The following is a 227,005-nucleotide window of genomic DNA, read 5'->3' as shown; positions in this document are numbered from 1 at the left end:
CCATACAAAGCTCTAGAAGCCATCAACGATGTTCTTTACAGAATACGAAAGCTGTCGAGGTATAAAGGTGAATTTATTCACTTTAACCCACTGGCTTCTTATTATGGAAACCACGCAGATGCTGAGCTGCGGCAAATACAATCAGAGATGGATTTGACATTCGATGAATTTATCATTCTAATGACGAAAAGAGCGTGACCTGTGAAGTGCAGCAAAATCTGTTTACTGCTTTAGTTGCGAATGCTCTGACATATTGTCTAAGGATTTAGATGTACAAATGACTAGACTAGAGAAATCGCTGAGGTTTTCCGCAAGAAATTCAGAAAAATTCAAGACTTGCATCGGTTTAACGCCAAAGTCGGTCAAGTACTCAAAACAACTGATGAAGAGACTGGTAGAAAGGTTTTCTACGTGGTTACCGAACAGGCGTCACATGAGAAGCCAACCTATAAGGACTTTTCAAACGATTTGTGTTCCCTAGATGACGAGTTGCTTGCCGAGGATCTGAGAAGCCTAGCAATTCCCAAACTTGCATGCAGACTTGATAATTTGTACTGGAGGATGATTCGCAATATGGTTAGAGGTGGTCTTCCACTTTACAGGCGTCCAAATTCTAGTATGCTGTTATACTCCTCAACGTCGTTCTATGGAGAAAAAGAGTTGATTTTATTTCTACAGGTCGTTGCAAGAGGGGAACGTTCGACCGATATCGATATCCACCATGATTTCGGGACGAAATGAGCTTAGGGAAAGGGCAGTGCAACGATAATGGAAGGTTAGCGAGTCTTTGATAACATCGCATGACCAAGGCAAGCAGTTAAATTTCGGCAGAGTACTCAGTCAGTAGTGACATTTCACTATGGAACGCTACACGATTAAAAAACGCGTAGAACGTTAAAACTTATTATCAAAATCAGTGTTCAGTTCGCCAAAGGTTTCGTGCTACTCAGACACTCAACGACCACAGACACACGAAAAGAGTCACACTTTCAACGAAAGTCACACTTTTGTTAACTATTTTGTTCAAAGCATGATAACTAATTTCTTTTAGGCAAGATTGGATGGCATGAATCTGCAAAATATGTGATTTCAACAGGATGGCGCTACGTGCTATACTGCACGCGAGACAATAAATTTATTACGTGAGAGATAACTCGCACCATTGGTGAGATTGGGCCAAATTGGTGTCAGAACGTTATCGAAAATTGGATCTGCTCAAGTAGGAATATTAGCACGACTTTTAAATCGACATAAATACTAGTAAATAAATATTTCTAGTAGTCTTTAGTTATCGTGTTTAGTGTGTACGTGTAAAATAAATCAGCTGACTATTTTTATGTACACACCCCACAAAAATTATCGCATCACTAGTATTTTAAGATGTTTTTAATATTTTTTGGGATAATCTGTATATGTATCAACTTAAAAGATATTTCTGGTTTCTTATCATGGACAAAAAATGATCGGAATTTGTTACATATTTTTTTGAAGCAAAAATGCTCGCGTAGATTATTCCTGTGTTGGCGAATGCATTGAGATCGAAAACGTTCTAAGCAAATAGTGTTATTCTAAAGTGAAAATTTAAATTTATTGTTAATAATGGATGTGCCTGAACGTTTAACAAGACATGTGACTAATGAAGAAGCCGCTAGAATCATTGCGCTCATAAAAGATGGCCGCAGTTAAAGATACGTCGCTCGGATAATGGGAGTTCAACAAAGCACCATATCCAGAGTTGTTAATCGCTACTAAGAAACAGGACAACTATCCAGATGACCCGGACAAGGCCGCAGAAGGGTAACTTCTGCAGTAGATGATCGTTACTTAAGGTTAACGGCTTTAAGAATTAGGCATACCACCTCTAGAAGACTGCAAACAGATCTGTTGGCTGCTCGTAATGTCCCAATAAACCTACAGACAGTTCGAAATAGGCTGAGAGAAGCAGGTTTACGAGCCAGAGTGCCAGCTAGAGGTCCACGTCTTACCAGAGAACATCGAGTAGCAAGATTGCAATTTGCTAGAGAACACGCAAATTGGAATATTCAAGATTGGTCCAATATTTTATTCACGGATGAATCAAGATTTTGTCTATATTCATCAGATAGGCGTGTACCAGTATATAGGCGACGCCGACGTGGTGAACGGCACGATCAGGTTAATTTTTATCAAACTGAAAGCTTTGGTGGGGGCTCTATTATGGTTTGAGAAGGAATTTCTTTTGAGGGTCCCACGGAGCTAGTACCAGTGAATTATGGAAGACTACATGCTGACAGGTACATAACCGATATCCTTGAACCCCATGTAGTGCCCTATATGTCATATATCGGTGATAATTCTGTGCTAATGCATGATAATGCTCGTCCACACACTGCTAGAGGTTGTTCGGCAATACTTAGAAGAGGTCGAGATACCCACCCTAAATTGGCCTGCACGTAGCCCGGACCTTAATCCGATAGAACATGTCTGGGACCATCTAGGATGGCAAATTCAGCAACATCCAGCACCAATAAGAACACTAGATGATCTTCAAAATGTTCTTTTTGACTTCTGGGCAAACGTGCCGCAAGAATACCTCCAGAACCAGTTTAGAAGCCTTCAAAGACGAATGGAAGCTGTAATTAGAGCCAGGGGCGGTAACACACGCTATTAGAAGTTCATAAAATTATTTTTTTTTGTATATATGTTTTGTACAATTTTTTTGATTTTTGTATGTTGTGGTAAATCAAAATATTTGTCCTCTGTAGATTGAACTTATTTTAAATAAATGTTGCAAAAGTCGTATTATTTGGTGATTTAATTATCAATATTAATAAAATTTAAAGAAACAGGCAAAAAATTTAAAATATTTAAGAAATAATAAGTGATGCGATAATTTTTGTGGGGTGTGTATATCAAGTGTTTCAATTCACACCTTAGCGATTGGTAAAAACTATATAATAATAAACAGGCGGCATATAATATAGTTAGATTTCGTTATCTTTCTCGCGGCACCGTAACTTGGTCAGTGTCAGGCAGTGACTGCCGCGGCGACGGACGTCGTTTTTGTTTGTCCCGCTTCTTTCGGCGCACTGCGTGAGCGACCCAATAAGTATACAAAAGAGCGCCAAATTTAAATATTTGAAAAAGGAATCTAACACGGCCAAACTGACATCATTCCGCTCTCGGCTCTAAGTAGGATAATAAGAACCCTAAATATATTTTTATATTCAAACAGTATATATTTTTTTCTTTCTTTTTCTTTTGTTTCAAAATAAGCAAATAAGAATACACACTTTAATATCTAAAATGCATATGAAGTACTTAATTATCATAATAATGTAATAAGTAGTAAGTAGGTACTATCTAATTAATTAATAGTAAACAGAAAATTGACCCGTTTTTTTCTCTCAGGCTTGTACTGTACAAAGTATTACAGACGGTATATCAAGTATAGATCATGTTTCAGAGGCCGTGACCGTGGCCGTAGTTTCAGCAGGCTGGCCTAATTCACTGGTATTTGCTGAAATAAGCAAAAGAGAAGTGTTACCCAGACTAGTCATGTTATTTCTCTTTTGTAAAAACAATGTATGGAATGACGCAATGGGAATACTGCAGATTGCACGTATTCACGATGGGTCGTTTAAAATCTCACGCATTCGAATGACACGATGGAAATATTGCAGTATGCACATTTTTACGATGGGTCATGGTATACATATTTATTTTACAAAAATCTATGACACGATGGAAATATTGCAGTATGCACATATTTACGATGGGTCATGATATACATATGTATTTTACAACAATCTAACACGGCATAAAAATATTACCATTTAGACTACTTACAATTATTTATCTCTATCAAATTCTGAAAATTTTCAGGAGTCCAATCAATTGGCCACTGGCGCAACTGATCCTTGGAACATTTAAGGGTTGTTTGCGAGCCCAACTTCCGGATTGAATATCGGTCATTGGCTAACAGTTGCTTAATAACGTAGGGACCAACAAATTCACATGAAAATTTCTCTGCTCTTTGACCTCGGCTTAGCAAGACAGCATCACCAACTTTGAAAGACTGGTTTTCCTACATTTCTTGTTAAGGGATGTAACTTGTGTTTCAGCATTTTTCATCATTTTACGAATAACAGCAGCAGAATCCGGCGGATTTTTAGTGGCTTCAGGGATGGGTAAATCTGTCAAAACTGTACGAATTTGTGGGGTTTGTCCTTCTTGCCCAAATACTAATTTAAACGGAGAACAACCTGTTGTTTTTTGTATAGTCGTATTTATCACTAGTTGGATTTTCCATAATTTGTTCGGCCAATCTGATGAACTTTTTGATTCGATTCTCAGTAAGTTTGTTACGGTTCGCATGTACCGTTCTATTTGACCATTGGAGCGATGTACACCAGGAGTTGTTACGTGCACTTCAATGCCAAAGTATTCGGTAAATGTTTTAAATATTCTGGCTGTAAAATTAGTACCGGCATCATGAATTAGTTTTCTTGGGGTTCCAAATATACTGATGAAGTTGGCAAAATTTTGCTTAGTTTCGTCGGAAGTAACAGTAGATTGGGGGTATGGAAGACAGATTTTGAAAAAGCATCCACCAGAACAAATATGTACTTGTAATTGCTTGGGTTTCCAGGTAAAGGGCCAAGGCAATCTCCATGGATAGTGTGAAATGGTTCATTAGGTTTTGGGATAGAGGAAAGGAAACCTTGCTTTGGACCAGATCTATTTTTTCGTACTGCGCATAGCAAACAGTGATTAATATATTTTTTTACATTCCGAGTCATATGGGGAAACCAAAAGTAAAGTTTGATTGACGCAAGAGTTTTTTCCCAACCTACATGGCACTGGTCGTCGTGAAATATTTTTAAAAGATTATACCTGTTATTAGATGGTACAAAAGGCAATAATTCCATAGGTTTATTATCCTCAGATGATATAATTCGAAACAAAGTACCTCTTTCAAACTTATATTTTCCTCTGGCATCTCCCTCGTTTTTATTTAAAGATTTAATAATTTGCTTGCATTCCTCGTCTCGATTTTGTGCAAAAGTGAGCCAGTTTTTATAATCATTAGATGTTAAATTAACTAGGACTGCAGTTTCCGTTGGATTTCTACTAAGAAAGTCAACATGCGATATTTCTGAGCCCTTTCGGTAAATAATTTGAAAGTCAAAATCTTGCATGTATGCCCACCAGCGCGCAATGCGTGGTTTTAATTCTTTCTTACCAGCTGAGAGTTTAAGAGAGTTGCAGTCTGTAACCAACATAAATTTTAGACCAAGCAAATATACCCGAAAGTTTTTTAGAGCCCTAACAACGGCTAGAGTCTCTAGCTCGAATGAATGATAAACGGCTTCTTCTGGAGATGTTTTTTGACTGAAATATTCAACTGGTCGGAAAGTATCCCCATGCTTCTGTAATAAGATACCACCAAAGCCAACACTGCTAGCATCTGTATGCAGCTGAGTTTCCAAAGAAGAATCGAATATGGACAGTAAAGGTTTTTCTGTTAGAACATCGATTATGTACTGCCTTGCCTTTTCGCATTCGGGCGTCCAAACAGAGCTTACATTATTTCTAGTTAAATTAGTTATACAAGCAACTTTAGAAGAAAAACTAGGTATAAATTTTCGGAAGTAGCTAGCCAATCCAATAAATTGGTGAACCTGCTTTACGTTGGTAGGAGCTAAACTTTCCTTAATTGCTTTAGTTTTATTGGGATCAGGCTGGATGCCATCAGCTGAGATAAACCGTCCTAGATAGATAATATTTTTCATAAAAAAAACGACATTTAGTAACGTTTATTGAAAATCCGGCTTTGAGCAATGCATCAAAAACTAATCTTAACCTCAACATTCCCTCAGCCACTGTAACAGAGGGAATAATAATGTCATCCATGTAAACAATAGCAATGTCATATTTAAGTTTACCTAGAGCTTTGTTAATGGCTCTCTGGAATACAGCTGGGGCATTGGCCAGCCCAAATGGCATCCTAAGATACTCATACTGGCCATCTGGTGTCACGAAGGCAGTTTTGGAGATTGACTCAGGATGAATGGGGATCTGGTGAAATCCCGAAGCCATATCAAGTGATGTGAAGTATATATTTTTGCCCAATCGATCCAACTGGTCATCAATCCGGGGAAGAGGATAGCGATCTTTAAGGGTGATTTTGTTAAGCGGACGGAAATCCACACAAAGACGATTACTACCATTTTTTTCCTTAGTCAGAATTATTGGACTTGCAAACGAAGAGTTACTTTCACGAATGATTTCGTTTTTAAGAAGATCAGGGACGATTTCACGCACACTTTGACGTTCAGAATCTGACATACGATAAGGATGATGGTAAACGGTTTTATTTTGAGTTAATGTAATAGTTAGTTTACCAGTATTTACAACATTAAACAACTTGCCGGAAAGAGTTAACAATTCAGAATATTCTGTAAGCAACCCAAGTAGCTCTGCTTTACTATTGAAATCCAAATCGGTTATTACCTCTGAGCCCGGACTATCATAAATTGCATTAAAACTTGCAGGTATTGAAACAATTTGTTGGTTATTCTTATGTTTGATTAAAGCTACATCATTTTCATAAACATTCTCGCCTATAACAACATCGTACGCAGAATGATTCTGTGGTACTACAACAAGATCAAGTTTCAATTTTATATCGGCAAATTCTACTAAGGCATTCGTGACGAAATAAGAATTAATAGTGGTACCTTGAAACCACTGTAATACTGTGACACGCGGAATTTTATCAAGCTTTAATTTTTCCACAAGCTCCTCGCTAATTAACGAACATGTTGAGCCAGTATCAACTAAGCAATTTGTGTAATAACCAGATATTATAATAGGCAACGTCTTTAAGCAATTTTTAAACTTAAATTCACGAAAATTAAGCAATAATTGCTCTCCTTTAAATTTTTTTATCAGCCGATTGAAACCCGGGTTCTATTACACCGTCTCTAGAACATTTGTTTTGGCGACGAAAACAGTTCGTTATTTCATGGCCCGGCTTTTTGCAGTATCGGCAGAATGCTTTATCGCCGCCGCCGGTACTACTTTGAGCTGATAAATTATTACGTCTGCACTCTCGAGAAATATGACCAATTTTGCCACAAGAATAACAATTTATTTGTTTGGGTATTTTTTCTGTAAGTTGGTCCTAATTTTTAAGACTTTTTACCATTTTATCAGATGACGGAACTTTTATGTAATTGGCGAGGAATGCAATCAAATCACTTACAGACGATGCGCCACAATTAAAAGCCGCAGTTCTTACAACTGCATCATCTATCGAATGTGCAATAATCTCTATTAAATCTGAATCCATCCATTTAGCTCGGGTGCGTTTTAATTTTTCCAGCTTGATTCTTGCATATTCGACATAACTAGAGGCTTCTGAGCTACGGTAGCTTACTGCATCCCCCAAAAGCTTACCCAAATTTTTTTGTTTGGGAAATGATACAGAAAAATCAGTTTTAAAATTTTCCCATGTTTCTTCAGTGGGTTGCCATGCAGAAAACCAACCTTGCGCAGATTTTAATTAAAAAGGTCCAATTCTACTTACAGTTTCCCTATCTGACCACCCAAATTCAGTTTTATACCCCTCTATTTTTTGTAACCATATTTGACTATCAGTGCTGCCTGGGTTAAAGCTAGGCAGGGCTAGAGAAACAGGAGTATTTTGGACAGGAGCCGAGGCTTGTGATTCGTTCCCATCCACACGCTTTTGCACAGATTTTCCAAAATCGATGCGATTGCTCCTAGGGACTTTGCCAAGTCCTCCGCCATAATGTCTTTTCACTGGAAACAAATGTCACAATACCGAATAATTGCCAAAAATGCACGTATACCCCACACCTGAAGTTAGATTTCGTTATCTTTCTCGCGGCACCGTAACTTGGTCAGTATCAGGCAGTGACTGCCGCGGCGACGGACGTCGTTTTTGTTTGTCCCGCTTCTTTCGGCGCACATGCGTGAGCGACCCAATAAGTATACAAAAGAGCGCCAAATTTAAATATTTGAAAAAGGAATCTAACAATATTAAGGGTTATTATTTAAAAAATCAGCAACTCTTTTTAATGGCAAGTATATTTTTGTAACTAACTTCACAGCCCCTAAACAAACTATACCTACTTAAATAAACGATTAAAACTTAACTAGGCTCGAAATAATTATAAATATCCTTAATCCTCCTACTAACGAAATGATTTATAAAAATATTTATATTCAATCTTTATTTTATTTATGTATACAGTAGCAGACATAAGGTTGAAAAAAATTTCTTTAAGTTAATTCTGTTTAGTCTTCGTGTAAACGTATATTAACATAATTTGCGTGACTCTTATATCTTTTTTGCAACGTCAATAGTTTGAAAACAGGCCTTTATTTGACCTGATATTTAAGTCAATGTTACAGCTTGTGAATTAAAAAATAAGGTTAAGGTAAAGTTTTTCAAATTGCTAGAACAATTATTATAATAATATACCCAAGATGATTTTTTTCTGTAGGGCAGAGGTGAAAGCATTTTTCTGAACTGTTGAAACACTGTTTGTAATAAGAAATATTAATATTCTTAACCCAAATAAAGCTAATGTCCTTTAAAAAGTCATTTTCAAGGTAACTGTAATTTATCGATTTAGCTTAGCTTTTACAACTCATCTGTAGATGGCAGCACTGAAGTCGTTATTAAGAAGGACAAGCGTGTCAGAATTTTGAGGTAACCTGTCTGTTTTTTGTTTTGCAAGCATAGTTTAGCTGTTATTGTTGTTTAAAATAATTTTAAATGCAAACATGGCGAATTGGAAGTAAGTACATCTAGTGTTAATAAATTTTGTGTAATATAGTATTTAAAATCTTAATATTTATAATCTTTTGTTATGATTTTTTAATTCGAAGTGAAAAATTATCATTTTTGGAAAAAAATATTTTGAATTTTGGGTTGTTCTTTTTAAAGGACTTTAGCCTAATGTAATGCCCAATTTTTATGTTATTGTTTATATTTACAAATTTATTTATTTGTATCTTTTTAGTGATAGGCGACCATTAAAATTGCACGAGCTGATAACAGAATTGGAAGATATGGATGATATCCTATCTCAGGGGGCTACTATAACAATCTTTCCACCGGAAAATGCTAACGGCGAAGTTACTGATGAGGATTCCGGAGACGAAGACAACATAGTCATCGATAATCTTCCTGGTAGCCAACTCAGAGTTTCTGCAGAGATTAGTTTTGATGAAGCACCACCGGCTGAAAGTCTAAATGAAGATGAAAATGAAGATTCTTTCGATGAAGAAGACAATTTGCCACTTTCTCACTTTGTGCCGCTAAAGAAATTACAAAAATTTAATTGGATTGCTGACCGTGATATTCCAGAATCAACATTTGCCTGGAATGCGCCCCATAAAGTTGAAAATCATCAAAGTCCTATTGAGATTTTAAAATTGTTTTTTGACGATTCTCTTATATCCAAAGTATGCCAATTTTCAAACATATATGCCGCACAAAATAATCGGCCGGCAGATATATCGGAGTCTGAAATATGGTGTTTTTTGGGCGTGCTGATTTTGAGCGGATATTCTGAACTTCCTAGAAAGCACATGTATTGGGAAAACTCAAGTGACACAAAAAATGAACTTGTGAGGAATGCCATATCACGTGATAGATTTAGGTACGTAATGCAAAATATCCACCTTTGCGATAACAATGATTTGAATGCCAATGACAAGTTTGCAAAAGTTAGACCCTTCATAAAAACCCTAAATGAGAAATTTATGGAGTTTGCGCCTACTGCAGAAGTCCACAGCTTAGATAAATCGATGGTTCCATACTACGGACGACATGGAACAAAGCAATTTATTAGAGGGAAACCTATACGCTGGGGGTACAAATTTTGGACAGCTACTACCCGACTTGGATATATTGAATGGTTTGACCCTTACCAGGGATCCTCGTGTATGATTCCAGAAAAATATAAATTATTAGGTCTTGGATCTAGCGTCGTATTGCAGTTTGCTGATGAACTTCAAAAGATTTATCCCAACTTGGCATTCCATATCTACTTTGACAACTTTTTTACATCTCTTTCGCTTCTCCATTAACTCAACAACTCCATTCAACTTAATTGCCTTTGGCTAAAGGCAATTATATGGCACTGGGACGATAAGAGAAAACCGTATTCCTGAGAGTAAGCTGGGACCATCAAAAGACCACAAGACGAAAAATAGAGGCTCTTACGAATATATGTATGATCCTGATAACCATATAGTTGTGTGCAGATGGAATGACAATAGCCTAGTTACTTTGGCATCTAACAGTACCACTGTGAATCCAATTTTACAAGTCAAAAGATATTCTCAAAAGGAAAAGAAACGGATAATGGTAGATCAACCTTATATTGTAAAAAAATATAATGAAAATATGGGCGGGGTCGATAGAGCGGACCAAAACATCAGCCTTTACCGAGTATCCATAAGAGGCAAAAAGTGGTATTTTCCAATTTTTTGTCACTTCTTGGACATGGTAGTTCAGAATTCTTGGCAATTGAACAGAAATAGTGGGGATAAAATGGACCAATTAGCATTTAGAAGAGCAATAGCCCAAAGCATATTGGAGACACACAAGAAACCATCAGCTTATCAAACTGGAAAGACAAGTAAATATTTGCATCAATCATTGCGTTATGACCGCATGGACCATCTTATTTTATATAGTGAAACACAAATCAGATGCAAATATTGCACAAAAAAAGTTAATTTTACATGTAGCAAATGCAAAATTGGGCTCCATCCAAAAGAATGTTTTTATCTTTACCACACTCAGCATTAACTTATATTATCGTTTTTGTTTTGATTTAGCACTAAACATGGCAATAAAAAAATTTTCTTGGTACGATATTGATTATAATTTTTTTTTCAATCGTATAGCAATAAAGCTAAAGTCCTTTTAAAAGGACAGTGACTTACCATAAATGTACCACTTACTAATTTTTTCAAATATTTTTTTAAGGGCTTCTAGGTACACTAGCATTAAATATTTAGTGGTAAAAATAAACTTTTCAATTATTTTTTTTGTCAGCCTTATTTGGGTTAAGTGGCCATCGCAATCACCGGATTTACATGCAATTGATTATCAAAGAGATCATATTAAAAAAAAGTTAGCAATTAAAACGTTTAAAATAGGAATATCCTGTATTTTGTATGTTATATAATTCTGAATATTGACCATCTGGTAGTAGAGAAAGTAGAATGAATTAATTAGTTCAAATATTACACAATATTTCTAAACTTTGGTCCGCTACTGTATATATAGTAAAAAAACACTAAGCTAAAAATGCTTGATTGCTTGAAACTCATAACCTATTTAAAAAAATAACACCATATATAAAATTAAAATCATAATTAAAACCATACGTAAATCACTTATATAAAAGTTAAAAAACATGTTAACCCTTCGAGGCCTTCTAGTTAGAAACCAAAACCATCACATTTCATTATGGCTGGCTAACGTGTGTATAAATATCTTAATTTTTTATTTATCAAATCTTACTCTTTTTAATGATTCCTTTTAGTAACCACTAAGTTTAATTTATATTTGCTTATTGTTTCGGGAAGAAGTTAATGTAAAACTAAAGTTGTTCTAATTTTTAATATTAAAATGTGTATTCCAGCTTTCCTTTTACATGGCTTATCCTTTTCGGCAAAAAAAACAGAGAAATACAGGGTGTCCCATATTGGATTTAAGATTTTAAATTATTCTGACGTCGCCCCCGCGATAACTAAGAGGACGGTGGTGGTTTACATAAATAGCGCCAATATGCGGATTTAATAAAAATATTTAAATATTGTGGTTAACCCTCTAAAATGCCGGGAACTTCTGATCAATCGCGATCTTTGACCTGTTCGGCTCAATACCTTCCTGTCTAAACGTCTCCTACTTAGTGTGTGATCAGTGCAGGCTAGTGTAGGGTGAATATATATTCTCTGATAGCAAAAATTGGCCGTGAGACCGAGGTTAGTAAACTTGTATTATATTTTTTAAGTTATTTATGTTTATTAAGTTTGATTTATTTACGATAATTAAGTCTTTATATTGCTATTTAACATTAAAGTCTCTTACAGCCAAGCGAGACTACGAAAGCAAGCAAGGAAAGCTTCCAGGATTTTGGGATGAGAATTAAATGATGATAACGAAAGTCTTACTAGTGACGAATTGGAAATTCAAGGTTATAATACTAACTCCGAGAATTTGACGTGACAAACAGATGGTTCTGCTTCATATGTAAATAAAGATCGGCCAGTTCATACAGAGCCATGTTTTATTGGAAAAGATAAATTCACCAGTGGAAGAAACATGTCAATCCTACAAAGCCAGTTTGGTAAGACAATTGCCCGGTGTCAAGGGACAGGCGCGTGCTAAAACAAATCGGACTGAAACTTGGGATTTATTTTGTACTCGATTCATTGTAATATATCTAGAGTAAAAAATATATAAATCTGCTCGTCAGACAGATCTAATAAATAAAGAAATTGAATTTTTTGGGATTATTATATATATATCGTCAGCAAATAAAAGTAGCAATCAAATGCATCTGATCTCTTCAGGACCAACGGAATGTCTACGGAGATATATAGAAAGGTTTAGGTTTTTGTTAAGAAATTTAAGATTTGACGATAAGAATACAACGAATACTCGACAGAAAAATGATAAATTAGCAGCAATACAAGACTTTTGGAAAATACTTACGGCTTATCTACCAAAACATAACTCGATGTCTCATTATACTACTGAGGACGAGATGCTACTGGGATGGCAGATGAGCCTTTCGGGTTGGTTTACATGCCGAACAAACCTAGAAAGTATGGTATAAAGATATATGCACCTCTATGGAAGTTTATGTTAGCAAGCAGCTTTCTGTATGCAAATTATACTGCTAATATAGCCGTACTTTCTTGATTGTGACAACTTATTAACGTGTCGCATCGGCATTTTCGTGTACATTTCATTATCAAACGTTTAGACGATGTACCGTCGCGTCGGCAGCCTTAGTAAACAGTTCTTCTTTTTCTTTCGTGTCTCCTGAGTTCCCTCAGGTGATCGTTATCGTCTAAGCTACTATAACTAATTCTCTATTCAAACCACTTTCTGTGTCTTCATTTATAGTATACAGGGTGTCATTGAAATAATGTAGAAAAATCGGAGGGTGATAGTACTCCTATAAATAGTGAAAAAAAGTTCCTATAAGTATAGGGCGGAAAATGCATATTAAGGGAATTTGAGACACTGAAAGGATGAATTTGAATTTTAATCGGCAAGGTCAGTTTTTGCAAGACTGAAGACTTGTAGGGGGTTGCTTCGTGAATAACTTTTTTAAGGTTATTTTTTTTGCAACGTAGGTTCATTTTTTCAGAACTGCATACTTTTTCCATACCAAAATTTCTTATTAAATGCATACTTATTTGACTCATTGAAGGTATGCGGTCTGATCACTTTATTTATTTTGCATATAAGCTGCAAAATGCAATGGAAACGGTCTTTTCGTTAAACTCCCGTATGTCCAAAAATATCCAAATACCAGGGCACAGGTCCATTTGAACCCAGAAACCAAGTTTCCATTCTGTGTGGATGACTCTTTGTACTCAACTCCTGTATCATATAACATCCAAATAGTCAAAGCTCTTGCTCCGGAAGACAATCCCGCTCGAGTCATCTTCTGTCATTGGTTATTAAGAAAACTGATACAAGAACCCCTTTTCGCCAAATGTTTTATGCATGGATAAAGATGGGTTTACAAAAAATTGAATATTTAATTATCATAATACACTTTACTGGTCCGATTAAAACCCGTCATGCTGTTGTGGAAAGTCAATGCCCAATTTCATTTTCAGTTAACGTTCGTACAACACCAGGGATATTCCACAGGATACGCAGATCGTGGAGAAAAAAAAACAGATATTTGCATTGAAATGAACGGTGGTCACTTTGAACATTTAGAGGAAAGTCGCCTAATATGGGGATGGTCCCTAATATGGGGTAGTTCAATTTTGAGCTAGATCTAGTTGCGACATCTATTATCTGCATTACGCACCAACCACGAAGATGCGCCAGAAGCGCTTATTCCCTTCTTGAAGCAAAGACGTAGTTTGTTTTGACGTTTAAGGTTAAAATAAGTTTGTTTGAAAAATAAAGTTTTTTTGCCGGTTGTAGATTTGGATATTTTAAGCGACTTAAAGGCAAGTTTTAAAACTTTTAATAATACTATTGTTTATTACATTTTGCGTGGGTTATGAAAATGAATATGATTTTTAAAAAAACATCTTAATTTTTGCAAAAAGTCGCCCCTTCCGAAAATCTAATTTGCTCCTAATATGGGGTACCCCATATTAGGAGATAATTATTTACTTTTTGATTAATACCAAATATTTTATTTTGGATGCCTAAAAAAAGGAAAGTTTGGGACAAGCAGCAGATGATTTCAGCAATTTTAGCTGTCAGACCAGGTCAGATGGGTTACAAAAAGAGTGCGAGAACCCACGATGTGCCCCAAACAACCTTGGAAAGGTACGTAAAAATGGAAGGCAATCCTGAAGATATTGTGAATTCTTCTCTGGGACGCAAAATTGTCTTTTTACAAGAAATGGAATCGCTGCTCGCAAAGCACTGCTTAGAAATGGAAAGAAATTTTTTTGGTATTACACAAAAAGATGAGTGCAGATTGGCATACAGCTTATGCAAAGCTAATAATATAAAAAATCCATTTTGCGTAGCGATAACTGCGATGAAACTGGCCTCACCATAGTGCAACACAAGCACGTTAAAGTCGTGGGAAAAAAAGGAAAAAAAAACAAATCGGTGCTATTACCTCCGCTGAACGTGGGTCTTTGTTAACCACAGTTATGTGTTTTAGTGCAACAGGAGTATACATACCGCCCTTTATAATTTTCCCACGAAAAAACATGAAAATGGAGCTTATGAATGGCACTCCTACATGATCAAAATATGCGTGCCATATATCTGGCTGGATCCAACAAGAAATATTTGTGGAATGGCTTCGCCATTTTATTAATCTGACAAAGCCTAGCTCTGATGATCCAGTGGTTTTAATACTTGACGGCCATTATTCCCATACAAAAAATTTGAAGGTCATAACTGTGGCGCGAGAAAATTATGTTCACATAATATGCCATATTCAACTCATCGGAAGTAACTATTGGACGTTGCTTTTATGTCTCCATTTAAAACGTACTACACACAGGAAATTACAAACTGGCTAAGGTTAAATCCCGGACGTGTAGTAACAGGCTATCAGATAGGAGAACTTTTTGGGAAAGCCTACATAAAAGCGGCCACCATGGACACGGCCATCAACGGCTTAAGAAAAACTAGAATGTTCCCTCCTGACAGAAACATATTTAAAGAACATGACTTTGTGGCAGAAGTGCAAGATATGTCTGGTGAAGAACTAGTAGAAGCAGAAACAGTTCAGGAAGAAAATAGAAAACTTTGAACAGTACAAAACTTTGAGCAAGATGCTATTTGTATGTTTTGCGAAAGTCCATTTTCTGAAGATGTCAGAGGTGAGGAAGTGTCAAGGCTGCTTCAAGTGGGCTCACGTTGAGTGTGCTGGTTGTGAAAGAAGCCACTATATTTGTGACTTTTGCGTTACAAAATAGATTTGTTTTGTCTTTTTGGTTGCATGTAACTTTTAGGTATTTACTTTAATAAATAATACGTATTATTTTTTTAGTTTTTTTTTAAGAAATAATACTTTTATACAAAAACAAAGAAACATATTTTAGTTATTTTTAGTTTCTACATATTAAATTGGGTACCCCATATTACGAACTTGGTGTATTATGCATATTAGGATACCATGGCTCCTAATATGGGGTGGTGCAACTTTTTTTAATGTTGCATGTTTTCTTCTGCATTTAATTTTTAACATCTTTCCTTTTATCAAATCTTTAAACAGTGTAAAATGAATCGTAAAATATGGAAGTAGTGTTTAAAATTAACTCGTTTTTTTATAACAGTGTTTTTAAAAAAAGTACCCTATATTAGGAGACTTTCCTCTACTATTAATAAATTAGGGAATTTTGGTAATTATATAAGGATATTTTTAAGGATATTTTAAAAATCAAGTTTTAATTTTTCAATTTAATTATTTAATAAGCACTTGATTACTTTTGAAATGCCATAACTTTCATAAGTTTATGTTGATTAACCAGTTATTAGCAACCCATCAGCGCAAACAATTTGCGTTCAACTTTCTTGAAAACCATCGCTCTGGGCAATATGCAACAAGAGTACCTTTTTTGTAGGAAAAAGTATGTACTTCTCAAAAAATGAACCTACGTTGCAAAAAAAATTATCTCAAAAAAGTTATTCACGAAACAACCTCCTACCCTTGCAAAAAATACTCTTTCCGATTTTCCAAATAATTTTTCAGTAATTTCTCACCATTTGACTTAGGGTTAAAATTTAAGAGGATTTTTTTTTTAAATCTTATCATCTCGTTTGTAAGCCCCCTTTTTAATTAAAAAAAAAAGGTTTTTTAATTTTTTTTTAGAGCCCCTAACTCCCTTAATATGCAATTTCCGCCCTATACTGATAGGAACTTTTTTTACTATTTTTAGAAGTACTATCACCTCCCCAATTTTTTTAAACCATTTCGATGACATCCTGTATATATACTGAGCGAGGGGTTCTATTTCAATCTTTTACATCCGTACCCCATCGGATAGTGTGGTTAGGGGTTCTGTATAGTTTTTCTTCAAATCAGTTCGTTCTTAATTTTTGAGAAGCTCAATTGTTTACCAAAATGCCTCGAGGTGTAAATTTATCAGTTCAAATAAAACAACTTATACTTATTGGGAAGCACAACGCCGGACTTAAACAAGTGACAATTGCTAAAGAACTAAATCTACATAAAAGTGTTGTTTGTAAACAAATTAAATTCTGTTAAATAGCGGCACTTACTTCTATTATTCGGAAGCCAGGTAGATATACAAAAAATACATCTGGAACTGACAAGCTGATTAGAAGATGTTCTATAAAAAATCCATTTACCTATCCTGAAGATATAAAAAAAGCTTATCCAACCCGATCTCTCTCAGTTTCTTTCTTCGATCTATTCGAAGATGTTTATGCGATGAAAACTTAAGAGCCAGAAGACCGGTGAAAAAACCTTTTATTTCAATGAAAAATAGACAAGGGCGTATGAGTTTCGCAAAAGTACTTTTAGGCTGGAATTATAATGAATTGAAAAACATCTTATGATCAGATAAAAGTAAATTTAATTTAATCGGATCGGAGATATATAAATCAAAGATATCCTATAACCCTGCAGCCCACCATAAGACATGGAAGTGGTAATGTCATGGTATGAAGATGTTTTTCTGGCAAAGGTGTTGGCCCATTAGTGAAGGTAGAAGGCATCATGACTGGGCAATATTATTTAAACATCTAAAGAAATAATATGCACCCTTATGCTGAAGATAATTTACCGCTAATTTAGACATTTCAACATGACAACCACACCGAACCACACATCCAAAATTGTAAAAAATTCTTTTAAATTTCTAACAAATTCGGGTTTTGAAGTGGCGTCCGGGCCGTACTTAGTTATTATGAACAACACCCGTTACACCTCCAGGATTCATATTTTTTTACGCCAATCCTTACTATAGTTCCCTGGCTATGATGACAATAATGCATGATATCAGCAAGATCGTGCTACGACATATACTGCAGTAATATAGATCAACGCAGTTACTGAACTTTTTCCTGGAACGGTTGTTTCTATTAACCCGTTTTTTCCCAGAGTTCTGATATTGGAAATGTCATTATTGTCCCGGTGTTCCAAAATCGGAACGACCACGTTGTTCCCCTCTCTTTTCTGAGAAGCGTGCTCTTAACTATCTTTCCGTCGCGCGGTCGTGTTAGTGTCGTTCTGCATAAGAGAAGGTTTGATGTGCGTTTTTGCAAAATTTCCGCATTTAGTGTGTACTGATTTTTTTTTAAGTTCACAATATGGCGTTAAAAAGTAAGTATAATTTTTATAGTTTTGATAATTTAATTGTTCTACTGCAAAGAATTTATTGTAAGTGATGTAATTCAAGATAAAAACCCAATACGAATATTATTGAAAGTTACTAAATGATTTGATCATTTTAGGTTGTTCCTATATTGGAACACTGGAAACAAACGGGGACATAATTTTTTTTTATTGTAGGTATTACACGACCCAAGAACTAACTGATTTAGTTGGAGATGAGCAGTATTGGGCTGCATATGTTTTTATCATACCTCCAAACGATGGAAAGGATTCTGAAGAGGATTGTGATGATGATGAAGTTCCTTCAGCTAATGTAAATCACCTTAGTGGTCGTCAAATGCAGTCAGAAGATTGTGCTAAAATAAAGAACATTGATGGAGTAGTTTATATTGGAGATAATGATCAGGATAGAAATATTGAGGAAATCTTCGCAATCGATTCGCAACCAGGAACCTCAGGCCATTCTATCGTAAACGATAACTCTCCTGAATTATCTGATGGTAATACAAGCGACGATAGCGATAATATACCTTTAGCTCGCTTGGTAACCCAAGTTAATATAAACAGAACAAATTTAGAAAGAAGCTGGAAAAAAGTGGAATTGAATAACTCCTTCCCACAATTTGTTTCTCCGAAAGAGCCTGGCGCAAACGTCGCCATATTTCCAGATGCTGTTGCGTGCTTTGAATCATTTTTTGATATGGAAATATGTAATTATTTAGTAGAAATGTTTAATTTGTATGCCAGACAAAAAGGCAATCATAATTTTAGTACTGATGCAGGAGAACAAAAATGATTTGGGAGGTGTATACTGATACATACAATCCATTAGTAGCAAACGCAATGCGAAGAAATCGGTTTGAATTGTTAAAAAAATTTGCGCATTGTGCTGATAATAATGATTTAGAACAAGACAATAAATTTGCGAAGTTGCAACCACTTTTCAACATGTTGAATGACCGATTTTTGTCTTATGCTCCGCTTAACGAAAAACTGTCTATTGATGAAAGTATGGTACCATATTTCGGAAGGCATGGAGCGAAGTAGTACATAAAAGGTAAACCTATTAGGTACGGCTATAAAATATGGTCCTTGTGTGAAAAATCTGGGTACCTAATACAATTTAATCCCTATCAAGCAAATATGCGCTGCATGGACCTAGGATTGGGAGGATCTGTAGTGATGACCCTTTTGGAGAATCTCCCAAAAAATGTCCTATTTAAAATTTATGGCGACAGATATTTTTCCTCCCTACAATTAGTCAATTCGCTCCAGAAGATCGGAGTAGGATATACAGGTACAATCAACGGGAATAGATTAGAGAATTATCCTTTGTGCAATAAAATGCAAGAAAAAAAGGGTACAAGAGGCAGCTTTGATTATTCTACAGACGCTAATTCGCAAATAACAGTTACCTTATGGAATGATAACCGCCCTGTTCTAATTGTAAGTAGTTGCGATCCGGTGAATTCTGTTGGTCAAGTTAGTCGGTGGATTTCCAGTGAGAAAAAAAATGCCTGGTTCCTCAGCCTTTTGTAGTCGGGCAATACAATAAATATATGGGTGGAGTGGACCGAATGGATCAAAATATACACAACTATAGAATTGGGGTTCGTTCCAAGAAATGGTGGTGGAGTCTTTTCGCATTTTGCTTGGACTCATTCGCCTGGCAGTATTACAGACTTCAACCAAATGGCGAAAAAGTGGATTTTTTAAAGTTTCGAAGAAAAGTGATGCGGGTATATTTAAGAAAATATGGAAGGCCTATTTCAACTGGAGGACGCCCTAAAACATCAAAGCCGTTAGAGGCTCGGAACCATAATCAAATTAGGTACGATGGTTTGAATCATTGGATTATTCCAGCCACAAAACAGAATAGGTGCGCCTTATGTCACAAAAACTCGACTAAGATGTGTGAGAAATGTAACCTCAATTTACATGAGGCTTGTTTTAAAGACTATCATGTGTCCACTTAATAATTATTTTATGATTTTTTAAATTAAAATGTACTTTTGTTCATAAAAATTAAAGTTGGTTTTATGTGTGTTTTATGTGTTCCCAGTGTTCCAAAAATGGAACATCAATTTAAAAAATAAAAAAAAATATTTAGAAACAAAAAAATAAATTTTCACAGAAAAATATAATTAGTTAATTTCATTTTTTTTTTTAAATATTAGTTTCAAAAGTTTTGCAAAACTCGGGTATAACAGGTAATTTTAATTTATTTAAACTTGGGAAAAAACGGGTTAATGAAAATTTTCCATTTCCTCTACGATCTCCAGACCTGACTCTCTTGGATTTGTTTCTATGAGGATCTCTGAATCTACTGTCGTCCGGTACCAGACAACATCCAGCAAGTGAAAGACCCTATTCCAATGCTTTACGTGACTTACCGTATAGAATACGTGACATACGTATTCCAATGCTTTCCGTGAGTTTTCCTAACATCCTGCTACGCAAAAGATGCCAGCATTCAAACGATGTTTTGTTTAAACAATAAATCCGTATCTTTAACTTATCTAGCAAGTATATTAAACTTGATCTACAATAATGTTCATTTTATTCCTTTAAAATCTTAAATCTGTTATGAAATACCCTGTACATCAATATTTTGTAATAAAATGTTGTGCCTTAGTGAGATATATCATTTCATTCCGACCTCAAAGGGTTAATGTATTTAACTATATTAGGAATTAGCATAGAAATCCATTTTAAAGTTTGAAATCACGTTTTGCACTACTACTATCTCGGAATCTTGTGCTTAAACCAATAACAAACATGCTTAGAAGTTTACACTGAAGAAATAAAATATTACCGCAGTAGAATAAACCAGTAGGTTATCTTGGGAGATATCAGTGTCGAAGATTAGCCAAAGATTTCAGGCTAAAATAGTTAACCTTAGTTGCAGTTACTCCTGTCAGTGTTGCGGCAAAGGGAAGTATTTTATTAAGTTATGGAATTGTATTATTTTTTAATTGATGGATATGATCATAATTATTGAAAAAACAATTTTGAGATTTGGAAAAAATAAGTTGCGTTAGTAACCGTTTCAAACCGAATGTATTATTCTAACAAAATAAAATTAATGATGCAATCAAAAGGCAAAAAGTACGTCAAGTGTATTTTTGAGAGTCGAGTTAACCTACTGATTTATTATTGTACTGAGATATAATCTTGAACATAAAAACTATAATTACAAGACACTTATACGGCATATTTCACTTCTAATGTCATGCAAAAGAGAAAGATCAAAATGTATATTATATATATTTCCTTATTCCAACTTTATAATATCATTGTATAAAAAATAATGTCAAATTAATTAGCCTTTTGTGATATTTTGCACTAAATGCTTTACGTTATTTTCGTATTTCAATTCACCTTACAAACTTAATGTAACTTGAGTAATTTATGTTAAATATAAACTCTTAAATAATTGGTAATCGACAAATGGTAACTTTTAACGGTTTGTTTTCAACTTCCATTTTAAAAAGAGATAAGCGGCGATCCTAAGTACAAAGAAAATAATAACCAACGCCATTACGTCTATCCAGTATTCAGAGTTGACCATGTCCAGCTCCTCTAACGTGATAGTTGGTGATTTAAAGTGACAATAGCTAATGAAACACTGCAGCTTCGCTCTATTAAAGCCATAGGTAGCCAGAGCTGTTCCCTCGAAACCGTATCTTATGTAAGAAAGGTATGTGATCCAGCGCAGGTAAATCGGTATGGCATCAAATGATACAAAGAAGCCAGAGAAGAGCAGAAACGGTACCGACATCACTGGAGCAAGAAAGACACCATTCTAAAAAAAAAATATTATCTTATACACAAACGATCAGGATTAAAAGATGAAAAATATTTTAAATTTTAAATCGAAAGAATTATACAGGTTGATTTACGACACACTTTATATACTGTCTTAATATACTGCCTACTAAATAAGTAATTTTTACTAATCAATATCTAAATACGTTACAATATATTTTATTAATTCGGTGTATAAAATTAAAAATCATTTTTGCAAAAACCCTTTTTTCAGAAGGGGTCACGCGGGTGTGTCAAAAGGGCGGTAAGAGAAGATTGATACGGATTGAAAATACATTGGGAGTAAAAGTGCAAAAATGTATTCGTGCATTATTACAATACAAAGTCTCTCCGATTATGGATTATCCGATTATTTATGAGTGTATGGCCAGCTTTAGTTAAGTGAGCATTAAAAATTGGTAGTCAAAAAAAAATCTTCAAAGTCATCAAAAATAGTGAGTTTTAATTTGTGAAACTTGGCAGCCTTTATATATGGGATTATTGAAACCGTATGTACAGGGTATCCCATTTTGGGTACTTTTGCGGGGTATCTCCGTTTTTTTTAATGTTAGCGTGATGCGGTTTTCGCGACAGTGTGCTGCTTTTTCGTGAAAATAACGATGCCGTTAACAAAAATTCCAAATCCCTCTTAGTTTTTAAGATATAGGCCATTTTTGAAAATTCGACATTTTGGGACTCCCCTTGTATTTCGGTTATTCTTTAACTTATCGAATATGTAAAAAAACAGTTTTATAGATTTTTTTCCGTAGAATGCAGTGGCGTAGATTATTTTTTTTTTAATATTTACTGTTTTTGAGTTATAAGCCAAACTTATGTTTTTTTTAATGGAACACCTTGTATATATATGCACTAATAAATTTGTCTTCTTTTTACCTTTTCAAAAATATATGATAGTATGGAATTATTTTTTAAGAAACATACAAATAAATGACAATTTTCTAAAATTAAGGACATAAATTTATTAGTAGGCCATGACTCTTGTTGATAACAAAACAAAAGTCAACTAAATGTCAAATATTTATATTTTACGGTTTCTTAAGTCAAATATTTGTGCCTGTATGAAGTATTTGTTTTTTTCTTTATTTAATAAATTCTTTGAAAAATGGCAGCGTATGAAAATTACGAAAAATATGATATGTTGGTATGTTTTATACAAAGTAACGAAAATTCTGAAGAAGCTTCGGCGTTATATTTTCAAAGGTAAGTAAGCGATAATGGGTACTAAAATTTAAATTACGATTATAAGTTTGTGTTTGTTAGATATCCAGAGAGGCGACAACCCTTTATTGAGATATTTGCTCGCTTAAAAGCAAATTTAGTTGAACACGGAACCTTTGTTCGTCCGCGTCCGAAAACCTATAACAAGGAGAATAGGGAAAGAAAAGAAATAGATGTTTTGGGATATATTGAAGCAACACCTTCGTCCTCATGCAGAAAAATTGAGAAAGATATTGGTGTGTCAAAAACTAATGCTCAAAGGATCCTAAAAAAATACAAGTATCATCCGTATAAATTTAGTATTGTGCAACAGTTGCATCCTGGCGATGCTGAGCGCCGAGCACTGTTTTGCCGGTGGTATCTACAAGAAATCGAAGCTAATGATTTGTTCGGCAGACTTGTTATTTGGTCAGATGAATGTTTTTTTTCAAGTGCGGGTATTTTGAATCGTCACAATACCAGGAATTGGAAAACAAAAAATCAGTATTTATTGTTCGAAAGGGCACAACAGGGACGTTGGGCAGAAAAATAGTTTATCGGATTTTTGAAGGAGGTCTTACAGCACGTAGATACCTAGAGATCCTTGAGGAAGTTATTCCTGAACTGCTAGAAAATATTCCGCTAGCACAATATAATGCAATTTACTTACAACAAGATGGTGCTCCTAGTCATAATTCAAGGCTAGTAAGGGAATTTCTTGAGAATAATTTTCCGCAAAGATGGATAGGTACCAATGGACCTGTAAGATGGCCCCCACGATCTCCAGATCTTTCAATTTTGGATTTTTTTTTATGGGGGTATCTACAAAATGAAGTGTATAAAACACGTTATGATGGATTTGCTGAACTTCGAGAGGCAATTAACTTAGCCTTTCAAAATCTGCGAAGGAGACCAATGGTTCTATTTAATGCCATTGAAAGAATCACAAAAATGTGCCAATTTTGCATTCGAGAGAATGGTCATCATTTTGAACATTACCTTTATTTTTTTTTTCTTTTTGTTAAATACAGTTGAGCTTTTTGTTTTGTATGTTTTGTTGCTTTATGCTACAAAACAAGCTTATGTTGTAAAAATTGGAGCTATACTGTTGTAGTGTATTTTTTTTAATAATATGCTTTTGTCTCAATAGGTATATTTTGATTACATCCAATGTATTTGCAATGAATCCAATTCTTTGTTAGTGATTTGTCTAAGTTTTATCTTTGTTATTGTTATTCATGGCCTACTAATAAATTTATGTCCTTAATTTTAGAAAATTGTAATTTATTTGTATGTTTCTTAAAAAAAAGTGCATACCATTATATATTTTTGAAAAGGTAAAAAAAAGACAGTTTTATTAGTGCATATATATATACAGGGTGTTCCATTAAAAAAAACATAAGTTTGGCTTATAACTCAAAAACAGTAAATATTAAAAAAAAAACTACGCCACTGCATTCTACGGAAAAAAATCTATAAAACTGTTTTTTTACATATTCGATAAGTTAAAGAATAACCGAAATACAAGGGGAGTCCCAAAATGTCGAATTTTCAAAAATGGCCTATATCTTAAAAACTAAGAGGGCTTTGGAATTTTTGATAACGGTATCGTTATTTTCACGAAAAAGTAGCACACTGTCGCGAAAACCGCATCACGCTAACATTAAAAATAACGGAGATACCCCGCAAAAGTACCCAAAATGGGACACCCTGTACATATTGAATTTACCCATAACTAATCTTATATTTTGGGAAACTATTACTTAAATGTACATAAAATAATATACATAAGCTAAACGCTGAAACGCCTATATCATATTTATTGTCGCATGATATACATGTTTAAATGGCAAAATTTTATATTGTTTATCTATGAAATCATTTTATATACGTAAAACCCCATGTTTTTTAAATTATTTTTTATTTTTCTTTCGAAAATGTCAATTTTTAGAATATCACAAGAAAATAATATAAAAAAATTGACCGCGGACTAAAATCCAAGCATCTTACAAAATATTTTAAACACTTCCAGCACTCACAGACTTGTCACCTCTTTTTAGCCAGTCTATTAAACAAAGATAAAACACCTGCGGTCTGGCGATTCCTACTTTAAGCTGTGCAAGTGATTGTGTATCTCTCTCTCTATCCCACTGATTTTAAGAATTACGGGGCCGTACCCAAATAAATTTTTCGGCTGTTATTGGATTACTTTTGGCGTGTTTTTAAAAAGATCTTTAAGGATGCGTCTATCGCCTTTAAAATAGTTGAGGCACATAGAATAATAATGGTCTAACTCCGAATACGTTAAATTCGGAGAACTGACATAATTGTTAAAATTAGAATAAAAAATTCAGCAAAATATTTCAACATAACTCAAATGTTTATTCATTAATAATACAGTGTAACATAAGTGGGCTTAATGACAAATTCAGATTTTTTACAAAAAAATGCCTTAAAACTATGAGGTAAACAAAAAAATATGGACTTTAGACCACTATAAACTATAAATCTGAATGATTTTGTTTAAATTTTTCTAATCATATATCAGTTCATCGTCAGAAGATCTGTTTTCGAGGTTTTCTTGACCAGATGCTCGGGTGGGCAATGGAGTGGGCAAGTTTTTATAAAACTGATGATGTACTGGTGATATATATGGCAGCAAGTCCATCATATCTTTCTTCTTTGCAGCTGTAACAGTCCTTCTGTTGGATAGAGTGGTTCTTGTATTATGTTCAAACTGCTAATGGGCCTACCAATATTTTTCTTTTTTGAAAGATAATATAAAACATACAATATAAAATTCACTTTCAGGACTTAGAGTTTCCTTAAATTAAAATTGAAGGGGTCGATCTCTCTGAAATCGAAGCTATCTTATTTTAAGCCAGTTAAAGTTGTATCCATTAGGAGTTACTTTCCGATTGGTAATCATGTCACCACAAACTTGGGTTCTTTTCGTTTGGAATTCTTAATAATATTATTCCACTCATCTGGATGGTAGATTACACTGTGACGTCTGCTTTCACCTTCGATTGTACCGAATTGGCCATCATTTGGAAGAGAAGAGTGCCCAGACACGAAAAATTGAAGATCTCATTCTGAGTCTTGTACTAGTTTCAACAAAGATAAGCTCATCTTTATATTCCGATTTTGACCTGTACATGAGTCTGAATAAGCAATGATATATTTATGATTCGTAGCATAGTGCCTTAAATGCTTTACTAAACAAGTTGCAATGTCTTGCGATCCGCGCCCACCCTCTGTTTCGTTCCATACATACATATAACCAGTATTGCTGTTGAAGGAATGTATTCCTAGATTATATAGATACAGATTTCTTTTGTAATACGCCACAGATGTTGTCAGCTTAGGGAAAGGCAAAGCCTTTTGTAAATCAAATATTACAATGTATGCGTCTGTAATTTTATTTGAGTCACTCCTTAAACTCTCCCTTGCTGAGTCTGCTTTTCGTAAATGCAACTCCTTTTCAACTGAAATATTGTTTTTTAAGTCAACATTGTTGGCACTTTTCAGTTTTAACTGTCATCACACAACTTGCAGGTGTCTTGATGAGGAATTTTGAAATGAAAATTAAATTTTATATTAAATACCTGATAATAATATTTTAATTTTTTTGGTTCTGTATTCTGGGTTCGACATTCTTCTACATACAGATCATACATCTTTTTTACAGTTAGATTACTGTCCAAGTATATTCTATTGGGATTTTTAGTTCTAGAATAGTGGCCTTGATAAGCCAGAAAAAAGTTTTTATATGCCTGACAATATCAGAATCATCCAACTTTCTAGAGCTTATAGTACTTCTTAGCTCTTTGCAATTAGAGGAATCTCGTTTCGAAATGCATCTATGCAGACGGTCGTTACTTATCTTAAATGTATCAAGAAAATATTTCTTGCAAACTATATGCGTTTTATTATTACTTTTCAATACGTATTGAAAATGTGTATGCTTTCCCAAGCGAGATCCAGTTTTAGGGCGTTTTCTATTTACGGGTGAAGCTTTTACTAAGCCATAAATATAGCTATTTTGCGCCACATAATTGCCGAGCTCCCAAAATGAGTCAAACGCATTTTCTCTCTCAGTAAAATAAATGAATACACTTCTTTCTGCACTTACAGTCCAAATTTTCAAAAAGCTTGGCGTTAATTTTTACGCCACTGTTAGAAATGTATTCTTTGCCAGTATTCCTTAATTTTTTGTTTTTATTAATTTTCCAATCCTTGTCATTTCTCGATCGTTTTCTGCTTCTAATTTTTGCAAGGCCACCTGAAAATTTTTAAAAACCTGTAATTTTTTTACTATTATTAGTATAAAAAATTACATACTTGTGGATGGTGTACAACATCGTCAAGTACTTCTTCATTTGAAGTTTCTGCATCTAAGATAATTAAACTATCTAAAAATGTATTTATTTAAAAAAATAGTTCGCAGTTTTGTTAGATTATGTCGGTATAATAAAATCATAATACCTAATAAATGCTGCTAAAATTATAAATATAGACTTACCAGAAGAATCCACGCTATCACTAGGTGTATATTCAGACTCAGAATCACTAAAATCACTGAATTCATCCATTATAAAACTACTGTAAACACAAAAAATGTTGTAAACATTGAATGATTGGGAGTAAAAATGGTCCAACTCCTCAGATGTAGCAGTATTAGAGCTAAAACATACGGAGCTGTTTGGGAGCGTTTTGTGCCGAGTCGACCGCCGATCGGCAGCCGACTCGGAGAGTCGTTTATGGGCTTTGTGTGTTTCAAAACACACGAGAAACTTTCAGAGTCGGCGGCAGCGCGTACCCTCGCATCAACCATGTGCCAAACGCGTTTTTATTACTTCAGTCGGCGGATCATTTATGGGTATTCAGTGCTGCGAAACACACGCAGAGCGTTTTTGAGCTGTTTGAAAAGGCAATGTTGTCAGTGTGTAAGTTAATTATTAGTAAAAATGGAATTATCCATGCTCGATACCGAGAAACTCATTAATGAGATACAGTTAAGACCCGCGATTTGGAATATGTGTCCTTTCCCTTATTATAGGGTGTATCCAAAACCGCCGCTTTCTTTTCTTTTTAATTGTTTGTGATAATACATTTGCAGTTAATAAAAAAAGAAACTCTTCATCACTACTACTACTGTCGGATGAACTCATTTCGAATGTCTTCGCTATATACATCTGACAACAGCGAACTGATTTTTTTTTCCACAACACGCGCGAGACCAGCGCTAGCGGCCGACTCGGCCCACACCGCTCACAAACAGCTCCGTGTGTTTCGAAGCAGTCGGCTGCCGACTCGGCACAAAACGCTCCCAAACAGCTCCGTGTGTTTTAGCTCTTATTCTGAATGCATTATTATACCATTTTTACAGTGACCTATATTGAATTTAAATCAGAATAAGAGTAAGATGGCGCCATCTATTGACTGAAAACTAAAACAAGGAGTTAGACCAGCTTTATACTGATAGATCTATGTAGATTGATACCTTCTACGTAAATGGCGCGAATTTTGAAAAGAATGGATTTAGACCATTATTATTCTATGTGCCTCAGTTGTTGGATGGGTCTATCACCTTTAATAGTTAGGAGGGGGGTCATGTGAGGTTATTATTATTTGATGGGTTTTGCCGGTTTTGCTTTTTACACGTTTATGAAAGTGAAGAATTTAGAATTTGGCCTGTATTCAAGTAGAAGCTACAGAAGAAAATCAAGCAGTTTTAAAACGTAATTGTTTAAGTACAGACGCCAGACAAATTTATCTAAATATCTATAACAATCTAAGGAATGATCCTCAGTTCACAAATGATTGTAGTGCTTTGCAAAAACAGCGTTTTTAACAGGGGTTCCCTATAGTACAATATGCCTGTAAAAAAAGGATTAAAAGCAGAATAAAATGGAAAGATGCGGGACAATCAAAGGGACTTGACACGGATATTGCCAAATTGCTAAGGAAAGATGTGTATTCTAAATACAAAAACAATGAGGTTCTGACCATAGAGACACCTTATCGGCAAGGGACAAACATTTCTCAATCTCAACCTTGCGGAGATACCTGATAAAACTTGCATTTAAGCTTAAGATGGTTAACAAAAGAGCTGCTGTAATAGAATTGTCAGGTGGTGTATAGAATATTTAAGGAAAATTAAAAAATTTTGGGAGGAAGAAAGATCCATATATTATTTAGCCGAAACATGGTATGATACATTTATGATTTCCATTCTCTGGGAAAAAGTCCCTTTTTTGCCATAGTAAGAAAACCATATTTTTATTAATTAAACAAGCTTAAAGTTTTATTTTTTTCAGCTTACTGCCCCTGTTTGTCTAGTAGTATTGCGGAATCCATGGCGGCAACAGAGAAACTGTTTCCTTCCTCAATGGAAGAAACTGCTAAAGAACAATGGCAAAAAAACAGAATTTAGAAAATTGTATTAACTTTTTGGGCCAGATTCAAAAGAGTGGTTAAATTTAAAAAAGTATTTAGTATCATCACTGTAGTGTAGTAAATTATGATTTAAGTAATTATGATTTAAGACATAGGGTTAAAATGAAACAACCTTCTTAGGGTTAAGTAGGATCTATAATAAAATATCAAAAAGCTACATCCAAGGATCGTTGAACTTCCCGTTGACCTGGTTTATGATAATGCTTACTAGACATTATAATGTTTTGCTATATAGAATTAATTAATGTATTATTACAATATAGTAGATTCCTATTTACACAATATTTGTTATACTGGGTGATACTTCCATACTACAGTAGTTTTAGGATCCAGTATACTTAAAATCTAGTGTCTTGTATAAGATTTTTAGTTTTTAGTATAAGCATTTTTTTTTGTTAATTTTTACCTAATCTCTCCTAATATGCATAATAACTAAATACGAGGCAAACAAATTAATAAATATTACATTTAGGATGTAAAGTGTGTTTTTTTTATAAGTAACACTTGTGTCTTTTAAACGCATAAAATATAGATGGCTAGATAATTTTTAATGTAAAAGTTTATTTAAAAAAATATACTTTCACTTCTCTGACTACATCATTACTTTTTATCAAAAGAAGTACTAAATATAGAGATGGGTGGTTTTCATAAGTATATTATTATAATAATATATTATAATATGTATTAATTAAAAAAAAAAAATAATTAAGGACATAGAATATGGCAGCCAAAATCCCCATTAATAATCACGACCAAGTAAAAATAAATCTCAATACCCAAAAAAAGAAAATATATAAAATTTGAAGACAAACCAAAACATTTTACACTTTTGTGTCAAAAAGTAAATATCTAATGCCTTAATCCACAGAATAAATGGGCCTAAGTAATTCGTACCACCGATTCTCTCATCACTTGTTATAAACACCCCACTGATGGCGCTAAAAACTAAACCTATTAAATTAAAATTTTTGGTTAAACTCATTTTACGTACTTATCTTATACAGTGCTTTCATTTCAAAACAATCCACCCTTAATAACTTTCTTAAAAAAAAAAAAAAAAAAAAAAAAAAAAACGTCAAATTAGATATACAGGGGGACGTTTAATTATGCATTTACTGAAGTTCTGTCAATCACCTCCTCACCTCCAGCTAACCTCACTTTAATATGTCAAATGGGAACCCCCATCGTGTCATACATCATAGTAAGGAGCGTAAAATTCTCTATTCAACGGTACCAAAAAAAAATGAAATCGGTAAATGTGTAAGCAAATTGTTAGCGAAAATGTCTAGAAATAATGAATATTTTATTTACGCCAAACTTTGGTATGTCAAATGGTTACCCCATGGTGTGATACATTATTTTAAAGGGCATTCATTATGCTATCAATGGTTGTAAAAAAAAATAAATTTGATTGACGAAGAAGCAATTAAAGTGTAAATCGGTAGGGTAGAAAAACAAATTTAATTAGTTTAACAAATTTATTTTATTAAATGTTCAAAATGCGCGCCATTATTAGTAAGGCAATAAATAAGCCTATTTTCAAACTCCTTACGAACATTGGCAAGGGTCTGCCCGCTAATTTCTCTGCATTCTTGAAATATTCTATTTTTAAAATTCTCAATACTCTCAGGTGGGGTTTTATAAACTTTGCTTTTTAAGTAGCCCCAAAGAAAAAAGTCTAGTGGGGTTAGGTCCGGAGACCGCGCAGGCCATTCGATTGCACCACGTCTGCCAATCCACTTTTCTCGAAAATTTTCATCAAGCCACTCTCGAACTACCAAAGTGTAGTGCGCGGGAGCTCCATCCTGCTGAAAATGTATATTATTTTCATTCAATAATATAGCACCATGTTGATCTACTTGATTTTTCATAGATTGGATGATGGAAGGGTATACTGCATTTTCTAAAAGGTTTAAATAAATTGCGCCAGTCAAATTTTCTTCAATCCAAAAAAAAATGGCCCGATTATTTCATTCCCATAAATTGCTGCCCAAACATTAATTTTTTTGGGGATATTGGGTATGGCCTTCCCGAAAAACATGCGGATTTTCATTATCCCAATATCTACAGTTATGTCTGTTCACCAGGCTATTTAAAAAAAAGGTCGATTCGTCACTGAAGCAAATGTTCTTCAATAAATGGGGATCGTCGTCAATTCGCTGGCTTATCACTTCACATAATTGAATTCTCCTATCAAAATCATCTTCTCTGAGTTCATGAAGAATATGAATTTTATAAGGAAAGAACTTTTTTTTTTTAAACTTTATGTACGGAACCAGTGGAAATATTTGTTAGTTTTGCGGGCTTTGTTATGGACAAAGTTGGATCCATAGCAAATTGTCCTAATACTTCAACTTGGCATGCTTCATCGACAACTCTATTTTCATTTTTTTCTTATTGCAAATCGATCGTCTCTTCAAATTTTCGTATCAATTCTAATACGTATTTATGGCTCACGTTTTTATCTTGATACCTTTCATTAAATGCTCTCGCGGTTCTGCGAGCACACCGATCTTAAGCTTCATAAAGGAAAATTATTTCTATTCTTTCGGCTAGCGTATAAACCATTTTATTAACTCACTGTTTTAACTAAAATTGAAAAATTGCACGCGTCAAACTGACTGTTTTAACAATAATAAATCGCCTGCTTTTTAAACGCCTTAAAATTGTAAGGTATTGCAGTGTTTTTTTGTACCTATTAGGTAGGTTTCGCAAAAAGTATAAGTGAAATAAATACACATACAAAGTTATAAGACTGCAAAGATTTTTGCAAAAAATTTGAAGACACTCTTTTTTCTCGCAAATAACGGTACACATTCTTTACTTAAAAAAATAAATAATTTGCTTGAACTAAATGTACTGTTTGTTACCACACATTTTAACTTCTAAATTGCTTGTATTTTTTTTTAATGATCTATTATAAAAAATGTAAGAATTTTAAAATGATGTAGGTACCACACTAAAAGTATTCATTTAAAATACCAAAGTTTGGCGTAAATAAAATATTCATTATTTCTAGACATTTTCGCTAACTATTTGCTTACACATTTACCGATTTCATTTTTTTGGTACCGTTGAATAGAGAATTTTACGCTGCTTACTATGATGTATCACACGAGGGGGGTTCCCATTTGACATATTAAAGTGAGGTTAGCTGGAGGTGAGGTGATAGACAGAACTTCATTAAATGCATAATTAAACGTCCCCCTGTATATCTATTAGTATTTTTTTTTTTTTTTTTTTTTTTAAGAAAGTTATTAAGTGTGGATCGTTTTGAAATGAAAGCACTGTATAATTTTCTTAATCCAATACATATTTTTTTAATGTGTTGTATTTTGTAACGGGTAAATTATTTGCGGACTAATAATATACTTTGAGTACCCTCAACAAATTTTTCAGAATAAAAAAAGATTCCTGAGAAAAAAGTTAATGAAAAAAAAAGCAACTTGGGAACGTAAAATACCTCTATGTTTACAATGCACGTATCCGATGTTGCCACTTTGTATTATTTTTCTAAATATTTTTTCATAAAATCTGTAAAGCTAGCGCTCGATCGATATCCAGCAACCAAAGTCTAGAACGCAGCATATGTCGTTTGCCAGCAACCTATTCATAGTCCACGCCCGCTGTTACTTAATCGATATGATGCCCGTATCTCCAGAAATTCCCAAAGAATTTTAATATTTTCTCCAGATATTAAAAATCAATAACTAAATCGATTTATAGTGGTCATAAGCCTCTACAAACTAAAGTTTTTTTGTGAAAATTACTTAAGAAGTCGAATGTTAAAGAAATTAAAAAGGCTCCCAGAAGATTTGAATTAATTTTTTTTCTAAAATAAATATCTAAACGCATTTGAGATAGTTGCAAACCTCTACAAATAACAGTTTTTTGGTAAAAAATTATTTAATTTTTAGATGATAAAAAATATAAAGGGCTATGTAACTCCTAACGGCTATAAGGAAAGTTTTAACCATAACGTTTGACAGTTATAACCGTTTATAACATCTAACTCAATAATTTTTAATCAAAAAACTTTCGTTTGTAGAGGTTTGCAACCATCTCAAATCCGTTTAGATATTTATTATATATTACAGAAAAAAGTTTAATTCAAATCCTTTGGTTAACCTTTTAATTAATATTTATAAAAAAAAACCTTAGTTTGTCGCGGTTTATACCCACTATAAACCGATTTAGTTATCTATTGTTAAAATCTAGACAAAAAATTATTAAAACTCTTTTTAAATTCCAGGAGATACAGGCATTATATTGATTAAACAATAATGGGCTCCGACTATAAATATGTTGCTGGCAAACGGCATATGATGCGTTCTCGATTTTGGTCAGACACATACACATATTTTTGCACATACAGTGAAAGTCGCTTATAACGACGGTGAAGGGACCACGAAAATTACGTCGCTATATCCGACCTTCGTTATACACGACCTGTTTTTTTTTCTAGCAAATTAATAAAAGATAGACTTTACGATAGCCAGAAGAAATAAAATTCGCTATCCAATTTGTTTAAAACAATTTATTAACCACTAATTTACAAATTCACAACATTTAACAGATACATACATATGTATGTATGTAGTACCTACACCTTCTCCAGTTTTAAGACTTGAAATAATCTGTGATTTTACTGTTTCTTTGTTCGAGTATCATAATAGATGAATTCAATTTTTTTCTCTAAATTATTAACATGGTTTACCAATATTTCGTCCGATGTATAGTTATACAAAACAAACTTTTTAATAGTATTAGTGGCTTGAAGAGCTTCTGCTGCAGATGGATGTTGAAATTCTTCCCCTTCTGAACCCTCATCTTCGCTTTCCTCTTTGTCCTGAGAGAAGGATAAGATGTCGTATACAATATGTTCTTCACTTAGATTGTCGCATACTTCCAAACTATGTAAGAACTTTGAAACTGAAATGCAGCAGACTGTTTTATTACAGCCAGCGGAACCTCATCTTCCTCTTCAAAATTAACATTAATTAATTTAGCCAGTGGAATGTCATCTTCTTCATCAAAGCTATCATTTCTATCATCCTCACTTTCTACGAATCCTCCATGTCTAAAACAGTCGGCAATTGTTTTTGATGAAACTCTATCCCATGCTTTAGCGATCATTGATACTGCATCTAAAAGGTTAATACAACACTTTTTGCCTTGTTCAGCATTTTCTATGATTTTCATTAAGTGAAACTTTTTAAAATGCACTTTTAATGATCGAATAATCCCTTGGTCGATTGGCTGCAGAACAGAGGTAGTGTTTGCTGGTAAAAACTCGAGTTTTATGTTTTTTAAATTATCAACTTTCGGATGAGCGGGACATTTGTCTACTAAAAGTTAAATTTTTTTCTTGGTCTTCACCAACTTTGCATCCCATTCAAGAAGAATACTGACAAATAAATCAGAAGTCATCCAGGCCTTTTTGTTGGACTTGTACACGACAGGTAATGTCTTGATATGTTTGAAACATCGTGGATTTCTCGACTTGCCGATCACAATAAGTTTAGGTTTATCCGATCCTGTCATATTGGTAGCAACTAAGACTATAATTCGTTCCTTTAATAATTTTCCGCCAGTAGAAGTTTCACTGGGGTCAGTTCATAAAAAAGTCCTGTCTCGTCGGCATTATATATTTCGTCATCCTTATATCCTTTTCGTATTTCAGGCCAGACAGTTGTTAACCAGTTTTCACGTACTCCTTAAGGTACACTGGCAGCTTCGCGCCCAACTTTCAGAACATTTAAAGTCCACTTTACCCATAATTCTTCCAAAATCATTTGCTTTTGCTTGTAATATTGGACCACTTATGGGAGTTCCACGACTTCGTTGACTTTTGAACCACTTGAGTAAGGCTTGATCGATATCTGGGTGTTGAGATAACTTGAGTTTTTTCTTGCCTAATAAATTTTCGTTGAACGCTTCTTTAATTTTATCCTTGTTCTTCAAAATTGTGGTTACACTTGAGTGAGATAAATCAAATTCAGTAGCTACAGTAGCATTATTTTCACCAGATTTTTTTCTTCAATTGAAAGAACTTTTCTTTTCTTTGACACCGAAGCCATTGTACAATGTTTGTAATCACAAAAACACAATCAAAGCACATACGAAGGTAAAATAACAATAAAAAGCAACATCAACCCTTTTTAGAAACAGTTAATCCACGCTGGACTGGAATAAACTACGCACAATACGTTTACGTCTATCATGCAGATGTTCAGAAATAGGGTATTCCCCGAAAACTCTGTATTTCACCACGGCGAGTCGTTGCTCATCGGTTGTCGCAATAACCGGTCTAAAAAATACAAATTCAGCGAAATGAAGTCGTTAAAAGCGACTTCGTCATTATAACCGATGACGTATAGCCGGACTTTTTTACTATTGAAAATATAGAAATCCAAATCCAACCAAGATACGGGCGTTTGGTCGTTATATGCGACATTCACTGTATTCATTTTGCGGCATTTCGGGTTCGAATAAGCAATAAATTTGCTAGATTTTAATAATATACTTAATTACAAACTCAAATATGCCGTCTTTTATAATATTATAACCTAGAAGGATGACACCATTGACACCTAACTCGCCTGTGAAAGGAACGATTTGAATTTCCTTTTTTCCAATATATGTGACCCACTTCAGACTTCTTTATCATTTTTCAGCACAAAAGGAGTTTTTAGTCTTAATATTAATTTAAAAAACGCACTGAAACTACTCAAAATATCCTTTTAATACTAATCACAAAACACAAATATACTAATACTGTACGAAAGGTGCACTATCCAAAAGTAAACAACGAGCGCAGTTTCCAAATACGTTTATCGCGAGAATATTTCTGGGCAAAATTTACGGCGTTGCCGCTGTGTGTGGAAATTTGGTGATTTAAAGAATCCAAATAAAAAATATTAATTATTATTACTGTTTAGTGTAAATATAGAATAAAATAGTTTTGGTTATTAAACGAGTTTCACTCTTTCTATTGCTTTATAATAAAGAATGCAACTCAGTTTTAGCTAATTATAATAATTTATTATATCACTTTATTTTCTTCTGCTAAAATTGAGTAATCATGTTTATCAACAAAATATCCCCTCTGCCCCCTGTGTAGATGTTGCGCTCTATCCAAAGCAGCCAATGTATACTTTACTGTATTCAATGTTCTAAGAATATGGGTTATTAAAATTGTATCTGTAACTGACCTTTTTGCTGTTGATGCATTATAAATTATATTTTATTATTATATTTAAATTATATTATATTTAATTATATTATATTTTATTATATATACCGCCCGGACTCAACTCCCAGGTATATGAAGATATTTTTGAATATTTATCTACTTTAACCTATTTATATAATCAAAGAGTACTTGTTTTGGGTGACTTTAATATCCCCGAGTTTACTTCTTATTCAGTTAATTCTGCCTCATCCAGTAGACTAAGTCAGTTTATTCACCTCTTGGAATTTTTCGACTGGCATCAAATTAATTCTATTAGGAATTCTCAAGGTAGGATATTGGATCTTGTCATCTCGTCTGATTCTGAGCTTTGCACAGTGGAGGGTTGCTCTGATTCTTTGGTGGAGGAGGAAGCAGTTCATCCATCTTTACTCATAAGAATTAATGACGTCAAGAGCAAGAAATGTAATACTTGTAAAGTAGAAAATATTTTCTATAATTTTAAGAGAGCTGATCTTAGAGTTTTATATGATAGCTTCCTCGGAATTGATTGGAGTGATTTGGGAGTCGCTGGGGATGTCAATAATGCCCTGGAGCTCTTTTATCAAAAAATGTATTCCTGTCTTAATGAGCTTGTTCCAAAAACTGTAAAACGAACACGAACCTATCCGCCATGGTTTACCGCAAATGAAATCCCTAAAAGAAAAACATAACAAGTGGAAAAAATTTAAACGTTTTGGTCATCTTCAAGATTTAGCCAGATTTAAAGAATTACGTTCTAAGATTAAAAGAGATATTGATCTGTCTTATAAGCAATATTGTAGAGGGCTTGAAGATGAGTTAAAATTAAAACCTCATAATTTTTGGAAGTTAATTCAGAACTCAAAAGAAAATAGCTCGTTACCACAATCTATGTTTGATCAATGAAGAGAGCTGTTAAGTAGCCCTCAGGGTATTGCCAATGCATTTGCCGATTACTTCCAGAGTTCTTATACTACTGGTGAATCGCCGCAAAATAATGTTGATATAACTCAAAAGCCTTATGTACAGGGTGGGCCAATTTAGACGTTTTCTTATGGGAAGTCATGTCCCTGTTAGAGATAAAAAAATTTTGACCTCCATTCTCCGGGCTCAAATTTTAAAAGAAGTTTATTGAAGCAAATGAAATTTTGCTATGGCAAACAGTTTGGCCGCTAGAGGGCGTTTCTGAAATTTGGTCTTTTTCGTTTTTCGGCTATGACTGCTGTGTTTTTAAAGATAAATGATTTCTGTAGAGACTTTCTTATAGCACTTTTAAGCGCTTAACATGCTCATGATATTTAAATTTATACAGGGTGCTTCATTATTATTTTTTTTTTTTTTTTTTTTTTTTTTTTATGGAATGCATATTATTTTTTTGCATTTTCTTGTAGCCCTTAAAATTCCCTTTTCAAATATATATAACACTTATAATCTAAATTCATTAGTTTAGGAGATATAAATAGATTTCTTAAGTATCAATAAATTATAATGCCGTGCCATTTAAAACGCCAAAAAAACAGAGTAGGCGGGTGACACAATTGCGGGTGAAACAATTGCGTAAAGGGTTGAGTAGGCGGTTGTCAAACTGCTTTGAGTAATACGTCATTTTGACATAAACAAGCTTATTTTCATAATCTGTTTTACTTTGTATTTCTTTTATGTGATAATCACAATGTATCAAAACTATGAAAAATTCAATATGATTAAATGTTTTATTGAATGTAATGAAAATGCAAGAGAGGCCTGTAATTTATATCAACGACGATATCCAGAACGGGGGCAGCCACATAGTACGCTGTTTGAGAAATTAAAAAGAAACCTTATTAATTTTGGTTCTTTTGCTAAACCGCGAAGAAATGCTAATAATAATATAAATGACGATCAAGAACTATTGGATATAACAGTTTTGGGCGCAATTGAAAATAACTCTAATCTATCCAACCGGAAATTGGAAGTAGAAACTGGTGTGCCAAGGATCTCTGCAAGACGGATTTTAAAAAAAATATAGGTATAAAGCTTATCGAACCCGAAAAGTTCATCATCTCTTTCCTGCGGATCGTGATAGAAGATTGGAATTCTGTCGGTGGTATTTGCAAAAGTGTGGTCAAGATACAACATTTGGCTACAATTGTATTTGGACGGATGAAGCATCGATTAGTAGTGCAGGTATTTTTAATAGGTATAATAGGTATACCTGGGCTCGAGCAAATCCTCACGCAACGGTGGCTGTAAGAAATCAAGGCCGTTACAGTTTTAGTGTATGGGTAGGCATATTTCGTGGTAGATTTATTGGTCCCTATATTTATGATGGACAGTTAAATTCAGAGCGATATTTACAAATTCTGCAAACGCAAGTTGAGCGCTTCCTAGAGGAATTGCCTCTAGCCCAGCAGAGGCATCCTATATTTTTCCAGCAGGATGGTGCGCCACCGCACAATTCTAGAGTGGTCAGTAATTATTTAAATGAGCAGTTTGGTGAGCAGTGGATAGGAAATCAAGGTCCAATACGTTGGCCGCCTAGATCCCCTGACTTAACACCCTTAGATTTTTATCTTTGGGGAATAATAAAAGACTTGGTATACCAACAGCCAATTACTTCAAGAGTAATGTTGGAAGAAGCTTTACATAATGCATTTGCAACAATAACAAATATTGAATTAAGAAACGCTGTTGATAATGTTGAAAAACGTAGCCGCTGGTGCATTGATCAGGAAGGAGCTCAGTTTGAACACTTGTTATAAGTACGTAATATATAGAGTTGCAGTTTTAGTTAAAATATCAATAAAAAAATAAAATCTGGTTTTTAATTTTTGTTTGTTAGTTCATATTCTAAGTTTAAAATAAATAAATAAATAAATACTTTTATTTATTTTTTTTTACAGTATTATTTTGTTTTATAACTGTATTTGTCCATTAATATAATTAATATTTAATAAAACAGGAGCTATTGTTTAATTTACTTTTGATTTTTAAAAGCGCTTACTGAAGTATCACAAATAAAAAATACAGAACCTATAACGTCCTTTTTTAATCTTTGAGTGTCTTAAATAACTGCACTTATTTTTAATAAGGACGTTGATAGCGCAGGCCCTTAAATTCTCATTATATTTGATAAAACATCTAATCATATGGATTTTTTTTATATACGTGTTTTTAATATTTAAGAAATTTTTTTTATATATCGTAAACTATTAAATTTAGATTATTAGTGTTATATATATTTGAAAGGGGAATTTTAAGGGCTACAAGAAAATGCAAAAAAATAATATGCATTCCATTTAAAAAAAAAAAATTGTTAATAATGAAGCACCCTGTATAAATTTAAATATCATGAGCATGTTAAGCGCTTAAAAGTGCTATAAGAAAGTCTTTACAGAAATCATTTATCTTTAAAAACACAACAGCCATAGCCGAAAAACGAAAATGACCAAATTTCAGAAACGCCCTCTAGCGGCCAAACTGTTTGCCATAGCAACATTTCATTTGCTTCAATAAACTTCTTTTAAAATTTGAGCCCGGAGAATGGAGGTCAACATTTTTTTATCTCTAACAGGGACATGACTTCCCATAAGAAAACGTCTAAATTGGCCCACCCTGTACAGTCCATAATTTTGTCTGATTTCACTGAAAATGATGTTTTACTGGCCTTAAAGACTATCAAGCCAAAATCAATAGTTGGCCCTGATAAAATACCAGCTTTTCTCTTATATGATTGTGCTTGTATTTTTGCTAAACCGTTAACAGTTCTCTTTAATCTGGCTCTAAAACAAGGATGTTTCCCGAACCTCTGGAAGTCATCAAAGATAATTCCAGTACACAAAAAAAATGATAAAAATCTCATCGAGAACTATCGGCCAATTACAATGATCAACAACTTTTCTAAATGTTTTGAACGTATTCTTCATTCGGCTTTATTTCCTTCAATGAGGGGTCTTATAGATCATCGTCAACATGGATTTATGAAAGGTAGATCTACCACCACAAACTTAGTTTGTCTTACAGAACATATATCTGAGTCAATAAATGCCAGGTCGCAGGTTGACGTTATTTATACAGACTTCTCGAAGGCTTTTGACCGTCTGGATCATGGTATTCTTCTAAATAATCTTGACCAAAACTACGGTTTTTCTTCTCACCTAATACACTTTTTTAGCTCTTATCTTACGGGTCGTCTTCAGCACGTGGAATGTTATGGCCGTAGTTCGGCTCAGATAGTTGCAACGTCTGGAGTTCCACAGGGCTCCATATTGGGGCCGCTCTTCTTCAACACATTTATTAATAGTATATCGGAACAGCTCACCGTAAATAGTTTGTTATATGCGGATGATACAAAATTGTATTATGGCATCAATAGTATCTTAGATTGTATGGAATTGCAAAATAATATTAATCTCCTCAATGCATGGTGCAAAAATAACAATCTTCCTCTTAATGCTGCCAAGTGTAAAGTTGTTTCTTACTCTTTGAAGAAAAACCTGATTATGTATGACTATACTATGGACAGTGAGACTGTCCCGAGATCAACGGAGTTCAAGGACATTGTTAATCGGAGCTACAGAATGCTGGGTTTTGTCATTAGGAACGCACATAGCTTTAATAATATCTTTAGTCTTAAAATTTTGTATTTTTCTTATGTGAGATCAATACTGGAATATGCTTCTTCTGTGTGGTCACCATTTTATATGAATCATATACATGAACTAGAAAATGTTCAGCGGAAATTCTTAAAGTTCCTTTCATATAAATGTGACGGAGTGTACCCAGAAATTGGTTTTTCACATCAACGCCTACTAGAAAGGTACTCCTTTAGTAGTCTTGAGGAGAGGCGAAAATCTGCTGATCTGAAATTTTTATTTAAACTTCTTAATAATAAAATTGATTCGCCAGAGTTATTACGACATGTAAATCTTCATGTGCGCCGCATATCATCTAGAAATTCTGACACATTTTACCTATCTAGACCTAGAACGAATATTTGTAAATATTCTCCAATGCGTAGAGCATGTGGCACTTTTAATTCTGTTCAGGATCAATGTGACATATTCAACTGCAGTTTGTCCGAAATTAAAAGAGTGCGCTTTTCCTATATAGTAGACATAAACAAAATTATTTTTTATTCAAGTATTGTATAATATTGTAGGAAACTATTGCTATTAATAATGTATTCTTTTTTTTTTCTCTAGTTTTGGATTGTAATTTGTATAATATTGTATTTTTTTCCCCCACTCAATAATTGGAATTTTTTCTGTGGAGTGGTGTAATTAAAATAAAATAAAATAAATATATAAATAAAATTATAATTCAGAAAAACTACCATTAGGGCACTCAACCTTCCTTTCTCCCTTATACAAATCTAGTTTACATATAGAAATTACCACCAGACCTTTTGCTACCATCAATGTTAAAAATCTAAGCAGAATTAATAAACACAATTAACTTTCTCGATTGTATGTTGGCTACATTTCTATGAGTTTTTTCTTACCTGAACATTCATTGCAGCTCCGACAACTAACCCTACACTTTGGGCCACAAACGATACTAACAGACATGCGCTTAAAAACATTCCAAATCTGAAGAACTCTAATGGCTGCGCAGTCATAAAGTAAACGATTGTTACATATACAACACAAAACACAGTCTAGAAAAAAGTATTGAAATTATTACATATTTATTAAAATACATTTAAAAAATGTTACCTGAAAAGGCATATCAGATACCGTTATTGCCAAATAGTAGGATCTAAGCGAGTACCATCGATTGAAATGCTCCTTTAATAGCACCGGCATTTCCAATGGAAATGATAAGATCGTGATTGTCATTGATGTGTACATCAAAAACAGCATATTGAAAAACAAAAAGCCCAGGTTCGATAAAACTTTGTTACCATCATTTCCAATTTGCCAGTAGAGGGCGCCGATTAGGAATCCTACTAAGATGTGAGCAAAAAGACGTAAATACATAAGGGTCTGAAAAAATAAAGGTTTAAGACTCTAAATATACATATTATATGGATATATGTTACCCAATCTCTTCGACTAAATAAGAGAGCTCTATTCAGAATTATAAAAAATTGTTGAAGTTCGCTATTTCCGTATCTTGTCATTGGCGTGGTGACCTTTTCTCCTAGTAAGGCTGAGTCAACGCTTGCTGCTTTTTCCAGGTCATCTTTTGCGTTGTCTACAATGAAAAACTAGTTTTATTAACGTCTTTGTTGTCCACCGGTTTTATAGAGGAACTAACTAATGAAATCACATTTTAAATCCGTTGGGTTTGGAAAATTTTCTCCAAAATTGGTTTTTTGAACTTTGGAATTAAATAATATAAAACCATATAAAAAATTGTAAAAAATTCAATTAAATATGAAAATGCTCAGAGCACATCTCTATACTACGAGACGGAAATAATTGTCAGTGACTCATTGTTAGAATTAGGGCCGCCAAGACGTTTTAGGGGCGAGGGGAATGGATTCCAGCGGCGGCGTATGCATTTTTTAAAAATGAATATACCTACTATTTAGGTCGAGTTTAGGTAATTAATAGAACTTTTTTAAAAAATTAAAAATTTTGTTTCTAGTATAAGTAATTTTGCATAAAACATCCCTGATATTTTGCTCAATTTAGCACTTGGGTTCTTATAAATTATCGGCCAATAATTGGAACACATACATGGCGGCTTTTTCTATTGCAAAAAATACTAATAGAAAAAAGACAAAATAAGAGGTATAGTTTCTAAGGTTTATTAGTCTATAACAACTAATGTGAATAAGGAAGACAAGAGGCACTTAAAAATAAATTTAATCTACAGGGTGTTATAAAATTGACTAAACAAGATATGACAAGATGATTTATTATTGACTGGACACAACCTATTATTTTTTAAATTTGTCATTCGCTATCTGAGGTTTCATAAGAGTTTAAAGAAGAATTGTCAGTATCACTATCACTGTTTGCGGAACCAGGAGTTATAATAAGTGGTTCAACTACAACTTCAACTTGAATATCCAAATCCCACATTTTTTGTTCTTCCTTGATCACATGTCCGATGCACTTTTGCCAGTTAGTTGCTGTTACGCCACCAATAGCTTCGTTTAATAAAACTTTTACGTCATTCAATTTAAACGTTTTATTTTTACTAGCAACTTCACCTTTTATTTGTGCCTTGATAAGTTCTATAGGGTTTAGTTCACAATGGTACGACGGTAAACGCAATATTGTAACACCACGTTCTCGCGCCATTTCATCAACAACATATTTAATGTACTGGTTTTTGTGGATACGAACAATATCGAGCAATTGTACCTTGAGCATATCTTCGTCGAATCGTATGTCCCCTTTTGATTTTAACCAGTCTTTTATGTCTGCTTTTCGCCAAGCAGTCGTTGGTATTTTTTCCACTCGCCGACTATGATAAGGCGCATTATCTATGACGATAACTGAATCGGGGTCTACTCGCACCAATACCGACGAAAACCACTTTTCAAAAACCTCTGCGTTCATATCTTCGTGGTAGTCACCCGTGTTCTTCGATTCAAAAACGTTCAGACTACCTTCCAGAAATCCAGAATCACTACCTATACAGGGTGATTTTTATAAGAAGGGCATGCTTTTGGGGGATGATAGGGGACGTTCAAATATAACTTTTGATATAAGACACTATGGGTCGGAAATGCTTCAGAAGCAAAATACAAATTACTATTAAACATACGTTAAAGTTTTTAAAAAAAATTAAGAAATTCATTTTTAGTTTTTTGACTGTTTAAGATATCGGTGTCAAATTTTCTCAATAAAGCTACCTAATAAAGATGATTTAAATGTCAAAAGTAAATGTTTTAGTTTCAACCAGTGGCGTAGATCAGATAGGCATTAGAGTAATTTTTTAATAAAAAAAAATAGTACGCCACTGATAATCAAAAATCTTAAGAATCCTTGGTTTATTTAACAGAAAAAAAGGTATACTACATCTTTTTCCCAAAAGGCACCATTTTATCAGAATTTAAAAATAAATAACTTTAATAAAAACCAAGGAAAAAAAATTTATTGGATAACGTTAAAAAATACTAAATAATAATTAATTTAAAAGGTGCTCAAAGTAGACGCCATTTTGTTGGATACAGAGCCTGCAGCGTAATGTTAAATTGTCGTGAATTTTCTGAATAACTTCACCCCTATCTTTAATTTTAGTATTTGGTCTCGCACGAACTCATCGGATTCGCCGAGTGTGCATATCCGCTAACTCAAAAAAAGATATAGATAAAGAGGGACATGATAACAAAATAACTAATAGCTTTGACGGTTGCTAGGATATTTTTGACATACGAATCAAAACTTTGTTATAACGTCATCTTCCTGATTAATTTAAATAAGATAGTTGTTTTGCCGTTGCTTTATTTTGAATGTTATGGAGCGATTTATGTGGATGAATTGGCAGATATGCATTTAACCCTTGGTGAATCCAGAGGAAATGCTGTATTGGCTCGCGCGATTTATGCTGAACGTTTTCCCAATCGAATGGTCCCAGAGATTTTTTTCTTAAGGTCGACAGGAGTCGTGAGTCATGAGTACGTGAGAGAGGACAATTACAAGTAAGTACCTACTTAAAAAAAATTAAAAAAAAAAAAATAAAAAAGAACTTTTTGTTTTACGTGAACCCAGGCATAAGAGTTCGTGCAAGACCTATTCGTGATAATGTTGAGGAGGAAATACTTCACAATATTGAAAAGGATCCAAATACAAGTACCCGAAAAATTGCTGATCACCTGAGGATAAGCCAAACGTTGGTTTAGAATGTTTTGCATGATAACCACATTTATCCATTTAAAAAACAAAAGGTTCAGCATCTGTTGCCTCAAGACTATGCTAATAGGTTCGCGTTTGCCACTTGGTATCTTCAACAAGGGGCTGAACACCCAGACATTCGCCAAGCTATTTTGTTTAGTGACGAGTCAACGTTTTGCCGAGAGGGACATGTCTGGGCTGTTGAAAACCCTCATGCTAAATTTATCCGTGGCTACCAACAAAAATTCTCTGTGAATGTTTGGGCAGGCATTGTAGGGGAGAACTTGATTGGTCTGTACATTTTGCCAAGACGTCTCATTGCAGGGAATTATTTGATTTTCCTTCGAGATGTACTGCCTGAACTTTTAGAAGATGTGCCATTGGATGTTCGGCAAATAATGTGGCTTCAACATGATGTTTGTCCGGCACACTATGGTCGCGTTGTCAGGGCATATTTGAACCAAAGATATCCTAGACGTTGGATTGGGAGGGGAGGCCCAGTGGCTTGGCCAGCGCGCTCCCCCGATTTAAATCCCTGTGATTTTTATTTGTGGGGTTATTTGGACCAACTTATTTATTCTACACCTGTGCCAGATGAACATGATCTTTTGGCTCGCATTGCAGTAGCTGCAGGCGAAATTAAAGATAGGGGTGAAGTTATTCAGAAAATTCACGACAATTTAACATTACGCTGCAGGCTCTGTATCCAACAAAATGGCGGCCACTTTGAGCACATTTTAAATTAATTATTAATTATTATTATTTATTATTTAGTATTTTTTAACGTTATCCAATAACTTTTTTCCTTAGTGACTTATTTTTAAATTCTGATTAAATGGTGCCTTTTGGGAAAAACATGCAGGATACCTTTTTCTCTGTTAAATAAACCAAGGATTCTTAAAATTTTTGATTGTGGCGTACTATTTTTTTTTATTAAAAAATTACTCTAACCTGATCTACGCCACTGGTTGAAACTAAAACATTTACTTTTTACATTTAAAGCATCTTTATTAGGTAGCTTTATTGAGAAAATTTGACACCGATAACTTAAACAGTCAAAAAACTAAAAATTGATTTCTTAATTTTTTTAAAAACTTTAACCCCCTGTATTTTGCTTCCGAGGCATTTCCGACCCATAGTGTCTCATATCAAAAGTTATATTTGAACGTCCCCTATCATCCCCAAAAGCATGACCTTCTTATAAAACTCACCCTGTATGTGTAATAATTAGGCGACGGCCCTTGCCAGAAGGAGCTTTCGAACCCGTGGAAAGCCCATCCAAAAAGGATTGCCACGAATTTGTGACATTTAAGTCCTGCCATACTTTTGCACGGGTGTGTCCTTCATTCAGCCATATTTCATCGGTGTAATAAATTTTTCTTCCTTCGCGCCGATGTTCACGAATTTCTTTTAAATATTTCCTTCGCCACAATACGATTTCATTTTTTTCTATTAAAAAAACTTTTGCGGTTCCTTTTTAAATATCGAAAATTCAACTCATGCAATGTTCGCTTTAAAACACCAAAAGATATTTTGGGTAAAGAATTATCAGCAGTAAGTTCTGTCTTAATTTTCTTTATTGTTGGTATGTCGTTCCTAAAGAAAAAACTGTGCACTTTCCGGCGAATGGCATATTTTACGTAATCATCTAGCACAATCTTTTTTCTGCCTCTTGTCTCCACTTGCTTTTCTTCTTTAGCTTTAAGACATCTAAAAACTGTCCTGGAACTTAATTTTGTTAAATTCCCGCATAATTCTGCCGCGTCCTCAATAAACAAATCTGGATTTCTAGCACGAACACTTTCATATATAGTTTTCACTAACTGATGTTCGCCAGAAGTCAAATATTTCCTTTTTGCTTTTTTAGCAGGCGGACCAGAACTTGACGAAGCTTCGTTTCCATTTTATAAAAAAATTATTTTACTTAAAATACCTATTTATTACAAATTACTCAAAATATTTATTAGAATAAACCCCCAAACGCGTCTATGGAATAAAAGAGCAACAAATGCAGGTATGTTGCGTAGGCGTTGCCATTCTGCTAAAATTAAAGGCTGGTCGGATTGCTGCTCCATTTACCGGGATTATAGATAAAGATTATAGAAAAAGACAAGTAATAAACTTGGCACCGGCGCGCCGCGCAAAGTTTTACTAAGTATAGTGTAGATGATTTCAATTCGAACACCTTACAAATTGGGGTACGGTCAATATACTAAATTCACGCATTGAAACAAATAGCAAAATATATAATGAGCGGTCCTCGTATATTTAAAGACATCTGATCGCTGGAAATTCCTAAACCCCGACCCGTTCAACGAGAAATTTTGTCAGAGAGAGGTAGGCTAAGTCCCCAGCAATGACGTGTAAAAGACGAAGACAAAAGATTACTACCGGCGCTTGGGGTTTGAATTGTGGACGGGCCGGGCCTATACGATAAATTTTACATGGGCCTGGTGCCAGTGGCGTTTTATGTTTTATTTCTGGTTTAAAATCAGGTATCTCAGAGGTCAGTGTGTTTAATCGCTTTTTTAGTTTTATGTGTTAAGTCGCGTGTCGTAATTTTATAAATTAATTTGTTGTTACCGTTGTGGTCTTTGTTTTTGTTGTTGTTAATACTGTTGTTACTGTTGTTATCACTGTTTTTAAATACTTTTTATCTAACAATTTAAAATGCCATTTTGTGAAGACCTTTTGATGTTTCTCATAATGAAAATTTGGAAGTTAATTCCGACTTGGCGCAATCGGAATGTTTAAGTAAGAATGTTTAAGACTTAGTTGTTTTAAATATTTTCAATTGCCTAAAAAACGAAATGCGCGGGGCCTCACAAAACGACATTTTAAAAAGAGTTTGTGAGATGACTAAACTTGCCCGTACTACCATCTACACAGTGATAAAAGCCGGAGACGTCATCGATCATTCTGTGAAGAGAAAAAGGACCAATAAGCTTAAAAAAGTTGATGATACCGACAAAGACCTAATACGCCGAACTGTATATCAATTTTACAGTCAAAACAAAGTTCCAACCTTAGACATGATTCAGAATAAATTACTTACAGATTATCCTAATTATATATATAAATCTCTTTTCACCTTACGTCATGTTTTACAAGATTGTGGGTTTAAGTACAAAAAATTGGACAAAAAAATGGTTGTAATGGAATCTCCCCGTATCGTAGCATGGAGGCCTGAATATTTACGAAAAATTAAGGAATACCGCCAATTAAAAAGGGAGAGACGATGTTGTGAAATATGGTTGGGTGGACACTAGTAGTAAGTGCACACTAAATGGACCTTGTTCACGCAGTAAACGGGTCATCATACTTCACGTAGGTGGCAATAAGGGTTTTATTCCGAACGCTTTACTATTATCGGCCAAAAATATAAAGGACTCTTCGGCTGACTGCCATGAAGACATGTCCGCCAGTCTATGTGAAAAATCGTTTGCTGAACAATTACTGCCAAATCTATCCCCCAATTCAGTCATCGTGATGGACAATGCATCTTATCATTGAAGATTATACCACAAAGTGCCCAGCAACAGCACAAAGAAGGACGACATTGTTAAATGTATGGAACTTAAAAACATGGAAATTCCTCAAAAGGCCACTAAAAAGGTGTTATTAGAAGCTATAAAAAAAAAATTGAGGAGGAATATGTTATCGACAAACTCTGCGAAGCACAAGGTCATACAATTTTGCATCTTCCTCCTTATTACTGCATATTTATTATTATTATTATTATTATTATTATGTAATTTGCCATAAAGCTGACTGTGCTCTCTGTTAAGAAAAGACGATATATAAAGAAATAGTTGCAGGGAATATATTTTATCAGGTTAGTTAAATTTATTACATTTTTAAATATTTTTTCATTTTTATTTTTAATCTAATTTGTTCATATTTTATAGGCGTATTTCTTGACGACAATTGATTTAATTGTCGAAACGTATATATTTATATATTTTATGACATTTAAAAGGTCTTATCAAGTAGACGAAAATGTATTTTATTTTATTTTTTATTCGCAAATATCATATATTTTGTAAACAAAAATATATGACATTTACAACTATTAATTTTACACAAAAATTAGGCAAAAATTAAAAATTCAATTGATAGTCACAACGACGGCTGGGATGCTTTTGACTTTTACCATACAATGCAAAATAAAACATAACGCAATGTTTGTACATTTTTTCATTCATTTTGAGCTTTATTTTGTTGTGACTTAAAACATGTAACATTTTTCGATTTTTTGCACAACATGGCAATGTTTAAAGGCACCAAAACCTTCGTTTTGACAGTCTCTTAGATTGCCTAATGTACTCATATAACAGTTAAAAATCACTACAATTGGTAAGTATAACACACCTTTTAAATATTTTTTACAATCCTTCTGTGGCACGCCTATGCTTTACAAAGAAAATACCGCTAATGACCCGAGTTTTAGTTTTTCTGCTGTTCGGATTGAGTTCATATGGACTATACAACGTTCGACCAAATCAGCGAGGTCACACCATTAGAGTAAGTGACATTTTGAAAGCTATCAATAAATTTTGTATAGTGGGAATTAAACATTCTTTTTAACCACTCTAGTTGTGTTGCTTGTTGGTCGTTTGTGATGTCACTGACAAATATTTCCGTCTCGTAGTAGGCTTTTTCAATATACATGGTGGCTCATCAAAAACAGTCCAGCAAGGTTTGAGGACCTTATTTAAAAAAATTTAAAAAATATGATGACCCGTCGATTTTTGATTTTAGAAAAATGTTTTTTTGTACAATTTTAAACCCACAACTTCAACCCCTTAGCGAGGGCGACATTCACCCTTATTTTTTTAATGGGAACACATGGCATTTAATTTTCTTTATAATAGCGCTTTGCTTTTTAAATTTTAGCTACGCATCTCCAAGAATTGTAATTCTAAACATTTTACTGGATATTTTAGGTGTGTGAGTAAAAAATTGTTTTTAAACTCAGTCAACCACCCGACTTTATCCTCAGTAAACAAGTTGATGTAAGTTAGTTATTTCTGTACTTTTCTTTCGATTCGATAAACATGGTTTATTCTACTGCAGAGAGAGTGTAAATGATTGAATTATACTTTATATATCATTTATATTATCAACGTGCACGAGTAACGGCAACTTTGTTTAATGAGAGACATGCAGATAAACAAGTACATCATGGTTACATCCTAGAGTTAGTGACAAAATTTCGGGAAACTAGTTCGGTGGCAAATAAAAAACGGATTATTGAAAATCTAGTAGGAAATGAGCCAGTAGAAGTCGGTGTTCTCGGTCAAGTTAGTATGAACCCTACATTACCAGAAAACTTTCTCATGTAACGGGAGTCTAGCGGACCACTGTACAGAGAATTCTAAAACATAATAAATGGCACCCATATAAAATTCAACTTCTTCAAGAATTATAACAAGATGAAAACCGACCGCCGTTTACAGTTTTGTGAAATAATGTCCGAACTAATTTTAAATAATCCCAACTATCTTTTAAATGTTTGCTTCTCAGGCGAATGTTCATTTTTTCTCAATGGCACTGTCAATCGTCCTAATTGTCGGTACTGGTCCGATACGAATCCAACGATCTACCACGAGGTTCATACTCAACACTCTCAAAAATTAAACGTTTGGGTTGGTATTTTTGGTGATCACATAATTGGATCATTTTTCTTACCGGGAAATTTAAATAGAGATACGTACTTAAACCTTTTGGAGAATGCCGTTAACCCAGCACTGATTGAAATTATGGAAAACGACCGATGAAGAAAATGCGATATTTCAGCAATATCCTCCCCCTTATGCATTACCAGTACCGCAGTTTATGGATGAAACGTTTGCTGGTAGATGGATTGGGAGAATGGCCCGCGAGATCACCCGATGTATCTCCTCTTGATTTCTTTTTGTGGGGACATCTGAAATCGGAAATTTATGCCACCCAATCTGAATCGTTAGAAGATTTACGGAACCGCATTATTCATGAATGCCAACAAATAACACCCGATATTCTTCACAATGTCCGGGAACGCTTTGAACAGTTACTGTACTATTGTATGGAGGTAAACGGCGGACATTTTTAACATTTAATAAGATAATACGTAAGTACTACTCAATAAAATTAAATTGGATTTTTCTGGAACTTGCAGCTCAAATTTAAAAAACAAAGGGTTAATGTTAACAAAATCAAAAAATCGTTTTTCTAAAATAAAAAATTGACGGGTGCGAGCGTTTTTGTTTTGTAAATCAAGAACCTCTAAAAATTAGCGCTAAAAGTATTAAACGTATAAGTGTATTAAATGTATAAAAAGTAATAAAAGTATAAAAAGTATTGTTTCAAAATCTTTGACAAGCTGCCATAGTGCGAAAACTCAAATTAGCAATTTCAAACTTGACAGTTGCAACTAGAATAAAAAGACCTTTAAATAAGCTTACCCCCTATTTTTGGGGGTCAATCACTTAACCCCCTAAAATCGATGGATCCGAGCATTTTTTTGAATTCATTAATAAAGGGCCCCAAACCTTGCTGGATTTCGATGGGCCACCCTGTATTTGCTCTATTACATAAAAACAAAAGCATAAATCATAAATAGAGTAACGTAAAAAATGGCACTGGTGCTCTCTTTTATTTGAAACTAACGTGCGGCTTGGCTCACGTGGAAGTAGAATGAAGGCTGCTGCATTCCTCGAAGCCAATTTAAAAACTGATATAATCTTTCTTAATGAAGACTGGCTGTCTGATACAGAGATAAGTTTTGCACATACTCCTGGCTTTATTCTTGTCCAAATTTTGCAGGACAGGCATGATTCATAGTAGGTGTGCATCTTTGCACATGATACAGCCAATTGTGAGGCAGTAAAATTTTTACCTCATGCTTGTGAGTTGGACTTTAAAATTGCGGGGACCGAATATGATGAATTCTTTATATATGCAATCTATAGATTTCCATCTGGTAATTTTAACAATTTTTTGGATTTGCATGAAGGTTTTCTTAAAACCTTAACCATTATTGAAAAGTATGTCAAGAGATTGTTTCTCTAGTTTTGGAATTCATCCTGTAGTAAATAGTGTTACAAGAGGGGTTAATTATCTGGCGAAAATATCTTCACAAATATTTCTATCCAGAATTATAATGTAAAAATATACGGGCTGTCCCGAAAAATGTGGTAAAAGTCTCAGATTCAGACAGAAAATAAAAAAATAATATGTAACTTTCCTATAGAAAAACTTCCTATAGGCTCTTCCTACGAAGATACGGCCCCTTAAAGACGCTGAAAATCGTCTTTTCTTGAATAACTTCTGAGGTAATTGGTACCTCTTAAAACTCCGCCTAGTCAAGCGTTGGAAAAAAACCCACTTAGCGTAAGCTAGTGGGGCCCAAAACTATTGCCTAGATGGTCCCAAGCCCATAGAAGGAGGAGGGAACACACGCAGGGGCTGAGAGGGATCGCACCGCTGCTCGGTATAACCTATGAGAAAACAAGGCCGAGCCCTAGACGGAGCCATGCCCGAAGAGGTAGCAACGTAACAACCAAGGTTTCAGGCGCTTCCTTGGGCCGTCAGTATAGGGGCCCACCCTTGCCTAGCCAGCGTAGGAGGCTGCCCTTTAAACTGGCGAAAACTCGTGGGGGAGCAGACCGGCGGTGCGACTTCTTCTTGAATTCTTCATATACCTCACCCTAACATAACACTTACACACATAAGTACACGCACTAAGTACAAAACACGACAACACACATCACCAACCCCAAAAAAAAAAATTAACTTACAGAAAAAGAACGTTGAAGAAAAAGAGCCCACAAACAAGACAAGGGATCCTACCCCCAAATCCCCCGAAACCAGGATTTCATCCATCCAGGAGGAGGAGCTACTAAGGTCGCCAGATGCCAGCAACTCAGAAGCTGAAGTAAGCGAAAACTCCTCGGCCAGGGTAGAACCAAAAGGTTTTGACAAGGCTAAGGCTAAGTTAACGCTACCGAAGCCGAAAAGTTGCTGCGACTTAAGAAAAAAAAAGAAACAGGCAAGGAACCGCAACCACACAAAGAGGCGGAAAGAGGAAAGATAGAGGAAAGAGGAGCGAGAAACCAACCAGGAGGGGTCAACAGTTCTCCAAGACTTGCTTCCGCTTCTACAAACCTTCTTGTAGGAGGCAGCTCTAAGGGCATCACTAAAGCCTCGAACAGCAGGAGACACCCGAGGAGTCGCCAGCTAGTAAAAGGGCGTGGACCAAGGACAAGAGATGTAAGGTGAGAGGCAGATAAGCTGAAGCAGCTATTCATCCTGCCCACGGCACTCGCCGCTGTCAGGGAACCACCCACCCAGGAGTAGTCCGGGGAATCTGTACCATATTTCATGAAAAAAAAAATTGCAACCCGCAAACGAATGACTGGATATGATAAAGGGGTTCATAAGAAACACAAAAAAAATAAATTGATACCTGGGGTAGTTGCGGGGTGGTTTTTGCGGGGGTGAAAACTGAAAAAAACAGCTGGAGCATTTTTCTATCGCCATTTCCGGCGAAAGTTGACGCCCAAATGAAAAGTGCTTAATGACAAAGTTGTAGACAATATAAAAATCTATAATTTTTGTAGAGGGCACTTTTGAACATAACCTCAAAATGTTCAAGATAAATGCAAAAATTGCAAAAATTTTTTTTTTCGTTTTTTATTTTTCATTTATCCAAAAATTATGCAATTTTCATAAAACTTGGTATAAATATACCCTTTAGTATCCTAAATAATCTCTATTTTTTTCAGTACTATACAGTAACAATTTTTCAAGAAATTCAAGTTTTTCAAAAAAATTACTTTTTTTTTAAACGAAATTTGTCCTTCAGAGAATTGTCCTAGGAAGTTCATATGGGGCTCATTTTTTTTGTTTTTATTTCTAATTTTTAATAAAATAAAGAAAGGTTATACATCCCATTTGAAAATAAGCCAAAAAATGCAAAAAACTGAATTTTTTTTTTGCAACAATGAACTTTTTAATAATTGTTAATAATTTACTAACAATTTTTAAAATGTCAAAAAAGTAATAGCACCACTAGATGCTACGAAAAAAAATACATAAGAAAATATATATTTCATCATGTAAAGTTCAATAGATTGTTTTATGCAGGAGACAATTCAAGCTTTCCCCCCCAGTATATATCACGTGCCTCGACGCGTATTCTGTATATTACACTAAATCAGCCATATAAGTCGATGTCGCTATATAATTATCGACGTGCAGAATTGATTTTGCGAACTTATCAATCCCAAACAGGTTTTTTTCAATTCAATTTGGCTACTTTTTTATCGAAATCGGCGATTTTCACATATTTCAGGACCTGTAATTTAAAACGCGATATAGTGTGTACATTTTTTATGTGTAATATCCCGTTTCTGTTTGGAGTTACTTATTATAGGTATTGATGTTGCAGCTCGGAAAGAGATTACCTCCGAAAGATCATTGAATTGCAGATGAATAATGTCAGTTAAATAGAAATCAACGCATCAGCATGTACTATACACTCATAGATCCCCTCTCCTAATTTTTGCTGCAGCTGCTCCCATAGTCTAAATATGTAAGGTCTGCTCGGTTGGGATGCGCACTCGTCCGGTTGCGCAGCTTCATACTTCTTAAACGCTTTGCTATGCAAGCAAGTACCCAACCGGTTGGAGGTGGGGGGAGCGACGAAGCTACCGAGCAGACCTTATATATTTAGATCATGGCCATTGTAGGCCAAGATGTTGATCTTTTAGTTTTATTGCATCAATTCAATTTAAACAATACACCGATCTACTTTTTGAAAGTATTATTGCTTTTATCCATTGTTTTACTGGCTGCGGTTCAACATCTGGGTTCGCAGGGAAAGGCAAAAAAAAAACAGTGGAAGCGCTCATGAACTCTCCGAACTTGGCTGAATTAGCAAAGCCATTTTATGAGCCTGACTCTCATCCAACTGTAATAGCTCACAATGGTTGTAATATGATTGCACATATTTACAATTACACTAAAGGAAAAGCAACTTTGAACGAGTTGAGATTTCACTGTTACGAAATACTCAAAAAAATCTTTTGCACCTGCAAAGGTAATTGCAGTACAAATCGATGTGGGTGTAGAAAGCATGGGCTATCGTGCACATCAGCAACACACATACAGGCAACTGCTCCAATATCGATGAAATAGAGGAAGATTGCAGTGATTCGGAAGAGATTTTAAATGAGTTTGAACTTCCAAGAATCTCATTAGACGCCAAAAATGAAGAAAAATGTGAAGACTCTGATATCAGCGATTATGAAAATGCGGAAAACGCTGAAGAACCAGATTGTACTGGAGAGTCCGACCATGAACAAGTTTCACAGCATGTAAATAAAAAAAAGACTAATAAATCAATAAAACAATACGTCGTATTATATAAACTGTACATAATGTAAAAAAAATTTCTTGTATCATAAAATATTGTATTATATTTTCTTGTATCATAAAATATTGTATTATATTTTCTTGTATAATAAAATATTGTATCATAAAATGTATAATGTATTCATAAAATCAAATACTGCAATAAATTTTCAGCAATTTTGTAAAATTTTAATCAATTTTGTACAATTATTTCATACTTCATTAAATATTTTTTATGGAAATATGTAAAAACCGCTGGTTTCGATCAAAAAGTAGCCAAATTTTGTTTAATAAAATCGATTTGGAATTGGTAAGTTCGAAAAATCGATTCTACCCTTCGAAAATTATAAAGCGACATCGATTTCTCTGGCTGATTTAGTGTAATATACAGAATAAGCGTCGAGGTACGGGATACATACTGGGGGGTAAACTTGAATTGTCTTCTGCATAAAACAATCTATTGAACTTTACATGATGAAATATATATTTTCTTATGTATTTTTTTTCGTAGAATCTAGTGGTGTTATTACTTTTTTGACATTTTAAAAATTTTTAGTAAATTATTAACAATTAATAAAAAGTTCATTATTGCAAAAAATTTTTTTTCAGTTTTTTGCATTTTTTGGCTTATTTTCAAATGGGAAGTATAACCTTTCTTTATTTTATTAAAAAGTAGAAATAAAAACAAAAAAAATAAGCCCCATATGAACTTCCTAGGACAATTCTCTGAAGGACAAATTTCGTTTAAAAAAAAAGTAATTTTTTTCGAAAAACTTGAATTTCTTGAAAAATTGTTATTGTATAGTACTGAAAAAAATAGAAATTATTTAGGATACTAAAGGGTATATTTATACCAAGTTTTATGAAAATTGCATAATTTTTGGATAAATGAAAAATAAAAAACGAAAAAAAAAATTTTCGCAATTTTTGCATTTATCTTGTACATTTTGAGGTTATGTTCAAAAGTGCCCTCTACAAAAATTATAGATTTTTATATTATCTACAACTTTGCCATTAAGCACTTTTTATTTAAGCGTCAACTTTCGCCGGAAATAGCTATGTTTTTTTCAGTTTTCACCCCCGCAACTACCCCAGGTATGAATTTATTTTTTTTATGTTTCTTATGAACCCCTTTACCACATCCAGTCGTTCGTTTGCGGGTTGCAATTTTTTTGTTAAAAAGTACAGATTCCCCGGACTAGAGGCCCAGGTTGGACCCTCAGGGAAGGTGACACACAGCACCGGCGCCTCTAGCTAAAAGAGGCAAATCAAAAAAGACACCCCACCCGTCCGCCAGCATAAGAAGCCTAGGCAACAGGGCAGAACTATCCCCCAAAAAGATGCCCAGACAGGCGCGTCTCCCCTTCTAAGGAGAGAAACCCAGTCAGGGCATCCACAAGGGACAAATGACCAACCCAGTTCCGGCTCCTATAGCGGGGCAGTCAACAGTGCAAACCAGCTCGTTTTTAGGTCCGAGAGAGAAGGTGGAAGGGTGACCAAAGAGAAGGGGACCGCCTAAGGCTTCATCTCATCTCTGAGATAAAATGAGGAGGACCAAGGCTGAGCTCCACTCCCGAAACTCCGAACTCTCAGAGACGGTCTGGTTTCTAGTCACGACGGAGGACAAACCCTCAAGAGACTGGCTTTTAAGCTCCTGTCAACCACTGACCGAGGGGGGTCACACCTTCACCGCGGTGATTTTTCCGAACCGAATTTTCAGAAACTAACTTGCAATCCATGAGTTGTTTGGTCAATGACATCTCAATAAATATTTCTACAAGAATTCGCACCATATAGTTCAGTCTAATTATTTGTTATCACCAAAAAGATTTAATATAAAAAATTTTGTTTTAAAATTGTGTTGACGTAACAACAACTTTATAATATTACAATTTCACATTTTTAAGCTTTAAAACAATTAAACTATTAAGGCAATTAAAAATAAACTGCTCAACAATCGAACTAGATATTTTATAAATTACTGAAATTTGCCTAAAAAAATAAAATTCATCAAGTTGCGTTTTATTCTATGAGTAAATCCTGTTGATAGCAAATATTTTTTGTCGTTTTTTCCTTTTTTTCATACATTCTTATCTCTTTTAAAGAATTTGGTTTCAAAATCCTAACAATTTAGTCACATAAAAGTGCTTGTAGAGACTTTATTATTCTCATTGTTACTATAATACTATAATATATTACTATATATTACTATAATAAATCTCTTTACTTTCTTAAAAATAATGGTTCTACGGCGGTTAGTGCAACTCGAGCAATTAGTACGTTGGCTACAGGAGGGCCTAACTCAAGAAGAAGTTGCTAACCGGCTAAATGTGTGCCAAAGTGTCGTGAGTCGTGCATGGAGTCGATATGTAGAGACTGGGTCTGCAGCTTACAGGCATGGTGGAGGCCGAGAACGTGCTACAACTCATGCTCAAGACCGCTATATAACAGTAACCGCAAGAAGAAACCGAATATTTACGGCTTCGAGAATTAACAGGTACTTAAGGCATGCTACTGGAAGGGTAATTTCTAATCAGACTGTTAGAAGAAGATTACATGCGTCCAATTTAAGAGCCAGACGACGTGCCACACATCCACGGTTGATAGGGGAACATCGTGCATGCAGAAATCGGTGGGCAATAGAACACAGTAATTGGAATTTTCAAAACTGGAAGTCTTGTATGTTTACGGATGAGTCCAGATTTCGGCTATATATGTGTGATAGTCGAATTTTGGTGTGGAGGGAAAGGGGACAGCGATACTATGAAAATTTGATGGCGCCCAGTACCCTTTTTGGTGGCGGTTCAGTTTGCGTATGGGGAGGCATATGTTTCGATGGCCGCACCGATTTAGTGGTGTTAAGAAATGAATCAATGAACGCTATACGATATAGAGACATTATTATAGAGAACATAATTGTACCATTTTTTGGTGCAATAGGCCAAGAATTCGTTTTAATCGATGATAATGCGCGCCCGCACCGTGCGAGAATTGTCAATGATCGCATTAAATTTCATGGCATTACCAGAATGGACTGGCCACCACATTCACCCGACATGAATTGCATTGAACATGTATGGGCCGAAATGTCTCGAAGATTAAACCAGCTCGAACAGCCACCTCTAACCTTAGAACAACTAGCCAATCAATTACCGGAAATATGGCAAAACATTCCTCAACACTACATTATCAACTTAATAAGAACTATGCCAAACAGGGTGACAGCACTAAGACGAGCCAGGGGTGGACCTACGAGGTATTAATTTTCATGACAGGACTTTGGGGCACGCTTTACAGGGTGTAATTTTATTTTAATTTTTCCTGTTGTGTGTTAAAAATTTAAATTTTTTAGGAGATATCTGTTTATTTAATTTTTTTGGGGGGCTATTGTGAGTGAACTTAATAGAGATTTATTTATTACATTTAATTTTGTTTTATTGTAAATCATTAGCAAACTAAAATTGCAGATTTTTATAATATCCACTTCGATTGTTGAGCAGTATTTGCTATACAAACAAACTTATTCTTACCTCCTTTGGCAATGTCATTGACAATATTGTCAGGGAGCTTATTTGTTGTTGTGCTTTGATATACAGGTTCAGGAACTGCTTTCCAACCTATCGAAAAAGAACCAACTGTATTCTTAACATCGTGAGAGAACTTTCCAGCATTATTTAATCCATCGGCTATTTCCAAAATCGGTAACGGCTCTCCATCTCTGATATCTTCTTTGCCGTTCTTGATAGCATTTACTAAGGTTCTTGTATGATCTCCATACTCGCCACAAGCAACCTAAACAGTAAATTAAAAATAAGCTATATTATATATTTTGTAGTAGCTGCTAAAACTTACCTCAATAATGTATGATGCAGGATTATGGTAAGAGGGGCACTGTAAACCTAACTGGGCAAGAAATTCGACAAGCCGATTAGTGGAACCTTGATAAACGCACTGGCCATCAGACAGTGTGTAAAGTTGGTCGAACATTTCAAACAATCTCGCTGAAGGCTGATGAATCGTGCATATTATAGTTCTGCCTTCTAAAATATTTTTATTTCTTACTTTCTTACATTACATTTATGTAGTAAACGTTTTACTATTTGTTTTGAGTAAAAATGTTAAGATAGCGCCTAAACTATACAAGGTTGAGCAAAAAGTTCTATAGCAAACTTTGTAGGGTTGCCAAAAATCTATAAACCAAAAATATTCTTACATATAATACAAAAGTCGGTCAGAAAAACTAACTAGGGATTCAACCTAGATTTATGAACTTTGGACCACAGTTAGGCCGAGATACCTGTTAAAAACTGGCAGTGATACTTTGTTATTTTTGTATTACATAATGTTTGTTTCGTATTTACCAAAATATCATACACAATATCGCAAAATTTTTAAGTATAACACACGATATATTTTTTTGTTATCAAATTTATCGCTGAACTTCATTTTTGTTAAATATATAGGATATCCTAATTTTTGTATTTTATGCGAGCATAAAAAGTGTATTTCTGAAATTTTGTCAAGATTAGTGTGCAGTCAATTGTCACAGATTATCTTTTTCAGTCGCTTTATTAGCGATTTTTACAACGAATTCTCATTTTCTCCTCTAATTAATCGATCTATTATAAATATCTATTAAATTAGTTGAGATTTTTAATTTTTCTTATTGGTGTGTTTGCATATTACATGTTTGCCTTCTAAAATAGAAAATTTTACGGAATTCAAACAGCATTCTCAAATAGTCTTAGCTATATTTACACATAATCTGAGTCTAGTAAACGGTTTTTCTTCATATACACGACTACAAAGGGTGATTGCCTTTTGTTTTTAGATTCATTGAGAGGTTGAGAAAAAAGGAATCAGTTAGTGTTTCTAGTATATTATCTTGGCAGGAACTAACAGACGCAACAATTATTTTGTGAAAGAATGTTCGAGATTATTATTTTTATGAGGAAATCAAATGTCTCAAGCTATCTTTACCTTTAAATAAAAGCAGAATTCTATGTTTGAATCCTTTTATAGACTCTGATGGATTATTAAGTGTCGGAGGTCGACTCAAGTTTTCAGATTTGAGAATTTTAACGGCAAATATACTATATATTCTCATTTTACCAGCCTAATTATTCGGTATAAAAATCAGCATGCAAGACATTTGCATACTGATGCTCAAACAATACTATCTGCCGTAAGATCCAACTTCTGGCCTATTAATGGTCATCACCTTGTTCGAAAGATTCTTCGCTAATGCATTGTTGGCTTTAGAACAAATCCCACAGTTTTTCAAAATCAAATGAATGGCTTGCCAGAGTGACCCTACAAAGGACATGGTCTGCTGGGAGAACTTGTTAAATCAGTTGGATTTTATTTATTTTTTATTTAATTTATTGTTTATTGTTCAACAGTACAAAACCATTTACAGAACAAAGCTAGCACACCAAGTAACAGATATAAAATATAGAAAAAAACTGAAAAATACAATATGTGCTTAAACTATAAGAGCTACACATCTAACTTAAATAAGAGGGGAGAAAATTTCGCTAGTGAACATACCTACTTGTCTAAGAGAACAGTTATGTATATCGCACAAAGCAGAGATGCTGTTAAAATTTGTGATCATAACAAAAATTGGTGACTTCTTACCAATGTTAGTTCTCGAATGAGGACAATAAAATGTTTCGGTAAGCCGTGAGTTACATCTTGGTACTCTAAAGTTTAACATTGATAAAAGATGGGGCGAATCAATAAGATTGTGAGTAAGCTTATATACAAAGTTATTAGAAACAAGCATCTATTAGAGACAGTAAAAGAGCATTATCAAATCCTCTTTGAGGATAGACACCAGTTTCCTTCAAATGCAAAAATTTGAGGAATTTTCTTTGAACATTCTTAAGAGCCATAACATGAATCTGATATATTGGATACCAGACTAAGCAGCAATATTCAAGTCTTGATCGAACTAGTGAGTAACACAGTGTTTTAAGAGATGTAATATTAGTGAATTGTTTACAGTTTCTCATTATGAAACCTAAAACTCTATTTGCGGATGAAAGGACTGACTAAGTATGGTAATATGTCAGTTGGGTATCAAATGTAACCCCCAAATCATGTATATTTTCACAATGCTCTAATTCTTCAGAACTGATACTGTATACGTAATTTAATGGTTTACGTTTCCGAGTGAATGTCACTACTTTACATTTAGATATATTTACTTTAAGTTTATTCTTTATACACCAGGTGTGTAAAATATTAAGTTGATGTTGGAGAAATACACAGTCGTCAATACTATTGATTCTGCTATATATTTTCAAATCGTCGGCAAACAGTAAGTTTTAACAAGTTAAGGCGCGGGAAAGGTCATTGATGAAAAGTAAGAACAGTAAAGGCTCCAAATTCGATCCTTGAGGCACCCCAGATGAACCAAATACAACTCAGACTTAAAGCCGTTATAAGAAACAAATTGTTGCCTTGAAGTAAGATATGATCTAAAAAAAGAGAAAAGTGATGGACTAAATCCAAAAGAGCATAGTTTTTTAAGTACACGGCCATTTCAAGCGATTTGGATTTTTTTATAAAATACGAAAATGCATTAAAGTATATTTTTAAACCATATATTTATTGAATGTTATTTAATTGTCATAGAAACTTATAAAAATATATAAAAAATAACATCCGAAAAAAATGGGACACTCATTACTTTCAGGTTTGTATTAGCAGGCTGTTTTAGGAAAAAAATAGTTAACTTTGTATAGTCGGCCATGGATTAAAACAAGTGATACATTGAGACGCTGTCATGGCAGAGTAAATGTCAGTGGTTTCAAGTTTTTTGTGGTGAATATTAATTTCGTAATCAAAGTAAGTAGATATATTTTTTCATTTAGTGTAATAATAAGGGTTTTTTGTCCTGTCCACAACCAAATTCTTAGAAAAGTAGGCATATCCCACTAAATAATAAAAAGTTTGAACTTTCAATTTTATTTTTTCTTGACTTGCATTTAGGGCAATATTATAGTAAGAGATTTTTTGTATCATGTTACTATTTTGCAAGAAAATTTTATAAATAAATTGTTCCGTCCGCAACCCATACATTAAAAAATATATAAAAATAAGATCCTATTAATATATATATCGAAAATATTTAATTTTTAATGCAAAACGGGCTGCAAAGTACTTATTTGAAGTAAGTTTTTTTAATTTTTGGTGATCTATATGTATATCGCAACCCATTCGCTGAGAGCTGATACTCCACGAAGCCAAAAAAAAAAACATTTTTTTTTAATGAAATTTATTCTAAATTACAGAAAATATGGCACCCAAGACAAATAAAGAAAAATCTATAGATTTTAGAAGAAAGCTCAACGAGAATGTTGAGAAGCACATGCGTTTTTAAGAGAAGGATGCCAAAAGAAAAAGAGACAGCAGAAAGAAGCAGAAGAGATTGATTCAGGAAGGTTTTTTATGAAAGATATGATAAATGCAAAGAAAAGACAGGAAACATTAAGAAAACGGTTGTATCGTCAGAGAAAAAGGGAAGAGTTGCAAGTTGAGAAAATCCAATCATCAGATAATATCAGCTCATTTAAAACGCCACAATCGATGGGAAAGGTGGTAAAGAAAATTAAGTCTGTATTGCCGAAGTGTGCTGAGCAAAAAAAGGAGGTTTTAAAGAATTTTTTTTATGCCGAATTTCCAAAAGAAATAAGTTTAGTCTATGCAGAAAAAGTAACACCTTGGAACAAATTGGAAACCCAACTTAAGGAAAGTGTTGAACGGTTTTACACCAGGGATATGATAAGTAGACAGGCGCCAGGGAAAAGAGACGTTATCGCTTTAAAAAATGAATCATGAATCAAAGAAAAAAAGCAATAGCGGCACATGACTGTACTGTAAAGGAAGCTTATCAGTTGTTTATACATGAAAATCCCGAATTAGATGTTAAACTAACAAAATTTTACAAATATCGACCTAAACATGTCTTGCTAAGTTTCCAAATGCCTCACGACGTTTGCGTTTGCAAGTACCATGCGAACTTTAATTTTTTGGTTGAGGCTATTTGCAAAAATGTACATGAATTTCCAAAATCTTCCAAGGAATTACTTTCAGTCATATGTTGCGATACAGATAATTTCGACTGTATGAATAATTTATGCCCAAACTGTGATACCGATATTGAATTTGCTTTGGTGCCTTTAAATACCGATTTGGAGACCGAAATAAAATGGAAAAGGTGGCAAGTCAATCTTCATAAACCCCAAGTATTAGAAGTATCTGGTACTTTAAAAGCTGCTTTGGATCAACTGCAAGAATCTATGGAGAAATTTAAAGTTCATTGCTTTGTAAAAACCACACAAGAACGCAATTTTGAGAAAAGAAAAAAGTAATATAAATTAAGAAAAAGTTGTCCTGCAAGTAGACTTAATAAGTCAGGACGAGAAACAAAGTGCGCACTGGAGCCCCAGACAGGTCACAATATTTACGGCAGTAGCCTGGACTAAAAATACCCATCATTCGTTTGCTATTATCAGTGATGAGTTATCACATAATAAGTTTGCAGTCTGGGCATTTCTAAAAGAAATAGATCATTGGTTAAGAAATGCCTATAGTACTTTGAGAACTGTATCGATATTTTCTGATGGCTGTGCAGCACAGTTTAAAAATAAGTTTACTCTATCGAATTTATGTCATTTTCATAAAGATTTCGATATATCTGGCTTTTGGAATTTCTTTGCCACTTCTCACGGGAAGGGGGCTGTAGATGGAGTAGGAGGGAAGCTTAAAAGAGTAGCCTGGATAATGGTGAAAAGTAGAAAACTACTTATTAATAATTCCAAAGACTTTTTTAATGCACTTAATGGTAAAACCAATATAAATCTTATCTAAGTTTCAAGCCAAAAGATTCAGGATAACAAAAACATGTTAACCGCTCGATGGGAAAGCGTCCTGCCCATTGCAGGGCTCCAATCATGCCACTTTTTTAGGCCTGTGTCCGAAAAAATATTGGAAATTGGTCAGACCCATCAAAACAATATAAGAAAGATATCTGTAACAAAACATTATAATCATTAATTATTTATTGTTGAACTAATTCGTCGTTATCATTTCCTTTAATTTAGTTGTATTACATAGTATATTGTTATTTATACTAAAATAAATTATAAAAAATATTCTAAAGTTATTAAGGTTTTTTGTCCGGTCCACAACCGTCCCGTCCACAACCAATAAATATCATTTTTTAGTTACGAATTCTTAAAGAAAAATTATTTCTTAATCATTTAATGTGATTTACTAGTATTTTGTTGAAAATTAAAAACAATATCTTTTTTCTTAAACAACCATTTCAGAAATTTTGGTTGTTTTTTTTATGTAACATAAATGATACGGAATTTTCCGGTCCCGTCCACAACCGTCGTTTATTGCTATTATCTCTACTATAAAAACATGTTGCTTGCATTTATATTTTTTAAAATATTGTCTGATTAATAAAGAATATATTTGCTAATTTTGGTGAAGAAATATTACCTAACAAATTGGCAACATTTTTTTTCGCATATGCTATTTTGTGATTTGTCCCGTCCACATGCTTGAAATGGCCGTACAGTAAAATGATCAATGCAGTCAAAGGCCTTTGAGAAGTCTGTGTAAACTACATCACTTAAAAATTGAGTAAATTGAAGCAGATTAGACATTGTAGAACGTTGGGGCATAAATCCATGTTGCTGAGTGGCGATGAGTCTATGAACTGCTGGAAACATACGGTTGTATATGACTTTCTCAAAGACCTTTCCAAAACTACTGAGAATCGCAATTGGTCTGTAATTGGCAATATCGGAAGCATCCCCCTTTTTCAATATCGGACATACCCTAGCCAGTTTCCAGCATGATGAAAATGTGCATGTCTTTAAGGCCAAATTAAAAAGATATTTAAGAGGCTCAACGAAAACAGCACTACAATCTTTTAGTAGAAAACAGGGAATAAGATCATGGCCCGAACTAGACTTACTCTTCATATTTTTCAAAGTTTGCTCAATTTCCAACTCACAAATATCATCTATATGCACACAGAGATTTGAAACTACATGGTTATCATTTGGATTGAATAATAGATGGTTAGTTTCATCATTGTTTGTAGAGGTATAAACACTTTGGAAATAGGACGCAAATGCATTTTCTATGTGATTCGGTTCCTCATACACTCCATTATGGTTATGCATTCTACCTGGTATTCTTGAACAACCCTTCTTTGTCTGTATATATGACCAGAATAAAGCAGGATTAGTAGATATACTATTTTGAATTTCATTTATATAAGATGCATAACAAGTATTTATCTGTGATTTAACAACAGTTCTAAATCTTTTAAATTCAGTAAAGTGGTAGTTACTACCTGAATTTTTAAATGCCTTGTGATATTTTGCTTTAAGTTTTATATTGTGTTTAAATTCAGTAGAATACCAGGATGAAAACCACCTCTTCTTTTTATTAATTTTAAATAAAGGAATATGCAAATCAAGCAATTGGTAAAACCTATCATAAAATAGTTGACAGGCCAAATTAACGTTATTTAAATTATTTAGAAACGACCAGTCTACATTATACAAAGATGTATAAAGACCTGGAAAATCAGCTCTCTTAAAGTTATATGACTTACATAAATTATTTGTTGTAAAATTGGATAGTTTAGCTACTTGCCAATCAAAAGATATTCAAAGTGCGGGATGATAATTATCCTCAACCAACAAAGGTGCAGTGTCATGAGATACAATCCCGGATATGTTTGTGAATATGAGATCCAACATACGGTTATTTATGTTTAATATTGAATTGAGCTGCGTAAGACCTGTGAGGTCTGCAAAATATTTTAGGTTACGAGCTTTACTGTCAGGTCGTTCAGAATTATAGAATGGTACATTAAAATCTCCCATTACCAGGACATTTTTGCAGTCATTTACCATGTGCGAAAATAGATCCAGAAATTGTTCAAAGGCTAAACTGGAAAGTTGAGGTGGAATATAAGTCACAAAAATGTGGACTATAAGATGATCGTTGAAATAACATGTACAACCTACTAATTCAATTAAAGCAGACACTATCAACAGGTTACTAACATCAATAATTACGGTTCTCAGGTGTGAACGCCTGTGAACCGTAATTATTGATGTTATCATGATATATTGGCCGAGTGGCCAATAATGCGCCTCCACCTCTAGTTAGGCCTAACTCAACAAATCGTCTATCACATCTGAACACATTATAACAGACAGGTATAATTTCATAATAATTATTGTTGTCGTCAGACAACCAAGTTTCAACTAAGCCAATGACATCAAATTCAGCCACAGTTAATTGGGAATATAAATAATTCATTTTTCCCCGGAGACCCCGAACATTCTGGAAATAGCATAAACCATCTTTGACACCATCAATGCTGGGCCTTGATTGGATGCCATTGCAATTTGATCCATTTAACCCATATTGGCGTTGAATACCCCCATCTATATTTATAAAAAATTGCCCCCCTCTTGTTGACCTAGTTCTATATTTATACTATCTAAGAAGTCCTTATGTTTTTTAAAGTCAAACCTATTCACGCCTACAAATTTTGGACAGAAGAAACTTTCGTACATAAGGTCTTTTTTTTCTAAGGGTGCAATTACTAAAAAGTTTTTAAGTCTATGTTCCTCAGTGGGAATTTCTTTCACAAATATGTTAACATTATCAAACCCGTTTTTTTTTTACGAATATAATTTATAATTATTTCTTCCGTGGCGGCTCGTTTAACCCTATTTATGTAGAGCCAAAGTTTGCGGTCTCCACCCTCAAAATGTTGGTCCTGTTCACCTGTGCCTAAGTTTTTCCCAGTTCTTTTGCGCCTCTGGACTAGATGAAAATCATTATTGCTTTCCGTTTCCTGGTGGATTTTGTAGGCAGGTAGCTGTAAATCTTTACTGAGAATTCGCTGAAGAGTGCATGTTGAAATGTCCAATTCTTGCGCCCGATGACGAATTGGCACATGTTTCTGTCATATGTTATGTTCTGAACGACCTCTACGAGCTCCGAATGAGTAGTTTTGGATTTTTTGATAATTTTTTTCACAGAAGATGAATTAGGAACATTATTTCGACCGAATATTGGACGTACTTTACGAGTAGTGGTAATTATACTATTACCATTTTGATAATAATTTTTGACAATTAGGACAAGTTGTTCTACCGCGTACAGCTCCATGTTTACTCACTACTAACTCCCATCTGTCAACTTTCGATCTGTCACGCCATAATCATGTTACATTATGACTGTCAAACATCGCGCGCAATGCAAATCTTGCGTTCTTATCTTATTGAAACACAAGAAAAAAGTGCGCACCAGTATGTTAGAAGAGACATTCGTCCCCTCAGGGCCAAAACTGCGAATGTGCAAATTTTTAATTTTTCGCCTGTATGCCAAAATAACGAATATGCTCTCTTAAAGAAAATAAAAGACATTAAAAAGACAAATATTATAAATCGGTAATTGAAAAAGCAAAATCTAGCTTGGAATCAGAGTCAGTTTTTCTTATTGATGGATGGAAAAACACTAGCAGCAACGCAAAAACATTAGTTATTTGTTAGTTGTTTGTTTCCTCCAAAATGTGATAGCAATAAGGCTTTTTTAAATGCTTGGGATTTATCGGGAATTCCCGAAACAGGAAAAAAATGTCAGAAATCGCTGTAGAAGCAGTTGCTATAGCACCAGAAATGTATGGAACTAAAATTTATTGCACAGTATCTGACAACGCAAGTGCGATAACAAAAATGGCAAACATGATGTTGGATTCTTCATGGCATTCTAATTGCTTAAGTCATACTGGTAATTTATTTGCCAAAGATAATATGGACAAAGATTTGGCTGCTAAAGTCTATTTAATACTAAAGAAATTTAAACAATGTAAATAGAAGAAAAAAGTTGTCATACAGGAGGTCACAGGATAAAACTTCCCTATGACACTAGGTGGTGCAGCTACAAAGATGTTTATTCTTTAGTAATAAACAATGTGGTTTATACAAAAGAGCGGTAAAAAATAAGCTGAAATCACAAAATTAATTGTTGACAATTAAAGATTGTTCAGTGGCAGACGCCGCTGGATTGAAATGACCCCTATTTACTTCCACATTTAAAAAAATATATACTTAAAACCGAACAGAAAAAAAGTTCACAGATTTATCTTACGCAATCTAGATAGTAATAGAATAAATGATTTGGATGCATTTAATAATTATGATGATATTATTTAAATACTGAAACAAAAATGTATACAGGGTGACCAAGGTTTATCCAGCAATATTTAAAATTCAACTTCTACTGACAACTTTTGATCTTTAAACTTTCTTTTAATTCTTTACCCATTTTGAGATATTTGCGATTAATGGTTTTTTTTGTTTTAAATTTAATTTTTTTTGAACAATAAACCTAAAATTTAGAAAAATTTAGAAAAATTTTAGGTTTATTGTAAACTACCTTTACTAAAAAGCAATATCTTATATCAACTGCAAGGTAATGAAATGCTTTTTAAAATGATGCTAGGGAAAATCCTGAGAATTAAATCTAGGTCCATTTTTTAGAGCCCCAAAGTTAAAAATTGTAATTTTTTTAAATTTTTTGCTTTATAATTTTTAAAGAAGCACTAATAAAAGCCGTAAACTTGTCTTGCCTAAAAACTCTGAAAAACATGCGTGTCCTAACGAGTTTCAAATGCAGGTAGAAAAAAATCTTTTTTTTTTGAAGATTTATTTTGATGATTTTTAACCGGATGTCTGCAGACCGCTCGTGGGGTCACATCTAATCATTGTCAAAAACTAGACAGTGACCGTACAAAGCATTTATTTCCATCGACCCGATTTTATGTTTTAAAACCTTTTTTCGGTGGACTGCTTGGATAAAACACAGGTATGCACTGATAAAAATGGTAGTAATAGTAATTTGAGGCTCATAATTTTGACTACGGACAACTAAGAACAACATATAGTAAAGAAAATTATAACTTTGTTGAACCTAAAAAAATTCTAATAGGAAAAATGCTAAACAAGGATTCTTTTTTTTATTATATTCCAATACTAAATACTTTAAGTACACTATTAAAAGATAAAAATTTCTTAAATAAGTTTTTTTCGTTACCAGAAACTCAACCAGTAAGCAGTATTTTTCAAAACTTTTATGATAGTTTTAGTTATCTAAACAGCGAGTATTTTAAAGATAATAAGAATTTCTTTGAAATAATTGTATACCAAGATGCCATTGAAATTTGTAATCCTCTAGGATCCGCCAGAATAAAATATAAATTAGTTGATATATATATATGACTCTTGTAAATTTTCCTCCTTGGAATAGATCACAGCTAGATCAAATTCAACTTGTAGCATTGTGTTTCGAAAGTCAAATAAAATATTTTGCATAAATATAAATGACCAATATATATAAAAGGATCGATAACCGTAGTGGTTGGTGATAATTTGGGAAACCATCAAATTGGTGGATTTATTGAATCTTTCAGCACTAGTCATTATTTTTGTAGATTTTATTACATTAATTCCTTTGATGGAAAGGAGTTAAAAGCATTTAACCTTTAAACAAATTAAAATTTAAAGAGTTTCTAAAAAACATCTTACGAGACAGATATTGCCAAAACGCTGATCAAAAAGATGAACTCAAATTTATAATTAAAGATGTAGCAATACATTTTAGGGAGAATATAAATCCTTTAATGCTTAAATACAAGGTATAGTATAACAAAAATTATTATTTTGTTTTTAAAATCAATATGCAAATTTTTTTAGATTGTCGAGGAATTAAACATTAACGAAATCCCACTCACACGCTGCATCATAGAAATTGGGTAAGTATGTTTTTATTATTATTATTATTGTTTTTTAATATATAAACTTTTCTTAGATTCAAATGAAGATCCTGCAGCCTCAATATATTTAGTGTACTGCGAGAAAGAACAATTGAATATTGAACCATTTGACAACTTTGGAGATTCTTTTAAAGTCTGCATGGCTAGTTATTTTATCTAACCTACAATACCCAAAAGAAATAACTACATTATTAGAACTAGTTCAAAGAATGTTTCTAGAAATTCATCCAGATTCTGGATCGAAATCCAATAAATCGATCCCACAAAGGGAAAAGTATTTAATTTCATAAATAAATATAAACACAAGTGAACTATTTTGCCATAATGTTTACAATTAACTAATACTGATGATGACTTAATACTGATTTTATTATTGTTAATTTTTTTTATTGTAGGTATATCCTTAAACTTGCAGGTAATTTTTTTCATGTTTACACAACATTGAAATATTTAAGTTACATTTTATAATTTATAAGTAGGTATAATTTATCTTATTTATTTAATGTAACACGACGTTTCGGTTGGTAAGTATCTCCAACCGTTATCAAGTGTAAACTGACAGTTTCGTCAGTTTACACTTGATAACGGTTGGAGATACTTACCAACCGAAACGTCGTGTTACATTAAATAAATAAGACAATGCAAGTCCGACAAGATGTTTTCACTGTACCATTGTCTACCACCTTCAAAAAATAGGTATAATTTATATGTATAATTTTCAATTTAAATTTTATTAGGTTAAAATCTTTAAATTTTTAGTTTTTGTTAACATACCTGTTAATTTCCTGAAAAAAAAACTTGGAAAATAATACTTTGGTTTAAGTATTTTCTGTAGTTTTATAACCTGTTTTTTAATCTCTTTTGTAGAGTTACATTTTACTACTTACTTTTACATAGAAATCTACGTAAATTTATATATTTATATTACATTATCCTTCTTGTGAGTTTACTTAAGAATTTTACTGAATATACCATGTAAAAATTACATAACCTATACAGTATATTGACATAGATAGTTTACATAGCCTATTACGTATATATTAAAATTTACAGATGCAATGAAATTTTACATAATATGTTATGCCTTATGGTAACAAAGTTGCCAACGTAATATTATGGAAATACAAAGTGCTTTTTATCAGTGTGTACCTATATTAAGTACCTATAAGAGAACCGTACCTTTAGATATGAGCCTTTTATGGCCCCAAAAATTGTAAGGTGATAAGTTTTTGCTTTAGAATTTTGTCTTATTTCATCGAATAAATCTATGTGTGGTTTAAAAATAAATTTAAGTATTTAGTTGTGATTTGATTTTGTGTAATATTGAGTGTTTTTGAAATTGTTATGGAATATATTAGCTTATTAGAATAGGCTTACTCAGGGAAACGCATTAGAAGCTCAAAGGCTCTACATAGACGCATTTCCTGAAAGGCGCTGTTCATATCGGAAAGTTTTTGTGCGCGTTCATAGAGCTCTTAGAGAACTAGGATCGTTTCACATTATGATAAGAGTTCATCCGCATCCTGTTGTACCACAAAGAGATAGTACTATTCTTCAATAATGATCCTAGTACCAGTGTCAGATGAGCGAGTAATGTTAGGCGAACTTTAAGAAGAGATGGCAGATATCCTTATCATAATTGCCGACTGCAAGAACCTTTGGCTGGAGATTTTAAAACGCGTTTTCAATTTTGTCAATGGTTTATTAATGTCGTTCGCCTTCATTTTTCACATTCATTTTTCTTATTACTTTAGCGTAGGTTTTCGTCGTCAATGATCGTCAAAGAATTTTTTTTGTCATTTTTAATATTTTTAATTTGTCAAACTCTTAATACAAAAATTCTTTCGTATTACACAAATCCTTTTATGTCAATTGAAATTACTGGCGAGGAAGTGCTTCAAAATGACTTCCATTGTGTGCCACGCAAATTCGACACCTTTGAAGTACTGAACGCGTTGCTGTTTCTATATGACGGGGTGTTATTTGTTGATAGCAAGTCCAAATTAAATCAATAAGCTCTTCTTTTAATCTTATTGGATTTATATAAACTGGAGCCTTTAAATACCCCCCACAGAAAAAAATCAAGCGGTGTATGATCGGGAGATCTTGCAGGCCAAGCTATAGGGCGACTCTTTCCGATCCAGCGCTCAAGGTAATTAATACTTCGAACAGGTCGACTCTAATGTGCAGGGCAACCATCTAATTAAAACCAAAGTCGCTGTCTGAAATTTAGCGGTATATCTTCCAGAAGAGGGGGATGCTCTTCTTGTAAAAAGTGTAAAAAATATTTACAATAAAAGGATGACACCATTGACACCTAACTCGCCTGTGAAGGGAACGATTTGAATTTCTTCTTTTCCAATATATGTGACCCATTTCAGACTTCTCTATAATTTTTCAGTAAAGAGATTTTTTAGTTTTAATATTAATTAAAAAAACGCACTGAAATAACTCAAAATAACTTTCTAATACTAATCCTGTACGAAAGGTGCACCATCCAAAAATAAACAATGAGCACAGTTGCCAATTACCTTTATCGTGAGCATATTTCTGGGAAAAATTTACAGCGTTGCCGTTCTGTGTAGAAATTTGGCGATTTAAAGAACCCAAATTTAAAATATTAATTATTATTAGTGATTAGTGTAAATATAGTACAAAGTTGTTTTGTTTATTAAACGAATTTCACTATTTCCTTTGTTTTATAACAAAGAATGCAATTCAGTTTCTGCTAATTATAATAGTTTATTATATCACTTTATTTTCTTTTGTTAAAATTGAGTAATCACTGGCAACATGGAATACTAATCATATTTATCAACAAAACATCCCCTCTGCACCCTGTGTAGATGTTGCGCTCAATCCAAAGTATCCAATGTTTATTCTAGTGTATTCTATGTTCTAAGCATATAATATTTTAAAACATATTATTATACAGGTACATAATTGTCTATAGTTGTTATTTTCTGCTCGAATATGATAAACATTCATGTTCTAAACTCAATTTCATTAGTTTTAAAAAAACAAATAATATAATTATTTTATCAACAAACTTTAAATCCATTTATTGTTCGTTCACTCTGCCTTTCTCTAACATGCTCCTTCTTTTTTACTGCCAGTCCCATTTTATTAGGATCTTCTTCCGAAGAGGCTAACATCGTTAGCGAAACACGTGTCAAAAATAAAATAAAGAGTTTTGTTTCGTTAGTGGTAAAACTGTTTTGTTATTTGAACGTCACACCAAAGATTCCAACCATAGGACTATTTAGATGTCTCTAATTTAAAACGTTATTTCGGAGCTTTAATGTAAAAATGTTCAAACTGGCTTAAATGATGTTTTAAAAGGTTGTTTCTAATACTTGGTGGTTATAATCTCTGTAGATCTAGATGTCAACATTAAAAAAAAACCTTACATAGTGAATCAATCATTAAGTAACTTACCACTTGCCAAATTTTTAAGTAACCGTATACATTGGAAACATGAAGACGAGTCCAAGCCACTAGTCGGTTCATCAAAAAACATTATAGGAGGATTGCTAACCAATTCCAAAGCAATGGACAATCTTTTTTTCTGGCCACCAGAAAGACCACTAGTCATAGTTCTTCTGTGGTCCAGTAAACCCAAAGTGTCGAGGATTTCAGAAATCTAAAGAAATAAGAATAGTAACTTACATTTTATTACAATAAAATCCAAAACATACAATTGATTCCTTTTCATGCTTTGGTTTGTCACCGATTTTCAGCTTGGTAGCTACGTTCATAGCTTCGTCTACAGTTAAATTGGCATGCAACTGGTTATCTTGCATAATGTATGCTGAGAGCTTTCTAAATTTGCTTAAATCTCTAACTTGGTCGTTCATCATAATTGTCCCTTTGATGCCATCGGTCCTGAAATTCAAATAATTTGATTGTAATTTCCAAAAGATGGTTTAATTTTCTGTATTAAGAAAACGGAGTATACTACTACTCCTACGCTCTTTTGGACGAAGTAAACCCTTAATGAATAGCTTGGTAAGCTCGAAATTAGGTACAATTATAAGTTAAGTTCTAGTCTGCTTATTTTTGTTTTAAAATAATTAAATATTTTTGATGAATTTAAATATATTTTTTCTACCAAATGCCTTCGAAAAATGCTTGGCCAATTCCTATCGGATTTCAATTTCAAAAATTGTGTGGGTGTATAGAATGAATATATTAATCGATTTATAGAAGTCTTAAAATTCTACAACCGGCTCAGATACGTAAATAGGTAGTCAAGGTAGTAAATAGGTAGTCAAGTTGGTTGCTGCCAACCCAATCCAACCCAACGGACCAGATGTTAGCCTTACTGATATTTTCTAATAGACGCTGTTAATACCAATCGCATTTTGCGGTTTGGAAGTGGTTTTTGATTGTCACACGCCTATCCAACAACATAGGCAGTCCAGACTACTAATAAAAGACAATTCACTAAAATTTAAAGATGAGTGCAAAGAAAAACTAGGGTATGTCAGTCTTAATCAGTTCTCCCACAAAACAATATCCATCAGGTCGAGGATCATGTAAAAAAAATACACCTAAAACCTATGCAACCATCATCATTAGGCAAGTCAAACAGTCGTACTCAAAATAGAAAGCGAAGTCATGGTAGTTGTTTTCGGTGTCGAAGACAGCACAATCCAGAAACATGTCCTGCTAAAAATTCGGAGTGTTTCATATGTACGAAGAAAGGTCAAACATCACGGTGTTGCAGACAGAGGGCCAGGTAAGTCAAATATGTGGAAGGAGAAGAGGAGTCCAAGACAGAACAGAAATTAGATGAGCATTGTTTTAATTTAGGACTGGAAGAAGTGGTCACAATTTCAAGCGAATGTCAAGTCGTCCAGGTCAGTGTCGAGATTATGAGCACTTAGATGTAAATTGACACAGGGCAAGTGTAAGTGTAAGTTCTAAACAAGATTATATAAGTTATTTAGGTCATAAATAACTAATTTATTCACTAATACGTAGTGTCAGGAGATAAATTGTTAGTATTAGGTCAAATTATTGTCAACGTTAATGCAAATTATTAGGTAGAATTGGTTAGACTAGCTGATGCCAAATTGGAGGCCAGTGTTTAATTTTGGTGAAAACGTCAGTAATGTTAATTTATTATCTAAAGTCAATAAAAATAATCATATGTTTTTTAAATCAAGTCCAAAAGTTAGTACGAACTATAGTTTGTCCATACCAATTAGTCAAAGTGCATGAGGTCAAGTCAATGTGTCAGAGTCAGAGTCAGGTAATAAGCAATAGTCTTATGTCAGAAGTTACGTTGAGTTAGTTGGTAAGTTTTAACCAATGTAAAGGTGAAAATGTCTTTGAAAAACCAAAACGAGTCGTCAAATGTCGTTTCAATGTCCCAAATTATATTAAAAGCCATAATCAGTCAATGGTCCTCTTAATAATCTTAAAACAAGTAATAAGTCGAATGTAATCAGTTCCATGGAATAAGAAGAGGAGATTATAACACAGTTTAAAAATTCTTATCCAAATGTCTTCAATAAAGGCAGAAAAAGTCACATAATAGATTTGTCAAATGCTTATTTACAGTTGTCAGTTAACAAGCAGAGTCAAGAATTATTTACAGTTAACACTCATATTTCTCTTTTTTAATATACTATAGAATTTCGAGTAGTCCTGCTATATTTCAGTCAACTATGGAACGGAAAGATCTAGAGTTTGTTGGAATTTATTTGGATGATTGTGTAATTTCTGGTAAAAATAAATCTCAATGTATTAAAAACCTTAAGTTAGTTTTCCAGAATGGAAAAATACAATATTAAGTTAAATTGTGACAAAAGTATATTTTTGTAGTCACAAATAAAATTTTTAAGTCACATTTTAAATAAAATTAAGGTATAAAACCATTAAAATCAAAAGTAAGAGAAATGTTTAATGCTCCTGTACGTGCTAATATTATACCTCATTGTTCAAATATGCTGCCCTCGTAATGATTTATTAAGAAAAAGTCAACCATTTGAAAGGAGGATTTCCTAACAAAGAGCTTATAAAAAATACAAAGAGATGATTAATCATTGTATTACTTCAATACATTATGATCCTAATAAAGAGCTTATACAGGGTCCGGCAAAATGATCTCCCACATCTTGATTTTTAATAAAAACGCCAATGTAAATGCTATTTATATTTTATTTTTATTAACTAAAAATATATGGTATGCCATTTTGTTTTTATTAAGTTTTGAAAATTACAGAGTCCAAGTGGCGACCATTTCTTTCGACACACATTCGAAGCTGATTTCTGAAAGTTTCCATTACTCGAGCAGTAATTTGAGGCGATATTCCTGTAATTTCTTGGCGTATTGCTGCTTTCAATTCGTCAATGGTTCGGGGATGATGTTGAAAAACCTTCTCTTTCAGGTAGCCCCAAAGGAAAAAGTCGCATGGGGCAAGATCGGGTGAGCGCGCAGGCCACCCAACGTCTCCACGTAACGAGATTACGCGTCCTGGAAACATTTCCCTTAACAGATCCATTGTCCTTCTTGCCGTATGAGCTGTAGCCCCATCCTGTTGAAACCACACATCCGGATGTTCAAGTTCCCTAAGTTTTGGTTCCAAAAAATTACGTAGCATGTCGACATATCGATCAGCAGTTAACCGTTACCCTTCCTTCTTCAAAAAAATAGGGACCCCAAACACCAAAAGAACCAACAGCACATCAAACGATAACACGTTGGCTGTAAAGTGGCCTTTCATGGAGCTGCCGCGGATTTTCGGGTGCCCAGTAGCGAAAATTCTGCTTGTTCACATAGCCAGACAAATGGAAATGAGCCTCGTCACTCGTTATTAAAAGCGCATTTTGTGGCACGTTTTGAAGAATATCATTGGAATATTCTCGGCGATTTTCCCAGTCCCGTTCACTAAGTTCTTGCACGATCATCATTTTGTATGGGTCGAACTTCAGATCGGTGTGCAAAATTCTTCTCACAGAACGATCTGACAAACGCAAAGCAGAGGCATGTTTAACAGCTGAAAGTCTAGGAGATCGTTCAACTGCTTCTCTTACAGCTGCAATGTTTTCAGGTGTCCGAACACTTCTGGGTCTACTTCCGTTTTAAGGCTGAAGCTGTAGCTCTAAAATTTGAAACCCACAACAGTATTGTTTTGCGATCTGGAACTGGATCATGTCTACCAAGCGCAAAGTGAGTACGGAAATTTCTTTGTGTCGTAATCACAGATTCGTTCCTTTTGAAAAATGTTTCAAAAACGAAGGCACGATGCTCGCCCGTCCAGTTCATGGCGACAACAGAAATGGCAAGGCGCGCGCAGCCAACCGACTACGCTAAGCTGGATCCCTCTTGACTACGCTAAGCTGGATGTGGGAGATCATTTTGCCGGACCCTGTAGTTGCAAATGCTAGTCCATATGGATTGGGCATAATTTTAGGCTTAGTAGAAAATCAGTCCGTAAATTTCATAAGTTTATATATGGAAGCAAATTCACAAAACTATCTGATCATAAGCCATTAAAAATCATTTTTGGCGAATTTAAGCATGCTCCTAATCATAGTCATAATCTTGTGTGCATCTAACTATGATATTAAATACAGGAATGCCTGTGAAATATCAAATGCTGATTGTCTTTCTAGACTACCCTTATCTGAGATATTTGAAGAGTGTAAGGCGGAGGGCCATGTTTTTGCTTTCACATATAAAGAAAATTTAACTATTTCCCCTAAATTAATTTATGAAGAAACAATAAAGACAGGTGCTTAATTAAAGTAATTGACTATAATAAATATGGGTGATTTTACTGTAATAAAGATAACTTAAAACTATACTTTCGAGTATCCATTAATCAAGAAAAGAATGTTATCATTTCAACTTGAACAAAGTTCCATGGTTTCTAGTAGATTGGCAGGTTTTGTCGAAAATTCTTTAAAATCGTTTAATTTGACTGTATTGGAATTAAATCTTTGTTTTTTTCCATTCTTGAGCCGTATGTTTATCCAGTTTGCTGACAATAATGTATATCAATAGGGTGCCCCAATTATCCAGAATTTATGTTGATTTTTATAACTTAGAGGGTTATAAGTTTCTCTTGGTAGTGGATAGCATCTCAAAATTGTTAAATTATTGAATTGTTACATTTTTCGAACTAAAAACGGTAACGAAATTGTATAAAGTTTTTAGTACATTTAGTCCTCCTGAATTTTGGAGGTGGACAAGGGAATCAGGAATTTCATAAGTTTTGCAGATCCAATGGAATACAAGTCGATAATACACCACCTTATCACCCGAAATAAGAGGAATGGTATAAATCTGTTGGACTAAGTACAAAACTATAATGTTTCATCCAAAGCATTTAAAAGAGAAAGCAGAAAGAGAAAGAGGGCAAATTGTAGGTAAAACGAAAAATATAAGAAGATGAGAAAATAAAATGTACTTAATTAATTAATCAGTCCAGCTATATTTAACACAGCTTAAGAAATTGATTTTAGCAAGTTTTAAAGGTTGTTGGAATTAAATCTTAGTTAGACGGCAGAAGAAAGATTGCGTTATGTCCGTGCTGATCATCTGAAACCATTTTCTTTTAAATTCTTTCCTTCCAGAAATAGACATATGCCTAAGTGATCCAAATTATGTTAGTAAATCAGCAGTAAATATTTTCCAAAACCCAGGCATACCGGCACATAACCATAAATGTTTATTAGAGCGGTCCATTTCGGAAAAACAAATTCGAAAGATAACTATGTTCCCTTCTAGTTAGAATTAAAACCACAAAGTCCTAATAGTCATTTTACTGTTACACTAAGATCTCCTTATATTAAAGATAAGACTCCTAACAATTCAAAGACATCTCCGTCTATACGTTGTGTAGTTCAAAGGGTTATTAAAGCTTTAGGCTAAACATTTAATCCTTGCCGGGATATTAAACAAAAAAATCTAAGTGGAAAGGAATGTAATAGCGTAATGTTGTGAACGTGGCCTTAACCAGTGACACTTGTCAGCTGAATGACTAGCAGGGCATCACTAATTTTGGCTCTCGTGTTAGTATGTCGATCACTCGATCATGTCGTATAAATTAGTAGTTGATTTCATATTATTATGTAGGTATTATTAGGTATAACTGGTATATAACTGTAATTCTATTCTAAATTCAATTTAGTATATCTAAAAATGTTATAACGGATGATAAATTATACTACAGAGATATAATTTTTCGATGGCAGTCGTTTATTAGCAATTATTTAGCAATAAATTAAACATTAAACTTCGTTTAGTCATACAAACTGGAACCCAATTAGTTTAAAAAATATTATTAAAAAGCCATAATTATAATATTTACAGTTTCCATAATTATATGTATAAGTATACGGAAATTGGGGTTTCTTTGTACAAAGAATATTTATCATTATCATAAAGTTCCAGTATTTATTTTAAATAATTTGTAAACATTATTTTATTTCTTTATGAACACGTATCATCAACAAGTGACGTGCAAGGCCAAAGTTCAATACTGTGTAAAAGTTTATCATATAAAGAGTTCATCCATGTATTAGTCATTTTACGTAACATTAAGTTACTCATAGATAAGAAAACCGATATGGCTGGGTTCATTTTATGCCAAGTGAATATTTATTTTATATTTAATTTTGCAATCAGGAAGTAATAACTTGCATGCATTTTTATTTGAATGTTTTTACTTTTCGTATTTAGATGCAATATATAGAATTAATATATTGCATGTTTGTTGCAGTATATTAATTGACTGTTAAACTAGTTAACCTTATAGAAGCCTAAAATCCGTATATACGAGTACATTTATTATTGTGAGAGTTGGATTTTGGATATGAAAATGTAAAACGTTAGTATTGTTTTTGTACTGCTTTGTAAGGTATAATAAAAATGTCAAGAACCTAATACGATAGATAAGACAGACTATCAAGGCGAGTTTATATAACTAATGCATGACTCTTAATTTAATACATAAGCATAAGTTTAGTTCACAAATTCATAAATTTATTTATGTACGTTTCAACGGGCTTATTGATCTATACAAAATTAACTTAATACAAATAATAATAAGCATGCAAGCTAATATTATTCTGACTTCTGACAAATCCAAGCTTCTGAAGTGATTTAGGTACTATGGAGTTATTGTGAGGTACAATAGAGTTGAGTATCAACGGTAATCTCTAACAATCGAATTTGTGATGGCAAACTCAAGGGAATAATATTGATTTGAGGAAAAATTAATAAGGTTTCTCTTAGCACCTAACACAGTCCAATGACAGAGACATTTAGCTTTTACGCCACAAAACTCCACAAGAATGTTCAAGTCAGACTGTAATTGCCAACATCTGAAAATGTCACTTACTGTCACAAAAAATATAAGGTCATGAGCGAATAATAAAAAGTTGCTATTTTGGAAGCATTTGTGAAAATCTAAAATTTAGGAATATCTACATGTATAAGCTTGGACGCCTTGGATATTTTTTTAAAACGACTCATCTGAAAACATAGTCCTTTCGTTGCTCGATATTAGTCTCGGAAAAAAATGAGCACAGAAGTTTTCAATTCCGTACTCAGTATACTCAAAAATTGAATGTTTGAGCCGGTATTTTGGGCGAGCATATTATAGCGCCATTTTTTTTATTGATGGTACTTAAACTCCCGAAATACCTTAAGTTGTTGCAAAACCAAGTCCCTGCCATTCCCTGATTTAGACATGGGATGATCGACCTATTTTGGACTAGACGCCTATCCTGCTCATAGTGCGGTTAAGATGAAAGAATAATTAAGAAATACTTTTACTATCTGTTTTACTAGTGGGACTGGCGATATTAAATGGGCTCCTAGATAGATCTCCAGATTTTCTCCAAATTACTTTTATTTTTGGTGTTCTCTTAAGGAGACCATTCAGAAACACGAATTTAGTGATCAATCAATTTAGAGGAGTTGCGAGAAAAAATTGTTTAATGTCCGAATTCCATTTCAGCAGAAACTCCTTTGGAAGTCCAAATAGTTGTTATGATAGGTTAACTTATTGTTTAGCCCAAGAAGGGGTCAGCCTGAGTCTTTTGTTTAAAGAATTAATTATTTATTTATTTACATCACTCAACAGAGAAACTCCAATAATAGAGTGGAAACGATGTATATAAACATGAAATCATCTTATCAAAATAAAATTTATATTACGGATATTATAAATTATTAATAAATATATGAGTATAAAAAAGAAGAAAACAAGATTATCTAAACTAAGGGAATTCTTTTAATTTTGGCTAGGCTACAGTTGAATATATCACATTGATTCTGTATAGAGTTCTGTATAGGGGAAAATTTTGTAATGTTGGTTCGAGGTAATGAAAGGTAAAAAGAGAACTGCGAGCTGATAGCCGAGAAGTGTGTAAATTTAGAAGTTGCAAGATCTCTGGCGAATCAATTACGCCATTAATTAATTTATGTAAGAACTGTAAATCTGCCGAATCCCTTCTTTCCTGTAATCTTTCAGTAGAATTTATCTGAAATCTTTCAAGCAAACAATCATATGAGAAGCCGATTTCCGGGTACACTCTTTCGCATTTAAACCAAAGGAATTTAAGAAATTTTCGCTGTATATTTTCAAGCTCTTGAATATCGGTTCTGATAGTATGGCGGCCAGACCTGGGTAGAATATTCCAAAATTAAACGAACATAGGTAAAGTACAGTAGTTTAATGCTAAAGATATTCTCAAAGAATGGAGAGTTCCTGATAACAAAACCCAGCATTTTATAACTTCTTTTTATGATATCTTCGATATGAAAACTAAATGAAAGTGAGCTATCAAAAATGACTCCCAAGTCTTTTGTCCTTAATTTTGTATTGGTAAGAAAGTAAGTATCGGTAAGAAAGGTATAAATATATTGTAGGTATCGGTAGAAATATGGTAAGAAAGTATAGTATAGTGAGTTTATCTTTTATTTTTATTAAAATAACGCTTTAATTTGATATGAAATAACAGCATAATAAACATTTTGAGATTACGATTCTATATGTGTTGGACACTGATGTATGTAAAGCCTGCATCAGAAAAATATTCCAGAAATGCCTGAACTGGGGCGTAATTATTTAAAAAAAAAAATGTTGCAAGTAGTACCGTTATTGCGATCAAAGTCAGGCGCTTACTAAGTCTGATAATATGAATACTGAAAAACAACGACGTATAAGGCGAGTAGCAGAGCGAACGATCCCCATGATCGATTCCCCAACCTGTATATTAGTATCGATGTTTTCACCTTAAAACGTATTTTTTTTGTTGTTAAATCTTAATCTTGATCGTTAAAAAGAGATTGTTAAAAATGACTTTCTTTATTTGTATATTACATAATTACATATAATTTTTTAAAGTTGTAAACATTCATGATTCATGCATCGACCCAAAATTCCTTTATTTATTTATTTTTGTTTTTTATACTTTGTAACCTAGATACTTTAATGAAACACCACCGTACTTTATTATTCTATTTTTTTATTCAATTCTTCATTACGAACGTTAAAAAAAAACATAGTTTGCGTCAATCACAAACTTAATCTAGGTATACAATTACTAAAAATCCTTATAAACTAAACAAGACGAGTAATGAACTTACAAATTAAAAAAACACTATTAAAATACAAACTAAACAAGTACTAAACAAACTAGTAGGGGTGAGGGGGGTAAAATGATCCCTGTGGGTTGAAATGATCCCGCAATTTAAAAGTTCCCATTTTATGCAAAATAAGCGTAATATTGGCAACAATGTTCTAGGCGAAGAGGTTATAAATAGACCACAATCGGAATTGCGATTCAGTTCGAATCCAACAATTGCTATGTGAACTTGTGTTTTTTACGTTTATAATATAAGGTAAGGTATTTGTTTTGTTTTATTTATTTTTTTAACAATGTGACTGATCCATCTTCTTATGTTGTTTTGTTGAGGAAGGGATGCTGAGTTGATTTGTGGTTTTTGTTTTCAATTAATATATGTCAATTAATTTTCATTTAACAAATGGTACTGCATGTCACTTTGGGGTAAAACGATCCTCTAAGCGTGGGGCAAAACGATCCCGTTTTAAAAAGGGGATCATTTTACCCCCTAGTTCTTACCAAATTGTTGTAAATCCTAATTTTTATTTACAAACTCATTTTACGTCGTATTGTTACAGGATGCCACGAACATATAAGCGAATAACCAATAGGCAAAATTGCGATGCTGAGCACATGAAAAATGCCATAGCAGAAGTTAAGCAAGGAATGACTATGAAAACCGCTGCCCGAATCTTTAACGTACCAAGAATGTCGCTTAAACGGCGTGTAATGGACAAAAATAAGGTAGCAAAGCTAGAGATAAAGTCACTTGGGAGCTGCCACCCTCTATTTTCGCCGGAACAAGAGCAAGAGTTGGTAACTCATATCCTAGATTATGAAAGCAGGATGTATGAACTCACAACTCGTGAGAGCCTTTAATAAACCAGTTGTGACAAAGTTCTTCAATTTGTTGAAAGAGAATTACTCTAAAAATAATTATGCGCCTCACCGAATTTTTAACATAGGCGAGACTTCGATTTCTACTGTTCCTGGGCGAAACTCAAGTAAATTGGCACGAAAAGGTTCCAAATAAGTGGCAAGGGTAACATCAGCGGAGCGTGGGGTTTCGACAACAGCGGTGGTTTGTGTATCAGCTGCTGGAAGTTTTGTCCCACCGATGCTTATTTTTAGTAGAAAGCGAATGAAGGCCGAACTAACAGATGGAGCTCCTCCGGGTACCATTTTTGCGTGTAATGAAAGTGGTTGGATGCGTACCGAAGTTTTTAAGCAGTGGTTTACTCACTTCGTATCTTTCGTCAAGCCGAGTAAGGATGCGCCAGTGTTACTTATATTAGATGGACATTTATCGCACACAACAAATTTCGATGTTATTTTAAGTGCCAGAGAAAACTTTGTAACCATCTTGTGATTACCTCCACACTGTACTCACAAGCTGCAGCCGTTGGACGTTGCTGTTATGGGTCCCCTTAGTGTTTATTTAGACCAAGCATTGGAAAAATGGTTAAACCATCATCCTGGTAGAACCGTGACGGTGTTTCAAATAAGTCAAATATTTTGCGAAGGCTACTTAAAGGCTTGCATACCATCAAATGGGATAAACGGGTTTCGTAAAACTGGCATATTTCCATTTGACTCAGGGGTTTTTTTGAGATGTTGACTTTTTGGCCGCTGAAGTAACCGACCAAATACCTAGTGAGACTGATGAAACTGTAGAAGATGTGGCACCAGGTTCCAATCCATGTAACCCATTGACAGATATATCCAATATAGCTTCTGATAATGATGCTAGTGATTCAAACGATCCGTACTTGAATCCTGAGCCTGGGCCCAGCTCAAAACGAGATGAACAAATAAATTAATCTTTTTCAGTGACACCACAAGAATATCCACCATTTCCAAAAATTCAAGGCAAGAGAAACACAAGAAAGAGAAAGTCTTGTGGAAGTACAGTCTTGACCAGCACGCCATACAAAACTGCGATTGAAGAAAGTATCAAGAAAAAGGAAGTAAAAGAAAACACAATTAAAACAAAAAAGAGAAATGACAAGAAGACACTTAAGCAGAAAAATGGAAATAAAATAATAGAAAGCCTTTCCAACTCTTCGGATTCGGAAGACGAGACAAATCCAACTTGTCTTTACTGCTGTGAAGAATATTTTACATCAGTTGATGGTTGGATTCAATGCAAAAAGTGTTTAGAATGGGCTCACGAATTGTGTGCGGGTCTTGAAGAAGATGAGGATGAATTTATTTGCGAACATTGCTCCGATGTTCCTTTAGCACTAGCAAAAGTTCAGAGAAAGCTTAGGTTTTAAATACAGTTTATCTCGGTATTATACTGTCAGAGTATTTTTTTTTAAGTTTTTTGTAGAAGGGATCGTTTTACCCCCAATACGCGGGTAAAATGATCCCTTTGCGACTTTTATGATTTTGTTAAATGTTTAAAAAGTAAATAATTTTTTTTTGTTAAAAGTGTGGTTTTATTAAGAGAAATTACTCTTTTATAGGCCTATTCTATCAAACTGAAGTTTAAAGAAAATATTTTCCCATTTTAAAGTATCTTTTTCTTAGGGGGATCATTTTACCCCCCTCTCCCCTAAGTCGATATTAAATGCTATAGACTGGCGATAGACTGGCGATATTAAATGGGCTCCTAGATAGATCTCCAGATTTTCTCCAAATTACTTTTATTTTTGGTGTTCTCTTAAGGAGACCATTCACAAACACGAATTTAGTAGACCAACAAATTTAGAGGAGTTGCGAGAGAAAATTGTTTAATGTGCGAATTCCATTTCAGCAGAAACTCCTTTGGAAGTCCAAATAGATGTTATGATAGGTTAACTTATTGTTTAGCCCAAGAAGGGGTCAGCCTGAGTCTTTTGTTTAAAGAATTAATTATTTATTTATTTACATCACTCAACAGAGAAACTCCAATAATAGAGTGGAAACGATGTATATAAACATGAAATCATCTTATCAAAATAAAATTAATATTACGGATATTATAAATTATTAATAAATATATGAGTATAAGAAAGAAGAAAACAAGATTATCTAAACTAAGGGAATTCTTTTAATTTTGGCTAGGCTACAGTTGAATATATCACATTGATTCTGTATAGAGTTGTATGTATTGCAAGCTCTACGTATAGGGGAAAATTTTGTAATGTTGGTTCGAGGTAATAAAAGATAAAAAGAGAACTGCGAGCTGATAGCCGAGAAGTGTGTAAATTTAGAAGTTGCAAGATCTCTGGCGAATCAATTACGCCATTAATTAATTTATGTAAGAACTGTAAATCTGCCGAATCCCTTCTTTCCTGTAATCTTTCAATAGAATTTATCTGAAATCTTTCAAGCAAACAATCATGTGAGAAGCCGATTTCCGGGTACACTCTTTCGCATTTAAACCAAAGGAATTTAAGAAATTTTCGCTGTATATTTTCAAGCTCTTGAATATCGGTTCTGATAGTATGGCGGCCAGACCTGGGTAGAATATTCCAAAATTAAACGAACATAGGTAAAGTACAGTAGTTTAATGCTAAAGATATTCTCAAAGAATGGAGAGTTCCTGATAACAAAACCCAGCATTTTATAACTTCTTTTTATGATATCTTCGATATGAAAACTAAATGAAAGTGAGCTATCAAAAATGATTCCCAAGTCTTTTGTCCTCAATTTTGTGTTGGTAAGAAAGTAAGTATATCTTTTATTTTTATTAAAATAACGCTTTAATTTGATATGAAATAACAGCATAATAAACATTTTGAGATTACGATTCTATATGTGTTGGACACTGATGTATGTAAAGCCTGCATCAGAAAAATATTCTAGAAATGCCTGAACTGGGGCGTAATTATTTAAAAAAAAAATGTTGCAAGTAGTACCGTTATTGCGATCAAAGTCAGGCGCTTACTAAGTCTGATAATATGAATACTGAAAAACAACGACGTATAAGGCGAGTAGCAGAGCGAACGATCCCCATGATCGATTCCCCAACCTGTATATTAGTATCGATGTTTTCACCTTAAAACGTATTTTTTTTGTTGTTAAATCTTAATCTTGATTGTTAAAAAGAGATTGTTAAAAATGACTTTCTTTAGTTGTATATTACATAATTACATATAATTTTTTAAAGTTGTAAACATTCATGATTCATGCATCGACCCAAAATTCCTTTATTTATTTATTTTTGTTTTTTATACTTTGTAACCTAGATACTTTAATGAAACATCACCGTACTTTATTATTCTATTTTTTTATTCAATTCTTCATTACGAACGTTAAAAAAAAACATAGTTTGCGTCAATCACAAACTTAATCTAGGTATACAATTACTAAAAATCCTTATAAACTAAACAGGACGAGTAATGAACTTACAAATTAAAAAAACACTATTAAAATACAAACTAAATAAGTACTAAACAAACTAGTAGAGGAGAGGAGGGTAAAATAATCCCTGCGCGTTGAAATGATCCCGCAATTTAAAAGTTCCCATTTTATGCAAAATAAGCGTAATATTGGCAACAATGTTCTAGGCGAAGAGGTTATAAATAGACCACAATCGGAATTGCGATTCAGTTCGAATCCGACAATTGCTACGTGAACTTGTGTTTTTTACGTTTATAATATAAGGTAAGGTATTTGTTTTGTTTTATTTATTTTTTTAACAATGTGACTGATCCATCTTCTTCTTATGTTGTTTTGTTGAGGAAGGGATGCTGAGTTGATTTGTGGTTTTTGTTTTCAATTAATATATGTCAACTAATTTTCATTTAACAAATGGTACTGCATGTCATTTTGGGGTAAAACGATCCTCTAAGCGTGGGGCAAAACGATCCCGTTTTAAAAAGGGGATCATTTTACCCCCTAGTTCTTACCAAATTGTTGTAAATCCTAATTTTTATTTACAAACTCATTTTACGTCGTATTGTTACAGGATGCCACGAACATATAAGCGAATAACCAATAGGCAAAATTGGGATGCTGAGCACTTGAAAAATGCCATAGCAGAAGTAAAGCAAGGAATGCCTATGAAAACCGCTGCCCGAATCTTTAACGTACCAAGAATGTCGCTTAAACGGCGTGTAATGGACAAAAATAAGGTAGCAAAGCTAGAGATAAAGTCACTTGGGAGCTGCCACCCTGTATTTTCGCCGGAACAAGAGCAAGAGTTGGTAACTCATATCCTAGATTTTGAAAGCAGGATGTATGGACTCACAACTCGTGATTTGCGACAACTAGCTTATCAACTTGCTGAAAAGAACAAAATTCCTCACAAGTTTTCTCATGTAGAAAAAGCTGCTGGTAAAGATTGGTTAAGCGGTTTTAGAAGAAGACATCCAGAGATTTCCTTGAGGTGAGGTGATTTCCTGAAGCGACGTCAGCTGCTAGGGCAAGAGCCTAAGAGCCTTTAATAAACAAGTTGTGACAAAGTTCTTCAATTTGTTGAAAGAAATTTACTCTAAAAATAATTATGCGCCTCACCGAATTTTTAACGTAGGCGAGACTTCGATTTCTACTGTTCCTGGGCGAAACTCAAGAAAATTGGCACGAAAAGGTTCCAAATAAGTGGCAAGGGTAACATCAGCGGAGCGTGGGGTTTCGACAACAGCGGTGGTTTGTGTATCAGCTGCTGGAAGTTTTGTCCCACCGATGCTTATTTTTAGTAGAAAGCGAATGAAGGCCGAACTAACAGATGGAAAGTGGTTGGATGCGTACCGAAGTTTTTAAGCAGTGGTTTACTCACTTCGTATCTTTCGTCAAGCCGAGTAAGGATGTGCCAGTGTTACTTATATTAGATGGACATTTATCGCACACAAGAAATCTCGATGTTATTTTAAGTGCCAGAGAAAACTTTGTAACCATCTTGTGATTACCTCCACACTGTACTCACAAGCTGCAGCCGTTGGACGTTGCTGTTATGGGTCCCCTTAGTGTTTATTTAGACCAAGCATTGGAAAAATGGTTAAACCATCATCCTGGTAGAACCGTGACGGTGTTTCAAATAAGTCAAATATTTTGCGAAGGCTACTTAAAGGCTTGCATACCATCAAATGGGATAAACGGGTTTCGTAAAACTGGCATATTTCCATTTGACTCAGGGGTTTTTTTGAGATGTTGACTTTTTGGCCGCTGAAGTAACCGACCAAATACCTAGTGAGACTGATGAAACTGTAGAAGATGTGGCACCAGGTTCCAATCCATGTAACCCATTGACAGATATATCCAATATAGCTTCTGATAATGATGCTAGTGATTCAAACGATCCGTACTTGAATCCTGAGCCTGGGCCCAGCTCAAAACGAGATGAACAAATAAATTAATCTTTTTCAGTGACACCACAAGAATATCCACCATTTCCAAAAATTCAAGGCAAGAGAAACACAAGAAAGAGAAAGTCTTGTGGAAGTACAGTCTTGACCAGCACGCCATACAAAACTGCGATTGAAGAAAGTATCAAGAAAAAGGAAGTAAAAGAAAACACAATTAAAACAAAAAAGAGAAATGACAAGAAGACACTTAAGCAGAAAAATGGAAATAAAATAAAAGAAAGCCTTTCCAACTCTTCGGATTCGGAAGACGAGACAAATCCAACTTGTCTTTACTGCTGTGAAGAATATTTTACATCAGTTGATGGTTGGATTCAATGCAAAAAGTGTTTAGAATGGGCTCACGAATTGTGTGCGGGTGTTGAAGAAGATGAGGATGAATTTATTTGCGAACATTGCTCCGATGTTCCTTTAGCACTAGCAAAAGTTCAGAGAAAGCTTAGGATTTAAATACAGTTTATCTCGGTATTATACTGTCAGAGTATTTTTTTTAAGTTTTTTGTAGAAGGGATTTTAGTAAGTTTTTTGTAGAAGGGATCGTTTTACCCCCAATACGCGGGTAAAATGACCCCTTTGCGACTTTTATGATTTTGTTAAATGTTTAAAAAGTAAATAATTTTTTTTTGTTAAAAGTGTGGTTTTATTAAGAGAAATTACTCTTTTATAGGCCTATTCTATCAAACTGAAGTTTAAAGAAAATATTTTCCCATTTTAAAGTATCTTTTTCTTAGGGGGATCATTTTACCCCCCTTTCCCCTAAGTCCACATAAGGATATTTCATATCAAATTTTCAAAGATCAAATTTATTCATACTGTCAATTTCTCTTATGCTCTTTGGTAATTTATTAAATGCCTTGAGCGCCGCAAAAATTGCACTCTTTTCGAGTAGGACCGACTTATGTTGCAAAATGCTAAAGTTATGCTGATGTTTTCTTTGCATACCTCTATTGTAATCAGAGTTGCCTGCGAAGTAATTACTGCAGGTTTTCGCAAATATTAAGGGTTTATACTGTCATAACACGCTGCTTTATAAACAATTGTGTATGATCTAGAAAACCAGCACCGTCTCTGATGAGTTTTCTGATCATTCGGTTTTGAAGAACCAATAATCGTTCCAGATCAGAAGAGGCCGCCCAATTAATGACACCATATTATGAGAGTCAACTTTGGACATGGGCTTGAATAAAAAGTCTAACTACACATCATATGTGGTAAGTTACTCACCACAAAGCACGATGTTGTCAAACCTTTTGCTAGATGGCGATGTGGCCCCAAGAATTTTGTACAATTTTAATTTTTTATAGATTGAGTGTCAGTTCTTATGAAAGCACTTTGGGGTTTGTAATAGTTGAGTGATTATTTTTAAAATGAATAACAGTAGACTTTTCAGCGTCAGACTTGTCAGCCGCAAATTCACATATATGAGAGTCTTGACTACTTAGGTGACGAGATAGATCGTTACAAAAATAAGAAAAATTAGTAGGAATAGTATTCCCTTTGAAACCCTTTGAACTCCGAATCTTACGTCAAGCATTGAAGATTTAAAGGCATAATTTTCTATTTCATTTAAATAGAAGTTTAAGTTCATTGTAATAACAATAACAGCAATATAACAATAACAATAACAATAACAGCTGTTATAACAATAACAGCAATTTAAAAAATTACGTGAAATGTGATTTTTTATGTGAAGTAATTATTGGGTAGGTTTCTATACAATTGCATCTGCTCAATGTATAGTAGCAACATCAGTATCACCGCTAGACAAATAATATAAAAATAAGGGAAACCGGTTAAAAAATTAAAAGGTGGAAATGTAATTAAAAAACAAGTATTTTTTTTAATTACCGATTTTTGATCAAACAACAACACTTACGGTAATTTATACGCACATAATGAAAAGCCATACAGTAATTATAGTAACGAATACTTCAAATGATTACTTTACTTAATAGCCAAGTAACAATAAGTAACCACCAATCTAAACTAACAAAAATTGACATCTCTAATAAACCTCATTGCAGATTACAATGTGTATTCAGAAAATAACGAGAATTTTTAAATTTCACGGGTTTGGAGAGTCTAATTATCAACCGTTTCTTTTATAATGTTGGTACGCGTGTCTCTAAATTCATTGTTTAAGTGGCATCTGCTAAGGTTAGACGTGTTTTTATGAGCTCGGCGATTTTCGTTTCTTTAAAAAAAATAATTTTGAATAGCGGCTAATAGCAGTTGCTTGGGAGTCACTTAATGAAATCAACGAGGATGCAGATTTACTGAAACGTAATATAATAGGTGACGAAACATCGGTTTATGGATGTGACGTTAAAATTAAAGCTCAATCGTCGCAGTAAAAAAAGCTTGACTAGTGCTATCGAACGTAAAGGTTGCGTTAACTGTGTTCTTCAATTTTGATAACATAGTGCATCATGAACACGTGCATCTTGCCACGAGGTCAAACGGTCAATAAAAATATGTCCGAAAAATACGATAATGCACCTGCTCACACTTCATTTCTTGTCCATGAAAATTTCGCCAACAACAATACTGAAACGATGCCCGATATTCGCCAGAACTGGCGCCGTCTGACTTTTCTATTTCTAAAAATAAAACGAACCTTAAAGAGCCGTCGTTTTACAAGCACATCGCTGGAAGAGCCAAAGTCTATCATAAAGATCGAGAAGTATTTCGAGGATTGGAAGAAGTGCTGGCGGAAGTGCATTATATCTAATGGGGACTATTTTGAAGGCGCCAACATTAGTGTTGACAAAATAAATAAATATTTTCTTCAAAAAACGAAAATTCCCGACTATTTTCTGAACACGCCTCGTCAGAACCTAGTCAGGAAAGAGGTCTGTGCGACATGGAGGGAGATCTTTATTGGGTTCTTTGTTTTTTGATATAACGTTATATTATTAAGCTCGCTTTTCCAGATAGCTTTATTACTCTATATGTCGATGTCTCAATTTTGTTTGACTGAAACCAATTTTATAGTTAAAAATATTACTATGCAAAGGAGATAGGAACTCTTGCTAGGAATATAAGGGACGTGTAAGCGTTTGACTAATGCAAAATTTGTAGAATGTCCAATCTCTGGCGGACTTTGTACATGTGTACTCTGTGCCATTCATCTCATGCAAAAGAGAGCGGTTCAATTAGTTGCTCGCGCGGGTTTCAGTGATGATGTTAAACTATTTTTTCCAGCAGATCAGAATTTTTACTATTTCAACTCAGTACACCTACGAATGTCCTTAATAAGATTCAAACTTCTGACACTGTTGAATAACGATACATTCACTAAACTTTTCAACAAGATAAATTATGTATTGTATTTCTAAAACCAAGCACTTGCAAGACTTGCCTATTCAGGTTAGTACATTCTACAGGTTTCCTCTAGGCGATTTTAATCTGTTTAATCAGTATATTATTATCCTTATATATGTAATCCTGTAAACCGCGGTCCAATATTTTTGTTTGTCGTTATTCAAAGTCGCTCTGAAAGATCCCAGAAGCGTGAAGAGTGTTCGTGTCTTAAATGCTTAGATAATTAATATTATAGTATAGTCAGTGGTTTAGTTTACAACGAGTTCTTTTGACCAAATGATTATTTATACAGGGTGTCCGGAAAGTCAGCGATAATACTGAAAGGAGTGATAGAGCAACTCATAAGCACCCAGGAAAACATAAAATAACCTTAGTAAAAAATAGATGATTTTCGAGATATTGGCACTTTAGTGGAAGCCACCAAAATCCTACTCTTGGATCAGATTTTAACGCCTGAAAAATAGACATCTTTTAGAATGTTTTTTTTTAGTTTTGCAACACTGAATAGCCATTTTACTGATCAAAGACAAACATTAAACGAAACAGCCAAAACATTTAATACGACATCTATTATAAAGTGAAGTATTACTTATTTTCATTTTTAATACCTCAACTTTGACTCCTAATACTGGACCAAAAATTGTACGGCAACCTGGCTAATACCTTATAGTGTAAACTCAGTTTACACTTGATAACGGTTGGAGATACTTACCAATTAAATAAATAAGACAATGCAAGTTCGACAAGATGTTTTCACTGTACCATTGTCTACCACCTTCAAAAACTAATCTACCTTATCAAAAAAATAAAACTAATTTATAATTATGTTATGTTCAAAAATTATTTTTATTTAACTTTAACCTAAAAAATTTTAAAAAATCAAATAATATGTTTGAACTGTCTACCACCAACGCGAATGTAGGCGTGGCATCTTTTAATAAATGACCTTTTGATCCATCTTACATGCGGAAGCGTTAAGGGCTGGGTCATTTATTCGCTGCCGTAATTCAGCAATATTATTTATTGGTCTTGCCTAAACCTGACCTTTTATGCGACCTCAGTAAAAAAAATCGAGAGGGTTTAGGTCTGGAGACCTGGGAGGCCATAGAATTGGACCATGTCGGCCGATCCATCCGTTGTACTAAGTTTGGTTTAAATATCGACGAACTTCATGGGCATAATGTGCCGAGCAACCATCATTTTGGAACCACATTATACGGCGACTGGCAAAGGAACATCTTCTAAAAGAATAGGTAGATCGTTATGATAAAAACCTAAATAAGACTGCCAGTTAAAATTTTCTGGTAATTCGAATGGGCTAATTAAATGTCCGTTTAGGATACCGGTCCATAAGTTTACTTTAAATCGGTACTGCAACCTTTCTTCTCGAATAGAGTGGGCGGATTTTCCAACGCATAAATATGCAAATTGTGCATGTTCATAAAGTCATTGTTTTTGAATGTACTCTCATCCGACTACACTATATTATCTAAAAAAATCGGATTTTTGATAATAGATAATCGGAAGTTGATTTTTTTGCAACATTCTGCGGCAAAATTGTAGGCGTAATTCGTAGTCTCGAGGCAGTAGGCTTTGCACCCGTTGAACATGATATGGGTGGTATTGAAATCGCCTAGTGATGTCGTTTACTACCGATTTCGGTATCCCTGTTCTTCTTTCGATTGCTCCTACGGATTTCTTCTAAAACTTGGTCAACATAATCAATACGAGGTCTTCCCTCTTCAACAGGAGCATTAAGCATCCTACCTTCGGAATATGAACAGTGAACATTAATAAATACACGATAGTCAGGATATCGGGCCAAATTTGGATATCTTTCTTGATAAAGATTAGATGCTGCCAGAGCATTTCCTCTGCATTCACCATAAATGAGATCCATGTTTGCATCTTGTTAGGCGGTATATGGCAAAGGCCTAATAAATGATTAACCAATAAAGAAAACAGGTCGAAAAATACAGTCCACAGGAAAACTTAAAAACAAATCCAAAGCAAAAGGTAACAAAAAGGTTAGGATCTAAGCAAAAAAGTAGTTAGTTCACAAAATACTGTAAACAAATTAAATTCCAAAAATGTTTGTTGTTTATTGCTAGAGTGATAACAATTATCTTCGCTCTTGATTTTTTAATTTTTACGTTAAATAACAACATTTTAAACATAACTTAAAAATTTGTTTAGGTTATCTTTGACTCTATCACAATAACAGACATATTCGCAACAAATTAATATCTCGTGTTTGCTTAAATTAAGTTTTAATTTTACTGCAGATCAAGCCGTAACAATAATTGTCTGTCTAAATGAAGTAAAAATTATATAAATTACGTTTGCTAGAAGGCATGACATGAACCAAAGGTCAGTTGAATATTGTTCGACGGTACGGGAAATTTATTTCAGTACTAGTTTTGATGATTGGCTCGATAATGACGCTAAATGAGGTCATTGTTTTAAATTATTTCATTTTATCTATAAGGGTTCTGTAGGTTGTATATTTTATCAAGTTAAGTCGCTTGAAACAGCATCAATTTTGCAAAACAATACTTTAGACTATTACGTTTTTGGATTAATTATGGAATTTTTAATATTTTTAGCGCTTTATGAAATATTCTTTAGCTAGATCTTTTATAGACCTACTTTTCTCTTCTTGTTAGGTTCTGTATAAAAACAGTATTTTTAATTTTTTTAAGGTTACTTTCCAAGGGGCAAAAGCCAGTGATTTCTAACACTTTGTTAATACTACATAACAGAGTTTCCACAAATCAATATATGTATCGTTAAATAGCTAATATAATATTAGCCATTAATTTACAAGATCCATAAAATTGTTTTTGAATATTCATTAATACTAAAAAACTTTTAGATACAAGGTACTGCTCTAATTTTTTTCTAAACTCCTTAAGAGGCAACATTTTAACGTGTGTGTCAATTTATCGTAGAACATAACACCAGTTTTAATGAGATAAATTCTATGAAATACAGTATGTATATGATTGTTATTTCTAGTGAAATGCGTATGTATGTATGAACGTATGTATGTCTTCGACATTTTCATAGTTATTAATGTTCATTTAACATAAAATATTCATAGACTAGGAAGAGTCAATATGTTAGGTTTTGACAAATGTGCTCTAGTCTGTTCTATATTTTAGATTTAAAAGAATTCTTATTGCCTTTCTTTGAATGAAGAAAATGCGGCTTGAATCTGTTGCCTTACCCCACACAAGATTTCCATATGTATTCGCGAATAAACAAATGCAAAATACGGTAACATTAGGGCAACCTTAGTGTATACACTACGGGCTAAGTTTCGAAAAGCAAAGACACCAGAAGCCACCTTGGCACATATGCAATCAACAACTTTAGAATCAATTTTAATGCCCAGTAAAGTGATGCCAAGTAAAAACTGATTAATTTGCAAAATTCTGTAAATCCAAATTACGAGCATAGTCAGCAATGAGTCTCCTCTAGACCTATTTGCAGATCAGCAAGTGTACTAGCTTTTCTTCTCAAAGGTATAAGCGCGAATAGGATAAAACAATAACACCTCAACAAAAAGACAAAGCGCTCCAAAAAATTTTGCTCGTGACGTCACGCGTTTGGGCCATGCACTTCGGGTTGATTTTCGAGTGAATTCAGCTGTTGACGCTGCCGTTGTTCGTCCACGGATGGCTGCCTGCAACGCTGCCAGACTTTGCAGATTGCCGTGAACGTTAGGATGCTCTATTTCTTTAACTGCTCTTACTTTACAATTTAGTTAAAAAAAAGAGTGCATCCTTATTTCTCTTTTTATAATTTAAACTTCCATTTTTTCAAATTTTATAACTTATCTAATACCTTGTTACTTTCCAATAGGAGTTCTTTCTATATAAATCTGACAACGGCGCATCAACTAGTTGCTTGCTTGCTTGCTTGTTTTATGGCACTGCAACGAGGCAATTGCCAGCACAATTTGGAGCGACCTCGATGTTGACTGGCTCTGGACCAAATCGGGACCGCTGACTTGTACTTAATTACTTCAGACTTCCTTTATAGTGCTGTGTGGTATTCCTTCATTTGTAGTGATTAAGTCTATTAGTATGGACAAACACAATATAGGTAAATTGGACAAACATAAGACATCACAGGTTCTGGGATTCTACGGGAAAAGAAAACATAGACAAAACACGAATTGTTGAGCAGAACTATTATAACCGAATTCGATTTATATTCAAAAATGACATAATTAGATCAATTGACTCCTCATTTGGTTCAGACAAAACAGTATACATTGTTAAGGGCGTGGGGAAATTCCTTTTAACAAATTCCTTATACAGATCAATATAAGGAATGTAATTTATAGGACATTCCAGAAAGAGATGATTTAAGTCTTCAACAGAGCCACATTCACAATATGGGTTATCTTTAATCTTAAGCTTATATAAATGCTCTTTAGTCAGACAATGGCCCGTCCGTAATCTGATTATTGTGGTTATGTATTTTCGATTTTTGAAAGGTACATTTGAAAACCATTTGGTTTTTGGGAAAGTATTTTGTATTTTAGAGTATTGATAGTTCTTACTATGTACTAAAGTTTTCCAGTATACTTTAAACTGATTACTCATATCATCCCTGATCAGGTTAAAAATTTCCATAGAATCCACTTTCATATCTTTAGGGACATTCAGGTCTTTACCTATTCTTGCCAATAAATCCGCCACCTCATTACCAGGAATGCCCGAGTGTCCAGGAATCCAAGCAATTCTTATGTCAAAATTGTTCTTATTAGCTAGAGAAATTAACTGCTTGGTTTTGATAGACCAGAAATCGCTTGAGGTTGATAGACCATATTTATTAATTTTTTGTATCGCGCTTCTTGAGTCTGAAAAGATTATTACCTTCTTCAAATGCTTATTTATAGCAACCTTTACAGCATCGTGTATAGCCACGCATTCTGCTTTACATATACTTATTGAGTCTGGGAGTCTAGATGAAAATTTATAGTCTATGTCCGGAATATATATCCCATAGCCTAATCTTTTATCTTTTTTTGAGGCGTCCGTGTATATATAGGTATAGGAGTTTTTAAATTTTTCTGTAGCAGTTAGGAAATATTGTTTTAACATAGTGTCATTCTTGTTCATTCCTAAGTCTAAGATTTTAATTGGATTGTTCAGGATATCAAAATCAATTCCATAGCATGCATAATTTGTATCTTTACTTATTCTGTTTAGGTAAGGAATGAATTTTTGTAAGGCGAATATCAAATATGGAACGTTATCAGAGTTAATGTAAGTTGGCAATGTAATCATTTTTCTCCGGATTCTCTGCAAAATCTCTAGTATAGGATGATTAGTTATTGAGGTCAACCTTGCAATGTATTTATTTGCCAAGGTTTTTCGTCTCTGCTCCAAGTTTACCATTGCCGCTTCCGCTAATAAAGCCGCTTTAGGAGTCGATTTCATACAGCCCAGGCATATTCGCAATCCTTCAAAAAAGACTACATTCAATTTATTTAGACCCTTTTGGTTTACAGGTTTTAAAAATATCGAGCCAAAGTCCAGGTGGGATCGAATCATTGCTCCAAAAATTGTTAACAGGGTAAGAGGGTCAGATCCCCACCAAACCCTACAGACAGCGCGCAGAATGTTAAGTGCTTTTTTAGCCTTATCAGCTATATGGTCAATGTGAATGTTCCACTTTAGATGTTCTTGCAGAATATGTCCCAGATATTTAACATGGGGTTTATAATCAATAAGATAATTGCCAATATGTATAGGTGGAGGGGGATTTTTGCGATTACCCTTTGTGAACCAAATTGCTTCACACTTCTCGACGGAGAGGGAGAGATCATTATCTTTTAAAACACAATTAATCATTTCCAATGCTCCATTTATTTTGTTTGTCATATCACTGACATTGGAACCTTTCACAAAAACAGCCAAGTCATCAGCATATCCAATTATTTTTGCAGAATCTAAGTTCAATTGAAATAGCTCCAAGATATACAAATTAAAAAGTATAGTGCTCAAAGGAGAACCCTGTGGGAGTCCTTTTGTAGCTAGATATGGGCCCATGAATGTGCCATCAGCCTTTCTGCTGTATAGAAGTCTATTCACAATGATTTGATGAATAAGATTGTTAATTTCAATAGGAATTTGAAGATGATTTAATTTATTATACAATTTATATATATTAACATTATCAAATGCAGATTTAATGTCTAAAAATACTGCAATGACAGATTCAGACCGACCAAAGGCCTCAAGGACTGAATTTGAGAGATAAGCAATATTATCATATATGCCCTTGCCCCTCCTAAAACCTAGTTGTTCATGTGTGAAAGTATTTCTGTTTTCAAGGAACCATTCCAATCGATTTTTAATCATGATTTCAAGGATCTTACAGCCACACATTGACAATACTATAGGCCTATAATTTACCGGTAGGATAGGGTTTTTCTTTGGTTTTAAAATATGAATAATGTTATATTTTCTCCATGCCTCTGGAATATGTCCCTCAAACAGACATTTATTATATATATTTAGTAAAGTTAATTTTGCTCTTATTGGTAGGTGTTTGTACATTGGGTAAGCTTTGTCATCCATGCCAGGGGCGGACAATCTTTTATTTCTTAATGCGTTGTTAAATTCATTTAAAGAAAATGGAGTAACACTGTTTTCATCCCGTGGTTGCAAGACAACAAAATTGGGATCCAGATTCACACTAGACATATTTTGGAGAATTTCTTTTTTAATATCATCTGAAATATTATAGTAGCTTGAAGTATTATTTATATTATTTGAAAATTTTTTAATTTTATTCCACACATATCTAATATTTGACTCTCTGTTGAGTGTTTGACAAAAAAGCTTAAATTTTTCTTTTTTCTTAATTTTAAGTCTCTTCTTTGTAGTTGCTATGCATTTTTTTGCAGCAAGGTAATTTTCTAATGTAGGGGTATTATTAAAGTTATTTATTGCATTTTTCCTTTCTTTGATCCAGGTAGAACATTCTTTGTCCCACCACGAATTGCCAATGTTCTTAGAAACACCACACTTTTTAGTAGGAATAGCAATATCAGCCGCTCTATCCATGATGTCCATTAATTCATTATAGGTCATATTAAGGTCTTCTACGTCTATTTCTAGTATTATATTATCATGATAAAGTTGCCAGTTCGCTTTATTAAGGTTTCTGGCCATAAAAGGTGCCGTAAAAATTTTCCTTGCGTTGAATTTTAGCGATAGGTTTAGTTCTAAACAGGTCGGGTAGTGATTGCTGTTAGCACAGTCATGTATGACTTTCCAGCAACTGTTTACTGCCAATATACCACTTACCATAGTTAAATCAAGAGCACTAGTATATGAGTTTGGACTTTGTACCAATGTACATGAGCCATCATTGATTACCACCAAATTATTATCTGAGATAAAATCTGCAATTAGTTTTCCCCCTTTGTTGACAGGAGAATCATCCCATAAAGGGTGGTGTGAGTTAAGATCACCCATTATAATGGTTTGTTCTATGTTTACACCCTGTATTAGGTCTTCCAATAAGTTGGTAGTAATATTTTTATCAGTATTGACATATATATTTATAAGGTAAAGTTTACCTAGTTGAATGGTAATATATTGGGTTGAGTCAGAGTTGAAGGTTTTTAATTTGTTATAAATGATATTCTTTTTAATACAGGTTGCAATCACACCATAACCATCTGGTCGATCTTCCCTGATTATATTATATGTTGGCAGAGTAAAATTATAATGTGATTTGAGCCAAGTCTCATTTAGGAATAAAATATCTGGTGATTCCCTATGAATTAATGATATCAAATTATCCCTATTGGAATTAATGCTACGAATATTCCACTGTATAATTTTAAGATTGAATTTGATGTATAATTTTTTAATTTTAAATATCTGTGTGGGAGATATTAAATGTTGTGTGTTAATTGTTTTTATTTAATAGTCTGACAATTCCAGATCCATTTCTAGATCTGGGTTTTGACGGGATAATATGAGTTTTTTTTAGGGTGTCAAGATAGTCATCATTTGTTGTATTCATAACAAATTGTATACATGTTTCCATGTTACAAGGTAAATTGAAATTATGCTGTGCACTAATAGGCTTTTGAGAAGTTACTTGAGAAGGACTTGAAGAATTTGAGCACGAGAAAGACTGTGAATTGATTTGAATTTGAGAAGTGTGGTCAGGCTCGGATTTATTAGGTCTAGAGTTAGGAAAAAATAAGCTTTCTTCATGGAGTTTTCTGTCGTAGCCTTTTTGGACTATTCTTTTTTTATTGTTATTAACTGTAGCAACTTGAGAGTATGCCCTTTTAATAGTGCTATTGTTCATGTTTTGGGTTCTTCTTTGGGAGGGTGTAATAGGTGTTGAATTTTGGGGGTACTGAGATTTGTCTCTTAATATTGTGTTGGGAAAGTCACTTGGATTGTAAACAAATTCTCCTTTGGTGATATAAGATTTTTTGCATGCTTCATTTGCATCATGGAAAGTTAAATTTTCAAAAGCCATCAGTTCCTTAATATTTTTTTGTCTTATATATTCTGGACATTTTTTTGAAATTGATTTATGGTTTTCTTTACAAAAGAAACATTGTGTGGTACATGAATATCCATTTTCATCATCCAAATGATTTTCCTCCAGTCCACAGTTAAAACATCTTTCCCGGCCTTTGCAGTTTGTTTTTGTGTGTCCAAAACGTAGACATCTATAGCATTGGGTCACTGGAGAAACATATATTGTGACAGGTCTTTCTAGTCTATATAAATTAATAGATCTTGGGAGAAGGATACCTTTAAAGGTGAACAAAACGGAACCTGTGGGTTCATAAGATGTTGTTTTATCCTTAATTACTTTTCTATTTAACCTTTTAACATTAAGAATTTCAATATCTCCATTTGCACTGCATCTTTTTATAATTTCATCCTCTGATATGTCAGTATCTATTTGTCGTACAATTCCTTTGCATGTAACAAAGTTAAATGGGATAAATATTTTGTAACCCTTATTTATAAGAACTTTATTTTTAATAAAATCGTTGGCTGACTGAAAATTAGTAAATTCAATGGATATTCTATTTAGTCCTTTATTATTAATTTTTTTAATGTCCGTTAAATTTAAATTAAATATGTCTCTTGCTATTTTAATATTATTGAATTTTCCTATATTGAAGCCAACCTGTTCTGTAGATTCCAAGTAAACAACAAAGGGACCGGAATCTGTTTTTGAGTAAAAGACTGTGTTATTTATTGAGGAATGTGGCTCTGACGACCTTGGATCTATTTGGTTTACGTTTAACTCACATTTACTAGTATCATTAATAACAAAATTACAAGGAATATTTCCCAAAGATTTTACATTTGATTTGGATACTGGTTGTTTTGATGGGGGGGATCCGTCCCCCCCTGTGTCACTCATTGTGTAAAAGGATGTAAATTAATGTATTTTATTAATTACCCAATTAGAAGCCAAAAAATATCTCAAAAAAGTCAAAACGAAAGCATATGAAGAAAAATCAAGCTATAAATCAGTTATGCTCAACTTACCCTTTTATAAACAAGCACCACCCAAGTTAGTCGTGAGGAGAAGACTTTTCTTAGGTCGCGAAAGCTTATCTCAGATAAGGCAAGAATTTACGTTGCTGCTACTACCACGGTATGCACAGCACTGCATCAACTAGTTGTGCCACCTGATGAAACGAGAGGTTAGGTTGTTTATATTTATGTTCTGTAGTTGCCGGTATTTCTGACGAGATCCGCAGTAAACATTAGCTCATTTTTGTGTTTTTTTTCTAAAATTGGAACTGCTTATTTCCGCGAAACGTGTATGCTATATTTATGTAAACTCTTGGCGTACTTTTAAATCGCAAAATCGTATTTTCGGACTAGAAAAATCCTCGGAAAAACCGGTTCTCCGGCGGGGCGCCGCGGTTTTATTTGTTTATATCAGACTTTAATACTTTAGTTCGTGTTTAATTTAATGTTTTTCTCCTAGTTTGGCTTGTAGTTAATACCAGAGTGTAAATATGCCTCAAAAGTGTTGTGTTCCGGGTTGTAACGGAAACTATAAAAATGGACCTAAGTGCATGTCTTAGTTTTTTTTCCTAAGGATATAAATCTAAGGCGAAAATGGGTAAAAGCCATACACAGAGATGACTTTGAGCCCACAAACAACACCAAAGTATGTGAAGCTCATTTTCCTGAAGGTAGTATAATAAAGAGTACTCAAGTTCAAGATTCCAACACAGGCAAAATTTTTACAATAGAATTACTAAGACCACGGCTAAAAGAAGACTGTACACCATTAATTTTTTAAAATTGCCCTTGTTATTTGTTAAAAACTATAAACATACGGCCAAGTAAAGATGAAAGGTTTAAAAATATTGACGAGTTGAATTTAGCAAAAGCCGTTGAATTAAGCAAAATTGACTTTGGCGAGCATGAGAAACAAAATAATTTTGACAGTTTTGAAGAGTTTATTGAAAAATTTTCTGCTTTTAAACTACCGAAAGATTGGTTTACTGCTCACTGAGAGTCTCAAGACAGCAAAAAGCTAACAATTTTTAAAATTGAATACACACCTGGTTCATGCATTAATTGGGCAATTGTTTTTAATTTTAATTTAAATGTTGAAACTTTTTTATATAGCGAGCCAGTTTGTGTTTTAACATCAAAATTTAAAACTCCATATACTTCCCATAGTTTAGATGATTTATATGCAATACTTGAAGCAATAGACCTTACTATTATTACCCTGCCTTTGGAGGAAAATGTTACCAATAATGACAACCCCGACTGTGACTTAAATCCAAATACTGCTACCAATACCCTTGGCAATACTATTCTCGATCATGTCAAACCATCAAATGACATAAATAAAATGAAACATGTGTTCGATCTTGTGTCAAACATACTAAAAAGTTTTAAAAACATTGAAGACAACAAAATAGTGCATGCTTTAGATTTTATTTGTGAACAATTAGCTTTGCTTACTGCAAACTGCAAAGGAAAGGACAGACTATAATCTATATTATTAGTCCTCATGTGAACAAGTATTTAAGAGATTATGGATCCCTTTCTGAAGGAAGAGATTTTGGCGCAGATGTAGGGGAGTTGGGAGTCTGCATTAAATAATACACCATAATATTTAACCTGACATTCAACCAGAACTAAAACATACCTTTGAATGTTTCCTGAACTCTATTCTATTCCTAGCATTTTTTAAAATAAGCCATATATTGAGATATTAGCATATGAAATCCCTTGGTTTTTAAAAATCGGTGGCCCACATCGATGACGTCACGCGCCAAGCACTGTCTTCTGTCACAAGGCCTTGTCTTTGAGTGGGTGTTGGATAAAATCAGTACTTGAATCCTGACACTCAAGATCATTGATATAGATCAGAAAGAGCAATGGTCTAAGCACCGATCCATGACGGACCATATCGTCAGTCTTCGCACATAGAGGCGTATCTATCATTTTATTAATTTTTATTTATTAAACTAAAATCGGTAGCTAATAACACCTTAATTATGTACCATTATAGCCTATTGCATAGCGCTGCTCTTATTTTTTTTAGATAGGTAATTAGGGCATATTAATGACAGCGTGTTTAACTTCAGCCAAATACTTTTAGTTTTTAAGAAACAAAAATTATTTTTGTTGAAGAGAGAAGAAAAAAAAACATAAACTTTACGGGAGGGTTAATAGCTTTTCCGTTCTGTCGTAGTTTTAAGGCACGTGGAAGCACCTTAACCAAGAGTGGACTGTATAATTTCTTCCTATCCTAGGATATCCAGATCTTCCAGGGATATTTGAGCAACCCATCAATTGACAAATCACAAAATAAAACACTACATTTTTAACTTTGAATTAAAAAGTCTTTATCAATTAAAAAATAACTTTCTTAAAAAGTTCGTTAAGTAATGGTTAATATAAACTAAAAATGAGCCTTCCGCCTCTGGACCTCGTTGTGCAATTCGAGGCAATGAGGACTGCGTACAGGCTATACGTCCTCGGCGAACTACGTGCTGGCGAGACCGGTCACGCAAAAATTTGGTCACGGGCCATACACGAATGTCCTCTCCTTCTGATGGGCAGTGACTGCATGGCTCCAGTGACTGTGAACTGCGAGGGATTCGTGACGCACATTGCAGGCAGAGAGGAGTGGCAGCATTCCAACAGATCTGCATTGCTAAATAGGGTGACCATCTGCTACACAGATGGCTCCAGAATGAATAACAGAGCTGGATCAGGGCTTTGTGGTGGGATCCCACATACCAGTAGGGCATACTCGCTGGGGGAGCACGCCACTGTCTCCCAGGCCGAAGTATTCGCTGTATTAAAATGCGGACAGAATACCCTAAGCTGCGGACACCGCAATACAGTCGTATCAATATGCTCGGACAGCAGAGCTGCCGTTAAGGCTATCACGGCCGCAAAGGTAAGCTCCAAGCTGGTACTAGAGTGCATAAAAGTCCTGAAAAAACTGGTACAGGTTGGCTGCAGGGTCCAGCTAGTCTGGATACTTGGCCACGCAGGCCATGCAGGTAATGAGGAAGTGGACTCTCTTGCCAGACTGGGATCCGCAAAAGTGCCGATGGGGCCGGAACCCGCAGTTGGTATCGCCAAATGCGTTGCGGTCGTTTTAATGAAGGGTCTGCTGGATAAGTAGACCCACCGAAGATGGACTGAGTCTCCTGGTATGAAACAGGCCAAAGCACACATAGGTGGGCCCTCTGCCTGTCTCACCAAAAATCTACTACGCCTAAAAAGACGCGAAATTCGGCTAGTGACGGTCTTTTAACCGGTCACTGGCACTTAAGAAGCCATCTCCATATTATCGGTATTGCGGACAACCCGGAATGCCGATGGTGCTGTGAGGAGAATGAAACCGTTGACCATGTAGTCGGGGAGTGCCCAGCACTCACGCGCGCCAGGTTCAAATACTTGGGTAACACTTTCAGTGTACCGAGTGACTTTAAGTCCTTCAGACCAGAGAGCCTTATCGGTTTCTCTGGTAACCCCCGGTGGGGCATGACGGGTCTATCAGGAGACCTATATGCACAACTGCCTTGGCAGCCCACTGTTTCGACAATTCAATTCAAACTAAAAATGAGCTTAGGTATTTTACTTTTCTTATCTATTCATCATGGGGTAAAGAAAAATAAAAATTTTGTTGCTCTGGCATTCGAATAACAGGAGTTCCCTTGCAGAGAGAGGTTAGGTGATCATATAATTTCTCGATATTTTGGAATATCCTACATTTAATGGCATTAGAGGTAATCTAGAAATACCGCCTTTAACACGCTGCTTTAAGTTAGAGCTGTCGTGACTTTGATTTTGATGATTACATTTAAAAAACATCGTTGTAGAATATTTATTTTTTACCAAGAGTTCTGGCCATTTTATAGGTTTTCCCCTCTCACTTTCCTTAACTGATAAAATGCGTAGTTCTTTGGAGAACGCTTTAAAAACTACAAAGTCATTAAAGTTCATGGGAATGACAATATAATATGGCTGTTTAGATCGAGCAAAACGTATTACTGGATAAAGCTGAGAAGGTGTAAACAGGTCACTAGCGTATATATATATCATAGCCGATAGCACTCTATGCCGAATCTCCCTCATTTTGCACATGGTTTGTTTCGAAAAACCTATGACAAATTTCTTCAACTGTTGGAAACTTGTTAACTAACATAGATGCTACAATAGAATTTTTATTCTGTCATTAACATCCATCACAATATAGGTGAATATTTTTGATTCCTCGGTTACTATATTCGCCTATTGCTCTGAATACACAAGAGGCAATTTCTGCTGAACCCCGTTTGCTGTTTGTCTCATCACAGACAAAACAAAAACAAAAAAAGTCACATACACCAGTTTGAGAGATAATACTTTGGAAATTTGTTGGGAAATTGAAATACTTTTGCAATTTTGTCGGTTACGCCATTTGTTAGGCTTTGCATTACGAACAAGCGAGATGCAATACAGTTACGTCACTTCGTGAGGTAAACGCCAAGGCCGAGTTTAATATATAGCCGGCGTAACTCAAATTTTAGTTTTTTGTAGGACAGACCGACGATATAATCCCAGTGATTGAAACCTGATTGTAGACCATTGCAATTCATTACCTAAGATCTACCAGAAAGGTATGATTCCATTAATTTAATGCTAGAGTCTGAAAACTTTCGTCTGAAGGAGACACAGTCGAAAGCTTTAGCTTAGTCAAATCGCAAAAAGTTATCCCAGTGAACTTACCATTATTTATGCCACCGTTTATTGGTTCTATCAATTGATTAATTGCGAGTGTAGCTGATTTTGTATTTCTAAACACAAATTGCTTAGTACTACAAAGATTATTAAATTTAAAGTAATTTGTTATTTTTAATTCATCTGTTATATGTAATTCAGATTTTTTATTTCGAACTTCAATACTTGAAAAAGCAAAATTAATGCTATTTTAATTAATTAAGTGACAAATAAACGAACCTTATCTTCAGTTCATATGTTATTGCAATTTAAGAAATGTCAATTATAACTGCTTACAAGATTATAAAAATAAAACAGGTCATTTCTCGTATATGGTTGTATTTTTTTTTTTTTTATGGTAAACACAAGCACAAGAGGAAAGTCCTATGTCACTTTTGGAGTGGTGCTTGCGCGAAGATATTTGTGGGTATTTATCTTGAATCGCTGTAGGTTGTATGCGTCGGGAAATATGTGAGGTGGAAGCCCGTTCCACAAAGAAGATGTTCTCCAGATGAATGAGTCCCGATACAGCGACGTCCTTGGGGTAGGCAGGTGGACTCGATGTTGATGAGCCGCAACTGCTAGACGCGTCCTTCTTGCCGGAACAGCCCTGGGTGGAATCAGGCCTGCCAGCTCAGAGGAGCACTTACCGTGATAATAACGGTAGAATAAACAGAGATCAGCCACCTTTCTCCTGTGCTCCAGACTATCCAGACTCTTTGTCAGTTCTGGTTTGTCGATAAGACGAATAGCTCTCTTCTGTAAAGAATCTAGCAGCTTTAAACTATGCTTGGGTGTAGAGCTCCGGACATGCGAGCAATACTCGAGGGAAGGGCGTATTTGAGCCTTATAAAGAGTCAGTAGCTGTTCTGGTGTATACAGTTTTTTCGTTTTGAAAAGCACTCCGAGTTTTTTGGAAGCTGCTCTGGCGATCTCGGCAACGTAGTCATGTCAGGACACACTGTTAGTGACTTCGACTCCTAGAAGATGTAAAGATGATTTCATTGGCAATGTTTTCCCTGCCATAACCAGCTCCGGGCCACCAAGGTTAGTCTTCATCGTAAATACTGCAGCCTGCGTTTTTTTAGCGTTAAAGTTGACCAGATTGTTAGCGCCCCACTCCAAGATTGCTCTAATATCGTTGTTGGTTGAAGCTACTTGTTGCCTAAGATTCTGAGAACTTGCGGCTGTCGTTGGTTTGGCGGACTTAAATGTGGAAATAAGTGTGCTATCGTCCGCAAAGCTGTAGATTGGATTGACAGTGGTTCCTAGCAAATCGATGATATATATCAAGAAAAGGGTAGGGGATAGAATGCATCCTTGAGGGACTCCAGCGTTAATGTTAAATTTGTCGAAGAGGTGTCCATCGACGGCTACTTGGATTGTTCGTTGTTCAAGAAAACTTTTGATCCAATTCAATAATGAGTTTTGTATGCCGATTGAGGAGAGCTTGGTTAGTAGTCCCTCATGCCACACTCTATCAAATGCCTTGGAAATGTCAAGAGTGACTGAGCGGGACTCGCCGTGCTTCTCCATGGCCTCCGTCCACAAGTGTGTGACGTAAGCCAGAAGATCGCCGGTGGATCTAAGCTTTCGGAAGCCGTATTGATGATCGCTGAATAGTCCAGATGATTCCAGATATCTTAACAGTTGTTGGTTGACTGCTTTCTCCATAATCTTCAATATTACTGGAACTAGTGCAATCAGGCAATAATTGGACGGCATCGTCTTCTTTCCCTTTTTGGGTACAGCTTGCACTCGAGCAGTTTTCCAGCTTGTTGGAAATGAGCCCTGCTTATACGATGCCGTGAACAGTCTACATAAGTAAGTATAGTACGTAAATACTACGTAAGTATTGCCTCTCTAGCCGCACTTTCTTTTGAAAGATTGTTGGGAACTCTGATCTAAGATATTGAAGTTATAAATGAATGCTTCAGGACACACTAAGTTTGAAAATATATTGTCAATGCATGAGTTGTCATGGGTTAATAGAAACATTTTTTGTAGTCGTATGTCAGAATCAGATCTATAATTCTATTACTTTTAGTTTTTTATTATCTCTTACATCACCAGTCTCTTCAAATCTCTGCCACAATCTTCCTATTGTGCTCTTGGTAGAATTTGGAGCTTCTGCGACGTTTATACCATCATGTATCATACCAACAGCTCGTAACTCTGTTTAATCGATTGTGTTGTCGATCAAGGTGTTATCTTTGTATATTAGCTTATTTTGCACGCACTATTAAAACAAATTCTCACTATACTGGCAGCAAAAACTATAGTCTATTATATTAAACAATTTTCAGTTTACCAAATACGCCTTGAAATTTTGAAACTATTTATTTAATATCAACAAGGATAACTTAATATGATGAATGTCATTAGGTATGTTCAATGAAATGTCCAACAAATAATAAACACAATTTATCTGGGAAACTAATTTTTTCGTCTAAAAATAAAACGTTTTTTTTCCTTGTACCCTTGACCAATTTGATCTATGTGATATATAGAATTTTAACAAGTGATTTGTTCATTTTTATAGAAAGAGGTATGTCTAGGCATATTAGTAATAATACTTTTTATAACTTTATTTTAAAATTAAACGACATAATCAGTGGTATTTTGCAAATTCCTTTATTGATTCAATAATTGATTTGTATTTATTAATACACACATGTAACGTCTATGTAAAGTAAAAAACAACACAGCAATGATAGCAAATAACCAGTGAGCTGGTACTTTTTTGATAAGAACATATGTTTTAATTGTGTTTTTGTGTTTCTATATAGTGGAAAATCGACATTTTATTAACGTGAACCACAAATGAGGTATACACCTGCGGAAAAAGGTGACATGACGCTTAAAATGCCAATATAAAAACGCCAAAATTGTGCAAAACGTTAACATCCTGTCACAACTTGCTTCTAATTTTTACTGGGAAAAAGGGGCAACAAATTATAGATGAGTATTTAAATCCTGCGTTTAAAGTGGGGAATCATAGGGGATGACACAAATTAATCGTCTTAGTTTAACTTTGGGGATTAACACGTATTTCTAATAGGGGTTGACCAAATCAACAGCAGCAATGAATCGGTTCAGTACGTTTTTGGGTATCTCGGATATGCCATATCCAACTCCACATCATGCCACATCAAGTTCTTTAAAGGGATCTAGCAAAATATTAGTGCCAGAATCCTATTCAAGCATGGGGCAACTTTTTGGATCCCTATACGAACAAGGAGAATCATCCGTCCAACGATTTCAGTCCAAACAAATTGATATGACCAATGTGCAGAAAAGTTTTCCGAATCCTGAAATTACCACGGAAAGCATTAAAGTTGACTTATCTTCAATAAAAAATGCCCCTAAAAGAAGTAGTTTTATACCAGTGAGTTTCGAGGAATCAATCGCGGATACAAGAATGTCAAGAAAGAAGATTTTCACATATGGGGGAGCAACTGTCCAAAATATAAAAAGCGAACCCACCGTAAAAACATATTGTACCGGCAGCAAGTATATTGGAGAGTATAATCAACTCGGTTTTTGTGGTAAAGGTAAGTACAGTGATTCGCCAATTTACAATTTTTTTTTGGTATGTTTGGTATTATCACGAGCTAATCATTTTTATATCTAAAATAAATATTTTTACTTTATTCCTATATTAAATAAGTACGAAGGTTTCAGGTCAAAGAGTCTTTTTTTTATAAACGGACAAAGTCCAATTACATTTGTGTTAAAAGTTTTTTATTCACACCATTAATAAATAATTTAAGTGATATACTCAAATACAGAAAATTATTAAGCAATAATAATTCATAAGTTTCAGCTAATGTTTACTAAAACGTTTGTTTGTTGTGGTATTCATTGACTTCCAAAAGGCCTTTGACGTAGTAAGTTTCGATATTTTGTTAAAAAAGTTAAGGCTCATGGGATTTGGAAACCTCCTTTTAAATCTATTTCAGAACTACTTATATGACAGAAGTCAATATTTTTCCTGGGAGGGTGTGGCTAGTAAATTGTCTTCAAACAGGTCTGGAGTGCCTTAAGGCTCTGTACTATACTTTTATGAAATATCTCGGTCTGAATATTGATCAGTCATTGAATTGGCAAACTCACAAAATAGCATCCAAAATAAATGCAATGATACCCTGTATATATAGAAGCCGAAACAACCTAACAGATGATACAAAAATGAATATCTGTAAGGCCTTTTTCTTGTCCCACCTCAGATATTTTTTGCCTATATGGGGAACCTGTTCTAAGACTAAATTTGACAATGTCCAAATATTACAAAATAGGGTCCTTTATTTAAAATATTATCTCAGTATGATATACTTACTAATAATTTTTAATATAAAATTACTAATATTTTCCCGAATAATATTCGACAATGTCAATTCTCCAGATTTTGGTTGGGTTTGAAGCGAGTGGTAAGTGGGTTTTGGCCCTTACTATATATAGACCACCTTCCGGAAAGGCCGTAAATTTTTGTTGATACGTTAGAAAATGTACTGGCGGAAGCAATGACGCTTTGCGATTATATTTCGTTACTTGGTGATATGAATATTAATTTACTAAATGAAAATGCGAATACAAGAAACCTTAAAAATGCTTTAAATATCTTTAGAGGAGACTGGGGTCAATTGTAATACGGGTCAATTGAAACAGTAATCAAAACTTTCTTCCGCTACAAGATAGAAACCAATTGCGCGCGTAATATAGACAACCACTTTCTGGCAGTACGCCGCGGGCCATTAAACAAAGTATACGTACCTAATGCGAGATTTTGTGTTTTCACATATCCAAAGTAAGTATTTGCTATATTTCTTATGCATGTGTAAATGAGTCTGTATGTGTATTTGGTTAGTTTGTCGGTTTTCATTAGTTAAGCCATTGACTTAGCTTTATTTTACTTTGGTTTAAATTTGACATTCATTTTGTTTGTAGTAAATATGGTGTAATTTATTTAAAAAAGTCGTGTGGGGTCAGTTGTAACGTTTGTAACGTTTCAACTGACCCCGCCATTCATTTCTAAAATGAAATAAATTGTAATTGAGTCTGTAGTGTGTTTAGTTTGTTTGTCAGCTTTCATTAGTTAGGACATTAATCTAGTAAATTAGATAGTTTATTTCATTTCAGATGCCGCGTAAGAGGCCCGAAAACTGATCGTTAAAGTCGAGATATATCTTTATATGAATTTGCATATGCAGAGCTCAAAAATGGAAGTTCTCTACGCTTAGCTGCCGACCAATTTGTGTGTGTGTCTTTGTTGAGATACAAGCGAAAGAAAGAAGCTGCGGGGAATACTAAAGGTCAACCACCTGTTATACAATGGGCTATAAACCTACAAATAAAGTTTTTAATGAACTTCAAGAAACCGAAATGGTAAAGTACATAAAACAAAGCTGCAGACATTTATCAAGGTCTGTCAACCAAAGATATTCGGAGACTTGCGTTAGAATTAACCATTAAATATGATATAGATAAACCGGACAATTGGATTAAAAACGGCATGGCAGGAGAAGACTGGTTTTCCAGTTTTATGTCAAGACACCCTGACTTATCAATAAGAGCACCACAAGCAACCAGCTTAGCCAGAGCAACCAGCTTCAATTGTGCAAATGTTTCTGTATTTTTTAATAATCTTGCCAAAGTTTTGGATCGGAACAAATTTAAAGCAAGGGATATTTACAACGTAGACGAAACTGGTGTGACAACAGTCCAGAAACTAAATCGAATTGTAGCAAAAAAAGGCATAAAACAAGTGGGTGCAATTACCTCACAAGAACGTGGTACACTCGTAACAGTTACGGCAATAAACGCACTAGGCAATTCGATTCCGCCCATGTTTATTTTTCCTCGACTGCGGTTTCAGGATCATTTTATTCGTGATGATCCACCAGGGTATATTGGGGCTGGAAACGGGTCAGGATGGATGCAAGAAAAAGAGTTCGTCTTGTTCTTAAAACATTTTCAAAAGCACACAAATTCTTCACAAGCTCATAAGGTTCTACTCACACTGGATAACCACTCATTCCATATTAGTATAGAAGCTCTAGACTATTGTAAAACTCATGGAATAGTAATGCTTTCTTTCCCACCCCACTGCTCGCATAAATGTCAGCCCCTCAATAGAACAGTTTTCGGTCCTCTTAAGAAAGCAATCAACTCTGCTTGTGATGGTGGGATTCGTGATTTCTCGCCATCTTTTGTCATATAGATAGATAGGTTGCCTCCAATCGAACCTACAGTTTCACCTGCTTTAGATCCAGGCAACAATCTGAATCTGACAGATCCTACTTTGCAAGATACATTTGATAATCCTACCTCATCTACGTCTGTTACCAATAGGTTGCCTTCAACCGAACCTCCAAATGATCATCCTAGTTCAAATCCAGGAAACAATCTGACTGTACCAACCTTAGAATATGAGTTTCAAAACCCAACGCCATCAACTGCTCGGGGCCTAAAAAATTGTGAAATTTCCGAAAACACCCAAAATAACACGTTTTCACCAGAAGTTGTTAGGCCTTTCGGAAAAGCTTCACCAAGAAAATTAACGCAAGAGGAAAGAAAAAGAGGAAGTCAACCGTGTACACCAATACACCGGAAAAGGAGGAAATAGAGAGAGAAGCTAATAAGAAAACACAAAAGGTCAAACGGAATCTGGAAACCAAAAAGAAGGGTCCAAAGAAAATCCCAAAAAAAGCACCCGTGAGAACAAGAAAGAAGTCATCTGAAAATTCTACCGACGACAAAAGTGAATGTTTTTGTTTCGTGTGTGTTGAACCATTTATTAAAAGTAAGCCAGTGTATCCGATGTACTAACTGCAAAATGTGGTCGCAGAAGCATGCACACCACAAGAGCTCACATATTAAGTTTGCAATAATTGCCAAAGTGACTGACCAAAAATGAAAAGTTAAGTGTTACACATCTATATTATAAGAACCACCAGTTGTTGTTTTCTGTTTTTAAACTTTTTTCTAAGTTTTATTTTATGTTCCTACGTTTCTGTTTAATGTTCCTCCTCATAAGCAGAATATTAACTTCTGTAATTTTTTTGTTGTTGTTATGAGGCATTTTTTACAGTTTCTATATGATTTTGAGTCTCTTTTGAATAATAAAAGAAAATAAAAAGAAATGTGTTTTTTATTTAATCTATATTGCTTTTATTACAACTATCCCCATAATGTGTTTCAATTGACCCTTGATCGGGGTCGTTTGAAACATTATGCTCCACCACTTATTTTTATTTGCTTATTTTTTTTCGCTTATCTATAGTCAAATTTAACTACTAGGTCAAGTTTCCAGCTATATGTTACCTATTTTTTGATCATATTATAGTATTTATCTAGCCAGAAAAAAAATATTTGTACAAAATGGTTCAATTGACTCCAGTCTCCCCTAACTTAAAACAGTTAATAACGGAACCTACACACCATAATTTATTGACAAACAGGTCAAGTCTTATTGATGTGATTATTTCAAGTCAAGAACTTGATGTGATAAAAGCCGTTTCTACACCTGTGTCAAGAAGCCTAACCGACCATAATTTAGTATACGCCATATTAAATTTTCCAAAATACAAAACAAAGTAAAACATTTAAAATACCGTAATGAGGATTTTCGCAGAGATGCTGAACAAATAGAGTGGAACGGAATTTATTTCACAAACAATATTAATACAGAATTAGATATTTTCAATAAAAATATATTAAATTTAATAAATAAACATGCTCCACTTCAACAAAAATTAGTTAAAGAGAAAAATGTTATGCATTGGATAACTGATAACATAAAACTTTTAATGCGCTTAAGGGATAAGGCACACAAGAAATATTTAAAAAACAAAACCTTGGGTAACTTAAAATATTATAGACAATTAAGAAATTTTACAAAATATGCTATTGCACAGGAGAAAACTACTTATTTTAACCAATTTTCTTTAAAAAAAGGAAAAGATTTATGGGACAATACTAAAAAATTAAATATATCCAATAAGACAGTTGAAATTCCCAATGAATTATGTGAGATTTGCAACTTTTTTTCATCTACTTTTCAAGCTCCTAACTCTGCGTCAGATGACAAAATCTTGTTCTATCCCTCAAATGTCCATCCCAATCAATCAATATCAAACAAAATTTCACGCTTATAGACGAGAATTCCCTGTTAAAGATTCTGAATAGTATATCCGCTGAGGCAATTGGCGATGATGGTATATCAGTAAGGGATATTAAACTTTGCTTGCCATTCTGCATTCCACCCTTATTGAATATAATAAATTCCTGTATTTTAGAAAATTATTTTCCATTTTCATGGAAAAAAGCAATCGTAAAACCGCTAGCTAAAAATACGAATCCTAAAAAACTAAAGGATCTAAGACCGATCAGTATTCTTTCGGTACTTTCTAAATTGCTTGAAAAACATATTAATAAACAATTGTAAGACTTCCTAAACACGTCAAATTTTATCCCATCATGTCAATCAGGATTCCGCTCTGGTTACAACACCTCTACTTGTTTAGTTAATATTTTAAATGATGTTCGTAATAGTGAAGATAAGAAACTAATAACTTGCCTGGCATTTCTCGATTTAAGCAAAGCATTCGATACGATTAGCCACAATATGCTATTAGCTAAGCTTCATTACTATGGACTTTCTGATATTTTGTAAAATTTTTCTAATAATATTTAATAGATAGAGCCTTTTGTGTGGAAATTGTGAGAGATTTTCAAAGCGTTCGATCTGAATTTGTACCAATCGCCACAAGTGTGCCTCAAGGCTCAATTTTGGGCCCTCTGTTGTTTTCCATATACAGGGTGTTTCAGAACTATGGGATCAAACTTCTAGGGGTTGTTCAGTGCAACAGTAGAATCCATTTATATAGTATAGGAACGAGTATAGGAACCCATGTCCGGAAATGTGTCACTACGCCACTACGGCCTTAAGACGCGTTTAAATTTAGGAAAAATATTAATTACCTAAATATAGGATATGATGCATTTATTTTTACCTTTTGTATATGATACCATCACAACAATTGTTCAAAATGTCTTCCTCCAACCTCAATACACCGATTTAAACACCGCACATGATTTCGGTGGACTACACTAAAAATTTGATCCTCGTTTTGAATGATTTCAAATGCTGCTGTTATTCGTCCAATTAAGTCTAGCTCTGATTCTACTGAAGTTTCGTAGACTAAAGACTTTACATGTCCCCACAAGAAAAAATCGAGCGACGTTAAATCAGGTGACCTAGGAGGCCAAGAAACTGCTCCACCTCTGGCAATCCAACGGTGCCCAAACCACTGAGCCAAATACTCGCTTACTTGTACAGCAAAGTGAGCCGGCGCTCCATCATGCTGAAACCACATTTGCTGTCTAACGTTTAATGGAACATTTTTAAGGAGTTCTGGGAGAACTTCCTCCAAGAAACGCAGATAAATAGGTCCTGTTAAGCGTTCCGGTAGAAGGTATGGCCCAATTAAATAATCATCAACAATGCCTGCCCATACGTTGACAGACCAACGATTCTGATGTTTTCTTGGAAAAATTGCATAAGGATTTTCTTCGTCCCAAACATGGCTATTCCTACTATTAAAAATACCGTCTCTTGTGAAAGTGGCTGCATCGGTCCACAAAACATATAGTAAAAAATTTGGTTGTGCAATGATGTGATCCAGAAGCCATCGACAAAATTGAATTCTAGGATGATAATCGGCGGCAGTCATAGCTTGAACTTTCTGGAAGTGGTAAGGATGGAGTTGTTGCTGGTGTAGTACCCGCCAGACAGAAGCGTTACTCGTATTCATATTCTTAGCGACGTCACGTGTGCTATTTGATGGTTCATAGGCAACTCGCTGAAGCACCTCTTCTTCTACAATTCGACCGTTCTTACGGTTCGAGCAATACCAGTATCATGCATCTTGGTCTTAAACATGCCTGTCTCAGCAAGCCGCCGATGAACCGCAATAAACTTTTTGTATCCAGGATGCTGTCGTTCGGGATAACGTTCATGATACAACCGCGATGCTGCTCGTGCATTGCAGTTTGTTGCTCCGTATGCCAAATGCATATCCGCCAATTCTTGATTGGTAAAGTTTTCCATTAGCAATAAATGTTTAAAAATTGTAAGGTATAAAATTTTTAAACATGACATTGAGAACTGACATTGATAAGCGTTGATTTTAAACAATTGTTATGGTATCATGTACAAAAGGTAAAAATAAATGTTTTTTATAAATTTTAACGCGTCTTAGGGCCGTAGTGACGTATTTCCGGACATGGGTTCCTATACTCAAATGGATTCTTCTGTTGCACTGAACAACCCCCAGAAGTTTGATCCCATAATTCTGAAACATCCTGTATGTTGCAGATATGAGCAACTCTATTGAGAACTCGAAAATTCAACAATATGCTGATGATTCTCAAATATACACTTCATTTTCTTTAGATTATATAAATGAAAATATTGACAAATTTAACAGACTTGAATAATTTTAAAAAATTCTCGGATGATCATAATTTAAAACTAAACTCCTCTAAATCCTGTACGCAATTTTTTAATGCTAAATATCAGATTGAAAGAATTAGGCAATTATTTGTTCCACAAATAGATAATATGACTATTTTAAAGAAAAACCCACGTGTAATACTATTATTGATTAACTAAATGTAACTGTCAAACGTCAATAGCATAGCATTGTTTGGTCATGACCTTTCATGGCCATGTAAGGCAAATATGTCAAAGTATTCCGATTTTTGACAAAAAATTGCTACTTAGATATAGGAACATGATACCTTGTTAGAAAGGGATTTCCATGTCCTTTTAGAATATGTCATAATATACAGGGTGTTTTGTTCAAAAAAATGCATTTTTCACAATTTTTGTCTCTAGCGGTAAAAATCACTAATTTTGACTAACCCTGTATTATGTAGAACAAATTTTTATAATGAAGACGAATCTACAATACTTTGCGTAAATTAGGTTTATAATTTCAATTTTCTGCGCATTCCATTGCTGTAGTAAGAAAAATTTATTTGGAGCTTTGTTTTGGTCAAAAAATAAAGACAATAATTAATTTCTCAAAAAATCACTAAAGATAGGTATAGGAACAACTTGACAAAAACAATCATAAAGTGATAGCGGATCGGAAAATAAAACAATTTACAAGGATTTCCATTTAAAGTAACAAAGTTGCTACTATTTTTTGGTATAAGCGGCAACGCTGTATCGCTAAAAATATTTTTAATCGTTAGATTACCAGCTAAAATCTATGATGCCAAAGTTTCAAAAAAATTTCCAGGTAGGTAACATCAACCATCAATCACCCTGTATATGGATAGATTGATGGAAGATAAACGTCCTCGGCAACTGTGGCGTCATTGAATTTCCAAAAATAGAAGTAGATTTTCGTTACTTGCAGTTTTAAAATTTGAGTTCATGTTTCTGGTCTTCTTGCTGTTGCAAGGTGAACGTATACACTACCGAACTTCCCACATCGATGTACACAAACCAACTTTTCATACCTTTGTGATCGTTCTAAGGTTTGTTCTCACTGCAAATTTCTTACAAGTTTCTGTTTCCACACCATTCTTGATGCGCATACGTAAAATATTACAACTTCTGATCGATTTCAAACCATCTGTACGAACATCAAATAATGATTGAGTGGAGAAGAAAAATAACCTCACTTTTTAATGCCAGTGGGAAATGGGAAAATAAATAAAACATAAACAAAAAACAAAACAAAACAAAAATTACACTATAACCTTAAAATAGCTGTATATTATTAATAGAGTTTAAGATTGTGTGATTATTTGCTACTTCAGGGATTGCTCTAAAATGGTCGAGAAATTCTATTTTATTAAATTGGGACACAGTTTCATCAAAATGGTTTTGATTTTTTGGACTTTATCCGTTCTTCAAGTAAATTTCTTTAAAAGTCTGTGTCGGAATCAACAAAATTCTGATCAGATTCTTCCGACGATTCAAAATCACTTATTTCCTTAATGTGTGTATATTTTTAGACTAATCCAAAAATTTAAAATACAATTTTTCTAAACGAATATCAGGGACAATACAAAACGACAAAATACAAACAATTTAGAGGTTATGTTCATATTCCGAAGATCAGCGTTGACTGGCTATAGGCATTCTCTGACACTTTGCTTGAAATAAATCCGAAAACAGGTCTGACTATTAGATGACAATCAGAAATTTGTGTAAGAACATCAAACTTTTGATATGAAACCGATCAGAATTTTCTGTGCGAACGCATTTTACTCTCTTGCGCACGTTTATTTGTCGAAAACTTGTTTCTTACTTGCTGTGAGAACAAACTTCTAAAAACCGACAACCCCTGATTCGTTGCGAGCGGCTCAAAGTAGGCTCACGAACTTGGTTCGCAGCGCGTAAATACCAGAGAATTTACTTTACCCGGCTTTAGGTATAGGACATGATGCATGAAACATACATAGAATTCCGCGTGAAATGCAGAAATTAGATTTAAAAAAAGGTGTTTTCATTCAAAAAAATAAAGTTGATGGTCGAAATAAATTTTTGAGCAACCCTGTATTTAAAAATTTGACGTAAAAAAAAGCGCAACATAGACTAAAAATCGGCGGGTCCAAGCGTTTTTGTAAAAAAAAGACCATCGCTTAATTTTAAGTGAATTTAGACAGACAATAACTTTTGGGACAGACTATATAGCCAGGAACATTAAGTGTGAATAAAATAGAAATATGGCATTAAAATTCTCGTACTATTAAGTTAGTAATCTACTCGTTGGCTATTATTCAATTCTAACCTAAATCATATATAATAAATTATGTCTGCAAGCAAAATTACTTTTACTTTTAAGATAGCCTAATGCTAAACGGTGATTGCGTTAAATCTAACATCCGATCTAAAAGTATTTTAGTAGTTCTATTGGGTAAACATGATGGTGAAACCGTTCATTACTAAACTTACAAATATGTCACAATTTTATTTAATCGGATATACTACTTACTTTATTATTAGGAATATATCGGTTTCCACATGGAGTTATCTACGATGGACACTTTAACCGCAGGGGAGATTTTCACGGCACCGGCATTCTTATTTATCCAAATGGGCAAAGAATAGAAGGAATTTGGAGACACGGTAAAATGGTCAAAGGAGGAACCTATTTTGTGTCAAAAGGTTTGACTAAGATTGCAAATCTTTACAATAAATCAAAAATCTTTTTTTTCCACTAGATGAAGGCACTCTGGACAACCAATACTGTAAGATGCCTGACCGCAGATTCCAAATTGAACTTAAAACTGACATCCAGCCAGCTGGACAAGAATACCTAACCAATGACTTAGTTCCAAGAAAGATTCCACCAAATATGTACGATACAGGAAATGGTTTTTATGATCCTACAACTAAGCTTATAACTAGTTATGGCGATGTCGAGATGCAGGAATCCCTTTCCGAAATTACTAAGCCTCATGATAACGATACTCTATATAATGTGGTAAGTTTTTCCTATATTATGCTTTTCTGCCTTATTTCTCTTTAATTATTGGCAATTAATCGAAGGAAACCTTTTAAATATTTGTTTAAATAAAAAATAGAAATTATTTAATTATGATTTAACTTGCTTAAATTATGCTGTAGCTGTTTTATAAATTTGCTTTAAATTATTTTGTACATATAGAGGGCGACAATTTGAAAACCTACATTGGCTTTATATGAGGAATCAAAAAAAAATTGCTGAAAACTAATCTATCAGAAATCCGCATATACAACGCCAATTTGTGAATTGGCATTTATTGACTCCGATATATGTTCTTGTAAGAGAAATTAAGTTTGTAGTGGGAGATCTGCCTCTTATAAGTCCATGTTGATTTAGAGTCAAAACTTGTCATTGAAGGATATAAAGCTAAATGAAGAACCCGTTTAAAACATTTAGAAAAGTTGTTGAGTATTGTAATAGGCCGACAGGGTGTTTATCTTTTTCTTTTTATGTACTGTAATTATCTTTGATGACTTCGGAAAATATTCTTGTTTTATTGCCAGATTAAAGAGAATTGTTAGCGGTCTGACAAAGACACAAGGACAATCAGGGCCCCAATTCTTAAAAACCGGGGAGTTGAACTAAGGCTCATAGAAAGGGGGCGTGGCTCTATTAAAAACAAAATTCGTATTCTTGGACTTCGCTCTACTGAAAATCGATAGAAAGGTTGCTTGCAAAATTTCTTCTACTGTTTTTTTTTGCGGGGAATGATTCAGGTATCACATGTCATTTTGGTAAATTTTGTTTTGTTTTTATTATTTTATGGGGTGGTGATGTTTATAAATGTATATTGTTTTTTTTGTCTTTGATTGTAGTTATTTAACGTAGTTCTTTTTTATCGTATTTCTGCTTTTCTAATTTTCTACTAAGATTAACTTAAATGCACTCTTGGTGTGGGATATTCTTGAGCAAAACCATGCTAATAGATATTGGAAAATTCCGAGAAATAATCTTCCACAAAGTGACCTCTTTTTATTATCAATCAGACAATCGCAGTCTTAAAAGATGAAAACTACCAACTTATGTATATATATGTATATATGTATATTATTATGCTTATGACTGATTTGTTGGATAAATGAGCATATATGGCACACTGCATGTTTCATTTTTATGGTTGTGAGCTTATGATTATAACAACTAAACAAAAGTTGTATAAACCCAACATTACAGTTAAGTCTTAAAATAGTTAAACCTTATAGTTCTACATTATTATCTACACATGGATGCACTGGGCTCAACCTACTAAAACCAAATCAAGGGTCCGGTAAAGTTAAAGGGACGTATAAAAACCGTTTTTTTTTTTTAAATTTTACATAGAATGTTGAGTTTAAACATTTTATTGATAAAAAAGTGAGGATGAAGTAAAAAATGCAAAATTTTAAAAATTATAAAGGATTTTCTACTTAGTATAATTCACAATTACACCCGGCATAACTACACTCTATTTGCGACTAGCCATCACATTGATTATTATATATGCTATTAATTTAAATTTAAAGCCTTAAGTAACCAAATTCTGTAACTGTAAGTCTGTACAGAATAATTTAAATCACTTCTTTAGGCCATAAACACAAATTTCCACACGCAAATCAGGAATATCAAACATGTAAATAAGGATTAATTCACAAATAAAAAAGACTGTCGAATGTCACTTACATCAACAAATATTATTTTATTATTTATTGGGAGTGGCTGCTGTACTAGTGCGATTATCGCAGTTTTCTGTCGTGTCTCATTATAGGTAAGTATTTATTTATTTATATAATCATAATATATGCACACGCTACCTCATCATTATTATTTCCCTATTAATAACTAAATATCTTAAACTATGTTTTTTTTTCAAAATTTATACTTATAATATTTTAAATTACATAAAATATCAAATAATTTAAATAAATAATACCTATTTTTTAACAACTGATAAATGTGTTTTGTTTAGGTAATGTAAAATCTAACTATATTATGCCTTTATTATCTAAAATTGAGTCTACATTACATCCAACCCATCCAACCAAGTAAGCGGCATCCTTTCAGGGGCGTAATCCTTGTATGAAAATAAGGCAAAAAGTTCATATTAATATGGGTTCGAAGTTGCTTCCTAAGGGAGCTACGCCCCTTTGAATAGGACCCCTTGAAGACAATTTTTTCTCTATAACTTTAAAACCCTTTAGAATTAAATTTTGAAAATTGGTGTACTGCATAAACACAGGTGCGTCACATGCGGGGGTTGGTAAGGGTAAAACATCCCTTTTTCTTTTACTCTTTAGGTTATTGTGATTTTGTTTGAAAATTATAAAATTTTAGAGTCTTATACGCAAAAAAGGTACTGTTAGTTCAATTCGATAGAGCGTGCCATTTACGAGAAAATCGACTTTCAAAATTTTCTAATTGCGTATGTTTAATACATAATAAAATTACTGGATACGCATTTAAAACGAAGTTGGTGATTGTTTTTTGGCATTTAAATGACTGATAAATGTCATTGTAAAATACAATTTACTTTGTCAAAGTAAAATTAGTTTCATAGAGTGTTTTACAAATTACTATTTATTATTAATAAGAAGGGCATTGCCTTTGTTGAGTTTGGTACTTTGTGTTTCTAAGTTTAAAAAGCAAACATGGATTTTACGTATCAAGAACAAGCTGATATTCACATTATGTTTGGAAGAGCATTTGGTAATTGTGTTGAAGCAAGACGATTGTATCATGAGGCATTTCCTAATCGACGAGTGCCACACCGTACGGTTTTCGCAAGAGTAGATAGTAATTTAACGGAAACAGGTAAATTCAAAAATGTGAGTAATATCGCATAATATCTACTTAAATTTTGCTTAAGGAACATTTCAAAGACAGGAAGTTGTTGGGCGACCAAGAAATGCCAGAACCCTAGCATTAGAAGAACGCGTGCTAGATCGTATTAAAGAAGATCCATCTTTGAGCACTCGCATCATCGCAAATCAAGAAGGGTCCTCTCAGTCAACCCTATGGAGAATTTTGCACGATATGTTACTCTACCCTTATCATATTCAACGGGTTCAGGCTTTGGAAGAGCGAGATTTCCTTCCTCGTGTACACTTCTGTAATTGGCTAGAAGAAAACCGCGTTGCATTTGAAAATTTTCAGAAGAAAATTTTATTTACTGACGAGACCGGCTTCACAAGAAACGGAATTTTCAATTTCCACAACAACCACCTATGGACGGATGAGAATCCCCATGCTACGATACAGAAGGCACATCAGCAGCAGTTTAGTTTAAATGTGTGGGCGGGAATAATCGATGGGCATTTAAAAGGACCTGTATTTATGCCGCAACGACTTAATGGACAAATTTACACAATTTTTTTACAGAATGAATTACCACAAATACTAGAAAATCTACCACTTCAATTACGAGCACAAATGTGGTTTATGCACGATGGTGCTTCCCCACATTTTAGCATTCTCGCTAGAGAACATTTAAATAATGCCTATCAAAACCGCTGGATAGGTCGTGGGGGTCCAGTGCCATGGCCACCACGGTCTCCTGACCTAAACCCCCTTGATTTTTATTTATGGGGACACCTAAAACAACTAGTTTATTCCCGCCCTATACCCAATATTGATGTTCTCAGGCAAAGAATAGAGGAAGGATTTCAGACAATTAAAAACAATCCAAGAATTCTACCACGTGTGCACCATAATCTAATAAAAAGATTAAGAGCTTGCCGTGACGCGAATGGTAATAATTTTGAACACTTTCTATAAATTGTTAAATAAAATGTGAGTAAAAAGTGTCTTTTTTGTCGATCGTAATGCGAATTAATTTTCAACAATAAGCATACGCAATCAGAACATTTTCAAAGTCGCTTTTCTCGTAAATGGTACGCTCTATCGAATTGAACTAAGAGTACCTTTTTTACGTATAAGACTCTAAAATTTTATAATTTTCAAACAAAATCACCATAACCTAAAGAGTAAAAGAAAAATTGACGTTTTTACCCTTACCAACCCCCGCATGTGACGCACCTGAATAAAATTTAAAAAATTTGAATTTAGAATCTTATTCACAACGAAATGTTTATGCAGTACCCCAATTTTCAAAATTTAATTCTAAAGGATTTTAAAGTTCTAGAGAAAAAATTGTCTTCAAGGGGTCCTATATTCAAAGGGGCGTAGCTCCCTTAGGAAGCAATTTCGTACCCATATTAATATGAACTTTTTGCCTTATTTTCATACAAGAATTACGCCCCTGAAAGGATGCCGCTTACTTTTGAATCACCCTGTATTAACTATAGTACCTAGCATTGTTGATTATTTGATAACATTTTTGTGTTAATTTATTACCTTTCTCCATTGTTTCCATTCCTAACATGGACCATCTGGAATCGCATTAAAAATATTGGTTTATTCCATCCAATACTGCTGCATCTTTTGTTTAGTATAGGTTTGATTTGTAGATTGTTGATTTGTAAAGGGATTGTTAGATTTGTCAGGTTTGAGTAAACTTCCCAGTAAACATTTCCTTGCGTTTAAATATTAAGTCCACCATAATTTTGTTTGTTTATTCGTAATTGGGTCGCTTTTTTGCCCACTTTTATCCATATTTAAGTTGAATAAAAACAAGAAAAAACAGCAAACTAAATAAACAGCCTTAATAAACGAAAACACTAAAGAGCAAAAAAACCGGCAGCCCATAAAATTATCCCCACTACTAAAAACAATCTCCCCCACAACCTGAAATGTCAAAAATACTCTCCTCTATAATTGGTTGGAATATTTGGCAACACGGCTACGCTTTCCCTTGAAATTTGCTCTCTCCTTTTCTGTCGAGAATACAAACTTTACGATGTGACGCGAGGGAATAGAGATGAGTTAGGGATCGATCCCCAGGGATGCTTTATTAATTGTTCTATTCTATCGCCATCAAAAATTGGGCCCCAGATAAGAGAAAAGCTAGTATTTTGTCAGGGTGAACTATCGATTTTGGCTTGATGCTTTTTAAGGCAAACAGAAAACTTTCGGCGAAAGAAATCGGCAAACGCATTGGCAATACCCTGAGGGCTAGTTGACAATTCTTTAAACGGCGAAATGTTACTGTTAAAGTCCAGTTCGGAGATCTATTAGAATCTTTAGCACTCAATAGTCCGTGCGCCTATGTCGTATTTATTGTCGTATGATATACATGTTTAAATGGCAAAATTTTATATAATATATCTATAAAATCATTTTAATATACACTACCGCTCAAAAGTATTTGCCCACATATTATAAACCTTAATAACCATAATTAATAATAAACCCATCAGTTATTCTTATAAAACGGTTTATATATAACAAAATGAATATCAACAATACATTTTTCAATTAATTAAATTTAAGAAAATCAAATTTTGAATTCATCTACATGTCCGCCTCGATTTTTAATAACAGCTTCACAGAGTTTCGGTAGTCTTCCTTCCACTAGTGCCACTCTTCTTGGATGATCCTCCACAAGCCTTCTTTTGATGTGGGGCATGATTTTCGCACTTGTCTATCCGGTTCATCCCACAGTAATTCGATAGAATTGCGGTCCGGTGATTGTGGGGACCATACCATAACTTTCAGAAAATGTTGCCTTTGTAATTGACCTAAATATTGCTTGCACAATTTCGACGTGTGCTTGGGGTCATTGTCATGTTGAAAGATGAAGTTTTCCCCAATTATTCGAGTACCAGAAGGAAGTACATTGTCACTTAAAAATTGTTTTGTAACCCTCTTTTCGAAGAATTCCCTCTATTCTAATTAGATTGCCCATTACAGATCCTCCGAAACAACCCCACACCATCACCGAACCACCACCGTGTTTAACTGAGGCCACCGTACAGTTCTCAGCGACCCTTTCATTGGCATAATGGCGAACAAAAACTCGCCTCTTCGTTCCAAAAACCTCGAATTTCTACTCGTCACTCCAGAGAACTTTCTTCCAGTCATCAATGGTCCATTTTTTGTGTGATTGGGCCCACTCAAGTCTTTTCTCCTTATTAACATCATTCAGTAGCGGTTTTGATACAGCTAAACGTCCTTTAAGACCAGCATTATAAAGTCGCCGTTTTACTGTCGAAACACTGACCGCTTTTTTACACTTCTTGTTGATTTTTGCTGTGATTTCAGGGGCGGTAAGGCGTCTTTTGCGTTTGCTTGCAATTATTATAATATTTAAATCCTCCTTTGAACTTGTTGCCTTTGGCCTTTCCGATCGAGGTTTGTTGCTAATAGTCCCTTCTCTGGTGAATTTCCTAACATTATAATCGACAGTCTGCCTTGGAATTCCCAAATCCGTCGAAATTTGACGGTTAGTCTTTCCAGCCTTATGAAGTCCAGTGATAATACCTTTTGTTTCTACCGATAACTCTTTTGTTTTAGCCATTTTAAAGAATGTTTAAAAACCAGCAAAGAAACGGTGACAATCGTCAATAAGCAAGCGAAATTATATACCAATGTTACAAAAAATCAATTCTTAAAGACTAAACACCTTTAAATGTTTCAAATTTCATCGGAAACGAGTTGTAAACAGATTAGTTTTTTAGAAGAAGTGCATATTTTCATTTTCACTACATTGTTTGTTAGACTATTTTTAAATATTCAGTGTTTTTCAACGAACCATAGTTGATAGGTATGCTGTTTAAGCATATATGCAATTTACAAAAGAGATACAATCTAAATATAGGTATAAGATTTTTATATCTAATTTAAAATATTAAAAAGAATACATGGTGGGTAAATACTTTTGAGCGGTAATGTACGTAAAACCCCATGTTTTACACTATTTTTCATTTTTCTTTCGAAAATGTCCATCTTTAGAAAAGAAAATAATATCAAAAAATTCACCGCGGACTAAAGTCTACAAAAGTATTTTACAAAACATTTTAAACACTCCCAGCATTCACAGACTTCTCACCTCTCTTTAGCCAGTCTATTAAACAAAGATAAACACCTGCATTCTGGCGATTCTTACGTTAGGCTGTGCAAGTGATTGTGTATCTCTTTCTATCCTACTGACTTTGAGGATTGCGGGGCCGTACCCAGATACATTTTTGGGCAGTTTTTGTATTACTTTCGTCGTGTTTATCTTTAAAAATGGGTCTATCACCTTTAATAGTTGGGAAAGGAGTCGTGTGAGGTTATTATTATTTGATGGGTTTTGCCAGTTTTGCTTTTTATACGTTTATGAAAGTGGAGAATTTCGAATTTGGCTTGTATTCGTCTAAATATTTGCAGTTTTTACTGTGAGGAAGTGTGTTTTTTTATTTGTGTTTGTGGATTTGTTTTGGTATTATACCTAAAGACCTTAAAATGTTTCAACCCTGGGAAAATAGGCAGGAAAATTTGGCACATGAAGAGGAGTGTTTGTGCGGCCTTATAGAGACCGTGGGTGCACAAGAAAGACAACAACATTTGTGATGAAAACAATAAGACTAATCTGGACAGTGATTTAGACTCAGATAGTCCTGATAGTTCATTTTCTAGTGCTGAGGAAGCAGAGGAAAAAACAAGGAAAGTAGAAGCTACAGGGGAAAATCAGCAGTTTAAAACGTAATTGTTTAAGTACAGACGCCAAACAAATTTGTTTAAATGTCTATAACAATCTAAGGAATGATCGTCAGCTTAGAAATGATTGTGGTGCTTTGCAAAAAACAGCGTTTTTAACAGGAGTTCCCTATAGTACAATATGCTATTTTGTAAAAAAAGGGATTAAAGACAGAAAAAAAGGAAAGATGCAGGATAACTTGAGAGTTGAGAAGTTGTGTATTCTAAATACAAAAAACAATGAGGTTCCGACCATAGAGATGGTGGAGATACCTGATAAAACTTGAATTTAAGTTTAAGATGGTTAACAAAAGGGCTGCTGGAATGGAAATTACTCGAATTGTCAGGTGGCGTATAGAATATTTGGAGAAAATTTAAAAATTTCGGGAGGAAGAAAGATCCATATATTATTTAGACGAAACATGGTATGATACACATGACACGGCACGTTGGACTGATAGTTCTAACAAATGTGTCCTAAAAGATGTTCATAATGCATCACACCAGTCAAGGCTTTCAGAAAAAATCCCAAACACATCTTCACATAAATTGGAAATTGAGACTGATTGGAATTTGTATTAAAACATGATCTCGATTTTCGCGAATGTTACAAAGAAACAATTATTGGAAGTTGTAAATACCAAATCGTGGTAAAAGCAGTATGTAGTAGATAACGTAGCTAAAAAGTACGGTCATACTGTCCTCAGAATTCCTCCGTATTATTGTATATTTAATCCTGTCGCGTTAATTTGGGGATAACTAAAAAGGAGAATTCGCAGGAAAAATAAGTATCCAAAATTTGATAAAAAAGTTATAAATTTGATTAAGGAGAAAGTTATGAATTTAGGAGAAGAAGAGTGGAGAAAGTCTGAGAAAAAAATTATAAGATATGAAGAGGAATAACGTAATTTGCATCAGATTCTTTTGAATGGGACCGATTCATCATAAATTTGGATAATGATGCATCTGACGCAGAAATGGAAGGCTGTGGCTAAACTAGTTATTGTTCCATATAGTAAGAAAACCCTGTTGTTATTAATTAAACGAGTTTAAAATTTTGTTTTTTACAGTTATTTGTCCATGATTTGTCTTATCGAGACACTATAAAACCAGTTTAATTATTTTTTTACACTTACTGCCACACCTGTTCTGTCCCAGAGAGGCAAGACTACTTCTTTCATAATTCACTGGAAGAAAAAAGGCTATTTTACATCTGAGATGTAATTATTTTTAAAAAAATATTGTAATTTATTATTACTAACCCATTAATACCTAGCGTCCAGGGACCAGCAAATTCCTTGCGATAAAAAAAGTGGGGATACATCAAGCACTTAGAGTTGCAAAGCGTATTTAGCAGACTTGATTCGACCTGTCAGGTGTTTTTGTTTTCTATTTCCCGCGAAATTATTTATGTGTTATTGAAAATGATCCCTCCATGTACTCTACTAGGGGTCAAGGGTAAGTTTTATTTTATGTTTGTATAAATAAACATTTTCTGCATTGATTTTTGTTCAAAGAAAATAGTAAAGGTCATCGAACCCCTGATGTTGTAACCGCGTGTAAAATACGTTACTACATATGTTGTGTCCCTTATAAGGGATGCTAAGCGCTATGTCTCCTTTATTGCAGATTGACCTTAGCTCAACTAATGGACTGTTTAGAGGAGGATGACGACTTGCCGGAATCGCATCTATATTTTACCTCCAGATGATGGAAATGAGACCGAAGTTGATAGCGACGAATCTGACGACCAGCATGCAGCGAATATAAATCACCTACCTCGCGGAATCCTATCCCAGGAATGTGAAATAACTTACGTAAATGACTCTGACGATTCTGACCCTGAAGATTTACTGCCCTTATCTGTTCTTCAGAAAAACCTAAAAGGCAATAAGAATACAAAGCAACAAACAGAGTACGCGTACCAAAAATCAAGATGGCGGGAGCCTGATCCTGATACTGGCCGAGTAAATAATAGTGACCTTGTGATTGTCTGTAGCCCTAGTAAACCCTCACAGGATGCAAAAAATGCAACTACCCCGGTTAATTTTTTCAAATTGTTTTTCAATGAAGAACTTTTGACGTTGATTATTACGGAAAGTAATAGGTATGCACGGAAGAAAAATGTAAAACTAAATTTAACTGCATGTGGTACTAGGAGCGTTTCTTTTATCGGGATATGGAAAATATCCAAACAGAAGACTCTATTGGTCGAGTGAAGAAGATATGCCAAAAATATTAGAAAACAGCATGCGTCGAAATCGGTTTGAGATTCTACTAAAGTATATTCACTTTAATGGCAATTCAAAATTACCCCAAGACGACAGGCTTTATAAATTGAGACCCTTGATAGATCATCCAAACCTGAATTTTAGAACACACAATAGCTTTGATGGGCATTTATCCATTGACGAGAGCATGGTGCCATATTATGGAAAACATTATGCCAAGCAATCCATTCGGGGTAAGCCCATAAGATTTGACTACAAAAATTGGGCTATTTGTTCGAGTAGCAGATACATGTATGGTTTTGAGATTTATACTGGAGAAAATCAAAACAAAAAAAACGAAAAGAAATTTGGTTTGGGTGGAGATGTAATACTATCTTTACTACAGCAAGTCGAATTACCTTCAGGTAAGGGTTATAAAATTTGTATGGATAATTACTTTACAGGCCTTCCTTTCTTTGACTAGTTATCAAAAAACAATTATTGTGCCACAGGCACAATAAGAGATAATCGTTTAGAGAAATGTCCGGTACAAACTAAGAAGGAATGGAATAATCAGCAAAGGGGAAGCTATAAGTATTATCGAAATGACACCAGCATGCTCGTACAATGGAAAGATAATAAAGTTGTTTCTGTTGCATCCAATTTTGAAACCACTAAAGTAACTAACGCACTTCGTTGAGACAGGGTCATCCGATCTAAGAAGACCGTTCCTCAGCCGAAAATAGTAGCCAACTATAATAAATATATGGTTGGTGTGGACAAATTAGATGGTCTTGTTGCGGCTTACAGATCAAGATTTTGACAAAGGAAATGGTATTGGCCACTAGTCTTATATTTATTAGATGTATCTGTTGTGAATGCTTGGTTACTTATATGAAAATTGAAAACAAATCATCCTGACTCTGTTAGTTTATTGGCGTTTCGACGATACAAATCGCTAAGTTTTTTGAAAATTGTTGGTACTTAACCCCTGCAAGGAAAAACCAGAGTGCCTCGACCATTACATGACGTACGATTCGATAATATTGGGCATCTGATTGTCTACAATGAAACCGCCGATGTGCCCTATGTGGAAAAAAAAGTCAATTCATCTGCGAAAAGTGTAAAATTGCATTGCATCCTAAAATTTGTTTCAAACTTTACCATGATAACTAAAATATAATGTAATTATATACAAAACATAATAAACATGTTATCTTACTTTAATTTTTTTTTCCTTTTGCCCAGCGTCCCTCTAAAGGGACGCCCTAAAACAAAGGCTTATAATGAATTAAAACTTAAAAAACATTTTTTTATGTTTATTAGACCTATAATAAGGTATTTTTTATAATTATAATTTAAAAATAAAACAAAAACTAACTTTGGGCACTAATGGGTTAATTAAATTTAAAATTTATTTTGGCTATCAAAATAAGCGCTGTCTTTTTTTGCCATTTCTACATAAGCATTTGGCATCATTGCATCAAACATGTTGCAAGCAAACAAACTGCCCATAGTTCCGCGGCAATGCTAATTCTAGCCTTTCAATGTTTTAAGACAAGAAACATATTAAGGGTGGAAAGTTTTCAAATTGTTACCCTGACTAGTTCAATTATTAACTTGCATCTTGTTAAAATAGACACACAAATACCGCGTTTAAAAAACACCTAGTCTAATGTAATTTTTAATGCTCTTGATTCCAATGTGTAGGTCCCAAATTTAATAAGTATTCATTAATAACACATTATAAATATAATAGCTGTTGACAAGAACAGTCAGTCAGGACGAGTTGTTAAGGAGTTTGAAGACCCCCAACAGAATAATAAATAAGGATGTAATCGGCTCCATGGCCACCGATGAAAAAGAAGACTGGATTATTAGCAAATGCCGTAAAGGATGGGATGAACCAACTGGATATCGACCAGATTTTTATGAAGTGTGGACCGCAGGTTTGTAGAATTATCTTTTATCTTTCTCTTTTTTCATCTGAACTTCCAAAATTTGTAGGTTACAAGCGTGATAGCTTTGCCAATACTGTCCTGCTAAATCGACTTATGGCCAACGAATCAGTAGAAGACCTTGTAATTTCTAGACTTTCAAAACATGTCGCAGCAGTAAAAGCATCTCACATGGTATCGCGAGATGATTCGAACCCGTTAAGCTTATACAGTTTTATACAAAAACCAGCTTATGAGCAGCTTTCAAAGGTCATTGAGAGACCTAGCCTCGCCGGTTCTAGCATGCTACATACATGGAGCACTATTTTTATGCCTTTGGGAAATACCGCGATCAATCCAGAACCAGAAAAAAAGCCAGTCTTTCGTCATCAAAAATCTAAAAAAAGATCAACAAGATTTAACTATTCTGCTATCTCTAAAGGAACAAAACCAGTACAAATAATAGAGCCTAGAGCCAGCCTGAGATTAACCAAAAAATCAATTAAACATCTGCTAGTTAAAAAAGTAAGAGAAATTCATAAAGAGGCTTTTTCAGCGAATTAGAGTATAAAGAGTTTTTTGATATATGTAGGTTTAAAAAAATAAATTATAGTTAAGTCCATAGTGTCTTATTTCATCATCAATTACCTGTAATACATGCCCTGAAAGCAAAAACAAATGACTACTCGAAATCTTTCAATAAAGTGAACTTAGATTTCTTGCTTCTGGGAAAACTAATCAGGATGTTACTGATGGACGGGGTGAAGGGTTTCTTGATTGTCTGTCTGATTGATTTCATATTGCTGTCCCGCTCTCTTTACGCATTTTACTAATGATGTTGGTTGAAACCTATCATCCAAACATCTGATATTTTAAGGCGATTTATATATTTGTAAGTGGATTAAACGTAATAATACAAAATGGTCTGATTTAAATGGTCTATTGTTAAATAATTCAAAATTCTGTTGGCTCTTGGTGACCTTTAGAACTACTGATAATGATGTAATTCTGACTAGATCATCTGATATAAAAGACTCGAAAAGATTGTTTGATCAACTTGTTGAAAGAAAAGATTGTTTGATCAACAGTTGAATTTCCATAGCCATATAGGGAATCAAATGATTTTATAGAACATATTTGGGATGAACTTGAAGTAGGGAGGGGATTTTAATAAGTAGTTTATATCGACCTCCTAAGGGGGGGACTTAAACTTATTTTACTCTAACCTTAAAAACGTTTTGACTAATTATTTCTCTATAAACTTTTTACATTTTATTATGAAGATGCTCTTATGCGACATTACTGAGGTGTATGGTCGTCAGTAACTAATATTTAACCCACGAGAGCAACAAATACAATGTCCTTAATTGATTTAATTTTTTCTAACAATGAATTGATAAATGATAGCAGAATACGAGATATAAATATATCGGATCATATCTTAGTTTATTGCTCTTTTAGATTGGAGGCACCCAAGAAAATTCAATGTAATTTCAGAAATATAAATAACATCGACAATAGAAAGAAAGAAAGAAAGAAAATGTGCTATATTACGTAACACAAAACAAAATCTTGTGTACAAGCATCCTAAAAACTAAAAAATTCCAAATTCACTTTAAATTTCAAATTTCAAACAAACATAACATCTAAAACATTTTACCATAAAATTTACACACATTACCAAAATTAATTATAACAAAACAGATGGAAAAATTTTTTAAAAAAGCATCTTTTTGATAAATTTGATTAAAAAATAAGTGAAGCTGTCAATAAAACAGAATTTAGAGGAAGTAAATTAAAATATTTAATAGGAAACAAAACTAAAACACTAAAATGATGTCAGAGCACAGGTCAAAAGGTATAATTAAAAAAATCGTCAAGGCTATAATATGCCCTGGATAATAAAAGTGATTTTAATTTCTTTTTGAATTTCTTAACTTCTAAAATTTGTCTGATACATAGAGGAACATGGTTGTAAATTTTTTTGCTAAGGTATATAAGTGAGTACTTGGTGAGGGAGGATGTAGGGATTGGTAAAGGAAAATCGTTAACCTGGCGAGTCATATGACCAGCGTTAGAGGGAGGTTTAGGACATTTATGAATAAGAGTAGCTGTTTCTAAGACAAAAAGAGAAAAAAGAGTTAGGATTTTTTGAGATATAAAGAGAGGTTTACAAGAATCTCTTAACCCAGCGGAACATAGGTATCTAACTGCCTTTTTTTGAATCACAAAAATTATGTTTAATAATCCCTTGTTGCTTAAACCCCAAAAAGGCAAGTCATAACGAAGATGGGACTTAATAAGAGAAAAGTACACTGAACGTGCAACTACCCCTGCCAACTCATGCGCCGCCATTCTTACTGCAAAGCATCCAGAGGATAATTTTGATGCAAGATTTAGGATATGATCTTCGAAGCGAAGGCGACCATCAATGGTAATACCAAGGAACTTACAGCTTTCTTTGTATTGCAATGGGGAGTTTTCACTAAACATAAGGCCCTGAACGTCACACTAAAATCCCATAATAAAGGTTTTGCCCACATTAAATACAAGCCTGTTTGCAGCACACCACTCCGATAAAATCTTAAGATCCTTAAAAACCTAGGCTCTAACATTATCAGAATGTCTATGATTCCATAAAATGGTGGTATCATCAGCAAAATGAACCACTTTGCCCTGCAGTTTTAATGAACCCAAATCATTTACATAGAGCAAAAATAATAGTGGTCCTAACACTGAACCCTGAGGTACTCCAGTTTTAAGGGATCTGGAATCGGATAAACATCCAGATACTGTAACTCTTTGGGTACGATTAGACAGATAGGATTCCAGCCATTGCAATGCCACACCCCTAAAGCCATAATTATTGAGCTTAGACAGCAGTATTCCATGTTCTACACAATCAAATGCCTTGGATCGCAAAACACTGCCGCCGCGGACTCATAGACCCTCTCCAAAAAACAGCGTCATGAGTCCCTTTTCCCGTTTGAAATCCAAACTGATTTGCAGATAAAATGCAATTATGTTGGAAAAATGACAAAATTCTGATTTTTGCAAGTTTTTCAACTATCTTGGAGAGGGTAGATAATATAGAAATTGGACGGAAATTACAAGGCTCACTCAAATTTCCACCCTTATAAAGAGGGATAACCACTGCCTCTTTCAAACATGTTGGAAAGATGCCATTATGAAAGGAATTGTTTATGGCAGAAGCTACTCAATGCTGAGTCAGGCAAAAGGAGTAGTAATTTTGATGATATTCCATCAGCTCCAGCTGATTTATGGTTTTTTAAGCTTTTAATTGCATCTTCAACGTCAGTAAGGCTAACAGGATAAAAGAAAAAAGAATTTTGAACTGACACTTGTTGAATATAATGCAAAGGATCAATATTAGTATTCACATCCTAGAGCAATAAATGAGGAATATTACAGTAATAATCATTTAAACTATTTGGTCTTACTTCTGGTTCTGAAACTTTCTTGTGAGAATGCCTGAAGTCATTTATAATTGACCAACATTCACTCTGCCTATTTGAGGACACATTCAAGCGGTCACTATAATATTTAACCTTTGCTGCTTTTATCGTCTTTCTGTATAGACTACGATATTTCTGATGATAAAGAATAATGTTGGCATTAGTTGTATACTTGCACAGCTTAGCCAATTTCAGATCGATATGATGTCTATTCCTTGGCATTTTGATGTATAATATAAAAGATGTAAATGGCAAGGTAGATTTTTTGGTTCAATCTGTATTTCAGGTTTTGAATTTGCACGCACCTTTGAAGACCGTCTGGTAAAAATAAATCTTATAGTCCTTGGATTACTCCCATTATTATACTTATATAGAGGATTCGTAACAGGACTTTAAATAAATTTAGAAACTTGAAAGAATAAGCAGACTGGGATAGTTATAAGCAATACCGCAATCTTACTACCAGTGCAATTAGAGCAGAAAAAAGCCTATTTGACCTACAGATTTGAGAACTGTCCTGCCTGGAAGACCTAAAAAAAATAAACAATTGCCTATATCCTTACAAAATGTGGATGAATTAAATAAATTTTTCAACAGCATAAACAGTAACAATGCCAATAGTCCAGATGATGAGTTTATCAGGTTCTTTATAGAACACAGAATTACATTAAACGAGTTTCAATTTAAGTTAATAACACAAAATACCGCTGTAAGTATCTTAAACAAAATAAAAAGTAAAGCATTTGGGGCTGACCATCTAAATTTAAATCTTATTATGCTATATTGTCTGTTTGGAAAAAAGCTATTTCCCTAGTCAATGGAAAGAAGCCAATGTCATACCTTTCCCTAAAATAAAAAATCCAACCTAATTTAATCAAATTTTTTCTATATCTATTCTTCCAGTATTCTCAAAGGTACTAGAGAAGATTACGGAAAGCCAAATATTGGAATATTTAAACCAAAACAATCTGTTACCCGAAAATCAATCTGGATTCTGTAGAGGTTTTAGTTGTGCCACTGCTCTGTCACAATTACGTGACGATATATTTAAGACCTTGACAATAATCAGGCTACGGTTATGGTACTCCTAGACTTCACAAAGGCTTTTGACATGGTAAACCATGAGATATTATTGGGTACATTGGAATATATTGGATTTGATAATTCAGCTTTAGCATTGGTCGCATCTTTTTAATATAATATAATCATAAGCAAATGGTTATACTTGATGGTACAGTATCTGATGTATTTGCTGTAACATTGTGAGTGCCTCAAAGTAGCGTTATGGGCCCGTTATTATATACCCTATATACATCACAAATCACTAATAATCTAACACACTGCAAACATCATTGCTATGCAGATGACACGCAGGTTTACTTTTCGTTCAAAAGTTCTGAGGTCATCAATTGCCATTCTTTTCTGTAGCGATAATCACCGAGCCTAAATCTTGGAGAATTTAAATTTGCGTTTAATCAATAATACTATATCGTTTAAAACATTTGCTAAAAATTTAGGGCTTATTACTATAATAAACTAAGATTTAAAGAATATGTCACTTTTAGGTTAAGAAGGATATTCTGCTCTGAAGTCTATATTTACTCTCAGGCAAATTGCTATGTGATTCGTTGGTTTTATCACCATTAAACTTTTGTTTAACCTTATTATTCTGATGCAGATATAATTCAGAAGCTTCAAAACTGTTGTCTAAGGCTCATAAGTTAAGTGAAGCAAGCTGGTTGAACATGCACTACCGACGAGATTTACATACACTCTGTTTTTTTTTATAAAATTCTTAAATTTAAAACACCCCCATATTTATTAAAAAAAGTAAAAATTCGTACGGATGTGCAACGGAAGGATCTTCACTCTAACCGTCGCAAAATAAAGAATTATTTAGGAGGTCTTTTTCGTATTCGATTACTCATTATATAAATAAATTTAAGATTAGCCAGTTTGCTTCCTCCGAACAAACTTTTAAGCTCAGAATGAAGCGGCACTTTCTAAGTCAAATACAGCTCTGATGTCGGATTCGGTGTGTGTTTTTTTCTTGTTTGTTAAATAACCTTCAATACCAACCTGAATACATCATTTGAGTCTCTTTATAGGTTGGAGAGTGTGGGAGAGATCCTTTCTCTATCCTTCCGATATTGATGTTTTTTCTTTTGCGTCGAGCTCTTCTTTACGACTTAATGTTGATTATGTGATGTAATTTATTATTATTACTATGTAGTCTGCAGTATTTGCTAGCCAATACCTAGGCTTTAACAGAATACAGGCACTATTTTATTAAATGGTCTTGGAAGTCTGAATTAATGGCCTGTTAGTTACCATAAATTAATTAGTTTTAGCACTTATGTAAAATAAATATAATTTATAATGTGTAAAATATCCTAAAGTAATTTAATATATTTAATAAACGGATATTTTATAAACACCCTGTATTCGTTTAAAAGTGTCTCAATCGCCCGAGAATTATCTTACATCCTTGAAAATCTATACCGTAAACATAAATAATAATATAAAAAGAGATTGAGAGAGACCCAGAAAAGTAAAAGAGGCAGTGAGTACTAGCACTTCGGCTTACAATTTTCACCGGGAAGCAATTAAGATGCTTGAGTCATACCTGTCGAATAGAGTTCAGTTTGTTGTCTTTAATCAGAATAAGTCTGATATTAAGCCTTTGAAATATGGAGTTCCACAGGGGTCTGTCTTGGGACCCATACTATTTCTTATCTACATAAATGATCTGGCCTTTTCACAGGGGGGCTCTGTTAGCACTGTTCTGTTTGCTGACGACACAACTTACTATCAAAGTTATCACCCTTCAAATATCATTAATTTAGATCTCCAGACCCCAGAGAATAACCTCTTTCAATGGTTCTTGGCAAATCGTCTTTCTCTCAATAGTTCAAAGTCACAAACACTTAATTTTACTTTGCGGCACAATATATTGACTGAGCATCCTGCTTTTGGAAGCTGTTCAGATGAGGCTAAGTTTCTTGGTGTTCACCTTGATCCAGGATTGACTTGGGAACAACATATAGTCAAACTGTCTAGTAAACTGTCCAGTCTGTTATTCCTCTTTAGAAATCTAGCGGGAATTACTTCCTTGCAGGTCTTACTTACAGCATATCATAGTAGTTTTCACTCACAGCTAACTTATGCCATACTGACATGGGGTCATTCCTGCCATATAGATAAAGTATTTGGGCTGCAGAGAAAGTGTATTCGTATTGTGACTGGTCAGGGTTACCGAGATGACTGTAGGGAATCTTTTCGGAAGCTTAAAATATTAACTTTGCCGTCCGTGTACATTATGCAGTGCCTGTTGCGTGTTCACCAAAATCTGGATCATTTTCATTTTCATAATTATCATCACCTACATTTTCATAATTATGAAACTAGGAATTGTAATGAGCTAGTGCCTGAGTTTAGCCGGCTTGAGAGATCAAGAAATGGAACCAGATACTTTGCACCAAAATTTTATAATTGTCTTCCAACAAACATTAAATCTCTTAGCCTTCCGCAGTTTAAAAAACAAATAAAAATGCATCTTTTGAGGGGTGCATTCTACTCATTTGAGGAGTACTTCTCATCCCAATTTTAATTTTAATCTTATATGTTAATATTGTCTTAATAAGAATGTATGTTAAGTGTTTTAAGTTTAGTGCAAATATTGTGATTAGATGTTATATTTTATCTGCTTTTGGGCAAAACTTGTTAATTTGTATTTTATCTTTTATCCTTATTTGTAAGTAAGTGACTTGACTTGTAATAATGCATTGTATGTATATTATTATTAATAAAAAAAATACTACTAAATACTATAAAGAGCCATGTTTATAGAGTGGTCATAGTTGACCAGGTGTGGTGGTGTTTGTCCACTAGGTGGATATTAGAATGGTTGTGATTGTTTGTGCACAGGTTAATCATGTCGACATGTGAGTAATATTTTATATTGTTGTTGTATAAGTCCATGGCTAGAGTTCTATGGTATACCAGAGTTTGTCGCTGTTTAACGAGGTATTACCAGGTTGTGGTTGATTGTGTAGCAATCGACAGGGATGCCCTCTGAGCGCGCCGTCCCTTCGAGTTGGTCTTGTGAGTTATAGAGGGCCCTCATGACTGAATCAAGGGGAAAGAGATTCTCCAGTGAGTAAACTTAATCTTTATTAGATGGGTCAGTACAGTAAATCGTAAACATTTTTGTTTCATGGTACTCTCAATCTCTTGCTGTATACATGGTGGAGCTCGCTGAATGAATTGCATTGTCAATACTCACGTAAGTTTAATTTTAAAATACCCAAATGTTACAAATTAATGTATTATTTTGGTAACTAATAAACGTATTAATATTATTATTATTATAAAAATTTGGCCCGAGTTTAATTTTTTAGCATTCCTTAGCTGTCTAATTTAAATAATTTAATTTCTATTCAAAAAGCAACCGCGCTCTATCATCGACAATTTCTGGGAAGCACACCTTTCCATCTGCTTGAGCGTTGTCAACAACTACGAGGCAGTATTGCGAGAGAAATCGTCGTGTTGTTGTACTTCCATTTTTCTGTTCCCTTTGTATATCTCGTAAAACGAAACGTATCAATGTATTGTACCTAATATTAAGAAGCCTTATTAATATAAACCAGTAATTTTAACGTGTAGTTGCCTTTCTTTTATTAGTTAGCGTTAGCAGGGTCAAAAGAAACCCAATAAACAGTCCACTTTTAACAAATCCAACAATCATATTTTATTTATAGTTTATTATCGTTATCTATTCAATATTTTCGCGAACGTATTGAATAGATAGGGACAGGGGAAGCACAATAGATCAACAATGGTCGCAGTGCAAAGGGCCACCCTGGGTCTGGCCCAACACATTATATTACATTATGTTCTCCATTGTCTTAAGTTTTGTTCTAAAGTGTGTAATCTTAATAATGTTCATATCAAAAATGGTAAAAGTGCAGGAAGAGTTTTTCAAATATTACTCCTACAGAATGCATTTTGACATTTCAACTCTGATGCAGAAGACAGCAAGATTTCATGATTTTATTCAAATTTATAAATGGATTGATTAATTGCTATCAATTAATTATCCATTTCATTTAAGAAATGATTCTATGTTTATATACAACTCAGAACCAATTATGGTTTCTATACCCCAATTTCCACAATAAAAGTTGTTTTAATTTAATGTGCAACAAATATGAGTTCTATGTATCTTTTAGAAGTAGTAAGAAGAGTTTGTAATCATTCTTGATTGTACTATTTTATATAATGTACCTATATTGTGCGTATTTCAAAATGATATTTGTTATGTAGTATAAATTCTGGCACTTTGCAGCTATCTTGTATTTATGAAAAAATTGTATAATCTTGTTAAGCTGTAATAAAGCCAGAATTATTACATAAAGAAATAAAATCAAAATATAATAAATAATATAAGCTTACTTGTATCCGGTCAAGATATTGAGTAGAGTAGACTTTCCAGCTCCAGAGGGCCCCATAATAGCGGTAAGTTCTCCAGATCTAAGCTTCCCACTAACATTTTTTAAGATTGTTTTCTCCTCTAAAAAAAAATGTAAAAAAAATTAGTAGAACAATAAAAAATAATTCCGGGAAAAATCAAAGCAAAAAATGTCAAATCAATCAATCATTAGTTGATAACAAGAACTTTCATATGAAAAAATGTACAAAGATTGGAGCATATCCAATCTAAAGTTGATTTGATGACAAATATAAATTTCAAAATTGCAGGTATGAAGCAGGAAAAAAAGAACTTATTGACCCAACTGAGTCAACTATAAAATAAAACTTTAAGGCGAGCTAAAGTGGGGTGGTAATGAGGATAGCAGGAGAGAAATGTAATAAAGAAAAAGTTCTGTGAGGTGGAAAAGTTAACAACATTCCTAACTGGCGCAAACTTCCTTCTCAGGAAAAAATATGTTGATTGAATCAATTAAGAAAAAAGATGGTTCCTACCCAACCAAATCCCAAGAGATGAGAAAAAAGATATGTTTATAATTTATAATTCCTTAATTATTTAATTTATATTATATTTCCAAATTTCCTCAACTTTTCATTACTCAGTTCACAGCATTACTTCATGTTAACTTTCGAGGACAAGTGAACAAAGCAATAGATTTTTATCATGATGTTGGTTATAATAATAATAATAATAATAATAATAATAATAATAATAATAATAATAATAATAATAATAATAATAATAATAATAATAATAATAATAATAATAAAAATAATAATAATAATAATAATAATAATAATAATAATAATAATAATAATAATAATAATAATAATAATAATAATAATAATAATAATAATAATAATAATAAGCCTTTATTTCCAACAGGCAACTTGCCCAATAACAGGAAACAGTTGCAAAACAATGAAAAATATAGTTTAAAAAAACACACAAACAAACCTAAAAGAATGAAAAGAAAAGAAAAAAAGTAAAGTAAAGTCACAATCTCAAAAGTTATCTAAAAAATAAGAACAAATAACTATTAATACAATATTAAAAAACCCAATTATAAAATTTTAACAAGATAATCACATATTCAACAAAATTAAATTAAATTAACTGCAATATACCTACTAACTATAACCTAAACACATGGGTCTTAATCCCAAGAGTAATGATCCACCAAGATATCGACAATCACATGAACCGGAGAGAAATTTATATCGCACATGTGACAGTTCCGATTAAATATAGCGCATATTGTATATAGTGGCGATTTCAACAGGATGTTAGTATGAGGCCTTGGCAGAAAGAATGTTAGGGGATGTCTAGCATTAAGCCTAGGCACGATGAAACGTACACCAGAAAGAAGTACAGGACTATCAATGAATCCATTCAGTAACCCATGCAGGAATTTTGCAGAGAAGATCATTCTTCTGAGATGTAATGGATGTAGATTGAAGCGTTCCAATAGTTGCCGATGATCAAACCCTCTTACCGGATATATGCCATCCTGCCTGAAGGCCAAAAACTTAGCAAATCTACGCTGAACAGATTCAAGGAGACCAACGTGATTCTGATAGAGCGGGTTCCATATAATTGATATAATGCAGCCAAACTCCAGTTTTGATCTCACAAAGCAACAGAAAAGCAGTCTTAATGTAGATTCCAAAGTAAAACTCTGAGAACTTCTAATTATGAACCCAAGCCTTCTCAGGGCTGATTTGACTATGTTGTTGAAGTGTGGAACGAATGTAAATTCAGAGTCAAAGGTGATACCAAGATCAGTAATTTGCTCTAATCTACTCAAAATAGTATCATTAATAAAGTAATTAAAATTTAAGGGTGTTTTTGATCTAGAGTAACTGACGACACTATATTTAGCCGCATTCAAGCCTAACCTGTTAACAGCGCACCATACCTCCAATGTATTTAGACAGTTCTGAAGAAAAACAAAATCCTCCAAACCATATACATTTAAATATAGTTTCAAATCATCGGCAAAAGCCAGCCTATGACAAGTGAGTGACTCAATCAAGTCATTTATAAAAAAAACTAAACAGTAGCGGACCCAGATTTGAGCCCTGTGGCACACCCGACGTTACTTAAAAAGTTTCGATTTAAAGCCCTCATATTCAACATATTGAGATCTACCAATCAAGTAGGAATGAAATAAATTAAATAATCTCCCTGAAAAACCATACTGAGTTAATTTATGTAGCAAAATATAGTGATCTATCCGATCAAAGGCTTTTTGGAAGTCGGTATAAATAACATCGACTTGAGTATTAACATCAAGTGATTCACAGATGTGGCTAGACAGACAGGATAAGTTAGTAACACAAGATCGCCCGCTAAAAAATCCATGCTGGTCTACAGAGATGAATTCTTTTGCGTGACTAAATAGCGACCGATTCAGGATAATTTCGAAAATGTTTGAGAAGTTTCAGAGTAATGAGATTGGCCTGTAGTTCACGATTTGATCAGAGTCCCCAGCTTTTAAAATAGGTATTATTTTAGCAGTCTTCCAAATTTCAGGAATTTGTTCTGTTGACAATATTAAGTTGAAAATGTAGGTCAGCGGATCAGCCAGGACACCAATGCAATCTTTAACCAAGAAGCTAGGCACACCGTCTACACCAGATGTTAACTATTTTTGAGTTTTTTACTAGCCAAAATAATCTGGGTAGCATCAACGTAGGAAATGTCAAAGTGGGGCACATTATCAGACGTCGACGAATGGTTAATGAAATTTGATTGTATAAATGCCTCACCAAATAACAGTGCAAAAGCATCAACTATGTTTTGTGGGTCTTTAATTACCACGTCATCGGGTAGCTTCATCATACCAGGAATCCTGGTGCCAGCCTTCTTAGAACCAATAAAATTCCAAAAGCTATATGGGTCCAAAGAAATATTCCTTTCGGTGTTTGATATATACAACTTATATTCATTGCATATTTGTAGTTCGATAAGGCATCTAAGAGAATGGAATTTATTTTGAAAGAATGGAGAATTGTACATTTTAAAGTCCTTGAAAGCCTTTCTTTCCTATAAATGTTCTTAATCAATTCTCGAGAATAATAATTTGGAAATCTTCTTTTACGTTGCTGCTTAAGAGGAATATGTGCGGCAAATATGCCATTCAATATATCATATAGGGCTCCACATGCATCATTAACGTTAGAGGATAAATACACAGTAGACCAGTCAAGGATCGAGTCATAAAGGAGATGGAAGTTGGCCTTTCTAAAATTAAAAGAATGAGATAAGTTGTTATTAAGCTGAAAATTATGGACACGTTGGCCTGAGACAGTAAAATCAATTTCCAGTGCAGGGTGATGCAAATCCTCCAAGACAAAAGGCACGTCACTACGCGAAACAGTACAGGTGAAGTTAGATAAAACAAGATCCAATAGTCTGTTATTATAGTTTAGGATGTGATTACACTGAACAAGATTAAAAGTGTTAGCAAAATTATTCACAGCAATAGACTTTTGACTAACATGATTACCTGTAGGTGAGTTAATAGAGAAATCAGATACGTTAAAATCGCCCGCTATTATTACATTATGGTTTAGCTTTGATATTAACAGTGTAAACTGATCCAGAAATTTATCGAAAATTACCGATGTGATAGATGGTCGGACGTACAAAACAATCATGTAAAATATCTGTAACCTAATAGTAAATTTACAGCCAACAACATCGATAGAGGGCGCAATACTGTTACAAAATTCAAACTAATTTTTTCAGACACAATGTTTTTAGAAACTCCACAAAGAACTCCGCCACCACGTGTGGCAATAACGGATTCAAATTTTCGGTCCGACCGGTGAACATCATGTCTTTGGAAATATTTCACACTAGATATCTCTGGCCTCAACCATGTCTTGGTGATGCATATATTGTGAAAATCCTGAGCAATGGCAGCAAGAAAAAAAGTCTCGGTTTTAGTGTTAAGACCACGAACATTTTGATAAAAACAAGTTAAGTGGGCATCCTAGCATGTGAAAATAAAGGCGAATCTAGTTTTTTGCTATGAAAGTGTTTTAGGACTTAATAACATAGAAGTGCATATAAAAACAGTTGGCTTTAATTTTAATTACTATTTTCTCATATATTTTCTTTTACTTGTCTATTGTGTGTTCATATAACTTCTAGCAAACCCACTGGAATATTATGGATTAATTAACATTTTATTACATTATAAATAGATTTTAAGCCGAACACATCCGGTTCTATAGAAAATCTTATATGGTGTTTATAAAAAATTGCCTCTATAATTGCATAAAGTGATATAAGTTCTAAAAATATACGTCTAAAATATTGTCCACTTGACCTCTACCTCATAAATTTAGGCTAATTAATTAAATTTCAAACAATAGACTTTGTAGCCTGGATATATTATCTTGATATATTTTTCTGTATTGTTTAATACTTAATTGGGACTTATCAGAATATTATCAATAATCACTTTGGCCATTAAAAAAAGCAGATTAGATAAACAGTAAGATCATATCAAATAGTTTAATTTCTTAAGTACTTTTCTTGCATTTCATAGCAAAAGCAAGGTCAATAGCTTTATGTCAGCAGTCAAATGTTTATAAAGTCTGATTAAAGTCAGCTGATTCAAAAAGAATTAATGATACTTGTTAGTGATACACTGCAAACATTTTTTTCTTAGTTTCGCCTTATTAAGAAGTTAAAATTACAAGTATTTTGTCTAATATAGTTTAGTATTAACTATATTCATACTTAAATGTACAAAACATAACTTTAAACTAAAAATATAGCAAAAATCTTTCCAATAAAAAGTAGATTTTCAAGGGATCAGAAAGCACCTATTGTATAGTTTAATGATAAAACTTGGAGCTCAACCTTAGTACCTGTGCGTATAACTCGTTTAAAAGAGAATATAGAAAAGTAATTAAATTATCAAAGTATCTGTGTAGCTTATATAGACTGCTGAAAAATTATCCACTAAGTGAAATAGAAATATTTTTGATATATCCCCAAATATCTCTGAACTCTGAAAAAAACAAACAACAACCGTAGATTTGATCTAAAATATTTTTTTATATGTAAGTTTCTCAATTTGTTTTTTCTGCGTCATAGATAGATATACATGTTTTTTTTTTTATTTTTTATAATAAATATTTATTAAATTTTTATAAATGTTCTATTACGTACACATGACATACAGTCCTGCAATGGATGTCCTATATATGTCCATAGTACGTAATACGTCTTTGGTACATATCAGTGCTGTTTAGTCTATAACTTGTTTAAAAAAAATATAGAAAGTTTATTAAAGTAACAAAATGCCTGTGTAAATAAGACTAAAATTATCCACTTGAAGGCAAAAAGAAATAGTAATTTTAATTTTTAATAATGACTTTAATATTTTTTTCTTAACTATAGCTGACAAATTTATTCAAAACTTCTCCCCGTTCACTAATAATCATTTTAAAATTGTATGTAAAATCAAATGCGAAATTGTACTTCTTCCTTTTCGTCTGAACCCCACAATATAGATCAAAACTACTACTAATAACCTTAAACATTTATCTGCGGCTGATATATATGAACTGAACAATAAAATAGTTAACAGATCTGGTCAATTTACTATCCAGGCTGTAATGAAACTTCTAAGTGACATAGTTGATCGCTTTGAGATCACTTCAGACATACCATCTCTGTGACCTTAGCAGGACATTTGACTGTGACCTATACCTCATAAATTTGGACTAAGGATATAAATTAAATTTCAAACAATAGACTTTGTAGGCTGAATAATATTATCGCCAATTGATCTATTTATCTGTATTTGTTTGTTTAGTGTTTAAAATATTATCAATGATGACTTTAATAATAAAAAAATTAACTTAGATAAACAGTTCGTATCAAATAATTTAATTTTTGAGTACTTCTTATGCATTTTGGGGAGATAAAATCAATCTCAGTAGCATTATGACAGCAGTCAAATATTTATAAAACCTGATTAAAATCAGCTGGTTTAAAAAGAAATGATGATACTTCTCAATGCTACACTGCCAAATTTTTTTCTTGGTTTTGCCTAATTAAGAAATTGAAATTATAACTATTTGGTGTAATATATTTAAATATTATCTATATTAATCCAAAAATTAGAAATCATTAAGTTTTATCAGACTTCGGTTTTTCGGTCAGAAATTAATTCATTTGATTCTTAAATTTTCTTATTTTTAAAGGTGACTAATTTGATTAAATTTTTTAAAAACTGAATAGACCTTTTTCAGAATAATAAGACCATGCAAAGTTAAAATAAACTACATAAAAACCATGTATGAGTAACTGGACGACATGAACTGTCAAGTATATGCCACTATGTACATGTATATGGGATAGCAAGCAGTATGAGTTTTATTTTTTGTCGATATTACCTATTGATGCAGATATTTATAATGGATTTAACAAAATTTATTTATTAGATTTAATCTAATTTATCTTAAATTTATCTTAAAATTGCAAAAATAATAGCAATTTACAAGATTGGGATGTAAAAGAAATAAAAAACTATAAACCCATTGCTTTGTTAAACAATTTTAGTAAAAATTTTTGAAAAAGTTATATATGAACAATTGCTAAATTTCTTTGAAACAGAAAAGTTGATCTCAGATTTTCAAAATGGATTTAGGAAAAAAAGATCAACAGTTGCTATGATGCTTGAACTATCAAAGGCATTTTACAGGGTCGATCACAGTCTTCTGCAGGAAAAATTGGAGAGGTGTGGAGTGCGTGGGGTTGCTTTGCGATTGCTTGGCTCTTACTTGACTGGGCGTAGTCAGTATATTGCTGATTCAGGCTATTGGTCGGGGGTGGACGGGGTATATTGGGGAGTGCCACAGGGCTCCATACTTGGTCCTTTACTTTATATTATTTACACCAATGAGTTACCAGAGGTTGTGAGCGACTCTGTTCAGTTTTAATAATAATAATAATAATAATAATAATAATATCCTTTATTTGCCAACAAAATCGTATACAGGACGACAAAGCAACGTCATACAAAGGAGGATCTAGCTCCCATGGGGTACATTAATTTTTCTTATCTAGAATTCATAGAGGCAATATACTTATATAAACAAAATAACAAAATTTAAAATAAATATTCTAAATATCTAACACAAGTTAAAATTATTATTCAAAAGTAAAATTATAAAAACATTTAATCTGCAACCAGTGGTAAACAGCTTTTTTAAATTGGACTGTAGATTCAATGCTTCTAATATCAACAGTTTTGCAGATGATGTGAATGTTAACACTAAGAATGAAGAAAATATGTCCCAAAAAAGCTTCAGCACCTTATCACTACTTGAAAATTGGTTTAATAATAATAATAACCTACTGCTTAATGTGGATAAATCCCAATTTATTAAATTCAACTATAAACAAATGCTTATTCATCTACATACCACCTGTATTATGCTAATACAGGTGGTATGAGAACTAAAATAAAAGATTTTCAGCAGGCACTTAGTTGCTGCTGCTATGATACTGTTATGATTGCAGCGACTTGGTTAACATCTGAATATTCAGATGCTGAAATTGGAGTACCAAACTATGATTTATATGATCGTCAAATGGGTACAAATACTACCAAGGCTCGTGGAGGTGGTGTATTGATTGCGGCTAAAAAGAGTTTAGTACACATAGAATTGGTATCCCACTTGTTGATGTGGATATTTATCAGATCTATTTGACTTTTACAATTGACAATCAAAGCTTTGTTGTTGGTTGCATTTATATACCATCTCCATCTCCACTTCAAGCCTATTTAAGCCATTGTGAATCCGTTGAACATGTATATAGTAGATATTCAAGTAGTTTGTTTGTCTTGGCAGGTGATTATAATTTACCACATGCTAGATGGGAGAATGATGATCTTGGTTTGGTGGTTGTCTGGAGAATGACAGAGAGTCTGTGCTTTCTCTGGCCAACTGCTTTAGCTTCTATAACTTTTGTCAGGTAAATGAGGTTTTAAATACCAACGGGGTTGCCTTGGATCTTGTATTTAGTAGCTCAGATTTAATTAGTGTCAAACGTGCAATAGACAAGATTTTTAATAGCTTGCACCATACAGCAATTAGTTTTGACCTTTGTTGTGCAGAAAATTCTGATGATATGATATATGAGGAATATTTTTATGATTTTGGTAAGGGAGATTACATAGCAACTAACGATTGTCTTGCTGGTATAGACTGGAATCAATTGTTTTTGGGAGAGACATCTATTGATGTCATAGTTTCAATTTTCTATAATGTGATCTACTCCTCAATGGAAAGGTTTATTCCTCTAAAGAGGTACAAAAGTTCTTCCTTTCCATGTTGGTTTTCCTCAGAGCTTCGCAGTTTGATCATAAGAAAGAAACAAATTCACAAAAAGTTTAAAATTAGTGGTCAACAGCAATTTGTATTTTTGAGACATCAATGTGAGTACTTAAGAGAGTTGTGCTACCAACAATATATTAATAAGGTGGAAATGAATCTCGCTAGCAATCCGAGGTATTTCTGGTCATATATTCGAAATAAAAGAACTGGTTTTAGCCTTCCCTCCAGAATGACATACAATAACAGGATTAGTATGAATATCTCGGATACTGCAGATATGTTTGAAGAATACTTTTCATCCGTCTATTCGGATGAGCAAGTCAATGACATACCATCTTTTGATTTTGATAAATCAATTTGTCTGAGTAATTTAACTCTGTCAACGCAGAATGTTTATGAGATTATTACTTCCTCTAAGAATAAGCTCTGCGCTGGACCAGATGGGATTCCTGCATTCTTCCTAAAGAAATGTGTTTGTGTTCTTACGAAACCAATACTGTTCATTTTTAACAAATCTCTAGGTACTGGTTCTTATCCCACTCTCTGGAAGAGAAGTTTTCTAAAACCCATTTTTAAATCTGGTAGTAGAAATGAAATTTCCAATTATCGGGCTGTGTGTAACCAATCTGACTTGCCAAAGCTGCTTGACTGCCTGGTCAGTCATAGGATTGCCTGGAGTTTTAAATCTTTATTTAATCCTGAGTAATTTGGATTTATAAAAGGCAGATCTACTCATGCTAATTTGGTGCTGTATGTCAACTACCTCTACTGCAGCTTGGGGAAGGGACTTCAGGTCGACTCAATATATACAGATTTTTCCAAGGCTTTTGATAGGGTTAACCATGGGGTACTCTTGCAGAAGCTTAGGGCTTTAGGTATTTTGGGGCCTCTTCTTCAGTGGATCTCGGGATTCATCAGAGGTAAAACCCAGATTGTTAATCTTGGAGGTACATGTTCCTCTGAAATTTTGGTGCCATCTGGGGTGCCACAGGGCTCTCACTCAGGCCCTGTTTTGTTATGCCTCTTTTTGATTGATTTAGTTTGGAAACTTGAAAATTGTCGTGTGCTAATGTTTGCTGATGATGTGAAGCTATTTAGGCCTATCACATCCCTTTCCAATGCTGTGCTCCTGCAAAAAGACCTTAATTTGTTCTTTGATTGGTGCCACTTGAATAGAATGTCCCTTAATATCAATAAGTGCCATAAGATTACTTTTTCTAAGCAAAGAAACCCTATTGCTTTTCTTTATAAAATAAATAATGTAGCAATTGGTGTCAAAACAGAGGTTTCTGACTTAGGAATATTTATTGACTCCAGGTTGTCTTTCAAAAGTCACATTAATCAGGTGACTGGTAGGGCAATGAAAATGCTGGGTTTTATCCAACGATCTACAACTGATTTGTCTTTGTTTACTTTTAGATTACTTTATTGCTCTCTTGTTAGGCCCATCTTGGGGTATGGCTCAATTGTGTGGTCCCCGTCATATAACTGCTACATTGATCAGATTGAAAAAACTCAAAATAAATTTTTAAGGGTGGCTGCTTTTAGATGTGGTTACAGGAGACAGGAGTATTACTATCAGTGGGTCAGGGATAACCTGAACTTACCCACATTAGAGTCACGAAGAACATTACTCGACTTATGTTTTATGCATAGCATAAGGTTTTAAATGCTACTATAGATTGTCCCGAGTTATTGTCTCTTTTTAAACTTAGGGTGCCTTCCAGATTGAATAGACAATCAGAAATATTTTCAGTCCCATTCCACCGTACCAATTATGGTATTAATGAACCAATTACACAAATGGCTCGAAGTGCTAAGCTTTTTTGACTCTAGGATTACATCTTTTAAGGGGCAGTTAAAGAATATTATTTCATAGGGACTTTAATTAATTAACTCATCTACACCTTTCATTGAGTTATAGATAGTTTTGTATCTGAATATATATGTTTGTACGGGTATGCTATGTAACACTTTTGTAAATGGATTCCGTAAATAAATAAATATAAAGCAGATCTCAAACAAATCGAAACTCTGGATTATGTAATTTTTCTGGGTTCAATCAGGTTAGACCATAGGTTGGATTGGACATATCACATTGACTCTCTTGCAAGCAGAATAGCCTCTTACTGTTATGCAATAAAAATAGTTTCCATGCATGTAAGAGCAGTGATATCAAAAATAGCATACCATGCCCATGTACACTCTCGTCTAATATATGGAGTCATATTCTGTGGTGACAGCTCGAAGACAGGGAGGATCTTTGTTCTTTAGAAGCACTGTATCAGAAACATATATGACCTAAAGGTGATGAAGACTTGCAGCAGAGTAAAATCTTAACGCTCCCTTGCACTTACATTTTGGAAGCAGCGTGGTTTTTTTCTTAGAAACAAATAGGGAACATCCCACAACAGAAAAATGTTCAATATAATCTTATAAAAATTTTCAATTCCAAACCTATTGAGACAAGAGCACTTGAAAGAAAAAATTTAAAACATTTTTAAAATTAACTCTAATTGAAAAATGCTATTATTTAGTTGATGAATTCCTAAATGATACAACTTTCCAGAGTCTGAGGTAATAGAGAACATAACACTACTTTTTATTTAAACTTTACTTGAATGCATAAATACCCATATTGATATTATACCTACTTGGTTCCTCAATTGCCATTGTGTCGTGTGTGTGCTTTTTTAATTGTATTGTATTTAAAATTAGTTGAAGTTTTATTTTAGAAAATTATATTATTATTTTAATATATTATTAATTATATAAAATTATAAAATTATTACTAAAATACTGTGTAAGAAATCTAAGTTTTAAGTTTTATGCTTATTTTAATTTACTTTATAATTTTATTTTCTTTCCTATTATCGGTCTTTATATCGTCTCTTATTATCGTCCCTATATCCTACACCTATTATCGGTCATTGTTCTTTTGGATTAATAAAGATTTGAATTGAATTGAATTATTTATTGCAAAGCTAGCAAGGTTATCAGCCTATTACAATAAATGCCAATTTTTTTAAAAGGTAAAAGCACAAAATCTACAGCCTCATAGAAAATTTTTCTGTGATGCCATAGATTTTGTGTTTTCACCATTTATAAAAGTGTATGACCAGCATCTTTGGGGTAATGGATGAATTTTTCGAGTTAATAAATACCAATCCCATATTTTTTAAAAATTAAAATTTTATTTATTGCTAACGAAATCTAATATATACAGGGTGTGCCAAATTGGTGGAGGCCATTGGGATTCAACCAAAATTTCAAATTAAATCAAAATGTGATTAACGCCAATAGCATTTACAACATTTATTCTTTAACTATATATTTACATGAATATCAATATCTAACTTGATGGAATAAAATGAAAAAAAAAGTAATTAGTAGTAAGATAACATTTGACAAAGAGCAAGATAGTAAAAGTAAAGCTCTTATCTTTATATATATATTCAATGAAACAATAACACTAAAGTATTCAAATCAAATGAATCAACAAGTGATTCTTTAACATAAAGTTAAAGGAAATGCAGAACAAATAAGTTTAGTATAACAACAATTCGGTATAAAACTTGTTTTAATTTGACACTAATGTATATTAATTAAATCATAAAATAGGTCAATATCATTATTCTTTATAACAAAATATGTCAAATTACACATTCTAGAAACTGGATCATTATTTCCAAAGTTCTGTGAAAATGAATATTAAAAAGTAATTTATTTCTAGAATTATTATTTTATTGACTTGTGAGGCCAGTATTGTAAAATAAATAAATATATAAGTAAGTAGGTCAAGAACATCCAACATCATATTGATGATTTTAGAAGAGCTTACATCTGTATATTGCCTTCTGTCCTCCAAAGAAGATAAGTTTAAAATTGTTTGAATTTCAGAACAATTGATATCATCATAAGGAATATTCAACATAACACAAATTCTCCTCAAACGCTTGGACGCGTTCTCTACACGCGACAGCATAGAATGTCTGCCAAATACAGGGTGCATATTCTAAAAGTGATCTGACTAAGGTCAATAAACAAGCTTTAATACAAAAGTATTAAAGCTTGAAAGCAATGCGACTAATAGTCGTATTGTTCTATTGGACATGCAATCAATATGCTGAGTAAAAGTAAGTTGAGGATCAAACCAAATACTTAACAAGACACTGATATTTAAGATGAAAATTATCCAATTGGTAATTCAAAGTAAATAGATTCTTCTCATGACTGAAGCATATTACTTGACATTTATTGGTAACCAAAAAATAAATTTTTAATGCACCACAGCAAAAAGCTATTAAAATAATTTTGTAGCAACTTAGAATCCGACCATGCATTAGGACTCTAATCATCATCTGTAAAAATCACAAAAGATGTGGCAGAAAAAACAGATTCAATATCATTGATCAAACAATCGAAAAAGGAATGCAGAGATATGCCCCCCTGAGGAATACCTAATGCACTCACAATTTCTGAAAATACATTTTTTGAATTTTAACTGCTTGTGTTTCACCCTTAAAGATGTCCTGATGCTTTTAATAAGTTTAAAAAAGATAATAAAAACCGTGAAATACCTACTCATCTGAAAGATGTCAATGAAATAAGTTACGCTTTTACAGATGTATACCGGTTGGCCACACCAATAGATAATTTGCTACTGAATTTCTACCGGGATATAAGGCTGAAAAAGCTTAATAATGCTGAACTTGTTTTTAAAGACATCTCAGAATATGATATATACATGTCATTTAAAAGAATCAAATCAAAAAGTATGGGTATTGACCTAATAAGTTTTAATTTTGTTCTTTTTAGCATTAAGCTTATTGCTCCATTTCTGACAAAGGTGTTTAATTTATCTCTACACAAAGGGGAATTTCCAAAAATATGGAAAACTTCTATTATCAAGCCCCTACCCAAGCAAAATAGAACTGAAAATCTTTCAGAGCTAAGACCAATTTTTCTTTTACCCATCTTTGCCATGTTTGAATTAATAGTGTTGGATATGTTGCTTGAATTGGTAAATATGCATGAAATTATTCCCTCGGTACAGTATGGTTTTCGGAAAAATCATGGAACAGCCACAGCTCTGACAAAAGTAGCTTCTGAGATATTAACCAATATGGACTCCTCTTGTGTTTCTTGCCTGGTACTGTTAGATTTCAGTAAGGCGTTTGACCTCATAAATCATGAGATGCTGTTGGCTAAAATGAGCTTCTTCGGTTTTTCAGTGAGTGTTTGCAAATGGTTTTAAAGTTATCTTTAACTGAGGACACATTGTGGAACTGGATGGAGCAAGATCTGAACCTGTTGTCACTGGTTATGGAGTGCCCCAGGGTAGTATCCTCGGGCCTTTATTATTTAGCATCTATACTAGCGATCTTCCAGAGCAGATTCGGTTTTGTTCCGTAATTCTTTATGCAGATGACGCACAGCTGCTATCAATGTGTGCAGCAAATTAATCAGGACTTAAACTCAATATTTAAATGGTCAAGACAGCATGGGATGATTTTGAATGCTAACAAGAGCACATACTCACTCATAAGTTCTTAACAAAACAATTAACTTAAAAAAACAATTTCTTCAATCTGATTTCACTACTTCACTACTTGCATATAAATAACAGTGTCCTTCCTTGTACAGCATCAGCAAAAAGTATTGGTATCATTTTTGATGGTAAGTCCTAAACTTTCAGGTACATGCCAATAAAAAATTATCGTGCATGTATGCTTTACTTAAAAGTCTGTATCAATTAAAATATTATTTGCCCAAAAATATCGTCAGTTAGCTCAAAACACCTCTATGAGATTTGTTTTCAACATACCAAAATTTGTTCATATAACACCAATATATGTTGACAATAAAATACTAAAATATGAAAGGAGAGCAGCTTTACATTTTGGTCAGTTTGTTTATAGCATTTATAAGTCGAGGTACCCTAAATATACAATATCAGATTATTTCACAACAAGACAAGATTTACATAGTCACCGCCTAAGAAACATTATAAAATTTCAAATACCAGTACATAGAACTGAAGGTTTTAAAAACTCATTTGCCTATCAGGGTGTATTTTTGTTAAACTCTGAAGTATACAACTTAATAAGATCATGCTCACTTTTCACTTTCAAGAAGAAATACAATGCTTTTCTGTTAGATACTTTACTGTAATGTTAAGTCATTTTAAGAAAAGAGTTTAGTATAAAGTAGTATTGTATTGAAACTGCCCACTAATACTGTATTTTTCAGGTAGCATGGAAGAACACATTATGTGAAAGTTACCTTTTATGTAATATTTTGTTGGTGCATAATAAACGTTTATTTATTTATTTATCTATAAGTCAACAGATCACCAAAAATCCCTAACGCCGAAATTCTCACAGACAAGTCAAGGTCAAGCTTGTCAAAGGCTTTGGAGAAATCAATCTCCAAAGCCTTCAACAAATCATGTTCTTAACACAAAAGGTTGGTAATGGTGGATTGACCCCTCATGATGCCATGCTGTTCACCTGCAACAACATGTTTAAATAATGGAAAAGCCATCAATGTCTCAAGCAATTTTGAGATCAATGATGTCTTCGATATAGGGCTACTTTCAGTATTTGACTCATTTCCATGTTTGAAAATTGGTGTAACATAGGTTTTTTACAAAATTATTCTATGACAAAGATAATAATAATAATAATAATAAATCGTCTTTTATTAATCATGCATATACATTACACAGATTTAAATGTTTTATAGGTATATACATATAAGATTAAGGTTAAAGAATACAAATGGCGAAGTTTAGCCTTAGGCTACTCTTACACTTAACCATCCCTATTCTAAATCAAAAAAGAAGTGAAAAGTAAACATAATTCATAATGACACTAAGTATTTTGTAAATTTAACAAATAAGTTTTAAACTGAGACCTAAAGCCGTTTAAACTAATATCTCTTAAATAGGGATCTAAGGAGTTATATAAAGATACTGCATTATAGGCAAAACCTCTTTGAAAGAGTGCTGAATGATGTTGTGGCATAGTAAAGTGATTTCCATAACGAAGTTCACAGTTATGAATAAATGTTCGAAATACTAACTTTTCCCTCAAATATACAGGAATATTTGATATTAACAACCTCATTAGAAAAGTAGCAAAATGATGCTTTACCACACCCGACATATTTAACCAATTTAATTGTTTAAATTCTGCTGAGACATGATCATATCTCCTCAGACCAAATATGAAGCGACAACAGTTATTTTGCACAACTTGCAATCTATTTTTTGTCACTAAATCTAAACAGGGGTAGTACACTATATTACAATAATAAAAAATTGGCAAAACCAGAGATTCACAGAGTTTTTTCCTAATATTAAAGTCTAAGATATATCTGTTGGCATAGAGAACTTTCATTTTTACATAACTTTTTTGAAGTAACTTATTCACATGATCTCTGAACCTTAAAACAGTATCAATGATAAGCCCTAAGTTCTTCGCATTTTTAGAAAATCCCAAAGTTGTGTCGCCCAGTTTCAGGTGCAACCTACCTTCTAGCAGTTTTCTTCGCTTTTCTGAACAAAAGAGAAGTACCTCTGTTTTTTCACGATTTATCTTTAAGTTATGTTCTCTTGAGTAATCATTGATGGATTTTAGATCGTCATTGAGAGATGCTTCAGCTTCTGCTGGTTTATTGGGGTCAAAATAATGCAAAACCTGTTTATCATCTGCATATGACTGTGAATCTGAATTTTTGATTACCTGGAAAATGTCAAAAATGTATATTAGAAACAAAAGTGGTCCAATTATAGATCCTTGTGGTACACCAGATATCACAGTCTCAGCAGAAGAAAACTTGTTACCAATTTGTACGCGCTGTTGTCTATCTGTCAGGTAGCACCTGAAAAAGGAGACAGAGCATTCGTCAAAGCCCAGATATTTTAGTTTAGCACACAGTAAATCATGGTCTATCAGATCAAAAGCTTTAGAGTAGTCCAGGGAGACTAGGACAACCGCAATATTTTTGTCTAATGCCCTTATTATGTTGTCAGTTAAGTTCAGAAGAGCAGTAGTAGTACTATGTCCAGACCTAAAGCCTGACTGATGAACTGGGAGCAAATTATTAAGATTTAGGTAATTTAATACTTGTGTGTGAACAGTTCTTTCAAGAATTTTAGATAGGACAGGCAACAGGCTTATGGGACAAAGTTCATTCACAGCAGTTACTTTTCTGGTCTTAGGAACAGGAAGAATTATGGACTTTTTCCAGTCCTCTGGAAAATACCCAGCTTCTAGGCAAGAATTAACAATATATGTCAAATGAGGTAGGATAGCAGGAAGGCTAAGCTTTATCATAAAAAGTGTCAAATTGTCATGACCAGAAGCATTGGACTTAATGGAATAAATATTTTTTTTCACTGAACTGGAATCTATCATATTAAATTGAAAGTGCAAGTTGTTCTTAAGTTTATTTGTGTTATAGAAATGTATTTTTTGGTCACATTTACTTGATTTTTTAAATACACTCAAAAAGTAGTCATTTGCACTATCAGGATTAACAGAGTCAAGTGGAAATTCACTATTAGAAGTTTTTGAGCTTACATTTACATTCATATTTTTAAGATTTTTCCAGAGTAACTTACTATTTTTTTGTTGTTCCAAAAAACTTAAATAGCCCTTTTTTTCCCTTCGAATAGAAGCAAGTGCAAAGTTTCGAGCCCGCTTATAAGCTTCAAAATCAGCTAATGACTTTGATTTTTTATATTTTAAGTTAGCCTTATCACGTTCCTTTAATATGGCCTCTAGAGCTGGTGTAAGCCAAGGTGCTGGGGGTTTATTAAGGCGGACGGTCTTTATTGGTACATGTTTGTCAAATAATTTTATTAGGTTCTGTGTCAGAAATTGTACTTTGTCATCTATATTTGGAAAATAATATATGTTATCCCAGGGTATTTGTAAAAGCTCTGTATTAAAAAGGTTTTCATTAAAATGTTTGTAACTGCGGAATGATATTATTTTCTGGACTCTTTTAAGGTTTGGTAAGTGTATATTACAAAATGCCAACTTATGGTCACTTATCCCGATAGCAGAGATGGTGCCAACATCCATAATAGCATCTGCATCACTAAAAAATATAGGATCTAGTAATGTTGATACTCTATCAGTGACCCTTGTAGCCTCATCAATGGTCTGAGTGAAACCAAAAACATCAAATATGTCGGATATTGGATTATTGCTGTTAAAAAAATTAATATTTAAATCCCCTAGAACCGTTACATAGTCGGAGGTTGATATTATTTCTGGTAGAATATTGTCGAGTGCATTTGCACAAGCCCCAATATTATTCATAGTACGATATATGACCCCAGCAGTAATAGAGACCCTGTTTATATTAATTTTTAGCCACATATTTTCAAAACCATCTATATCTGTACCTATATTAAGGTTAAGAATCTCAGCCTTTAAGTGAGATTTAACAAAAAAAAAAAAAAAAAAAAAAAAAAAGATGTTGTGTAAAACTTGGCCAAGCACCAATTTACATGACTGCAAGAAAACCAAGGGGTGCCATCTCAATGGCCAGGACCCAAGACTCATTAACTTGTTATCTCAACAACTCACTTAACTGATTAAAAATATGAGTAACAGAAACCTGGAATACACCCAAACTTTCAGACTTTTCACAAGAAATATCCGAGGAATACCATGCACTTTGACCCTGAGTAAACATCAAATTCAAATATGCTTTATTCTCTACAAAATGTTATAAACAAAGCCTTATTGTGTCTAATAAAATAAAATAATACTACAATTAAAAAAGTCACAATATACAAAAGTTGCATAACATTGAACAATGGCAGATGGTTTTGACCATTAACCAAAAAATTTTAACCATCTGCCGAGAATCATTAGGGAGGCAAAATCTCCTAAACAATTTAAATTACTATTAAAAAAATTCTTATGTACAGGGTGGCCAAATAAGAATGCGAGGTACTGTATCTGGGAAACTATTCATTGTAGAAGCTTGCGATAAAAAAATTTATTACTAAAACGGCCAAGAGAATGACCTGGAAAATATTTTCAAGTTTCTAAAATGGCCGCTAGGGGGCGCAACTGCAATCTTGAATCTAGAAAACTGATGTTTCTGTAAATTTTGCTGAATTAACCTAACAATAAAATAGCTGATTATTAAAGTAGAGACTAATCCAAACCTTTTTTATTTGAATAGTTTTGCTGTATCTCTAAAAATAAAGTGGTGGGGGGTGTTCAAAAGTTGGCTTAAAACACACCCTGTATACTAAAAACGCCTTAGCCGATTTTATCAAACTTGGGCTAGTTGAAAAGAGCTATTATTAAGCTACGAATATTATTATATTTCATGTTTTTTTAGTTTTACATCTCGCTTTTTTCGGCTTTCTGACACAAATGACTAATTTTCTCAAAAAACTTAAATGCAATGGTATTGCTTAATGACGCCTAAATATGCTTGCGAAAACCGCATCTTAATATCTTCATCCTAACCTAAAATTTAGGCCAAAGAAAATTTTATATGGAAATCCCTTAATATTTATAAAAACTACAAAATAATTTATTTCGAATTTCTTTTATAATGTAAGTTGTGGCCCTATAAAGGACCGATTTTAAAAAGAAAGGGTTTTAATGCCCCCGTAAATGCTGACCATCACGCTCTATGTATTGCTGAAGCCTCTCATGGGTAGATAGAACTGCAGCTTCAATTTCGACTCTCGGTATGGTATATATTGCATTACGAATGCGGTTTTTCATATCTTCTCTAGTCGTAGGCTGAGTCTGAAATACAATGTCCTTTAACCGCCCCCATAAATAGACAGGTTAAGTCTGGGGATCGCGGAGGCCATGGAAACAGGCTTCCTCTTCCAATCCACCGCTGTTGAAAAATGTTATTAATATGCTCTCGCACATTCCTAGCAAAATGTGCTGGACAACCATCCAACTGCACAAACAAATTTTGCCGGACTTCCAGTGGCACATCTTCCAGCAACAACGGTAATTGATTTACCAAAAAGTCGAAAAAAACATTGCCATTTAGAGATTGCTCAAAAAAATATGGTCCAATAATGTTGCCTCCAAGTATTCCACACCACACATTTAAACTCCAGCGCCCTTCGTGCTGAACTTCACGCAACCAATGCGGATTTTCTGCAGACCAATAATGCATGTTATGCAGGTTGACTCTACCGTCACTATTAAATGTGGCTTCATCGGTCCAAAGAATTTTAAATAAAAAATCTCTGCCCTCGCGTATCATGCCTAATATCCAATGGCAATAGTCCAACCTACGATCAAAGTCTGCTTCTTCCAATGCCTGATATAAATTAACATGATATGGGTGCATTCTATAAATATATTAAAAAAAAAGCTGAACTTAAATAAATCCATATATGGCGATGGCTATTAGAATTTACCTATTGTCCTTCAAAATATTTTGAATCGTTGTTCTTGATATGCCTAATTCAAGGGATAATGCTCTTGTGCTAACATGAGGATTTCCTTCAATATATCCCAGTACGCTGTTAATATTGTCCACATTTCTTCTAATTCTTGGCCGTTGAAACCTAGGCCGAAAACTACCATTGGCTCGTAAGTTCGCCACTAATCGGGAAAAAAATCTAATATCGCAAGGACTTCGATTTGGATATCGAGCAGCATAAACTCTTTTTGCTACTGCAGCATTTTGAAGACATTCAAAATAAACCGCAAGCATATCAGCTTCATCGTTCGTAAAACGCATTTTGCAAAAACAAAAAATGCTCAAGTAACGTAAAACTTTTGACAATTTGAGGAATGTTTATAATTTGAGTAGACATTTGTTTTGTTGCATTCCATGGCCTCTGTTGAAACCCACAAAATGTTAAACTTAAATACTTTTTGTAAGCCAGCAACAGCGTATTTACAGACTAGAAAGTCATGCGTTGCGGGTGGCCTATAAGTAATTTGTAAGTAATAGGTTAAGTAGTACACGTGTGAATATTGCTGCAGGTAGTCGCAAGGTTAAGTTTATGTTTTTCTGTAAATTCTTTCGGCGTCTTTTTATGGTAAAATAAAAGCTTTTTTCTCTGCGTTAATTCAGTGGAGTTTCATTTCTGAACGGGTAGTTTGTAGTGAACCCACATTTTTATGGCGACCGTGACAGGACGCAGAGGAAAATAGTAGTGAAACGCCGGTAAAGTGTGAAAACCTTAGTTGTCTTTTGTCGCCGTTTGTATTCGAATTACGCCTCAGTTTTTGTGCTGTTTCGGTTTTGAGGCGGGTTTGACCGAATTCGTGTATTAAAAAAGCGAAAAGACAATGTCGGGACTCGATAATAAGAAAAAAGTTCGTGCCGTAGTCCGTGGCTCCTTTACAAAATACGCTAATGAGCTTGATAGTCTTTTGACACAACCTGGAACTGATCCACAAGCAATAGAGGTATGTCACGACATTCTGAAGGACAGGTTTAACGAATTAAAGGCTGTTAGTTCCGAGTGCTTTTATCTACTGTTAGAAGAAAATACAAGTGAGGCAGACCTGACCGCAGACAGGGATTGTTGTGATGGTTATGAAAGGAGGTTCAAGAAACTGAGCATAAAAAGTGCCAAAAGGGTGTCAGCAGTACCTAGAGACGAAGAGGAGGTTCCAGACAGGAGCGAACATGACTATGACATACGTTATTTGGGTAAGAGAAAGTTTAAATTACCTACCATACAGTTTAAACAGTTTGACGGTAACATTAGGGATTGGCTTTCTTTCTGGACCCAATTTAAAAAGGTTGATGAGGATCCAGACATAGATGCAGCAGATAAAGTCGAATATCTAATACAAGCTACTGTGCCTAATAGCCGAGCCCGAAACCTCGTTAACAGTTTTCCTGCCACTGGGGAAAATTATTCTAAAATTGTCGATAGCCTTAAGTCACGTTTTGGTAGGGAAGATATTCAGGTAGAGGTTTATGTTAGAGAACTGTTAAAACTTGTACTGAATAATGTCGTCTCCAAAGCCAAGCCTGATGTGTCAACTCTGTACGACAGTATTGAAACCCAGCTGCGAGCTCTGGAAACCCTGGGCATAACGCCAGATAAGTATTCTTCTATGCTTTACCCTTTAATTGAGTCCTGTTTGCCTGAGGACTTGTTGAGAGTGTGGCAAAGAACTTCAGGTATCCTGTGTGCAGAAATCTCCAATGAAGAGGAGCCGGATGAAAGTGAGTCTGTGTCTGGAGCGTCCTGTATTAATTCTCTGGAAAATAGATTAAAGGCCTTGCTTAAGTTTCTTAGAAATGAGGTGGATAATGAGCAGAGGATTTCCATGGCATCGGAGGAATTTGGTCTGCACAAGCCAAGGGGCCTCACTTCAAGAGAAGGGGAAGGAAAACCAGGGAGTTCTGATTCTCGTGGTGTGTTGCCTACAGCTGCTAATCTTGTCAACCAGGAGCAGAGTTTAGAACTACGACATGGCAATCGAGCTACGTGTATCTTTTGTGAGAGGCATCATGACAGTCCGAGTTGCTTCAAGGCGCAGAGTTTTTCCTTAGAAAAAAGAAGGGAGATTTTGTCTGCAAAAAGGGCATGCTACAGGTGCTTAAAAGTTGGTCATCAGTCTCGCAGGTGTCATGCTCATCTTAAATGTGTGATTTGTGGTAAATCCCATGTAGTTTTGATGTGTCCCGAATCAGGAACCCATAGATCAGCTAAACCAGGTGAAAATAGCACTCCAAGAGAAAATAACAATCCTGCTGAAATGCAGCTTTCCTGCACCAGTGACTCCAAAAGACAGCATGTGTTTTTGCAGACCCTAAGGGTGAAAATCAAGGGTGAAAATTGCATGAAGGAAGTAAGAGCTCTCATTGATACCGGATCACAGCGCTCATACATTTTGAAATCTACAGTGCAGACGTTGCAGCTTGTGGCCAAGTCGAGGGAAAATATCATGCACTGCTTATTTGGAGGTGTTTTGTCAGAGCAGTCTCACAGTGTTTATGAGATTCATTTGTCGCAGGACAATGGTTTTAAGTGTAGGTTTGATGTGTTAGACCAGCCTAAGATTTGCAGTGAAATTCCCAGTGTTTTTTCCGGAGTGTGGATAGATGAGCTGCAAAACCTAAATATTGAAGTTAGTGATGTGGGACAGTCAGCGACTATTGAGTTGTTAATCGGTTCTGATGTAGCCGGAAAGTTATATACAGGTCGCACACAAAGACTCAGCTGTGGGCTGACAGCCATGGAAACTTTGCTAGGCTGGACGATTATGGGTAAAGTGCCAATAGAGCCTGGTGAAGAAAATGTATCCCACAGCTTTTTAAATTGTATAGTGATGGATTCCAGTATAAGTAATCTATGGGAGCTGGACGTACTAGGAATCACTGACCCCGTGGCTAATAAAAGTAAGCTGTATTTGGAAAAGGCGGCTTTAGAATTTTTTGACCAGACGGTTCAAGTAAATGAAGAAGGGAGGTATGAAGTGAGGCTTCCATGGCTGGATGGACACCCCCCACTACCGACCAACCATTCCATAGGAAAGAAGAGACTTGGAACAACTCTTAAGAAATTGAAGTCAGAAAATGTATTTGAGTCATATGATACCATTTTCCAGGAATGGCTTCAAGAAGGTGTTATAGAGCTTGTGCCTGACAGTGATGACAACTTGGGCCATTATCTGCCACACCGGCCAGTAATAAAATCGAGTTCCAACTGCACAACCAAAATAAGGCCAGTTTTTGACGCCAGTGCAAAAGTAAAAGGAAAAGTTTCATTAAACCAGTGTCTGGAAAAAGGTCCTAACCTTATCGAGCTGATTCCAGAGATTTTAACACGATTCAGGCGAAGTAAGATTGGAGTGACCTCAGACGTCAAAAAAGCTTTTCTACAGATAAGTGTACACCCTACAGACCGAGATTTTTTAAAGTTTATTTGGGTTGATTCTCGGGAAAAGGAAATAGTGTACCGGCACAGGCGTGTTGTTTTTGGTGTGACAAGTAGCCCATTTTTACTTGCAGCAACAATCAACCATCATCTTTCTTTGGAAATAAAAAAGTGTGATGAAGGTACTTCTGTTTTTGACAGTTCCATACTCACAACTTTAGCTAAGTGCTTCTATGTGGACAATTGTGTGAACAGCGTACCGGATTTTCAAACTTTGCAGAATTTTATAAGTCAGTCCACTAAGATTTTGGCACAGGCAAAGTTTGAACTAAGAGGGTGGGAGTTATCTAATGCTACACAAGTTGTAGGTGATGGTGTTTCCATTGAAGCCACACCTCTCCTAGGTCTTGTCTGGAATACACACACTGATACTTTGGGTATAAATAAAGAATGTCTTAGAGATTTGGAGTCGCTTTTAGATAAACCTGTTACCAAGAGGATCATGTTGTCATTAGCTCAAAAAGTGTTCGATCCCATAGGATTTACATCCCCGACTACGTTGATTCCAAAATTGTTACTCCAGAACACTTGGAAAGAAAAATTGTCATGGGATGCAGAAGTTGGTTCCGATATTGAGAAGTTGTTTCGAGATTGGACTAAAGACTTACCCATTCTGTTCAATATACAGGTTCCCCGTTGGATAAATGGGACGGGTAATGAAAAGGAAATGAGCCTACACACGTTCTGCGACGCAAGTAAGAGTGCCTATGCCGCTGCCGTATTTATAAGGTGTGTCTATCAAGACAAGGTTTATCTTACTCTTTTGGCTGCTAAAAGTCGAGTTGCTCCATTGAAAATTGTAACCATACCTCGAATGGAGTTGTTGGGAGCAGTCATTGGCACTAGATTGTGCAATTCTATAAAAGAAGCTCTTGAACTTGATATAGAATGTTTTTTCTGGACTGATTCGACAACAGTGTTGTCATGGATCAGAAGAGATGAGGAGTGGGGCACGTTTGTAGGCAATAGAGTGACTGAGATCAGGAAAACCACCTCAATAGACAGCTGGCACCACGTTCCTGGTTCTCAAAATCCTGCAGATCTCCCCTCAAGAGGATGTTCACCTCGACAGCTATATGAGTCGAGATGATGGGAGGGTCCCAATTGGCTGCGTGAAAATCATGATTTGTGGCCCCATGAAACTGGCACATACAATGAGACAGAAATATTTTCTGAAAAGAAAAAATGTGTGGTAGCTAGCTTGGTGAATTCCGAAGCAGCTAAGGCTTCAGAGGAATGGCATTTATCCTATTTCTCAAGCTATATCAAAACTGTTCGGATGATAGCTTGGATATTGAGGTTTACACACAATGTTCGACAGGGAGATAAGCGTGTTGGTGAGCTGTCAGCTGAAGAGATGGATCGGGCAGAAATTGTTGTCTTAAAAGTTGTGCAACAGGAGTGTTTTTTGAAGAATGATCAGAGACTGAAGACATTGGACATATACCAAGATGATTCTGGCCTTATACGCTTGAGATCACGTGTTGCTAATCGGGAAGACACTGTATACTTTCGCAGGCCAATAGTGTTACCTTCACGCCATGTTGTGACTGAAAGACTCATTTTTGATACCCACAGGAGGTCTTGTCACGTTGGCGCTCAGGGCTTGTTGAGTTTGTTGAGGGAAAAATATTGGATATTGGGTGGAAGGAGATATATTAGAAGTGTTATTTCAAAATGTGTAATATGTCGGCGGCACACACTCAAGGGTATTCAAGTCCAGACTCCACCTCTTCCTGCAGATCGAGTTAATGATGCATCAGCTTTCCAGATCACTGGTGTAGATTTCGCTGGCCCTCTGCATCTTAGGACAGGGGAGAAGGTTTGGATATGTATTTTCACGTGCGCTATTTATAGAGCGGTACATTTGGAAATAGCTACTTCACTATCCACCGAGTGCTTTATGAAAGTTTTAAGAAGATTTGTCGCTCGAAGAGGAAGGCCAAAGGTTGTATATAGCGACAATGGTACCAACTTTGTTGGGACAGAAAATCTATTTAAACGACTAGAGTGGAGTGAGGTGGAACGATTTGCAGCTGTGGAGCGGATAACGTGGCGCTTCAACCTGCCAACCGCAGCCTGGTGGGGCGGCTTTTGGGAGCGGCTTATAGGAATTCTAAAGGGACTGTTGCGAAAAGTTCTTGGACGTGCGGCGCTTACTTATAAGGACTTACTTACGGTAATATGTGACTGTGAACAAATAATAAACTCTCGACCTTTGACATATATATCCGAAGACGCGAACGACTTGGTACCTCTTACTCCTGTGATGTTTACACGCGACTTGTCAGAAGATATGTTACCTGAGTGCGAAATTGTAGATCGATCTTCATTGTGTCGAAAAGTAAAGCGAATACAAAAACTTCGGGAAGATTTACGGGCAAGATTTCGTAATGAGTACCTTGGACATCTTCGAAACATCTCTTGTGTTAAGTCTCCTAGGCAAGTTAAACTTGGGGATGTTGTACTCGTCGGTAATGACCATGGCAAAAGAATTGACTGGCCACTTGGTCGAATTACCGAGCTTTTACCCGGTAAGGATGGTGTTGTGCGTTTAGTGCGCGTTTCTACGGTAAATGGAGCGATGCTGCGTCCTGTGCAAAGGGTCTATGCTTTAGAAGAGGCCGGAGTACCCGTTGATGCTGGCATTGGCTACTCAGAAGTTCAAGCGGTTCCATCGGAGGCTGTTAAGAGTGTTAAGAAGCCATCCGCGATCGGGAGTGTAAATAGCAGAGCACCCGCCTCGAGTAACAGTGATTCCTCTGATGAGGAAGTGAGTGATGATGTGCCTTTCTCGGAAAATGGGAATGACCAGATCAAGTGTGCCACCGCTAAAGTCACGCGTAGTGGGAGGGCAATAAAGTTACCTGTCCGATATAATGACTAACATAGGGACTGGCAAGAACATTTTGTTTTAGTTTTTTATGCGAGAAACTTGTGTTTAGTTTCTCGGGTGGGAGAATGTTGAAACCCACAAAATGTTAAACTTAAATACTTTTTGTAAGCCAGCAACAGCGTATTTACAGACTAGAAAGTCATGCGTTGCGGGTGGCCTATAAGTAATTTGTAAGTAATAGGTTAAGTAGTACACGTGTGAATATTGCTGCAGGTAGTCGCAAGGTTAAGTTTATGTTTTTCTGTAAATTCTTTCGGCGTCTTTTTATGGTAAAATAAAAGCTTTTTTCTCTGCGTTAATTCAGTGGAGTTTCATTTCTGAACGGGTAGTTTGTAGTGAACCCACAGCCTGCTTTCTAATAATTATTTTTTTCGTATTATATCCATAGTGAATATATAACATAAAATAGGTCTGATTTTTGATATAAGCATTATTAATACTTACCTTTTAGTGATATTAGGTAATATTTTCAAAAATGGTAAATTTTGTTTTCAAAAGTAGTGAATTTTAAAAAATTCCAAAATAATTAGTATAAAAAAATTAAAATTTAAGGGTATAAAATATTCTTTGGCCTATATTTTAGGTTAGGAACAAGATATCGAGTTGCGGTTTTCGCAAGAATATTTAGACTATTTTTCTATTAAAAAAAAATCATATCAACGCATTTAAGTTTTTTGAGAAAATTAGTCATTTGTGTCAGAAAGCCGAAAAAAGCCCTCTAGCGGCGAGATGTAAAACTAAAAAAAGATGAAATATAATAATATTCGTAGCTTAATAATAGCTCTTTTCAACTAGCCCAAGTTTGATAAAATCGGCTAAGGCGTTTTTAGTATACAGGTTGTGTTTTAAGCCAACTTTTGAACACCCCCCACCACTTTATTTTTAGAGATACAGCAAAACTATTCAAATAAAAAAGGTTCGGATTAGTCTCTACTTTAATAATCAGCTATTTTATTGTTAGGTTAATTCAGCAAAATTTACAAAAACATCAGTTTTCTAGATTCAAGATTGCAGTTGCGCCCCCTAGCGGCCATTTTAGAAACTTGAAAATATTTTCCAGGTCATTCTCTTGGCCATTTTAGTAATAAATTTTTTTATCGCAAGCTTCTACGATGAATAGTTTCCCAGATACAGTACCTCGCATTTTTATTTGGCCACCCTGTACTCGGGCAGTAGTTAATAATTTAGTTAACTAGTGGAGAGTAGTCATCTTTCTTTATGATACAAGGGTCTATACGAATTAAAATACTAATAAAAAACTGGACAATCTGTGAATTTTCTTAATGTATGAAGAGTATGGAGATTCCTACATGAAGTCTTAAGTCCTTTAGTAAATCAGGACTTATTATTCTTTTTTGGTTTGATTTTCACTATGGAAAAAGAGGCATTAAAGAGGTGTACCAATTTCTGGTGGAAGCATGAGATTGGGTCAGGTGAATCCATCATGCCGTCCCATCCAGCAGCCACACATGCATGATGAAATGCTCTGAAACTCTTTCTGCTGAAAATTCGATCATAAGAACATGGAGCAGTCTTGGAGCATATCCCCTCTTCACTAATTTCACAGATAACTGCTTCATGGTCCGAAATGCCAAATTTCACAATGGTGCAAATTACCACATTTGGGAATACTCAACATTTCCCCGTTTTGAATTGACAAACCTCCAAAAACTGATCTCTTATCAGTTAATCTATGTTGGAGAACCAATTTATATGAACATGTTAAACATAAAATTAACAAGTGTCAGCATGGTTTTGTTAATGATAAATCAACAGTGACAAATCTGTGTATCCTCTCAGAACAAATCTCTAAGGCAATTGAGTCTAAGGAGCAGTTAGAAGTGCTATACACCGATTGTGAGAAGGCATTTGACAAGGTAGATCACTGTGTGGTTTTAAATAAATTGGTTGGCTTTGGTTTTTCTAGAAAAGCTTATAATTTCATGAAATCTTATTTATCTGGGAGAAATAATGTGGTTAAGATTGGTAATTGTCTATCAGATCAATATATGTCAACCTCAGGTGTTCCCCAGGGTAGCAAGCTTGGTCCCTTGCTTTTTGTTCTTTTTATTAATGACCTGCCTGATTGTGTCTCCTCATCTGTAAGTCTGATGATTTAATGATGATTAAGTATGCTGATGATTTTAAACTATTTCAAACTATTGCTGTCAAGGAAGATGCTGTAAAATGAAAATATAACATATGACCTATGTTCTGTGGTTGATTGGTTGAAGATTAATAAGATGTCACTTAATGTTAAAAAATGTGCTGTGGTCACTTTTACTTGTAAAGTTAACTATTTTCTTGAAGACTACTGTATTGATAATAACAAAATTCTTAGTAAAAACTTTATTAGAGAGTTAGGAGTAACTTTTCAGACCAATATGAAATTTAATTGTCACTATAGTGAAATAGTTAATAAGGCCGTACTTTGGGTTTTGTAACAAGAAACAGTAAAAATTTTAAAGTCAGCACTATCATTAGACTTTATAATGCCCTTGTTAGGGCAACAATGATTGAGAAGGTACAGAAAAGATTTTTAAGATTTCTGTATGTCAGAAAGAACAAAGAATACCCTAATATATGGTGTCATACAGGGCAATGCTAAAAATGTTTGACTTCTAGATGCTCTGTACCAGAAGGCAGAATCGGGCAGTCATTTTTATATATTTCATCGTAAATAATGTTAAATACTTCAGCTGTGATCTAATTGAATATATTTCTTTTAAGATACCAAAGACTAGATTAAGAATAACTAATAAAGAGCTTTTTTATATAAATAATTTTAATACTACATCTCCAATCAATAATATGTTAAGGATGCCACCGTTCAGTAAGTTTTTGGGTCTTTCCATAGACAAGTTCCTTAAATTTGAAGACCATATTGTGAATGTATCTAGAAAAGTCTCATCAGGCTGCTACGCCCTAAGGGTTATTGCCACCAGTCTTAATTTCTCCATCGCCAGATCTGCATACTTCGCGATTATCGAGTCGCACCTTCGATATGGAATTTGCTTTTGGGGTTCATGTTCAAATTCACTTTTTAGTTCAGTGTTTGTACTCCAGAAAAGGGCCATTAGATATCTATGTGGGGCTATGTGGGGAGGTAGAAAGCTGTTTAATAAACTTTCACTAGAAATAAGACAACTTAAGACTGAAAAAAGCGAAATATTTAAATAAATAATTAAGGATTTAAAAAAATATTTAAGGACGAAAATATTTCTTGCTAGTAAAGCGTACTATAGTTTAGGTGAATTTTTTAATGAGTAGCATTTAAGTATTTTTCAAAGTTTTATATAATTTTATTTTATTTTAAATTAGTTTCTCGTTTTTATTCCTTTAATGTACAGTCTATTGGCTTTGTCTACAACTTCTATGTTTATATTGACAATAAAGCATTTTTGAGTTTGAGATTTGTAACAATGTCTTAAATGGCTTTGAAGATGTAGATATATTTAATATCAGGGTTAAGGAAATTAGGAGGTTGCTTGAGCATCGGGACATAGTTTAGGACTCATGTTTTACATTTTTCTTCTTATCTTTTTTTTTTTCTCAGGTTTAGTGTTATTGTAGTGAAATTATTTTAATATGTTTTTTGTTTGTTTTTTTTTCCTGTTATAGGCTTTACATGTAATTACTATTGCCCGATTTATAGTGTTTGTAAAGTTTTTTGAATAAATAAATAAATAAATAAACTTTCTTTTTCAACATTATATCCTTCAGATTATGTGACATCCATTTAGAAAATTTAGTAGTTTTTACCAATTTCTCTACAAGCTTGCGAAGCATGGGAAGCCGGGCTATGCATCTGAAATTTGATGAGTCATCATAGTTTCCACCCTTAAATAATGGTATAATCAAGGCATGTTTAAGTAAATGTGGAAAGGACCCACTTGAAAGTGAAACATTTATCACATTATATAGTTTTGGAGCTAAGTAATTAAAAGATTTTAAATTTAGGTGATTTAAATTATTTGTGACTGACTGGCAGTACAAAATGTCTATTAACATTTATTCTTGTCTAATAGAAATGGTTTATTTTGATTTTTTTCTTTTTTATGTGTATAGATACGGGTTGTTACAATTTACTTTTTTTATAAATAAGTTTTAGAATGTAGTTCTGCACAATTTGTGAAGGTTGTAATAAAGTTTTATAGGTTCCATCCCACACTACTATAGCATAACATAAAGATTCCATTAAGGATTTATATAATAAAATTGTAAGATTGGAACTTAATATCTCTCTTATAATATAAAATTTATAAACCAACTTTATACTCTGCATGATTTGTTATATGATTGATGTGGCTCTTAAATAACAATTTTTATTGGATCCAGATTCACAAGTCTCAAACTTTACTGTTAAAGCTAATTGGAAGGCTATTTATTGAGTAAATAGAATTTATTATTCTTTTATTATTATTCTTTTCCTTAAAAAAGCAATTTTATGGAATTTATTAATACCTTGCCTAATTAATGCCTAAATCCAACACCAATTAAAAAATGATTTAGTTGGTAAATAAGATTATCATTATGATCATTATTATTAAATCAATAATAATCAAGATAATATTATGTAGCAAACAAAAAAATTATAGCAAAACAATTATCCTCTGACTGACCATCTGTACATCACTAATAAATTTTTCTATTATATTGTTTTGTAAAATTAAGAAATTCAATATTTATCTTTTAAAAGATTACCTAAAAAGTTTTTAAAGAGGACACAATTGAACTCAGAGTCAGAGATGTCTTTTATTTAATTTGTTAAGGGCACCTACACAGGACCAAATTTTAATGACAACCTGCAGGATACAATGCAGATTGCATCATTTGTAAGCTGAATTTCTATATTTCTATATGTATTTTTAATATCCAAATTTACAAGATCTTTAATAAGCATTCCTAAAAATAACCTAGACATATAGAGTCACTTAGATACTTTGAACATCTGCGTGCCATATAATTAAAAGGATCTATAATATTTTCAATAATAAACAAAGTTTGTATTATTTTATATTGATTAATATTATTAGGGGGGGAAGTGGAATCTGTTTATCATGTTGGACTCTTGCATTGCGCTTGTGAGTCCTAGTAGTGTAGAAAGTATTTGAATATAGTATATCTTATATTTCTAATATTTACATTGAAAAGAAGTTCTGTTGGGTGCAATCTATCTTTTTTTATATAATTTTAAGATGACGTACTTCTGAAATATATTTAACTTGTATAGAGTTAGCATTGTTATAGAGTTCTAACCAAACTAAAATACCATACAGAGAAGGCTATATACATGGTTTTTGTTGAATTTAAACATAATTAACTATTTTGAGCTCGTTTCAGGTTAAGGATAGATTTATTTTTAATTTGCTTCCAAGACTCCCGTGCAATATCATCAGCCTAAGAAATGAATAAGCCCTCAGTTCTCAAGTTCAACAATGAATTAATATATATTAGAAAAGTATTGGACCCAAAATAGTTTCCTGAGTTATGCCAATTTTAATTTCTTGATGATCACTTAATACATTATTTCTTTTAACCATTTATAACCTTTCCGAAAGATAGTTTTTGAGCATTTCATATGGTTTTCCCCCAATTTCATTGTTTTCTAAGATTTTACATGAGGGACCATATCAAAGGCCTTAACCAACTCTAAAAATATTACTCTTAAACACTTTTTGTTTAAATTCAAGTGATTGACTACATCAGTTATTAAAGCGTACATAGCTTCCACTGTACCACATCCCTCCAGAAAACCAAATTGATTCTTTGATATAATTTTATTATGAATTAAAAAATGTATTAATCTCCTCTTGGTGCAAGACTTATTGGGTGATAATATAATTCTTTTTAGCTGACTTATCAGTAGCTATTGTGATTTTAAACAGATCATGTATGACAAAAATTAAATAAAAATGTGCAGAAGCAGTTTATATATTCCTGAAAAATGTTTCCCTTATTACATATGCTTTAATACCTTTGTAGCCAGGAGTGCCATTATTTTTTTAATTGAATTGCCCCCATTAGCTGATTAGCCTACATATAAATACATGGGTTAAAAGAGTTTCATAAATGTTAATAAGAATGATTTGTCATGTTGACTTTGGATAAAACCTGGTAGCACTCCAGCATTAATATTATTATTAAAAATTAATTCTTGCATTAATTCATATTAAAATTAAAATATATTAAAGTTACTTACGTGTTCCTTGCTTCACTGTGAAAGACAAATCAGAAAATGACAAATCCACCTTTTCCCTCTTGGGAACATGAGCCAACTTTTTCTGCTGGGGAGGCACAATTTGCACTTTGACATCCTGATTCCTAGAGTAGATCAAAATGTTCTCGTTAATATTTTTACTCGTACTGGCCATCTTTCTTCAGTTTTAAAACAAAAAATATATAAAACAAAAGCACTGCTGGGACTAAAAACACTCGCGAATATACTCGTTTTCTCAAGGAAATCACATTACAACAGTTAATTATTAAATTAATAACAGGAGTGCTGTTGGAACTTTGGACCCTAAATTTCCTACTGAGTTGCGATGCGGTACCCTCCACGCCTCCACGGCATGAATAAAAACAATGAATCGGTTTGGGCAAACATTTTGTATTTATGAAAGTGGGTACTACAAAACAATCGTATTTATTAATGGGCCTGTCTGCTGTATTACACGGAGCTGTACGTAGTTTTAGTGACATATATTTATTACACGGATTTCACAGAAATATAGGGGATACCGGGTCAAAGTGGCCACCCGGGCATAGTGGTCATGGGCGGAGTTAGGAGGGGGCTTGGGGGGGCTTAGCTCCCTTTAAAATGAAATTAGCCCCCCCCCAAAAAAATTATTCAAAACGTAAAAAAACAGAAAGTATAGGACTTAAAGAATATGTGGTTGAAGCTTCCACTTCCGCAGTACACGAAGAAACGTTCTTAAATTCACCTTTGATAAAAAATGAGGCACAAAAGTTTTGGCTAATTTCAATTTATTATACGTCTCTCGACAATATAATAAATCATCTAAAAGTAAGATTTTCTTCCGAAAGTCAGAAATTAGCTAAATCTGTCTTCAATTTTTTGCAGATGGATTTTGATGGTAGTTTGGAATTCATTAAATTGTATGGAGATACCTTTTTAATCGATAAGGGGCTATTAAAAGCTGAAATGACCGTTATTGGGAATTGCATAAATAAAAGCCAGAGCCACAACATTATCATTTCTGATATTAAAGATGTATTAAGAAAAGAGACTTTTCCAAATGCATATACCCTTATGCAAATATTGCCAATTTCTTCAGCGTCCTGCGAACGCTCTTTCTCAACAATGAGAAGAATTAAAAATTGGTTTAGGTCAACGATGGGTCAGGATCGATTTAGTTCTTTAGCACTAACCACTCTTAGTATTGAAAGTGGTCTAACAAAGTCATCGAAAAAAAAGGAAATCGAAAACTTTTATTAGAGTAATTATAAAATAATTTTATTGGATTTCATTTTATTTAAGGACATTTTAAATAAATTTTGCTTTTACTATTTTTGAAGAATTATTGCGTTTTATTAAAATGATATTGGTTTTGAAGGTGGCAGACAATGGAGAAGTAATATCTAATTGTTGATTTGCATTGTCTTAATTAATTTAAACAAAGTTAAATACGATGTTTTGGTTGGTATAAGTATCTCCAACCGTTACCAAGTGTAAACTGATAGTTTACACTTAATATAACATTTTAATATAATAATGGTTGGAGATACTTACCAACCGAAACGTCGTGTTTAACTTTGTCTAAATTAATTAAGTCCGACAATTAGATATTAAAATGATATTATTTTGAACTTTGAAATTTTTCTTGAAAGTTTAAATTTTTTTAAAAAACTAGCGACTTTGACTTTTGCTGTGTATGCAATATACTTCAATACATATACAGAATGGTTCATACATTATGTATATTGCAATAAAATTCAGAAACGTGTTCCTTGGATGAAACCTAATATGAAAATAAAAATAAAACAAATTAGTATAGCAATATATAGTATATAGTATAGCAAATTAGAATAGAAGCTGTTTAAGACTATTCTTTTTTTTTAATAATTTTAACGGCTTATAAGTTAATAAGTTATAAGTTAATAAATATAACGACTTATTATAAGTGAAAATGAAGGTGCCCACCAAAAAAATTTGTTACCTCCGGCGGCGCCTGCGGCGGAATTTTCTTTGATGGCCACCCCCTCACCTCTTCGCGTAACTCTGCCCCTGGATGGGGGCTTTAGCCCCCCCATTTTTGAGGCTCTAACTTCGCCCATGATAGTGGTCACTCTTAAATAACTTTTGATCCTTTGGCATGTGAAAAGTTAAGGTACGTTTTATTTTTTGCATCATTTCTTGTCATATTATTTTTGCGTAAAGAAACCTAGTAAATTTTAAGACGGGTACATTAAAGTATATCGGGTGGAGAAGCAGGCCCGTTCCTGGGGTGTCAAGCGCCTGCGTGCATAATATATTTTGGCGCCCCTTATATTTATTTTTAAAATAGTAATTAAAAATAATATTTATGCATATAGGTATTTAAAATCTACAACAATCTACACAAACTTAATGATGAACTTAAAATTGAATTAACAAATTTAAAAACTAAAGAATGTGAGTTACTGTCACTATTAAAAGTATGTGAAGAGGAAAAAATAAATTTCAATATAGAAATCAATGAGTTAAATACCTTAAATAAAAATTTAATTGTAACAATAAAAACATTAGAATATGAATCTGCAACCTATAAGACGCAAATAAATATGTTACAAATGGAAGTTAATGATTTAACCAAGATGAATAAGAATATGATCCAGTCGATAAAGGTGTTGGAAGTTGAAAAAGATACTTGCTATTCCGATATTTATGCATTAAAGGAACAGCAAAACATATCTAAATTCGTTAATATAAATTATCCAACACAGTTGCCATGTAGGCCAAATTCACCCGTTGATAATCGACCTAGGCTTCTTTTTGTGGGTGGAAACTGTAGTAGAGTGTTCTTGAAGAAATTGCGTCTGAAGTTTGAAGCTAACTACAAAGTCCAGTGTTTCCTGAAGCCAGGAAGTACAAACAATGAACTGATTTATACTGCATCATCTATGGTTAAGGAATTTACAGAAAATGATATGTTGATTTTAATGTTAAATGGTATTTGCTCATCATTCGATATTTAAAAAAAATTTATACATTTACACAGCAATAGTTTAGTGATGACAAGCCCTTACATGTATCCAAACCATAATGTAATTTATAATAGCAATAAGGCTCTCTATAGAATATTTCACGCAAATAATATTAATCTAAATAGAATTTTAGAGTCTAATCATGCCAGCAACTTTGGATCAGATTTGGCATCATTACTGTATACCCATATTTTAAAACATTTCAAAAGTAGCATTTCATCAAAAAATGTGTCCACAATAAAACCAAGTAATCAATCTGAAACTCTAGACTCTAGACAATCTAGACTTCTAGATACTGACTGTGATAGGGATTCTTTTTTATAGATAAATACATAGAAGATGAAGCTCACTCACATTCTATAAATAACATTGAAAATAAGCATGCGAAAAGTTTCAGTGGTTTTATTTTAAATATACAGTCTCTAAGAAATAAAATGGACGAGCTTCATCTTTTACTTGATTCATGTGATTTTCCTGATATTGTATTACTAACTGAGCACTGGTTAAAGCCTAACAAATGTTTCTTAATATCTGATTATATTCCTATATCAATTTTTTGTCGGCAACACTCCATACATGGAGGAACAGCTATTTTAGTTAAACAAACAATTGAAGCTTTTTTCTGTAAAATTAATAAGTATGATAGCTTTCTGTTGGAGAAGGTTTTTGAATTCTCCCTTTGTTTTTGTAAGCGATTTAATTTATATGTTCTTTGTGTTTATAGACCACCCACAGGAGATATTGGTATGTTCCTGGATAAACTTGATTCTCTATTATCCCAATTGTCTCTACACTCCATAGTTATATTGGCTGGTGACTTTAATATTAACTTCAATGATGTAAGCTTGCCATCATATCATACATCCCTTTTAAGTATATTGGAATCTTATAACTTGAAGATGCATGTTCTTTCACCCACACGTATAACATCCTCATCTGCAACTACTATTGATTATTTGTGTACAAATTTAAATGATGTGTCATGTAGAGTACTCTCATCTGGTATTTCTGACCATGAAGCCATTCTCGCTAGGATTCCTTCATCTCATTATATAGGAAGAATTTTCGGCAGAGCAAATTTTAATGCTTTTTCTTCTACTGCAGCTTTGGTTAATTGGAATGCAGTTGAAATGGCTCCTGACCCGTTTACTTTGTTATTTCATGTGCTATGTGACAAGATCAATCAGTGTTTTCCTAAAAAGAGGCTTAAAATGAAAAATAGAAAACCCTGGGTCACAGCAGGCCTCAGAACTTCAGCTAAAAACCTCCGTTTTTTGGCTAAGCTGTGCAAGTTTACAACTATATATATATATAGAAAGACGATAAAAGCAGCTAAGGTTAAATATTATAGTGACCTCTTGAATATGTCCTCAAATAGGCAGAGAGAATGTTGGTCAATTATAAATGACTTCAGGCATTCTCACAAGGAAGTTTCAGAACCAGATCAAATTCAAGACCAAATAATTTAAATGATTATTCCTGTAATATTCCTCATTTATTGCTCAAGGATGTGAATACTAATATTGATCCTTTGCATTATATTCAACAAGTGTCAGTTCAAAATTCTTTTTTCTTTTATCCTGTTAGCCTTACTGATGTTAGAGATGCAATTAAAAGCTTAAAAAACCATAAATCAGCCGGAGCTGATGGAATATCATCAAAATTACTACTCCTTTTGCCTGACTCAGCATTGAATGCCTTAGCTTCTGCCATAAACAATTCCTTTCATAATGGCATCTTTCCAGCATGTTTAAAGGAGGCAGTGGTTATCCCTCTTTATAAGGGTGGAGATGTGAGTGAGCCTTGTAATTTCCGTCCAATTTCTATATTATCTACCCTCTCCAAGATGGTTGAAAAACTTGCAAAAATCAGAATTTTATCTTTTTTGCAACATAATTGCATTTTATCTCTAAATCAGTTTGGATTTCAAACGGGAAAAGGGACTCATGACGCTGTTTTCGGCTTTTTGGAGAGTGTCTATGTGTCCTTAAATTCTGGAGAGTCCGCGGCGGCAGTGTTTTGCGATTTATCCAAGGCATTTGATTGTGTAGATCATACTGCTGTCTAAGCTTAATAATTATGGCTTTAGAGGTGTGACATTGCAATGGCTGGAATCATATCTGTCTAATCGTACCCAAAGAGTTACACTATCTGGATGTTTATCCGATTCCAGATCCCTTAAAACTGGAGTACCTCAGGATTCAGTGTTAGGACCACTATTATTTTTGCTCTATGTAGATGATTTGGATTCATTAAAACTGCAGGGCAAAGTGGTTCAGTTTGCTGATGATACCACATTTTGAATCATAGAGATTCTGATAATGTTAGAGCCCAGGTTTTTAAGGATCTTAAGATTTTATCGGAGTGGTGTGCTGCAAACAGGCTTGTATTTAATTCGGGCAAAACCTTTATTATGGGATTTAAGTGTGACGTTCAGGGCCTTATGTTTAGTGAAAACTCCCCCTTGCAAAACAAAGAAAGCTGTAAGTTCCTTGGTATTACCATTGATGGTCGCCTTCGCTTCGAAGATCATATCCTAAATCTTGCATCAAAATTATCCTCTGGATGCTTTGCAGTAAGAATGGCGGGGCATGAGCTGGGAGGGGTAGTTGCACGTTCAGTGTACTTTTTTCTTATTGAGTCCGACCTTCGTTATGGCTTGCTTTTTTGGGGTTTAAGCAACAAGAGATTATTAAACATAATTTTTGTGATTCAAAAAAAGGCAGTTAGATACCAGTTATGTACACAATTATGCCACCCTATATATAATATTTGCTTATGTATATGCTTACTCAGTTATATTGTATTTCATGCTTTATTTGCATTATTTAGTCTATATAATCACTTGTAATATTAAGTTAAGGTAATCTTCGTTCTTGCTTAGAGTACACTGCATCGCGGCTTGTCAAAATAAAAGTTTTTTAAAACGTTATTAACGTGACAGAAAACATAACTGGCGCAGTCGGTAGGATCAGGGCAGTTTTCGATTGAGATTTGCACGTCATCGAGACGATCAATCGTAAAAACGTGAGTTTTAACTCTTCGGTCCTGATACGAACGTGGAAGCTGAGATCAAACCTTATCAGAATCGCTCTGAGACGAGAGATCAGTGGAAACACCATTTGGCAGCACGTACACAGCACCTTAGCAACGCGGGGATTCATCTGATTGGAAAAAGGTAAGTGCCAATTTCCTTTCAAACCCTTTCCCTTACTTTGGATTGAGCGAGTGGAAAGTTAGTCTTAAGTTACCCCTTTCCCTTACTTTGGATTGAGCGAGTGGAAAGTTAGTTTTAAGATTATTGTTATTTTTAAAATTTTTATTGAAACACATATTTGAAAAACTTATTTTGAATTTATCTTTATCAATTGAATATTATTGAAATTACCATTGAACTTTCTTTTGAGCAAATCCTATTGGAATATACTCTCTCTTTATCGTAAAGGAAGAAAGATTCAAATAATTTAGTAGTAAAATTAATTTTAGAATTGAGTTTATGTTATTTAATTAATAACAACATTTTTATTTTACTCTATGAGTGAACCAAACGTTGACGCATTAGCTGAAGAATTTTTCAGAACTCTCAAATTACAACAACAAAATTCGCATTTAGAAACAATCACTGAACAGTCCGAGTTATCTAATACAATGACTACTACACGATCAAATTCTATAAATTACACTCTTTTAAAAATGTACGTTGATACAATTCACCCTTACAATGGTGATTCTAATACCCTTAACAATTTCATTTCTGCCGCAGATTTTTTGTTCGAAACATATGATAACCAAGAAGATCCTATTTTAAAAAATTATCTTATTAGAACTATTAGAATGAAATTAATTGACCGTGCACTAATATTAGTAGGTTGCCGCATGGAATTATTATCCTGGGCACATATTAGAACTGCTTTATTAGATTGTTTTGGCGATAAGCGTAGTATAGAATGCCTTGAACAAGATTTGTTTGTAGCTATCCCAAATAAGAATGAACAACCGTTAGATTTTGCAAAAAGACTACAAGTATTACGTAGTGCTTTAGCTCAAAAAATTAATAGTTTTGATGATAATTTTATGACAGCTGAAACAAAACTTATTCATCTTAGACAATATGATACTATATGTTTAAGAACATTTATAAGAGGATTAAACAACCCCTTACAAAGTATTATTCGATTAAAAAACCCCGATTGCATAGAAACCGCAATGACAATGATATCAGAGGAAGAAAACTTCCATTATACACAAAATTTATACAAACCATTTATACCGATTAACCATAACAAACAACCAACACTAATGCACAAACCACCAGCATATTCACAGAATAACTCGCAACACAAAAATTATAATAATAATATACAATATCCAAATCAAAATAATTTTAGAACCCCAAATAATAATTTTAATCAACAACATAACTATAGACAGAATTTTATTCCACCTAGTTATCAGAATTTCAATCAAAATTCAAATTTCCCACGAGGTCCAGTTCCAATACAACCTAGGCCAATGCCTCAGAGACCTCTTCCAACCAATCGACAAGTTTTCGGTACCCCAAAGAATGTTTTCAAACCCACAGGTCGAACACCCCTTGATAAACCTGAGCCAATGTCAACCAGAACATCTTATACAATGCCAACAAATTCTAACATTCACCCCAATAATCATTTTAAGCCATCTGGCCCAAGAAATTTCATTTCGCAAGAACTTTTCCAAATGGAAAATAAAAATCTAGAAGAAAATGTCACAACCAATTACCACCCCAGTGAAGATAATGATGATTATTATGGAAATAATACTGAAAATCCTTATCAGTTAAATTCTTACCAAACAAATAGAAATGATCCCTGTACATCAACAGATTACAACGATTTTGAATATGAACCCGAATATTCTTATGATGAGAATACATTCCCTATTCCAGACCAACAAATAGGAAATGAAAATTTTCCTATTACCAACCCTTCGAAAACCCTAACATAACATATGAAGTAAATACACAAGTCACTAATAGCCTCCCTTATATCGAAATTCAAAACCCACCAATTAAACTGTTAATAGATACTGGCTGTTATCCATCAATATTACGACCCTCCATAGCTGAAAAATATTTTCCTGACAAAATCTATCAATTTTCATCGATATTAAAAACCGGAGTTGGAGAAAAAGAAGTTCTCTACAAAGCCAATATTCCAGCTTTTGCAGAATTGCAAACAAACGATTCGATCGATTTTATACTCTATGATTTTCATAACTATTATGACGGTATTTTAGGCCTTCGAGAATTAACTAAATTTATGTTTAACATTGACCTATATCATAAAAGGCTGATAAAGTCAGACGGTATTACAACCTTGTCATTCAGATATCGCGAGCCTGACTCAACATTTAAAATCACGGTCAACGCCCACGAAATTCTAAGCACAAAGGTACCCGTGACAACACATGATACTATCGACATAATTATACCTGAAGGAACAATAAATGACTCTTTATATATACCAGAAACGCTCTGCACAGCAGAAAATGGTTTTGCACGTGTTGATATTCAGAATAACACAGATGAAAATATTACTGTTGAATTAATGAGTCCAATTGACTGTAAGATTTTACCAGATTATCATAAAGATAATTTTGAATTTTTTCACCTAGACAATTTAATTAATTCAAACCCAGAAATATCCCATAATAATTACACTACATTTAATAAGAATCTCGATATTACCCAATTTATAAGACATGATCATCTTAATAAAGAGGAAAAGTCAAAAGTTTTTAAATTAATCAGAGAATTCTCAGACATTTTTCATAAAGAAACTGAAACACTATCATTTACAAACAAAATCAAACACGAAATTAAAACACATGATGAAATCCCAATACACTCAAAATCATACAGATACCCTTTCATACACAAAGAAGAAGTCCAAAAGCAAATCAACAAAATGCTGAAAGATGGAATTATAAGACCTAGCCAAAGTCCATGGAGCAGTCCAATATGGATAGTAAGTAAAAAACCTGACGCAAGTGGAAAACAAAAATGGCGAATTGTCAATGACTACAGAGGAGTCAACTCTAAAACAATTGATGACAGATACCCTTTGCCAAACATCAATGATATATTAGACAAACTAGGAAGGTGTACATACTTTTCCACAATTGATTTATCATCAGGATTCCACCAAATAGAAATGGCACCAAACTCTATTGAGAAAACAGCGTTCACAGTGGAAAATGGCCATTATGAATACGTAAGAATGCCATTCGGATTAAAAAACGCACCAGCCACCTTTCAGAGAATCATGGACAATGTACTGAAAGATATTCAAGGAAAAACCTGTTTAGTCTACATGGATGACATTATTGTCTTTTCAGCAAGCCTAGAAGAGCACATAAAAAACTTGCACCATGTTTTCGAAAGATTACGAACAGCAAGATTGAAAATTCAACTTGATAAATCTGAATTCCTAAGAACAGAAGTTGAATTCCTGGGACATGTGATAACAAAAGACGGAGTTAAGCCGAACCCTAGAAAAATAGAAGCGATCCAGAAATTCCCGATCCCGAGAACACCAAAGGAAATAAAATCATTCCTAGGACTCTTAGGTTACTACAGACGCTTTATAAACGGATTTGCGAAATTAACAAAACCATTCACGAAATGCCTAAAGAAAGGAGCAGTAATAAAACACACCCCTGAATACATACAAGCCTTTGAAACATGTAAAAATTTGCTATGTAACGATCCTATACTACAATACCCAGACTTTAGAAAACCCTTCGTTTTAACCACAGATGCCTCAAATATAGCAATAGGAGCCATATTAAGTCAAGGAAAAATAGGACAGGATCTTCCAATTGCATACGCATCCAGAACGTTAAACCAAGCTGAATGTAATTATTCGACCATAGAAAAGGAACTTTTAGCCATAGTATGGGCTACAAAACATTTCAGACCTTATTTATTTGGCAGAAAATTTATAATCGTCACAGACCATAAACCCCTGCAATACCTCTTCAACCTAAAAGAGCCAAACTCTAGATTGGTACGATGGAGACTAAAATTGGAAGAATTCGACTATGAAGTCCAATACAAAAAAGGAACACAGAATACAAATGCTGATGCTCTATCCAGAGTAGAGATTAACATGATAGAAAATGATTCTATACTTGGAAGCCCTGGAGACATCACTGAAGAAATTGATCAATACATTGCAAATGAAAACGCTACTTTAGATGATTTAGACCAATTACCAGATCTATTCAACCCTGCTTTAGATCTAGAACCAAAATCGAATAAAATCAAAATTCTTTCTGATATACAAATATTACCCCCTCGTGACCAACGTCCACAAAATGGAGATACAATTCACTCAGCAATAGATGACCCAATATTAAATATACCTATAACAGAAAATTGTTTAAATACTTACAATCATCAAGTTCTAATTACCCACAATACAAATAAACAATATTGTGCCTTTAAAACAAAACATTTTGAGAACAAAATTAGATATCACTTAACTTTGACTAGCAACTATGTAAACGAAATCGTATACTTTTTCCGAGAATATATCGATCCTAAAGTTGTACACTGCATGTATATACAACAATCTGAAATTGACAATTTAGGAAATAAAATAGGAGTAATCTTATCCAAAACATTTAAACATAACTCTTACAAATTAGTAATCTCCAATACATTCTTAAACGATATAGTAAATGTAGAAATGCAAACGAATTTAATAAAGAACCATCATGAGAAAACTTGCCACCGAGGTATTAATGAATGTATGATGTCACTGAAAAAATTATATTACTGGCCCAATATGAAATTAGACCTCACACAGTATATAAACAATTGTGACATATGTCAACAAGCCAAGTATGACCGCCATCCTCCAAAAATAGAATTTTCATTAACACCCACACCTCGAGAACCTCTAGAATCCATCCACATGGACACTTTCCAAATTTCTAACGTAAAATTCCTAACAATAATAGATGTTTTTTCACGTTACGCCCAAGCTTACCCCTTAGAACCTAGTTGCAACACAATTACAGTTCTAGATAATTTAGCAATTTTTATAAGTCATCATGGACTACCTCATCAGATTACCTGTGATAATGGCACAGAATTTAAAACTTCCCTATTAATTGATTTTTGTAAACTTCACAAAATAAAAATTCATTTCACTACTACCGGAAATTCAAATAGCAATAGTCCTATTGAAAGAGTCCATTCAACCTTAATTGATCACATTAGAGTTTTAAAACTTAAATTCCCAAATGCGACAATGAAACAACTAATGATTTACGCGATTACAGGTTACAACCTCTCTGTACATAGTGTTACTAAACAAAAACCCTTTGATGTCTTAAATGGACGTCCAAACGCTTTAGACCCTTTTGATCTTACAGATGAGATCATATTAAATAAATATGTTAATGATCGTAAAGACCGATTAAAAATTATCTATGACGAAATCTATAATCAATCTCTTAATACTAAATTACGTTTAAATGAAAAACAGAATAAAAATAGAGAAGCCCCTATAGATATCCCATCAGGATCAAAAATCTATGTAACAGATAAATCCGCTTCGAGAACTAAAGATAAAGCGCGTAAGAAAATAGAATACGTTCAAGAAGATATCGGTAATAAAATCATTACTAAAAACAAGAAAGTTGTACATAAATCTATGATACAAAAACCTAAAAAACACTTTCTTTTCCCTAGAAATAATGAACCTCCTGACACTTCGGAAGAGCTTCGCAGTTCTCCTACAAGTATTATCGACAACAGTGATAGCGACTAATCCTATCATAACCCCAATCAAATCCCCTTTATTCCCATTTCATTTAGGAAATGCGAGAATTATTGAAAGTAAACATACTTTCCTCCATTATGTAGAAATTAAACCATTAGTTATAGAGCTTACTAAACTAGAAGATAATTTTAGAATTTTAATTGCTGCTTGTAATGAAACAAATATTATTAACGCTTTGCTTTTACATCATATTAACACATTAGATATGCTTAAACATGCTAGCTACTTTATTAATGAAATCAAAACTAAACTTAATAACATTAAACCACATAGCCGTGAAAAACGAGGCTTAGTAAATATATTAGGTAAAACGTCAAAATGGCTTTTTGGTACATTAGACTCCGATGATGGAGAAAGATATGACAAAGCAATTGAAGAATTACGCTATAGTCAAAATACATATAAAAAAGAAATAAATATGCAAATGTCATTAACAAAAGATTTAATTAACAGTTACAATAACACCATACATACTTTAAGTAAAAATCAAAACTCTTTAAAAAATCATGTTGACCTTTTCAAAAAGCAAATGAATAAAACAATTAATGATCTTTCCATATATTTAAAACTTCAAAATACTATAAGTCAATTAATTATAAATTGCCAGAGTTTTATTACTTTTCTAGATAATTTAGAAGATGCGATAATGTTTGCTAAACTCAATACCTTACATAGTACCGTAGTTTCAGCTATCCAATTAGAACAAATAATTTTGAATCTAACCACCCTTTATGGTGAGGAAAGACTAATATCATTTAGCGACTTAAATTATTATTATCAATTAACAGGACTTCAAGTAAGTTTTTCAAATGATAAAATAATTTTTGCTATTCATTTTCCTATATTTATAAAAGAAACCTTCGAACTTTTCCACTTGTTTGCTATTCCAACAAACCAAACCATTATAATTCCCAAACTTCCTTACCTTATAATTGGCACTGATCTACACCAATATCAAGAAGAGGCCTGCCCATTGATTGAAGACCTATACGTCTGTCAAAATGCCCTAGGACCCCAAGTGGATGACTGTACTACGTCTCTCATAAGAAAAGCAGAAAATCTAAACTGCAAGCTGCTTAAAGTTAACGTCACTACCCCTATTATCCATCCCATAAATCAGCAATATGTTCTAGCTATTCCTGCTAGCACCAAAATAAAAGCACAACAAACGTGCCAAAACAAGCAAATATTCTTTATTGATACACCTAGTTTAATAGAAATACCATATAAATGCGGTATAAGCTTACTAGGATCACAATTCTGGAATCAAGAGGATATCCTGAGATCCAACCCTTTTCATCTACCGGATGTAACATTTACTGACTTGGAAATGCAGCTGCCAGAGGAAACAATCCAACTAGATTCAATCGACTTCAACTACATCAGATCGTTAGCAGAACGCTCCAATATCTTGAAACCCCTTCCAGAGGAAGAAGAAAGAATTCACCCTGCAGCCTGGAGCTTTAGTATAACTCTTGGAACCATACTAGCCATATGCTGTATAGTCTTCGCTATCTACACACTTATCCAGAAGAAAAGGTCTACCGAAGAGGAACTAGAACTTCAAGACAAAGAAGAAGCTGAAGAAAAAGATGCTACCCCTGGTACCTCGAAAAACAACACACCATCCCTGTTGTTTTCGACTTAGGCGGGAGGAGTTATGTACACAATTATGCCACCCTATATATAATATTTGCTTATGTATATGCTTACTCAGTTATATTGTATTTCATGCTTTATTTGCATTATTTAGTCTATATAATCACTTGTAATATTAAGTTAAGGTAATCTTCGTTCTTGCTTAGAGTACACTGTATCGCGGCTTGTCAAAATAAAAGTTTTTTAAAACGTTATTAACGTGACAGAAAACATAACTTACCTATGTTCCGCTGGGTTAAGAGATTCTTGTAAACCTCTTTTTATATCTCAAAAAATCCTAACTCTTTTTTCTCTTTTTATCTTAGAAACAGCTACTCTTATTCATAAATGTTCTAAACCTCCCTTTAACACTGGTCATATGACTCGCCAGGTTAACAATTTTCCCTTACCAATCCCTAGATCCTCCCTCACCAAGAACTCACTTACATACCTTAGCAAAAAAATTTACAACCATGTTGCTCTATGTATCAGACAAATTTTAGAAGTTAAGAGATTCAAAAAGGAATTAAAATCACTTTTATTATCCAGGGCATATTATAGCCTTGACGATTTTTTTAATGATACCTTTTAACCTGTGCTCTGACATCATTTTAGTGTTTTAGTTTTGTTTCCTGTTGAATAATTTAATTTACTTCTTCTAAATTCTGTTTTATTGACAGCTTTACTTATTTTTTAATGAAATTTATCAAAAAGATGCTTTTTTTTTTCTCAATCTGTTTTGTTATGATTAATTTTGGTAATGTGTGTAAATTTTATGGTAAAGTATTTTAGATGTTATGTTTGTTTGAAATTTGAAATTTAAAGTGAATTTGGATTTTTTTAGTTTTTAGGATGCTTGTACACAAGATTTTGTTGTCTTACGTAATATAGCACATTTTCTTTCTTAAAAATAATGTATTTTTATTAAAGTTAATTACATATGAGTAAACAGGTTATCAATTAATACTAATACAAAAAGTTATCAAATAGAAACAAATTCTAAGCAAAAATACCTATTAACTAATTTATAATATACATATAAAGCAAGGATATGAGAAACAAATACACATTGCAATAAAATACGTCTGGCTTTTAAAGATGCAAACTCGTTTATCATTTCATTGTGATCAATGGCTTCACAAATCTGGTTTTCAATCGAGATAATTGCAAAATCCGATAATCGTTCTTGGGACATAGAAGTTCTTAAATAATTTTTTATAATTTTTAATTTCGAGAAACGTCTTTCTCCTGACGCGATTTCATTATGCAAATCGATTTCATCGATGTCTTTATCTTCTTTTTGAATTTGCAAAGCTATGTCTAAATCCATGCACGATAATCTTATTACTTCTGATTCTAAATTTTGAAAATTGCATAAAAACCCAAATAAATAATTAAGTTGAGAAATTCCCTCAAAACGTCTCTGTAAAGATTGAACCCCTGAAGCGACATCTATGTCAAGATCTGTAGCATTCAATAAAGTCGTAGTTCATAAATGGTACGATACTTTGTTAAAACTGTATGAAAAGTATCCTACTTTAGATGCCAGTAAAATTTATAATGTCGAGGAAACTGCATTGACGACTGTGCAAGGATCAACTAAAGTTATTGCAGAGAAGGGTCAGAGACAAGTTCAGGGCAAGTGACTTCTGCGGAACGGGGCATTCTAGTTACTATGTGTGGAGCAATTAATGCTATTGGAAATTGTGCTCCACCACTATTAGTGTTTCCAAGAGTAAATTTTCGAGATATTATGATCAAGAATGCTCCAATAGGAATAGTGGGAGCAGCCTCGCCCAATGGATGGATGGAAGCAGAGATATTGACAAGCACACCTGTAATGAACAGAATAGAACAGGAATATATGAAAAAATGTCGAAAGGAGAGTTTGAAACAAAAACAGAATAAGCAAGATAACACTGTAAAAGGTAAGAAAAATATAATGCAACTAATGCCATCCAGCAGCGAAAGTGAGGGTGAAATATCAGACTTAGCAGAGAGCCATACTTCCGACGAAGAGATTTTTGAATCAGATGAAGACATTGTTGAACTGGATGAAAATTTGGACAATATTCGTGTTAAGTGCTATGTGTGGGTTCGGTTTGCAACTAAAAAGACAATAAGGTTCTATGTGGGCCAAGTCGAAGGTATTGAACGCGACGAATATAAAGTTAATTTCTTAAGGAAGAAAGACAATAAGTTTGTTTTTCCTCAAGTGAAAGATGAGGCACCAGTCCCAGTTTTTGATATTGTTTCGATTTTACCAGCCTCTTTAGATTATGGTGGTACTTCCAGATTACGTACAACTTATAAGTTCGGTGTTGACTTTAGTGGATACAATATAATGTAATCTTTCCTAAATATAAGTTTAAACCTGTAATTCTTTTGCGGGGTACAGTGGCCAAAAATCAAGGCGGATTAAAATGTTTTTTTTTTTTAAAGAATAAGTGTTTTTTTTAATATATTTTGCGTTATTAGTATAGACTATGTTTTTTATTTCCCTTAAAGAAAAAATCAAATACCTTAAATGGGTTGAAAAATACGCCAACAATAAGTAAAAGGTGGCCACTGTGACCCGGTCTCCCCTACTACTACACACATCAAAATGGTTTAGGTCTAGAGGACAAAGGTATTAAAGGCTTTATTATTAAATTATATTATTTTTAAATGAAAATATGGAAATTTATTTAAATTATTTTTTTTAGGAATTTATTATAATTAAGTGTATTTATTTATTTATTTATTTAAGCGTTTATTCCAACAAGCCTGATAATAGGAAATTGTTTACATGTTAACTGAAACAATATTTGATAACTGAACTTAACCAAAATAAAAGAAATAAGTCCAACAACAATATACAGTGAACGGCAAAAAATGGAACAAATTCAATAAAAAAGTAGGTAAATGAGGGCGTGTTTGAAAAAACGCTCGCACACGTCGATTATAACATTTTTGGGTGCATTTTTTTTTCAGTAAAAATTTTGTATACCTACTTATGTAGCCGTAGTCAATACAAACTTTCTTATTTTAAATGGAACACCTTGTAGGTGATTACATTTTTGAATTCTACACAAAAATCACATGCCATACTTTTATTCAACTGTTTCTATTAAGATACGCGGTTTTTATGATTTTAAAAGCCTCTAAAACTTATTCTACTAGAAATAGAAAAAAACGTATTTCACTTTTCTAATCTTACTTTATAATTCCTTTTTTCTAAAAACATACAAAATATGATACATATCAAGAAATATGGAAAAAATGCACTTAAAATTGTTTAAGTATCTAATAAAAAAAAACAAGCATTAGTTAAGGTATAAAAGGTATATTCTCATGGTAAATAAATTGTCAAATATGACTTGTATCAGTGTATATAAAGTAAAAGGCTTAGCCTCCCCATCAAATTGTAATGAAATAATAAAAATATTTAACAAAAATAAAAAAAGAAAATATTTTTTTTCCAAATAATAAGTACCGACTCTATAACTTCTAATACACCAATATAGCGCGAACCAGCCATACGTCATACTGTTAATTCGCCGCGACTCACATCCTTTTTTAAACAGTTGTAAGAAAAGAGAGAAAACTAACCGGCTTCATCCACATCGACACAGATCGTGTGCGAGAACGCGATACATTACGAAATAAGAAAAGCCATACGTAGCAAGGGAGGCAAGCCTCCTCCAACGAGAGGCTAAATCCCAAGTTAATTCCGTGTTTTGATTGGTCCTCGTTTTTTGATCGTCGTCGTCGTTTGATGTGGAATTGTGGTTATGTTATATTATGTTTTATTCAGAGACAACCAAAGAGACGCGCAACTGTGCGCTAAGCGATGGCAGACTTTAATTAGAATAATGCAATTTAATAACATTTAAATTGGGGAACTAAATAAACTAAATATAATTCTGAAACATTTTGTATTATATTTTCAGTGTATGGTATAACTATAATATGTGCATGCATTTTCTTAATTATTTTCATAATTAATAATTTAAGACGGTAACAGTAACATGCATATACATAAATGCAATTAAAATACAGGAAGATTTTAATTATCACGGTACTATAATATTATTCCAAAAAATATATCCTTTGGTGTAACACTTAAAATAAAAAAAGTTTAATGTTTTGCTGAAGATGCTAATATCGTTAGCGAAACAGGTATCCAGAATAAATGAAATTGATTTGGTAAAGTGGAAAAACTGTTTTTCTACTAATTAGGAAAGAATAGATAAGTCTGTTCTATTTTATAATAATGAATATACTGTTAAATTTGTATGTGTATGAAATACATATACACATGTTTCATTATTTATGATGCAGAACCTCCATGGAATACGTCCTATTTTAACTACAGCCTTAACAATTACCTTAATGAACATATTTCTGTTCCTAACACAAGTCAAAACACTAAAATCTGTATCTTACAAAAAACTACAACTACTAACTACTGTAACCAAGTTCACCTAAATCCGGTAGGTAATAAAATACGTAAAATTTAAGCACTCGTCCAAAATCTCAACTAATGATGTAAAACAAAACAAAACTAATCAGCAACAACAACTATTCAGCCATATTGAAATTCACGTGTTCACACTTCATGTTGAGCAAGGATTGCACCGTTGCCGTACTTAATTATAATTTTAGAAATACTAGAGAATTGGACACAAGCTATCCCGTATTTTTGCATTCATTTAGACGGAGATGGAAGAATGTTTTCTCTTGACTGCTCTGATAATTAAATACATTTAGCATTTCGAAAGATTAGTATTGTGGCGCCACCTTAGCTCACCTTTTATAAGGGAAGAGAGAGACAACGAAATACAATATGTACAGATTAAACAGAGCAACAACAATAGGATAAAAATTTGTATCAAGTTGCACGTCTCTTTGGTTGTCTCTGGTTTTATTTATGTTATAGAGAATTATGAAAGAAGCTGAAAGCTGATAGAAGTTTAAAATTTAATCGAAAAATTTCCGTAGTAAATAGTATAATAGTAAAAGTAAAGTAGTGTACTGTTATTAGTATTTATCCGGTCCGGTAGTGTTGGTTTGTGGAGTTGACAAGTTCACTTCATGTTTTGCTATTGAGATATTAACATTAACTACACAATATTAATAATTTATTTTTTCAAGTTTTGGATTATTGCATTGCATATTACAATGGGATTAATGTGTTTGGTGTGCAACAAAGTATTCTCCAACCAATCTAATTTAAATAAAAATACGTCTATATTTTCATAATTATTATTATTGAGCTTATAAATATTCATGGGCTCTTTTTTTATAGAAGAATCGCCCAATAAAGTTGGTCGGTCTGTTTCTGGGGTACCCTGTATAATAAAAGGATCAAAGATGGTCAACATAAAATATGTTAATATAAACCGGAGCTAATAAAAAAAACAAATTAAATATTATTTTAGAAAATGTGTAAAAAGGACACAAAGTCAAAGTTTACAAACTTTTTACAAATTTTCTAATACATTAAGTCACTTTGAGTCTTTATTGAGCTTATAAATATTCATGGGCTCTTTTTTTATAGAAGAATCGCTCAATAAAGTTGGTCGGTCTGTTTCTGGGATACCCTGTATAATAAAAGGATCAAAGATGGCCAACATATGTTAATATAAACCGGAGCTAATAAAAAAAAACAAATTAAATATTATTTTAGAAAATGTGTAAAAAGGACACAAAGTCAAAGTTTACAAACTTTTTACAAATTTTCTAATACATTAAGTCACTTTGAGTCTTTATTGAGCTTATAAATATTCATGGGCTCTTTTTTTATAGAAGAATCGCCCAATAAAGTTGGTCGGTCTGTTTCTGGGATACCCTGTATAATAAAAGGATCAAAGATGGTCAACATATGTTAATATAAACCGGAGCTAATAAAAAAAAACAAATTAAATATTATTTTAGAAAATGTGTAAAAAGGACACAAAGTCAAAGTTTACAAACTTTTTATAAATTTTCTAACACATTAAGTCACTTTGAGTCTGACTACTTCTCTGAAAATATTATTTTCTCGTCTATTAATTTATACACATTGCACTTCATTAGCTAAAATACTACGCTAGATTACCCATTTGCCCATTTTAAAAATACTGCGGATGCCTAACCTGAAAAAACGGCCAATGAATGACGAAACGAACGAATAGAAAGAACCAATCAAAACATGGAATCAACTTGGGATTTAGCCTCTCGTCTCCTCCAGCGGTCAAAATCCAACGGGCCTTTTACCCAACACAACCTGATTTTTGTTTTGTTTTGAATTTTCAGCAGTTTTCAGTCGTTTTGATTTCGGTGATTGTCGTGTCTTTTGCCCGGGAATTTTGACAAGGTAGGTGGTTTTGGCTAACGGTTTTATTGATCAGTTTTGATTTTGTCGATTCATCGATTTAATTGTGCGGCCGGATTTCCCTCTATGTTGGTGTATGGTACTTAATTTAAGGTATTTATCGTGTTTAATAATTTATTATTATGTGTATTTGAGTGATGCAAGGTAAGATATTTTTATTTAATGGCTTCTTTTATTAATCATCATATCATTTCTAATGTTTGTTTGCTGAAAGATGGAAAAATTAAATGAAATCAAACAAGCTGAAGATTTACTAGACTGGCTGCTATTAAACAATTTTAGTTCATTAAGCTTTGATGCCAAATATTATGTTATTAAGACTTTGGGCAGGCCTCAGCCCTATTTAATTTCATTGCGATCTGCAGACAATCGACAAAATCGCGGGTTTAATTTGACTTGGTACAGCAAATATGATTGGTTGACCGGATCGGTTAAAAGAGAAAAACTTTTTTGCTAGGCTTGTCTGTTATTTTCTGTCCAAACTGAATATTCTACGTGGTCGAAAACTGGATATTCTGATTTAAAAAATTTGCCTCGGTCCATTGAAAGACATTTAAAATCAAAGCAGCACATTTCTTCGTCTCGTAAATTAAGGCTTTTTGGAAAACAAAATATTGCTTCTGCTTTAGATAATGCTCAAAAAGAAGCCATTATTTCTTTTAACAATCAAGTACGTGAAAACCGGTCAAATTTAAAGCGGCTTGTTGACATTACTCTTTATTTAGCTTCACAAGAACTAGCTTTTCGCGGACATGATGAGACCGAAGAGTCGATTAATCGTGGCAACTATAAAGAACTTTTGACGATGTGGGGTAAATACGATTCAAAATTTGACGAATTTTTAAAAGGTAATGTTTTTTCGGGCACATCAAAAACGATTCAAAATGAAATCATTCAAAGTTTGTCACATGTCGATGAGCATATTTTCCAAGAAATTCAAGCAGTCCCTTTTTTTGCATGGAAAATAGACGAGACTACGGATATTACTTGTAATTCCCAACTTTCGATTGTTTTTAGGTATGTCAAAGACGGCAAGGTAGTAGAACGGTTTATGGGGTTTCATGATGTTTCATCTGGGCGGACTGCAGGCGATTTATTTAATCTGCTGGTTAATAAATGCGACAAATTTGATTTCAGGCGTAAGCTAATTGCGCAAACATATGATCGGGCGGCAGTCATGGCGGGACATTTAAATGGCTTGCAAGCTAAAATTAAATCGATACCGCCCTATGCACTTTTAACGCATTGCCATGCCCATGCATTAAACTGATGCCAAATGCTTATGTAGAAATGGCAAAAGGTTATTAAAACAACACTTTATAATATCATTAAAATTTGTCTCTTATTTTGACAGGCACAAAACAATACTACTATTCCTCTTTAATAAAATATAAAGCATTTTCTTAAATAATATATGATAAGATATTACATGATATAAGATTACATGATAAATATTTATTAATAAATAGAGTGTGCTTTAAATTATAAACAATATTAGCGTTTATGAACTCTTTATACGTTTTTTTAGCGTACTTTATTAGAGTAAAGGTACCTATCTATTAAAAAGCATTTCTTAATAAGTTTTTATTATTCTGCGTTTATGAATATAAATATATTCGGTATTTACTTCTGAAGAGATCGGCTTGTCACAATTCACAAAAACACTCAAATGATACCTTTTTCCCTTTTCAACTAAAAACTAAAGAAAAAACGCAGAACTTCACAAGGCCATTTAACAAGATGACATTTCGCAAGACGTTATCAGTTTTTGCTTGTGGTCTTGCCATTCCAAATTTTTTAGAAGCGGTTTTACGAATAAGAATGTTAATAATTTTTTTAATTTTAATTTTATTTTTAATCCAAAATCTAACACCAATAAGTTAAATTAACATTATTATATGCGTTGTTATATAGCTGAAAATTTCCTCTTTTGAAAATGTGTGTAAACTTGACAACAGAGAATTGATCACCCCCTTACCCCTGTGCAAATGTTGAACTCAAACAAAGTTGTTGTTTACTAATTCTAGTCTTTCTGATGAAAATGAAAATTTGATGGAAATATGTACCTTAAATCCATTGTTCCGTCAGCAGATACTATTTAGTGATGAAGCCACGTGTTGTTTAAATGGTACAGTAAATAAGCAACATTTTAGATATTGGAGCACGAATAATCTCCATTGGATGAGAGAAAATCATACAGCCGCAAAGATTAAATGTTTGGGCAGGAATTTAAATAATAAAATTATTGAACTTTTTTTTTCGATCAAATGCTTACCGGAGACCGTTATTTAGAATTTCCTCAGAATGACTTAATTCCATAACTCTTGCAATTTCTTTTCCAAATCCAAATCAGCTTAATATGCCAAATAGATCTATTTGGTTTCAACAGGATGGTGCCCCTCCGCATTTTGCGCGTCAGATAGGCGAATATTTGAATGCGGTATTTCCCGGACAGTGGTCCAGAAAATCCAGATCTCGAACCACTGGATTTTTTTCCTTGGGGGTATTTAAAATAAAAGGCTTATAAAGAGAAACCGCGCAATTCAAAATTTCAAATTAGATATGAAATTATTTAAATTAATAAAAATACTCTTAGCAATGTTTTGGATGAGTTTTTAATAAAAATTATAGACTAGCATTTTACCAAGAAGTGAATGGTGGGAATTTTGAACACTTAATAAAACAATTAAAATATTTAATTCGTTGAGCTTCATTTATAATTTTACGTTACATTGATTTCTTTTGACATGTATCATATTTTTTGTATGTTTTCAGAAAAAAGGAATTAAAAAGTAAGAATAGAAAAATAAAAATGGTTTTTTTTCTATTTTTAGTAGAATAAGATTTAGAGGCTCTTAAATTCATAAAAACAGCAATTTTCCAAACTGCGTATCTTAAAAACAGTTAAATAAAAATATGGCATATGATACACCAAAATGTTTATAATTTTCTGTAGAACCCAAAAATGTAACCTTTTCATTTTTGCCGTTCACTGCATAAATCTAATAATATACAAAAATGTAAAAATCTTGAGCACAACCAACTGCAATAAGCCCTAATCAAAGTCACGAATTATAGCACCAACAAGTATGATTCTAATCTTCGAGACGTCGCGCGTCGGCGTTGTGCCGTGTACCACTTGGGTCATTCCGGGATGACGGAGAATGAGCTGATATCTCGGTGTTTACAATATCGTTACACAAGTTCGGTTTTAACAATCGTGGTGTTCGCATCGCAGCTTAATTAGTCCCCTTTAAGCGGAAAAAGGCATGTGAAAATCGAATTCCACTAGCCAGTAGGAAAAGTAGTTGCTAAACTAGGCGCTATTAGCGAAGATTCCTATTAATCCAAAGTTCCTAAATTGACGGGAGACACGAGGGGAATGGTATGTGGCGGGCATCTTTTATCAATGAAGTTCGTCCAAAGTCTTAAGATTTTTGAACTGAAAAAGAGGGGTTATTCGTAAAATCAGTAACAGTTTCTCTGTTTCAACTTCAGTACGCCTGTTCCCTAAAATAGAAGAGAGTGTGGGTGTGAGGACACGTATTATAAAGAAATAGAAAGTCTCCTAGAAAAATCTTCACATGGCGATTTGGAATGGAGTAGAATGGAAAAAGAGTCTTAAAATAAAAGAAGTAATTGGATGAATAGCCATAACACAACGTTTTTGTATATCAGTATAATTTTTAATTATTATAATCCGCTAAGCGCATTTAATTTGTTAGACCATCTTCAGAGCTGTTTTGTGAAAGAGTACACAGAAAAACACACCACATAAAGAGAAACGTAAAAAAAGAGACTGATGTTCAACGGTTTAAAATAACGGAAAAAACGGAAAACTGGTATATATATTTAAAAAAACAATTAAAAACTGATATTGAGACATTAACATTTACTTTATTAGACAATATAGAAGTTGGTCTAACAGACCGAAAGCGCCTAGCGGATTATAATAATTAAAAATTTCACTGACATACTAAAACGCTGTCTTAGTTCGTCTTTACGGTGTACAACCTGTTCTTCAAGTGAATAGCCATAGTTGCTTATTTCAAAACCGCTGTATCTAGACTCAGTATCCAGAATCCAGAGAAGTACCAAAACAAAAAAGATCGTAACGCTCCGCTCCCCCTAAGCTCCTGTTTCGTTCGTCCTAAAATGATTCCAAGGATGGTGAATGTCTATATCGGCAACAGGTTCCTCTCTTGCAACTGGACCTCTTGTAGAAATTACAATTAATGGTTTTCCAGACAATAACGTTGGGAAGTATAACAGCACACCAGAACTTGCACGCCTCTACAGCAGACCTGAATACCATTTCTAACATGTTGCGAATCATCCTCCAGTCCAGGTTATCAAGTCCACATGCGGTTTTGGGAATTACTAGGCTTTTCAGATCCTCGGCAAGCAACTCATCCTCTAGAGAACACAAAGTGTCCGAAACGTCTTTATATGTTGGCATCTGATGTGACGACTCTTTGGTAACCAGGTAGATCTTTCTATCAGTTTTTTTATCGGTTATCCTAAGTAATTGCCCGATTCTGGGGTTAGACCGAGGCAACTCTTGAATTTTTCTGAACTTTATGCGGAAAACCTTAGCTATTCCTCATTCAGACATTAGTAAATTCTTAGCCACATAATGTAATAGAGCATACTCACCTAAAACAGTAAACAGGTCTTAATCTACCTAATAGGTCTCGCCGTATCGACTCTTTCGGCAATTCGAATAATGAGCCATAAATTCATCGAATGTCAAATCCGATTTTGATTGGATATGCCGCAGCTCAGCGTTTTCGTGATTTCCATAATAAGGAGCTAGTCGGGTGGAGTGAATGGGTGAAGCTTTATCTCTTGGCGACTTTTGTATTCTTTAAAGAACATCGTTGATAACTTCCAGAGCTTTGTATGGCCCATTCCAAGATGTTTGAAGTTTCGGTGACAAACCCTTTCACCTCTTAAAATCGTAAAGCCAAAGCAAGTCACCGTTGTTGTACCTATGGTCTTTGGCATTGACATAATTGATAATATGTGTCCTTCGTTTGGTCGTTGGCGTCTTGAATAGGAAATGCGCACTTGATTAAGATCCATTATCTTACGCAACTCACTGACGTAGTTCTCCCGGCAATATCGGTTCCTGTGGGGCAACCAAACTTTAAATCGCTTGGGAGACGGAGTTCTCTTCCCATCACTATTCGAGTCTCGCCACTGAGCTTTCATAAATGGCTGATCGATAAGCCAGTAGAAACAAATTTTTAAGCCGCAGAAACAAACAAGTTTTTTAGTTATAAGTTTGGTGGGTTTATAAATTATGAGCAGATAGACTTATAAAAAAATTATATTGTACTAGTAGACATCTTTCATATAAAGAGTGCCAAGTTGAAAAGTTTCAAAATTTCCCAATCCTCCTTGAGTATAATGAATAACTTAAAAATTAAAAAATCAAATTTGATCCACATAATGTGCACGCATCTAAATAATGAAGAAAATGCTCACCAGGGAGTGAATGATCACTTGAACATTGTTTTATTTCTCTCTTATTAAATATAAAATCAACAAGATATAAAACAAATGATCTAGAGCTTGTTTTGGACCATCTTAGGTCTCAAATATTATTATTAATTACAGAACGATTGGTTAAAAGCTAATGAACCTCATCATCCCAACATCTGTCAAATTATACTGTATCTACTAATTACTGTAGAAATAATTCTTCACATGGCGATACCATGATATTTGTCAAAAATGATTTACCAAAAAAACTAAGTTTAATAGAAGTAAATAAGTATAAGTATCTCTGCGAGGAGCTAAATTTTGAATATTCTGTGATAGCTTGTGAGTTATTTGTTTCTTAATCTCAGCCACTATTACAGCATGTTCAAATGTGGCTTTCCCTATGATGAACGCGACGTTTAACCACGGATATTTTGTCGATTTCCCGTTGATGTTCATAGACGCCATTTTGATTGCCGAATCTTAACTGCAGATTTTATCATATCGGGTCTTATGATTGTCTTTGTCGCTCATGTATCTAGCAATACACTGCAGAAGGTTCCATCCACACATGCGTTTACAAAAACGCTGTCGGTATGGTTCTGTATCAAGTAGACCTGGGCAGTATTTACGGTCGACGATCGGCCCTTCGCATACACTTTCTTTAGTTTTCCGCGGGTATGAAACTAACGCCTTCTGGACAGTGTCTTTTTATGTGTGTCGCTTAACCGATTCCTCAAAGTCATCCTGTCTTGAAATCATTTGCCGAAAACGAGCTGGCTCCTATTCTTGTTCTTGGCAGCTTTGAATTTAAGGGCACATGTTAGTGCATCTACTAGCTTAGTTGTAAACGCTGTAGTAAGGCCTGCCTTATTTCACCATCGCAGAGTCCATCTGGGAATGTTTGAACTGTCAAACGTCCAATGATCCTTTCCTGAATATTTGGATATGTCAGTCGAACCAGACGTGCTATATCGGCTTTAAATTTTTGCAAGGTAATAAATTATAGATCTTATGTAAAGATAGTATGAGGTAAGTGGACTGTATTTGAGAAGGGAGGCTGATTTTATTACTTCCGCCTTTATTCGTACCCTGAGCCAGTCCTCAGTATTTATATTGGGTGGTAAGTATATAAGGCATAAAGTAATAAGTAATTATCATGAAATGAAGCTCGAATTACCCATAAGTTAGCACAAAGGAGGGTAAAACAGGTCGGAGCCTTAGCACATAAAAATAAGCAGCCGTAAAAGCAGTACATCGAAAACTCGCACGCTCGGTAATGACAACTAGGCTCGTCGTCAACATTTTTCTGCTCAGGTACTTTTTTCTAACATTCTTATTTCAGCATAGCTACCAGGGCAATTGGATAAAAATAAGGAAAGTACAAGAAAGCAGAAAGGAAATATCGAGAAAAAAAATGAATAAAGTTTGTCGAGCTTAAAAAAATGTGAATCAACATCGTATAAAAATAAAAAAATAAATCTTTCGATTCAATTACAAATTACCCATTGTGGATACCAGAATGCCTTATTCAACTATGTAAAAAATATTAAAGAAACAAAATTAAAATGGAATAAAAAGATGCTTGGGATCAAACCACAAGGACTGCCCTGACTTTTGGCATCTATTTTTCAACTGTGTTCGAAAGACATGTTCCAGTTGTGATTGGCCATAACGCATCTCCAAATACCTCACTAGGTGGTCGTAGACTTGGACATTAAATTACAATTAGGATCCCTTACAACAAAAGTTAGCGCAAAAGTATCCAGGGGTATACATATTGAATCTCTCGTACAATGCATCTCATGAAAGTCTGCGTACTGCCTATTTTGCACTTGTTCAGGCACACTTGTGCTATGGAATCTTGGCATAGGGTCATTCATCTGAGGCTTATGGATTGTTTGCATTATAAAGAAGAGATGTTAGGATATTAGCTGGTCTGAGTTACCGGGATGATTGTAGAAAGGCTTTTGCACATTTTCGAATTCTCACACTCCCATGTATATATATTTTTGAAAATCAGTTATACATAACGAAAAGCAACTTTTATCTAACACATGACAATATACATGACCATGATAGTAGAAACAAAACAAACCAACTTTATCCCACTCTACTGGCATCTGGGAATGTGTCCTGATGGAACCGACTACTGGGCGATCAAGTTTTTTAATGTTTTACCAGTAGAAATAAAGCGGTTACCTGTAAATGAATTTAATGCAAAAACTATTTCCCTTTTAATAAGTAATTGTTTTTATTTATTAGACGAGTACATTAAATTTAGATTTTAATATGTTTGTAACAAGTGTATCTTGTATAGTATGTATTATTTTCTGATGTATACTTTTTTTTGCATTTTGCATGAATAAATGAGCATTATGTCTGGGATATTCAAAGAAGTCCAGGATCGAGATGCACTCCCAGGATGAGGACATAATGGAACTTTACATCCTCAGTACCAGGCCCAGTTGGAAGTGCTCTTGTAGAGAAAATCATGCTGTTTTTTTTAGCATTTAGGAGAACTTCACTTGCTGCAAACCATCATCCCTCAAAAGTGCCTCCCCAGACGCCTCCAGTGCAGTAGTACAATCGTCCACAGGTGAAAGTTGTGTCATCAACAAAGAAAGTAAAGAAGCATTCTGATAAACTTGTGTTAAATCGTTTATACAGTGCGGCCTATTAAATATTCCCCCCCCCCCTCCCTCTTATCTTTTTAATGCGTTTATATAATAATTTGAAATTTGGCACACATCATTAGCAACCCAAATACTACTTTTTGGTCCCTAGCTCATTTTGCAAAACTTCAAAATGGCGTCCCGCCACCATAAAATAATTAAATAGAAAGGGCGGTCATGCGATACATCGTTTGAAAGCTCCCACTGAATGCTTTATAGTCCTAGAATATTAAAGTCATTACTTCTACCCATAGCAAAATGGCAGCCTTTCAAAATCCTATTTTTCGCATTTTATTTCCATTTAAAATAATTAAACTTTAGGTAACACAGAAATGTCACTATTTCACTACAAAAGATGTCGAAAATGTGCACCATTAACTTAGTATAGTAAAATAATCTATTGGAGAACTCTTCAAGAACATTTTGGAAAGTGGCAACATCAATATTGCGACATGCATCAATTATTCTTTGACATAGATCGAAGATATATTCTGGCTGGGTGACGTAAACTTTTTTTTGTCAAATAGCCCCATAAAAAAAGTCCACAGGTGTAAGATCGGGCGACCTAGCTGGCCACTCGGTAGGCTCTCGACGACGAATCCACCGATTAGGGTAAGTATTAGTCAGATATTCTCTAACCTTTCTGCTAAAGTGAGGCGGTGCCCGATCTTGTTGAAAAACTGTTTCCAACTCAAATTCATGAAGATCGTCTTTAATAATCTCAAGGATCTACTGCGTTTTCCAACATGTTTAAGTCAAGGTATGGATGAAATTTGTGTTTTTTAAGTATCCTTTTCACAGTAGCATGACACGTGTCATCAAATAGAAGTAGACTGTTGTAGATCTCTTGCCATAGCTGCTATAATATCCACCTGTTTTTCTTCCGGATAACTTGGACGCCCTAGATTCATCCAACTGGCAAAACTACGCGCCTCGGTAAATTTCTGAATTAGCTTGCGATTGTACTTTCGAAATACTAATCGGTCAGAAAAGCGAAGGTGGGTAGAAGAAATGACTTTATTATTCTAGGACCATAAAGCATTCAGTAGGAGCTTACAAACGATGTATCGCATGACCCCCCCCCCCCCCGTTCTATTTAATATTATTTTATGGCTGCGGGACGCCACTTTTAATTTTTGTAAAATAAACTAGAGACCAAAAAGTAGTATTTAGGTTGCCTATGATGTGTGCGAAGTTTCAAATTTTTATATAAACGCATTCAAAAGATAAGAGGGGAAGGGGCACAATTAAGAGCCGCACTGTATCTATAAGAAATAATAGTGGTCCGAGTATTGACCCTTGACGAATTTCCACCTTAATCACACTCTTAGCCGAGTCCACATCATCCAGCCGCACTTTGCATTCTGATTGTAAGGTAGCGGGAAATCATTTTAAAGCTGCTCTCGCTAAAGTTATATTGCTTTAGCTTTTTTAAAAATAAATCGTCGGAGACACAATCAAACGGTTTACCTAGATCACATAATGTACTTGACAGGTAACAATGACTCTTAAATGCATCCTGGATCCGTTTAACTAAGTCCAGAATAGCCAAGGTTGTATTACGATTCTTTATAAAGCCAAAATGACTGCCCGTGAAAAGATTTTTAGATTCAAAATATATTACCATTCTCACTGCCATACATTTCTCAAAAACCTTCGAAACTGTAGAAAAAAGTGATATGGGTCTATAATTAGAGGGATCTGAAGAATTACCTTGTTTAAAAATAGATGCAATAGAAGCTCTCTTTAAAATATCAGAAAAGAGGCCCTCGTCAAGGCAATGATTAATGAGTTTGGCTAAAGGGCCACATAAGATGTTTAATACCCTTAATTAAGTCTACAGAGAGGCTATAAAAGTCCCTACTTTTTTTGCTAGTTAGTCCCGTTAAAATGTCTCTAATCTCATTGGGTGAACTTAGGGGTTCCAGGGTAAATGGATTAATGTGGCTTTTCAGATTATGGGTAATATTAGTAAAAAATTTACTACACTTAAGCAGGAGACACAAGTACCTTTAACTTACTACTAGACTTATTTTTATGCTCATTAATAATACGCCACATCGACTTTATTGGATTGGAAGCAGTTTTGGTCATGGTGTCATTGGCTTTAATCTTTGTTTGTACATTGTATTTTATAATTTTTAATTAAATATGTTTGGGCTAAACTGGAGCGTTAATTATCATATTGCTTTAGTAGATGTAATACTTTTCTCATAGACTACATTCATCAGTAAACCAATTTATTAGGCGATTCTGATTTTCTCCTAAATTAACATTTCTGAGGAAAAGCCTGGAAGCAAGTCTCAATCAAAACGTCATGAAAAATTTCAAACTTCTCACCAGCAGTCAAACCAGAATCCAAAAAATGAAAGTTCTGCTCCTCGATGTATGAGAAGAAAATATTTATTATATATTTATTTAAAGAAAATAATAATATTTATGTTATTCTGGCCAATCTTGATCTTTATTTCGTGCTCTATCCTGTTACTATCCTGTTGTTTGTGATATTGGATTGAACGCCACGCAAAACCACAATGCACTCGGGGAGTCTCCTTGTATTATTATTCTTCTTATTGGAAAGAGCTTCCCCCTAAACCAGATATACTTAACAAATTTCCGCTGAATGCGCTCAATATCGTAAATATTTTCTAAATGCTTGGCAAAACTTATTTTAGCGTCATAAGTAACCCCCAGATCAGTTGCCTCATCCACTTAAGGTAACATAACATCATTAGGATAAAGAATATCTATTTTTCTACCAATGTCGAGTTTCTCTTATTTAAGTTAATGATACTAAATTACGACAGCCTATGTATAGTGAGTTGGGTAATATAAACATATTTAACTTTGTCTAACAAATTACAGATACTGGATTTTTCGCGATTTAGGTTTTCGAGTCTTAGTGACTAACTTTCAGTCAGTTTTAATTGCAAAAAACTATTATCCACTATTGAAATAACGTTGATAGACTTTTTTGTGATGTAACTATGTAAGTTCATTAAATAATATTTCGGTTCTGCGCCTTTCCACTTTGTTATCGCTTTCTCCTAGTTATGTTAAATACACAACAGGTTTATTAATGTTAACAAATATAATAGGCATACATATGACCCAACATTTGTGGGTCTTCGAAAGCCAATGAGTCCTTACAAGCAGATATGCATGACTGATTTTTTGTGAATATTTACCACAAAATAAGTCCATATTTGCCAGTTAATAAATAGAGAACACCAATGTTGCTTTTTTGTTCTTAATAATCATTTAATATTTTTAGTATTTAATGAATAAATACCTTTTATAGTTAAAACGTTTTATGCATATATTCAAATTTTCTATAAAATAAATATCTAGTTAAATTTATTCAGTTTATATTATAGCATTAAATATTATATAATATATGTATTTATGAAAAGAATAAATTGAAAACATTTAGATTTTTTTTTTTAAATGATGGATAATAAATTCTCTTTAATATTTTTATTTCTCTCAAACCAACCAATTATAAAAAAAGTAGGTATATATATTACCACTTTACGTATATAGTCTTCTTCGCCAAGGTGAACATCAAACAGGTTTCAAAATAAATGTGTATAAAACCACTTTATTATTTATTTGTTTTTTTTTGCATTTAATTTAATTTATCCATGTTGATCTTATCAGCCGAGTTATACTGTATTACGTATACAGGACAGTGTTTCACTTAAATAGTATTAATGTTTCGGCTATTATATATTTTATAGAAAAAAGTTAAAAGATACACTAGTTATGTTTCTTATCGTGCGAAGCACGTTTTAAAAAAACAGTTTTTATTTGACAATAAGTACAAGCAGCAAGTATGGTACAACAAAGATTAAGGCATAAGGCCGTTACATGATATTATATAGACTTAAACTAGCAAATACAGTGAAATATAATACAAAGCAACGTTAACATAAAAGTAAGCAAATATATACAGTGCGAACGTAAAGGTTGGAATAAATTCATTTAAAATTCAGGGGTATGTTCAAAAAAAAACGCTCGGACATGTCGATTTTTATTTTTAACTGCGGGTTTTCTTACTATAATTTTATGTATACAGGGTGGCCCAAAAATAAATTACGGTCATCAACGTAATTTTTTTAAATGTAAACACCTATTTTTTATTTTAGATTTAGGTTCTACATCAAATTCTAAGTACATTTCATGTATCATGTCCTATACCTAAACTCGACTGTTGACGATTGAACACAATAAAAGGCTATTTTTGGAAGAGTTATTTATATCAAGCAACCTATCAGTTATTGTTTGGTTATTTACATTTGTGGTTGGTGTTTTTGATTGTTAACTTGTCACAATTTGTTGACATCAAATAATTTTGAGTGAATTTAGTTTGATTTAGATGCCTAAGCAAAGTTTTGCTTGTGTTATTAAAAGATAGAATTAAAATTTCAAAAAATGGTACGTCTTAGTGAGCGAGAGCGAATAGAGATTTTGATGATGATTGGTTATGGAAACAGGATGCGCACTCAGATGGAAGTCTGTGAAATTTATCATGCCAAGTATCCTGATAGGCCACGTATATCTCAAAGTACTGTCAGTAAAATAGAACAGAAATATCGGGATTATTTTTAACAGTCGTACAAAACGACTGTTAAAAATAAGATGTCTCAATTTTATCGGTCTACATCATTGGGCGACACAGTTTGGGAATCACTTCTTAACACGTTAACTGCCGTGAGACATAAATGTGGTGTCTCTTGTTACTTTCAATAATAGCCGCGTGACATATCTGTGGTGTCTCAGAGGTAAGTCATTTATAAAATCAAAATGTATAGAGAATAAACATTTTTATTGATTAAAATACAGCATAAAAGCAAGAAAGCTAAAGAAATAAACGAAATACATCCAAATTGAAACATTTAAAAATTATTTGGTACAGTTATGTACCTGAAAAAAGCGTCCAGATTCTCTTTGAAGCTTGAGATAACAAATAGCGCATCGACGTCTGTTACCAACAACTTCCAACGAATGTTGACGCCTTAGAAAATTAAAAGGCTTTCAATGTTCTAAGGTTGACGCTGTTCCAAAGCAACATTTTGCCTGGGTTGCTCAATATCAAGACCTAAGAGACTGTTTACGATCTTCTATTTGACCCCTGTGATGGACAGTTTTTCATTCGCTACTTTTTTACGCTACTACTTTCATTCGCTCTGCGTAATGAAGTGGTTTAAAACTTCATTTGATCCGAAAGATCAATGGAGGCTTTATGTTTGTTATAGTCAACAATCGCAGCAGGTTTTCGGAATTCTTTATCATGGTTACTAACTTATCAGTGTGTTTTGTGGATGAGGTAAGCACATCTCTTTTGTCTTTCCACTTTTGGAAAATTAGACCTGAGGTGCTTTCAGCTCGCTTTCTCATTTCCTGAGCTTTTTGTTAACAATTTGCTTAGAATTCAATTTTCGATTTGATCGAAGAGTGCCATCTAAGTGAGTGTTCTTGGCAAGTAGAGCATGTTCCAAAACCACACTTGTATAAAAATTATCTGTAAAAGTAATACGTCCTTTGTCAAGTAAGTCATTTGTAAGAGTGAGTACTACTTTTTGTGATGAAGATTGGTCCTCTACCCGATCTTGCCCACAATAAATCAACATACTGTAAGTATATCCCTTTTCGATGCACAGCTTATAAAGTTTTATTCCGAACTTGTGCATTCGGAGGAAAAAGGATGCCTAATACAGATGCTACGTACAACTATGCTTCTCGAAATGACAGGCTTAGGCAGGTGGAAGTGAGACGCAACATTTGTTGCACACGGCCATTGATTTAGGTTTTATATATTGCGTGACCATACGAATAGTCGCATAAAAAAATTACCAAAAAGTTTCTAATTACTTTTGTTTTGTAAAACAAAATATTCATGAGTGTTCTAGAACACCACAATTAACTTTTGAAAGAAAAGAAAAAGTTGGCCTGAGGGACTGATTTTTTTTCAGCATTACGGCAGTCAATATCATATCAGTTATCCATATCAGAATAGAAGTTTAAATTATTTGCTGGAGCATTTTGGGAATGATTGGCGAAACAGGGAAGATTTTTTGTGGTACAAAAACCTATTACATAGTAACAATACCGAAACGAATGCGGATACTTAGTTTCCTTTTATTACTTTTGTCAAATTAATTAACTTGATCCAGTTTGTTTAAAGAGAAATAAATATATATTTTTGCTTACTATGTCTCATTTTTGTGGAAAAACGGATATATACAAACTTTTATTGCTAATAATGATAAATTGTTATTTTTTTGTTTGTTTCTTTTTATGTTAATAAATTGGTCAACTCCGCTTAATTAAAGCTATTTTCTTTAAATATTACTATTTTTAAATATAAATACACAGGGCGTTTTTCGTGTTTCCTAAAAATTATCTGAAAGTGGAAATATCCGGTTATGCACGCGAACTCCTCATGTAAATTCGTATACTCGTGTTAATAAATTTTCTTCTAGTACCATTGACGACATTTCTACTAATATTTCATGTAATACAGCAGAGTGTTAAGTGAAAACAACCTCGCTCTTTCTGATCATTAGGCAATCTTTGGACTGTATCAAACTCTGTTAAGTCTGCTATCCAAACATGATCGAATTGTCTATAGAAAAAATTTAAAGATTTTTCACAATCGGGCTGTAATCATGTGCAGAGCTTACTAGATCCAATCTTAGATTTTCATGCCAAATTGATGGAGCTGTTTAGTGCTTCCTATCCCATCATAAAAATAAGAAATAAACTAATCCCGTCGTTGCAGATCCTGGTTCCGCAATGCTCTTAAAACTTTCTGCAAAAAATTTACAATTTATTCACTTAGTAAGGAAGTATCTATATGCCATCGTTCTCATCAATATTTTTTTATATATAGTTCCAGATATTATCGACCAATGAGGGTCTCAAAACAGCCAGGAAATGTTGGAGAATTGTCAACGACATCCACCTTCCAATTCTAAATCCAGAAATTTCTCCTAATGTAAGTTATAAGTTATTATAATAGTAAATTTATTCGACAAAATACCCTGAAATAAAGTTTAAAATTAAAATGTCCGAATAAACAAATGATCCACAAAATGTTAACCTTGCCAGGGATTTATGAATATAGAAAGTAATAGTTTAAACAAAAATCTTAATTTGGTAGGATCAAATCTATTATACGAAGTTGATGATATTGTACAATATACAATTTAATAGTTCAAAGGAAAAATTACGTTTTTACCTAAGATTATCTTCAATAACCATTTTTGCACCAACTCTTGGCTTTGTGGTTCCTTCATTATATTAGAATATAACTTGCGCTTCGTATGTATTAATTATAAAAGAATAATATATATACATAAAATTACATAAATTTTTATTTACATTTTTCCGATTGTAGATCTTTACAAAAGAGCATTCCGCAAATGTGTTCTTAGACAATAAACTTAATTTTTTTTTGCAATATTATCGAAAACCATCATCATCACTTGATTATATTAAATTAAACACTATCCAAAAATTCTACTAAAAACACTATTATCAGTATTAAAAACAAAAATTCCTGTGGTGAGAATGGCCTATCTTGAGTTTGCCAGAAACTGTGGTAAATGCACTAGCTAAAACAATTAACACTTTTTGGATAATGAGAACTTTTCCGACATGTCTGAATTTGACAAAGGCTACTCCTATTTATAAGGCTGGAAGTCTTGATGATCCACCAAATTTTAAACCCATCTCTTTGGCTTTCAACCCTCTGAAAACTAGTTAAAAAGCTGGTGAAGACTCGTTTAATATCTTCAAATAGCTTTAAACAAAAGTAATGTCATTTACAATTTTCTCAGTGATCTTTATTTTCAGGTAAGTAGTGGTGGAGCTTTAGCAGCTATTTTGTGTAACTTCTCAAAAGCTTTTCACTGCGTTAGCTATGAGATCTTGTTCAGAAGCTTTAGCATCAAGGCATAAAAGGAGTGATGTTGTCCTAGTTCTACTTTTATCTTAAAGACCGTCGACCCGTCGACAGCGGGTGTTTGTGATCTTTAATTGCTTGGATTATGGAGATATAACCGGAATGTTCCTTAGAGGTCTCTTCTTAGCACTATACTATTTATATACTTCCTTATATCAATGACCTGGCAAATCTGGACATACGAGAAAAATTTACCTTGTTTGCCGATAACACCACGATTCTCTTGCATTTGCCTGACAGTGAGTCCCTTCTTACAACTGTAACTACACACTTTTTGCAAATTAAACAATGGTTCGCGTCAAAACCTTCTTTCCCCCAATCACTAGAAGACTTAAAGTTTTGTGCTTTGGAGGAACACTGGCAGGTGTCACTTCTGCGGATTCACAAGTTAAGCAACATGTTTTCTAGGATCATCATTGACGGCAACCTAAAGTTACGGAGCTTGCACGGAGGCACTCATCTAAATGTTATGCAGTTAGACTGATATGTGGAGAACTTAGACCTGAGGGGGAGAGATCAGGGTAATATGCTCTGCTAGAATCGCACCCTCGTTATGCCATCCCTTTTGGGGTAATGCAAGTGGTTACTTGCTAAATTTACTTTTTGTGATACAGAAACGCGCCTTAAGATATACATGGTGTTTCATAATTAGTAGCACAAACTTGAAGGCGTTGTAGAGGGCCTCAAAATAAGCAAGTTTGCGCAACAGGGTGATAAAATTTTAAGAAAAAAATCTTATTTTTCACTTATATATCTTGCAAACATCTTGACTTATTTATAAAATCCGTACCAACTTTACTGTTCAACTTCCAAGATGTGCAACACGAATTCGTACCAATTTGCACTTGTATCTACCCATTCCTACATCCAATCTAATTAAAAAAGTCATTAATATTTGAAATGCTTAAGATCTTTTCCCGTATCATAAAAGAATTACCATTACTGTGTATATTTAGGACTAATTTAAAAAGGTTGCTGAGTAAAAAACTCAACTATAGTCTGGATGACTTTTACATTGATTGTTTGTGGCTCTTCATTTTGACTGTACTTGGTTCAACATTTTTTTGATTTCCTCAGTGTTGTTTCTTTTAATGTTTTCAGTGGTGACAAATGCATTGTATATTAATTTACATTACTGTTTTATTGCGTTGTTTTAATTGTCTGTCATTTTATTACATTTTACTTATTTTTAACAAGGTATTTGTACTACCTATTAGCATCTAATTACTTATTTTATCTGTTCTAAATGCTTTCGGATCTATTGTATTCTGTGGAGTACTTTATTTCCCATTGCTTTGTTAATAATATTTTATGTGTTGTAAAAAATTAAGCGATATATAAGTTTAACTTTGACTTTGTTCTCATACAACAATAAGATTCCACTAGGTCATTTTCTAAAACGAGATTTATTTGTTAAAAATTGGGTTTTAAATCTTTCTCAGAAAGGATCGTGATACCACATTAAACCTCTAAATATCGAAAGCAGCTTTAAATGCACTTAGTTCATAGTAGACTCTGTGACTCCTAAGTCTTATGTTTAAGTCTTATTCAACAGAATGGCAAGACTCAACAAGGAAATTTGCCCTATAAAAGGGCCTAGAGGATGGAAAACTATCAACATATATAAAGGTCTACATCAAGAAAACCCCTGCCTGAGACTTTATCAAAATTTTAGATGAGGACAGCTCTAAAGCCTTTATTAATAAATATATTAAAATACTAAAAAAAAATTCCTTAGCTTTATTACAGAATCATGGTTGAATAATGAAATGGTTGAAAATACTGGATCATGAGGTTACTAGTATGAGAAAATATGCAATCTGGCGGGATTGGATTACTACATGTTCAAAGAAGAATAATGGCTGTCATGCTGGGGATATTTGAATTCTTGAAACAGTTTTCAGAGTAAACATGTATCACAACTTTTAAAGTAATTTTGTCACTATTGAAAATAATTTTAAATCAAAATAAAACTCTTTGCAGAATTAATGTGACACGGATGAGATATCAAAATCTTTGCCAAAAACAATTCAGACTTACTTTAAACTTGTTGCTTAATAAATTTTTATCATGCAGAGTTTTACATGCCAGAAGCTTTCGTTAATTATCTCAATTCTTAAGAATGGTCAAAGAAATAATGTCAAGAACTACAAGCCAATCAGCAAATTATGCTTTTCATACACTTTTATAAAAGGTAAAAAACACGAAATCTACAGCATCACAAATACATTTAATAAAATTACGAAGGTTACATGTTTCGCTCGACTAGAGCTCATCAGACCTAAACAATAATTAAAATTATGTAACCCAAAAAAAGGAGAATTCAACAAAAACTTACCATAACATACACAAAACAAATTAGTAAAATAAATAAAATTATTATTAAAAAAGATTTAAAAATTTCTACTGTGTTAGATCAAAATTTTTTCCAATTTAACAACCGTTTTTTCAAACAAAAAGAAGGACTAGCAATGGGCTCTTGTTTATCGCCATTTCTTAGTGAAGTATTTCTTAGCAACTTAGAAACAAAAATAATGAGCAGTAATTTTAAAAATAACATCATCTTTTATAAACGGTATGTGGATGATATATGTTTGATTTGGAATGGAAGTGAGATAGAGCTTACAAATTTCCATAATTATGTCAACTCTCTTCACTCTAAAATTGAGTTCACAATCGAACGGGAATAGAACAACTCCTTACCATTCTTAGATTTATTACTTAAGAGAGAAAGAAATAAGATATCCTTTGAAATATTTCGTAAGCAAGCAACAACAGATAATATTATACAATATAATTCAACGTCACCGTCCTCACATAAATTTCCTGCTTTCTATTCTTTATTTTACAGACTTTTTAACATCCCTTTCTCGTGAAGCTTTTAAAAAAGAATTCCTTACCATTAAACAACTAGCAGTCAGTAACTTTTTCCCTCTTAAACCTATATATAAAATGTATTTTCAGTATGTGAACAAGTATAAATTATCATTTAATTTTATCAGACAACAAACAAACTATATCAAAACTTTTAGGTCGTTTACTTATTTTGGACCAATTTTGTCACAACTATCCCACTTTTTTCTCCCTTTGGCATAACCCCAGCTTTTAAAACCAATAATACATTAAAAAGACATTAAAACTTAAGATAAACTACCCCCGCTATCTTCTCCGGGACTTTATGAGATTAGGTGTAAAGAGTGCCCTGCAGGCCAGTCTGGTAGGAAGATTTCTACTAGGATTAGTGAACACAAGCCCCAATATAATAAATTTAAAAATACCGAAATCACAGTGACCAGATCAGCTTTTGCTAATCACCTCCTCGACTCCAAACATAATTTTCCTGACAGCCAAAATATAAAAATACTGCATCAATGCAACAAAAGTAAAAAACTAGACTTGTTGGAGACAATGGAGATAAGTAAAGCTTTTAAAAGCCCAGATCTGTCCTGTGTTAATGAAAGGTTTGATTTTGATGGCCACCTAGTTTTTAATAACCTTAAGTAGTTCTAGACTCTTAAATGATGGTTAGATTTCTAAAATGTATAAAGTGATTTGATTGTTTAGTTGAGTTCTTTGTACATAGATAGTGCCACTTTATTGTAATCTTTGTTTACTTATATGTCAGGTGTTTTGTGTATGTTATGGTAAGTTTTTGTTGAATTCTCCTTTTTTCGGGTTACATAATTTTAATTATTGTTTAGGTCTGATGATGCTCTAGTCGAGCGAGACATGTAACCTTCGTAATTTTATTAAATGTATTTGTGATGCTGTAGATTTCGCGTTTTTTACCTTTTATACAAGTTTTTTCCGGAGCGTTTTAAAAAAATAGCTTATCAATAACAGTCTAGCATTTTATAGAAGAAAATTGTACAGTTAAAATTTACTTAATTAAACTTATTAAGTATTTTTAATACATATAGTATTTTAACTAATTGTGTCAAGTGGATTATTTATACGGATTTCAGTAAGGCATTTAATAAAAGCATTATGATTCAGAATCAGGTCAGTGTTTGTAGTCCTTTTAGGATTCTGTTTTCTTGGCCCGCTTTTGTTCGTCATTTATTTTAATTATATAAAATATTAGTCCTATTGTTGGAACCTTTGGTGTGATACAAAACAGTTTTTACCAGTAACCAAAACTATTTTTTTAATTCTCGACATGAGTTTCGCTAATGATTTTTAATAGGGATAAAGCTCTAATCCCCTATAGTTAGTGTTTACACTTTGTTCAACTATGCTTTATTGAATTTTTCGCTCTATTAGTTACATCTTTAGTATATAAGCCTTTTTGTAAGTAGTTTTAGTTTAGTTTTTATCTTCCCCCGAAGATGCTAACATCGTTGGCGAAACATGTGTCAAGAATGAAATAATGAGTTTTGGTTAGTGGTAAAAACTGTTGTGATTTGAATATGAAATTTTGCTTAATGAACTATTTTGATAAATGCTCTATATTGTAACGATATTGTAAACACTGAGAAACCAGCTGAATCTCCGTCATTCCGAAATAACACAAGTGGTACACCGCACGACATCTCGACGGTTAAGCGGGAATCTTCCGGAACGGCGTTCTGCCCAGTATATCAGGAGCCGCATCGCCGATAGTTGTCAGTTTAGTAAAGTAAATTTTAGAATATTGACACCAAATTTATATAGTTGTAAATAAATATAGTAAAAATAAATATCTTTAGTAGTCGTGAGTGATCGTGTTTTCGTAGTGAAGTGTATAAATAAGTTAGTTGACTATTTTCGATTGTTTTAATTCTCACCTAACGAACGGAAATAACGCTACAATATAATGGTTTTCTCGAAGAGCCCCTATAATCTATACTTATGTTTTTAGTAAATTATAGTTTGCTTTAGTAATATATGGCCTTTATATAAAATTAATATTAATTAACAGACTGAGAAGTTAAACCAATAAATTTTTATGTTTCTCTGCTATAAAATTAATTTTCTGATAGGGAATCATGATTATTGTTTTTAGAACATCATTCTTTATCAAAATCTGTAAAAATATATCGGGTATCCTATGTTCGGAAATAACCCAGCAACACCCTTTTCTATCTTGTCTGATATTTTAACTCTCTAAAATCACATGTAATGCACTTGCCCGTCAACTTTTGTAACTGTGATATCAGGATGTTTTCTTTGGGCTTTGTTCTGTTTGGATCCCAAGTTCTGAATAAATAAATAATGGAAACTTAAGCTAAGTTTCACTAACTACAACTATTTCGTGCCCATAAGCTGATACTACCCTATGGAATGTGTTTGCTATGAGTTTTAGTACATAAACCACGCATTTTTTGATATGAACAAGTAAATCCTTTGAGTAACTGTAATTTTAGATAGCTGTACAGACGTTTAACTCATCTTTTAGTTTAGTAAGTTTTTAATGCGTGCAAGTGTCCAGTCCGCTTCAATATAAAAATGACCATAGCAAAAGTTTTTAAACTGATGATATATTTAAAAACTGATTGACACCGCAAATCTAAATTTTGGTTATTGGCTAAAAGAAAAAGTCAAGTGGCGACAGATCAGGAAATCTGGTAGGTCATTCAATATGACCTCTTCGTCCAAACCATCTTCGCGGAAAAATTTTCGTAGAATACTGGCTGGAAAATTCGATCTTGTAGCCCATAACGGTCATCTTCCTCAATGATATTAACTAAAGCTGATTAACACTAGTTCAAGTTACTCAAAGTCAATCAAAATTTTAATTCATTTCTCCTATTAAAATCTAATGCACAAATTAAATTTTTCGGGATATCGGGATATTATGTACTTATATCTACAATTGTGTCTATTTATAGTACTTTTAAGAAAAAAAGGAGTACTTGTCAGAATTAAAAAAACATTTAGAATAAATTGAGGATCATCAATGATTTGTTTGCTCATAATTTCACAAAATTGCAGGCAGAGGTGATAAGGATTCACCTTCGTTCAGTTCCTGAATTAGTTTAATTCTGTAGGCACGGAACCTATATATTTTTTTAAAATCCATACTTTGGACAGACACTTCTACGTCGAATATCCAATATTTCGCTCATACTCATCATACTGATTGATTGTAATATGACTCAAAACCCGGAGCATTACTTTGTACAGCATGGTAATATACCGTTATTCTAGAGAATTAGCCTAATATTTTGGGTATGAACCATTAAATGTGCATTGGTACGTTATTAAAGAACAATTTTTGTCGATATTGGGTTTCTTAAAAAATTAGAAAAGGCTGAGTTTAACTTCTCTAGGAAACACCACCGCTAAACGCAGGAAGCAAGTTGAAACTTGTGGGTTATAAGTGAAAGTATTATCACCATGGTCTAAGGGTTGATTTTATAGATTTATAAATGAAGGATTATTTTGTCCCTCTAAAATTAAAAATCGATCTGTATAATGTTTTTTTTTAACGAAATATTTGGACAATTCGAGGTAGATTGTGCTACATCAGATAAAGGCTTTAAGAAATTTTATCTTTTCAGTCCCCTGCAGGGAGTTGGAGAGTAAGAAAATCCTCCAGGAAAGATGTGTTTCAGCCATGTCGTCTAGGGGGTTCTACAAACAGGTTCACCAGTGGTTGTTATAAGCGACTTATTTAATTCTTAATTAATATTAATATATCAATAGAGCAGAATTTAGTAAATTAACTTTTTTAAATATTTTTTATTTATATAATACAGAGATTTTGGATATATTCTTTCTGATCCGAAAAGTATTTATTTGATTAATTATGTGTGTCCAGCCTTAACTTTTTCATTCTGCACCTAACTTTTATCTAACATAGCGCCCATTTATAATTTTTATGACCAAAATAGTTTACCTGCCGCTATAACTCGTCCATTTTTTAAAAAAAGTCAGTCAAGATTTAGATTTATGTTTTACGCACGCATGCACAATTAATTATACATGTTATAGTATAATACAGGTATATCAAGCTGTCACAGCCGTTGTCTTCACATGTTAAGAATTTTAATGAGACGAGTATGACGTTAAAACTATAAAAATACGTATAAATACGCATATAAATATACGTAAGAAGCTATAACATTATACACGGCCCCGTGCAAAATAAATAACAAAAATAATTACTTACATGATTAAGTAAGTAATTATTTTTATAAATGTCCCAAATTCAAGGGGACCATTAGGATCTCGGAATCGAGAGAGAGAAAATTTCGGGAAATCGATTATTTGTAGGAAAATCCAAGAATATTATTTTTATTTGATATAATTTAAAGTCGTATCGCAAAATAAATTACACTTTCTCTAGGCCGCTTTTTCTAGCCGACATTGATGATAATAAATAAACGAATGAATTGGGTCAGTGACAGCCATAGGGCTGTTAGCTCAAAGGTCTTCTATTGGACCGTTATGCCTCAACGAAGATTACCAGAGACCAATAGTAGCTTTGGAGAAGCCAATGAGGCGTCCCGGTTTAATTAATTTCATGTCGCTAGGTATAAGTATTGGCCAGATATTTAAACATAACATGCATGAGTGTTGGACGTGGTTTGCCATTTCTTCCTCATTCCAACACAAGGGCACAGTTACAAGATCCGTTACTAGCAGGATTTCGCGTGTCTTTAAGCGCACTAGTAGTTTAGTGAGAGAGGCACAGGGCCTATAAATGTGCGCCTTAGTATGTCTCATGCCAGCTACTTCCGGAGGGTCTCTCTATAAAGCAGACTCTTTATTGATGCAGCAGCTACACATTTCCCTATGCCAATTGTAGGTTCAGGCCCCTCCGGCAGTTTTTCGGATCTCAGGTTAGAAAGAGATTCCGTTTCCTCATTAGCAACATTGCTTAGCTCATCAGGCACCCAGGTAAGCTAAACCCAAAAACCTTCACTCTCTTCTTCACCAGTTCCTCTAGTACCCTCTACTCCAGTACAAGCTTGGAGCTTACCATTTTAGACATTTTTATTTAGAATAGCTTTAATAGCGGCTCTGCTGTCCGAGCATTCAAACATGATTTGTCCACATTTTAACACAGCAAATACTTGAGTCTGGTCCAACCGAGGGTCCAACCGACTCTAAGAGGTTCGTGACCCGTTGACAACACATCGCTTCCATAATTTTTAGTCGGTTTTTCTGAGGAATACGAAAGAAATCACAGTTGTAGTTTGGACAATTCGTGGGACTCTCAACAATATACATCATTACAATAAAAACTCAAAGGAAGATTCATAGAGGGAAATTTCTGTTGTGTTTTTGCTACTAAGTGTGCATAACAAAAATGGTTTATCTCAGTTTTCTACTCGATATATGTTCAGCCTAAAAATACGTTCGTTTGTTCTTACAAGCGGTTCGCAAGATGCTTGTGAATTATTCGGTTCCATCGTCTGCATGCAGCTTTAGATTTCGTTACAAAACAGCCCTCACCGTGTACAACAAAGAACTTAGAAAATTAAAAAGGAAATCATGGAGGCAGTTCTGCGAGGGAATAGATAAATTAGCCCCAGCATAACGTCTGCAAAAAATCCTTTCAAAAAATCATTCCAACGGAATTGGTCTACTAAAAAAGCCAAGCGGTGAATACTGTAACGATCAAAAAGAAAGCCTAGAGGTACTTCTTCAGACTCACTTCCCGGGATCGCAGATTATTGAAGATAACCAGAACCAGTCAAACCTCCAAAACGAAGGGCTCCAAAACCCAAACGGGAGAAGTAAAAGGCTGGCAAGCAAAATCCTCACAACTAACAGAATCAAATGGGCAATCGAAAGCTTTAAGCCCTATAAATCTCCAGGCAAAGATGGAATTTTCCCAGCTCTGCTACAAAGAGGCTATGAGATACTAAAAGTACACCTACAAAAAATCTTTAAAGCCAGCCTCATTTTAGGACACGTACCACTAGCTTGGAGAGAGGCTAATGTAATATTCATACCAAAAACGGGGCGTCGTCCTGAAAACGAAGCAAAATCATATCGCCCGATTAGTCTAACCTCCTTTCTTCTAAAAACAATGGAGAAAGCAATCGACCAATACATAAGAAGCGTAACTCTTTCTAGAACACCGCTCCACCCTAGACAATTTGCCTACCAAGCAGGCAAATCTACAATAAGTGCACTGCACTGCCTCGTAAGAGACATAGAAAAGTCAAACGACTGCAAAGAAATTGCTCTTACTGCATTCATTGACATGGAGGGAGCATTCGACAATAACTCACACCTGTCCATAACAAAACCCTTGCAAGACTGGGGGGTGGAGGCCCCCATCGTAAAGTGGACAGGATCAATGCTCAAGCACCGCTCCATCACAGCAGAAATAAATGGAGCGACAGCAACAGTAACCACAGTAAAAGGATGTCCCCAAGGAGGGGTTCTGTCACCTCTACTGTGGACATTAGTAGTAAACAAAATTCTTAACATATTAAGTAGATCCGGATTCACAGTTCTAGGCTACGCAGATGACCTGGTAGTAATAGTTAGGGGCAAGCACGAGGGCGTAATATCGAATCGAATGCAAAGTGCCCTAAATACTATATAAAACTGGGGCGAAACTGAAGGATTATCTTTACATCCTAGAAAAACAATTTTAGTGCCGTTTACCAGAAGAAGGAAGCTAGAACTCAGAGCACCTATATTAAACGGAACTCAGCTAACATTTTCTAACGAGGTGAAATACCTGGGGGTTACCTTGGACCACAAACTAACTTGGAACAATCATCTAGACAAGACCATTTCCAAAGCCATAGTGGCAATCTGGACATGCCGCAAACTCGTTGGCAAGACATGGGGGCTAAAACCGAAAATGGTATACTGGATCTACCAAACAGTCATTAAGCCCATCATCACATACGCTTCGCTGGTATGGTGGCCGAAACAAACAACCGCACAGACCAAATTAAACAAAGTCCAAAGGCTGATATGTCTAGGAATAACCGGGGCAATGTCTACTTGTCCTACCACAGCCTTAGAGACACTGCTAAACATGCCTCCACTTCTTTTCCAAACCGGCAAATTTAAGCCTGGGGATTTAAGTGGTCACCTGCGCATCCTCGAAGAAATTAAACTGGAAAATGCCAGCAAACCACGTGACCACATAACGGCCATGCTGGATCTAGAAATTCCATTTGAAGTGATCATAGATGATCGCCAATCATGGGAGAAAAAAGAAGTACCAAAAGCCGACAATGCATCGCTATGGTACACAAACGGTTCCAAACTAACAGAAGGAGCAGGACTGGGCGTGTCAGGCCCTAACATTAAGATCTCAAAGTCACTGGGCAAATACCCTAACATCTTTCAAGCTGAAGTGCTTGCCATAGACTAATGTGCAGAAGAGTGCATCAACCAAGGCCTCCAAAGAAAACACATATTTATACTATCAGACAGCCAAGCTGCTCTAAAGGCCCTGAAAGCTTTTAAATGTGATTCAAAGCTAGTCTGGGAGTGCAAACAAACCCTAAAGCGCCTTACAACAAAGAATCAAGTAACACTAATGTGGCTAACTGGCCACCGGGGTATAGAGGGGAACGAAGAAGCCGATCGCCTTGCAAAAAAAGGGGCTCAAACACCATACCTATGGTCCAGAGCCATACTGTGGTTTAATGAAGACCTACATCACCGAAGACCTAAACAGGTGGGAAAAAGAACAATTGCTGTCGCACTGGAGAAGAGCACCAGGACTAAGACAGGCAAAAAAGTTTATAACCACTTCTAGAAAAAGAGCTGAACAGCTCCTAGACATGAACAGATCAGACATCAGAACATCAGTCAGACTCCTAACCGGTCATTGCCCAGTGAAATATCACCTAAAGGCAATAGGTATAACAGAGGACGACCAATGTAGATTCTGCAGCAATGCCACAGAAACAGCAGAACACCTGCTCTGTGAATGCCCGACCCAACTCTGCAAGAGGCTCAAGTACCTGGAAGGGGTACAACCAACAGCTCAAGAAGTGGGACAACTACCTCCCAAATTATAGCTTTGTACGGCAGAAGTCTAAGACTTTTTGAGACAAACTAAGACAAGTAGAGTTATGCACAAAATATCTCACAGGTAGCAGTGCTGAGCGGCGGATCAGCCGAAACGACTCCCTTCTCAATCTACAATCTACAATCTCTAGATTTCGTTAACGTTGTTACATAAACCAATGATCGATAAACAACACAACTTCAATTTTCTTGACGATTTTTTCCAAGTCCAAATATGGGTTCCAGATTTACAGCGTGACAATTTACAATGGCTAGATTTGAGAAACCAAAAAAAATAACTAAAAACATTTTCTATAACAGGGAGGGGGAAACAAAATAATATAATAGCTAACTTGTTTCACTTACCTCTTCACTCCCAGCTACCACAACTTTATAATCTTAAATAGCACATCCCTACTTGTGATACCTTATCTGAAGGCTCTTAAAAAAAATGCAATTATACGATTGAGGTACGCAACATTGCAGACAGGGCAGGTCAATGGAATATCGAATGATATAACTACTAGTACGTTAGATTACCGAATGATTTGATCCGAATTAGAGTTGAATGAGATGAAAAAAACTGCTTAGAAAAAATCACAGGCCCTAGATTAGGCCATTGATTTCTTGTCGGAAATGTTTAAGATCTCAGGTGGGCCGATACTAACCAGAGAAATAAATTTAGAAATAAAGGTAAGTGAATTAGGTCAACTACTCAATAAAGCTTTTAAGACAGCATGTTCTCTTAGAAGAAAAAGTGCCCGCAAGGTACCGTGGTGGAGAAACCAAAACATCTCCTCGTATCATACATCCCAACCGCATATCTTTATGCGGTTACGGATCCAGTCGAGGACTACGAGGAAACGACCAAAAGCATGATTGGAGATTGGCTGGACAGATAGTGCTATCAAAAGAATAGTTAGGCCAATAGCGCTATCAAATTAATAGTTAGTGAATTATCCATAACATGGCATAATATATAAATTGTCCATACACGGCAGCTGGACCAAACGAAATAATACCAAAGGTGCTGCAGTTGCACTATATACAAAATCTTTTCTCAACTGGAGGCTGCTTTCCGTGTAGCAATGTCGTCTTTATTCTTAAAGCCGGCAAAAAGAATTACAACCTGGTCTTAGTCCAGTCTTATAGGGCCATCAGTTTAACGTCCTTTCTAATGAAAATCTTAGAAAGGATGATTGACAAACATTTAACTGAGATAATTCTAAAGGGAAATCCACTCGATAAAAACCAAAAGTCGTACACCAAAGGGCGGTCTACTGAAACGGCTCTATAAAAATCTGCCGTAGTTAGAAAGCAGAGAGGGCCATCAACAGTAAGGACCTTGCATTAGCACTCTTCTTTGATGTTGAAGCAGCCTTCGATACGGTGAAAACCAACGAGATCTGCGAGAGAAGACTGTTTGCGTTTTATGCGCTTGTTATAGTCACAGGCAAATTCATCGAGGTAGTGTTATTATTCAAAGATGGTGCTGCGTGAAAACGGACATCTCTGTACATCCTGACAAAACAGAGGTCATACTTTTCACGAAAAGGAGATATTCTGGAAGAAATCTTGCCGGACTCAGAACACTATTAATACCTCAAAAACCTTTGGAAATTAGTCCAGAAGAAAGTAAAGGAGTTTTGATTTTGGGGTAAGTTTATGGAAGCCGGGTACGATGTTGGGCCCAACATCTTACACTGGCTATATAATAATGTCATTAGATCGAGAGTAATGTATGGCTCGTTGTTCTGATGGACGGCAACAAACAATGCTTCAAATGCTCAAAAACTGGCGAATGCAAATGTGACTTACATTTCTTTTGTTAAATACTTAAGCTGTTCTAAACAAACACTGATCTTCTTTTGCATAAATAAATAAATTATTTCCAGAACAGCTGAACGTGTGGAAATGATTCATACAGGTAAATGCTATTTCTGCTACAAAAGTAGTACCGTAATAAAATGCAATAATTAAGAGTAAGTAAAATAATTTAAAGAGTAACTTTTCGCCTCAGTAAAAATATTTAAAACACCGCTTTTTATCGACTTATCACTATCACCTAAGTAAACTTCTTTTATGCCTATGTTGACGATAATAATGAGAAAATATTTCCTTTTTTTAAATTAATAATCAAAAAAAAATTAATAAAATTTTATTTTAATTAAGTAATGTTTTATTTAATAAACAGAAAAAAAAATTACATCGTTAGCTTTGTAGAGTACCATTAAAAAGCATTTTTAGTAGCTTTCAGATTTTTTATTCTTAGCAGTTTTTTGTTGGCTTCTAAGATATATCAATTGTACGTTTTCAAATTGTCATCCTGTATACTTAGACGTTATAAGGATCTTAGAATCTTTATATACATGGTGTCCGGAAGGTAGATGAAACCCTTTAAGAGGATGATAGTTAAACTAATTTCAAACATTTTAAGCCAAACATGTATGGGTCAAAATCCGTTTTTAAATTTTTTATTGCAACTTTTGCATTTTTTCCAATAAATACCCAAATTTCACACTTAATTGGAAACAAAGAGCAAGTCTCAATGGATTTATAAGTTTGAAACTTTATTTTTTTTCTAATATTGAATCTAATCAAATACGATGAATTCCAAGAATTCCAAGAAAAATTAAAACGTGACAAATAATTGTAGAGTTGAAATAAAATACTTTGTTTGGTGCTTGAGTAAAATTAATTAAAATTGCTTTTACCGTTGAAACCTTTTTAAAAATACGTCTAGTTACTGTCCTTTATTTTAATTTATCATTAATGCCAATGTCTGTCCAATTCTCAGAATTAAAGCTTCTATTGTGGTACAGTTCAGGTAAATAAAACTTACTGAATTAGGGCCTCTCATTAGGATTTTCAGAGGCTTTAGCGAGTGCTAGTACCAAAAGGGTTATCTAGATTACCAAAGTTCAAAGAGTGTTTCAAAACAAAGCAGATACTAGATCTTGGCCTTTCTAAATAGAAGATGTGGGCCACTATGTGCAAAGATATAAAGTATCCCTTTTATGGTGCGGGAGTGCAGGACGTACAAGAAAAATCCAAATTGCAGCTTTTTTTGGACATGGACCTCGAAAATCTGTTTTTTTTTCGATGTAGTATTCTGTGGACGGATGAGTCAAAATTTTTGAGGGAGGGTATTACCAACCTCCATGAATGAGCTCCAAGAGCGGTAAATCTACAATGGAAAGAAAAATCTGAAATTTTCAATTCAAAACTCATTTCATAGCAGATTTTCTGTAAACATATTGGCCGGAGTCATAGGCAGAGTTCTTATTGGTCCACATCTACCAGAGCATTTAGATGAACTATGAACAGTTTCTGGAAAATGATATCTCCTATCATCTAGCGGAATCTGGATTCTTGGGGCCATAACGACCAATAATGTTCCAGCAAGATGGTTGTATAGTACATTGGACCTTGGCCGTCAGGAAGTACTTGGACGACTGTTTTCGCGAAGGTTGAATCGGCAGAGGTGGCACCTTTCCTTGACCCCTAGATCGCCTAACTTGGGATCCCTGATTTTTTCATCTGGGCCCTCATATACACTAATAAGACCAAGGGAAGAGATTGGTTAGAATCAATCAGGCATTTGACCTTAAGGGCATCATTAGACCTGAAATTCAAATGTGCGCTAAATGGTTGTTGATCCATTTACTCATGTACAGACCGGACTTTTTAGGGCTTGACTAATAATTAAAAAATTAAAGAGTTTCTAAAAGATTAAGTTCTTTACTCTTGTCGCATTTATGGAATAATTTAATTCCATCTTCCGGTGGAAAGAAGGAATAGCCTTTTAACTTTAATCCTGGAAGACTTACTTATGCTGCTTAATTTGATGTTAAAACAAATATTTTTGAGTTTTATAATAATTTTTAGCAGAGAGACGGATTGGCAATAAATTCTTGCTTGTCGATGTTCGTTGGAATGGAGATTAGTCAAGTAGTATTCAGTCATTTAGTAAGTGTCTTTCTGAACTATAGTTTATTTTTTGAATGAAAGAAGAAATGACTAAGTAAGTATAAGGGTGACCATCACCGATGCAAGAAATAGGGCCCGTGCCTGTATTAGAAATGACGGAACACATTTTGAGCATGAAAAATAAATGGTTTAAGCAAAATTGTGTTTTATCAAACATAAAAACTTGACATAATCCCTAAATATTGAAATTATTAGTCTAATTCTGAGAATTGGCCAAATATCGGCATGAATGATAACCTTAAATAAAGGGAGGTAACTAGGCGGATTTTTAAAAAGGTTGAAAAGCGATGAAAGCAATTTTATTTAATTTTATTCAAACATCAAACAAAGTATTTTATTTCAACTCTCAATTATTTTTCACGTTTCAATGTTCCTACTTTTTCTCTCACTTAACACAGATTCTTAGAATTTATGGTAGTTTTGATTAAACTAACATTAGACAAAACAAAATAAACTTTGAAACTAAGATATCAATTGTAACTTGCGCTGTATTACCAATTAAGTATGAAAATTATTTATTTATTGGAAAAAATGCAAAAGGATTTCAACCTGTACATGTCTGGCTTAAAATTTCGAAATGAATTCAGCTATCATCTCCCTAAAGGATTGCACCGACCTTCCGGATACCCTGTATACGATTAATAGATTGACCTACTAACTTGTAATACTTGGTATTATTAGATGAAAAATATTTCATATAAAATGAGCGTGTCTTATAGAGTAGTAAGGCAGGTTTTTTATTATTTCTATTCTGGGACACATTAAATATGAACTTACCATTTCGTAAAAAGAAAACTTTTCCTAATATCCATGATCACGTATGAGACAGCATACACATTTACAAAAAAAAAATTGGATTTAACTCACTACGGTTTTAATGTTTATTTTCGCGAACTTGTTGAATATTGTAACTACGAAAAACATGCACCGCCAGCTCTCTCTTTTCGAGCGATTAGGTAACTGTGGCAAGTATATAAAGTCCGCTGTTAAGACGTTTTTATTTTTTATTTTGTTTACTCGGTATAGAAAGCATTGCAAGCCCGACTGATCACTGATTAGGAAACAAGTGACCCGCGAAAGACCTTCATCAAATCTTATCAATAGCATCATTTATTTACTGTGCTCATTTATAATATTATTTTAGATCCCAAGAACTGTCTCTAAAAGAGAATACAGACCGTTTTATAATTAATATGTTTTATAATTGACTTCATTAAGTTAAACTTTACATTATTTACATAATTATAATACAATAATTGTTTTAGTAAATGTGCATTCTTAAAGAAAACAATTAATATTGTACTAATAATTAATTATTTTAATGATCATTTTAAGGTAGTTTTGGTATACTAGTTGCATGTTTTTAAATACAATGTTCTGTTTGACCAGTTTTAAACTGTTATTGTTAGAAATTTAAGAAAATTAAAAATTATTTGTCCTCGTCATTATGATAATATACAGGGTGTTACAAAATTCGTTGCAAATATTTTAACAGCATATTCTTTGAGTCAAAATAAGATATTTTGTTCCCTATAAACATGTGTCCTAAAATGCACCCGCTCAGAGCTACAGCCTTTGCGCAAATTGCTTGAAGGAAATCGATTATTTGAAACAGTGACTACAGTTATATGTATCATATAATTATATTATATTTATGTGTCAAATCTTCTGAAAATTTGCACCTCCTTGTTTTTTTGGGTGCTCTTGACATTTTCCATTTCAAAAATGAAGTAATCTCAATTTTAGGGGTGGATTAGGGGAGACCGGGGTTGGTTGTTACAATTTTTTTTGTTAAACTTTATAATTCAAACTTAACCCTTTTTTACATTATTTGTGTGGTAGAGTAGGTATACCTTTTTAATATATATTGGTGTATTTAGTTTTGCATTATACTTTATAGTATTTACAAGGAAATGTGAAATAATATCCCATTACATTTGTATCAACTTACCTTACTCCGGGGCAAAATGTTACAGGATTGGGACAGGTTGTTACTTTATCCATAAACTTGTAATTTATTTATATATTTTATTTTTTTAAACCATTACACAAAAGAAACTATAGAAATTCTAAAAAGTCTATTAATAAAAAAATATCCTTATGAACTGAAACATATATATAATAATACTGAAGTAAATACTTAATATAATTATCAGTTTAATGCAGTTTTGATTATTATATGTATATTCTAAAAACGTATTAATCAGAGTCGCAGTGAACACACGTAA

General features: G+C 33.9%; 2 protein-coding genes across 4 annotated transcripts; one reads left to right on the top strand and one right to left on the bottom strand.

Annotated features, from left to right (window-relative positions):
* Nucleotides 1–8,079: 8,079 nt before the first annotated feature.
* Nucleotides 8,080–225,741, bottom strand: LOC126744568 (ATP-binding cassette sub-family G member 4). Of its 3 annotated transcripts, XM_050452029.1 has the most exons (11): nucleotides 225,555–225,741; nucleotides 173,905–174,026; nucleotides 141,481–141,598; nucleotides 74,526–74,712; nucleotides 74,266–74,470; nucleotides 59,790–59,977; nucleotides 59,468–59,729; nucleotides 42,788–42,942; nucleotides 42,462–42,731; nucleotides 42,248–42,403; nucleotides 8,080–21,870 (listed from the first exon to the last, which is right to left on the bottom strand). In XM_050452029.1, the coding sequence occupies exons 1-11, from the start codon at nucleotides 225,587–225,589 to the stop codon at nucleotides 21,526–21,528; spliced, it is 2,043 nt and encodes a 680-aa protein (XP_050307986.1). In that variant the 5' UTR covers nucleotides 225,590–225,741; the 3' UTR covers nucleotides 8,080–21,525. The 3 variants fall into 3 exon arrangements, with proteins under 3 accessions (XP_050307986.1, XP_050307987.1, XP_050307985.1); XM_050452030.1 differs by lacking the exon at nucleotides 173,905–174,026 and having other exon boundaries at nucleotides 225,555–225,696; XM_050452028.1 differs by lacking the exon at nucleotides 225,555–225,741 and having other exon boundaries at nucleotides 173,905–174,337.
* On the top strand, nucleotides 110,169–133,170 carry LOC126744569 (uncharacterized). Its single transcript, XM_050452031.1, has 5 exons — nucleotides 110,169–110,856; nucleotides 120,330–120,491; nucleotides 120,548–120,810; nucleotides 132,373–132,562; nucleotides 132,621–133,170. Exons 1-5 carry the CDS (start codon nucleotides 110,388–110,390, stop codon nucleotides 133,112–133,114), a joined length of 1,578 nt encoding a protein of 525 aa, XP_050307988.1. The 5' UTR covers nucleotides 110,169–110,387; the 3' UTR covers nucleotides 133,115–133,170.
* Nucleotides 225,742–227,005: the final 1,264 nt, after the last annotated feature.

This window comes from Anthonomus grandis, chromosome 14, assembly GCF_022605725.1.
Source record: "Anthonomus grandis grandis chromosome 14, icAntGran1.3, whole genome shotgun sequence".
NCBI classification, from domain to species: Eukaryota; Metazoa; Arthropoda; class Insecta; order Coleoptera; family Curculionidae; genus Anthonomus; species Anthonomus grandis.
The sequence above is the reverse complement of the archived record's forward strand: the minus strand, read 5'-3'. Positions and strand labels throughout refer to the sequence as shown.

What these genes read in the sequence shown, in the direction of transcription:
- LOC126744569 (XM_050452031.1), top strand. Translation starts at nt 110,388, where the DNA reads ATGAATCGGTTCAGTACGTTTTTGGGTATCTCGGATATGCCATATCCA. An exon ending in ACTCGGTTTTTGTGGTAAAG is followed by an intron (nt 110,857 to 120,329) that starts GTAAGTACAGTG and finishes CTTTATTATTAG; the next exon opens with GAATATATCGGTTTCCACAT. An exon ending in TTATGAAGTGTGGACCGCAG is followed by an intron (nt 132,563 to 132,620) that starts GTTTGTAGAATT and finishes CAAAATTTGTAG; the next exon opens with GTTACAAGCGTGATAGCTTT.
- LOC126744568 (XM_050452028.1), bottom strand. Translation starts at nt 174,076, where the DNA reads ATGGCCAGTACGAGTAAAAATATTAACGAGAACATTTTGATCTACTCT. An exon ending in CACAGTGAAGCAAGGAACAC is followed by an intron (nt 141,599 to 173,904) that starts GTAAGTAACTTT and finishes ATTTTTTTTTAG; the next exon opens with AGGAGAAAACAATCTTAAAA. An exon ending in CAATGACATTGCCAAAGGAG is followed by an intron (nt 42,943 to 59,467) that starts GTAAGAATAAGT and finishes TTTTCATTGTAG; the next exon opens with ACAACGCAAAAGATGACCTG.